The following is a 271611-nucleotide window of genomic DNA, read 5'->3' as shown; positions in this document are numbered from 1 at the left end:
CACATACATATTGACAAAAGATATTTCGTTTTTACTCTGGGGAGGCACAGAACAATAACTACACATACACTTGTGTGTGTGTATGTACTCAGTTTTGTCCGACTTTGTGATACCACAGATTGTAGCCCACCAGGCCCTCTGTCCACCGGATTTTCCAGGCAAGGATACTGGAGCAAGTTGCCATTTCCTTCTCCAGGGGATCTTCCTGACCCAGGGATCCAACCTGCGTCTCTTGAGTCTCCTGCATTGGCAGACAGGTTCTTTACCAGCTGAGCCACTGGGGAAGCCGGAGTGCGTGTGTTGACAGAGAACCCCGAAGGAGTTGAGGCCCTGCTTCTGAGGACAGGTGTGAAGGCCTCACCCTGGGGCCTGCTGGGGGTGGGCTCAGGGTGAGGCCACATCCACTGCTGCCCCAGAGAACATTCTAGATCTTTCCCAGAGCTGGCACTGTTCACACTGGTCTAATATCAGCCAAAATGTTTTATAGTTTATGACATGCAGAAATTGTGTAACCATAAGAAGTATGGGAGAACTTTGGAGACCATGCATCTCACTGACTGCTGTAGTGTCCCTTCCAGTGTCTCCCCGTACCTACTTTCTGAAGCTTGTGGACTGACTCGAGTGGTTTTTCCTGCCCCGAGCCTCACCAGCCCTGCTGTGGGCAATTCTCTCTCTTGCCTTGGGGTCTGCTGCAGACCCCCAGCTTCCAAGTCAAACAAAGGGCCTCAGCTCCTCATGCGAGGCTGTTACCTGCCATGGTCTCTCCAAGTCTGTTTTATCTGCAGAGATAACAACTCTTAGGTTCTTGCAGGTTTGGAGAAGAAATCGAACCATATTGTGCAAAACCAGGAACCAGCTGAGTGGTTCTGAACACACGAGGTGGACCGGCCTTGGCAATGTTAACACCCCCACCCCCAGGGCCCAGGCGGGCCCCTGCCCCATCCCTGCAGGGCTCCCGGGAGCTGGGCAGACAGCACAGCTGCCCTGAGGGACTGTCTGCCAGGGAGTAAGGGAGGAAGTTTGGGGCTCAGGGCCCTGCAGTCCCCCACTTGTAGAGAAGAGAGACGACAGGCAGCCGGGTGCTGCTGTCTCTTCCTCTCGCTCCCCCAGGGGCCTTGCTGACCCCTCCCCAGGGCGCGGGTGTCATTCATGTGAAGTCTGAGAGCAGCCTTGGGGGAGCGGGCCTTCGCCACAGCAGTGCAGGGACCACAAGGGAGGCTGCCTGGTGGAAGCACCAGAATCCCCCACCTCCAGGGTCACGAGGGGGGTGCTACAGGGACACACTCGGCCTGAGGATGCAAGCCCCTCCCCCCAACTGCGCCTGGCATCCAGCATCCTTAAGAGGTGAGCGAGAGGTCGAGATCCACCCGGACCGGGGTCTAGGGGGCAGGGCAGATGCAGGGCTCCTGCAGGTTTGAACAGATTCACCCCACCACCCCGTGACCCTGTCCGGGCGGCCGAGGTCTCCAGGGGGAGTCAAGGCCCTGGAGAGGGGCTAGGAGGCTTGGGGACTGGGCTGTCCCCATGAAGGGCAGGGTGGTGATAGGAGCCCCGCACGCATGCTGGGTGGTTGCTTCAGGGAAGCACGGGTCACTCGCCCCAGGGCGCGGGCTACAGTGTCCTGTGCACCTTGGTGCCTGGGGGCCACGCGAGTCACTCCCGGGTCTCAGGCCTCTGAGGGTCCCCAGGCCCCTGATGGGAGCCCCCCGGGAGACCCTCTGAACGGACTCCTGTGCCTCCCGACCCCTGAGTCACCAGAAGCCTTCAAAAGTAAATGTGAGGCAAGGGGAAGTTGCCAGCAGGGCGGTCGTCGGGGTTAAAACCCAGCCATGAGTGGGAGGGAGCTGGGAGGAAACGGCTGGCTCCGCAGCCAGGAAGGGCCAGTTGCCCAGGCCGCGCTGCTGGCGTGGGGCGGGGGGAGGAGGACGCCTCCTCTCCGTCTCCCTCCCCTCCCCTTCCCTCCCCTCCGTGGAGCAACAGCGCCCCCTCCACCCTGCGGACGTCCTCACCACAGCTCGGGGCAGGGCAGCACCTCTTTCTAGGGAAGTGATGTTGCTCAGTCGTGTCCAACTCTTTGTATGGATCACACAGTCCATGGACTTCTCCAGGCCAGAATACTGGAGCGGGTAGCCTTTCCCTTCTCCAGGGGATCTTCCCAGTCCAGGGATCAAACCCAGGTCTCCCGCATTGCAGGCAGATTCTTTACCAGCTGAGATACCAGGGAAGCCCAAGAATACTGGAGTGGGTAGCCTGTCCTTTCTCCAGGGGGTCTTCCTGACCCAGGAATTGAAGTGGGGTCTCCTGCACTTCAGGCGGTTTCTTTACCAGCTGAGCTTAATACTCCTCTTTTCTCCTCAGCTGTCCTCCTTCCCCTCTCTTCCCACTGTTTTCAGGCAGCAAGTATGGAGACGGCTTCCTGCAGCCCCTCAGCCACAGTCAGGGCCCGGGTCATGCCAGGACCCCCAGGGCACGTTCCCCCCCTCCCCCAGCTGTGGGACCCTCTCTAGGATCTAGTGGGGGGCTACCAGCTTGCCCCAGCCAGGGGTCAGACCCCACAGACAGAGTCACCCCCAGGGAGGCCAGCAGAGCAACAGCCCAGGGCCTTTATGAATGGAGGGTGAGTGGGTTACAGGGGCAAGGAGGGGAGAGCATGCAGACTACTTCCCACTATGGTCTCCACATGAGTGCATCAATGGTGATGCTCCTGAGATGGGTGATGCTCCCACATGGGTGATGCCCTCAGATGGGTAATGCCCCCAGATGTGTGATGTTCCCACATGGGTGATGCCCCCCAGCTGGGTAATGGCCCCTAGATGGATGATACCCCCAGATGGGTAATGCTCCCAGATGGGTAATGCTCCCAGATAGGTGATGCCCCGAGATGGGTGATGCCCCCAGGTGGATGATGCCTCCAGATGGGTAATGCCTTCAGATGGGTGATGTTCCCACATGGGTGATGCCCTCAGATGGGTGATGCCCCCAAATGTGTGATGTTCCCACATGGTTGATGCCCCCCAGATGGTCGATGGTCCTTAGATGGGTGATGCCCCCAGATGGGTGATGCCGCCAGATGGGTAATGCCCCCAGATGTGTGATGCTCCCACATGGGTGATGCCCCCAGATGGGTGATGCCCCCAGATGGTCGATGGTCCCTAGATGGGTGATGCCCCTAGATGGGTAATGCTCCCAGATGGGTGATGTTCCCACATGGGTGAAGCACCATCTGGTCTGGGCGAGTGGGGAATGTGGACATGCTTCGTGGGCCGTGGGGACACCCGTCAGGCCTCAAGGTCTTTGCTCCTCAGCTGTTAGAACAAGTTCACACCTACAGAGGATGAGACGGGCAGTGTGCCTTGCCATGGGCAATGAGTCCCCCAGAACCTCCTCTCCACATGCTCATAGCACTGTGTCCACACAATGAAGGTGGCCAGCGGGTGACCCCATGTTGTACTCCATGCCACCAGTCAAGTGCCAGTTCTCTGGGCAGCTTGTTGGTGTAATGTCCAGAACACACAACCGACTGTTTCAGGCCTGGCTCTGCACTCCTGGTGCCCAGGACCTTGGTGGGGGCTAGTCCTCCTGGCTGGTCTGGGCAGCTCCAGAGCCCCCACCTGACTCCCTCTCGTCCATCTTCTACAGTCCATCTGCCTCTGTGCAGGCCCAGGGTCCAAGCCACGTGCAGTGAGGTCTCTGGTCTGAGGCAACCATATGGATGGAATCCAGAGGGCCTTCCTCTGTCCCATAGTGGGGGGAGAGTCCCCACGGCCATGGTCAGCTGATGGGTCGGATGGCACTGCCCTTGGGAGCAAAGTCCACTTTGCTGAATGCTGGTTCTGTGGTCTGAAACGTGCTTTCTGGGAAGAACTGTACATTTATCATTGCAAACGCTATTTTTCAAGGCAGAAAGGACTTTTCCCTATGTCTCCTGATTCAAGACTTCCCCTGACTCGGGGTAGGTGGGCAGAGATTACCCCCATTGTCCAGCTGGGGAAACTGGGGAGGGGTGTCTCGGCCATCCAGTGGATGAGAGACCCACGGGCACAGACCCAGGCTGCTGCCCACTGCCGAGCCCTCGCCGCTGAATGTTCACTGTCCGGCCCCACCTCGGGCTGTTTGGACCCACACCAGGGTGAGCTGTCCTCCACAGTCTCCAAAAATTCAGATTCCTCCTGATAGAACTTTCTAGACCAGAAGGGCCCAGAGGATGGATTGATGGGGGCCCCAGGGATAGAGTGATGTGAGGAGTGTCCCAGAAGCCTGGCTTCCTGAGCGGTGATGGTGGGTGTTTCCAGAATGTCCTGCTCCTTCCTGGGCGTGGGTGATGGAAAGCTGCCTTCCTTTATAAACACCAAAGACTCAAACCCTCTTAGCATCTGTTGAACAAAACCCTTTTGATTTCTTTTTAATGCCTCAACTATCGAGTGTATTCCCTCCCAACTTAGAACATGATTCATCAAGGAAAATGTTTTCTGCAGCTACACATGTGGTTTCCATGGCGGTGCAACCCAGCAGAGGTTGGAGCTGGGGGCACCAGACTGGCCCGGCTCCTGTCCCCGCCCCCAGCATGGAGCAGCCTCTCCCTCCAGGCTCCAGGGGCTGAGAGGTGTGGACCGGTCACGGCCAGGCTGCCTGCCCAGGAGGAAGCGCTGGTAGATGGGGCATTTGAGTCACGCTGCCCTGCAGGCGGGACCCCCTGAGGAGTGACTCAGGTCCTAACTGACAAGGGGCTTGTGCTAGCCAGTGACAGAAAAGCAAAGAGCCAACAGAAGAAGGGGCCAGGATGGGAAGGGCAGTGCCCACTGATGCCCACGCGTGCTGGCCACTCTGGATGACAGGAGGCCCCCGGGGCCTCAGCCTGCAGAGTGGGTGGGGCACACCCACAAGGGAGTGTGAATTAGAGCCAGTTCATTGCCAGGAAGGCATCCTACAGACGTATTTGTAAAACCAACAGGAAAATGATGGGTTTTAATTGAAAAAATGTGGCAACACCGCCAGAAAAATCAACAATAAGGATTGTTCAGAAAATTATGGGGCCCCTCACTGTCTGAGGTCCACCAGCTGCAGAGAATGGAACTGGACATGCAGGCCTGGTGTGAGAGGCACAGGGGGAGGGGTGGCAGTGGGGGGTTTGGCGGGGGTTGGCAGCAGGGGGGGCTCAGGGGGAGGGTTGGCAGTGGGAGAGACACAGGGGGAGGATAGACAGCAGGGGGGGCTCAGGGGGAGGGTTGGCAGTGGGAGGGCACAGGGGGATGTGCAGCAGCGAGGGGAGTGCACAGGGGGAGGGTTGGCAGTGGGGGGGTGTGGGGGCACAGGGGTAGGGGCAGCAGCGCCTTTCTGCAGACCCGGCAGTTCTCCCCACTTGTTAGGGGAGGCTCTGGACACCCAGCTTCTGGCCACCAGGTCCCTGGGTAGGAGGGGCTCAGCCTCATCTCGCCTGTGTTCACAGCCCTCTGTGCTTCCCTGGGAAACGGCGCTGAGGGGCTGTCACCAGGCTGCCCTACCCCTCCCACCCCAGCTGCCCCGAGAAAATCCTTGAGTCTGACTGGCCTGTGTCCCAGAGACATGCGCTGGCCTGATTTACTCTGTCATGCTGCTCAAGAGCCAAAAGTCGGGTCCTCTGGTCGGTTGGAATCCGATAGAGGCTGTGGTTGTGTTTGAAAAAACAGTGAAAAGGCAAGGAAATGGAGAGAGAGGAAGGGGAGAGGGGGTGTGGGGGAGGGAGGGGGAGGAGAGGGAAGGACCCTCCCGACAGACGGTCTGTGATGGACAGTGTGTGGGGGCTACCCCCGTGTCCAGGGTGGTGGGGCTGGGCCGCTGCCCATCTGATAGACCTGTGGCTGAGGGTCGACCCTGGCTGGCACTGTGACATGGCCTGTCACAGTGGGGGAGGGGGGCCAGCATGGGGGACCACACCATGCCCCGTTCGAGGCTGGTCGAGCACCCATAACCATCTGCTTCACCAAGTTCCCAGGGGCTTTGGCTGGGGTGCTTCTTGTCTTTGGGGTGGGTGCCCCCCACCTTTGTTAACAGAGGGCAATTCTTTGCCCTGAGTGGGTTGGGAGGGTAGACATAGGGTCTGGAGGACAGGCTGAGACACAGGACCCGCCTGCAGATCTGGAGGGGTTAATCTTCCCCCAGCTACCTCATGCTGGCCTCTGGTTCTGTGGAAAAAGCAAAACATCTGGCAATAAAATGTCTCTAATGGGTTCTGAGGCTGCGGGAGAAGCTTGGCCGCCTGCCTTGGAGACGGTGAAGGTTTAGACAGAACTTGGGGGCCCATGGGAGGCCCAGCCAGGACTCAGGGGGAGGGGGCTTCCCAGGCAGCGACAGACCCGGCCGCCCACCACCGTCTCCCATGGGCCCAGAGCCCACCCACTAGGGCCCCGGCTGCCAGAGCATTCCTGCAGACAAAGGTCACTCCTGCCCTGCTGGTATTTGGGCCAGGGGTCCCGAGGCAGAGACCCTGTGGGGTGGCCAGCCCTGTCCTGGCCCCTTGAAGGTGCAGTCAGGCTCCAGAAGGGCAAGGCCCCCATATCCAGGGTCCCATACACAAAAAAGGATCCCAAGGAAGGAGGATTGGCCAGGCGGAGGATAACCTCAGCCCTGGGTCACCATGGCCCCTGGCCAGCAAGCTCCGCTCCTTGCTTCCTGCCCTGATATTCCCAGAACCAGAGCATCTGCAGAGGGCCTGAGCCCCTTCGACCCTCAGCCTGACGGAACCACAGCTCTGGGAAGCTGCCAGTGTCCAGCCAGCTTACCCTAAGGTCCAGAACCCCAGGAGCCGAGGCAGTCGGACTGGAGAGGTCCAGCCCTGTCCCCTGATGTGTGACCTCAGGCCAGCCACATCAGCTCCAAAAGTTGTCCAGAGAAATCCCGCCTTGCTCAGGGTGGGAGCTGGTGGGGGGTGGGGTGGTAACGACATCAGGGTTGGGGTAGGGGCACAGCGCCAGCCTGGAGTCTGGCTGGCGAGCTCCCCACGAAGCCAGGGGACGTGGACACCGGTCCAGTGGGCCCGCCCTCCTGAGCCCGAGTCCACGTTTGGTCTCCATTTTTCCCACGTTTGCATCACCTCTGGGATGAGCGGCGCTGAGCGTGCATAGCGGGCAGGTGTGTGCTCGGGGTGAATAGCTGGGATTCTCTGGAACACATGGGGCCTGGTTGGCCTCTGCTCATCCTCGGCTGTCCAGTCAAACCCCAGAGAGAGTGTGCAGAACAGAACACTGATGTTCCAGGGAAAGGGGCCTCCAGGGGCCATGGTTTTAAATTATTCCAAAGAAGCACCATTAAAACCTTTACTTCTCACTCGTGTCAGTGGGCCCAGGTGTGGGGCAGACGGGGAGCCCTAGTCTGCCCTGTGTCGGGCTACGGGTGTATGCAGGGTCTGGGGCCCCATCCAGAGAGAGGCTGAGAGAGATGAGGCCCTCATCTCTGACTCCCCAGCCGTGAGGCTGACACCCCCAGGCTTCAGCACCGGGACCGAGGGTCTCTGTGGGGCGTGGGCTGCTGCCAGTGGACACATGCAGAAGCAGGCGCTTACATCTGACACTGGCTGGAATTGGCGGGGTCTCTGTCTGTGGGCCCGTCTGCTCACCCCAGGCCCTCTCCCTGGGGGTGGCAGGAGAGTTGGTTGCAGAACTCCTGGTCAGCACCCCCTCCCTCCCACCAAATCCGCTGGATACTCAGGACCACGGGAGATACCTGGAGAAATCATACATGGTCACTTGGGACAGGCGAGTGTGCTGGGCCTGGGGCGCCCTCTGCTGCCCACGGGAGCCTCGTGCAGATGCCCCCTCCCCCCCCCCCCCCCCCCCCCCCCCGCCACGCCTAGCCTCGTCCAGGGCCTGAGCCCTGAGGCCCCGAGGGGCAGGTGGAGCATCTCCATCGAGGTGGGGGTGCCCAGGGGACGACCACGGGCAGAATGTCAGGGCAGGCATGGGTCTCCTCAACTGTGTTCCACGGTTTTCTCACATGTTCTGGGCAGCTCTTGTTCAGCTCTGTGCTCTGTGTTAGGTTATTTTACTATTGCAAGCGGGGTCATTTCCTCCCCAACACTGAGTTCATAACCTGACACTTAAAATTATTTTCTGTGATTGTTTATCCTGCGTTCTGGGGGGTTTCACAGGTGCAGTCCAGTCAGTGCTGTGTCCTGTTTTCCAGGTGTGGTGTCTCTACAGCTTTCCCCATCCATCCCGTTGGCCTCCTGCATGCGCCAAGTAGTGGACACGGAGGGCCTGGCAGCGCCCGACTCGGACGCCGTCATGGGCCAGCGTACCTTCCCCAGCACTGCAGACTCATGTTTGCACCTGCTTTGGAGAACAGCCCTGACCACTGAAATAGCCTTTATGGACACCTGGGAGGCGAGGTCCACCCCGTGGGGCAGCCACAGCCCCCACGGAGGGATGGGTCCAGGAGCCACAATGACAAATGCTGTGGCCTCCAAGAGATACTCACCCCCAGGGCTCTGTGGGTTCAGGTCAGTCAGTCTTGCCTGCATGTTCATGATAATCGAGGCTCTGCTTCTACTTAAGCAAGTATCATGATTAGCATCAGAAAGTTAACATTGAGCAGATAACACTGCCTCATCTACAGAGCATATTCAAGTGCTTTTAATCATCACCGTAGCATGCTTTACAGCAAATAGGAAAATTACACACACACACACACACACACACACACACCCCGCTACTGCCTGGGTCAGCCCAGGATCATGTCTTAGGTCTGGCTATCAGACCTCTTCAACCTCTTCTTTGCCTTTCCTGACTTGATTTTTTTGAGGAGTCAGGACACTTAGTTTGTAAAATGCACCTTACTTTGGGTTTGCCTGATGGTCCCTCCTGATCAGCTTCCAGTTGTGTGTTCCTGGCAGGAATTCTGAGCCCTTCTTAGAACATGGGGTCAGGAGTCTCCTGAGGTCCAAGTGTCCTGCTGGGAACATCACGGCTGATCAGCTCTCAGGCAAAGGGACGTCAACCAAGAGTTCCACTGAGAGGTAGTAAGATCTTTATAACCTTGAGACAGTCTTCTGATTTATTGTAATAACCAGTTAAAAAGTATATAGCTCCCTTGCTAAGACTAGGGATGGGCCACTCTCTGTTCCCCTTCTGATGTCTATGTCAGAAGCTTTCTCACTTTAATAAAACTCTGCTACACAAAAGCTCTTGAGTGATCAAGCCTGGCCCCTGGTCCCGAAGCTAAATCTTCTTCAGAGATCATGAAGCGGACTCCGTTCACCATAAGCTATCAGCATGCAGTGCCCTGGAGGGTCTCCCAGTCAGCATACAGATCCTGGTGGCAGATGTGCCCTGATGGGGCTTCCCTTGGGCAGCCCAGTGGGGCTGCAGTGACCTCAGCCAAGGCCTGTTGCCTCTACCATGAGTGTCTTCATTTGCTGTGCATGTTCAGTTCAGTTCAGTTCAGTCGCTCAGTTGTGTCTGACTCTTTGCGACCCCATGAATCACAGCACGCCAGGCCTCCCTGTCCATCACCAACTCCCAGAGTTTACTCAAGCTCAGGTCCATCGAGTTGGTGATGTCATCCAGCCATCTCATCCTCTGTTGTCCCCTTCTCCTCCTGCCCCCAATCCCTCCCAGCATCAGGGTCTTTTTCAATGAGTCAACTCTTCTTATCAGGTGGCCAAAGTATTGGAGTTTCAGCTTCAGCGTCAGTCCTTCCAATGAACACCCAGGGCTGATCTCCTTTAGGATGGACTGGTTGGATCTCCCTGCAGTCCAAGGGACTCTCAAGAGTCTTCTCCAACACCACAGTTCAAAAGCATCAATTTTTCGGTGCTCAGGTTTCTTCACAGTCCAATTCTCACATCCATACATGACCAATGGAAAAACCATAGCCTTGACTAGACGGACCTTTGTTGGCAAAGTAATGTCTCTGCTTTTGCGTGGGGGCTGTCCAAATACTAGTGTTTCCTATGAAATACAAATACTTGTGTGAGGAGACCCCAGAAGAATGCTTGCAGCAGTGACCTTTGTAACAGTAAAAAGCAAATAGAACTGCAAATAACCCCAATTCCACTTGCAATGAGCAGACACATGTGACCAGAATGCTGTTTGACCCTAAAAATGTTTGTGCCTCAGCGTCAGTGGCCACACAAAAAGTCACATGAAAAAATGCTTGTAATAGAAAATGCCCTTAGCATGATTAAACTTATCAGCATTAAAAACTGTGCAAAATGAAACAGCGCTGTGCAGGGAGGGAGGAGGTAAAATATATAGGGCAGGTGATAAAACAGTCAAAGTCCAGGTGTGGTTTCCAGGGGGTAGAGAAGGGAGGCTGGGCAGAGGACCTCCACCTTCAGAGGACACGTAGGAAGCAAATGTTTATTGACTTTTATGTTAACCCATATATTTACTATTTTTAAGTTCATTTCCCCCTGTGGATCTGAGATTTCATCTGCTGTTGTTTCCAACATAGCATCAGTCCTACCCCTTCCTTGTGACAAAGGTCAGGTGTATTATAGGCCCAATGATACAATTTTATAGATACTGTTTTCTACAATTGTTTTTTAAGTCAGGAAAAAAAGAAATATGTAATTGTACTGTCTCTATAATTAAGTAAATACTAACTTTACTGGTGCTCTTGGTTCATGAGTTTGTGTGGACTTGAATTGCTGTCTGAGGTTCTGTGCTTCTAGCTCAAAGAAATTCCCATAGTGTGTCTTGTTCGGCAGGCCCCCTAACAATAAACCTTCTCAGTTTTCGTTTACCTGCAAGTTTCTTTATTTTATCTTCATTTCTGAAGGATAGTTGTGCTAGATATAAGAGCCTCATTTGACAGCTTTTTGCTTTGAGTACTTGAATATGTCATCTGCCTATCTTTGATTCTGATGAGAGGTCAGCTGTTACTATGCTTGAGGTTCCCTGTGTGTAGCAGGTCATTTTTCTCCTACTGCTCAAATCTTTCTGTCTTTGAGCTCACCTCAACCCACTCCAGCCATGACCATGGCACTTGGACAACCTTCTCTTTCCTAGAATCTACTTATATTATTGTCTTATAACATTATAGCCCTGTCTGGGTACATGGCCTGCAGATGGCCATGGCCTGAAGGCAGCACTGGGGACAGAACCTTTGCTTGAGGATCAGGCTTCTTCCCCTTAGACATAGCTTCCCCTTCTCTCAAGTTTGTTTTACAATTAAAGCATTTTCTTTTTAAAAAAAAAAAAATTGAGAGGGCTTCCCTGGTGGCTCAGTGGTAAAGAATCTGCCTGCCAGCACAGGAGACATGGGTTTGATTCCTGATCTAGGAAGATGCCATATGCCTTGGAACAACAGCCCATGAGCCACAACTTCTGAACCTGTGGTCTAGAGCCCACGAACTGTAACTACTGAAGCCCACATGCCCTAGAGCCCATGCTCCACAACAAGAGAAGCCACTGCAATGAGAAGCCCGCACACCACAACTAGAGAGTAGCCCCCACTCTCCACAGCTAGAGAAAAGCCACTGCAGCAGCAACGACTCAGCACAGCAAAAAATAAATAAATAAATTTATTTTAAAAACTGAGGTCCAAAATATTGGACTTCAATATTTTGACTGTCTAGGTGTGCATCTCTCTGTGTTTATCCTATTAGAGATTGTGAAGTTTCCTGGATTACATAGATTGTTGTTTTTCATTAAATTTTAAAGCTTTCAGCCATTATTCTAGTGAGGTTTTTTTTTTCCCCACTGTCTTTCCTTCTGGCATCTCATTATGTACACGTAGGTGTATGAACAATGCCCCACAATTCCTGGAGGTTCTGGTCATTCTTCTCTACCTTTTTCCCCTTAAAATCATGAAGTTAAATCATCTCTTTTGAACTATCTTCAAGTTCACTGATTTTTTTTTTCTTCTTCTGTCACTTCAGGTCTACTATTGAGTCCCTCTAGTCAATTTTTCAGTTCTGTTATTACACTTTTCAACTCCAGATTTTCCATTCGGTTCTTTTTTTTTTTTTCATCATTGACTTACTTCCCCAGCTGCCAGGATTCTCCCTATGGAGCAGGACCTGTGGAGGTGGGAGTTAGGGTGGGGCTGGTGGGTGCCCCTTTGGGCTGCCACCCTCCACATGGTAGGTTCTTCCATGGCACATGGCAGGGACACAGGACCTGCTGCCCTTTACCAGCTGCCATGCTGCCTCATCCACCCAGAGCTTGGGGAGACAGACTTGGCTTCTCCATGCCCCACACCTGGGCAGCTGTGCCCCGACCTTGAGAACCGTGGCCTCTGCTGTCTCCCTGAGTCTCCACAGGTTTTGTGGAGTGAATGCTTCTTCCAGTGGCTCCTTTGCAGATTCTGGCTGATGCTCTGCCTCCCTCCTTGGGGGAGAGGTTCCGCCGAGCTCCTCACATTTGACTTTTAAAGTAAGCATATGCTTCAGTTTAGTTCAGTTCAGTAGCTCAGTTGTGTCTCTTTGTGACCCCATGGACTGAAGCACGCCAGGCTTCCCTGTCCATCACCAACTCCCTGAGCTTGCTCAAACTCATGTCCATCTAGTCAGTGATGTCATCCAACCATCTCATCCTCTGTCATCCCCTTCTCCTCCTGCCTTCAATCTTTTCCAGCATCAGGGTCTTTTCCAATGAGTCAGTTCTTCACATCAGATGCCCAAAGTATTGGACTGTAAGCATCAGCTTCAGTATCAGTCCTTCCAATGATTATTCAGGACTGATTTCATTTAGAATTAAATAGTTTGATATCCTTGCAGTCCAAGGGACTCTCAAGGGTCTTTTTCAACACCACAGTTCAAAAACATCAATTCTTTGGCATTCAACTTTTTTTATGGTCCAACTCTCATCCATAAATGACTTTTGGAAAAACCATAGCTTTGACTAGATGGACCTTTGTCAGCAAAGTAATGTCTCTGCTTTTTAATATTCTGTCTACGTTGGTCAGAGCTTTTCTTCCAAAGAGCAAGTGACCCCATGGACTATACAGTCCATGGAATTTTCCAGGCCAGAATACTGGAGTGGGTAGCCTTTCCCTTCTCCAGGGAATCTTCCCAACCCAGGGATCAAATCCAGGTCTCCCACTTTGCAGGTGGATTTTTTACCAGCTGAACCAGAAGGGAAGCCCAAGATTACTGGAGTGTGTAGCCTATTCCTTCTTCAGCAGATCTTCCTGACCCAGGAATTGAATTGAGGTCTCCTGCATTGCAGGCAGATTCTTTACCAACTGAGCTATCAAGGAATCCCAAGCATATGCTTAGACAATAGGAAATAAACAATAAATCTCACTATGTGAGAACATGTGATGCAAAACAGCCAGCCCTGGACCCACCATCCCCAGTATAGAACTTGGGATCGCGCACCCAACAGCTGTTCCCACTCCAGCCCTATTGACTGTGAGACTGGGAAACTCTCCTTGTAATTCCTTCCCCCAAGTCCTGTTTTCCTTGGGGGTCTTTGTGTCAGAAGGTGGGTCTCTCAACACCCTCCTTCTCCCTGGTGGACCTGAGGCCAGGCTGACTGTCTCTACAGCTTGAGGTGTGATTGGTGCTGGGTCGTGAGGTGCATGCAGGAAGCACCCCCTTTCTGTGCTCCACCATGCACCAGAGCAGTTTTCTCGGGCTGGAGCGTCTGTCTTTCTAACTATGTGTGCAGGCCCTTTCCCCAACCCATGTCACCCAGGAGAACAAGGGGTCTCCAGGTCCTCAGTTAACTGGCTGCCTGTCTTAGAACTTGTCAAACTAGCCCTTGGCCTCTGTGGGAGAGAAAGCTGCTGGAAGATGGCTCTGAGACCTGTCTAGCAACCGAGGCTGGTGGGCATCCCAGCCGTCCAAGGAGAGGCCCTGGATGAGCCTGGCTGCCAGCTTTGATTTGCCTTCAGTCCGCTTCTCACTGGGTTTTTTGTAAAGCGATGTTTTCTCCACATGCCCTTCAGCCCTTGTTTATCTGAAGATCGGAAGCACACCCAGGAGACGGGGCTGGGGAGCCGCCCTTCCTGGGGTCAGCACCCAACGCTCCACTGTGAGCTGCACAACTGAAAGGGGGTGGGGGGGCGTTTGCCAGATTTTCAGACAAAGTCAGGCCCGGTTTTACATGCTGGCTGGATCTTGCTTTGAATAAATAGAATAGATCTTGTTTAGGGCATAAATAGAAACTAACAGAGCCAAGAAGGCTTGTGGAAAAGGAATGCAAATGATACAGGGATTAAACAACTTGTCACATTCTCTGTTCATGGTCTCTCTGAGTTAACCAGAAACACAAGGGGAGTCGTGTATCCGATCAGGAGCCAAACAACACCTCCCTGGACACCAACGACCTAACTGGAAGCCAGAAGCAGGCTGGATGCTGGAGGGGCCTTGCACACGTTGGCCCTGCCCCATGCCATGAGCAGACACCCTGAGCTGATCCGGAGCAAAGAACGCTCCACTCACATGGGGAGCAAGCTTGTCCTCCTCCAGGGGAGAGCAGGAAACCACCTACCTAGCTGCCCTCCCACGAGCTGGGTGGGGGTGTCCTTGTCCTGCTAGTTCACTGGGACCATGGGGTCCCTGTCTTCTGGCAGCAGACAGAGTGCAGTAGTTTCGGTGATGGGACATGGCTTGACCCTACGTGGGGCCACTGGTTCAGCCCAAGCCCAGGGTGGGAGCGGCAGATGCCATCAGGCTGGTGCCCACCACCTGGTATCAGAGCCCACCTGGGCCTGGTGCTCCTGCCGGGCAGGCTGGGTGGCCCCCTCGGTAAAGTGGGTGGGTGGGCTCTTGTTTCTGGGCTTGTCTGGCCTCAGTACGTGGTTCATCTGTGTCCGAAAGGGGGTTGACTTGCTCTCAGCCAGGATGGGTGTACGTAGGGTCTGCGTGAGGGCTTGGCCAGCTGGTTCCCGCACAAGGCCTGTGGCTGACGGTGCAGAGGCCCTCAGCGTCCACCCCCTTGTGCACCAGTAGGAACCCCGTGTGTGATAAAGACCAGACCCCAAGGTCACAGGGAAGCAGGAAGTAGCTGGAGGTGGGCTGGCCGCTATGGCTGATCCTGGAGGTGGCGAGACCACAGCATTGGCCTGACTCAGCAGGTTTGCTGAGAATCCCATCTCAGGCCCCCGCTGCCCCAGATTTCCCCTCAGAATCCCCAAGCTGGGGCTCATCCTCAGCAGCTGGGGGTTTGGCAGGTCTGGGCACCCGGCCGGTCCAGACAGGGGTGGGGCTACGTCCCAGTGCCTCTGCCCACCCAGGCCAGCCTCCCAGCCACAGCACCAGCCCCGCCCACCACTGCTGTTTGGGAAGAACTGGCCTTGTCAGCTGCTCTGCCTCCTCTGCCCCCACCCTCCCTGGAGCCCTGGCCAAACTGCCCAACCGGTCGTTTCCAGATTCAAACTTGGGCAGGATCCTGGTGCTTCTCCAGAGGTCCTGCTGGGTGGGGGACTGGTTGACACTCACAGGCTCCTCCGGGGACAAAGCTCCTTCGTGGCAACCCCCGGGGGGCACTGCGTCCTGTGGGGAGGCTCCATGTGGACGTGGGTCCGGCCTCACCTCATGTCAGGTGAGTTCCTGAGAGGCCCGCACACCTCCGGCCCTGGTCTCGAGGAGCGTGTGGAGCCTTTAGAACAGATGTGGCCCCTAGGTGGTACCAATGTGAGTTTTCACATGAAAGTCCAGTCTCCAGGAAGAGACTGCGTGGCCTCTGCCCAGGGTGCACGTGTGCTCTGCCTGTTGAAAACACGTGTTCTGCTCCGTGATCACATGTGTCCTGACACCCGGGCCCCACCTGCTGCCACACCTGCCTCCTCAGGCCAGGACAGCTGGGTGGGCCTCACATTGCAGCATGGGCGCCCCCTGCCGTCGACTTTGTCCCCCGGGGGAAAACAATCAAATTGTCTGTAATAGTAATAAAAAGAGTTTTATTTGAGCCAAACTGAGAACGATAGCCTGGACGACAGCCTCTCAGATAACTCTGAGGAAAGGCTCCAAGGAGCACCGGTTTCAGCAGTTTTATGTCTTTCAGAACAAAGAGCATTAATAGGTCAGGGTTACATTCCTTCAAGCTTTCAAAAAAAAAAAAAAAAAAAAGACTAGCAAGTACCTAGCGAGTCAGCTTGCATCTTGGAAGAAAAGCTATGACAAACCTAGACAGCATATTAAAAAGCAGAGACATCTCTTTATCACCAAAGGTCCATATAGTCAAAACTATGGTTTTTCCAGTAGTCATGTATGGATGTGAGAGTTGGACCATAAAGAAGGCTGAAGAATTGATGCTTTCGAACTGTGGTGTTAGAGAAGAGTCTTGAGAATCCCTTGGAGTGCAAGGAGATCAAACTGGTCAATCTTAAAGGAAATCAACCTTAAATATTGATTGGAAGGACTGATGTTGAAACTGAAGCTCCAATAGTTGGGCCACCTGATGCGAAGAGCCAACTCACTGGAAAAGACCCTGATGCTGGGGAAGATTGAAGGCCAGAGGAGAAGGGGGTGATAGAGGATGAGATGGCTGGATGGCATCACCGACACAATGGACATGAGCTTGAGCAAACTCTGGGAGATCGTGAAAGACAGGGAAGCCTGGAATGCAGCAGACCTTGGGGTCGCAAAGAGTTGGACATGACCTAGCAACTGAACAACAACAACAATTGAGTCAGCACAGCCTTGGCACCTGGGAGGGAGTCTTATCATCAAAGGACCAGCACTGGCACCCCAGGAAAGGAGGCATTTAATCTTTACTTTTAATGTGAACACTCTTTACTTCTGGACCATGCACCCTTTCCCATTAATAATTAAAGTAGATGGACAGTATAAATTTGACAGGCCACAAACAGGCTGTTTCATCAGCATAAAATTCAAGTGAACTCCTGTATGGGCCAGAAGACCTTCCCCACTCCTCATTGTGAACTTTCCTTGCACGAGTGGCCTCAGGTCAAGGCTGAAGGCCCAGGGCTTGGGAACCATCACCCAAATCCCCGCGAAGGCTTGTCCTCAGGGCGTCCATTGGTCTGCAGCAGGAGGCTGTGGGAACAGACAGGCATAGGCCTGGGACTGGTGGGGGCCAGGTGGGAATAGGTGAGGCCAGATGGAATCGGATGAGGCCAGGTGGGGACACGTGAGGCCAGGTGAGGTCAGGTGAGACCCGGTGGGGCCAGCGGGCCAGGGGGCTAGCGCTCAGACCAGAAGGCGGGGAAGTGTTCCTTCCCAGGCAGGGAACTAAGCCGACTTTCTTCCCAGGTGGCTGCTTCTCTCGCTCAGGCAGCCCCAGGAGTGAATATAATTCTCGTGGGGCTGGGGGTCTCCAGAACTGCTTTCAGGCACCGGCCCATGATAGGGATTGAGAGTGTGCTAACCTGGATGCTCAGATGTGCCAGGTTGGGTGGGGCTGAGGCCCTGGGTTGAGGTCTGGGTTTCAGGTGCCCCAGCTGTGGGCCCCCTTCTTGCTGACTTCCCTCAACCTGTTCACCTTTCGATAGAGAAAAACCTCCCTCAGGGTGTATGGGGAACATCTTTCTACAGGAAGCACAGCTGCAGGTACAGGTGAAGGTTGGACCAGACAGGTGACAGTAGCCGGGTCCCGTCAGGGAGACTGGGAGCTGCCCACAGGTCAGGGAACCTCCTACTGGTCAGGGAGCTGCCCACCTGGTCAGAGAGCCCGCAAGTGGAGATGCAGATCCGGAGCAGTGCCGAGATGCAGAAAACAAAAGCAGCAGGTGCAGAGGAAACACAGAAGTAACAGAAGACTCAGGTCTCTCCTGTCAGTTGGGGCAAATGGAGGTGAAAATCAGCAAAGTTCTAAGCCATGACCTGATGGGTCCCTCTGGTGTCATTACCAAGCGCAACAGAACATTGCGCTCTAATGTTTAAAGTCTAATGGACTTTAGTGGGTCCACCAGGTCTTTGTGATTAATGGCTTCATCCGAGAATTTCTCACCCTGACAAAAAGGGTACATTTTCCCCTTCGAGTGTTTAAGGAGACAAAGAAAACCTCAATAAATTGAGAGATCACATTCTCTAGTTGAAGTGCAAAAAAAATTTTTAGGCATTAATAATGGAAATAGGAAAAAAAAAATCCTACCAGGAAAAAACCCCCCAAACTCTCCAATAGCCATTGGTTCTAAAATGAAATAAAGCCTCAAAGATAGGCTATTTAGAAAATAATATATAAGTAAAAACACTAGAACCTATGGGATATGGTTAAAATATAAAATAAGGTTAAAAATAAAATATAAATTAAAAAAGCATATTTAAAAATATCTATATTTAGGTGAAAACAAGTGGACATACAATTGGTTTTTAATGTGATATGCAAGAAAACAAATTTTAAAACAGAAGAAGACCAGAAGAAAAGAATTACTAAAAGTAAACATGGAGTAATTGAAATAGAAAAGTAATAGAATAATAAACCCACAAGCAGATCTTTGAGAGAAAAAAACTGATAAAATGGATAAAAACACTAGATAATTCCATCAAGAATAATAGAAAGAGAAACAAACACAGAATTTTAAGAAGAGAACAGGAAATAAGCAGAGCAGCAGAGGAAATGAAAGGATCCTCTCAATCCAAGACAAACAAAGGGTGAAGCAGATAATCCTCCAGGAAACACCGGCTGCCAAAGCTGGCCCAGAGAGCAGCATCTGAACTTGCCCATCCCCGGGAGCCCCTCACTGACCGCCCCTACCCACTGCAAGCTTCTCCTCCGGTGGGGCCAAGGTTCTGAGTCTTTAACCTGACTTTAGCACCAGCATTCCCCGCAAGGTCAGCCATGACAGCACCGGGGCCAAGACACGAACCTCGGTGAGTCTGCAAGGGACGCTGGTTGGGCCTTTACGGCCCTGGAGGGGAGCTGGGAGGACAGGACGCGCGAGCTGGTTTCCACCTGGGTCTTAGTCTTGCTCTGAGGGTTGGAGGGCTGCATAGCTGGAAGACTGTTTTTCATTCTATGTCTTTTGTTTTACCTGAACACTTAAAACCCTAAGTACCTGTGTTACTTTATCAAGAAAAGATAGTGAAACATAAATTGACAAGTGCGCACCGATGGATGATGGATGAATAGAGGCGTGACCCACACGATGGAATACTGTCCGGCCTCAGGAAGGGGGGACATTGACAGGTGCTACCACACGGGTGAACTTTGAGGACACTGTGCTCAGTGACATAAGCCAAACACAAAAGGACAAACACTGGGTAATTCCCTTACCTGAGGTCCCTGGAGGAGTCGGATCCATAGAGACAGAAGGTAGATGATGGGACCGGGGACCAGGGGCCGGGGAGGGGCCAGGGAGTCCGTGTTTCAGGGGCAGAGCTTCAGTTCGGGAGATGAAAAGGCCCTGCAGGTGGTCTACCGCTGGGCGAATGTGCTTCATGCAACTGAGCTGTGCTCTCAAAAATGGCCAGGATGGCAAGGTTTATGCTATATAAGAAAGTGAAAGTGTTAGTCGCTCAGTCGTATCCAACTCTTTGTGACTCCATGGACTGTAGCCCGCAGCCCACCAGGCTCCTCTGTCCATGGGATTCTCCAGGCAAGAATACTGGAGTGGGTTGCCATTCTCATCTCCAGGGATCTCCCAATGCAGGGATCAAACCCGGGTCTCCTCCATTGCAGGTAGATTCTTTACTGTCTGAGTCACCAGGGAAGCCCTACATTTTGCCATAAAAAGGGCACGTAAAAACTTTTTATGCAGATGACACCACCCTTACGGCAGAAAGGGAAGAAGAACTAAAGAGCATTTTGATGAAAGTGAAAAAGGAGAGTCAAAAAGTTGACTTAAAATTCAACATCCAGAAAACCAAGATCATGGCATCTGGTGCCATCACTTCATGGCAAATAGATGGGGAAACAATGGAAACAGTGACAGACTTTATTTTGGGGGGCTCCAAAATCGCTGCAGATGATGACTGCAGTCATGAAATTAAAAGACACCTGCTGCTTGGAAGAAAAGCTATGACCAACCTAGACAGCATATTAGAAAACAGAGACATTACTTTGCCAACCACGGTCTGTCTAGTCAAAGTTATGGTTTTTCCAATAGTTATGCATGGATGTGAAATTTGGATTATAAAGAAAGATGAGCACCAAAGAATTGATGCTTTTGAACTGTGGTGTTGGAGAAGACTCTTGAGCGTCCCTTGGACTGCAAGGAGATCCAACCAGTCCATCCTAAAGGAAATCAGTTCTGAGTGTTCATTGGAAAGACTGATGCTGAAGCTGAAACTCCAACATTTTGGGCACCTAATATGAAGAACTGACTCATTGGAAAAGACCCTGATGCTGGGAAAGATTGAAGGCAGGAGTAGAAGGGGATGACAGAGGATGAGATGGTTGAATGGCATCACTGACTCGATGGATGTGAGTTTGAGGAAGCTCTGGGAGTTGGTGATGGACAGGGAAGCCTGGTGTGCTGTAGTTCACAGAGTCGCAAAGAGTCGGACACGACTGAGCGACTGAGCTGAACTGAAAAACTTTTTACATGGAAAGTAAACTAGTCCCAGTGCAGCCTGGACAGCAACTCTCCCAGGAACCTCGCTGGGTGCCCCCTGGCGGCCAGGGCACTATGACCTGGCAACCTGCCCTGGCGTGATTGGATGCCCAAGGCAAGGGCCTGCGTGGCCCAGGGGAACATTCATAGTAGTGGTACACAGGTCACTGCTTGACAATCTGTTCTCTGGGGGACAAGCCTGAAGGGGGCATTTCCCTGATTCTGTGATGTAAACACTGCATGGCAGAATGTCAAACTAATCACGTGGGCTCTCAGGGTGTGGAACTGGGGGAGGGTCACCGTGCTGGACTGAGTGCCCTGCTGCCCAGCATTCATCTGTGCCCGGGTGCACCACCCACTGCGGAAGTATCTCCCCACCCAGCTCGCTCCACTCCCCTGTCCTCCTTGAGATACCATCCCCGCTGCATCAGGGACCAAAACACACAAATAAGTTTTGAATGTGAATTCTTTTTGTCTTCTTTGGCTTCAGTGTCTGCGTTTTAACTGTATGGAACAATCATGTTGTGAAAGGAAAAGCGAAGCGGAGTCAGTGATGCTCCAAGCGTCTCTCAGATGGAGCCAGAGGGCTCCGAGGATGGGACTTATGTAGTCCCAACCTGAATGGACTCTGAGCCCATGACTCAGTAAAGTCACCCAGAACATCTCCAGAACCTGGTAACGGCCTCTCTACTTACTGGGCCCTGGCCCTAAAACGACTCGTGGTCCCCTTAGGACAGGCAGCTCCAGCTCCTGCCAGGGTCAGGCCAGGCAACTTTGAACAAAAAGGCCTCATGGCTTTTTGCCTTCAGCGGTCCCTGATTCTCTTCCCTGAACATCCTTCCCAGGTTACCTGAATCTGGGTCTCCTAGATTGCAGTTTTTAAGACCCCAAGTAAACTTTCTTTTGTGCTGCCACTTGATTATTTTGGTTGATAAGGTCTGGAATATGGAATATTCTACAAGATACTTGTCCTTGAGTCAAAGTTACAGAATTCCACACGAACCACCAGAAAGAATGAATTCTGCATAAACCACTACCCCAGCCTGACACCAACCCCAGAGCTGCAAACTTGCTGCAGAGGCTCAAACAGAAGAGCAAAAGCTTTGGAAACTTTGCTGACACTGGATTCACCACACAGCAGGGGGGATGGGACTCCATCAGGTCATGGGGCAGAGTGCATCCATCCCAGCTGGACAAGTGCAAGCCCCTGGTGGTTGCTGGCTCCACTTGAGAGACTCCTGGAGCACCGCTTCTTTCTTCCATCAAAATCGAACACTTGAGATGAATGGAATGAAATGAATGGAAAGACAACAGTTCTTAGCAGAGAAAGAAAAATTATAAAAAGAACCTAATGGAAATTTTAAAATTTGAAAATGCAATGTCTGAAAAAGATTTGCAAATCACATATCTGACAAAAGACTTGTATCTGGAATATATAAAGATCTCTTCACACTCAGCAATAAGAAAACAAACAACCCAATGAAAAATGATCACCAAAGAAGATGTATGGATGACAAGTAAGCACAGGAAAAAGCTCAACAGTAGTCAGTAGGGGTTTGCAAATTAAACCTTAAGCTATACTAGGAATCTTCTAGAATGCTGCACACAAAGCCTGCAACTGCTGACTGAGGTGCTGGGTACACCCTGCAGTGTTGAGAGAACCTGCAGAGCCACTCCAGACATCCGTCCATAATTTGTTTAAAAATTGAAACTATACCTACCGTATGCTCAGAATCATGCCTTGGGCATTTCCCCTAAAGAAGTGAAAACTTACCTGCACACAAAACCCACATGTGGATGCTTGTAGCATCTTCATTTGTATGACCAAAGGCTAGAAACGACCCACTGTCCTTCAGGGGGTGAATGTTGGAACAGACTGATCAGAATTGAAAGATCAAACTGTGAACAAGTATGGCAGCTCTGATGGCTCTCAGTGGTTTCAAGCTGAGAAAGAAACATTTTGAGGTCACTTGTTTGGCTCCACACCTCCCTTCACTGTACTTGGCTTCACCCCACTTCCCAGACAATGTTTTTTTAAAAAAGAAATTGTGCCGTCAGATAAGCTTTGCATTTTTAGCAATCAAGTATTTATTTCATACAGATTGTGGACTTCCCTGGTGTCTCAGATGGTAAAGAATCTGTCTGCAATGCAGGAGATCTGGGTTCGATCCCTGGGTCAGAAAGATTTCCTGGAGAAAGAAATGGCAACCCACTCCAGTATTCTTGCCTGGAGAATTTCATAAACAGAGGAGCCTGGGGAGCTATACAATCCAAGGGATTGCAAAGTGTCAGACACAACTGTTAATACATAGTGACTAACGCTATGTATTATAACAGTATGTAGGCTGCTTTTTAGAGATCATGTCATTGAACCAAACTCAAGTCTGCTCACCAGCTACTCAGCAAGGCCCACTTGCGGGCCCCGGGTGGTGGGGGGGAGAGGGGACAGGGAAGCATTAAGTGCAGGGTGCCTGGTGTGGGGTCAGGCCCTGAGGACAGGCAGCTCAATCTCTAAAGACCCAAATCCCCTGATGGCTCCTGGGGAAGCTTTTAAAGGCAGTGTGAGGAGAGGGTCTTGGGGTGTGTGATCAGCTTGTGGCCGTTCCTCTGATTGGCTGGTTGTGAGGTAAGGCGAAGTCAACATCATCGGCCTTCTGGTTCCAGCCATCTGAGGGCTGCAGGCTGGTGGGCAGCACAAAGTTAAATTCTCCCACCTTGGGCGGGATGGGGGTCTCAATATCTGCAAAATAGTTCAGGAATACGGCTGAGAATATTATCTATATTCTATATCCCAAAGGAATCAACTCTGAATACTCATTGGAGGAGCTGATGTTGAAGATGAAGCTCCAATACTTTGGCCGTCTGATGCGAACAGCCAACTGACTCATTGGAAAAGACCCTGATGCTGGGAAAGATTGAAGGCAAAAGGAGAAGGGGGCAATAGAGGATTAGATGGTTGGACGGCATCACCGACTCAGTGGACATGAACTTGGGCAAACTCCAGGAGACAGTGAGGGAGAGGGGAGCCTGGGGTGCTGCAACCCACAGGGTCGCATTGAGTCAGACATGACTAGCAACTGAACAACAATAATAAAAATTACAGTCCTTGAGGAGGAACTAGAGGCCCTTGACTTAGTTTAATGATTACACTACTATTTTTTTTTCTGTCTAACTTGACTGTTTTTCTTTGCTTCTGCATTTTCTCACTTCTCTGATTAAATTTGCTCTTCGGAACTCAAGGGAGGTCTAGGAGGCTAAGTTTTTTCTAAACAAGAAGCAAGGGATATGGTGAGGGGCCTGTTCCTGCAAAGGGCCTTTAGGGTCCTGCTGGGTTTAATTGCACAATTAAATTGCACAACTGTGCAATAAACTACAGTATGATATAAATCTAACTTTATATGCACCAAGAAACCAAAGAATTGCTGTCTCACTTCACCGCAATTTTTGTTTCATTGCTGTGGTCTGGAACCAAACCCAGGGCTTCCCAGATGGCACAGTGGGTACAGAATCCTGCAATGCAAGAGACACTGGTTTGATTCCTAGGTCAGGAAGATTCCCTGGAGGAAGGCATGGCAATATTCTTGCTTGGAGAATCCCATGGATGGAGGAGCCTGGAGGGCTACAGTCACAAAGAGTCAGACATGACTGAAGCTACTGAGCACGCAGGTAAGCACAGAACCAAACCCACAGTATCTCTGAAGTCTGCCTGTAGACGGCGCTCTTTTTTTCAATTGCAGTATAGTTGATTTACAATGCTGTTTTAGTCTCAGGTGTACAACGAACTGAATCAGTTATCCATATACATATATCCTCTCTTATTTAGATTCTTTTCCCGCATAGGTCATTACAGAGTATTGAGTTGAGTTCCTTGTGCTGTACAGTAGGTTCTTACTAGTTTATGTACTGTGTATATGTCAATCCCAACCTCCAAATGTATCCCACCCCCCCATCCCCTGCTAACCATGTTTGTTTTCTACATCTGTAACTCTATTTCTCTTTTGTGGATAAGTCCATTTGTACCCTTTTTTAAAGATTCCACATATAAATGATGTCATATGCATTTGTCTTTCTCTGCCTGACTTACTTCCTTCCGTATGACACTCGCTAGGTCCATCTATGTTGCTACAAATGGCACAATTTCATTCCTTTTAATCGCTGGGTAATAATCCATTGTATATATATATCACATCTTTATCCATTCTTCTGTTGACGGACCATTAAGTTGCTTCCATGTCCTGGCTGTTACAAATTTTGCTGCAATGAACACTGGGGTGCATGCATCTTTTAAAATTAGAGTTTCCTCTGGGTACATGCCCAGGAATGGGATTGCCAGATCATATGGTAGCTCAATTTTTAGCTTTCTGAGGAACTTCCATATCATCCTCCTTAGCGGCTGTACCAAAATGCATTCCCACCATCAGTGTAAGAGGGTTCTCTTTTCTCTACACACTCTTCAGCATGTATTGTTTGTAGATTTTTTTGATGATGGCCTTTCTGACTGGTGTGAGGTGATATGTCATTGTAGTTTCGGTTTGCATTTGCACTTCTCTAGTAATTAGCTATGTTGAACATCTTTTCATGTGTTTATCGGCCATCTGTATGTCTTCTATGGAGAAATGTCTATTTAGACTTTCTGCCCACTTTTTAATTGGGTTGTTTATTTATTTATTTATTTTATATTGAGCTGCATGAACTGTTTGTATATTTTGGAGATTAACCCCTTGTTGGTTGCTTCATTTGCAAATATTTTCTCCCAGCCTATGGGTTGTCTTTTTGTTTTATTTGTGGTTCCCTTTGCTGTGCAAATGCTTTTAAGTTTAATTAGGTCCCATTTGTTTATTTTTGTTTTTATTTCCTTTACTGTAGGCAGTGGATTAAAAAAGATCTTGCTGTGATTTATGTCTGTGTGTTCTGCCTACATTTTTCTCTAACAGTTTCATAGTATCAGGTTTACACTTAGGTCTTTAATTTATTTTGAGTTTATTTTTGTGTGTGGCATTAGGGAGTGTTCCAGCTTCATTTATTTGCATGTAGCTGTCATTTTCCTGGCACCACTTATTAAAAAGAGACTATCTTTTCTCCATCATATATTTTGGCCTCCTTTGTCATAGATTAGGTGACCCTAGGTGCATGGATTTATCTCTGGATTTCCTATCCTGTTCTGTTGATCTGTATTTCTGTTTTTGTGCCAGTACCATATAGTTTTGATGAATGTATCTTTCTAGTATAGTCTGAAGTCAGAGAGCCTGATTTCTCCAGCTCCATTTCTCTTTCTCAAGATTGCTTCGGCTATTTGGGGTCTTTTGTGTTTCTGTAGGTGACTTTCTGGCAGAGACAGAACCGTATGGTGGAGCACAGATTGGTAGGTTCTGTGCACTGAGAGCAGGGGAGGAGCTGGACTGGAAGAGGCAGCAGGAAGGAGTTTTCAGGAATGATGTTCTGGTTCGAATCTTGCACAATGATGCATTTGTCAAAACTCAGAATTGAACATCACAAAGAGTGGATTTTAAAGTATAGAAACTAAAAATAAAAATTTAGAGAGCCACTGCTCTGGAGGAAACATCAAGAGAACTGCTCCAAACTGAAGGAGACCAGGAAACATGAGATTATGTGATGAGTGGACCCAGAAATGAGGCCGCACATGATATGCTCAGGGTAACCCTGGAGGGGAACGTGGAGCAAGGGCTGCACGAGCTTATATGCTTCTGAGCTGTGATGACCCTCCTGTGGTTTTGTAAAAGGATGCCCTTGTTCTTAGGCGAAAAGGAGATTCATAGTGACACGTTTCGGGAGCAGGGTTGAGGCATTGCAAATTCCTTTCAAATATCGGGGAGAGACATTCAGAGACAGAGACAGAAGCTGGCATGATGGTGCCTGGATTTTCACTACTTAATTTTTCAATATTTCTGTGCATTTTCAATTTTGTAATAGAAAGCACCAATTTTTTTTAATGTCATGGGGAAAGTAACTCTAGACATGTCTTAACATCTGGGACTGAAATTAAATTCTAAATTCCTAAGCCAAAATAATTCTACAGCATTTTCCAGTCATGCCTTCCAAACTAAAAGGATGTGTTTATTGTTAATAGACTCAGCATCTGCTTGGAAAGTTCTAGAAACCAAACCAAGAATGTATTTTGCTCACAGACTTGCTTCTATCCTTTGAAGGGGACTGCAAGGAAGCGCCTACAGCTACAGTGCCTGGTTGCTAGGCTCCCTGAGGGAGGACCTGCCAGGCCAGTGCCCCTAACCAGGAAGCAGGGGTGTTCCCCTTTCTCCCATGGAGTGGATCCTGGGGGGTTGCAGGAAGTGGGCAAGGTGGGAGCTGTTGTTTCTATCCACTAGGTTGATCACTAGACACTAGCCTTCCACTTGGATTCACCTTCACTTGGTGCTCCCAAATTTATAAAGATTTTCTTTCTGAATATTAAATGCCTGGAAAGAGCAAAGGTGTTACTGTTTTATTTAAATTTCACAGTGATTTCAAAGCCAGGAACATATAAACTACTGTCATCTCAAGTGTGCAATTTGAAAATTTCTTTTTCTTGCAAACCACGATTATCCATCAGAAAATATGGGGACTTTTCTCTAAATGACCTCTTTTAAATCTCACACACACACATACATAAGACTTTTGGAGGCATATTTATCAATAAACGGACACTAGTTGTCTGAGCATCAGGGTTTGAATAATTTGAGCTGCACCCTCAGAGTCCTGGAGGCCCTACCCGGATGGCCGAGAATCCGCTTTCTGGACCGAATGGACTCTGGCATAACTTTTCTTGGCTCCCGGAGTCAATGTCATGGGGTGAAATAAATTCACTTTCACTGACTCTCCTCTTTGGATTCTCTGTCACTGCTTTTGTTTTTGGCTCTTGGCCAGGTTGGTTGGTTGGTTGGTGCCAACCAGGCTCAGCTGAAACACCGAGGGCCAGCTCAGGACCCTTAGGTGGTGGGGGTGAGATGGTGCGAGCGGGGGGCGGGGGGAGATGGTGAGAGGGGAGATGGTGGGGGGGAGGAGGTATTGGTGGGGAGACACTAGGGTGCCTGGGAGAAAGAGATGGGGGAGAAGTATGAACAAATGAGTGAGGAACGGAGTCCAGCTGAGACTGTCCTGACACCAGGGCTCCTGCCCCTCTGATCAGCCTGGGCCTCTCTAGTGGCTGGTGGCCTGTGGAGCCTTCTCAGGTCTGCTCTGGGAGGTGGACTGGCTGGAGAAACCCTCCCTGCTGCTGCTGCATGAGGGGGCATTCAGGGCGTGAACTTCCTCCTTCAGGGTGGCCCCCCAAATCCTTTGGGAACAGCGGTTCCTCCAAGGCTGAGGTGCATTGTTCCCCAGGTCATAGCCCCTGGAGCACCACAGTTGGATCACCAGCAGCACCAGAGCATTGGACCCTCCCCCTTCCTCCACTGCCTCTGTCCCCTGGTGGGCCCAGCAGAGCAGCCAGGCCACTCCATCCAGCTGTGAGGACATGAGGCCATTCCGTCCAGCTGTGAGGATGTGAGGCCACTCTGTCCAGCTGTGAGGACGTGTGGTCACTCCATCCAGATGTGAGAACATGAGGCCACTCTGTCCAGCTGTGAGGATGTGTGGTCACTCCATCCAGATGTGAGAACTTGAGGCCACTCCGTCCAGCTGTGAGGACGTGAGGCCACTCTGTCCAGCTGTGAGGACATGAGGCCATTCCATCCAGCTGTGAGGACATGAGGCCACTCTGTCCAGTTGTGAGGACGTGTAGTCACTCTGTCCAGCTGTGAGGACGTGTAGTCACTCTGTCCAGCTGTGAGGACGTGTGGTCACTCTGTCCAGCTGTGAGGACATGAGGCCACTCTGTCCAGCTGTGAGGACGTGTGGTCACTCTGTCCAGCTGTGAGGACATGAGGCCACTCTGTCCAGCTGTGAGGACGTGTGGTCACTCTGTCCAGCTTTGCGGACATGTCCCTCTTGGGGCCTCACCCAGTACCAGGCACCTCCCTCTCTCCCCGGAATTGCCCCCACCTGAGAGTCCCTTACTCTGCTGACTTGCCCCGTGAGGGGCCTGAGGCTCCTCAGCCTGGGTTGGAGACACTTGCTTGCTTCCATAGCAAATCCAGGCAATTTGGGGAGTTCACAAGGAGCAGGTGTGAAAAGTGTGATGTGAGGAATGTAAGTGCATTAACACATTTCCAGTGTGATATGGAATTATTTCTCTGATACGTAACAAGCCAACAGGACCAAGACTCGTTGGCTGCAGGCCTGGTTCGTGTTCGCGGCTTACAAAAACGCTTGCTTTTCTTTAATTCCCAGCAGTGTCTCCTGTATTTGAATTCATTACTTTCATAGGAAAACCGGGCCACCGCCCAGCTCCGCAGCAGACTTCTAGGGAGTACTTTACGCTCTGTTCTCCTAAAGCAGCTGGATTCACACACTAAACTCGAATCCCAGGAGGGAGCGCCATGCAGAGATGAGGGCAGACCTCGTGAGCAATTACAGGTCCATTCAAGGGGAGGTTTGCTCCTTCCTCACACGGGACACCTGACACGGTAGCCCGTGGTCTCCTCGTTGGTCTCCTGCTTTGTTGAGTTTTCTGACGCAACAGCAAGTCTGGACCAGGGGAGGATCAAGCCCCTTTCTGTGACCCAGCCCAGGCCCTGCTGCAGCCAGGACTGGGTGTCGCCCTGGGAGAGGCCAGGGCCACGGGGGCCGCGTGGTGTCACACAGGTTGACCCCTGTGTCCTGAAGGCCCGGGCTCTGTGGACACAGCTGTTCCTCCTGAGGGCGTTTGCTGGGTGCCCACGGGGACCTGGGGAGGCGTGGGCGGGGAGGCCGGTGGGTGCTTATGCTGCTGCCCTGCCCCCAAGACTAGATGCCATCAATAGTGCCCTCCAGGGTCATTGCACAAGGGCCATGTCCTGCAGAACCTCTGACTGTCCCACAAACACCTTTTACTCAGTGGCGACAGAACCAAACAAACCTCCCATTGTGTGGAGAACATGGCCCTGGTCCAGAACCAAGTCACCCCAGCATCCTTCTGGCAGGGTGCCTGGGGCCCAGGTCTGTGACACTAACGCCTCTTTCCTCTTTCACCTGCCCATCCTGGGGGATGGATGGCAGGCTCCCAGTAGTGGAGCCTGCCCCTTGCACTGACCACTGTGTTGGAAAAGGCTAGGGGGCCGAGGCTGGGTCACCCTGGGAGGGGTCTGACTGCCCTGATCTTGTTCCCTGAACTGGGATTGGACAGGATGGGGGACCCTTCTGGGTCTCAAGGCCATATAAGTGTGAGGAAGGAAGTGTACCTGAAAACTCACGGGTTGTCCTTCACAGTGTGGAATAAGAGCAAGAAACCATGAGAGGTAGCTGGATACTAGCCAGTGAGAGTGAACAGACAGGCCCCAAAACAGGATGGTGTTGACTGAAGAACTGATCGGAGCACTGGGGGATCAGACAGGGGCACTTGGAGGCAGAACAGAGGGGGAGAGCCGGAAGGGGAGTGGGCTGAATGTGGGCAACAATTCAGTTCCAGGAAACAGAGGTGTCAGGATGAAACATGCAGCAGAACTATCTAATGAAATAAGGAAAACACACTTGCTAGAACTACAGAAAGATGACGTTCTGCCCTCACAGTGCGCGTAGAAGAGCCAGTGGCATGTAGAATGAAACAGTTGTGAGGGTGCTTGGGCCTGGATATTTTGGGGTGATGTGTGGACATTCCAGAGGGAGAGAGCAGATTCTCCAAAGAAACAAGAGCCAGGTTCACAGCATGGTCTGGCTTAGGGGGTGCAGCGGACTGATCTGATTTCTATGACCATGAAATGATCATCACGGTAAGTTTAGTGAACACCATCATCTCATGTGTGTGTGCGTGCTAAGTTGCTTCAGTCGTGTCTGACTCTTTGCAACCCTGTGGAGTATAGCCCACCAGGCTCCTCTGTCCATGGGATTCTCCAGGCAAGAATAGTGGACTGGGTTTCCATGCCTTCCTCCAGGGGATCTTCCCCACCCAGGAATCGAACCCACATCTCTTATGTCTCATACAGACACACAATTAAAGAAATAGAAAAAAGGCTCAGCCACAGGCTGCCTCCAGCGACACAGGATGTAGCGCTGGGTGCACGGCCCCCAGTAAAGCCTTTTGCCTGCCTGTGTCCCACCACAGGGAGCTCTCTGCCCCTTGGGGCACCCTTTCCCCAAGCTGAAGCCGGAGGGCCCTGAGGTACCAGCCAGATGTCTCACAAGGGACCCTTGGTGGCCCAAGGCAATGCGGCTCCTGCCGGCAACAGGGCAGCTGACACAGTAGAGCTGGCGGAGCTGGGAGCCCTGGTAGAGAAAAAGCGCAAGTGGACAATCAGCACCCGAACCAAAGCTGAAGAGGAGCAGGCCTACCCAGGGCCTCAGGAGGAGGGGGCGGAGGTGTGGGCCCCTGCAGGCCCACCATGCCATGGAGAAGGAGGAGTTTGTATATGAGGTCCGGGAGGGGTGCTGGACAGTCATCCCATACGACGCGCTCCTGGACTGGCTGAAGGACAACGGCTACCGGCTGCATGGCCACTGGCCACCCATGCCCTCCTTCCGGGCCTGCTTCAAGAGCATCTTCTGCGTCTACATGGAGACTGGCAACATCTGGATCCTCCTGCTTGGTTTTGTGCTGCTTCTCTTTCTGGGAATCCTGACCACGCTCAGACCAAACATGAACTTCATGGCCCCCACTTCAGGAGTAGGCGGTGTTTGGGATGTTCCTCCTGGGAGCGGTGCTCTGCCTCAGCTTCTCCCGGCTCTTTTACACTGCTATCATTCTGAGAAAGTCTCTCGGACTTTCTCAGAACTGGATTATGCAGGGATTACCCTACTGATTATGGGGAGCTTTGGCCCCTGGCTCTACTACTCCTTCTACTGCTGCCCACAGCCACAGCTCGTCTGCATCCATCGTCTGTGTTCTGAGCATCTCTGCCATCATCGTGGCACAGTGGGACCGGTTCCCCACTCCTAAGCACCGGCAGACAAGAGCAGGCGTGTTCCTGGGGTTTAGCTTGAGTGGTGTCGTGCCTGCCATGCAGTTCACAATCACAGAGGACTTCATCAAGGTCCATGGTGGGCCAGACGGCTGGTTCTTCCTCATGGCTCTGATGTACATCACCATAGCCGGCCTCTGTGCCGCACACATTCCCAAGCGCTTCTTCCCTGGAAAATTCGACATATGCTTCCAGTCTCATCAGATCTTCCATGTCCTGGTAGTGGAAGCTGCCTTCATCCACTTCTGTGGTGTCTCCAACCCTCAGGAATTCCGATATGGCCTGGAGGGGGGCTGTACTGATGACTCTCTCCTCTGAGCTGCCCCCCAAGGGTGCAGGAGGAACTTCCCAAGTGCTTTTAAAATAACTACTTTGCTGAAGTCAGAGGAAGAGTCTGAGTTGTCTGTTTCTAGAAGAAACCTCTTAGAGAATTCAGTACCGACCAAGCTTCAGCCCACTTCACATTCACTGAGCAATAAACTCTCCATTTCCTCGCTGAGAAAGGTGGGCGAGGGCAGGCGTGGCCATCCTGCCCCCTGCCGCCCCCTCAGCCAGGCGCCTGCTGTCGCCTCCCAGAATGGGGCTGTGAAGCTCACGGTGAGCTCTGACCCTTCCTCCCACCATTCTGGGGAAAAGCGATGGACTGGGACTCTTCAGAAATTCCGTTTCTGGAAGAAACTGTCCCTCCATCACCTCTGTCATGACTTTGTAATCTGGCTTATAACAGGCCATCCATTTTTGTAGCATACTTTTCAAAGACAGTTATAACCTGGTCCCATCTTTCTAGGGCCTGGGCCTGCTCACAAAGGAGGAAGAACAAACCCACCAACTTTTACACAGTCTGGCTAATCATGGAAGTGTGTCCAGGCTTCAGATAACTTGAGTTTTAAATTTTTTCTTAGCAGAGTAATGTAAAATTAAAGTGGGGAAAGATGCTTAATATTTAATACTAAGCTTTAAAAAGAAATCTGCTATCATTGCTATATAACTTGATGCAAAGACTACGAGGATAATAAAAGAGTATAGAAGGCAAAAAAAAAAAAAAAAAAAAAGAAATAGAAAACAAATTTCCTTGTGATAAGAACCCTTAGGATTTATTCTTAAGAACTTTCATTATATAATGTACAGTAGGGTTAACATGTTTCTCATGTTGTACATTACATCTCTAGTACTTATTTGTCTTATAACTGGAAGTTTTTACCTTTTGACCACCTTCATCCAATCCCCTTTCCCCGCCCACCTTGGGTAATCACAAACCTGATCACTTTTCCTATGAGGCTGTTTGTTTTTGAAATACAATTGACCTACAGCACTATGTTAGTTCCTGTTATCACAAAATAGTGATCGATGTTTCTATACATTTCAAACTGATCACCATGCTAAGTCTAGTTACGATCTGTCACCATACAAAGACACTACATAGTTATTGACTATATTCCCAACACACTGCATTTCATTGTTGTTGTTTAGTCACTAAGTCATGTCCAACTCTTTGTGACCTCATGGACTGTAGCCCACCAGGCTCCTCCGTCTGTGGGATTTTTCAGGCAAGAATATTGGCGTGGGTGGCCATTTCCTTCTTCAGGGGATCTTTCCGGTCCAGGTATCAAACCTGGGTCTCCTGAACTGGCAGGCAGATTGCTTACTGCTGAGCCACCTTGGGAAACCCCTGCATTTCATACTGCAACTCATTTATTTTGCAACCAGAAATTTGTACCTCTTAATCTCCCTCAACTCTTTCTCTCCTCTGCCCACCTCCCCTGCTCTGGCAACCACTTGCTTGTTCTCTGTGTCTATAACTCCGCTTCAGTTTTGTTATGCTTGGTCGTTTGTTGTTTAGATTCCACATATAAGCAAAATCATACAATATTTGTTTATTTCTGTCTGCCTTATTTTACTTGGCAAAATATCCCCAAGGTCTTTCCATACTGTGGCAAATGGCAAGTTTTCATTTTTTTTATGGCTGAGTAATATTCCATCACAAACATACACATACACACCACACGTTCTTTATCCATTCATCTATTGATGACCACCTGAGTGGCTTCCCTAACTTGACTATTGTAAATAATGCTGCAATAAACACAAGGGTGCATATACCTTTTCGAATTAGCGTTCTTTTTCTTTAGATAAATACCGAGGAGTAGAATTCCTGGATCATATTCTAATTTTTAAAGGAGCCTCCATGCACTTCTCTGTCACACTTGAACAAACTGACACCCCCATCAACAAGTAGGAGGGTCCCTTTTTTTCACATTCTCACCCACACTGATATTTGTTATCTTTTTGATCATAGGCATTCTGACAGGTGTGAGGTGGTATCTGGTTATGGTTTTGATTTGTATTTCTTTGATGATCAGAGATAAGCATCTTTCCATGTGTCTCTTGTCTATTTGCATGTCTTCATTGGAAAAACGTCTATTAAAATCCTCTGCCTGCTTTTCAATTGCATTGCTTGCTTTTTTGCTATTCAGTTGTATAAAGTCTTTGTATATTTTGGAATATTAATCCCTTATTGGATATATTGTTTGCAAATATCTTCTCCCAGTCAGTAGGCAGCCTTTTCATTTTGTTGATAGTTTCCATCACTGTGCAAAAGTTTTTTTAGTTTGATGTGACCTCATTTGTTTCTTTTTGCTTTTGTTACCCTTGCTTGAGGAGACATTTCCAAAAAAAAAATTACTACTAAGGACCTATGTCAAGGAGCATTCTGCCTATGTGTTCTTGTAGAAGTTTTCTGTTTTCAGGTCTTATACTTAAGTCTTTAATCCATGGAATTTAAACAGTCCATGGAATTCTCCAGGCAAGAATACTGGAGTGGGTAGCCTTTCCCTTCTCTAGGGGATCTTTCTGACCCAGGGATCAAACCCAGGTCTCGAGCATTGCAAGCAGTTTCTTTATCAGCTGAGCCACGAGGGAAGCCCAAGCATACTGGAGTGGGTAGTCTATCCCTTCTCCAGCAGATCTTCCCGACCCAGGAAGCAAACTTGGGTCTCCTGCATTGCAGACAGATTCTTTACCAACTGAGCTATCAGAGAAGCCCCTTAATCCATTTTGAGTTTATCTTTTTTAATATAGTGTAAGAAAAGGTACTTCAATTTGATTCTTTTGCATGTAGCCATCCAGTTTTCCTAACACCATTTATAGAAGAGGCTGTCTTTTCTTCACTGCATACTCTTGCCTCCTATGTCAAAGCTGAATTGCTCATAAAAGTATGACTCTGTTTCTGGGCTCTCTGTTTTGCTGCATTGATCTATGTGTCTCTTTTTGTGCCGGTATTATACTCTTTTGATTACTGTATCTTTGTAGTATAGTTTGAAATCAGGGCACATGGTTCCTCCAGCTTTGTTCTTTCTCAAGATTGTTTGGCTGTTTGGAGTCTTCCATGTTTCCATACAAATTTTAGGATTATTTTAGTTCTATGAAAATTGCCATTGGTATTTTGATAAGTATTGCACTGAATCTATAGAGTGCTTGGTAGAATGGGCGTTTCAACAATATTAATTCTTCCAATCCTTGAACACAGTGTACCTTTCCATCTGTTTGTGTTGTCTTCCAAATTTCTTTCCTTGGTGTCTTTTAGTTTTCTGAATATAAGTGTTTTATCTCCTTAGATTTATTCCTATGCAGTTTTATTCCTTTTGATGTAAATTGTAAATAGGATTGATTTCTCAATTTCTCTTTCTGATAGCTTGCTGTTAGATATAAAATATAACTTATCTCTGTATATTAATGTTGTATCCTGAAACTACTGATTTCATTGATGACCCCTTTTTGGTGGCATCTTTAAGATTTTCCATGTATAGTATCATGTCATCTGCAAGCAGTAATAGTTTTACTTCTTTATTTCCAATTTGGATTCATTTTCTTTCTTTTTCTCATCTGATTGCTGTGGCTAGGACTTTCAACTTTATGTTGAAGAGAAGTAGTGAGACTGGGCATCCTTGTCTTGTTCTTGATCTTAGAGGAAACGCTTTCATCTGAGTATGATGGTAGCTGTGGGTTTGACATATACGGCTTTTATTATGTTGAGATATATTCTGTCTATACCCACTGTGTTGAGGCTTTGTTAAATCATAAATCATTGCTGAATTTTGTCAAAACCTTTTTCTAGATCTATTGAGGTGATCATATGATTTTTATTCTCTAGTTTGCTAATGTGGCATATCACATTAATTGTTAGATATGAAAACATCCTTGCATCCATGGGATAAATTACCTTTGATTACAGTGTATGATTCTTCTCATGTATTTTTGAATTTAGTTTGCTAGTGTTTTGTTGAGGATTTCTGCATCTATGTGATTTTCTTTTTTGGTAATATCTTTGTCTAGCTTGGTATCAGTGTAATGTTGGCCTTGTAGAATGAGCTCAGAAGCATTCCTTCCTATGCAATTTTTTGGAAATAACTTGAGAAGGAAAGATGCTTTCTAATGTGTGGAGGATTACCTATGAAGCCGCCTGGCCCTGGGCTTTTGTTTCCTGGTTGTTTGCTTGTTTTCCTGATTCTATTTCATTATTGTGGGACTTACCTGGTGGTCCAGTGGCTAAGAATCTGCCTTGCAGTGCAGGGGACACTGGTTCAATTACTGGTCAGGGAATTAAGATCCCACATACTGCAGAACAACTAAGCCCCCACGCCACAAATAAGGCTGCCCCCCCAAATAATTAAATACTCAAATAAGTAAATAAATATAAAAAATTCATTATTGGTTATTTGTGATCATATTTTCTAATTCATCCTAGTTCAATCTCGGGAGGTTGTGTATTTTTAGAAATTTGCTTATTTCTTCTTGTCCATTTTGTTGACATATAATTTTATCACAGTAATCCAATACCCCAACTACTAAGGCCAAAGAAGCTGAAGTTGAATATTTCTATGAAGACCTACTAAAACTAATGCCAAAAAAGATGTACTTTTCATCATAGGGGACTGGAACACAAAAGTAGGGTCAAGAGATCCCTCCAGGTTTTGGCCTTGGAGTACAAAATGAAACAGGGCAAAGGCTAATAGAGTTTTGCTAAGAGAAAGCACTGGTCATAGCAAACACCCTCTTCCAACAACACAAGAGAAGACTCGACACATGGACACCACCAGATGGTCAACACCGAAATCAGACTGATTATATTCTTTGCAGCCAAAGATGGAGAAGCTCTATACAGTCAGCAAAAACAAGACCAGGAGCTGACTGTGGCTCAGATCATGAACTCCTTATTGCCAAATTCAGACTTAAATTGAAGAAAGTGGGGAAAACCACTAGAACATTCAGGTATGACCTAAATCAAATCCCTATCTGATTATACAGTGGAAGTGACAAATAGATTCAAGGGATTAGATCTGATGGAGTGCCTGAAGTACTACGGATGTAGGTTCGTAACACTGTACAGGAGGCCGTGATCAAAATCATCCCCAAGAAAAAGAAATGCAAAGAGGCAACATGGTTGTCTGAGGAGGCCTTACAAATAGCTGAGGAAAGAGAAGTGAAAGGCAAACGAGAAAAGGAAACCTTTATCTACCTGAATGGAGAGTTCAAAAAAATAGCAAGGAGAGATAAGAAAACCTTCCTCAGTGATCAATGCAAAGAAATAGAGGAAAACAATAGAATGGGAAAGATTAGAGATCTCTTCAAAAAATTTAGAGATACCAAGGGAATATCTCATGCAAAAATGGACACAATAAAGGACAGAAATGGTATGGACCTAACAGAAGCAGAAGATATTAAGAAGAGGTGCCAAGAATACACAGAAGAACTACACAAAAAAGAGCTTCATGACCCAGATAACCATGATGGTGTGATCACTCACCTAAAGCCAGACATCCTGGAGTGCAAAGTCAAGTGGGCCTTAGGAAGCATCACTACCAACAAAGCTAGTGGAGGTGATGGGATTCTAGTGGAGCTATTTCAAATCCTAAAAGATGATGCTGTGAAAATGCTGCACTCAATATGCCAGCAAATTTGGAACACTCAGCAGTGGCCACAGTACTGGAAAAGGTCAGTTTTTATTCCAATCCCAAAGAAGGGCACTGCCAAAGAATGTGCAGACTAATGCACAATTGCACTCATTTCATATGCTAGCAAAGTAATGCTCAAAATCCTTCAAGCTAGGCTTCAACAGTGTGTGAACCAAGAGCTTCCAGATGCACAAACTGGATTGAGAAAAGGCAGAGGAACCAGAGATCAAATTGCCAACATCCACTGGATCATACAAAAAGCAAGAGAATTCCAGAAAATGTCTCCTTCTGCTTCATTGACTATGCTAAAGCCTTTGACCATGTGGATCACAACAAACCAAGGCAAATTCTTCAAGATATGGGAATACCAGACCACCTTATCTGCCTCCTGAGAAATCTGTATACAGGTCAAGAAGCAACAGTTAGAACTGGACATGGAACAATGGACTGGTTCAAAATTGGGAAAGGAGTACATCAAGGCTGTATAGTGTCACCCTGCTTATTTAACTTCTATGCAGAGTGAAGGGGATGACAGAAGATGAGATAGTTGGATGGCATCACTGACTGGATGGACACAAGTTGGAGCAAGCTCCGGGAGTGGGTGATGGACAGGGAAGCTTGGCGTGCTGCAGTTTATGGGGTCTCAAAGAGTTGGACACGACTGAGCTACTTAACTGAAATTATAACTGTATTAATCCTATGATCTTCTGTGTTTTTGTGGTATTGCTTGAAACGTCTCCTTTTTAATTTCTGATTTTATTGATCTGGACCCTCCTTTTTTTCTTGATGAGTTTGACTAGAAGTTTATCAATTTTCTTTATGTTTTCAAAGAATAAGCTCTTAGCTTCATTGATCTTTTCTATTGTTTACATAGACTCTAAAGAAACTATATATACATACATACAGATGTGTGTGTATATATATATATATATATATATATATATATACACATACAGATTCACTGTATTTTTATATACTAGCAATGAAAAATTATAAACTAAAGTTAAATATTTAAAATAGTATGGAAAATATGAAATATTTCAGGGTAAGTCTGACAAAAGTTTATAAACCTGTACACTGAGAACTACGAAACATTTTGAAAGAAATTAAATAACTCATAAACAGATGGAGAGATATACCTTGTTCACAGGTCAAATGACCTGATATTGTTAACCTGTCATTATCCTCAAATTAAGCAATAGATTCTACTCCATCCTAATCAAACCAGAGCACACACTTTTTTTGTGTGTGTGTAAAATTATCAGCTGACTCTAAAATTCATATAGAAATTGAAAAAGGACTTAAATACTCAAAACAACTTTGAAAAGAAGAACAATGTTGGAGAACCACAACAACTTTAAGACATTATAAGGCTAGTCATCAAAACAGCATGGTCTTGGAATAAAGATAGACAAATTGATCAGCAAACAGACTAGAGAGTCCCCAAATAAAGTTGTACATATAGGGAAAACTAATTTTTGATAAAGGAGCAAAGGCAATTCAGTGAGAAAATAAAAGTACAAAGCTTCTAGAAGAAAATACATGAGGAAAATCTTTGTGACCTTGGTTTAGCCAAAGATTACTAGATATGACATTAAAAGCACAATCCAGAAAAAAAAAAATAAAAGCACAATCCGTAAACAAATCAATAACTTGGACTTCATCGAAATTAAAAACTTTTGCTCTTCAAAAGACATTACTGAGAGAATGAAAAGACAAGCCATAGGATGGAGGAAAATATTTACAAAGCATGTGATGTATCTCATAAATGACTCATATCCAGAACACACAAAAAAACTCTTAGAACGCAGTAATAAGAAAGTCATAGTAAGAAACAGGCAAAAGATTTGAAACATTTGAGCAGAGAAAAGATGCTCAACATTGTGTCATAAGGGAAATGTACAATCAGGAAGAGATGACATTTCACACCCCATAGAACGGCTAATATGAAGCAGCCCGAGCACACCTCACGCTGCTGAGGATGTGGAGCAACTGGAGCTTTCATGCAACGTGGAGAGAACAAACATCGGTACAACCACTTCAGACAGCAGCGCAACCACAGACACAGACAACAGCGCAACCACAGACACAGACAACAGCGCAACAGTTCCTTAGACACACACAGCATACACCCTGGTCACTTCACTCCTGGGTATTTACCTCTGACAAAGACTTGTACCGGAACATCCACAGCAGTTGGATTTGTGAGGGTACACCGGCATCTCATCTGGGCCTCACACTGGGTCCCAGGCCGGGTGGCACAAGTGAGATGCACTTCCTGATGCCCGGGGGTGTCCTGTGTGATGCCCCTCAGGACTCCTCCCGTGGCACCTGGCCTGCTGCTTCCACGCCTCTCCTGCCTGGATGGTGGGGCTGGCGTATCTCAACCCCGGCATGTCCCCAACCAAGCTCCCATCTCCCCCACCCTCAGCTGCAGTCTCCCCACGTGGAGGGCAAACTGCTGTTGCCTCAGTGCGAGGGCCTCCGTGCAAGCAGCCCAGACCTGCTTTTTCCCACAGCACACTTGGGATCCGAGGGGAAGAGTGTGTTCCTCCTCCAGAGCCAGTGCCCTGACCCAGCCCCACCCCATCTTTCCCTTGCCCCCTGCCCCCATGAACCAACTCCTGCTGCCCTGGTTGCCCCTCAACTTGCTGTTCTCCTCCAGACGAGTGCCCTGCGGGGGCCACGCCTCAGCTCCCCCTCGGCCTGCAGCTTCTCGAGCCCCAGCACTGACACAGCACTTCCTACATCTCCCCCCACCCCCCCAACGGTTGGCTCTGGCTCTCTAAGGCACTCCTCACCCTGTCCACTGGCCACCCACCGCTGACTGAGGTCCCCAGGGGAAGGCTGGTGCCCACCTCGTCCCTGCCACCTCCAGGCCCCGAACTGTGGCCTCCACCTGGCCAATGTGTCCAGTGGGTGAGTGAGCTGTAGCCCTAGACGGCTGGGCTTGCAGTATAGCCGGGCGCCTCTATGCTGTGCAGCCAGCCTCCACCAGCGAATTCCAGGGAGGGTGGGGCAGGGTGCCTGTATGGCCCGAGCACGGAAGGCCTGGCCAGAGTCTGAGGAGCAGGGCAGCCTTCTCACGGGGCAGCCACAGAGGGGCTGCTGCTGAGGGGTGGGCACCAAGGAAGAGCCCCCTGGGCTGCCTGGACCCTCGGTCATGCAGGGGGGTGGTGCCCGCGGCAGGGGCTTGGCCTTGCCTCACCTCCAGACCCCCACCTGCCACAGCGCCTGTGAGTTCAGATCTGGCCCGAGGAGGCGGTGCCCGTGCGGCCCAGGGTCACACAACAAGGCAGCCCTCTGCCCCGGGCCTGGGTCCCCCGGGCTTCAGCACGGAGGTGTGCGGTGGGCTCTGCGGGTGAGCACAGGTGGGCTAAGCTGGGGGGGCAGCGGAGAGGGATGGGCTCCCACTGGGAAGCTCAGGGCCACTGAACACACAGTGTGACCAGGGGAGGAGGGGGTGGCCTCACTTGCAGACGCTGGACTTGGGGTTACATCTCTGCCATCCAAGCAGTTTGGCAGAAGTAAGACGAGCAAGACTCATACAAGCCGAACCCTGAAGGTGGGAGCAGGTGGAACCTCACTTTGTCTGAGAATGTGGAGCCGCTCCTCGGTATGTGTGGGGTCTGAGCGTGGTGGGAGGCACGGGAGGGGCGGGGGGGATCACAGAGAGGAGTCCAAGATGAGGGGCAGCGCGCATCGTTTATTGAACTGGGACCCAGTGCATAGGTGCCTCCCCAGCTGGTCCACACTGTCAGCCCCAAAGATAGATGCCCGGGGCCCAGCAGCCCGCTCCATCCTCCCCTGTCACAACCCTGAGCCCTCCACTTCTCGGACACAGGGAGATGTGCACCCCACCTGGTGCTGACCTGTGCGGCCACGTGAGACAAGGCCGAGGGGACCGGGGAGGGGCGGCTTCCTGCGACCACAGCTCTGGGGCCTCGGAGACAACGTCCACACGTCAAACCAAGTCTTAAAAAGGTTACACGGACACTACGGAACGACGTTTCTAGAGCGTCACAGATGGGAGTGGCCACAAAGCCTTTAAAATAATGGACATGGCATGCCAACGCGTGAGGAGCAGGCGTAAATGAACTTGGAGCAGTGTCAGGGTGGAGCCGGGGCCCCCGACACACTTGGAGCGTTGCGGGCACAGGTCTAGGGCAGGCACAGATAGCTTCTGCTGGTAAAGAAACCTCTACATCTGCGGGGGGCGGGGGGCCGTCTGCACAGGTGGTGAGCGTGGGGGCGCGGCGGGTTAGAGAGCGCCCATCCCGGTGACCTCGGACGTCAGCCTGGAAGAGACAAGGGCACAGGTCACGGGTCACTGTGTTCTCACAGGCGAGGTGTCTTCAGTCCTAACCCTTCCTTCCCAGCCTGGGGCCTGCATCCCAGTCACCACATGGGGCTGGGGTGAGGGGGATGCAACAGGCCCAGGCCGCTACAGCCGTTACTGCCACCACTGCAGTGAGGGGTGCAGAAGTCGTCCTGCCAGGGAGGTGTGGACGTGGGGCTCCCCACAGCGTGCCATGTGGGGTGTCAACGCCCAGCAACTTGTGTGGGGCCATGTGGGTGTGGCTGGAGGGTGGAAGTCTAGTGTGAGAGGACAGAGGAGTGCGTGTGGACCTGTGTCACCTGGAGACTCCCCAAGCACCCCCAGAAGAGAACCCCGGGAGGCAGGCCAGTCCAGGCCCCACCCAGGCCCACACCTGGCGTTGATGAGGTACTGGGCAAGGCTGATGTTGGCTGGGGTCCCCGTGATGGTGATCTGGCGCTCTGATGACCCCTCTGTGGCATTGGCGATTTTGATCTGCGCTCCAGACATCTGTCGAATTTCATTGATTTTGGTCCCTTGGCGTCCAATTATGCAGCCTATTAGCTGGAAGAAAGGATGCAGGAGCATCTTGGAGAGAATCCACTGCGGCCTGAGTGTAGCTGAGACGCAAGGGGAGCTGGGGGTCCCGTTGCCTTGGTCCCTCCCCCGGTTCCCCCAAGAGGCACGCCTCCAATCCTGCTGGAGGGTGGGAGCCTCGAGGCCTCGACTGTAGGAAGTCCCGTCAAATGAAGAGCCTGCAGTTATGGAGACCCCTCACCTGGCTCAGGGTCCTCTGGGGGCCTGAGGCCACGCTGGCCCCTCTAGGCTGCACTCTCGGGCTGGAGAGATGTTTGAGTGGACACAGGAGCTGGAGAGGCATGTCCCCAGCCATCGCCATGCCCCCCCCAGGCTGCTGTCCCTCCAAAGACACCAGATCCACACCCACCCTGGTGTCTTGGTTTGGAGATTGGAGTCGACATTCTTAGGATGACTCGAGGCTCCAGAGGATGGTTGGGAGATAACTGAATGTGTGAAGGAGGGTGTAACAGAGCATGTGAGGGAGGGTGTGAGGGGAGTGTGTGGGGGAAGTGTGGATAGAGGGTGTGGGGGGAGTGTATGGGAGACCCTGTGGGGGATTATATCAGGGGTTGTGTGGTGGAGGGCATGGGGAGAGTGTATGGGGGCGTGTGTGAAGGGAGTGTGTGAGGCCCTGTGAGGGAAGCATGTCAGGGGAGTGTGGGAGGCCCTCTAGGGCCTTTGGGGTGCTCTTGGACCACCTGTCCCCAGGGTGATCCTGAACCAGGGCAGGGCCTTCACTGGGCAGCCAGGATCCCCGGGCAGCTCTGACATCTTCATTCTGAGTTCACCCTGAAGCCCCCATGGTTCCTCCCTGTCTGGTAACTTGGGGGTGACGTCACCCACCCCCAAGGGCATTCAGCTGCTTAATGGGGGGGATGCACATGGGCACAGGTGGGTGAGGCTGGACGTACTCACATCATTGGGAATGGTGAGCTCGTGAGTGCTGGCCGGGGGGCTGGCATCCAGACCTGGGCACAGAGAGAGGACAGGGTTAGGCGGGGGAAGGCTGGGGGAAGGCTGTTCCCACCGCGTGGGCACCTGACCCCGCTCCCCACTCGGTCACAGGCAGGCAGGGCTGGGGAATGCCCAGGGCAGGGTCTGCGCACCTGGGTGCTGGGGCCTGTGAGCTCTGGGTCCCAACTGCCACCCCTCTCCTGACCCAGCATCTCTCAAACAGGGAGAAGGAACCTGGCAGGGGGTGGGTCCCCTTTTCCTTCTGGGTGCAACTTGCGTCACTTGTCTGCCGTGTGGCACAGTCCCCTCAGACGTCGCTCAGACACCCTGGTGGCTATGCCTGGGTGGTCACACCAGCCCTGGTTGCCCCAGACTCGCCAGCACAGCCGCCTCTGCTGCCCCAGCCACCCCCCACTTCCCTTGCAGGCCCCGTGGCTCCAGCCCCTCACAGCACTTCCAGTGTTGGGGCGGGGAGGCTGGACCGAGAGCCGGGCCAGGGAAGACGTGCCTTTCCACAGGGTGTGTGGGCCAAGGTGAGCACCCAGGCCCAGCTCCTCACACATCGCAGCTTCCAACTCTACAAATCCCATCTTAGGACCCACTAAGTCAGAGCCAGCCTCTCAGGATCAAGGACAAGTCCCACACTTGCTTCAGAAACAGTGACCACAAAACAGGGGGGCCTTGAGGGGCCCCGAGGGGAGGGAGGCAATCACCGGGCAGAGTACTCCTTCATGCCAGGCGCTTCCACCCTGTCAGGAGGCAGCTCAAGCTCAAGCCTGTGGCTGCAACCCCACCGTCCTGCCTCAGCCCCACCCCTCTCACCCCTGCAGCCAGGCATTGCAGGCGCCGCTCTCTGGAACATTCCGGAACCTGAGCCCTTTGCCCAACCCCTGCTCCTCCCTCGCTGGTCCCTGCCCCTAAGCCTGATCCCCACATACCCAGGGGGTCCTGACAAAGGGGACTGCCCAGCCCCTGCCCGCAAATCCTCCTCCATGGCAACCACGTCCCTGGAACAAGATGCGCGGGGGCCACCGGTGTCTCAAGCACAGGGGCCTGCGAGGTGCAGGCTGTTCTGGGGCCCGTGGAGCATCGCGCTCAGCTGTGCCGAACAAACCAACTCGCCCCGAACCGTCCGTCAGTTTCTCTTACGCAGCTAAACCTGGAGCTCCTGCTCTTTCTCTTTTTGTAAAGGTATTTTCAATACAATTACCAGCCCCTCGTCCATCTGTACGCACATTCAGTCAACAGTGACATTTAAAACGTCACCTCAGAGACTTCCTTGGTCCTGAGTACCATGCAAGGACTCCTGGTTTGTGTTTTCCAAATGAGGGGACTTTGTTGAAAAGGTGCTAAAGCCATCCCAGGGGTGAGCGTCCTCTCAGGAGTCGCAAGTACTGCCTCTCCTGCACAAGTCCCAGATGCCGGGGAGCGTGTGACGCGGCCTCAGAGTGAGAACAACCCATCCAGCTTCCTGACCCACTGCCATGGCACGTGAGTGTGCATGTGCACGGGGGGTGTGAGTGCCTCTGTGCATGGGGTGTGTGTGTGTGTACATGGGGGTGTGTGTGTGCATGGGGGGTGTATGTGTGCATGGGAGGGCATATGTGTGCATGTACATGGGGGCATGTGTGTGTGTGTGTGCATGGCATGTGTGTGTGTGCATAATCATGGGGAGTGTGTGTGCCTGTGTGCATGTGTGTGTGTGTGTGCATGTGCATTGTGGGGCGTGTATGCATATGTACAAGGGGGGCGTGTGTGTCCATGCACATGGGGGGTGTGAGTGTGTGCATGGGGATGTATGTGCACCTGAGTTCCAAGGGTCCCAGGGGCCCTGAAGAGGGAGGTCGTCACAAGGATGTGTTAACACAAGTCCCCTGTCTCTGAGGTCATGCTGGGAGGGCTGTGGTGGGGTTGGGGTGCAGTGAGGGAGCGTTCTTCCTGGCAAGGCCAGGCCCTGGGGGCCCCCAGACAATCTCCTGGAGACCAGGGCTGGGCGGTTACTGAAATCTCACTGTTAACGAGCCCCTGGCACGTATTATCACCCGGATATGGAACTGTGCAGAGGTTGGTATCCAGCTCCATAATCAAAATTATTCTGTTTTCCTCTAGTTTCCACTCACTAAAATCTCCATTAGCTTAATTAAAAGCCGCACCGAGAAGAAACCCACAGCAAGCACATGGAGCATCAGAGCTGGGCTTTCAGCCCGAGAGACGACCCCTGAGCCCTGTGGTCTCAGCCGGGCCCCTGTGGTCCTGAGGGACAGATGACAGGCAGATGCCTTGAGGTCCAGAACAGCAGTGGGGGTGGCGGCTGAGCCCCTCCCCGGCTTCCCTGTAAGCTGGACCCTCGCTCTTCTGCTCTGATCCAGGCCTGCATGGGGAGTGGGTCAGAGCATGGCAGGCGCCTCTGTCACAGGGCCCTTGCCAAGTCCAGGGCACATGCCTCCAGTGGCTTTGCTCCCAAACAGCCTGTCAGAAGCCACACCCCCTGTTCCAAGCCTGGGTGACGGGATCTGGGGATCCATGCCCTCCCTGCCACGTCAGGGGGAGTTTAATGCAGATCCACCCCACAGTGGTCTTCTCTCCTACGAAAACTCACAGGCTGGTCGGCCCTTCCCTCCAGCCCCTCATGCTATGCCCCTGGGAGGATAAATGACCTTCCACCTGACGAGGCAGCTGTGCCCTGGACATTGGCAGAGACTTGACCTATCACCGCGATTGCAGAGCCACAGGTGGAAACCGGGAGCCATGTGTGCAGACCTGGAGTGGCCGCACGGGCCGGCCCCGGACGGCGGGAGCCCTCCCCCGAGGCGCTCAGTGAGTGGCCCTCTGGCCCCTTCCACCCACCAGGTCCCTTCCTGGCTTGCTGGCTCTCCATTTAGCGTGGTTTTATTTTACCTGACGACTGGCCCATCAGATTTTGAGCTTCTTCGGAGGAGTGTAAAGGCAGCTTTTCTCCTGGAGAGCAAAGAAGAAACAGATTTAATGTTTTGCCCTCAAGGAGAGAAGCAAGGTCACTTCAACTAGGGAAGCTCAAAGTCTGACTGGTGCGCCGCCCTGCGCTACGGGGGCGCCGTCCGGGCAGACAGCCCTGCGGGTGGGTGTATGACCTCCTGCAGGAGGACCTCCCCTACGGCCAGCGGGCAGCAGAGCAGGACGAACCCTCGAGGGGGAGGTGTCTCCTTCAGGAAGGCCAACTGTGGGGTGATTGACCCGCACAGAGACATCAGACAGACCCCTGCCCGCCCGTGGCAGCGTGTCCAGCACTGTGCCCAGCACTCAGACAGCCCTACCTGCTCGGCTCACTGCCCTGAACACAGACGCTCGGAGAGAGAAAGGCCCCGGGTGAGAAGAGAGGTCAGAAAGGGCGGCTGGGTACGTACCGGGGAAAGCGGGGTTGGTCTGTCCGAGGGGAGGAAAGGGGGTTTGCTGCATGGCCAGCTGGTGGAGCTTGGTCAACTGCTGGGGTAGGAGGGACACGAGAGCTAAGAAGGTTATTGTTATCGATTACAAGTCACACCAAATTAAAAACGCGTAACAGAAGTCTGCACAGATAGAAAGGGGGCCATGCGACACATGGCGGACGCAGCAGCACGCAAGGACTTGGCCTGGAATAACCAATGGGCCACGGTCGGTCAGCAGGCACTGAGTCCTTCCCCCCTTAGCCCCGGTCAGGCGGGCGCCCGGGCTCACCGGGGAGGTCTAGAGCTACAGAGCAGGACCCGCAGGGCCCCTAGAAGCTTCAATGTCACACTGTCACTCACGGGACTCAGGCATGTGGGTGGGAGACCCACGCTCCCTCCCGTCTGCACACTTGGTCCAGGTAGCGGCCTGGTCCTCACTCTACCCAGGCGGTGACTCAGTGGGGGCCCCCTGCAGACCCACAGTCCACGGCCCGCCTCGTGGGCCTCCGGGATCACAGGCAGAGGGCTGGAAGGCTCCACCCAAGGGTGCTATGGGGCCAAGGGTGCTGCAGAGCCGCCAGGAGGGTGCTGGGCTCCTGTGGGGCCAGCCAAAGCTGCACCCTTCCCCCATCCCTTGTGACCTGACCTTTGTCTCCCCCACCCTAGACTTTTGTGGGAGGCTTTAAAATGCAGTTTCTTTAGTTATTTTATCTGAGCCTCACTTCTTAAATAAGCACTAAGAACAACAGAGAATGGAGGTAACCATGCTGAGCCCTGGCCACCTAAGAAGGGCTGTCTAAACCCCACCCCCGCCCTTGGAGACTTCTGGATATGTCCTTAGCCCTGGCTCACCCACTGGCCCCATGTCTCCAGCCGAATGGATGGAGGGTCAGATCATTCCAGGATAGGCTGACAACACCTGACCTCTTCACAAACGAGGCCTCAGTTCAGTTCAGTTGCTCAGTCATGTCCAACTCTTTGCAACCCCATGAACCGCAGCATGCCAGGCCTCCCTGTCCATCACCAACTCCTGGAGTCTACCCAGACCCGAGTCCATTGAGTCAGTGATGCCATCCAACCATCTCATCCTCTGTCATCCCCTTCTCCTCCTGCCCTCAATCTTTCCCAGCATTAGGGTCTTTTCCAATGAGTCAGCTCTCCGCATCAGGTAGCCAAAGTATTGGAGGTTCAGCTTCAACATCAGTCCTACCAATGAACACTCAGGACTGATCTCCTTTAGGATGGACTGGTTGGATCTCCTTGCAGTCCAAGGGAGTCTCAAGAGTTCTCCAACACCACAGTTCAAAAGCATCAATTCTTCGGTGTTCAGCTTTCTTTATAGTCCAACTCTCACATCCATACATGACTACTGGAAAAACCACAGCCTTGACTAGATGGTCCTTTGTTGTCCGTCTAGTCAAGGTTATGGTTGTTCCAGTGGTAATATCTCTGCCTTTAAATATGCTGTCTAGGTTGGTCATAACTTTTCTTCCAAGGAGTAAGTGTATTTTAATTTCATGGCTGCAGTCGCCATCTGCAGTGATTTGGGAGCCCAGAAAAATAAAGTCAGCCACTGTTTCCCCATCTATTTGCCTTGAAGTAATGGGGCCGGATGCCATGATCTAGCCTGAGTGTTTCCAGGGCCCTGAGGCCTCCACCGAGCCCTGTGGCTGGAAGGTGGGGCAACCAAGGAGAGTTGTAGGCATCCCCAGGTGAGACGTGGATCTGACTAGTCACCCCATTGGTCCAATCCTGCAGAGTCTGTCGGGGAAAGAGAAGGACAAACACTCAGATTTCTGACATTCCAGACTTCAAGGGTGAGCCCTTGGGTGACAGAGAAGTGGGTTTGCTGGCCCCGAGGGCCGGGCATGCTCTGAGAGTCCCTGATGAGATGGGGCATGGGGAGAACTGGCCACATCCCACTCAGCAGTCACGTCTGGTGGTTCCGAGGAGGGGACAGGGTGACCTGGGGTCAGAGTCCGTTCTGAGAGTCCCCACTGAGGTGAGACTGGGGCTTACAGAACACTGCTGCTTGGCATGTCAGCCCAGTGACTCGACACCACGGGGCTCAGGGTGACCCGAGCAGACATGCACGGAAGCAGCCTGAGAGGCGTCAGGAGAGCACACCCAGGAATCGCTGTCATGGGGACACCAGCCCACGCCCTGGGGATGAGAGATGAGCGGTGACCGGCAACTGCTGTGCCACAGGCAAGACAACCCTGTGCAAGAAGCTGACGGGCCGGGGACCCCACTGCTCAGCTCCTCCTTCCAGAGACATGTCGAAAGAAAGACGGCAAGGACCCATGGGTGCCAGGGGCATGAGGATGAGAGTGGTGGGAGCACCAACTCTGTCCTGCAAACCACCCTCACCCCAGAGCACAGCAAGTCACCCTGGGTCACTAGGACGCTGGGCAGGTGCTGTGCCCTGAGTCCACCTACACAGAGGGCTAGAAGGGGGGCTAAGGAGGGGACAGAGCTCCCAGAATGGAGGAGGAAACCCATGTCCAGAGACAACAAACATCCAGGTGGCCGTCCACAGCCCCAGTAGTGCAGGCAGGCCACCTGTGCTCACTTCACTGGGGTTTCTTGCAGACACCACACTGGGGCATGGACAGTGGCCCAGCCGGGACCAGCCCTTCCCCTGGGGGCTCTAGCCCCTTTACCTGGGGTCCGGAGGCCAGTGGGGAGCCCCAGGAGCGGGCCTGCGCTGTGTGCAGGGCCTCGGGGCCTTGGCTGGGCTGCACCTGGCTCCAGGTCCACGACTCCATCCCAGCCAGTGTCTGTGCATCTGGCGGCCAGGCTTGTGTGGTCACCACGAGGGCAGGGCCCTCTGCCTCTGTCCCCGAGTCCCTGGGAGTGCACAGCTGTGCATTGAACAGGATGGCGGGGCAGATCGGGGCTCTGGGGGCAGGAGAACCGATCCGAGTCGGCTCCAACTCCGACCAGCACTGCGGACACGGGCATAGCTGGGAGACGGGGCCCACATGGGCAGCAGGGAGGCTGCAGAAGCGCTGCTGCACGAATTGGGTGAAGGAACATCGCACACTCACAAGGCTCCCCACTGGGTTGCCCGTGGCCCCCACACCCGGGGATGATCCTCTGTCTCACAATTAGACGGATGAGCCCGCCACCATGCGTGTTACGGGCACAGCCGGAGGACTCAGGAGGAGGGCTCTGCTCGCACCTGGGAAGTCTGACCCTCAGAAGTTCAGCTGCTCCGACCCTGACCTGTCCTCCGGCGTGCACCTGCTGCCTTTTATGAAACAGTGACCACAGCACACGTAACCCCTCCGGCACCCATGGATGTAAGGGGACACTGGGGGAAGGATTGGCCGGACGGGGGTGCCCAGGGAAGCCCTCCCCCCTAGTGGGGGACCGCTGGATGTCAGTTGACATCTTCCTGTCTTGGTTTCGTCCTTACCAGGGCCTCCTGGGCTCCATTTCTTCCTTTTGTGAAGGAAGGAGCAGCACTGGGTGCTGAGGGGACTTCCCACTTTTTGAGGTATTTCTACCACAAATGTGGCCAGGATTTGAGGGGAGGAAGAAGGGGAGGTGGTGCCACATCACAGACGTTTCTCCATGACCTGCCCTTCCCACTGAACCGTGTTGGGGTATGAAATACAGACAAGTGCTCGGGAGGGAACTCACGAGCATACAGCTGCACGTTCATCAGGGGACCCGCTGCGTGGTTCTGGCTGTGAGTCTCCTCTCCTGTGAAGGGCTCGCTGGTGTCCTTTGCCCATCTTTCTACCGGGCTGTTTTCTGCTGATTCATGTAAACTTATGTATTTCAGGTTCTCATTCTAGCTCAGCTCCATGTGGTAGAAAGATCTTTCCCCCAATTTCCTTATGGAGCCTTGAGAGAATTTAAAAATTCTAATGTGGTCAGATTCATCACTGTTTTCCTTAATAGTTCATGCTTCTGTGAACTGAAAGATATTCTATCTTTTTTTCTAAAAGTGCTACAGCTTTCTCTCTCATTGAAGTTCTTGGTACAGGTGGAGTGTTTGTTTTGTTTCCCATCAGATGTTTTCGGTGTGACCAGCTTGCTGGCTCGGGCCTTTGCTCTTTCACATAAAACAGCAGGAGGGACTTCGTGTCACTTCTGCAGTAGCCACATCTCAACCTGGGAGGACCCCTGATGTCCTGACCAGGAGGGTCGTGTGTCTTTCCTTTCACTGTGCTCTTCTGGTCGGTTTTAAGTTTCAATAAGGACGAGATTTTTTTTTAATCACCTTTTAACTATTGATTTTAACTGACTGCTTTGTGGGAGAGAACTGTCTCTCTGATTCCAGCTTTTAAGAGATGGTGAGTCTGTGTTCTGTGTGTGGTGGAGCTTTGTAAGCGTTCAGGCAGCTGTGCTGGGGAGTGCTCTAAGCACACTGGTTAACCCAGCTCAGGCGGGACCGTCAGAATCTCTTCCTTCTGGTCTACCTGGCCTTCACGTTCAGGTTCCTTGCTGCAATGTCTGTCAGATTCCCCTAATGGTTTGTTAATTCTTTTCCTTTATATATGCTTGAAGTTATGTTTTAGGTGCATACAAATTTAAATTGCTTTCTTTGAGTGAACTGAACAATTTATCAGTAAGTAATGAGTAAGTGATTTGCCTTAAAGTCTTGTTTTTCTCCCCACTGATAATAATAATAGTATATTGCTTCTTTGGGTTAGTATTTTCCTATATTTTCCCTATCTTTTTCTTTTTTTTTTAATTTGTCCAGGTCCTTCTTCTTTAAATGTGCCCTTTAAAATAAAACTGAAAACTTTTTTGTTTTTGTTTGCTTATTTATTTATTTTTAAAAAATCTGACAGACCTTGTTTTTTAACTGGAAAGTTTCTCTTACTTTGGTCACCATAGATGTATAGTAATTTCTGTTGCCTTATTTTAAATGTCCTGACCGTCCAGGGTTTCTTTTCTCTTTTCCTTTCTGCTGTGTTGATTAATGATATTTTCCAGTCACCCATGTCCCCCCAACCTCACACCTTTAATGAAGTTACAAAAGTGAATATTTTTCTATTAGACACCACTCTGGAACTGTAACACGAACATCTGCAGTCCTAATTCAGCGTCTTTGCCTCCTCCTGAATGCTACAGTGGCCCTAGGATGTTTTCATCCCCTTGGCCACATCCTGAATCTTAGCTGTGCTCTTGGGGTCCATTTAGTTCTGTATGTTAATCTCAGCAATGAGCATTGATTTTGATTTTATAAAGTGTGTTTTCATTGACCCAGATGTTTACGTTTTAGTAGACAAAAATATCAATGTTTTCTTTCTGATTTGTGCTTCTTTTAAAAGGAAAGAGATGGTAGATTTCTTCGCTCACCATTCTTTCTTGTGTTCATAGCCTTCTTTCTGCAGTCATTTTGCTCTTCCTGAAAAACACCTGTACCTCGGTGATCCTCTGATGGTTGTTTTCTTTTATTTCATCACCACCTTGTGGCCCCTGGGTTGCTCCTTTGTGATATTCTTTCTCCCTCCATCTTCGGAAGATGTGCTTTGGTCTCTGGTGTCATGTGGCTTTGTTTGGACACGCCTAAGAAGCATTTGGATTGATCTTGCTTGAGATTTGTTGGGATTGTTGAATGTGAGGACTGTTGTTACTGATTCTGAGAAATTCTCTGCAATCATCTCTTAGAGTCTTCCCTCCCTCCCGCCTATCCTCTCTTCCTGGGGCTCTGACTGGATCTGGGTTCTTCCTTCTCAGTCCTTCGTGCACACAAGTCATCCAGGGTCTTGTGAAAATCCAGGTTCTGATTCTGCGAGGGGAGGGCTGAGAGCCCTGCCACTGAAAAGAAGCTCAGCTCAGCCAGAGAGGGTGTGCAACCTGGAGGAGGGGTGGGGAGGGGAGTTAACCTGCCCTTTTAGCTTCTCTGCAGCAGGTGAGGCTGAGGGTGCCTCCCCACCACCAAAAAGAGCCAGAGGTGTGGGCATCAGCAGGGCAGCCATGCAGGTCCCTCTCAGCAGTGCTCTCCCTGGGAGACTGGGGGGATACCGAGAAGGCAGGCGGGGAAGGTGCTCTGTCCTAGCTGCGTCCACTGTGAGGGGGGTCCCAGGGACCACCGTCTGCATAGGATCCACTGGTTTCCGCCACTCACTATAACACACGTGTTTCCAATTTCCCCACTGCTTACTTGCTAAGCAATGACCTGGCCAAAACAGCGCCCACCTTCCCCCAGGTACTCAATACCTCTCCTGAAACCCAGCATTGTGGGGACCCACAGCACCCACCTACCCCCAGGTACTCAATACGTCTGCTGAGACCCAGCATCATGGGGACCCACAGCTCTGCTGCTCCTGGACCCCAGCTCTGGAGCTCTCTCCATGAAGCTCCATGTCCTCCCTGTGAACCCCGGGGGACGGTGTCCACCCAGGCTCCCGTTGGTCCAGCCCAACTTCTGATCTCAATCCTGCTTGCTTCTAGGCCCCTCTAAGGAGGGGATGCTGAGCCAGGGAGTTACTTGGGAACTCTGAAGACTAGATATAAGATCCTCATGTGTGGGGTGCTTGAGGGTGACTCACTTCTCCCGGAAGAAAACAGTTCCTTCCTGGTATAATCAGCACAGGGGCAGGAAGAGTGGAGGTGGGAGACAGTGGTGATGATGCTCTGCATCTGCTCTCACATCCTGAGTCGTGGCTGCCGTCGTCCTCCCTTGTGTCTGAAACAACTTCTGACCCCTCGAGCAGGACACATTGGGGAGTAGGCAGTTGTCCTGGAGCATTTCCACTGCTAGCCGTAATCTATGGCCACCGGCTGTGACCGAGGCCACCGGCCATGACCCATGCCAGCCACCCAGCCGTCCCTGGCCTCTCAGAATGCCTGAGAGCTATGAGTCCCAGGAGGATTCTGGTGAAACAAGGCCTGAGCCTGGTGAGGACCTGGAGGAAGACTGGTGAGGGTGGGGCCCTAATTCTCAAGTAGGGTAAACCGGAAAGCAGGAAAAACTGCACATGCTTTAATTCTACATGAAGAAACGCTGCAGGAAACGTATTTCCTCGTGGTCTATGCCTGATTCAGGAAGATGACTGTGTCAGTCACTGGGGTTGAAATGTTTAAATGGTGTATTCAGTTATCTTGTAAAATAAATTAGTACTTTCTAAAATTATCATATTTGCGCTCTAAGAAAAGTGGAAGTGAAGTCGCTCAGTCATGTCTGACTCTTCGCGGCCCCATGGACTGTAGCCTACAGGGCTCCTTCGTCCATGGGATTTTCTAGGCAAGAATACTGGAGTGGGTTGCCAGTGCCTTCTCCAGGAGATCTTCCCAATCCAGGGTTTGAACCCAGGTCTCCCGAATTGTAGGCAGACACTACCGTCTGAGCTACCAGGGAAGTCTGCTCTAAGAAATAAAGTTTAAAAAAAAATCCTACTGAGTATTAAGCTCAGATGAAACTGCCTTCCTGGCCATCATCACTCGTTACTGTTTGTTTGGAACAGACTCTGTCAGTGATAGTTCAAGCTGTCAACTCTCTGCTCTGCAGGAGAAACATTTTATCAGAGTCCTGCTCTCTTCCCAACAGCTGCTCCAGGGCACATGCAGGTCTGGAGGAAGAGGGGGCCCTCACAGAAGCCCTCAAGGCAACTATGTAACAGCAGCTATACATTAGTTTAAAATTTAAAAAAAACAAACCCTGAAACTACCCATTTTTAAGAGATACTGAGAACATCACATGAAAGAGCAAAACAACCGACTGATACAAAAACCAATCCACCAAACCAATCGAAGTCCCTCGCTAGGCGCCTTTGCCCCTGGGTATCGGCAGCCTGCATGTGAGGCCTCAGTCGGGAGCACAGGCCCCGCTCAGCGCTGCACGTCTGAGCCTTGGGTCCGGGTCCGAGCTGCACTGGGGTAAACTGGCCCCTCTGACCCAGGTTGCTGTGTGCTGAGTTCTGAATGTGCTTTTGTACAGATGCTCTTCCGAAGGCAAGAGACTGCCAGCCGTGGGGAACAAAGGCTGTGCCACCCCAGAAACTGGCTTCCACTCTAACCTCTGCCACCCCTGCGGGTGCACTATTGGGGTTCACAGACACCCCCCCCCGGCACTACGAGCGCTCACTCTGCATGGAGACGCACCCTCCCCCACCCCAGGCTCTAGCACCCCACCTTCCCCGGGTCACAGCCAACGATGGTCAGTGGGACGAAGAGGGCAGGCAGCCCCACGTGGCGTGGGGGCGGTCCCCCAGCCCTGCGTCCATCAGCTTCTCTGCCATCTGACTTGTTGCTTATGAGGATTTTTAAAAGATAAAACTATTTCTTTTCTACTCAATAGAAATTTCCTGCAATGATGGTGAATTGAATCTCTGTGCTTTCAACACACACACATACACGTACTTAGCGTCAGTTGATTCTTAAAACCCTCCCTGCCTTGCTCTGTGTCTTAGGCAACTGGCTCTGAAGCTGCCAATTCAAAAAAGCGAGGGTCTGCAGAAGATGGGCGGGCATCACGGTCCCCCGCGGCCCCTTTGCCTGGGCAAACCCCCACCCCTACCCCCTGGCTCTAACAAAGCAGCACATGGACGCATCCTCCCAGCACAGAGGACACATCTCAGGTGGGATCTCGCTCGCTGCAGCTGGGGCAGCAGCACACGAGCCCGTTCCCTCCCCTCCTCCCCGCAGCGCGCCTTCCTCCGGGACCAGCGGGGCCGATTGCACTGCCACATTGCATCTGCAGCCCTGTGGCCCCGAGGTTCTCCCTGCGTGGCTCTCAGGGTGCCCAGCCCCCCAGCAGCAGTGCCACACTCAGACTGGAACACAGTCCGGAGCAGCCCTGGGTGTGGAATGTGTCATAACACGAGAACATAGCTTTGTCTGCTCTATGGGCTTCTGATGGCCGGGCTCTCGTGGGCGCAGGGACTTTGGTCCAACTGGGGCTGAAAGGGAGCGCACAGCTTCACCAAAGGTTCCAATGCCCGTCCAAGGTGTCCCAGCACAGCTGCTGATGGCACGTCACCTGCCTGGACAGGTGCACACAGGGCCTGAGCTGTCCCCACCCACCAGGGCGGGTGTGGAGGAACAGCTGGACGGCAGCCACACTTAGGACAATTTGACACCAGGCCAAGTCCTCCAGGTGGGAGAATTAGTGCTAAGAGGTTAAAGGTTACTCAGGGCCATATGGATACGACAGAGGTCAGGAACACGGAGAACGTATTAATATTATTGTGTAATATTAATATTAGTAGCGACTGACAGCAGCATGCAGGGAGGAGGAAGTGGTGACGAGAGGAGGTGAAGGGGCAGAGTGAAAACTCACATCTGGGTGGGGGATGGCGTACTGTCCCTGGATCGTGTAGGCCTGGAGAGAGAGAGACACCGTCAGCTCGCGAAGCAGCGGCCACACGTCCCCTCACCGCATGCCCTCACAGAACGAGGGCCCCCTGGGGCGGGCTCCCCTGCCAGCGGGCCCCGACGCTCTGGTTAAGGCTTTCCCCTTCACATAGGAGAGGTGATCCCTCCTTCCGGAAACTGGGGGCGGGGGTCCCGTGTCCCCTGTGGCGGGACCTAGAACCAGACATGCAGGGTGGAGGCAGGGTGGAGGGACCAGGTGGAATACCTCCAACCCTGTTGTTTCTCAATAGGAAATAGCTACGTGCCATCCAGTCGACCCCTGCTGGGGACTGATGGTTATTAACGCTGGAGAGTTTAATCGGCCATCAGAGCACACACTTTCAGGAAATAACTTATCCCAAGAAAACCAAACAATAAAACAGAAATCTTTAAAAGGTGACTCAAACCCCACTTTGCAAATGTCCACTTAAGAAATGCGCCCAAATCAGCCGCAGGTTGGCGAGCGTCTGCCGGCCCCAGGGGACCGGGCGCAGCACACGCTTGGTGGTACGGCCCCTAGGGGAGTCTCGCTGGGCTTCATCGTGTCACTTGCCTTTGTTACGGTGACACGGAGCAGCCACAGCAAGAGTGTGGGACCCGCAGCCTCTCCCACACCCAGCCCCCTGATCCACAGTCCCTCAGCAAAGATTCTTCCAGAAACTCGTGGCCAATCAACAAACAAACCACACAGAGTCGAGGGAGAGTGAAGACAAAGGCTTTCACCGGGACTTGGGATGTGGGAGCGTGTTGCAGAGCCACACTCGCCCACCGGTGGGGTGGGTGCGGAGCCCTGTCGGGTGAGGCCTGGCTCCTCACAGTGAAGGAAAGCAGCCTGACCAGAGACGGTGAGCCCGGGGGAGCCTGTGCGTGCCCGGGGCCGCGGGACCTTGAGGCCCATCTGCAGGCGTCGTATAGATGCCACTATGCACTGCGCCACTGTGTCCCTGGGTAAGACAGGCCCTGGAAGGGCACTGCCCACGCACTCCGACTTGCAGTTCTCCACCCCAGGCACTCTCAGTTTCTGACACCTTTTCCTCACTCAGGTGTCAGGGTTGCTAGTGCTATTCAAAGTGCACAGCCACCCACCATCCTCTCAAGAACATAGGAGGAGACGAGCCCAGGCAGTAGGTTCTGTCTGGACAGACTCTAGGGTCTGAACCTACTGGGGAGGCAGGAGCCGCCTTTCTGCAGCAGGGGCCCAGTCAGTACTTCCCAGGAAAGGTCTGGCTGAGAGGCTCTGAAGCTGGGCGTGCAGCGTATCCTGCACTCGGGTGTGGGGGCCAGGGCCTGGTACACGGGCTCCTCCGCCCGTGTATGGGTGCTGACGAACAAGACCAGTCACTGGCCACTTGTGCTGTCCCCCAGGCACAGGGGCTGGGTTAAGGCGCTGCTCTCCCGCAGGGGCGGTGACCTTGCTGCCCCGCCTGGGGGTAGGCGACATCCAGGAGGCTACCCGGACTCCAGCTCTTGTCAATGTGCCTCCCTTCTGAGTAAAGCCCATGCTTTACCACCGGGAATCGTCACAGGCTTGCCTGCACGCACGCTGGGGCCAAGGCCTGGCAGGTAACTAACCTGCCCACTGACCTGGACGCTGGCAAGGAGAGGAGCTCTGAATAGGGCCGGCCCTCTGTGGTCACCCTGAGCCACGGGCCGTGGGAACTGCTGCCTCCCTCCCCGGGGGAAGCACCCCAAAGGCGGCTGCAGGAGCAGGGCCCCAGCTGTTGCTGCACAGGGATGGGGGAGAGGGGAGAGTTGAGGGAGGGTGGCGGGGGAGGGCTGGGGGGAGGGGTGGGAGGCTGGGGACGGGAAGGGGCCACCTGATGAGGCTCCCTTACAGAGCAGAGCAGGGCAGTGCGGGAAGACATGGGCAACCTGCATTTGCCTCTTTTCCTTCTCAGCCCCTCCCCCGCCCTGGGGCACCCAGGGCCTCCGTCTTCACTCTCCCTGAACCAACACACAGCACCGCCGCCCGGACGCAGAGCTCCCCCTGGTACTACTGGCCTGCGTGTGCAAAGTCCTTTACCGAAGCTGCGGTGACCCGGCCGTGAAGGCCGGTGCCCAAAGGCAGGAGACGCGGCAGGGCCCCCCGTCGGCCCCACTTGGCCAACCACTGGCTGAAGACAGAAACCGCCACAACCCCCTCCTGATGGGAGAGAAGGGTCAGGGGCTCTTGCCCAAACCCCAGGTGTGCAGTGAGGCTGTGCCCAGCCTCCTGGGCCTGCGGCCAGTGTGGGGATGGGGGAGGGCGCAGACCATCCGAGTAACTGGGAGGCCCAGCTGGGCCTCCTTCATCCTCCTCTTGTCCCTCACGTGCTACTGGGAGGGACATGTGTGTGGGAATGCGTGTCTCAGGGGGAAATGGGCCAGTTTTTACAGTTGCAGTCATCTCAACTCTGAGTCCTAAGACCCCTGGCAATACCCCCGACCCTTCTTCCCTCTGAGCTTCCTAAAAGTACCAGGGAACTAGACTGGGCGGTGCTGCCCAACTGCACAGTCCTGGGCCCAGACCAGGGTCCTCCTGGGCCCCTTCTGTGTGCAGACGCGGCCTGGCAGCCTCACGCGGGGCCCACGCTCAGCCCCGGCCAGGCCATGGGGGGGAGAGCTCTGCGTCCCGCGTGGGTGGGGGAGACGTGCACGTGAGGGGGAGAAAACCTGAGTGCACTAACGGGCAGCGGCGGGGGCTGCAGTAAAAGGCTGAGGTTGGCAGTGGAGGCCGCGAGCGGGTCGGCTCTTACCTGACCACCTGCAAAAATGACAGGGGTGGAGGCGGGCTTTGGGCGGTAGGGAATGGTGGCACCTTTCGGTGGGGACTAGGAAAAGGGACAGGAGAGGGAGACAGAGTGTTAGAGTGGCCTCGCAGCCCAACAGTCGTGAGGCCTCCTTCCGAGCCCCACCCACTGTGCCGCCCAGCGTTCCCAGCCCCCGGGTCCTCCAGGAGCCACCACCCTAGACACAGCCCCCAGCAGGAGGCAGCGGGCGGGGGGGCAGGAGCGGCCCTGCCTGCACGCCACCCTCCCCTGGAGCCGAGCTCGGAGGGGACGCCTCTGCCCTCAGTCCTCGGGAAGAGCCCTGGGACTGTGTGCCCAGGATGGAGCTCCGCTTGGCCTGGACTGATGTTCAGATGGCCTCATCTCAGCAAAGTTAGAAACATCCAACTTCACTACTGACAGAAGAGTCATCATTTAATATACCTCAGAGCCCAAATGAAAGAGTCCACAGCTGTGATGAGATCTGCTATAATTTCCTTCCACTATTCTGTGTCCAAAAGTTTAGGATTCGTGTCTTGGGGTACACGATATTCTCAGGTACCAGAGGTATGCCAGGGTCTGACGATGTCAGCCTAACCCCTGGGTCAGAAGCAATCATGCCCGCTGCCAGCCACTGCCCGGGCAACTATCAGCCCTGGGGACAGAGTCCACGGGGCTGGGCCTGGCTGTTGTTGGAGCCCCAAGTCAGCTGCACCACCAGCCCGGGGCAGAGCCTGGGGACCAGAGCAGCCTGTCCCTGCAGGGAGCTCCTGAGGCCACTGCCCTCCTAGGCCCTGCCCATGCCTCTGCCAGGCAGTGTGACTTCAGAGCACCCCCACCAGAGGCACATGCAGGGATGTGGGGACCACAGACTGGCTGGTGGCTTCAACTCTGCAGCCCAGGCCACACCATGTGACCTTGAATACATCGTGTAACCTTGGCCTGCTACTGCAACCTTGAACACAGTATGACCTTGAATGTGTTGTATGACCTTGAACACAGTGGTGTGACCTTGGCTGTGCTGTGTGACCTTGAACATGCTGTGTGACCTTGGACACACTGTGACCTTGAACGTGTGCAACCTTGGTTATGCTGTGGGACCTTGAATGCACTGTATGAACTTTGTTATGCTGTGTGACCTGTGAATGTGTGTGACCTTGGATGCACTATGTGATCTTGAATACACCGTGTGACCTTGGAAGTCCATGTGACCTTGAACACAGCTGTATGATCTTGGCTGTGCTATGTGACCTTGGACATGCTGTATGGCCTTGGATGTGCTGTGTGACCTTAACTGTGCTCTGTGACCCTGGTTATGCTGTCTGACCTTGGATGTACTGTGACCTTGGCTGTGTTGTGTGATCTTGAACATATTGTGTGACCTTGGATGTCCATGTGACCTTGGGTGTGCTGTGTGACCTTAGACACATTGTGTGACCTTGGATGTGCTGTGTGACCTTGGGTGTGCTGTGTGACCTTAGACACATTGTGTGACCTTGGCTGTGCTGTGTGACCTTGGCTGTGCTGTGTGACCTTAGACACATTGTATGACCTTGGCTGTGCTGTGTGACCTTGGCTGTGCTGTGTGACTTTAGACACATTGTGTGACCTTGGCTGTGCTGTGTGACCTTGGCTGTGCTGTGTGACCTTAGACACATTGTATGACCTTGGATGTGCTGTGTGACCTTGGATGTGCTGTGTGACCTTGTGTGACGCAGAGAGGCTGCTTCAAGGACCTGTGTTTGGGTAAAGGAAGGCTTCTGTCTCTCTGTCTCTGGCTCGCACTTGGTTGTGACCAGGCGCCTCGCAGGGGATTCCCTGCAGTCCCAGGGTGCCTCGTGGTCACCAGGAGGGAAGCGTGACTACACTGAATGGTCATTCCCACTGTGGCGCGGGCAGAGGACTCAGTCCACTGCTGCCCCCACTCCGTCCCAGAGGTGGGCTGGACTCTGTGCTGCTCAGCCTTGGCCATCACCCTTGCTCCATGGTGCCCTCTGACCCCACCACCAGCAGCACCCACACTCCACCAGCCCTGATGTCTAGCTCCCATCCCCTCTGACTTCTGGTGGAGGGAGGCCTTCGGAGCACACCTCCCCGGGGGCCCTGACACTCCTGTTCTCCACCTAACTTGCCACACCTCCAGCAGCCCTGCGCTCCTGTGGTGGGGATTTCTTAGGTGGAGGTCCACCCCAGAGCTCAAAACTCCATGCACTCTTCATTTAACACCAGGCCAGGGGCCTCTGGGTGTGAGAGTGCTCCCTCCCCAGTAAGCAGCCGCTCCTGGGAGCCCTGTGACACCAATGACAGGAGGCCTCGTTCCCCCCACCTCCACAAGGACCCATCACACTCGCCTGTGTGTTTCAGTCTGCCTCTCACGGCCCCGGGGGCACAAGCAACTACAGCCAGGCTCTTCTGTGGGGCCACGTCTGACCATGGACACGGCATAGGCAAGGCCGCATGTGAGGAGTCTTGAGGAGACCATGTGTCCTGCTCAGACCTCATCTTCCTAGGGTGGCTCACATCTCTGCCCTGCACCCCCACGTGACACCTGCCACCCACTAGGCCGGCATGGGCTTCCTCCCTTCCGGGGTGTCTGCCACACTAGGGGTGCCAGGCCCTGCTGGCCACCTGCCCTCTTGGCCACTTGTGGCCCCAGCACCAGGATTGAGGAGGACACTGTTCATAACCAGAACCAGTGGTGGGGGGATGCTGCAGAAAAAAATGTGCAGGAAAATCTTTTTGACTTCCAGATATCACACTTCAGGAAAATAAAACCAATACCAACTTTTTCGAAGAAGTCAGACATGGTGCTTTTGCACCAGGTCAAGTACAGAAGAGGGAGAGTCCCTGCTGCCCCCGCGGCTACCATCTGAGCGGGACAGCATCAGCCAGGGTGGACCCTCCATGGGCTTCATTGTGGGGGAGGAGGGCCTGATGGCCAGGCAACCAGCACAGCGAGTGAAACCTTCCGTTAGAAGCATGATGACTTCACTTCAGCTTAAAAAAGACCAGCAACTATTATTGACAACTTTAGTTAATCTTGTAGCAGTTTGTGTATGAACTGAAACTTAAATCTTGGAATTTTCCTCAGAACTTTAAGAGAGGTTCCTTCCTGCTCAGCTGCACCTTCCTTGCTTCTCCTTTGGCTAATCCTTTTCTTCACTCCTTTCTGTTTTCACAATTTGGGTGTTTTCCTGTGCTTTTCATAAGTATAGCATGCTGTACCTCAGCAGTGTCTCTGGGGCCTGCACATGGTCCAGCCAGGGTGTCCTGGAGACGGTGTCCTGGAGACGGTGTGGCCACTCCACTCCAGCTGCATCTCCAGCCCTGACATGCCTCCAGGGCACATCTGCAGCAGAGCACACCTGTCTCCAAGTACACCTGCCTCCAGGGCACTCCTGACTCCAGTACACGTCATTTCACACCTGCCAACAGTGTACACCTATCTCCAGTTCACGTCTGACACCAGTGCAGGCCTGTCTTCAGTGCACATTTGTCTCGTGTACAAACCTGCCACCGATGCACACCTGATTCCACACACACCTGTCTTCCGTGCACACCTGCCCCCAGTGGGCACCTGTTTTAGTGCAAAACTGCCTCCAGTGCACACCTGTTTCCAGCACAAAACTGACTCCAGTGCACACCTGTTTCCAGCACAAAACTGCCTTTAGGCCACACCTGTTTCTAGTGCACACCTACCTCCAGGGCACACCTGCATCCAGTGCACACCGGCCACAGGTAAACACCTGTCCCTAGTGCACATCTGACTCCAGTGCACACCTACTTCAGTGCATACCTGCATGCAGTGCAGACCTGTCTCCAACACACCAGCCGCCAAGGCACAGCTGCCTCCCGTGCACACCTGTGTCCAGTGCACGCTTGTCTTTAGCACAGACCTGTCTTCAGGACACAGGTGCACCTTAAGGCCTGCCCCTTTGCGTGGACTCTTCATTCAACTCCATAGATTTTGGCAGGGCCCGTGTCCCCACCACCTTCTCTGTTCTCTCCCCAAATCCCCAGTGAAGATGAGATCCCATCCTGAGGTGGCGGAGCTGGCAGCCCTCCCACGGTGCCCACACACTCTGCACAGCTCTTTTACTCAAGTTGCCTTGAGCCTGGGTCAGGGGCGTGGGCCCATTCCTGAGGCCCAGTCCAGGCAACGTTGACCAAATGAATCCTCAGGGCACCCGAGAACCTCCAGGACTCAGAAAGCAGGGCCAGGTGTAGAGAGGGGCAGGCGGGCGAGGAGCCCGGACTTGCGGACAGACTGTACCTCCAGCATGACCACACAGATCTGCTTGACACACTGGATGATGGCGTCCGGGGTCCCCGAGATGGTCACTGCCCGCTCCGTGGAGTTGGGCAGCATGTCCCCGGCCACCTGGACCTGGGCACCTGTGGACTGGAGAGACTGGATGTTGGATGGGGCCCTGCTGAGGTGGGCGGCGTGCACTGGAGCAACACGTCCTGACTGCCCTCGGGATGCCCACGAGGCGCTGCCTCAGGTCACCCCTCCATGCCTGCTGCATGCTCCGCCTGGAGCACCCATGGGCAGCCACACCCATCTGGCTCAGCCCACTGCTACCAGCATGGACCTGTGTTGGAGGGGTGATGCTGGGTGGAGGGAGGGGCATCTCAGCAGTCAGGTTTATTCCCCACGTATGTGGAATTCTCCTTCTCTGTGGAGTTTGAAGTCTCAGACAAGGATGGACTCCAGTCTTGGGGCCTGAACTATATGGCCGTCTTTCCTGGAGGGAGTCAGGCCGGGGGCTGCCCTCCCTTGAGAGAGGAAGGCTTTCCTTGGGAGATGAACATGTGGGTGTGGGGTCACACCTCAGGAGACCTCCACCCCAGTGGGTGGCTCAGTGTTCTCCCAGGCACCTCACTGGGGCGGCAGAGCCCATGCGCGAGGGCCCCGTCCTAGGAGTCAGGCCTGGTGCCTGTGCATGACGCCCACATCAGGGGTCCCCTGGTCACTCTGCCTTGTGCTCGCCCCTCCCCAGTTCCCAGCTCCGTGCTGCAGGGTCGGCAGGGAGGGGGCCGGTGCTCCGCCCAGGGGTGTCCTGAATGGCCCGGCTCGCGGCCCTGGGGTGGGGGAGGAGGGCTGTTACCTCCCTGATCTCTTTGATCTTGGAGCCGCCTTTGCCAATCAGGGACCCGCACTGGCTGGCAGGGACCACCAGCCTCAGCGTCACCGGAGGCTTGCTGGTGGCTGGACTGTTGCTCATGGAGTTGATGATGTCCTAGGGAGGGACAGGCATGCACACCACTGTGAGGCTCGCCGTGGGCTGGGGGAGGGGGCGGGCCGGGCTGGTTGCAGGGCCTGCGAGGCTGGGCCCGGCTCGGGTGACGAGGAGAGGGAGGCCTGTCCCAGCGCCACTGTGCTGCTGTGGGGTGGGGCATGGGGCCCAGGGTGCCCAGACTCAGGCTCTGACCTCCGACCTTCAGGCCTGGTGGGACAGAAGGGGCCTGGACAGAGGGTGATACATTTGACAGAAAGATTGACTCCCCAACTTGGTCATCCTCTCAGTAAAGATATCAAATAACTAAGCGATGTCAAAAACATCAGAAACACATAAACATCTTAAGGTTTAACCCACTGGCAGACGGACACAGAAGTGCACAGACACATAAAGGTTTGTTGGTTCCCACGTCTGGGCTCCTTTTGCCCACATCTGAGCCAGGTTGCCCACCCCAGGGGTCAGCCACTGTGGACAGGGCTGAGGCCCCATGCAGCTGCCTCGCTGCCAGGCACCAGGCCTTCCCTGAGGGCTTGTGCTCTGGGGGAAACCCTCGGTGAGGGAGGTGGGCCTCAGGGAGGAGGGGTGCTGGCCTGTTAGCAGGTAGACTGGTGGGGAGGTCCCGGGGGAGGCAGAAGAAATGAGAGGTCCCCTCGCTCAGAGCAGGGGTCCCCAGGCACCCCTTACCTCTTCAAACTTGTAGGCGATCATGGCAAAGGCCTTGAAGATGGCATCCGTGGGGCCCGTGATGGTCACAATTCTCTCTGGGCAGTTTCCCTCTGAGATGTTGATTCTCGCCCCGCTCTGGGAGGAAGGCAAGCAAACCTCAGAAACTGGATTCAAGCTACTGGGCCGGCAGCAGGCTGGGTCCTTGGGCCTACTGACCACCAGAGATGCCCGCAGGCTGGCGGCGCCCGAACCTCAGCACTGATGACCAGTCCTGTCCTGATGAGCGGGCCATGACCTGGCTATGATCCAGGAGGAGGCCTGAACCACCAGCGTGCACACTGGGGGCTCCCCATGGTCGCCCCTCACTCTCGTCCCTGGTGTATGGGGCTTCTGATGGGCCCAGGCCTCGTGGGGCTGGGTGCAAAGCTGCTAGGAGGCCCAGTCTCCTCCTTCCCGCCCACCCAGGAATGGCGCTGGGCTCAGGGGGGCCCACTCACCTCCTCACGCATCTTCTTCACGGTCTCTCCTTTCTGGAACAGAGGTTCAGACAAGGGAGGGGGTCACTCGGGCTTCTGCCACAGGCCCGGGAGGCCGGACACCCCAGCACTTGAAGCTGGACTCGGTGCCTGGCACAGGCGACCCCCCCCAACCCTCCCTGCACCCTTGTCCAGGGCCCAGGCCGCAGGCTGGGTGGGCCTGGCCCTGTGGACCTGACGCGGTTCCACGCCTGACCTGGGCACCTGCTCGATCCGGTAGGTCTGCACCCTCCTCCATCCTCACCACAGGCAAAGTGGGGACTAGGCCCATGGGCAACCCCTCAAAAAAGAGCAGCTTGTGAAAAAGAGCCTGACTCTGGGCTCTGGGGGTGCCCCCACCGTTCAGGGACCATGTGGAACGGGGAGACTTAGACAGCCGCAGGACTCGGGGAGGGGGTCCTGGACTGCCTGCCCACAAGCATGGGCTTCCACACCAGTGCTTGCTCTCCCTGGGAGCATTTCTGTGCGAATGGACTCATTACACCCAGGCTGGAGACGGGACACTGCTCCCAGGAATGACGTGGGGACTTGTATGGGTGAAACTTGGGTAGAAGGACTGGCAGACAGAGCCCTGGGGGATGGGGTGGCCTCAGCGGAGGGCTCCTGGCACCTGCAGGGCCAGAGAACAGGAGGTGCTGGGACAGTCTCGGGGGTGCAGCCTGAAGGCAGGGGGCAGGATTCTGGAGGGACCCACTCTGCACACATGGCACACAGGTGCGCGCCCACCCCCAGCAAGGGCACTCTGGGCCTCACTTCCCCCTGAGACCCCAAGAGAGGCAGAGTTCACTCAATAATTACCTTTCCGATTATGCTGCCAACTTCCTGTAGGAAAGGAAGCACAGAGAGGTGCTGTCAGAGCAGAGGGAGCAGGACGCCTGTGACCAGCGCGGGAGGCCGCCCGCCGGCCGGGACACATGCGGCAGGGGAGGCCGGATGACCAGGAGGTGGCAGGGTGACGGGCTGCCCTGCCTCTGATAGACAGACAGAGGGAATGGCAAGCTGCCTTCTAGACAAACATATTGGCAGGCATCACTTGTGCATTTAGGCCTCAAGGGAGCCTGCAAGAAGCAGGTGAAGGTAAAATCTTCCTCGATGACCTTGTGATGTAAAAATTTACTGCTACTGCTATTTGACCTTTTTTAAAAAGGTAGAACATTGCAAGGGGCTTCCCAGGTGGCTCAGTGGTTTAAAAAAAAGAAACAAAAACAAAAAACAAAACAAAACAAAACCTGCCTGCCAATGCAGGAGCTGCAAGAGATGAGGGTTTGAACCCTGGATCGGGAAGGTCCCCTGGAGAAGGAAATGGCTAGCCATTCCATTTGCCTGGAGAATTCTTGCTTGAAGAATCCCATGGACAGAGAAGCCTGGTGGGCTATGGTCCATACGGTTGCTGCTGCTGCTAAGTCACTTCAGTCATATCTGACCCTGTGCGACCCCATAGATGGCAGCCCACCAGGCTCCCCCATCCCTGGGATTCTCCAGGCAAGAACACTAGAGTGGGTTGCCATTTCCTTCTCCAATGTATGAAAGTGAAAAATGAAAAGTGAAGTCGCTCAGTCGTGTCCGACTCTTAGCGACCCCATGGACTGAAGCCTACAGGTTCCTCCATCCATGGGATTTTCCAGGCAAGAGTACTGGAGTGGGGTGCCATTGCTTTCTCCGTGGTCCATAGGGTTGCAAAGAGTCAAATACAATTGAGCGACTGAGCACGCGCATGCACGTGCAGACACACACACACACACACACACACACAGAACATCGAAAGATGGCTGAACACACTGCCATGGTTTTAAAGCCTGGGGCCCATGATGGTTCAGACATGCTCACCACCAGGATTGCCCATCATGGCACCTCCTTACCCAGGACAAACCCTCGGGTCCCGCTGGGCAACCCTGCCCAGGGACGCACTGGCTTTTAGCTGCAGAGAGCAGCCTCCACAATTAAACTCATCTTCGGTTGTTCCAGTGAAGAACTCAGCAATGACAGTGTCCTGGGGCAGACCCTGGGAGGGTCTGTGCTGTGGGGCCACGGTGCGGGCTGTGGGCAGCAGGGGTGGCCAGACGCTGGGTGGGGGCTCCCTTGGTGGTCAGGGTACCTTACCTCCCAGGGTAGGGTTGGGTGCTCGCTGTGTCAGCTGCTGCTGGAAGTGGGGTGTATAACTGACTGCAGATTGTCCTCTGTGGTACACACCCAGCCTCCGACAACCTTAAGCAAATGTCACCCCATCCCGGGAGTAGGCAGGTGGTCACCCTTCCTTCACCACAGAAAGGGGGGTGCCAGGTGTGAGCTCCAGCTTCCAGAGAGCTAGGGAGAGCAGGGCCTCGGGCACGAGGCCAGAGCCTCTGGGGCCCCAGGTTCCTCCTGCTGCCCACACAGTCGGACCACGGACCCATGACGAGTCTGTGCTGCTGGACTGGAGTAGGGGGTGTCAGCTCAGGGGCCCAGCACAGAGATAAACATGGAAAGCAGTAGTGTGTAAATGTGCACAGACACACATGCATATATACAAACACACCTTCTCCAGCTCTGCCTGGGACCCACAGAAGCCCGAGAGCCATGGACACCCCCATGTGCCCATACCTGGGCTTTTAAGGCCACCCCATCAGCCTCACTCAGGGGAGTCGGGGTCTTTGGGCCAATTCCAGAAGCAGCAGAAAAGCAGGATGAGCGATAGCGGTGTTCTACGCCAGAGGGGATGCTGTCAGAATGGTGCGACACCCATGGCCAAGTCAGGGGCAACATGAGCATAGAGCCAGTGATAGCAGGACAGGGACAGTGTGGGGGTGACAGGAGTAAACAGTGAACCCCACGTCCAGGAGCTGTGAGTGAAGTGAGGGGGCACGCTGGCAGTAACGCAGCACCTAACCAGCCGCTAGCAAGGACCCCTGATGACCGTGGAGGCAGGGATGCCCGCAGGCACGCCCACCAAGTGACGCCCTGAAATCTGGGCTGATAGGATGGCTTCTGGGTCACTCCTGCCAACGGCGAGGAAACAGCAGAAAAAGCCAACAAGAGGGAGTGAGGGGCATTGTTTCTACAAAAGAGCTGGATGGGAACGCGAAGGTAAAAGCCACAGGGAGTGTGGGGAGTGCTGAATGAAGGGAAGCCCTGGGGTGACAGGCGGCGGGCACAAGTGGGGTGGTGTCAGTCAGCGTCCTGTCCTGGAGGGGAGTGCCCTGGCGTAGAGAACACACATGACGTGGCAAGGCTGGGGCAGCAGCGCGGCTCAGGCGTGAGAGGCTCCAGGAGGAGCAGAAGTGGGACGGCGATGCACCGGCTGTGCAAGCTTGTGATCACTTGGAATTGTAAGAAACCTGGTTCGGAACCGAGCCCCTGCGGGGGCAGCCTCCACCTCCCTAGGCCCATACCTTCCCGTGCATCAGCAGGCGGATGGTCAGCGTCACGTTCAGGCCACCTTCTGAGACTTTGGACTCCATCTTTCTTCCAAAATGCAGCTGGGGGTGGTGGCTCAAGGTGCCGGGGACGCCGTGAGGAAGGACAGATGGGGCCCAGATGGTTTCACCTGGCAAGGGAGGGCTCACATTAGGGGTCGGGTCTGCGCCACCGGGCCAGGTCGAGCCTGGGCTACGGCCTCCTGCACTGTTGAGGGTGAAAGGCAGGGCTCTGAGCAGACGGATCCAGGGCACCCAGCCACACAAGAGAGGGAAGGGCGCCCCGGAACTTGAGCTGTGGGCCCTGCAGGGGCTGCAGGCACATGGCAGAGAGACAGGTCCCAGGGAAAGGCCGCTAGGGATTGACCTGGCCTGCCTGCTGACTAATGCAGGGCCCTGGGCCTCAGTGTCGCCTCTGTGACGAGGGACCGTGAGTGGCTGGAGGGGAAGGGGTGACCCCGTCAGCCTGGGGACCTCCATGTGTGGGGGCTATCTGTTCTGCTGCCACCTTGACTCTACCCACTGCCCAATACACCAGGGCCAGAACACTCCCTTCAGCCTTAAGAAACTTGGAGACCATAGATCCATGTCCCTGTCCATGTCCCTGTAGGTCTAGAGTCGAGACTCCTTAGTTGTCCTAATTTCTAAAGTGGATTCGTCTCCACTAACCAAACTGAAATGGCTGAGTGCCCCCACTTTACCAAGTTTTCAGAAAATGCCTTACATCCGGTATCACGGTCCGCTTACTGTACGCTTCCTGCAGAGACCTGGGTCAGCACCTCACCCTCCAGGCAACATCCAGGCTCCGGTATAAGACTGCAGACAAGGCGCGGTCACAGACAGGGGAGCTGAAGGACGGGGACAGCGCAAGGGGTGTGCAGGGGACTCGGCTGATGGAACCCGGCCTGACTGCCGCGGACAGAGCTGAGCACCTCCCCCCAGGCAAGGTGGGCACAGAGTCCAGGTCCGAGGGACAGGCCACCTCCCGCAGGATGTGGAGCAGCCACAGGAGACCAGTGATGAGGACTGGACGGAGGTCAGGGAGGCAAGGGCAGAATCGGGCGGTCAGTGTCGGGAGGGGACTCGCGGAACAAAGGGATGAGAGGTGATGCTACCGGTGGGGACAGGTCAGGAGGGGCTGGGTGCTGCGGCCTTTCGGGAGCACCATCAGGCGTCTCTGTGCCTGTGTCTGTGGGGTGCACGGGTGGCGGCTGGCGCGGAGGGCTTCGGCCAAGCAGCAGATACAGGGTTCTGACCACAGAGCACCGCTTGGTGGACAGAACACGGGGAAAGGCCAGGCGGGGGGACCATGCCGGATGACTGGCCCGGGGCAGGGCCCCAGGGGTTTCACAAAAAGTCCAGGAGAGGACCAGGAGGAGCCTCGCTCACCGGAGAAGTGGGCAGAGCTGCCAGGTGACGGAGGACAAGCCCCCCTTGCTGGGGGACATGACACCCACCCGCCCATAGGAGCAGAGGTCCTGAGGAAGCTGGTGCAAGGTGATGTAACACATCAGCGTGTAAACACATCACCTTCACACACTCATGTGCTCTGTCTTAACTGACCAGTACGGAAGCCACCGACCACTCAGGGTTACTGACACTGAAATAAAAACCTCACTGGCCATGTCTGAGCAACCAGCCTCGCATGCTGCTGTGTCCGAGGGTGGGGAGGGCGCTCCATCTCTGCAGAGCTCTGGATGGGGCAGGCAGCAGGGCAGGGGTAAGAAGGACCCAGAAAGGAGGGGATGGTCTCGTTCAGAGGATCACAGTGGTGCCAAATAGACCTACTCCCCACCGGGCAGACACCCCACAGCAACCCCACACAGTCTCCCTGAGATTGGGGTGTGCACACAGGCACCCACAAACCAGCACAGGGCGGCCAGGCACCCACAAACCAGCAAGGGCGGCCAGGCCAGCAACGTGCCTCTGCCTCCTGTGTAATTAGAATCACCTCCTCTGGGGGCGGACAGCAGGGCCCTGGGGCCATCTGTTATGTAAATGTTCCAGCGACGGAGGAGAAAGTGGGTCAGCGAGTGCCAGGGGTGCTCCAGGCTGCGGGCTGTCAACCGCCATCCATCACACGCGCCAGTGAGTGCCAGCCTGCCTCACGTGCCAGGAGCGGGCGTCCCAGGCCTCGCCTCCATGGACTGCTGCAGACAGGAGCAGCCCCAGGAGCCGATAAGGCCACCGGGGGCACCCTCAACCCTGAAGAGCCAGCCCTGTGCCACAGGGAAGGCAGGACTCTCTATCCTCAGGCTGCCCTGCCAGGCTTGGGACGCCTCCCACCTGAGGCCACCCCACGTGCCAGCCTTGCTTCCGCCCCTGTGACTGCCAGGGGTGCTTGGCAAGAAGCAGCAGCCACACCCCTAGGGGCCCAGCCAGATGCCTGGGTCATCAGAGAGTCCTCCCTGTGCTGGGCGCTCAGAAACCGGTAGATCCTGGCAAGGACCCCTCCTTCCGTCCTCCCCACGCTGGGGATTTAATGCATTTTATTCCATTTGATGAGAAGAAGAGGAGAAGCAGATATGGCCCCCTTCAGACCTGGCAGGGCGCTCTTCTCGCTGCCTCCCCGGAAGCCTGTCCAGCAGTGGTCTAAATGCTACTTTGTGCTGACACCATCCACGACGCCTGAGTCCGGGTCTCACCCTGCACCCCCGCCCAGGGCACCTGATTTCTGCCGGACACACTCATCCCGCCTCTCGTCTTCAAGTTCTGCTCGGGCCTGAGACTGGGCACACGGTGGCAGGGTCCCACTTGCTCCTCTTTTCTAGTGTCCTTGCGTGTGCGCTCAGTCGTGTCTGACTCTGCAACTATATGGATGGCAGCCCACCATGCTCCTCCGTCAATGGGATTTTCCAGGCAAGAATACTGGAGTGGGTTGCCATTTCCTACTCCAGGGGATCTTCCTGGCCCAGGGATCGAACCCATGTCTCCTGCAACTCTTGCATTGGCAGACGGATTCTTCACCACTGAGCCACCTGGGAAGCCCCTTCCAGTATCTTTAGAAAGAAAGTAATGGCATGGACTTAAAGTCTTACTTTTTGCCTAAATGTTTATTTCTATAAGCTGCTCCCTACGTGTGGCTTTAGCTGCATCCCCCAAATTTTTATATTTGTGCTTTTTGTCCACTCATGGAAACATACTTTCAAATTTCTCTTATGATTTCTTTTTTCGATTCATGGGATATTTTGAAATGTGTTACTGAATTTTCAAATATTTGGAGATTTTCTAGATAGTGTTCTTCTATTGTGTTCTAATTTAATTCCTTTATGGTTGGAGAGCATATCTTGTAACACTTGAGATATTTAAGTTTATCGAGGGCTTGCTTATGGCCCAGAATGTGGTCTATCTCTGGTCTGTGTGCCTGGGTGGGCTGTTCCACATAAAGCCAGAATGACTGCAACGCTCTTCTGTCCATCGCTGAACAGGGATCTTGACCTGGGTGGAGTGTTCCACAGACTCAACCAGAGCAAGGATGGCTGTGACGTTCTTCTGTCCATTGCTGAGCAGGGATCTTGGCATCTGACTGTGAGCATGGATTTGTCAATATCTCCTGCAGTTCTAGCGTTTTTTTTGCTTCGTGTATTTTAAGCTCCATCATTAGCATTGTAACCTTTAGTACTGTTATGTTCTGTGGATGAAGTGACTCCTGGATCATGACGAAAGATCCTCCTTTATCTATGATAATATTCTTGACTCCAAAATTTACTTTGTTATTAACACAGACACCTGACCTTACTAATCACTAGTGCTAGCATGGAGTCTCTTCTTCCATCTCTTATTTTTCATTTGTGTCTTTATATTCAAAGCGCGTTTCTTGTGGGCAGCATATAGTTGGTCCTTATTTTTTATCTTTTTTGACGATGTGCTTTTAACTGGGGGTGATGAGACTGTTCGCGTGACTGTTGCTGTGGGGGACTTTAGTCTATCACCCCATCATCTGTCCTTTGTTCCCTGTGTCCACCTTTTCTCTGCCACGTTTTGGATTAATGGCACACACGTTATGATTCCACCTCATCTCCTTTGTTCTCTTACCAGTCACCACTCTGGGTCTTTTCATCCAGGGGGCAGCTTCAGGGCTTGTGCACAGACGCCGGACCTGACTCAGTCCGTGGGGTGCGGTCTCGCCTCCAGACAGGCGCAGGACGACCCAGCGGCACAGTGCCTGCCTCTTTCGGCCTCTGCACTGTTACTGCCACACGTCTATGTTATAGATACCACAGACTTTGTTTTTAAGTGCAAGCAGTCAACTCCCTTTTAAAGGGATTTGGATAATAATAAAAGTGTCTCTCACGCTCACCTGTGTGGCCACGCTATCGTTTTCCTTCTGCCTTACGAATCTCCCCGCGTATCTGATCAGGCAGGTCTGCTGGGGACGTGTTCTCAGCTCTGGAGCGTCTGGGCAGCTTTATGCCACCATCGCTGGAAGCCTGTCTCATCTGGCGCAGTATCCCAGGCGGACAGGGCTCCCTGCCGCCCCACCTGCACTGTGTCCGAGGGGAGGGGTCTGTCGCAGTCTCCCCTTTGTCCTTTGAAAGGAAAGCCCTCCTCTCGAGCATATTTAAAGGCGCTTCTCTTCATCACTGGTTTTGATTATGAGGTGCTTTGTGTTTTGGGTTCTTGCGGCCTCACTGAACTTCTTGGATCTGTGGTCTGGGAATTTCCATCAAATTGGGAAAACTGCAGCTGAGTTTTGCAAGCGTATTCTCTGCCCTGGCCGGTGCAGGCCCCCGGCACACATGCCGGGCTGCGCACTCCCCTGGCCCCTAGGCTCACCTCCGAGGCTCTGCTCCTGCCTCGGACTCACTTGCCTGCCGCCCTGCATGCCCCAAGAACATCCAGTGCACATGTCATCTCGGGGCTGCTGTGTCACCTCCAGAAACGCAGCCTGGGTGCTCTTCCCTGCCCCCCACGTCTCCACCGGCCACACTCGACTTCCCGAACACAGGCTGCAGTCACAGGGACAACGTCAGTGCCCGTGCCTGGGTTGTGTAACCGTCGTCCTTTCTGGGTTGAAGGCTGGGCAGGGAAGGTCACCCTGATGCATATGACGGTGATGACAGCGCTGGCCGTGTGGTCACAGGGTGAGTGCCCAGAGGCGCCCGGTCACTTCCAGGGGCCGCACAGCCCACACCCCGCCAGCCAGGGTGAAGGAGACCGCAGTGCTGCCTTGGACGAGCCTGAGGTCTGATTCTGTCTCCAAACCATGTGGCTCCTCCCAACCCCGGACGTGGACCCTCAGTGTGGCCAGGGCGCCTCCTTGGCTCAGTCCTAACTGTGGGGGTCCAAATCGACCCCCACCCAGTGCTCAGGAGACACAAATCCACTCTGACCGCTTTGCTTTGCTCCTCTGCTCGGGGACATGTGTCACCTTGCCCCCTGACGCAAAGCCTGAGCCAGACTTAAGGAAAGGCTGGCCCCAGGGACAAGGCTGGCTGGCGATGGGACCCCGCTGCATGTCTCCCCCAACCAGATCTCACGTTGGCTCCGGCCCCTCCAGTGCAGAAAGCCTGTGGCGCCCAGCACAGCCCCCAGCACCCGTCAGGTCACCCAGCACGGGGCAGGGACATTCCACGTCTGTGGTGTCTGAGGGAGGGCTCGGGCTGCCCTGCTGTGGGCCCTGCACCCAGGTCGCTGGGGGGCTCCGTCCGCCTGTGAGAGCTCCCCTGGTCTTTCTTGATGCCAGGCTGGGAGAACTGGGGGGAGGGTGGTGCAGGTTTCCTGGGACTGCGATCCCGTGCCCACAGAACATCTCACGCACTCATGTGTCCTTCCCTCGAGGACGCCGGGGCCACAGCTGGGTGTGTGTCCAGGGCCAAGGAGCGCATCCAGCAGCCATTTCCAAGTCCTGTGTTCGCATTGCAGGGGTCCCCAGCGCTGACTGCCTCCCAGAGCAGGGTTTGGGGGCAGGGGGAGAGGCTGAGGGGACCCTGGGTGGGCAGATGCAGCCCCACTTTCGCCCACGGCTGGTCCAAGCTGCTGAGTCTGTCTGAGAAAAAGGCCTCCTGAGGCTGAGGAGCCCGCTGAGCCTGGCACATCCCCACACTCAGGACTGGGCGGGTCAGGGCAGAGGGCAGAGTCTCGAGGGTTTCCAAGCGGACCCCAGGCTTTTGTGTGGACTGGACTCCTCTCCTGGAGGAGCGGGGGCTGTCTGTGCTGCTACCCCTGGGGAGCGGGGGCTTACAGCTGACATGTATGCTCCTTTCTCCCCTCCGCTGGCCCCGGCTGCCCCGGGGAGCTTTCCAGCCTGCACTCCCCCACCCCAACTGCTCCATGTCCAGGGAGGAAGCAGGCCAGAGGGGTACATTCAGGAAGCGAGCAACTAAGGGCCATTCAACACTGGAACTTCGTCATCATCAAAGTACTGTTCTGTTCACATGTGTAAAATGCATTCACTTACATTTCACTTAAAACTCTGGTGGTTTTCAGAAGTCAACGTCATGGGGTGGGTGGCTCTAGGTAAATGACTGAAGCTGCATTTAGGAGGCTAGCAGGAGGGTGAAGTTACACGGGATGCCACACAGCTGGTCACTGCAGAGGATGATCCTGCCGCTGAGCAGCCTCCCACAATGGGAAGGCACCCAAGAAAGCCTGCTGACAGCCCCTCCAGGGACACCCGCCTGGTGGAGCCACACAGCCCACCCCACTGTGGTCTCTCCCTGCCGGGAGTACGTCAACGCCTCTGGGTACGACAGAGGACCTGGCGTCAAAGGCCAGCGCCCGGACCAGTGCCAGCTCTCTCGCCCCACGTGCAAGATGTAGACTGAAATTCGCCTTGTAGGAAACCGGTAATTAATAACTTTGTTAATGCAACACGTATGCCCTGGCCATGACTAAGCTCCAGGCATTGTGCTGTCCTAAAAAGAGGAGCAAACAGGGAGGAAGGGCCTGTCAGGAAGCCCTTATGGTGACACAGGAGCCAGAGGAACTGGAGGAGGGCTGGGCCCACAAGCAGGGCTCCCCCAACGTGGGGCCCCCTGAGAGGCAGCCCCCGCTCAGCATGAGACCCTGGGCAGCAACTCGGGGCTGGGCGCGCTCCCGGGGAAGCGCTGAGAAGGACTGTCGCCTGGAATCCCAGAATGCCCCCAGGGCAGCAGCCACACAGGACGTCCCATCCCAGGAAGGCGGTAGAGCCATGAGGTTCACGTCTGGGAAAGGAGATCCCCCCACCGGCATCCCAGGGCTACCTGCTGGCCCAGGGCTCACCTGGCCTCCTGTGGTGACAGAGCACCTATGCCTACAGGGTGTCTGTGACGACAGAACAAGGAGGCGTCGGCACTGAGCAAGGTGTATGTACCACCCCTCGGGGCCTGACTCAAGAAACCCAGGTGGTTCCAGAGGCTGCAGTTATGCTTCTCCAGACGTCTCTCGAGCAAAGCCATGTTCGGGAGCCACTGGTCCTAATTCCCACCCAACTCTTCCTTCCTTCCATCTGCCAGGAATTATGGGATGTTGCCAGCAATAGGAACCAGCTAGCCACAGAACCCAGGGCCTGCTCTTCTCCTTTGTGAAAGAAATCACCAAGGGCAGTGAGTTTGGAGTCAGGTGGTGGGTGGTGGGTGAGGAGGTGGAGGCAATGCCTCCTTCCATGAGCAGAACCTATTAGTTATACACATATAATGCAATACCTAGGCAACCACTGAAAAGCTGCAAAGGCGATACTCAAGAACTCTATCAATAAATCAAAATGGAATCATTAAAAATGTTGGGTTACCCACAGGAAGGCAGGAGATAAGGAAACAGAGAAACAAACAGGGAGAACAAACAGAAAACAAAAAATGAAATCGTTAACTTAAGTTCTAACCTCTCAATAATTACATTAAATGTAAATAGTCTAAATTTACCAATAAAGAAAACAGAATGGCAGAGTGGACTAAGAAAAATGACTCAATCATATGCTGTCAATAAAAAATTCCTTCACTTCAGTTACCAAGATGTAAGCAGACTGAAAATAAACTCATGGGAAAAGATGTGTCGTACAACCACTAATCAAAGGAAACCGGGAGTGGCTATATTAGTATCAGATAAAACTGGCTTCAGAGCAATGAAAATTATCAAAGATGGAGAGAGGCACTATATAATGATGAGTCAGTCCATGAAGAAGCAATAGCAAGCAGTCCTAATAGCATATGAATCAAACACTAGGACAGTAAAATATGTGAAGCACAAACTGAGAGAACTGAAAGGAAAAATATAGAAATTCACAGTTACAGCTGAAGATTTCAGCACCATCTCAACAACTGAAAGAACAGCTAGGTGGAAAATCAGTAGGGACACAGAACTTACAACACCATCAATCAACCGGACCTAGTCAACATTCACAGCATGTCTGGGACCAGCAGAACACACAAAACAGAACATATACCAGTGCAGACCACACCTTTGGCCATAAAACAAATTTCAGCAAATTTAAAAGAATCGAAATCATATGGTATGTTCTCAGATCACAAAGGAATCAAACTAGAAATCAATCACAGAAATAACAGAAAAATCTCCAAGTACGTGAAAACTAAAACAACACCCATTTAAGTAATCCTTGGGTCAAAGAGGCAGTCTCAAGGATTATAAAAACATGTCTTATACATCCAACTGCGGGAAAAAAAAAAAAAATGTTGACCTGAATGTATCGTGTGTGTGTGTGTGTGGTTGTCACTCAGTTGTGTCTGACTCTTTGCAACCTTGTGGATTATAGCCCACCAGGCTCCTCTCTCCATTGAATTTTTGCCTGGAGACAGGCAAGAATACTGGAGTGGATAGCCATTCCCTTCTCCAGGGGATCTTCCTGACCTAGGGATTGAACCCGGGTCTCTTGCATTGCAGGCAGATTCTTTACTGTCTGGACTATCAGGGAAGCCTGTATTATATATGCCTGAATAAAATACTTTTACCTGAAAAAATACAATATACCAAAATTTGTAAAACACAAAGCAGTGCCTAGAGGGAAGTTTATGGCACAAAATACATATCAGAAAAAAAGAAAAAGTCTTAATAATCTAAGCTCTCATTTTAAGAATCTAGAATAAGAACAAAATTAATTCAAGTAAACAGAAGGAAGGAAGGAATACAGAAATAATTAAAATTGGAAACAGGAAAACTAAAGAAAATCAATAAAATAAAGAGCTGATTCTTTTAAAAGGTTAATGAAACTGACAGACTCCTAGGATGACTGAGAAAAAAAGAAGACAAGACGAAATACCATTATAAGGAGTGGAACAGAAGCTATAGCTAATAACCTCGCATACATCAAAGGGCTAACAAATGAGCACTCAGAACAAGGCCACACGAACAAACTGATTCAGATTAACTGGTTTGCTCTTTGAGAAAGACAGACTGGCACAACTCACCTAACATAAAATAGATAATCTGAATAGCCCTACCTAGCAGTTGAGGAAATTGGCTTCATAATCTTGAAAGTCTCCTGAAAGAAATCTCCAAATTCAGAGCATTTCACTGGAGATTCTACCAATGGTTTCAAGTAGAGTTAATACCAGTTCTACAAAATCTACTTCAGAAAACAGAAGAGAAGAGAAACATTTCCCAATCCACTTGATGAAGCTAGCATGAGCCTGGTACAAAAATCAATACAAAAGATGGTACAAGGGACAGTACAAAAGGAGAAAACTGCCCTCAAATATACTGGTATAAAAATCCTATAAAGACAGTGGTAAACAGAATTCATCAACGCACAGAAAGAAATATACACTATGCCCATTCTTCCAGTGACTCAAGGCTGGTACAGTATTCAAAAATCAACTTATGAAATCAATCATATCAACAGACTAGAGAAGAAATATCATTTGATCATATGCAGAAAGGCACTTGACAATATTCAACACCCACTCGTGATAAAGAACTCTCAGTTAAAAATACAGGAATAGTAGGGAACTTCCTCAACTTGATAAATAGCATTTCCAAAGACCTGTGTCCAACATCACACTTGGGGTTGAATCCTGTCACTTAGAACAGGGCAAGGATGTCTCCTCTCCTCTCCCCACTGTGACTTACACAGTCTAAGGGGTTCAGCCAGCGCTGCAAGGCAGGAAAGGTGATGAGAAGAACCTAATCATAAAGAAAAAAAATAAAGCCCGTTCCGATGCCTGGTGACTCAGACGGTAAAGAATCAGCCTGCAAATATGGGAGACCTGGATTCAATCCCTGGGTCAGGAAGATCCCTTGGAGAAGGGAATGGCAACCCACTTCAGTATTCTTGCCTGGAGAATTCCACGGACAGAGGAGCCTGGAGGGCTATAGTCCATTGTGTCGCAAAAGAGTTAGACACGACTGAGCAACTAACACACCTACACACACACACACTTAGGTATTAATCTAGCAAAACATGTGTAGGACTTATATGCTAAGAATTACAAAATGCTGATGAAAGAAATTAAAGATCTAAATACATGGAGAGACAGAATGTGTTTACAGATCACAAGACTCATCACAGTAAAGATGTCAGTTCTCTCCGAGCTGACATACGACTTTAACATAATTCCTATTAAAACTCCAGCAAGAATTTCATAGATACAGACAAGCCATTGTAAAATTTATATGAAAAGGCAAAGGAGCTAGAATAGTTAAAACAATTCTGACAAAGGAAAATAAAGTACAAAGAGTCGGTTTCCCCAACAGCTGCCATGATCAAAGCTGTGGTGTCGGCAGAGGGAATCAACGGAGCAAGCAGAGAGCACAGAATCCAGAAACAGGCCCACACGGATGTGCCCAGTCGATGTCTAACGGAGATGTGAATGCAGTTTGATGGAAGAAAGACAGCTCTTCAACATGCGGGCTGAAGCAACTGAACACTGGAGGCAAAAATGGACTCCGACCTAGAAGTCATCCCTTGAGTAAAAATCAACTTAAAGTAGGAAATAGATTTAAATGAAAAATATAAAGCTATAAAACTTTTAGGAAGAAAAGAAAAAACCCTTAGGGTCCAGAGTAAGGCAGAATTCTTAGACTTGACACTAACAACATGATACACGAAAGGGAAGCCTGATAAATGAGATGTGTCAAAACTAAAGACCTTTGCTTTGCCAGAGAATGTTAGGAGGATGAAGAGACAAGCCACAGATGGGGAGAGAATATTTGCAAGCTGCATGTCTGCCACGAAACCAGTTTAAAGCATATGCAGGGATCAGACTTGATAGTAGAAAACAAGCAGTCCAAATACAAAATGGGCAAAAGACATGGACATTTCACCAAAGAGGATCTTAGGTGGCAAATAAGCATGTGAAAAGATGTTCGTGTCATTAGCCACCAGGGAGATGCAAATTACTGCCCAGGAGGAACCACCATTCACCCGTCACCACGACTAAATAAACGGCAGGGGCCACACCAGCCCTACCGGTGAGGGTGTGGAGCCACCAGCAGGCCACTCGGGTGCTGTGGGGAGTAAGTAGCCTGGTCACCTGGAACAGTAAACATGCATCTACCATTCGAGCTGGGATTTAGTACAGAGCAGTGAAGCAGTGAAGACCGGTGTCCTCACAAAAGCCTGAATGTGAGTTCATTGTATTAGTAATTGCCCAAAGCAGGACCCAGCACCTAATCCAGTGGTTAGTGTGACGGTCATGGGGCATCCCTGCAGCGGACCAAGACCACACATGGATCCTGCTCCTCCAGGAGGTGGCACCAACTGCCCATGTGCTCAGCAACCGGGGGCAGGGGGCTGGGAGAATTACACTGTGTGAAAAAGGCCAGCCCCCAAGGTCACACACTATGCAATTCCACTTACTCGACATGGTTGAAATAATAAAATTAGAGAAATGAGCAGATCACAGCCAGCCTTGGTCCCTACTCTGCCACCCTAGCCTCGGGGCCTCCCTTCCTGCGACAGGCTGAGTCCAGCCAGCCCAGCCAGGGCCTTCCCCCAAGGGTGCTCCCTACAGGCCCCCTCCTGCACCCTTGACTGCCGGCACCTGCCTGCCATGCTTCGGCGCCCACAGACCTGGCCTGCTGGTGGAGGACACACTTCTCTCTGCCATTCAATACAGAAACCCTCGTTCCCAGCTCCAGTCCAGGCTGCCGTGAGCAGGCGCCCACGCAGCACCCACTCAAAGGCCAGATGATACAGACAGTGGATGCTGAGTCCAGCCCATTTCTAGGCCTCACAGGACATTCTGGAACAGAACTTGGTGATTTCTGAACTCTGAACTGGGGCGTGTGGGTGTCCAAGATGGTGTTTTCTTCCCTCCCGTCTGATCCCATTCATTCACTTGCTCACCAGGGGTCAGTTGGGTAATGGGTGGGAGCTTCCTGGGGACACAGGTGGGGAGGGCAGGACGAGGCCCTGCTTCCAGGCAGAGTCAGGACAGGACAGGGGACTCTGCCTACACAGCCAGAGGGGGACCTGTCCCCTCCTCCCTCCCAGGCTCCGGTTGGTTTACAAGCCCCCCGGTTCCCAGGAGAGGGCAGAGGAAGCACTCCTGAAGGAGCCAACAGAAGGCTGCAGAAAAGTTCAGGAGGCAGAGCCGCCCCAGGTCCCCAGCCCAAGGGGAGCACCGCCCCCCTCCACATTCTCCCTTCCTCCGAGTGCTCCAATGTGGAAAGCCGAGCTTATTCTCAGTTTCATGGTTTTCTGGTCTTGCTTTTATCATTTCCTCCCTCCTGCTTTCCTCTTCTTTCCTTAGTGTCTTAAAGTAAAAGCTTGGATAGCTGTCTGCAAACGTTTCCCATGTTAGCATCTCATGCTTAGGTTTCTCGAGGCGCTGACTCCCTTGATTCCTAAGAATTTAGAGACGTGCGTGTATTGTACACATTCTCTCCCAAGTATTTCCTACATTCTTCTGCTACCTCCTCTTTGACCAGCACATCATTTACAGCGGTGTGCTTTGATTTTCAAGTATTTGGGAAATTTTGTACCTTTGGTTATTGATTTCTAGTTCAATTGCAGTCTGGTCTGAACATATATTTCTTGTGATTTCAACTGTTTTAAATTTGTTGGGCTTTTATTTTCATACGTAGCACAGTCTACCTTGGGAACATCTTGTGTGCCCACGAGCCGTGTCCCTTGGTGGCCGGGTATACTGTCCTGCGAGGCCACTTCCTCTGTCAGTCGCTGAGAGGGGACCTATATCTCCAACTACAACTGGGACTGTGCCCCAGCTTGTCCTACAAGGTTTTGTTCTGTGTTTTGAGGCTCTGTTAAGCAGTGTATGTACATTTGGGCTGGGCATGTCTTCCTAGAGAACTGACCATTTCATATTCATGCAACATCCCTCTAACCCTGGTTTCCACCTCGTCCGGAAGCCTGATTCATCTCACATTATTAGTGCAGCCACCACAGGCTGGTCTTGATTAGTGTTCACATGACATATCTTTTCAGCCAACCTGCCAGGAGCTTTATATATTCCATGTTGGTGTCTTGCTGGCCGCACATAGATTGATCGTGCTTTTCTCTCCACTCTGACCATCTCTTACTTTTAATCGATCTGTTCCCAGAATTTACTTTTTATGTTTAGGTGTAATAACTGTCGACTCTCATGTCTGTGTATGTGTATTACAAGTGTGTGTTGCATACTTCTGAAATAATTTTAGATCCATGAGTAGCTGCAAAAATAATACAGAGTTTCCGTGGCCCATTCACCCAGCTTCTGTCTGATGTAACTGCAGTACATTATCAAAACTAGTAATGGACATTGGTCAGACATTAGTAACTAAATAGCACGGGCTCCTACACACTTTTGTTGGTGTGTGGCTCTCTGAAATCTTGTCACACATACAGATTTCCCTAACTGCCCACACGAGCAGGGTCACGTGGAGAGTCCGGTGGGTAGTTTGCAACCACTTACTCTCCTCAGTCCCAGCCCTGGGAAAGCCTACTCTGCTCTATATCGCTACAGCTTTATCATCTCAAGAACTTCATGGAGATCCAACCAGACAGTCACTCAGCATAATGATGCTGCTTCAGGTAATGGAGGCCCGTCGGTCGTGGCGACTGGGAGGCACCCACTGCACACTGCACACGACTGTGTGTCCAGCTCCCCAAGGAAGGACATCCGGGTGGACTCCAGCTTAGGTGGATTACAAATAAAGCAGCACATGCTTGTTTTCATATGAACACACGGTTGCAGTTTTCTGTGATAAATACCCAGGGCTGTGATTACTGAAAGGTACATTAAGTGTACATTTAACTTTGGCCTGGAGAATTCCACGGACAGTATAGTCCATGGGGTCGCAGAGAGTCGGACACGACCGAGCGACTTTCGCCTCACTTTTTACTTTGTAGGAAACCGGCAAACCGTTTGCCCAAGCAGCTGCACCATTTTCCACCCCCACCCCGCCTGCCCGGAGGGTGAGACAGATCTGGTTCTGGGCGACCCTGCCAGCACCTGGGGGTGTCAGCGTGTCACTTCAGCCATCTGTACAGATGGTGGTGATGTCTCCTTGTGGCGACTCTGTTCTCTCCTAAACACCCACTCAGGTGCATACCTCTCACCTCTTCATCCTGCTGGGAGAAGTGGGTGCGCAGGTCTGCTGTCCATCCTCCAATTGGACTGTCTTGTTTTCCTTCTGTGGAGGCTAAAAGGGCTGCTCTGACAGCCAAGGACATTGCCCTTCACTGGATGTGATTGACAACGATTGTTTCTGAGGCTTTGCTTTGTCTTTTCATATCTTAACAGGATCTTCCAGGCAGCAAATACTTCTAACTGTGATGAAGCACCAGTTCTCAACTTTATCTTTTGTGACTTTTAACACTTTTATCTTTTATGAATGAGCACTTTTCTCACATTTTCTCCTAAATAGGTTATAGTTTTAGATTTTACATTTAGAGATTTGATCCATTTTGAGTTAATTTTATGTAAGATGTGAAGTTTGCCAAGGTTTGTTTTTTTGCTTTGTTTTATGCATTATCCATTTGCTTCTACACCACGTTTTGAAAAGACTGTACTTTCTGTAATAAACTGCTTTATTATCTTTGTCAAAATCAGTTGTCCACATGTGTGTGGTATATTTCAGGCTGTATCCTGTTTATGTAAATGCCGACCTACCCACCAGAACCACCATGTCTGGATAATTGTAACATTATGGTGACTTAAAATATTCCAATTTCACTCTTTTTCAAGACTTTCTTGGTTCCATGAGTTCCTTTGTGTTTCCACATAAATTTAAAAGTCATCTTGCAAGCATCTACACACGTTCCCTCTGGGTATCTGACGGGAGAGGCATTACACCCTCAGACCCCCCCGGGAGGCCCGAGCACCGAAATGTTGAGAGTCCCTGCTGTGAACAAGGAGGGCTCTGCCTCAGGTCTTTGATTCCTCTCATCAGTATTTTCTAGTTTTCAGCATACAAATCCTGTGCATATTTTTTAAGACATATAGCAAGTATCTAACTTTTTGGAGTTCTTGTAAATGGTGCATTTTGAATTCTGGTTTCTGATTGCTCACTGTGTGATATATAGAATAGAACTGACTTCTGTTTGTAGGTCCTGCATTCTTAACAAGCGAACTTGCTTATTACCATTAGTTTCAGGAGTTTTTTTGGTAGCATAATGGAATTTACAAGGTAGACAACAGTGTTACTTACAAACAGGGACTGGTTTGTTTCTTCCTTTCGGATCTGTATGCCTTTTCTTGTCATGTTGAATGGGCTAGAACTTGTGTCCTCTGTTCACAGGCGTGGTGAGAGCAGACATCCTGTCTTGGTGATTTTAGGGGAAGCACAGTCTTTCACCACTAACTCTGATGTGAGTTGGTATTGATAGTCGTTTCTTACTCCAGCACTCCAGAACCCAAACCTCTTCAGATCTTTTATATTGACTCCATAGGCAAAATCTGTCTATAACCAGTATTATACAGTGAAATTCTGAAGAAACAAATTTTTCAGTTCTTCTTTTTTAGAGGAATATTTGAAGCAAAAGAATCCTAGCACCGTAAACGCCATCCTAAGGCGATGTGTAGCAGTGACAGCAGAAGGAGCAGCCAGTGCGCACCATCCTAACACGTCCTAACATGGGGCCAGTCCCGGCCCTGCCTCACGTATGAGCCCCACGAATCTAGGTGACCACAAACTGGTCCAGAGTTCAGGCTCCAGACCACCAGACCTTGGCACTAGTGATGCTTGTCAGACATAAACCGCCGAGGGCATCTGTTTCAGATATGAGGGGAAGAAATCAAGTCGAAAGTGGGGGGTGACTTCTAAGCCCTGAGGCATGTTCTGGGGGCAGAGGGTTGGAGATTTGGATGTTAAAGCAGAGGCAGTTCACAGCAGCCTGTGGTCCCCAGTAGGGGAATTTCCACCCAGAGACGGAGCTGCCGGAGTCCCGCCTGCCAGGCGCCATCTGAGGCCTGCGGGGCTGCCCTGAGCGCTCGGTGGCTCTGCCGGTCCAGTGAGCTGTGCTCCGTCTGGGGCTGTGCCCAGGGCCTCAGCTGTGCTGGGGAGACCGTGGAGGGACCTGGGGGGGGTACGCAGACCTGATTTATCCTGTTTTAACAGCTCACTGCCCCGTCAAGCTGCTCGAAGCCGGGACAGCACAGACCCCCAGAGCTTCTTGGCTGCTCTCTGTCCCTGGAGGCTCACAGCGCAGAGCTCATCCTTGAGGCCGCAGAGGAGGGAGGTTTCTGCAGGAAAATGTTCTTTCTGATCTCAGTTAACGTTAGAAAGATGTTCACGCCGACACAACCTGACTGCACACAGTCTGCCAGTTCATCACTCAAGTGTCCAGAGAGAGACAAAGGCGCCGGGCTGGGTCGCATGCTCACCACTGTCCCTGCTCTAGAGGCCATGGAGCAGAGTCTCTTCTCTTCCAGGAAGGTGTGGACCTCATCCACAACGCCCACACTCCGTCCCACATCTGGGGAAGTGCCCAGGGTCCAGGGTGTCACCTACATCAGGTCGCACAGCTCACACACATTCCGATCATGTCAGACACTGTATCTAGGTCAGTAACATCTTTGCTGTGAGGAGAGCAGACTCCCTGGGCCCTGCATCTGGTCCTGTGGTGAGGCCTGCATGTGGATTTGACTCTCCTGAGGCCATGGCTCCAGGAGCCTGGCGTCTCCATGTGCCTGGCACTGCACACAGCCGGTGCTTGGTCTGTCCCCACACTTTACCTGTCCCCCGACCCTTTGGCCACAGCTGGAGGCCGACCATTGCAGGGTCCTCGGTCTAACACTCAGCGTCCAGTTCGGGCCAGTGCTGGGGATACAGAACCAGGGGGTAGCCACCACCTTTGAGGGGTCAGTCTAGGGAGAAACGGTCTGCAGGCTGGACAGCTGGCTGTCCCAAAGGCTGAGTCCACATTCGGGACCCATCCCGCCCCTCGGCCGTCCGTTCCAGTTGGTCAGAGAGCAGCAAGGACCTCTTCTGGGAGGATGAGCAGGAGGGTTGTCATGGGCTCTGGGCCAGGAGACGTGAGGGTCGAGAGGCTGGGGCAGATTCCCATGCTTCTTCTGCACTGGGGGCCTGGGGAGCTTCCTTCCTATCCGTGCCCCGGACGGGGCTGTCTGAGACCCTGGAGCCAGTGGTGGGCAGGCTGAGCCGGGTGAAGTGGCAGACAAAGACAGGAGCAGGCAGAGCCCAGCCCGTGCGCCTGCTGGACCTGCTGCTCTGCAGGCCCGGGTCCACCCTCAGCTTGAGTTTTCTCATGTCCTGTGACCTGGCTCAGCACGTCAGACAGAGGCCGGCAGGAGAGGACTGGGCAGGGGGTGGGGGGCAGGGGACAGAGCCATGCTTATTGACCCCACCGTGCAGCAACAGGTCCCTGCACGTTGTGTGTGTGTGGGTGTCCACCCAGGACCTCACGAAGAGTTGGGCGCAGAGTACAGCACCTAGAGGGGCAGCCAAAGCAGAGCCCCTGGAGCCTCAGAGGGGTGCACAGACACGGTCCCCCAGGCTGCCAGGCCCTGGCCGGGGAGCCAGTCCTGCCGTGGGCTGGCCACATGTGCGCTGCGAGCCAGCAGTTCCAGCCTCTGCTCAGCTAGAGACTCTGAGTCGAAGAAGAGCAAACCGATTGCAACGCTGGACGACTACCGATCACGATGCTGCACCTCGGTGAGGTCCTCTCCTGGGACAGACGGGGACTCACTGTGGGGACTCACTGTGGGGAGCTGGGTCACAGGATCAACACAGCAAACAATCAAACACTAACCAGCGATACCTAAAGCTGACACAGCGTTTACCGTGTGCCAGGCACAGTCCTTCCGCAGCCCTGCTGGGAGGGGCCCCTCCCTCCATTTCACAGACCGGCTAGGAGGGCAGGGTTGGGGCCAGGGGGCCAGGATGAGCTGGGCAGTAAAGAACTGGGACTCAGCCCCCAGGCAGGTGCTGGGAGGCGCTGGCAGCACAGGGGCAGGAGGAGAAGTCCTCAGGACGTTGGGGGCATCTACCCAAACAAGAAAAGCCCTGGTCTTGAGCTTGTGCCCTGGGGCACATAGTTCTTAATTCCAGCTTTCATTACAATGCAGGGACACTGATGGTCACTTACATCAAGAAAAATGTGGGAATTGGGGAATAATTTTAGATAAATGTAACAAAAGAAAGGATGCAGCCCTGTTAGTGTGAAAAGCAAAGGAGGCCAAGATCAGCTGAGCTCTTGAGATTTTTAAGGAGAAATGAAACCCAACAGTTATGAAGGAAAAGGCTGGGTGCAGGGCAGGCTGGTCAACATCACAAAGGGAGACCAAGGCATGGCCTCATTCCTGAGAGGAACAGAGTCCTCCACTTAGGAACCAGGGGCTCAGAGAGCCCTGACCCCTCCCCAGGGCTGCTCTCTGGGCAGAAGGTGGGCTAATCAGCCCATGACTTGCCCAGAAAACATCCCCAGAACCGCGTCTCCTCTCCAGGCTCTGAGAAGGCGTGTCCTGGGGGGCCTGCCTCCCCACTAGTCACACAAGGAGGTCGGCCTCCCTGGTCTGCAGGATTGCCCCACCCAGGATCCCATCAGGACCTTGGGGAGCAGGCAGGGAGGATGGAAACAAACCTTGCTTCCTTGGAGCAGGGAGCTCGCAGGCCCTGCTGAGAGGAGGGGGTCCCCGGGGGAGAAGGGAGGGACTAGTAATGTGAGGACTCAGCCCCCACCCACCCCCTGCCCTGGGAGCTGGGCCCTCTCTTGGGTGAGGGAGTCTCGGGTGCTAACTAGGGTCCCCCGATTGAAAGGGTGGCTTCTGTTTCCTAAAAAGACCCAGGGTCCCCCAGGCTCCAGATGAGAGCCATGCATGGGCAGAATGGCCAACTGTGAGTCCCTGCCCCCAACACTGATGCTTCCACTGGGATTAATCCTCTGACTTTAATCCTCGGATGCCCGTTAATCCCACATCTCTGCACAGCCTGCATGGTCCTTCCCCTGCAACGGCCGGCTTGTTCTCTGAGCTGAGCGGGGGACACAATGACAGGTGTGTGTGCTGGGGTGGGGGGGGGTGGGGCTCTGTTCCTGCCTTCTAAACACAAAGGCAGATCTGTAAAGCCAAGTCCACACACGGTGCGGGCAGCCCCACAGAGCTGCTGTACGCGGTCCACGTCGGGCTCCGCTCTGCCGGGAGGAAGTGGGTCACACGAGCTTCGGGAGACAAGGCCCCTGGGCAGCAGGACCTGAGGCTGAACAGCAGGCAGGGAGGGACCCACAGTGCTGCCGGAGCAGACCCCACCCCCATCCACCTGGATGCTGAGAGGACGCAGGCCCCTGGTTCGGGCACCGCTCACCTGTTTCCTCAGCTCCAGGCCGGGTACGTGTGTCCGGGGGCTGCACTAGGGGGACGGGCAGGGGATGGGGACGGGGCGATGCTCTGGGCCCAGGTGGTCAGCTGGCTGGGCTTCTGGAGGCAGCCCCATGGACACGGCCAGATGACAGGGCCTGGCCCCCTCCCTACCCACCAGCCTGATTCAGGCAGAGTCCCCGACCCCAGGGCATCACCCACGGGCCCCAGGACACCGCCCTGGAGACTATGTGGTGTTTAAATCTCAAAAAGTGGAAGACACATGTTTTTCAGTCACCAGAACCCAATTGTAACAACAGTGAATTCTTTGAAAACCAAGTACAAAGAACAGAGTCAAAAGTCAGACCGCAGGGCAGGGCACTACCCCTGCTGAGGTGCGAGCGTGGCAGGGTGGCTGCGGGCCCTCGCGTGGGGACACAGGGCTGGGGGCTGGGAAAGCCCTGCCTCAGAGCAGCACTGAGCCCCACCCTGGGGGTCGTAGTCCCTGGGGACACAGAGGACCTTCTGCATACATCTCTCAGACAGCACGTGACCGCCTGGCTTGAGGTTAAAAGCAGGGTGGTTTAAAGGCTATAAAACACGCAAACCTCAAGTCACAGCTGGATTTCAGACCCATCAACAACCCCGGAGAAATGGAAACCCACTCCAGTATTCTTGCCTGGAGAATCCCATGGACAGAGGAGCCTGGCAGGCGACAGTCTAGGGGGTCGCAAGTGTTGGACACGACTTAGCGACTAAACCACCACCACCAACCCAGACAAGGAACAGCTCTGCCTCAGGGCTCAGCCCCAGCGCCCAGTGAGCACTGTGGGGGCGCCCCCATCCCTAAGGACCCTGCGGGGGTCTGAGCGCTGACAAGGCAGGTCAGTGCTCTGTGGTTCCTCCTGCCGAACGGGACTCCAGGCCATAAGCGTGGTCACAGGAGGTCGACCCTGCTGTCCCTGGGCAGAGGCCTCCTGCTTGGAGTGAGGACCGTGCTCGTCAGCATAGGGATATGCCCCTGCCAGGCCGCCCTCCTGACCCACCCACTCCTGGAACGCTGCTCGGCGTGCACCACCCTGATCCCTGACACCCGCAAGCTCATGGAAACTGGGCCCTGGGCTGTTTCTGAGCTGCGGCTACAGCCTGGCCGCCAGGCTTGCAGGCTGAGCCCCTCAGCGCCTTCTAGGCTGCATACCCACAGGGGCCATCCCCGGACAAGACCCTTCCAAGCCACCACACATCTCTGAACCCTTCAGCCCAATGCCTCGGTGCAGAGACAGCAGCGTTTGGTCTGGAGACCTGGAGGACCCATGCCTGTTACTGAGCAGTGTGTCTGCTCCTACTGACCGAAACACCACCATTCCTACAGGCCCATCTCCCCCCAGGCCTGCCTGCCCCTCCGCTCCCGTCACAGGTCCGTACTCCACCAGGTAGGACACTTGAACACAGGCTTCTTTCCCTTTCCTCTCCTGCCTTCCTCCGGATCATTCTGAACAATACCCCCAGCCCGCACCTCGGGGAGAGGGGAGTGAGCCCAGCCCTGGCCCTGCCCCTGGTCCCTGTGGCCCTGGCTCCTGATCAGGTTCCCAGGGTCACCCTCTGCAGCTGTGGCCTCGGCCTGGGTGGCGGGCCGGCCGCCTTCCTCCACAGGGTCTCCTCTGGTTCTACACTGTGGGCAGCGGGGTCTCTATGCAGGCAGGGCACAGAGGGAGCAGAGCCCATGTCACCCAGGGTGAGAGGGACCCTGCTGCCAGGTCACACTCGGGAGCAGGACACATGCGGGGAGCAGGACACACATGGGAACAGGACACATGCGGGAGTGGGACACACATCGGGAACGGGACACATGCGGGAGTGGGACACAGGTGGGAGTGGGACACAGGCGGGAGCGGGACACACGCAGGGAGCAGGACACACATGGGGAGCAGGACACACGCAGGGAGCAGGACACACATGGGGAGCAGGACACACGCAGGGAGCAGGACACACATGGGGAGCAGGACACACATGGGGAGCAGGACACACGCGGGGGCAGGACACACATCGGAACGGGACACATGTGGGAACGGGACACACGCAGGGAGCAGGACACACATGGGGAGCAGGACACACGCAGGGAGCAGGACACATATGGGGAGCAGGACACACGCAGGGAGCAGGACACACATGGGGAGCAGGACACACGTGGGAGCAGGACACACATGGGGAGCAGGACACACGCAGGGAGCAGGACACATATGGGGAGCAGGACACACGCAGGGAGCAGGACACATATGGGGAGCAGGACACACGCAGGGAGCAGGACACATATGGGGAGCAGGACACACGCAGGGAGCAGGACACACATGGGGAGCAGGACACACGTGGGAGCAGGACACACATGGGGAGCAGGACACACGCGGGGGCAGGACACACATCGGAACGGGACACATGTGGGAACGGGACACACGCAGGGAGCAGGACACACATGGGGAGCAGGACACACGCAGGGAGCAGGACACACATGGGGAGCAGGACACACGCAGGGAGCAGGACACACGTGGGAGCAGGACACACATGGGGAGCAGGACACACGCGGGGGCAGGACACACATCGGAACGGGACACATGTGGGAACGGGACACACGCAGGGAGCAGGACACACGCAGGGAGCAGGACACATATGGGGAGCAGGACACACGCAGGGAGCAGGACACACATGGGGAGCAGGACACACGTGGGAGCAGGACACACATGGGGAGCAGGACACACGCGGGGGCAGGACACACATCGGAACGGGACACATGTGGGAACGGGACACACGCAGGGAGCAGGACACACATGGGAACAGGACACATGCGGGAGAGGGACACAGGCGGGAGCGGGACACAGGCGGGAGCGGGACACACGCGGGAACAGGACACACGTGGGGAGCGGGACACACGCGGGAACAGGACACACGTGGGGAGCAGGACACATGCAGGAGTGGGACACACATCGGAATGGGACACATGCAGGAGTGGGACACAGGCGGGAGTGGGACACACGTGGGAGCAGGACACACATGGGGAGCAGGACACACGCGGGGGCAGGACACACATTGGAACGGGACACAGGCGGGAGTGGGACACACGCAGGGAGCAGGACACACGTGGGAGCAGGACACACATGGGGAACAGGACACACGCGGGGGCAGGACACACATCGGAACGGGACACATGCGGGAGTGGGACACACACAGGGAGCAGGACACAGACGGGGAGCAGGACACACGTGGGAGCAGGACACACATCGGAACGGGACACATGTGGGAACGGGACACATGTGGGAACGGGACACATGCAGGGAGCAGGACACAGGTGAGGAACGTGACACACACAGGAGCAGGACACACGCAGGGAACATGACACACTCAGGCACAGGACACATGAGGGGAACATGACACACGCGGGAGCAGGAGACACATGGGAACAGGACACACTTGGGGAGTAGGACACACTCAGGAGCAGGACACATGAGGGCAACATGACATACTCGGGAGCAGGACACATGGGGGAGCAGGACACACGCGGGGAACATGACACACTCAGGAGGACACACGCAAGGAACATGACACATTTGGGAGCAGGACACACGCGGGGAGCAGGACACAGTCGGGAGCAGGACACACACGGGGAACATGACACATTTGGGAGCAGGACATACGGGGGAGCAGGACACACGCAGGGAGCAGGACACACATGGGGAGCAGGACACACGTGGGAGCAGGACATACATGGGGAGCAGGACACACGCGGGGGCAGGACACACATTGGAACAGGACACATGTGGGAACGGGACACATGCAGGGAGCAGGACACACGCGGGGAGCAGGACACACACAGGGAACATGACACATTTGGGAGCAGGACACATGGGGGAGCAGGACACACGCAGGGAGCATGACACATTCAGGAGGACACACGCAAGGAACATGACACATTTGGGAGCAGGACACACTCAGAAGCAGAACACATGTGGGGAACATGACATACTCGGGAGCAGGACACACGCAGGGAGCAGGACACACGGGGGAGCAGGACACACACGGGGAACATGACACACATGGGGAACTGGACACATGCGGTGAGGTTCCTGCGCTGGGCTCCGCGTCTGACCCGCAGTGTCCTCAGCTGGGCTCACAAGCGCATTGGCTCGGCTGTGACCCTCCTGGCCGTGGCTGCCAGCAATGCCAAGTCTGCCCCTCAGCACCCTCGGCTCTCATACTCACGTGGGCACCAGTGTCCCCTGGAAGGCTCTGCGGGTCACAGACACAGCCTGGTGTTCCTCACTCAGGTGGTGGGATCGGGGGAGATGAGACTCTGTCTTTCCAGGTTCTCGGGGAGTGTCCAGGGTCCAGGAATCTCCCGAAAAGCACTGGTGGGAACCATCCACTAGAATAGTGAGGTCACGCTCCGAAGAAGGAGCCAGTCCTTCCTGCGGGACCGCCTGGCACACCAGCTCTGCCCCTGCCCGTCCTCAGACCGCGACCTCTGAAGCCCCCCTTGCCAGAGTGAAGACGGCTCTTTAGAGGCTCCACCCCAGGCGTACGGGGCCCCAGACCTTCACAAGGCTGCCAGGCTGGCACACGTCTTCAAGGCTGTGCATTCCTGCGCCCCCTCCAACTGAGCGGGGGTCTCCCCGAGAGCAGGACACTGATGGGCGGCCTGGGGTGCATGCAGAAGGCGACCCGGCTCCTTAAGCGGCCCTTTCAGTCCCTGATGAGGCCAGACTGAAAGCAATGAGTGTCCGTCAGAGGCCAGCACAGGCCAACGTGAAGGACGAGGGTGAAGCGCTGGCCGTCAGGAGCACACGAGGGGTGCCGTGGACAGAGATGGGTCCTTGGCTTAGGGGAGCTCCCTCTGAGACTGTGTGATTTCTGCAGAAACAATCTTCTCTTCCGCTGGTAAACAAGGGACAGTCAACGCTCCAACACCGGCCCCAGTGCAGGCTTTACCCCCGGGTCTCATTTTCCCTAAAGACAATAATGGGGTGCAACTTACGCTCTCATTAACAAGAACACACATGAACTTGCTCCCCACATGATGACCCGGCCCTGTCCTCCCAGTTGCTGGGAGGTAGGTCGGGTGGGACAGGAAAAGGAAAGAAACAGTATTGAAACTGCACTGAAATTCTGGGCACTCTCCCAGGCACGAAGGAAGTATTAGAATCATTAACACACACAAGGAAGATGAAATTTCCTGCTCTGTCTTAATGAGACAGTAAAAAATGTCTTTTCTTCAAGATTGCAAATGGATAAGAGCCCTTTAGAAAGAGTTCACAAGACTCATTGAAAGGCTGCAGCCGAAAGGGCCTGGGTATCACCCTGGCTGCCTTGCGTTTCTACAAGGAGAGAAAGTCTTATTTTGTTACCAAGGGTGCAGCTGTTGTTTTACATCTCACCATGGAGGAATTTATCACTGAAAGTGTCCACATTCACTTCAGTGGACTTGGCTATAGACTCATGTTTCCTGGAAAGCCAGTTAAGATGCAAATTTTAAATATTTTATTTCTGAAAAGCAAAATCATTTTCTCCAGTAGAACACATTCAAATCAAATACCATACAACCTGGTTTCTGGGAAAGCATTTCTGGAAACATCTTTCCCCCAAATCCAAACAAGAACGTATAGCTGTCTAAACGTGCCAGCGGTCAACCCAGTACACAGACAACAGCAAACACTCTCTGCTCCACTCACTACCTGCAAAACACCTTCAGCAGACATCCTCAGCTAGGGGAATACTTCGATTCACTTACAGGACGGGTAAAAAACAACATTTTGTTATTTGTAAGCCACAGAACTCAAGCACGTTTTACACACACTTGCAAAGGACCAGACCTGCCCCCCACCACCCCCTGCTTCCTTATGAGGATATTGTACTCACTGGCTTCCCAGGGACGATAGGGGGTCGTTATTTCTCATCTAAGCATCAGGCTCCAGAAGCGCATGTGCTCCACATGCTGCAACACACACACGCACGGACTTTATTCTGACGTGTGCTCTGCGCTCACGTGGGTGCCGGTGGCTCACCTGGTCACTACAGGCTGGGTGGACGCCTCCCAGCAAAGATGCTGGTCCACGGAGGGCATGGATCCCTGGGCCCTGGGGATGACAACCAGCCTCTCGGGGCGGGGGTCGTATTCCCACATGTGCCCCAGGAGCACAGACAGCTGAAAAATGACCTATGAACTCCCTACATCACAGCTCACTAAGGTGGCGTGTTAACAGTGACCCTGACTCTCAGAGAGGAGCCCTGCTGTCAGACCAGGGGAACTTCCCAGACTCTCAGCGAGGACCCCGAGCTCCCGCTCTGTCAGCACCCGGCATGGCCCACTGGATGGCCCTGGATGGCGCCGTCTGGGCTCCGTGTGGCCTTGGCCAGGCCTGCAGTCCCTTACCTCAGAACAAAGCCACCCTGTGCAGTCTGCAGGGCCGGATGGACGTGGCTCTGGGACAGATGGTCACTCTCCCCGTTTAGAGAAGATAAAAAGGCTAAAGGAGAAACATCAGAGTGGGGTTTTGTTCTAAACCAGAGGAGGCTACGGCTCCCATTGGTCTCAGGTTGGAGACCTCGTGACATGGGATCAGGCACATGTGACCTACTTTTTGCCCGCTCCCCTCGTTCCGCAGGAGGGTGCGCCTGGCGGACGGGCTGTCATTCCAATGACTCCGTCCCCCGACAGGGGCCACCGCACAGACTGCCGTGCCTGCAGGACATCGCGTGGCCACTCACCCTGGAAAGGAGGGGGGCAGAGGCTTCAGGCCCCCGTCAATCGAAATGCAGCGCTGCAGACCCATGCAGCCTCCTCTCAGCTGTGGCCGCGCTCGGGCTGGGTCCCTCCACAACCGTCCGGAAGGTTTGGCCCGCGAATCCGCTCCTCTTCCCCGTTTCCTCCTCTGTGATCAGGAGCTTCCAGATGCTGCCCCAGGAGTCAGTTACACAGGAGCTGAGCCTCGACTGAACCCCCCTGCTGCCCGAGAGGAGCCAGTCTGATGGAGGGCTTCTCACCTAGGCGGTGAGATGAATGAACTGACCCAGACCTTGAGACTATGTGGAGGATGCAGCTGGTCCCCCATCAGAGCAGGCATCTGCCACCATGCATGAGAAGTGACTACTATTACCTCTCTCTCTAGATATCTCACCCCAAATCAGATGCAGATAAATGAAAAGACCAAGCCCCTAACCAACTGGCTGTGGGGAAATTTCACCCAAAGGACTTGCTGGCTGGGAGGATGGGCCTCGCTCTGCCGGGTGCTGTCAGGCCCTGCTGGGAGAGCCCGCAGGGCACAGGAGCGCCTCCTAAGAGAGCCCTGCAGGGTGCTGGGGCACTGTGCGTTGCCAGCAGAGGCGCACCCACAGGTGGCAGCATGCCAGTTTGCTGCCAGATCAGCCTGACTGTTCGTTACAGGAAAAAATGGAAAATGTGTGTAATGCAAACCACCAGTAACATCATCCCCAGAAAGACCACCAGTGAGAATGGGGTGTTTTGAAGTTGACCTACTCAAACATCTTTCCAGTAGGCATGTGTCATTGTATTTTTAACATAAATAGGACCAAGTCACCCATGATTGTTCTTTTTCCCTACTTGACATTATACATGAAATATTTTTCTATGTTTCTGTATATAAATCTGCACAGTAATGGTCAAATTTCCCATGGTATCAAACTGTAAGCATAAGATTTTGTGCATTTAATTTTAAGCATTTTCATGCATAAGGATATAGTCAGCTGCAAGGACTGTATGCTCTGCGTCCCTGAATCATTATCTTAAACAATGCTTTCATAGTAATCTTTGGGCGGACCTGTCTCTGTCATCTTTTATCAACTTGAAACGCTTCTTTATAGAAGGAAGGTCAAAGGACACGTGCTTGAGGCTCTGGTGTGGGTGACAAACGGGCCTACCAGCAGCACTCCCGAGATGAAGGGCCCTTCCCTGTGCTCTGGCCCACCCTGGGGAGCCTATTAGCAGTGCCACTGAGCTCCGAGACCTGGGATGCCAGTGCCAGAGGCTGGGCAGGGTGGAGGAGACCGGGAGCCCTGTGGCGTGCCATTCGTTGTTGGCTCATCCAGTGCCCACAGCCGCTCCGTGAGGGACAGACAGAGCAGTCCTGTCACTCTGGGTTCGCTCACGGTCAGAGGGTATGGGCCGCCAAGGGCCCCCTCTTGGTCACGGGGAAGCACTGAAAGGACTGGGCACTGGCCTTTGGGCCTGGAGGGAGGGCAAGGTGAGCAAGTGGCCACAGTGAGGCTGTGCAGGGTGGGGGGGTCACAGCAGTGGAGGAACTGTCAAGGAGCCTGCCTGACTTTGTGCAGGGGTACAGGGGGTGGCTGGTGCCGACTCTTTGAAGGTGTAACATGGACACGAACATCGAGCAGGGGGCATGAAAAACCATAGTCACGGCTGAAGAGGAGGTGAGGGCTCGGGGACATAAAGGTGGCCAGAGGCCCAGCCAGGATGTCAGGGGAGCTGGGGATGGTGGCATCCAGGGCGTGGGGCTGGATGCAGCTGGGCAGACATGGTCAGGACAGGATGGCCCTGCCAGCTGTGCCTGCCTTGCCCATGGGGGCAGCTGGCAAACATTGGGGGAGGCAAAGAGGCCAGTGGGGACCCCTTGACTCCTGTAGTTGCCAAGCTGCAGCCCGGCCTGGGGGTGCTCCTGGTCTGTCCTCCACGTGGTCCCCAAGAACCCCGGTCAGATGGTCAGTTTACATAACCAGCCTCGCTCCTGACCACAGCCTGGGATGTGCCAGCCATGTGGAAGGAGCCGTCCATCCAGCTCCTGTCCAGACCCAGCGCTGCCTCCCGGTAATTGGTCCCTGACTCTCCTGCAAACAGGTACCTGGAGGCTGAAATGTTTACACCTTCCTCAGTACAAAGCAAAGATCAAAACAACTCTGTGCAGGCACCACAGGGTTAAACATGCTGAGCTGCAAGTAAAAAAGCAAAACAAAGACAGGCAGACAAGATCTGGGAAGCAGGAGAGAAGCTGGAGTGGACAACATTGAAATTTCAGAAAGTCAGGCCCAAGTTTTGTGACATTTTAAAGACACAGGTGTTTTCCTGACAACCACCTGGAGACAAGTTGACTCGGAACCTATATGACGTGTTATGTCATGAACTTGGGTTAACAAATCACAGCTGAAAATTGGTCCTCAGTGGCTGCCTTGTGGCCCTGGGTAAACCAGGCACGCAGCCTGGAATGTACTCTTCAGGCTTCAGCAATGCCCCTGCAAACTTAAACGCATGGGTGAATAAACCAGAACTGGCCCGGAGAGGACCACGCCTGAGAGCTGAGCAAGAAACCTCGAAGGCTTTCTCTACAGGTGACACGCTGAGGTCAGAGACAGTCAGTGCTACGGGCTCGGGACCCGGGAGGCCTTGGGAGAACTCAGGCCTCAGGGTGCAGGGTGGACAGCCAGGTGGCACGCGGAACACGCAGGCTCTGGCACACAAGCACATGGGCTCTGGTACCCACCCCCAACCCCCACGAGGCAGGATGGTCAGCAGGGCCGGGTTGCCTGCAGCAGGAGCAACAGGGCCCTACATGAGGCTGGAGTCCCTCAGCGCCGGTAACAGGGCCGGCTCTTCATACTCCCTGCTTGGTGGGTGAGGCCTGGCAATGGGGCACACATAGGAGAAGGTGTCCCATGTGCCTCGGACATTCCAGGGAAGAAGCTGTGGACAGCCCTGTCTGCCTCAGCTGAGACTGGCTTCTTCAAGCAACTGGATGCGACCCTTCAAGAGTCAGTGGGAATTCTGCTCCCGCCGGGTCACGTGCAGCACCTCGCTTCTCTGCTCAGGTTTCCTGCTCGTGGCGTGTGCTCTCGCCCTGGCACAGCCTCCAGCTGATGCCGCATCAGGGACTAAAGAGAGCGACACCAGCCTGGCGCCACGCACGCACACTCCCTGGTTCCAGGGCTGAGTCTGACTATGTGCACTCCTGGTAACTGGACGCATGGACATGCGCCGCTTCCTGGCCACTCACCTTCCCCCATAAGCAGGCTCGACGCGTCAGAGCAGATCCATAGATAGCGTGCAGGTTCACCCTCGGGACCTAGAGCATCAGAGCTGCCTCTGGCGACTCGCAGGAGGGCTGGCGAGTCGTGGGGCCCCGAGACCTGGAACACAAGAACATGGGGTGTGTGAGCTGACTGGTGAGCACCTCGCGCCTTGGACCGAACCTCCACAGAACAGCAGCGTTTCTTAGGACTTGGCTGTGAGATGCGTGGGATGTGATGAAGTGCCTGTGAGGGCTCATCCTGGGACCAGCCCCCCGCCCTGAAGGAGGATGCTCCACAGACCGGGGGGCTTCCATCTCATAGACGAGCAGGACGGAAGCAGAACTTGGCCACAGTGTGCACACTTCTGAGAATATAAGTGAAACAGCCAAACTCCTACTTATTTAGCATATACATACATAATGATTTTTTTCTAAAATTATGAAATTATATATTAACTTAAGTACATTTCTGGTTTCCTACTTTTTACAGCTGGTAAAATCATTTCATTGAAACCCTTCCCTCTCAGCAGGCAATCTGTCCATCTAGTCTTTCCCAGAGTGTACCATTTTCTCCTTGATCTAAGTTTCTAGACTTCTTACTTTTTGAATCCACATTTGTTGCCCAAATAGGAAATTTCATCCCCAGGCACAAGAACTCGTGCTCATGACGTCACCCTCTTTGCTGCGTGTCAGGTCCAGAAGTATGTTTAGATCTCTGCGCCCCCTTATCAGACCTCTGCACCTTAGAAGGCTTCTTTACAACAGCGTCCACCCTTTGGAATTGTGAGGTCAGAGCACCAGAAACAATGAGAAGCCCGTGTTAAACGTCTCTGCCTTTCTCTGTGTCAATCAGGTAACCATTTTAGGTAATAAACAACATCACTGTGTCTGTTGCAAGGTCAAATATTCTTATCCATATAATCCGTCAAGGTTTGAAATGAAATAAATGAGAATACAAGACATGTAAGGAAACACCATGAAAGATGACGTTGAATAAAACCTCCCTCTTTCATAGAGGCAGATGGTGTTCCCACTGGTGCAGTAAGAGTCCGCGTGTTACTGATTGGAGTATCAGAGAGGCCTGAAGCTCACGAGTGAGAACTCATGAGGAAGCAATGGAAGAATTCTCAGCAAGGGAGCCAAAACAATCCCTGAGAAAGGAACAGTCTTTTCACATGGTGCCGGGAAAACTGATATCACACATGCCAAAGAGTGAACTTGGAGCCTTACCTCACAACATATGCAGAAATTAACTGAAAATGGGTCAGAGACCTAGGCTTAGGAGCTAAAACTGTAAACATCTTGAAAATACTGGAAGAAAAATCTTCATGATACTGGATTTGGAATGATTTTGTGGATATGACACCAAAAAGCACAAACAGCAACAAACAAGTAGATGAACTGGACTTCATCAAAATTAAGAACTTCCGTGCATTGAATGGCACTAACAGGAAAGTGAAAACACAACCTACACAACAGGAGTGAATATCTGCAAATCAGACCCCTGAGCAGGGTTAATACTCAGACTGTATGTGGAGCTTCCACAACTCAATAATAAAAAACCCAAAAATATACAAAGGATTTGAGTATATATTTCTCTAAGGAAGATAAAGAAATAGCCAGTAAGCACGGGAAAAATAACTCAACATCACTGGGTATTAGAGAAATGTAAGTCAAAACCACAGTGAGCTACTTGAAGTGAAGTCGTTTAGTCATGTCCGACTCTTTATGACCCCGTGGACTGTAGTCTGCCAGGCTCCTCCATCCATGGAATTTTCCAGGCAATGATACTAAAGTGGGTTGCCATTTCCTTCTCCAGGGGATCTTCCCAACCCAGGGATCGAACCCGGGTCTCCTGCACTGCACGCAGACTCTTTACCGTATGAGCCACTAGGAAAGGCCCGTGAGCTACTTAGGGTGGCTGTAATAGCAATAACAGTAACAATAATGAAAATGATAATAAGAAAAAACAGAAAATAACAAATGTCAGCAAGGACATGGAAAAACTGGAGTCTTCATATATTGCTGGTGGAAATACAAACTGGTGTGACCACTTGGGAAATCAGTCTGGTAGCTCCTCAAAAAGTAAAACCTAGAGTTACCATATGGCCTAGCAACCCTACTCAGGCTTGTACCCAAGGGAGTGAAGATGTACATCCACACAAAACCTTGCACCTGGGTGTTCACAGCAGGCCTGTCCCAGACAGTCAGAAAAGTGGAAAGAACCCAGCGTGCATCAACTGATGACGATGGATCAACAAACGGTGGCATATCCTTACAGCGGGACATCACGCAGTTGCACAAAGGGGTGAAGAACTGACATGCAGTACAACGGGGATGAAGCCTGAAGACATAACATGAGGGGCAAGAAGGCAGACGCAGAAAGCCATGTGTGTGACCCTGTTTAGAGTAAACATCCAGAACCAGGACAGAAAGCAACCCACAGTCCTAGGGTTGAGGAGAGAGGGCTGTGCGATGAGCGTGGGGTTCCTTTTGGGGCAATGAGAACGTTCTGGATGGATGCACACCTTTGTCAGATGCTAAAAACAACTAAAATGTACACCTGTATGAATTGTATGGCATGTGAATTACACTCAAATAAAAAAACAAAGGTAATTAATAAATGCCAGCAATGCAAGAGGCCCTGGGTTCAGTCCATGGGTGGGGAAGATCCCCTAGAAGAGAAGGGCAACCCACTCCAGTATTCTCGCCTGGAGAATCCCTTGGACAGAGGAGCTCGGGGAGCTACAGTCCATGGGGTCACAAAGGGAATGGAAGAGACCTTGTACTAAACATCACAGAGTTACCCTGTGTCTACTCCACCCTTAAAGGAACTGCATAGGAATGATGCTCACAAATGGCACAGACATACAAGCACTGAGAAGTCAGGAGGAGAGAGGAGAACTGACAAAGAGCTGTCAGCGCACCCCTGGGATCTGGGACGCGGGTGAACATGAGGTAAATGAGAAGCAAATCAAAGATAGGAAAACAGCAGCCTCTAACAGGGCTGAACGGGGCAGCTGTCTATTCACCCTGCATCCCAGGAAGAGCAGGGCTGCGCAGAGCGGCTCCACGGGCCGGGGGTACGAGGCGGGTGAAAACAACTGTGACGATGAGAATGGTCTGTGAGGAAGCCTCGGGGCCACGAGTGCCACAGCACCGTGGCCACCATCCAGCACTCCCGGGACAACCCGAGGTTTCCTCTTGGGAGTGGGTGACTCTGCAGGATAGAAATGCCGACGCGGACCTGGGATTGTCACGGGGAAGAGAACGGGAGAAACACAAGATCCCATGTCTCTCCCAGAGCTGCCAGTGCCCTAGCACACAGGGCCCCCCTCGCTGCGAGCCACACAGAGTAGAAAGACTGTGACAGCGGTTTCTGATGAAAATGTAAGAAAGCCCGAAACTAACGAGCTGAAGGACATTCCATTTGAAATTGACATCCTCTGAGAACTCGCTTACTAGTCACGTAGCCCCAACAAGGGGACCAGGAGACCAGCAATCCGGAAAGTGACGTGACAGACCCGTGTGCGTGGTGACCCACTTCTTTCAACAGCAGCAGCACACTTCGGGGGGGGGGGCACTGAGCTCCCTACAGAGTGAGGTGTGAGCGCCGGGAAGGTCTCGGGGCAAAGCCTCTGTCGTTCTCTCTTCCAAACTTAACTGGTGTCGGGAAGGGGGCGACAGAGGAGATAACACGGGGTCCGTGACCCCCTCCTTGCCGCTATGGCCACCCCTCACTGCACAACCCACTCGGAGACAACAGGAGCGATGGTTTTCAGCATCTTGCTGAACAGACCGCCACAACAAATCAGCTTCAAAGGAACAGAGCCCGAGGACAGCTTGTGCCCTCACAGGCACAGTCCAGACAAAGCGGCCCGCTGAGCCGTAAACGACTCACACACACACACAGAGGCAGACACATGCGCGTGCCTGTGGGGGCATGAGCGGCTCCCACTGGCATCTACGCCTTCATGTGGGGCCTGGCTTCTAAGGATATCTGAGAAGACGCCCAGGGGCAGTGATGTCCTCTGCCCTGCTGGGCATCCTCGCAGGAAGGCTGGGTGACACGAGGGGAGTGGGCCAGGAGAGGAGAAGGGACAAGGGAGGAGAGGGGCCAAGAGAGGAGGAAGCCAGGAGAGGAGGGGGACAGGAGAGGAGGGAACAGGAGAGGAGGGGGGACAGGAGAGGAGGGGACAGGAGAGGAGGGGACAGGAGAGGAGGGGGGACAGGAGAGGAGGGGGGACAGGAGAGGAGGGAAGCAGGAGAGGAGGGGGACAGGAGAGGAGGGGACAGGAGAGGAGGGGGGACAGGAGAGGAGGGGACAGGAGAGGAGGGGACAGGAGAGGAGGGGGGACAGGAGAGGAGGGGGGACAGGAGAGGAGGGAAGCAGGAGAGGAGGGGGACAGGAGAGGAGGGGACAGGAGAGGAGGGGGGACAGGAGAGGAGGGGACAGGAGAGGAGGGGGGACAGGAGAGGAGGGGGGACAGGAGAGGAGGGAAGCAGGAGAGGAGGGGGACAGGAGAGGAGGGGACAGGAGAGGAGGGGGGACAGGAGAGGAGGGGACAGGAGAGGAGCGGGGATAGGAGAGGAGGGGGGCAGGAGAGGAGGGGACAGGAGAGGAGGGGGCAGGAGAGGAGGGGTGTCTGAATGAGGGCAGGCAGGCAGATGTCCTTGAAGGAGGAAGCATGTAGAACCTGTGGAAAACAGGGCTGAGAGGGTTTTTGATAAACCACGCTGTCTTAACACCAGTCACCTGACTGCTGAAGGTGACAGGGCAGGAGAGAAAATGAGAGAATCACACGCTGATCCAGCCGAGACCCGACGCTGACGAGGCACTTCGAAGTCCCCAGCCTCTACGGGAGGTTGATCCGAGCAGTGACCCTGGGGCCAGAGCGGCACACTGCCCATCTGGCAGGGGCGTCCTGGCACACTGTCATGTTCCACGCAAGGACAGGGGACACAGAGCAAGAGGTGGAGTAGCGTGTGTGTGTGAAGCTTTGCCTGACCTTTAGAGGTAGTGCGTTCTCCTAAAGCTCTCAGAGACAAAACCAAAGCTGACAGCGTTCTAACTTGCAAGGCAAGTTTCCACCAATTCTGAAGACAGGGATTGACAGACCACACTTTCCACCCAGGGGGCAATTAAATTAGAAACCATTAGCAAAGAGATAACTCTGTAACTCTCCTGGATGTAAAACTTTTTAAATGCTTCTAAATAAGAAGTGGATGGGACTTGATGAAATCAGAAGGTCATAAGACCTCAATGATAATAAAAGTACTGTATGTCAAAATTCACACCATTCACCTATAACAGAACTTAGAGGAAAGCTTACAGCTTTTAATAGCCTACACTAGGGATAAAGAAGGTCATAAAACTAGTAAATAGAAAATCCAACTTTAGAAGTTAGAAAAAATAAGAGAAAGTAGTCATAGAAAATAAAAAGAACTTATTATAACAAATAAAATGTAAATAAAATATTGCATAGGAACCTGGAATGTTAGGTCCATGAATCAAGGTAAATTGGAAGTGATTAAACAGGAGATGGCAAGAGTGAATGGCGACATTTTAGGAATCAATAAACTAAAATGAACTGGAATGGGTGAATTTAACTCAGATGATCATTATATCTACTACTGTGGGCAACAATCCCTTAGAAAAAATAGAGTAGCCATCATAGTCAACAAAAGAGTTCGAAATGCAGTACTTGCATGCAGTCTCATAAATGACAGAATGATCTCTGTTCATTTCCAAGGCAAACCATTCAATATCGCGGCAATCCAAGTCTATGCCCGGCTAGTAATGCTGAAGAAGCTGAAGTTGAATGGTTCTATGAAGACCTACAAGACCTTCTAGAACCTGAAAAAGATGTCCTTTTCATTATAGGGGACAGGAATGCAAAAGGAGGAAGTCAAGAAACACCTGGAATAACATGCAAAGTTGGCCTTGGAGTACAGAATGAAGCAGGGCAAAGCCTAATAGAGTTCTGTCAAGAGAATGCACTGGTCATAGCAAACACTCTCTTCCAACAACACAAGAGAAGACTCTACACATGGACATCACCAGATGGTCAACACTGATATCAGATTAATTATATTCTTTGCAGCCAAAGATGGAGAAGCTCTATATAGTCAGCAAAAACAAGACCAGGAGCTGACTCAGATCATGCCAAATTCAAACTTAAATTGAAGAAAATAGGAAAAACCACTAGACCATTCAGGTATGACTTAAATCAAATCCCTAATGATTATACAGTGGAAGTGAGAAATAGATTTAAGAGACTAGATCTGATAGACAGAGTGCTTGATGAACTATGGACAGAGGTTCATGACATTGTACAAGAGACAAGGATCAAGAACATCCCCCAGAAAAAGAAATGCAAAAAGGCAAAATGGCCATCTGAGGAGACCTTACAAATAGCTGTGGAAAGAAGAGAAGTGAAAAGCAAAGGAGAAAAGGAGAGATATACCTATTTGAATGCAGAGTTCCAAAGAATAGCAAGGAGAGATAAGAAAGCCTTCCTCAGTGATCAGTGCAAAGAAATAAAGGAAAACAATACAATGGGAAAGACTAGAGATCTCTTCAAGAAAATTAGAGATACCAAGGGAAAATTTCATGCAAAGATGGGCTCAATAAAGGACAGAAATGGTATGGACCTAATAGAAGCAGAAGATATTAAGAAGAGGTGGCAAGAATATACAGAAGAACTATACACAAAAGATCTTCATGACCCAGATAATCACAATGGTGTGATCACTCACCTAGAGCCAGACATCCTGGAATGTGAAGTCAAGTGGGCCTTACGAAGCATCAGTACAAAGCTAGTGGAGGTCATGGAATTCCAGTTGAGCTATTTCAAATCCTAAAAGATGATGCCTTTAAAGTGTTGTACTCAATGTATCAGCAAATTTGGAAAACTCAGCAGTGACCACAGGCCTGGAAAAGGTCAGTTTTCATTCTGATCCCTAAGAAAGACAATGCCAAAGAATGATCAAACTACCACACAACTGCACTCATCTCACACGCTAGTAAAGTAATGCTCAAAATTCTCCAAGCCAGGGTTCAACAATATGTGAACCATGAACTTCCAGACGTTCAAGCTCAAGGCAGAGGAACCAGAGATCAAATTACCAACATCCGCTGGATCATCGAAAAAGCAAGAGAGTTCCAGAAAAACATCTATTTCTGCTTTATTGACTATGCCAAAGCCTTCGACTGTGTGGATCACAATAAACTTCGGAAACTTCTGAAAGAGATGCGAATACCAGACCACCTGACCTGCCTCTTGAGAAATCTGTATGCAGGTCAAGAAGCAACAGTTAGAACTGGACGTGGAACAACAGAATGGTTCCAAATAGGAAAAGGAGTACATCAGGGCTGTATATTGTCACCCTGCTTATTTAACGCATATGCAGAGTACATCATGAGAAACTCTGGGCTGGAGGAAGCACAAGCTGGAATCAAGATTGCTGGGAGAAATATCAGTAACCTCAGATATGCAGATGACACCACCCTTATGGCAGAAAGTGAAGAAGAACTAAAGAGCCTCTTGATGAAAGTGAAAGAGGAGAGTGAAAAAGTTGACTTAGAGCTCAACATTCAGAAAACAAAGATCCTGGCATCCGGTCCCATCACTTCATGGGAAATAGATGGAGAAACAGTGGAAACAGTGGCATACTTTATTTTTTTGGGCTCCAAAATCACTGCAGATGGTGACTGCAGCCACGAAATAGAAAAACACTTACTCCTTGGAAGAAAAGTTATGACCAACCTAGATAGCATATTAAAAAGGAGAGACATTACTTTGTCAACAAAGGTCCATCTAGTCAAGGCTATGGTTTTCTCAGCAGTCATGTAAGAATGTGAGAATTGGAGTATAAAGAAAGCTGAGTGCCGAAGAATTGATGCTTTTGAACTGTGGTGTTAGAGAAGACTCTTGAGCGTCCCTTGGACTGCAAGGAGATCCAACCAGTCCATCCTAAAGGAAATCAGTCCTGAATGTTCATTGGAAGGACTGATGTTGAAGCTGAAACTCCAATACTTTGGCCACCTGATGTGAAGAGCTGACCACTTGAAAAGACCCTGCTACTGGGAAAGATTGAAGGCGAGAGGAGAAGGGGACGACAGAGGATGAGATGGTTGAATGGCATCACCGACTCAGTGGACTTGAGTTTGAGTAATCTCTGGGAGTTGGTGATAGGGAGTCCTGGCGTGCTGCAGTCCATGGGGTTGCAAAGAATCGGACACGACTGAGCGACTGAATTGAACTGAATTATAATAAAGAGTAGATCAGAAATTATGAAATAAGAACCAATCGTGAAAATGAACAAATATAAAATTTGGTTTTTCAAAGAAGTCCCCAAAATACACAAGCCTCTGATGACACTGATCAAGAAAGTAATCAAGGAGGCACAGATGATGTGAGTAGTTAAAGAACACAGGGTTTCTGGTTCTGGACAAGAAGAAGCAGATGCGATTCTCCCTGCATTCCCACTGAGCACAACTAAAACCTTGCATTGACCATGAAGCAATCCTCAGAAAGATGCGGATGTGGGGAGAAGGCACCTGGGCTGGTCCCGAGATGAGAAGGCCGACACAGCTGTGAGCTCGCCTCTGTGTCTCCCTTTGTTCCCTTCCAATTTATTCCAGTCTGGTCACTGCAAAAACTGCAACTGAAAAATGCCAAAGAATGCACAAAAAAGTCTCAAGAAAAGCCACCTCTCTCCCCCATGGTCCTCCTCCCTCTGACCCCTCAGGAGAACACTGGGGACTGAACATCACCCATCAGGTTCCTGAAACTTCAGGAGTTCAGAAGCTTCTTGAGAACACTGCCCTCCAGGGAAGGCCAGCAGGAGACATGTGCCTGCGTGCACACACCCACCCATGTGCACACACCTATGTGCACACACCTGTGCACACACATGCATGTTTGCACACGCACATATATCTGTGTGCACACATTCATACATACATTGTGCATACACCTGTGCACACACATGCACACACCTGCACACATACCTGTGCAAACACATGTGCACACATATGCATGCACACACACATGCCCATGCACACACACTGTGCATACATCTGTGCACATACACACATACACCATGCATACAGCTGTGCACACACATACACCTGTGCATACACCCCACCCATACACCTGTGCACACACATGCATGTGCACACACACAGCCATACACACACACACACCATGCATACACTTGTGCACATACACCACCCATACACCTGTGCACACACATGCACACAAACATACCCAAGCACACACATACACTGTGCATACACCTGTGCACATACATGCATATGCAAATGTGCATACACCTGTGCACACACATGCCTGTGTGCACATACACATATGCACCTGTGTACACACACACATATGCGCCGGTGCACACACATGCACGCACACATGCCTGTGCACACATGCACACACACCTGTACATGCACGTGCACACACACACATCTGTGCACTGTCAGAGGAGCTCCCACTCTGCAGTAAGAGGTGCTCCTCCTTGCCCCTGGCAGCAGTGAGACCAACGGGGCACCTGGGCCTCCCCCAGCCCCCTGTGAACAAGGTCCCCCACCCATGTCAGCAGAGACCTGCTAAGACAGATCTTTATAAAGTCCAACATATCATCATAAGAATCAAAATTTCCAAGATGCAAACAAAAGTCGCCTGCCATAATGAAAACTAGGAGCATCTCAACATGAAAGAGAAAAGAAAATCAATAAATGCTAACACTGAGATGACAGAGATATTAGAAATTTCCAACAAGGATTTCAGAGCATCCATCACAGAACTGCTGAGTGAGTACGTGTGAACAGGCTAAAGCAAGTCTCTAAAAGCCTCAGCAAAGGAGTAGGAAGCCTGAAGAACAACCACAAATTACCAAACACTGGTCAAAATGAAATAACCTCAGTATATCCACAGCCATTAAGGATATGATGGAAACCTGTAATAAACACTCCAGAAAAAAAAGATCTCCAGGCCCAGATGGCTTCACTGGGGGATTTTACCAAACGTTTAAGAAAGAATGAACGTGAGTTTTAGGCACCCCTGTATACAAAACTGAATACTTCCCAGTGCATTTTGTGAGGCTGCTATTACCTTGATACCAAAACTGGAGATGAGACAGCTCAGGAAAAGAAAAATGTAGACCAACCTTTCTCATGAACATCAACACAAATAGATAAAATGTTCTTTTAAATTAACAAATGAATCCTGCAAACTGTAAAACAGCTATGCACCATGGCCAAGTAGGATTTATCCAGATGTGCAATGCTGGCTCCATATTAAAATGATCAATCAATATAATCTACCATATCAACAAGCAAAAGCATAAAAACCATATGACTATATAAACTCACAGATTAAAATGCATTTGACAAAATTCAATACTTAATTCATGAAAAAAATAAAAGCAAGTTAAGAATAAAGGGAAATTATGTCAACTTGATAAATAGCACCTATTAAAAAACTACAGTTATCATCACACATGTGGTGATAGACTGAATGCTTCCCACTAAAGTGGGGACAAGCAGGCTCTGCCTGTCACCTTGTATCCACCATAACCCTGCGAGTTCAGGCACTGCAACAAGCAAGGAAAAAACCACAGGCACACAGGCTGAAAAGAGGAAGAAAAACTATCATCACTGTTTGCAGATGACACAATTTTCTACCTAGAAGATCTTGAGGAATCTACAAAACAAAACAAAATTCCTAGAAATAACAAGTGAGTTCAGAATGGTGTAGAATATGAGTCAGATGATGACTGCAACCATGAAATTAAAAGACGCTTGCTCCTTGGAAGAAAAGTTATGACCAACCTAGACAGCATATTAAAAAGCAGAGACGTTACTTTGCCAACAAAGGTCCATCTAGTCAAAGGTATGATTTGTCTAGTAGTCATGTATGGATGTGAGAGTTGAACTACAAAGAAAGCTGAGCGCCGAAGAATTAATGCTTTTGAACTGTGGTGTTGAGGACTGCAAGGAGATCCAACCAGTCCATCCTAAAGGAAATCAGTCCTAAATATTCATTGGAAGGACTGATGCTGAAGCTGAAACTCCAATCTTTGACCACTTGATGCAAAGAACTGACTCATTTTAAAAGACCCTGATGCTGGGAAAGATCGAACGCAGGAGAAGGGGATGACAGAGGATGAGATGGTTGGATGGCATCACCGACTCAATGGACATGAGTTTGAGTAAACTCCGCGAGTTGGCAATGGACAAGGAAGCCTGGCATGCTGCAGTCCATGGAGTCTCAAAGAGTCGGACATGACTGAGTGACTGAACTGAACTGATGAGTCAGACACAAAAATTAACTGCATTTCTGGACATAAACCAAGGACTTCCCAGGTGGTACAAGTGGTGAAGAACTCGCCTGCTGGTGCAGGAGACATAAGAGAATTGGGTTCTATCCCCGTTCAGGAAGATCTCCTGGAGGAGGGCAAGGCAATCCACTCCAGTATTCTTGCTTGGAAAATCCCATGGACAGAGGAGCCTGGCAAGCTAAAGTCCATAGGGTCTCAAAGAGTCAGATAATGACTGAAGTGACTTAGCACGCAAAACAAATATTTCATATCACTGAAAAATAAAGTGAAATCCTTATGTACACACTTAATGAAACCTATGCAGGATCTGTATACTCAAAAATGCAAAATGCTGATGAAATAAATCAAAGAAACCTAAATAAGTGGAGAGACACTCCACTTCCATGGACTGGAAGACTCAACACAGTAAAGATATCGGCTCTCTCCAAACCAATCTGTAAGTTCAAGGGCATTCTTACCAAAGTCCCAGCAAGGTTTTGTGGACATGAGTTGTGTGTGTGCTCAGTCACTCGGTCGTGTCTGACTCTTTGCAACCCCACGGACTGCAGCCCTCCAGGCTGCTCTATCCATGGGATTCTTCAGGCAGGAATACGTGAGAGGGTTGCCATTTTCTCCTCCAGGGGATCTCCTGCCTCTTCTGCACTGGCAGGCAGATTCTTTACTGCTGAGTCACCTGGGAAGCCCTCTGTAGACACAGAAAGCTTATTCTAAAATTTATATGGAAAGAGATGAATAAAAGGGGGGAAATCCCTCAGTTTGATAATAAGGCTTACTTCACAGCTATAGCATTCAAAAGAGTATTGTGCTGGCATCGAGGATTTACATAAGTCAGTGGATGAGAAGAGAGCCTAGCAGACCCAGCACAGGTCTGGCTCCTCTCAGACAGGACAAAAGTAGTCTGGCTCAGGGGAGTGGTCCCCCAACGAAAGGTGCTGGGACACGGAACCCTCGTCCAAGCCTCACACCTCACACAAATACCAAACCAAAATGGGTCTCAGGCACAGAGGTAAAGCAAGAAACTACGAAACTTTCAGAAAAACAGGAGAAAAAGCTTCAGGACCTAGGGGCCTGGCAAAGAGTTCTTAGACTTGACACAGAAAGCATGATTCATGAAAGGTAAACTGATAAACAGGACTTAATCAAAATCAACAACTTTTGCTCTGCCAAAGACCCTGTTAAGAGAATGAAAAGACAAACTACAGATTAGGAGCAAATATTTGCAAGCCACACAAACGACAAATGGCTAGTGCTCCTTGGAAGAAAAGCTATGACAAACTAAAACATAGTATTAAAAAGCAGAGACATCACTTTGCTGACAAAGGTCCATATAGTCAAAGCTATGATTCTTCTAGGAGTCATGTATAGATGTGATAGTTGGACCATACAGAAGCCTGAGTGCTAAAGAATTTTGAACTGTGGTGTTGGAGAAGACTCTTGAGAGTCCATTGGACAGCAAGGAGATCAATCCAGTCAATTCTAAAGGAAATTAACCCTGAATGTCCATTGGAAGGACTGATGCTGAAGCTGAAGCTTCCATACTTTAGCCACCTGATGTGAAGAGCTGACTCACTGAAGAAGACCCTGATGTTGGGAAAGATTGAGAGCAAGAGGAGAAGGGGGTGACAGAGGACGAGATGGTTGGATGGCATCATGGAAAATAAGCACATGGAACGATGTTCAATATGATTTCTTCAGGAGATCTTCCTGAACCAGGGGTTGAACCAGGGGGCTGTCTGGGCTGGTTTCTGTAGCCTGCAGACTCACCCAGAGGTCCCTGTTTCGGGGCCAGGTGGGTGTCCCAGTCTGCGCCTGCTTCTCCCACAGCCCCTCAGCTAGGGTGGTGCCTGTAGAACTTCACAAGGCACAGCCCTGGTGGCTGCACCCCCGGCTCTTCCTGAGCACCCCTCCCTCCAGACAGAGCTGCTGCAAGCTGGGGTCTGGAAAGCTCCGGAAGGCTCCGGTCAGGCTTCCCTTCCCACCTGGCAGTGTCACTCAGCAGCGGGGATAGTGTGCTGTGGACCGACTGTGTCCCGAAATCCACAGGGTGAAACTCCACCCCTCAGCTTGACTGTGTTTGGAGACTGGGCTTTAAGGAGAGTCAGTGGGGTCAGCGGGTGGGGTCCTACCCAACAGGACCCTTTTAAGAGGAAGAAGGGACAGGAGAGTGAGCCCTCATGAAGAAAGGTCATGGGAGGACCAGGGAGAGGATAGCCACCTACACAGTGAGGAAAGGCCACAGGAGGGCCTGGCCCCACCACACTGGACCTCGACTCCAGCCTCCCGCGCCCTCTGAGGTGTGCTCCCACACCCGACCTCAACACCCAGCATCCCGCACCCTCCAAGGTATACGCCCACACCTGACCTCAACCCCCAGCCTCCCCCACCCTCCGAGGTGTACTACCACCCCTGACCTCGACCACCAGCCTCCTACACACTCCAAGGTGTGTTCCCACATCCTGACCTCAAGCCCCAGCCTACCGTCCCCTCTGAGGTGTGCTCCCACACCTATCTCAACCCCAAGCCTCCCACGCCCTCGGAGGTGTGATCCCGCCCCTGACCTTTACCCCCAGCCTCCCGCACCCTTGGAGGTGTGCCGCCGTACCCTGGTTTCCTGAAGAAAGCTCACTCATGCCCAGCCAAGCTCCCAAGTGTGCAGGCCACGTAGGGCTCTTTCTCCCTGTGATGGACACAGACCTCGAGGCACCCTCGGTGCCCAGGTATTAGTCCTCTGGTCTGACACAGAAATCCAGATGCCCAGAAGACAGAGGTCTGGGGAGGCGCAGAAAGAACTCAAGACAGTGGGCTGGGAGAGACCCCAAGGCCAGAACCAAGGCCTATTGAGAAGGTCACTGCTGGGGCTCTCAGACCTGCAGAGTGTGGGCACCTCCCGCTCTTGCTCACCGAGAGGGCCTGGTCTGAGTCACTGCACACAGCCCCCACCTGTGGACCTGGAGGGCGGTGAGCAACCCCTCTGGTCCTCAGGTGCCCAGAGCAAAAGGGGGATGTCTGGAGCCAAACAAGACGACAGCTCCACCAGGAAGAATGCACTGGGGCAGGGGACAGGAGGGGAGTGGATGTCTGCATGCCATTCAACCCCTGGACACCCCTGCCTACTCCAGCACTGAGGTCAGCCTGGCCGCCCAGCACTCCTCAGGAAGAAGCTGCACGGCCAAACACAGTTCTCTGAGTTCTCTCCTCCTGCCACAGTCCCGGGTGTTCCAGGGAGAGTTTGAGCCATTAGCCTAGGGAGAGGGTGAAGTCAACACTGGAAGAGCCATGGTAGACCTGAGTGTGCAAAACAACCTGTGTGTTTACAAGCCACTCAGACTTGAGAATTGTTTGTTTATGCAGCTCAACCAGGCCCTGAGCAACCCCTGCGGGACTAGGAAAGGAGTAGAGGCCCGCGGACAGGCTTTATGTCCCCACACTTGGCCCACCTGGCTAGGCCGTTGAGGAAGGAAAGCATGGAGCAGGGGTTCCTGCTGGGCACCCTGCCTGTGACCCAGCTGCCCTGTGAACCTGTCCCCGTGGGCTTGACTCGTACGAGCCAGGCTCGTCCACCCACATTTACTGCTGTGACTCATGCTGCCCGGACTTGTCTCACCCTCGCTCTTTCTTCTTGTCCTCCCTTTGTCACACAATCTCTGTTAAAAGGTCCTGCTCCGTTTTCCCAGGGCATCTGCTGCACACACAGGGACCCATGCTCCTGCGGACGCGGCAGGCAGAGCAGAGAAGGTGGACGTGTGAGCATGAGGCAGGGGCCCAGCTGTGGCCAGACGTTGCGGTCTTCCCAGGAGATGTCCCTGCCCTGGATCCCGACGCAGGGTCTCCTTGCCCTGCCCAGGTCATGAAGCCCAAGCCGGGACAGAGAACCCTGCAAGCAGTGTTTTCCTGCACTTCCTCTGGGAGCCAGAAACCCTGACTTGAAAATCATCAGAGGGCATGTGGCCGAGACGCCGGGTGACCCTCTGCCTCCACGATGGAGTTGAGGGGCTGGATGAGCCTCGGAGGCCATTCTTTCTGATGGGATTTGGCTCAGTGCCTTCCCGCCCTCTTAGAGGACAGGAAGCCCATATGAGAACAAAGAAACAAGATTTAAGACATGGAGCAACAATCAGAACGTTTTAAGCACCCCATGTTCTGCAAACTAAATTTCAATTCAGTTCGGTGATCCATGTGTCTGTATGTGTTCAGTTGTGTCTGACTCTGTCTGTGCAACCCTATGAACTGTACCCGCCAGGCTCCTCTGTCCATGGGATCCTCCAGGCAAGAATACTGGAACCATGTCCTCCTTCAGGGGATCTTCCTGACCCAGGGATCAAACCTGTGGCATCTCCTGAATCTTCTGCATTGCAGGCAGATTCTTAACGGCTGAGCTCAAGAAGCCTGCGGTGATCCTTGGAACTGTCTAAAGTGTTCTAGAGAGATAAGGAGGGGAGTGGGCTGCTGGGAGATGGCATGAGGGGCTCGGCGAATGCTGTCCCCAAATACAATGACAAAACTAGACAAAACTGTCCAAACAACAGGCATTAAGATGCCAGAAATTAACCATAAAGCATGTGACAAGTCAAGGGGCATTCACACTAGGAAGTCGGCTGAGCCCAGAGTGCACAGCAACAGTGCAGAAACGGGCGCTAGGCCGGCGGGCAGGCACAGCTTTCCAGGCAGCAGCAAACTCAAAACCGTGCAGCTGCTCAACAACAGTTGTCACAGCTCAGGTGTGCCTGACACGTCCCCACTGCTCACTGATGTGGACAGATGTCACCAGAGATGCGGGAGCACACGCAGCATGCTGGCCTGCTCTGGTCTACTCATGCACACACATGTGCATGCAGCTGTGTGTGCACCATGGTGCCACGTGTGCGCACCACCACAGCCTAACTTCCTACAATGAGACTGGGGAGAAGCCAGGTGCCGAGAGGGTTGACCAGTGAGCCTCAGCTGTTCACAGGGCCCAGACCTCCCACCACCTCCTCCCAGGCCTCCGGTCACAGAGCTCCCAGGCCGTGGGTTGCCACAAAAGTGGTCCTTTTTTGTGGAAAAGAAATTTCAATCTGCAAGCAGCAGTCTCACTGAGGAAAAATGTAGGATGAAGCAGTATTCTTAGATAGGCCCTGACCACACATTTACTTGCACGCCATCCACTCCTTGGCCCACTGCTCCTGGGGCTGGAGGGTCGACTCGCTGCCTCAGCTTGAGCAGGGCTTCACCTCAAAGACACATCATTTTCAGGAGCTAGAAAGGACATCTGCTCTGCCTCGAACTCCACACTCCTCTTAACCAGCCCCTTCCTGCGCTGGATGTGGGGGACAGAGGTCTGTCCTGGGGGTTGGGGAGGATTCCAAGTTGAGAGGCTAAAAGTTATACAGCTTGTTGTTGAGCTTCAAAGAAACAAATAAAGAGAAACTCATATGTGTTTGCATTTATCCAAGAACAAAAATACTGTGGATCCTTTGAGAAAACCCGTGCCAAGATGTCCGGACACATGTGGTGAGGACACCCAGTGCCCGCCAGCGGTGGGTTTAGATGATGCTTCCAGCCCACTCCTGCCGAGTGGCCAGACTCCCAGCCCCAGGCCTTCCAGGACTCCGATCACACCCAGCCTAGGCCGCGGGAAGGTAGGCGGGTGGAACTTCTTCAGGGAGGTCTGCAGATGGCAGGAGGGGGCCCAAGTCCCTGAATGCAGTGCAGGAAGGCAGAGAAGCCTCTTGGAGGCAAGCTGGGTGTCTGGAGATAATGGCCGCACTTTCCACCGTGGAAACCCATCACAATCCCAGCCCAAACCCAAAGCCAGCTGGACCTGCAAGAAGCTTGCAGAATGGGGTGAAAGGTCACTGCAAAGAACAAAGAACCGATTTTAAGACACTCCGTGCTCCAAGACACTCCGTGTTCCTGGTTCAGCCACATGGTGAGCTCAGTGGACCTCGTCAGAGGATGGGCACATCAGATACAAGAAGTCCCGTGACCCCGGGACTCTCGGGGAACAGAGGCATGGTGTAACCATGAGTGGCACAGTTAGTGTAAAAGTAGAAGATCAGGGTGGTCTGACCTTAAACACCACACCATCGTAGACTCTTAGCAGAACTTCAGAGTTAAACTCTCCTTTTTCCACTCCTGGGGTGTGGGCTGCACATGGCAATTTCCCACCACAGAGGACAGCGTGGGGAGGGGGACAGAGAGTGACATCACAGTGGACAGACCGACAGATACACCTATGCCAGGTGACCGAGGTCGGCATTCATGGTGTAGGTCACCAGATGGCATGCACCCTGGACCCCTGGACAGGATGTGGTGAGAGGGGCCCTTCACTTTTGGTCTTCCTCCCAACAACCTACAATGCCCATCCAGTCATGAGGAAAACATCAGACGAGTCCCAAAAGAGGGACGTTCTATAAATTCCCTGACCCACTCTCCTCAAAACTGCCAAGGTCATCAAAACAAGAAAAGTCTAAATCTATCACAGCCCAGAAGAGCCTAAAGAGACACGACAGTGTACTCTGGGACAGAAAAAGGCCACTGGGGAAAACTGAGGAATTCTGAAAACAGAACGGACTGTAGTTGGTGATGACGTATCAACAGTGGTGAACCACATGTCAGAGGTGTTAGCATCAGGGAAACCTCTGTGTGGTCTTTTTTGTTTTGTTTTGTTTTTTGAATAGGTAATTATTTAATGACACAGGAAACTAATGAAACTAATGTTATGAAACAAGATGGTTACAAATAGTGGGAAGAGGATGACTTATTTCACTTTTGATAAAAAATTTAAAAGTATGTGTACAGGCCAGTCAGGATGGCTGCTATCCAAAAGTCTACAAGCAATAAATGCTGGAGAGGGTGTGGAGAAAAGGGAACCCTCTTACACTGTTGGTGGGAATGCAAACTAGTACAGCCGCTATGGAGAACAGTGTGGAGATTCCTTAAAAAACTGGAAATAGAACTGCCATATGACCCAGCAATCCCACTTCTAGGCATACACACTGAGGAAACTAGATCTGAAAGAGACACGTGCACCCCAATGTTCATCACAGCACTGTTTATAATAGCCAGGACATGGAAGCAACCTAGATGCCCATCAGCAGATGAATGGATAAGGAAACTATGGTACATATACACCATGGAATATTACTCAGCCACTAAAAGGAATTCATTTGAATCAGTTCTAATGAGATGGATGAAACTGGAGCCCATTATACAGAGTGAAGTAAGCCAGAAAGATAAAGACCAATACAGTATACTAACATATATATATGGAATTTAGAAAGATGGTAACGATAACACTATACGCAAAACAGAAAAATAGGCACAGATGTACAGAACAGAATTTCGGACTCTGTGGGAGAAGGCGAGGGTGGGATGTTTCGAGAGAACAGCATCGAAACATGTATATTATCTAGGGTGAAACAGATCACCAGCCCAGGCTGGATGCATGAGACAAGTGCTCGGGCCTGGTGCACTGGGAAGACCCAGAGGAATCAGGTGGAGTGGGAGGTGGGAGGGGGGATCGGGATGGGGAATACGTGTAACTCCATGGCTGATGTATGTCATTGTATGACAAAAACCACTACAATATTGTAAAGTAATTAGCCTCCAACTAACAAAAATAAATGAAAAAAAAGTATGTGTACAAAACACTGGAAGATTATGTACCAAATTATCGACAGTATTTATTTCTGTTCAGTGATTAGATATTCTCTTTACTTATGTGTATTTTTTCAAACATGATTATTTCTGAAACAAAAAAGTAAAGTTACTATAAAGAGAAATAGTTACTAAATGCAGGAGTCCAGGGGTCAAGATCTGAAATCAAGATGTGTCCAGGTAGGGAGACAGTGGTCAAGCCCAGATGTGGTACAGTATTCTTTTCTTTTCCTACTGGAATGCTGTTTATCAGATTGTTTCTTCTACATTTAATATTTTTCTGTGCTCTCGTTTTAACATTTCTGTAAAGCTAAAATTGTTCTAAAGCCTTTTTTCGAAAAGCTACTATCAACAAAACAAGAGGGCAAAACGTTTGCATAATATGCTTCAGAAAGAACATGCAAAGGACTCTTAGATATAAATCAGACACTGGAAGCATGTGACTAAGGTGTGTGCCATCTCTGTGACAACCAGAGATGCTGGAACCCTCGTCTGCAGCCAGCGAGATGGGAAGGGGCTGAGGCGCCCTGTCGTGGAAGCCTGGCCCGGCCAGGAGCCCACCACCTTCACAGGACATGGCCTTTTGAGAAAGCAGTCGGACCAAAAGCACTTTATATGCTGAACATTTCCCCACTTTCTTAAATTTTCTTCTCCAAAACCCTTCTAACGGCATCAGAGGAACCCCTCACATTTCACCAATCCCCCCACAGTTTGGCCACTGAGGTTAATTATGGTATTTTTAACTCATTACTTTGAGAAACATCAACACCACACACTGTGTCTTGCCAGACAGGTAACTCAGTGGGTGCAAACTTCCAGGCCCAGCAGTGTGGGCCGAGGACACCAACTTTCCTTATGATACTACTGGCCGCACACAGCACCCCCGCCTGCCCCCCATTAGGCGCTGGTTGGGGACCCCAGCTCCCACAGCAAGGCCTGCAGGCTGCAGAGAGAGCTCCATGGCTGGATGGGGCAGTGTTGGTGGGGTCAGCCCCTGCCTGCTCCCCTGCCAGGAGGGGAGGGCCCAGATGCTCATGAATACTGCCCCCTACCCCACGAAGGGCAAGCTCAGCTGGGGGCCAGCCTGGTATGGGGAGCCCCTGCTTGGCTTCAGGCATTTGGTCCTCAAGCCCACTGGGGATGGGGAAGACTGGCCACCACCCTCAGCAAAGGTCATCTGCCTGTCTCCCAGCTGAAAGGCCCTCCGCCAGGTTCGTGCCGCCTGGGTGAGGAGCCCTCACACACCTTCTCCACTGGACCTCACTGGGTCTAAGACCTTACCTTGGTCTAAAGGACTGCAGGCGGCATGAGAGGCACGGACATTACTGTACCCTCTGCTCCTGCCCGTCCCTGGGCACTGCCCACTCAGGACAGTCTTTCTGCAACAGGTCTGGCACCAGGTCCACATCTCTAGGGGATTTCTCTGGGAGCTGCAGGCTGGGGGCTGAGGTGGAACGTGGTCTCCACCCCTTCTGTGAGGTGGCCTCACCTCTCACTGCCCTGCTGAAGGCACAGCCCCTTGAGTCGCAGGCAGACCCCCGCCCCACCCTTTTCAGTGGCCTGAAGCTCCATCTCCTGCTGATGTCAGCCCAAGTTCCCTGGACGGTAAGTCCCAAGGTCACAGGGTGGGCCAGACCCCTGAACCTGAGCACAGGCTGGCCTCCCCTCCCGATCTCCCACCTTCCCTCTGCCTGAAGCCCCACAGGTTCCCTGCAGTCCCCTTAGCCCTGGGGTCAGGGGGTGGGTGTTGGTCCTTCGCTCCTGAGCAGCCCCAGAGGCTAAGAAGCTCTGCAGGACAGAGGTCAGGGCAGCCCTGGACACTCGCATCCCCTCCAGGACCACTCCCTGCCCTGTCGCCTGTGGCGTCAGGGATTATAGCCCTCCTTGGAAGGGCCTGAGACCTGAACCACAGAGGGGATGGCCGCCACTGCCAGGCGGGGAGGAGGCTACAGGTGGAAGGAGAACAGGCAGCGACACCCCTCCGTGGGCATCCGCGCTGGCAGACGCTCAGCCGGGCCCTGCAGTCGGTTCCGAGGCACCTCCACGGGCCTCTCCACAGAGGCCAGAGCCCCCTGAACTCCGCTGAGTGGGAAAATCGCTTCCCACCGGGGTGTTGTAGGAGCCCCAGTCTCCCCCTGCACACGGGCGGCCCTGGAGACGAAAGGATGTGACTGGATCCTGGAGAAGTAAATGGCAACCCATTCCAATATTTTTGCCTGGAGAATCCCGTAGACAGTGCAGCCTGGCGGCCACCATGAGGTCACAGAGTCCCACACGACTGAGCACGCACGTGACTGGATGCAGCGACACTAGCCACTAGGGGGCAGCAGAGCTCCATTGGCCAAAGCCTAGCTCTTCAAAGAAAACAATTCGCGAAAGATTTGCAAAAACAGAAGGGGCTAGAGGGTGGGGGACAAGTCGCCCTCTCTCCCGCCGCCGGCTGGTTTCCGGCTCGCAGCCACGCCCACTAAGGTGGCAGCCTTGAGTGGATGGTAGGTTGCGGGGGTCCCTCAAAACCAGGACCGTCTCCCACCCACCCTTCCAGAATCGTAGGCTGATCTGCTCTAACTCCAGCCTCCCCAAGCGTCCGTCTGACAGCAAGCAGCGTCCCTCAGTCCTGACCACAGGCCTGGGTATGAGCAGACAGGCCGGTTCACACGTGCACCTCTGCCAGGGGCAGAGGGCTCAGGGGGCGTCAGGGGAACCCCGAGAAGGCACAGCTCTTCCCTCCTTTCAGAGAGCAGAGTCTCTGATCACTGGGAGCCTCACCCGAGTTGACATGCCCTCCCCCACCCCTGGCCTCGGTGCCTGAGAAACAGGGCTGCGTGGAACAAACAACCACCTCAGGGAGGCTGCGCTTGAGGGGAGGAGATGGAGGACATGCAAGACAAAAGCAGGCCCAGCAGGGCGCCGAGCAGGGAGAGCAGGGTCAGGACAGCGCTCAGGACAGGTTGTGGGTGGCCTCACCAAGGGGCAGGGAAGGCCCACCAAGATGTCTTTGGCATAAGGACCTGAAACAAGCAAGGGAGCCTACCACATGCAGATCAGGGAGCAGAGCACCCAGCAGGCAGCCTCGTGCAAAGGCCCTGGGGTGGGGGTGGGGGTGGCGTAGAGCCGGCGAGGACAGTGAGGGGGTTCCATCTGGTGCAAGAGCTGACTCCACTTCTGCACAGCCTGTCCCCTGCAGGAACAAGGATGTCGGAAGTTTCTTAGTTTGGGAGTCTCGACTAATCATGTCTCGCTCCATCTCTGGTGGAGAACAGGAGGTTAGCTGGTTAACGGGTGGTTCTTCCCCGCTGTGTGCTCCTGGCAGGTGGCAACCACGCCTGATGCTTCTCAGTCCAGCAGCAGGTGGGGGCCGCTCAGGACCCAGTGCCCAGCGGGACACTCACTGGGCAGGCCTTACCCTCGGCTTCAAGGGCACCCCTTCCCCACTCAGCCACAGTGCCCCAAAATATGAGTTTCCACTTATTTTAGCAGGGTGGACAGGCTTCCATGGTGTGCAGCTCTAGAGGGTGCCGGGAGCTTCTAGGCTGTGTGGCTCCCAGCGGCCGCCTGCACCTCCTGGTCTCCTGGCTGGACTCCCCTCACCTCCATCGCTGGCTTTTTCCACCTCGCACTTTACATCCCGACTGAAGGGCTCCTGAGGTCGGGTCAGGGCACCACCACTGAGTCACTCACGGTCAGTTGACTAGTAACCTAACCGGCATGCACAAAACCCCTTTGCCAGGCAACGTGACACAGTCCCGAGACCACGGCCCCAGTTCCATGCACTCTCGAGGGGCGAAGCTCAGCACGGCTGCCAGGCCAGGGTGAAAAGCCCACCACACCTCGTCCTGGGCTGACTTCTGGTAGGTTCCGCAGAGGGAGGTCCAGGCAGGCCGCCAGGGCAGTGGTGGGGATGGGGCAGAGAGCCCCGTGCAGCGAGGCAACCCTGCAGCAGGACCCGGAGCCTGTGTAGCTGTACCTCCACCAGTCAACGGCTCCGCTGACCCCAGGACGCTCTCTGGGGCCTGTGACTCCTGGCCTGTGACACAGCCCCTGAGGACTTGCTCCAAGGGGACCCACATCTAAACCCCAGGCTAATGCCTGCAACTCGGCTGCTCTCAACTCAGCTCCATGTTATAAATATGAAGGAGAAAACACCCACTTTTCAGCGATGTGGAAAGTATTCTGTAATTGCAAAGTGCCCTACAAATGAGGAACTTGAAGCCTGTTTTGCCAGGATAATTCTAGACTTAGAGTGGAGACAAGAGACAAAGCAGAGTGAGGAGCGCACGCACTGACTATTCCTTCTGAGAGCGGCCAGGTCCGGACCGCACCAGAGCCAACTGTCTGCTGGGGCTGGAGCTGGGAAGACAGGAGGTCTCTGCTCTGGGGGGACACGGCGAGGCTGACTACCCCTTTGTGCGTGGGGCCAGGAGCCTGTGGGTGCGGGGAGGGGGACGGGGGCCAAGAGCTAGGCCTCCCGCTGAACATCTCCTCCAGCAGGAGATGGGAGGGAGGCAGACAGTGCTGTCTCCCAGGCCCAGCTCAGCTTTAGCTGCCTCTGGGCGCCCTTCCTGCTGCTGCCCGGAGGCCACAAGTGGCCCCAAGGCTCTGGATGGACCGTGAGCACCACAGGATGACGGACCAGCTCAGTCAGTGTTACAGAGAGACGCGGGAGGGGTGTGCACCACAGTTAGAGACGTGACTAGTTTCTGTAACATGATTGTGCTGAACTCTGCTGGCCGGCAGGGCACGATGGTGTGGGTGTGACTCACGCAGCTGTGTCTCCCTGCTGGGCCGCTTACCTCCCGCTGCCCGAGCCAGACAGCAGCTAGGGCCGCAGAGCTGTGGCTGTCCTGACGCCAGGAGAACCCCCAGTCCAGAATCCCCCGGGAGAAAACGCCAGCCCAGGGCACAGAAGGAGCCAGAAGCCCGCAGTGGGGTGCGTCTGCAAGAATCCCTAGCCACCAGCCGCGTGGAAGAGGTGTGCTTCCATGGAGGGAGACAGAGTGACCACAAGCAGCCGGACACCAGCCTGGAGCCTTGGAGAGGGGCACAAGGGGCGCAGCTGTGGGGTCATCTGTGATCCCGCCCAGACACCCGGGGGGCCAGGGCGGGGGGAGGGCAACAGAGCAGAGAGCGAGGTAGGGGGCAGCCAGGACCGGCTGTGAGGCTGGCGCAGAGGGTCACCACAGAGCCTGCATCTCCAGACGTCCCTCCTGAGCACAGAGTAGGCGCCAGTGCGTCTGGCAAGCCGCCGCCTCCCCCTCCCTGCACCGGACTGCGACCTTCTCAGCCACGTTCTCCCCTTCACATGGCTCATGTGGTCTGCAGGGTTCAGCGTGGGTGGCTTCTGCATCCTGCTCTCCACAGCCATGAGGTGGTGGAAGGGCCCCCAAATGCCCCATGCACACCCCCTCCCCAAGTTCAGAGATTCTCCAGGCACTTCTTGAGTCTTCGAAGAAGTGCACAGAGCGTGGTCCAGTGCGCTTGGTGACCAGTGACCCTGGGACGGTGGGAGATGCTCTCACCAGCCTCCCTCTGGGCCTCCTGGGTCCCGAAACCCCAGGTCACTTCAAGAGGGTGCTTGTCCTCTTCTCAGTAGATTTTATATTCTGAGGCATTGCTTTTAATTAAAATTCCAGTTAGAGGAAAGTGTTGAGAAGCTGGAACAGTGGCTCTCGCAGCAGCCCAGAGCCCAGCGCCCCCTTGGCTAACCCAGGACCCCATCTGCCACGTCCCAGGAGACCCGTTTGGAAGAGAAGGGCCTCTGTGTTTTCCGCTGAATAATTCATTTTACTTGCTTATTTGACAACTTCTTATTGAGTTGTAATGTGGAACCTGGATTAAACTTGTGTGATCTGCACTTCTGCGTGTCCTGTAACTGCCCCCCCTCCCCCCCCCCCCCCCCATTGCTCATGGTCAGGCCAGCTCGCCTGTCACACATCAGTTCACTCCCCATCATGCACACGGGCTGAGAGTGACTGGAGTTCTATACCAAGGTCACAGGTGTGGAGCCCTGTACCAAGGTCATCTCTGGAACTGACCGAGCCCCATGAGCCTCCCTTACCTCAGCTGACCATCCCCCGACTCCTTATTAGGTAAAACACCCACCGCATAGCACCCTAACCAATCACCTAACGCCACTCTTCCAGCAGGGAGTTTCTTTGTTTTGAGGCTATAAAAATTGGCTGCTGACCCACAAAAGGGGTGCTCTGCCTGGTCTTTCAGGAGGCCGGCCCACTGTGCTGCAGCGCCCACAGCATCTCTGCTCTCTGTTCTTAATAAACTCACTCCCTTCTGCAATGCTCTGTTTCTGGAAATTCTTTCCCAACCTGCGCACAGACCACGGCAGTGACTACAGACAGCACCTGCCTTGACCCCGAATACTCTAGAGCGTCTTTTCTAAAGAGCAGGGCTTCTGGGTAGACCAAGTGCAGTTATGAGAACCAGAGCGCTTACACAAGGTCTTTACCCAGCCCCCAGCCCTCAGCAGACACGCTGTGACCTCAGGTTCTCATCCTTCACCTTCTTGAACAGAAGAGGGCATTCTAGAGCCATGAAATCAGCAAAGCTATCCTAAACAGTACCTTCTTAAAAGTTCAGGAAAACAAATTTCATGTGCTGTCAAGTACCACACAAAGATTTTCTTTTAGACAAAATAAGAAACAAAATAACATTCCTACTGACAATAAACACAAACCATAAAGCCATGTTGACCAAAACAGAAAAACTATAATCTAATATCTTTAAGTTGATTAAGAGACATTAAGATAATGATGCAAGTAATGAAAAAAACATAAACCAGAATTAGAAAAACTCAAAAATTATGTCATAGAACTCAGGAAAGAATTGGGAATAAAAGAAAAAAAATGTTTCAAAAATCCAGATGAAATCAGAAGACATGCAATTTAATAAATACAGCAGAGGAAAACAGAATAAAGAGAACATTTTTTAAAAAGTCAAAAACAAAGCAATGAGAGGAATTCAAGAAGAAGGATACACAGAGAAGGCATGCCAAGAAGACCAGACAGGCAGGAACAGGGCAGAGAGGACAAAGGCAGGGGACCAGGCATTTCTCCAAGCCAGCACTCCTGTTAAATTAAAGATGGATCTTAAACAAAACGCACTGCTGGATTTGATCTGCTTTTTGATCATTTTTTTAGGGCTTGCATACCTGTCTCAGAAGGCAGAGTTATCTATTGATTATTTTCGGATTACTCACATGATTTTTGCATTATAGCATGGCTGATCTCATAGAAATGGTTAGGGAAATTTCTGACTTTTTCCGTTCTTTCAAACAGTTTGCATACCTAATAAGGATTGTGGTTCTTCTCGGATATGTGGGGACATGCCAAGGAGCAGGAGTGCAGACTGAGTGCTGTTTCAGTCATTCCCATAGTTACCCAGACTTTCTACATCATATGTGGCAAATTTCTTGATTTACATTTTTCTAGAAAATTATCCACCTCGAAGATTTCCAATTCTGTTGCATAAAGTTATAAATATCTCAGAGGTGTTCCTTACTGCTTTAACATTTTTTTTGAAGTTCTATTGATTTATTTTTTTTTAGTTTTTATTTTGTATTGGAGTATAACAATGTTGTGATGGTTGCAGGTGCACAACAAAGGGACTCATCCACGCATATACAGGTATCCACTATCCTCAAAACTCCCCTCCCATCCAGGAGGCCACATAAAACTGAGTAGAGTTCCCTGTGCTATATGCAGAAGGGCCTTGTTGGTTTTCCATTTTAAATATAGCAGTGCGTACATGTTGACTGAAAGTTTTAAGAGCCTCCACATCTTATGTCTACTCCCTGGTCACCCAAGTTTTAAAGTTCTGTCTTTTCCCCCTGGACCAGAGTTGCTAACTGTTTTAAGTGTTTTATATTTCTTTACCAGCATTTATTACACTCAGCACCATGTTTTCACATTCTGCTGTGTTCACCTCCACCTTTAACTTCACTAATTTGTCCTACTTTGTCCTCAATTATTTTTTAATTCTTTCCCCAACATTAAGAGTCATGGGATTGTTTTATTTAAATATTTCTGGTTTTCCAAAATTTTCTCCTAAGAATTGTTTTGACAGCATCCTTCATGTTTTGGTGTTCAGTATTATCTCATTTTCCTTACTTTTTATACAGTTTATGCTTTTATTTAAAAGCATCCTCAAATCTCCAGACTCCAAATAACAGAGTCTGGGCTGCTTTTGGTTGTCATTTTGTGGTTCATTTCCATTTTTATTGTACTTAATGATTTCTGCTGTTGAAAAATATGGTATTCTTTAAAATAAAATACATGGTGAATATATTTGTGAATGGTCTTGGTGTGTTTGAAAAATAGGAAGAAAGGAGGGAGGGAAAGAAGCAAGAGAGGGAGGGAGGAAAGAAGGAAAGTACGTTTTGTGTCTGGTGCAGAGTTTGTCAGGAATGCTATTCAGGTTCATCGTGACCATATGCACTTTTTGTCTTCCCGATTTTTCAATTAAAGTTTCCCATTACGGTACAAGACTTGTCCATTTCCTATTCTTAGAGGCTCTACCTTCATAAAATTTACATCTATGTAATTATGTACATAAAAGTTCATGAATATCATATCTTCTTAGGGGATTACAACTTATCAAAATGATGTATCTTTGTCCCATTTAATGCTTTTCATCTTTTTCTTGAAAATAATGTTGCTTGGCCTCCTTTCCAGTGATTAGCATTTGCTTAGTATCCTCCCAATACATTTTCTGTTTCTGTGTCATTTTAAAGACAATCTGAGTTTTGCTTTTTAATAGAGAAATTTCACATATACTTGAACTAATGCCTACAAGATGTCTGGCTTTAACACTTTGATTTCTAATTTGCTCTTTCTTCTCTACCTTTTGGTTGTTCCAGAGTTCTTCCTCTACAAGAGCTGAAGTTACACAATCTGTGCCTACGCCTGGTGGCTCCTGGTAGACCGTGTGTTCAAATACACATTCATACATTATAGGCTTGAGCAATATCTACATCTTGCCCCAGAAGAAGAACCGAAGTCTAAGAAACCTTCACTCTTCTCCTTCTCATCACCATAGGAAAGTGGAAAGTGAAAGTCACTTAGTTGTGTCCGACTCTTTGCAACCCCATGGACTATACAGTCCATGGAATTCTCCAGGCCGGAATACTGAAGTGGGGTAGCCTTTCCCTTCTCCAGGGGGTCTTCCCAACCCAGGGATCGAACCCAGGTCTTCCACATTGCAGGCAGATTCTTTACCAGCTGAGCCACAAGAGAAGCCCAAGAATACTGAGGTGGGTAGCCTATCCCTTCTCCAGCAGATCTTCCTGACCCAGGAATCAAAGCGGGGTATCCTGCATTGCAGGTAGATTTTTTACCAATGGAGCTATCACTATATAAATACATATATGTAAGATTTTTTTGGCTTGTAGGATGGAGACAAGATGGTGGAGTAGAAAGACATGAGTTCACTTCTTAGGAGAACACCAAATCACAAGTAACTGCTGAACAACCAGGGACAATAAACACTGGAAGCTACCAAAATTTTTCAACTATCACTTTAATTTGCAAACCAACAGGAATCAATGATTATTCAGAGTAGCTGCATGCCACCCAGGATTCCTTCCCGCCATTGTCAGTGGGACCAAACGCCACCCTCTCTGTGGATGGCTGTCTCCGTCGTTTTGTCAGTCTTGGGGGTGGGGCTGGAAACCTCCGAGTCTTTGACTGTCTGACAAGTGCCCTTCCTTTGCCCTTCAACCTGGATTATGGCTGTGTCTCAAATTCCAGGTTTGGAATCTTTTCTCCTCAAGTACTTTGAAGATATTTATCCAATTAACTAAAATATTCGTGTGGTGTAGAGAATTTTATGTCAACTGATAGTGAGACCTTTGCTACTCTTGCTGACCACTTTGGGGTTTCTCTTCGGTCCTATCCTAAAATTCCATCCCACTGCCTCCCAGTTCTTACAGTTTCTCCACCCACCCCATCTCGCTCAACATTTTATCCCTGACATGCTCTGTGCCTTGACAGGCCTCTTCTGAGACGCGTTCATCACCCTCTCTCAATCTTCTCCACTCTCTCCTTTTCAGAATCCTCCTGACAACCATGCAAGTTTCTCAAACTCCCCATGGGCTCCCCCTCTTCTCTTATATTTTCCACCTGTCAGCCCTTGAGACCTGCATCTGGGACAGCCCTGGGTGCTTTAGGCCTGCATTCTGGAATCATCCTTGGTTCATTTGTCCAATCACTAATTCCTTCTTCATTTCTGTCTGTCCTGCAATTTAAACCATCAAGATTTTTTCATTTTCATAACTTTTCTTTCCAAAATCTTTGCCTGTCTCTTTTGAAGGAGCTGTTTCTTTTATGAATACTCTTCTCCTCATGCCATTAGGTCTTCCCTGGAACATGTTCTTTCATTGCACTTGGTACTTCTCTCCCCTGCTCTGTGGTTCTCAAGTGTGTGACAGTTCTCGGCTCTGCCCAGTCTGCTTTTGAGAGACGTGACTTGCCTGCATGGATACTGGTTTTGTGAGTGTCCAAATTCGAACACTTACCTGCAGTAGGCTCACCACACATCTCCTGTGATGTTTTCATTCACAAATGTTATTTGCTTCTGTCTCTTGGTAATTAACCTGAAGTCTGAGCTTCTGACTTGGTGGCCCTTGTTTCCTGGGACAGCATGGACTCTGTGGTCTTAAACTCTGTCTTTGGAGGATTCTGGTAGGGGGGACAGTAGGTGAGTGTTCTGACCATCCTGTTCCAATCTGTGAGAGATGGATTTGTGCTCTGATTTTTGTCTTTTTACCCTATTTAGGGGTTGTTTCATAGCCAGTTGATTAAAAAAAAGTCCAGAAACACCCTTCTTAAGTTCTGGTTGATAAGTTAATGTCAATGGCCATGGCCTAGGGCCAATGTACGGCCTCCATCTGCTTCCAGCCAGGCCTTGGGAAGGCCTCACAGAGGCACAAGTCAAGTGGGCTTCGGGACGACCTGCCTGAGGTCCCAGTGCAGAGCAGGGAGGAGAGTGGGACTCACATGCAAGACGCTGAAGAGAGGGGCCCTGCCCCAAGGTGACCGCCCAGCCCAAGGGCAGGCTCTGGAGCAGACAGACAGCCGGAAACGGCCACAGCTTCACTTCAGCAGCAGAAGCTAACCACGCAGCCACTCTGTATTTATGTAACTCTTACCCTGCAATTTCCCCGTTGTCTGTAATTACCCCATGTCACCACGTAACACTTGCCCTAGTTAAATGGTTGGCAGTTACCATAGAAACCAAGTACTGTTCTCTAACTGGAAAAGGCGGTTGTATTTTTAAAATATTTCTAAGTTATATTCTACTTTGATAGAGATCAATTTACAACTGCCACCAACTTGAAGAGAAAGTCAACCATGGTCACTGCCCACCTTTGCTGCTCTCCCTTCAGGAAGGCCCCTTCCCGGTCTACCTGTGGAGTAGCCACGTCGGCTCTGCACCTGCACTCAGCTCCTTCTGTCCTCACTTGCTTCCTCCTCCCACCTGGCAAGAGCCACAGCCCAGAGCCCCACAGTGCCACGCCTCTCCCTAGGTTGCCGCTTCTTCTCACACCACAGATGGTGAGGAACCTAGGGCCCCCCACCCTGCCCTTCCCTGGCCCAGAAAGGCCCCCCAGAACATCCCTGCACTGTGCCCATAGGCCAGAAGAAGTTCAACTGTAAGCTGGCCCACATGAGGGCGTCCTGTGTGTCACCAATGGGCGACCACTGGCGGTTCATGAGGACCACATGCATCTCACAGGATTTCCCCATCTTCTCAGCTCCCGGGTACCCTCTCAGCTTCCTGGGACAGACCTGCTGTCCAGCACGTCCGCAGCTGCTTCGTGACTGCGTGGCCCCTCAGCCCCCCTGTTGCCCTCACAGGTCCAGTCCTGTTTTCGCTCATTGACAACACTCCCCTGGGCTCCCCCTTACTCCCCCCTCCCAACTGCAGCCAGTCATCAAAGCCCCTGTTCTCCTGCCCGGCTCTTCCCCTTTCTTCTTCTCCATGTGCACCCACTTTCCACCTTGTCTCTGTAGACCCCCTGGGTGAAGCCCAGTTCTCCTCCCCCACCCACAGGAAGGATGGAGTCTGCTTGGCTCTAAAGGTTTACCTGGGACCCCACCCGCGTGGAAGCTGCTATCTGGCCCCAGTGCCCCACCCTCCCACTGCTCCAGCCACACTGGCCCCCAGCTGCTCTGCAACCTCCTCGCCTACAACCTTCACACTGGTTGTTCCCTCTGCCTCCCCCTCCATGACTTGCTTCCTCATCCTTACTTAAAATGTCACCTCAGTGAGGCAACCCTGACACTCCTGTGGATCCTTGACAGCCCCGATGGGGACAGCCCCAATGGGGAGCACAAGCACTTGCTTGTTCCTCTCCCTCCCTTTCCCTACGCAGGGAGCGCGTCACCTCCGGACTGCTTAGGCTGCATCTACCTCTGACGCTGTCTCTGGGGACAGAGCCTATCACTGTGTCTGCTGATGGATGTGACCCCTCCCAGAGCCAGACCGGGTACAGATAGCAGATCTGAGCTGTCTGCCCAGCGACTCTGCAGACTTCGGGACAGGAGCCCTACCCTCCCAGCCTCATCTAAAATTGTTCCTGAAATCAGTTCTGATTCTGAAGCGTCTCATCTCCTTCACTCTGCTCCTAGGCCAGTGACAGAGTGGGCCATTCTGTGTGGCTCAGGAGGGGCAGCAGCACGCAGCCCGACCGCATCGTGGCAGGAACCAACGTTCCTTCTCAGTTCTCTACAAACCACCCTGTTGAAGGAAATGAACACATAAAAAGCACATCTGAGAGGCTGTGAGCACCAGCAGGTGGGAGCCACCCCCAACAGGGGCCTCTCACGTGCCTGGTGGCCAAGCCAGGTTACTGGGAGTCACAGCACAACTGAGAGTTAAGAACCTGGAGAGAAGTGGTCAAGCAAAGGGTCAACCAGAAGTGAGGACCAGGCCCGGCGTTGGGATGGGAGGGGAAGGTCAGATCCGGGCTGAGGTGGGTCAACCGACAGGCACTGAGGTTGGGCGCAGGCAGGGCACAGGTGGCAGAGCAGGCCGGGGGGAGGCGGGGGTCACAGGCGTCACTGGCTGGAACGGGGGGGCCGGGCGAGCAGGTCACCAGCGGGGGTAGATGAGAGTACCTGCGAGCGGCTCCTCCTCCCGGCCTGGGGACGCCTGTCCTGCCAGCCTGCCTGCTTCCCCGTGGGCAAGGACACTGTCCATCTACCAAAAAGCAAGGGAAAAATGTCACGTCACTCGATGAGTTCGGCATGCCAGAGATCCCACTCAGCCCCACTTGTTCCTGGTCATCCTCACGTGTGGAGGCTCATAACACCTTTATATGTGAAATTTATTTTGCATCCGTTAGCAATTGTTATAACAGAAATACATTTAAAAGCTGGCAACACACTTGAAGACTCAGAGGTGTCCAGGTGCTCTGGGCCCAGCCAAGCGCTGCGTCCCCTTAATGGAGTAAAGTGTGGAGGAGGGGGCCCTGCCCTGGACAGGGTTACCCTCCCGAGGCTCCTCAGTGGATGCCGGCAACAGGGGAACACTTCCAAAATGCTCTAAAACCGCAAGGTCCAGTCAGTTTTCTAATCCTACCTAATGAAGAATGTTCCAGAAATACAGGCTGGGTTATGAAAGCGCAAAAAATCTTCACAAGGAAGAGACACTAACAATTTCTAAGCACTTGTTACTTCCCAGCGCTCTCACACCTGTTCTCTCACACACTCTGGCGGGGTGAGGGAGCAGTCATCATCACCACTTCACAGAGGAGCCTCGGGCTCAGAGGAGAGCTGCAGGGCTGGCGATGCCCACTGGAAGATTCTCGGTGATCTGGCCGGACACCCTCCAAGGGCGCGGGATGCTCTGGGATGTGTGCACTCTCCTGGTGGGGGCAGGGATGCTCCCTTAGAGGGCACGGGCAAGGGTGGGGCTCTTGGCCTTCACAGCACTTCAAGTGACTGTGTTCTGTGTCCCGTTTCCATAGGGACACCAATGATGCCAGAATACTCTCCACTCGCCGCGTTCCCCAGTGATGGCTGACTTACTTCATGGTTCAAGTTTCAATTATTAAATAATATTAACACATCATGAATTTGACATGACCTTGGCAATGCATATAGATTCCTTTATTAATGTAACTATTAAAACTTTTCTTGGTCTTGGGTGGTTTTCATAACTCTTCAAAACTATAGATACGTAAATATAAAGAGTAAACATTTAAACAATGAAAAATAAGACCCTCTGGTAACATTTCTGAGCTCAGTCACTGTTAACACCGCCCGGTGGATCCATCCATCACGTTCCATGCATATGGAAGGAACATGCGTGTCCATAATGCACCTGGCATGTGATTCTTTAATGCATCTTAGAACTTTTTGACTCAACACAATCAGAGGTACCTTGGCATGAGATGTGAAATACTGTACACTTTTAATTTCAGAGAAATTAACCAAAGTCATCTCCATACGGGTCTCTGCAAATTACATCCCCATCAAATTCCTAAGTGCTGTTTCTCTAGCCACTGCCAATGCAATTCACTCTCAAACACTCCGAACTCTGACAAACTGAAGGACGAAAGCTGTTACCACAGTTTAATTGTTGACACTTGAAAGCTGTAAACATCTTGAATGAGGCTGAGCTCTTCCTCATGTTTACCAAGTATCTGTACTGTGTGTGGGGCCTCATCCACTAAGCAGGACAGGCGATGACTCACAAGGATGAGTCAGGAGTGACCACAGTTACAACCCCCCACTGCCCAGTGTGAGTCCTCATCAAGCTATTTTTGGCTCTTTTGCTAGTAACTCTGGATGATGCTCTTAAATCCCTGTGCACTGATTAGTTGGCCTGAAGAGCATGAAGCGCATGACTGGCGCCCCTGTCCTCTCTGCACACCCTGCCCCCGCCTCCCTCCCGTCACTGCTGTGGACTCTGCTGCTGCCACCTAATGAACAAGGTCTGCAATACCAGATCCCCGACCCCGACAGACCCTCATTCCTGGAACCCTGCTCCTCGGTCCCCACCAGCCTGTCTGTGGCCCTTCTTCCTGACTCCGCTGTGCTGTCTGGAGTCTGGCTCCATTTTCAAGGAGCCCTGCCAGTGAGGGTGCATAAGCATCACTTCTTCCCAGGTCCTCACATGTCTGAAAATGAATTACTGAGAAAATTCTTTCTTCCCTAAAGATTTTGTATACTTTCTCCGGTGAAAATTGCCGTGGAAATATCCGGGGCCAGCCTGATTTCTCTCCCTTATACATGATATAAACATAAATAGCAAAATGGGTAGGAACTGAGAAAAGTACTTCATAAATGAAGAGGTCTAAATGGCCAACAAGCACATGAAAACGTGCTCAGTCTCCTAGTGGTCAAAGGTGTGCAAACTAAAACCAGAAATAGATGCAAATACACAGACCTCCCTGGTGGCTCAGTTGGTAAAGAATCCTCCTGCAATGCGGGAGACCTGGGTTAGATCCCTGGGTTGGGAAAACTCCCCTGGAGAAGGGAAAGGCAACCCACTCCAGTATTCTGGCCTGGAGAATTCCATGGACTGTATAGTCCATGGGGTTGCAAAGAGTCGGACACAACTGAGTGACTTTCACTTTCACTTCACATGCCCACTACACTGCCTTAATATAATGGTCTGGCAAAACCCTACCAGGTGCTGGAGAGGGCGAGGTGCACTGGGAACTTCTAAACACCAGTCACTTAGGCTACTATTTTCTTCTGAAAAATTCCTCTACTATACAGGAAAAAAACATGTATCCACTAATTAGAAAAATTATGATGCATTCAATCCCAACCAAAGATAACCAAACATTTTTACAAGTAGAAAAGTATTTAAATTAACAGCGAAAACAAACTTATAAAAGAAATAAGCAGATGAGAAGTAAATAAGCAGAGTGTGCACTTGCATGAATGGGATGTAAGCAAGACTGATGGTCTGAGCTGGGGAGGCGGGGCTTCCCAGGGAACCCTGTTGCAGGACAGTCCCTTTGGGAGGCACATCCTCATTTCTGCACTATTTTCTTCACAGACTTATGAACCTTTCTGAGGTTCACAGTTCTTTTGTACTCTGAGTGCATTTACAAGTAGAGTTCCAGCATAGCCAAGCACATTAGGATCTAAGGATGGGTCCCAGCCTGGGGAAAACCCAGACACACGGAACCAGACCCAGAACCACGAGTTGGGAAGGTCTGTCTAAATCCTCTCACAGAATGGACACACATAGGGTGCTGCTACTCATCTAGACATGTGCACAAGGACATTCCTGCCATGTCTTCTGGTTGTTGTTCAGTAGGTCAGTCATGTCTGACTCTACAACCCCATGGACTGCAGCATGCCAGGCTTCCTTGTCCTTCACCATCTCCTGGAGCTTGCTCAAACTTCTGTCCATCGAGTCGGTGATGCCATCCAACCATCTCATCCTCTGTCGCCACCTTCTCTTCCTGCCCTCAATATTTCCTAGCATCAAGGTCTTTCCCAATGAGTTGGCTTTTTGCATCAGGTAGCCAAAGTATTGGAGCGTCAGTTCCAGTACCAGTCCTTCCAATGAATATTCAGGGTCGATTTCCTTTAGGGTTGACTGGTTTGATCTCCTTGGTATAAAGGGACTCTCAAGACTCTTTTCCAGATTCACAATTCCAAAGTATCAGTTTTCCAGCATACAGCCTTCTTTATGGTCCAACTCTCACATCCATCCAGGACTACTGGAAAAATCATAGCTTTGGCTATATAGACCTTTGATGGTAAAGTGATGTCTCTGCTTTTCAATGCACTGTCTAGGTTTCTCACAGCTTTTCTTCCAAGAAGCAAGCATCTTTTAATTTGGTGGCTGCAGTCACTGTCCGCAGTGATTCTGGAGCCCAAGAAAATAAAACCTGTCACTGTTTTCACTTTTCCCCCTTCTATTTGTCATGAAATGATGGGACCAGATGCCATGATCTTAGTTGTTTGAATGCTGAGTTTTAAGCCAGCTTTTTCCACTCTCTTCTTTTACTTTCATCAAGAGGCTCTTTAGTTCTTCTTCACTTTCTGCCACTAGAGTGGTATTATCTGCACATCTGAAGTTTTGGTGGTATTTCCCCCAGCAATCTTGATTCCAGCTTATGCTTCATCCAGCCTGGCATCTTGCATGATGTACTCTGCATATAAGTTAAATAAGCAAGGTGACAATATACAGCCTTGATGTGCTCCTCTCCCAATTTTGAACCAGTCCATTGTTCCATGTCTGTTTCTAGTTGCTGCTTCTTGATCTGCATATAAGTTTCTCAGGAGACAGATAAGGTGGTCTGGTAGTCTCATCTATTTAAGAATTTTCCAGTTTGTTGTAATTCACAAAATCAAAGGCTTTACTATGAAGTAGAAGTAGATTTTAAATGAAGCAGAAGTAGATTATTTTTTGGAATTCCCTTGCTTTTTCTATGATACAACAAATGTTAGCAACTTGATCCCTGGGTCCTCTGCCTTTTCTAAATCCAGTTTGTACATCTGGTAGTTCTCAGTTCACATACTGTTGGAGCCTAGCTTGAAGGATTTTTCTTGTGGAAATGGTTACATCAAGGAATTAGTGAATGTCCCTTTTTTGGAGCCATAGTGCTATAACACCACTCCTAATAGTCTGTTTACTTAATTTGGGGGTAAAAAGTCATTGTAGAGAGGGGGAAAAGGATGCTGCTCTCTAAAATTTGGTGCCGTTTTAAGAAGCAGTGGGAAGAGGTGATTGCCTGAAACATGAGGTAGGGTCTGTATTTTACTGCTACGAGTACAGACTTTGGGGCCTCAGCCAGCAAAGCAGAATGAGTGTGTAAGCCAGGATGTGGCAATTCTGCTCAGGACACACACCCTGCACTGACCACGAGACACGCCAGATACTGCTCTGAGAGCGATGTGTGTGTGTGTGTGTGTGTGTGTGTTAGTTGCTCAGTCGTGTCTGACTCGTTGCTACCCAGTGGACTATAGGCCACCAGGCTCCTCTGTCCATGGGATTCTCCAGGCAAGAATTGTGGAGTGGGTTGCCATACCCTTCTCCAGGGGATCTTCCCGACCCAGGGACTGAACCTGGGTCTCCTGCATGCAAGCAGATTCTTTTACCATCTGAGCCACCAGGGAAGTCCCCTGAGAGCAATGGGCCATCTTTAATTCTGGTTGCTCTGAAGGTTTTCTTTGCTGTAGTTTTTAAGAGTCAAGCAATGATGCCCCTACCTGAAAAATTAGCTTTGTTTGCTTGCTTCTTTATTTATTCATTTCAGGGTCAGCTGTTTCAGAATCAAGCATATCTTCCAATGCTTTGGAAAACTCCACACGGCCTTTATATCTTCAAATATTTTTCTGAAATCTCCCCTCTTCCTGGGCTACTCATTACACGCATGAGATCTTCTGACTCTACCCCACAGGTCTCTCACATTGTATTATTCTAGTCTCTTTTCTCTTGTGCTTCAACACTTCACTGAACCACTGCCCACTTCACGTAGCCTGAGTCCAGTGTTCTGTTACAGACATCCAGTGAAATTTCAGATCCTATATTTTTTTAAGTCATAGGATTTTCATAGATTATCACATCATAGATTATGATTTCACTTGAAATTTTCTATTTTTAATATATTCTTTTTTTGAATTAATAATCTTCATTGTTTTAAAGTTTTTGTCCGATAAAGCAATTATATAATCCTCTGTGGTTTTAGTTCTCATCTCTTGTTTAGTCCTCAGCTCTTGATTTTTGCTCACTGGTCCACTTTTAATGTTTCACTAAATATTGGACATTGTGTTTGAAAATAATCTGGGCTCTAGACAATGTTATCTTGCTCCATAAAAAGGGTCCTGCTTTCTTCTTGGCAAAAAAATCAATCAGTCAGCCAGCTTTGAGATATAAAGGACATATATTAAGATGTGCATATATTGTGTACACACTGAAAATATGTACACACTGTACATATATTGTGTACACATGTGTACATCCATGAAGTCATCACCAGTTAGAATAAGGAGCAGGCACACTCTGGTGTTCTCTGTGGCCGTCTGCAATCCTTTCCTCTCTGCTTGGCAACAACCACCATGTCCCAAGCAACTGCTGACTTGCTCTCTGACACTACAGAACTCGCATTCTCTAAAGGTTTATATAAATAGAAGCATACTGGATGCACGCTTCTGGTCTGACTACTTTACTCATAGCATAATTGAGATTCCCCAATGTCACTATGTGACCATACACCACAATTGGTGTAGTCATTCAGTTATGAATAGACATTTGAGATGTTTCCAGTATTTCAGTTTATTAAAAAAACAAATTTCTGCAAGCATTCTTGCTCAAGTTCAGTTCAGTTCAGTCGCTCAGTCGTGTCCGACTCTTTGAGACCCCATGAACTGCAGCACGCCAGGCCTCCCTGTCCATCACCAACTCCCGGAGTCTACCCAAACCCATGTCCATTGAGTCAATGATGCCATCCAACCATCTCATCTTCTGTCATCCCCTTCTCCTCCTGCCCTCAATCTTTCCCAGCATCAGGGCCTTTTCAAGTGAGTCAGCTCTTCAAATCAGGTGGCCAAAGTATTGGAGTTTCAGCTTCAACATCAGTCCTTCCAATGAACACCCAGGACTGATCTCCTTTAGGATGGACTGGTTGGATCTCCTTGCAGTACAAGGGACTCTCAAGAGTCTTCTCCAACACCATAGTTCAAAAGCATCAATTCTGCATTCAGCTTTCTTTATAGCCCAAGTCTCACATCCATACATGACTAATGGAAAAACCATAGCTTGGACTAGCTGGACCTTTGTTGGCAAAGTAATGTTTCTGCTTTTTAATATGCTGTCTAGGTTGGTCATAACTTTCCTTCCAAGGAGTAAGCATCTTTTAATTTCATGACTGCAATCACCATCTGTAGTGATTTTGGAGCCCCAAAAAATAATTCTTGCTCAAAGCTTTGTATGAATATGTGCCTTCATTATGATTGGGTAACACCTCATAGTGGAATGGCTGGCGGGTGTATATTTAACTAGCTTTTTGGCTTAACTGCCAAAATGATTCCAAAGCAAAGGTATCATTTTACATTCTCACAAACAGTACGGGGTGGTCTCCATCTTTGCCAGTGCTTGGCAGATGGGTCACACCAAGTAATATCTTACTGTGAATTTAATTTTCATTTAGCTAATGACTAGTGATGCTTAAATTCTATTCATGTTACCTACTTGCCATCCACACATTTTCTTTGGTGAAGTGGATAGTCAAATCTTTTGGTCATTTTTAATTATGTTGTTTGTTTCCTTAGTATTGCATTTTAAGAGTCAGTTATATGTTCCAGTAAATTAGATTTGCAAATATTTTCTCTCAGTCTGTGGTTTGTCTTGTCATTTTCTCAATACTGTCTTTTGGAAAGTAGAAAATTTAAATTTTTTTAATTTAATGAGGTCCAATTTATAAACTTGTTTCTTTGATGGATAATGCTTTTAATGTCTTAACTAAGTAAACTTTGCCTAATCAAGGTCACAAAAAAAATCATGTTTTGTTCTTGGTGTATAAAAGTTTAGATTTCTGATCTGATTCAAATTAATTTTTATACATGATGGGAGATGTGGATGAAAGGTCTTTTTTTGCCTTTCTTTTTTTGCATTTGAATGTGCAATTATTCCAGCACCATTTTTTAACAAAACTAGCCCTTTCCCATTAAACTACCTTGGCACCGTTGTTGAAAACTAACTGCCCATCTATGTGCAAGTCTATTTCTGACTCACTGGTCAATTTGTCTCTCTTAACACCAACATCACACTGTCTTGATTACAGTATTTTAAAAATAAATCATGGAACCAAGTAGAATTAGTTGTCACATTTCTATCAAAATCTCCTTGTTTTATTTTTAATTCTCCTTGGGAGCCCATTGAACCCACAGACCAGTTTGAGGAGACTTCGTATTTTAACAACACTGAGTCTTTGTGCAATGTTTATCTCTCCATTTATCTGTCTTCAATAATTCCATTCAGCAATGTTTAGCTATTAGATGTACTGTTTTTTCCATTTTTAATTATTTGTTGATAGTATAGAGAAATAGACTTGATTTTTTGTATCTTGTATACAGTAACCTTGCTAAACCCAGTTATTCTTGCAGCCTCCTTTTGATGCTATAGGATATTCTACATAGACAAATATGTTGACTGAGAATAAAGACAGTCTTACTTCTTTCCTTCCAATTTCAATGTCTATTATTTCCTACTGAACTTTATAGAACCTCCTGGAGAATATGTAATAGAAGAGCTGAGAACACGTGTGCTTGCCTTACTCTCAACGGCAGAGGAATGATTCACTGTTTCACCACCTTGACAGCATTAGCTGTGAACCCATCACTGATGCCATTCACTGGAAGCCTCCTTCTGTTACTAGTTTCCTGAAAGCTTTTACCTGGAGTGGATGTTGTGTGTGCTAATCATTTAGTCATGTCCAACTCTTTGCGACTCCATGAACTGTGTAGCTCCCCAGGCTCTTCTGTCCATGGGATTTCCCAGGCAAGAATACTGGAGTGGGTTGCCATTCCCTTTTCCAGGGGATCTTCCTGATCCACAAATTAAACCCAGGTCTCTCCCATTGCAGGTAGATTTTTTTTTTCTATCTGAGCTACCAGGGAAGCCCCTGGAGTGGGTGTTACATTGTATCAAATACTTTTATTGCAGGTACCGAAATGATACAATTTTTGGGGTTTTGGTCTGTTAATAGGGTGAATTATATTGATGAAATTAAAAGACGCTTGCTCCTTGGAAGAAAAACTATGACAAACCTAGACAGTGTTAAAAGCACAGATATTGGTCCATATAGTCAAAACTAAGGTTTTTCCAGTAGTCAAGTATGGATGTGAGAGTTGGACCATAAAGAAGGCTGAGCGCGGAAGAATTGATGCTTTTGAACTGTGGTGTTAGAGAAGACTCTTGAGAGTCCCTTGAACTGCAGGGAGATCAAATCAGTCAATCCTAAAGGAAATCAATCCTGAATAATCATTGGAAGGATTGATGCTGAATCTGAAGCTCCAATACTTTGGCCACCTGATGCAAAGAGCTGATTCATTGGAAAAGACTCTGATGCTGGGAAAGATTGAAGGCAGGAGGAGAAGGGGACGACAGAGAACAAGATGGTTGGATGGCATCACCAACTCAATGGACATGAGCTTGAGTAAGCACCAGGAGATGGTGAAGGACAGGGAGGACTGGTTTGCTGCAGGCCATGGGGTCACAAAGAGTTGAACACGACTGAGTGACTGAACAACAACCAAACAACATATTGATTAATTTTAGAATGTAAATGATACTTTGAATTTCTGGGATAAAGTTAAATCAGTTATTCTATTTGATTGGCTAAAATTTTGTTGAGTTTTCATGTATGTTTATGAGAGATACTTGTCCACAGTTTCTCTTCTTCTAATATCTTTGCCTGGCTTTATTATTAGGGTAATATTGGACTCAGAATAATTTTGGAAGTATTCCCTCCTTTTCAATCTTCTGAAAGAGTTTCTATAGAATTGGCAATATTTCTTCTTTAAATATTTAATAATATTCCCTAGTAAAGTCATTTGGTACTAGAGGTTTTTCCTGGGCCAGAGGAAGTGGTTTACAACAAAATTCACTTTTTAAATCTATTTTGGAGAATCAGGATAATCAACCTGTATTTGAGTTAGCTTTGGTATTGATACTTTCTTTCAAAAAACAACGTGCATTTCAGCTAAAGTAATTTAATGTGTTGGCATAAGTCTGATCATAATGTATCCATTTTTTCCTGTCTGGCTAGAGGTTGATCAATTTCATTGATTTTTCTCAAAGAACTACCATTTGCTTTCATTGATATTCTTTATCATTGTTTCTAGTTTGTATTTCATTAATTCCTGTTTTGATTCCTATGATTTCCCTTATTCTGCTTACTTTAAAGTGATCTTTTCCTGGTTCCTTGAGGTAGAAGCTGAAGACATTTCTTTACTAATGTGGTGTTTCATACCTTTAGTTTCCTTCAAGTGCTGCATTAGCTACATGGCAAATATTGTGATGTGCTTGTGTTTTCATTTTCATTCATTTCAAAATAAGCACTTTTCATTTCTTTTTTGGTTGGTTTTCTTGCTCCATAGGTTATTTAGAAGTTTGACATTTAATTTCAAGTATTTGAGGATTTTTCAGATAACTTTCTATAACTGATTTCTAGTTTGAGTTCATCATGGTCAGAGAACATAGCTAGTGTGAATGTGAAATCATCTAAATTTATTTTATGGATCAGATTGGTTCTATCACACTTCAAACATGAACTGCTCAGGATTAAACCCTCTTTCAAACGCTGCCCACCCTAGTGCTCTACTCCTGGCACAGCTGGCCCTGGACAAGAAGTTTAGGGAGGGGAGGCGTTTGCAGGCTCCCGGGAGGCGCGTCTCCATGGTGGTGATGGCAGTGGATGACTACGGCCGCTGTTCTCCTGCTCTGTCTGGTTCAAGCTGCGACTCCGGGAAAGCCAAGGTGAAGAATGGTGCTCACCACATTTTCAGGGGATGGGTGATGGCTGAACAGTGCAGCAATTCACTGGGAAAACTGTGCATCCCAAAGGTATGGGAGGGAAAATATGACCTCATCAGAAAAGTTAGACTTTCAGAGAAAATATGAAAAGTAGGTCATTTTTGACTGGAGAAGGCTTGGTTGCTCCAACATCTAGGGTTTGCACCTTTCTGGACTTAGCTAATACTTGGGAAGTAATGCAAATCTTAAAAGGAAAACTGTTCCTTAACCTAAAGAGTCCAAGCCTGCTATGAAGCCAAGTGGAGGGAAGGGAGGCGGTTCTCTGCTGCTCGGTGAGCAGCCCACCAGACACATCAAACACACTGAACTCCCCCTGCACTATAGGGGGCTGCCAGTCCTATTTCCCTCAAATATAACAAGTAAACTCGGATATGCTTTACCTGAGGAAACGCATATAGCTGAATTTGTCATCTAAAATAGTTCAGGTGATGACATGACCTAAGAACTGAATGGCCATCCTAAGAGTCACCTGGGTTCATCCCACACTTGACCACCTCCCTCTGTCATCTCTGACTGTGGACCAAGGACATGGCCCCCCAGTGCCTCATACCTTCATGGTTTGTCTCTGAAATCCTTGCAATGTCTCCTTACCCTGAGCCTGCTCTGGACCTCTGGATTCCAACCATGGGTTCCAGTTACACTGTATCCAGTCCCAGAGGCCATAAGTGGGGTAGGCCCGCTACCTCCCTGCCACCCCCTCACAGCCCCAAGAACCTGAACAAGGACACTTCATGGGACCTAATGCACCGGCTGCCCCCAGTTCTCCCTGCTCTGCTCCAATCTGGCATGGGGGTGGAGCTGCACAACAGTGGCTGTCCTCGTGGTCACACTCTTCAGTGACATTGCCCAGCCCCCACCCCACTAATATTGTTTGAGACAACATGCTGCTCTGAAAGGGCTTAAAACTGACGTTTACTCTTCAGAAAGGGCAGTAGCATGTGAGATGGTTGGATGGCATCACCGACTCAACAGAAAAGAATCTGAGCAAAGTTCTGGAGATGGTGAAGAACAGGGGAGCCTGGTGTGCTACAGTCCAAGGGGTCACAAAGAGTCAGACACAATTGAGCAACTGAACAACAACAACTCTTTAGCCACCTGCCACACTACACGACTGAGTTTACCATCAACTCAGATTTCTCTGTGCCATCACTGAATACCCACCAAGTGCTCCAAACGAAACTAGTGCATTCACTGAACACATCACCTGTGGGGCCCTGTATGGAGTCATGACTTAGCCCAGCATCCTGGCCTCAAAATATACCATCTGTGATGCAGACATGGGAAAGCTTAATGTCACAAAATCCAAAGACTGGTCCCAGGTGACAAGAGCCACAGTGTCATGAGGAAGGTGTCGCTCCACAGACAATGATGCAGACTCCAGGCTACACAAGAGCAGAAAACAAACCCTCTGAGTGGTGTCGGAGGGCAGTGAAGGCACTTTTATTCCCCGCCACCCCAGTTTCTAATCAGTCAAGCTAAGAAATCAAGACAACAAACACTCACACCACATGTGTGGAGGTGACAGCACAGGTACCTGGGAGGCCCCTCTGCAGTCCCGCCAGAGAAGTAGTGTGTGTGGAGGCTGGGGGTGGGGAGACCAGGGTCCCAGCCAAAGCGGGTGCCAGGAGGAATCAGAGGCCACAGAGCCTCCTCTCAGCACCCTATGGGCTGCTGGCCCCCACATTGATGTGAGACTCAGCCCAAGTGAACTGCTGCCCAGGTCAAAGTCCACAGACCCGGGACAGGACTCAGGCAGCCCATGCAGGATATGTCCACCACCTTGGGAGACAAGGCTGACTTCTGCTTCAGGGAGGAGAAACAGAAAAACACTGAAGCCATGAAAAAAACTTATGCCACACAAAGAAAACACCAAAACACAGCAAGAGGTGGAAGAAGAACATATGTTCAGAAATATGTACAGAAAGAAACATAAGTGATTTTAGTCTGCAGCCTGCCATGTGCTTTCAGAGAAAGAAAACAAAAACTCATGAAACGGGAGATCAAAAAATTTTAAGATGGCATTCAAAAAGCAAGAGCAATTAGTATATCAAGAAACAAAGTTATAATATAATTTAAAATTGCTTTAGACAAATCAAGTCTAGACAAGCTGTAAAGAAATGTAGAGCTCTGGGACCTGATGGAGAATTTTCAGCAGTGGGGGACAGGGTGGGGAAGCAATGCCAGGCCACACATTCCCTGGCGACCCTCATTTTCTAGCCGTTCCAAGAAGTTACCGAAATCACCCAAATGGTGAGTTCCCTCTCTGCGGACACAAATAGAACAAATTGCCTGGGTGGTGGTTATGGGGTCAGGTGTTCCATGGGGGACTGACAACCAGCCCCACACATGGGGAGTCCTGCTGTCAGGGAGGGGCTACACACACACACACGGGGAGCCCTCCTGTCGGGGAGGGGATACACACAGAGTCCCGCATCCCAGGCACAGGTTCGGGAGGACAGGGAGGCACTGGTCACAGACTGCAGGAGAGCAGCATGGGGAAGGCCTTTCCACCCCAGCACCTCGCAGGGCCTAGTGAAGCGGGAGGAGATGCAGGATCTGCAGGGCATCATCCCGAGCTCCAGGAATAGCCCAGCCTGCTGCCTCCTACAGATTTGCACTCACACAACAGGGCTGCCACTGGCAGAACAGGGCAAGTCTGCCTGTCCCCTCCACTGGGCAGTTTAGGTAGAACTGAACCAGCTGCTCAGGCTTGAAGGCACATGAAATGGGCACATGAATCTGCTAAACAGATTTAAATCTCAGCAACTTACAAGGAAAAGTGGAGCTGATATATTTTACTAAATCACGTTGAATTATCAGGAAACTATCACACAAGAATGTGATAATGATATACTGGAAAATCTGAATAAATTTCCCTTCAAATGTATCTGCTTTGCCACCCATCAGAAAGCACGATTCTACCCCACAGCCTGATGCTAAACAATGAGAATTCTGCTAATGATTTTCACTGTGTAACTGAAATGCCCTCAGCAATTTACTGTAAGTAAAAGCAAAGTTGTTATTCTAAACAAGAACATCTTCACCTGTAGGAGCCAGTGGGGGTGGGAGCGACAGGGAGTCCCCTGAGCCAAGCAGCTCATCACAGCCTCTGGCAGGGACAGGGCCTCTGGCAGGGACACAGTTACTGACTTGAGTTCCACCAAAGCACTTTTCCCTGTTCATGTGTGTTGTCTTCCTAATATTTTTAGCTGTTGTTTCTACCAACTTCTTCATTTCAGGAAAATAATTTTTCTAAAACAAAACATCTGATCACGTCACTCCTTGCTTCACACCAACCAAAGGCTCTCCCGCCACACCTCCATCCACAGCACCCAGCAGCCCCAGTAATCTGGCCCACAAGGGCCGCCGGCTCTCAGGGCTCTGTCCACCTGGAGCAGGCGCTCCACCTCGCACCAGCCTAAACAGCTGCACCTCCAGTTGGGCACCTCCAGTGCCACCCACCATCCCAGCCCCCAGCAAAACCACCTGGCCGCAGATGGAGCCCTAAAGACAGAGGAGTACTTAAGACAGTCCCTCCAAGCCAAACAGGCACAGGCCATACCTAGAAGGGGCGGCTCCCAGGCAGGGTGGTTCTGGATCAGGCTGGGTGTGAGCTGGATGTGCAACTGCAGGGGGTGTGCATGTGCCCACGCCAGAGACACAGGGAGATCGCCACACTCATTTCTGTCTTATTTTACATACAAGATACTAATACACACACTTATTTCCACTTGGCATCTGGAAACCTGTCTAGATCTCTAGGGGCCTGCTGCGCCTAGTTCCCTGAACCAGGCCCTCCTCGCAGCTCCATGTGTGCAGGGCACATGCATGTGCAGGGAGGAGGTCCTCCAGGCTGTGCCCACGGGGAGGGGAGAGGGAGTCGATGCTCTGCCCAGGACCACCCTGGGCCTGCATCAGCTACCCTGCCTGTGCAGACCATGTTTCTGGGGCCCTGACCACAGCCCTCCTTCCCAGGGGAACAGCGTCTCTGGCCTGGCCTTAGCCTGCGCCCAGGAAGCTCACATTTGTCTCCTGCTGGCAATGATCACTTAGCAAACACAGGCTGATGGCACTGCTCCCCCTTGCCAGAATGTGGCAAAGAGAAACAAACATTTTAAAGCTGACTTTTATGTTCTATGACTTTGCTTAAATTAAAAGTGTGAAAGTACTCTCAGGGTGGCTGACTCCATACCCTGGTCCCTAGGCACTAACCACATCTGCCTTCCCTCCCAGGAAACTCTCTGAGGGCACATCCACCCCCAGCAGAAGCTGCCCCATGAGTGCACTGCCCCCCCACCCCCATCCCTGAAGCCAAGCTTCTGAGAGGGGCTTCAGCAGTGAGATGAACGGGGACAGAAGTGGGGTTGAGATAACCCACAGCCCACACACAGGGGGCGACAAGGGCACAGCCGGTTGCTTTTGCTCAGCACCGTCGTCTTCATGAAAGTATATCACAGAAACAATGATTTCAAGAAGAATAAGAGAGGGGAAAGGGGCTTAGAGCTAGTTTCACAATAGTAAAGCTATCTCTCTGCAGGGTTCTTAGTGGTGAAAGCCACATGCAGCAGTAGACGCACTGTATGATCAGAAGCTAAGCTAGCTGCTTGTTTGGTAAAGATGGAATCAGGCCCCATGAGTCCTGAGCAAGGCCAGACCGGACCCCAGAACCAGTGACCAGATGAAGGCTTCCGGGAGCAGACACGCAGGGCAGAGACCTCGAGAGAAGAGTAAGGTGGCTGTGTCGGATGCTGTGTGGAGCTTGTGACCCGCTGCAGCCCAGGAAAAACAAACCGCTCCCACAGGGCTGACAGCACTGAGATGAGGTCTGAGGTCAAGTGCCCATGGGGGAAGCTGTGAATGCACCTGAGCCCAGGTCACCAGGGCCACCACGGCCACACCATCAACATCCGGGAGACCCTTTCTGGCCCTCGCCTCTGCCAGGCACGCAAGCAGTTAATCCTGCCCCTCTACCTTCTCAACTGCCGAGTACTCAAGCAGAGTTCAGGGAAAAGAGGGGAAGGAGAGCAGAAATGAAATCTGTGTGTACAGTCCTGCAATGCAAGTTCCCCCATGACCACGGGCACCACTGCGCCAGCACTGTGGGGCCAGGGCCCACCTCACTTGGAGCCTCAGCAGATGGGGAGCTATGGCCGGAAAACTGTGCCCAGAGCGCCGCACAGGGCCCGGGCATGACCAGAGCACAGTGAGAACCAAATGGATGTTGAATAAATAAATCATCATCCAATATGTCATCCAAGCCAGAAATAGGGAACCGCAAAATGTGTCCTGAATAATAGAAATGCCCTGGCCATTTGTACCTCGTCTCCAGCTAAACTGTGGGTAAGAGGGAGGGCAGGGCAGGCCTGGTTGCGGCACTGGCTGCCCAAGAGTGAGCTGCCTGGAAACTCCTGGCAATGGTGCATCTGGCTCAACAATGAGCAAGAAAGCAAGTCAGACACACACTGTTTTTAAAATTAAGTTATGTAGACAAAAGCCTATAACTAAAGACAAGACAATGAAGATAACCACAACTGTAAGACATGGAAAAGCCCAGCTCATCCACTGAGCTGAAGGTGAGTGGTAGTCCAGGAGGAGAGACAGCATCTGCCCCTGAGGATACTGGAGAGGCTCCTCAGCCAGAGGGCAAGTTGCAGATACACCCAGGGATTCTCCCTGAGAAAAGCACAGCACAGCGCCCTCCCCTTGGTGACAACTTGTAAAGGACACGGTGGGGCACGAGGGAGCCAAGTGCCATCACCACCCTGTGCGAGGATGTGGCTTCCTCCTCTCTCCCCGTCTTGAATCTCTTGCTTCAGGGGACGGAGCCGTCCTTGGGAGCCAAGGCCTCTGGCCTAGCTGATCTGCGGGTGACAGAGCGCAGCCACACCTGCACCCTCGTGGCAGACTCAGAGCCAGAACCACCAGCGAAGCCACCCTCCACTTCTTACCCACCAAATCCCCAAGATAATACATATGTGTTTTTTTAAGCCACCCAGTCGTGGGCGACTTGTTACACAGCAACAGAAAACAATGCTGAAAGGAAGCAGGGGAAGGGAAGTCTATGGAGAAATGACTGTAAAGGAAAGCAGAGTACAGAATACAAGCCTGAGTCAGGAGGGTGAGAGAATTGTGTGGAGAAGTCAGAGAAGTGGAGAGAACTGAGAGCAGGAGGCCGGAGAGGCTTGCAGAGTGCTGTCCAAGCAGCAACTTCCCGCCAGGGCAGCAGTGTCCCCGCTCCTGAGAGGCAGGGTGAGAGGAGAGAGGCAGGGCACCTGGGACAAGCCATCCCGGCCACACACCTGGCAACCTCTTACCGGACTCACCAGAGACAGGCGTTCTCACAATGCAAACCTCATCAGCCAACTAAGAAACAGCATTTGAAGAAAACCAATGTGATAAAGGGCTTTCCCAGTGGTTCAGACAGTAAAGAATCTGCCTGCAATGAGGGAGACCTGGTTTGATTCCTGGGTTGGGAAGATCCCCTGGAGGAGGGCATGGCGCCCCACTCCAGTGTTCTTGACTGGAGAATCCCACGGACAGAGGAGTCTGGTAGGCTACAGTCCATGGAGTTGCAAAGAGTTGGACACGACTGAGCAGCTAAGCACAGCACAGCACAATGTGATGAAAAAGACACACCAAGCTCAAAATAATGGCAGTCTCTGAGAATCACAGGGCAAACAATAAACTTGCAATTTCTATGTTCAAAGCATTGGACATGATTTTCCATATAGGAGGGAGAAACAGATAGACAACTTGAGAGGGAACGATATTGTAAAAAAACCTAAGAAACTATGGACATGTACTGTGTATTTGGACACAGCTTCAGAGTGAAGCAGAAAGAAGATGAAGCGAAGGAACTTTCCAGAATGCAGAGTGAAAGGAAAAAGAGAAAGAAGGTATGAAAGACATGAAGAAGAGGTCCTTAAATCCCAGAAGGGAAGAACACAGAGGACCCAGAGAACAATATTCTGATTAAACCAAGAAAATCCAAGGATGAGGAGCGAATCTTAAGCTCGCCGATGGCATCACCATGAGGTTGTGGAGACACAACATATATGTATTATCTTGGGAGTTCTGAGTGGCAGTCTCTCAGTGCAGCTCCATAAAGCATGGAGGCCACTGATAGTACAGAAGCTTTGGTGTATCTAGATTTATATACCATTGTATGTTGTGCTTTCTACATTTCTTAAGTTTCTTATGTCTCCTTTATTGCCTTCTTGTAGATATTTTTTATATACTTCATACATTTTGCCTTCTTGTAGATATTTCCCTCTACCACTTTATACAGTTTTTTCTTTTTACTTCTTATCCCAAAAATGATCACATGAGTTCCTAACTATCAAAGTCTGATATTTTCTCTCCCCACCCATTACAAGCCCTGGGTCTTAAGACGCTGTAACTCCACTCCCTTGTCCCTCATGTGGCCCTAGTCATGCATTTTAGTTCTTCTCTTTGTCATAAAGCCCAGGAGACATTTGCCTCATTGCTTTAAGCATTTAATGTATGTTTGGAGTCACTGAAATCCACTCAACCTTCTTTGTTTTTAATTTCTTCTTAAATCTCAGAGCTTCTGTACAGGAAACATTCTTTCCTCTTGAAGTATATCCTATAGAAATGCTTTTAATAAAGGCCTACACCTATCAAGCTATCTCAGGTTTTGTTTCTACAAAATGTGTTTACTGTGTCCTTATTCCTGAACAATTTACTCACGAAGTACAGAAAAACCCAAACAAACTTTATGGCTAACCAAAAGATATCTGACAAGATAAATCACATGAAATGTTAAAGGAGACTGCTCCAATAGAAGGATGATGGCATCAAACAGAAATTTTTGTTTGATGGATCCACACAAAAAAGTGACGAGTATCACAACAAAGAAATTGAATTCATAGTTTAAAACTTTCCAACAAAGAAAATACCACACTTGAATGGCTTTAATGGAAAAATTCTAGTAAACAATTAGGAAATACAGTACACCAATTCTACATAAACTCCTCCAGAAAATAAAAAAAATAAAATAAAAAAATTGCTTCTCAACTCATTTTCTGAGGTCAAAATTACATCAACAACAAAACCACAAAAACCACTTTCAAGGAAAGAAACTTACGCCCCCAAATCCTTCATGAGCAAAAATACTTAAACAAATCCCTTTTATATAATACATCATAACTAAGTAGGATTTGACCCAATAATGTAAGTTCAACATTTGACAGTCAAGCAATGTAATCTACCATTTTACAGATTAAAAATTAAAAACCATTTTTTAAATAGATGTAGAAAAAGCATTTGACAAAATTCAACAAGCATTCATGAGACAAATTCTTAAATTCCTATACTCGGTAAAAGGGCCTCCTAGGTGGCGCTAATGAAAAAGTATTTGCCTGCCAATGCAGGAGATGCAAGAGTTGCGGGTTTAATCCCTGGGTCGGGAAGATCCACTGGAGTAGAAAATGGCAACCCACTCCAGTGTTCTTGTCTGAAAAATTCCATGGACACAGGAGCCTGGTGGGCTATAGTCCATGGGGTCACAAAGAGTCAGACATGACTGAGTAACTGAGCACAAACCTGATAAAGGCGTCTATGGAAAACCTATAGCTATCGTCATACTTAATGGTGAGAAGCTGAATGCTATCCGTGCAAGATGAGAAACAAGGCAAAGATGTCCATTCTCACCATCTCTAACCAACATCAGACTGGAGATTCCAAGCACAATAAAGGGAGTAAAAGAAATAAAGAGTATACAGATTGGAACTTGTAAAAGAAATAGACATAAGATCAGTATACAAAAATCAGCTGTATTTACCTACATGAACAAGAAAAATTCAAAATAAAAGAAAACAATTACATTTGCAAAGGCATGGAAAATAATAACACATTTAGGAATAAGTTTAACTAAAATGTAAGACTTGTATTGTGAAAACAAAAAAACAAAAAAAAAAAAAAAGAAAGAGGACTGGCTGTATACTGTCACCCTGCTTATTTAACTTCTATGCAGAGTACATCAAGTGAAATGTCGGGCTGGATGAAGCAGAAGCTGGAATCAAGATTGCCAGAAGAGGTATCAACAACCTCAGATATGTAGATGATACACCCTAATGGCAGAAACTAAAGAGGAACTAAAGAGCCTCCTGATAAAGGTGGAAGAGGAAACTGAAAAAGCTAGCTCAAAACTCAACATTCAAAAAACTAAGATTATGGCATCTGGTCCCATTACTTCATGGCAAATAGATGGGGGGAAAAATGGAAACAGTGGCAGAGTTTCTTTTCTTGGGCTCCAAAATCACTGTGAACAGTGACTGTAGCCATGAAATTAAAAGATGCTTGACCCTTGAAAGAAAAGCTATGACAAACCTAGACAGCATATTAAAAAGCAGAACATTACTTTGCTGACAAAGGACTGTCTAATCCAAGCTATGGTTTTTCCAGTAGTCATGTAAGGATGCGAGAGTTGTACCATACAGAAGGCTGAGGGCTGAAGAATTGATGCTTTTAACTGTGGTGTTGGAGAAGACTCTTGAGAGTCCCTTGGACAGCAAAGAGATTAAACCAATCAATCTTAAAGGAAATCAACCCTGAATATTATTGGAAGGGCTGATGCTAAAGCTCCAATACTTTGGCCACCTGATGCAAAGAGTCAACTCATTGGAAAAGACCCTGATGCTGGGAAAGATTGAAGGCAAAAGGAGAAGTGGGTGGAAGAGGATAAGATGGTTGGATGGCATCACCAATTCAATGGACATGAGTTTGAGCAAATTCTGGGAGATAGTGAAGGACAGGGAAGCCTGGCGTGCTACAGTCTTGGGTCACAAAGAGTCGGACATAACTTAGCAACTGAACAAAAAACAACAAAGACTTGTATCATGAAAGCTAAAAAATATCACTGAAATAAATTACAGAAGACCTAAATAAAGACATCCTCTGTTCCTGGATTGAAGGACTTCATATTTTTAACAAGGCAATACTCCAAAATTTATCTACAGATTCAAGATAATCATTGTCAAATGTCCATCTATCCTTTTTTACATATATGGGCAAGCTGATCCTATCACCCATATGGAACTGCAAAACAAAAATCAAAAAAAACCACCAACAACAAAAGAATATCCAAATACTCAAAACAATCTTGAAAAAGAAGAATAAAGTCAAAAGACTCATCCTTGCCAATTTAAAAACCTACTACAATTCTATGGAATTTGAGACTGCATAGTACTGGTTGGCCAAAAAGTTTTAACATCTTACAGAAAAAAAATGAATGAACTTTTTGGTCAACCCAATACTAGCATAACAGTATACATATAGACAACGGTTTAGAACTGAGAGTCTAGAAATAAACCCATACATCTATGATCAAGTGAATCTCAACTAGGATGCTAAGACCATTCGGTGAAGGAAGGAATCGTTTTTTCACCAAATTGAGTTGGGGCAATTGGATATTCACATGCAAGAGAATGAATTTGGACTCTTGATTTACACCATATAGAAAAATTAACTCATAATGGATCAGAAACCTAAATATAAGAGCTAAATTATAAAGCACTTAGAAGAAAAAAGGACAAGAGCTTCATAACACTGGATTTGGAAGTAACCAAAGAAAAAAATAGATAACTGGACTTCATAAAAATTTAAAATTTTGTGTATCAAAGCCCACTACCAAAGGCACAAGTAACCAAAGAAAAACTAGATAACTGAACTTCACTAAAATTTAAAACTTTTGTGTATTAAAGCACACTACCAAGAAAGTGAAAAGACAATACAAAGAAGAATGGGAGAAAAACTATATCAATTATATATCTAAGGGTTTAGTATTCAGAATTTATAAATTCAACAATAAAAAAAGACATACCAATTAAAAATTGAGAGGAAGTTGAATAGATATTTCTCCAAAGAAGATATACAAATGGTCAACAAACACATGAAAAGATGCTTAACATCACTAGTCACTAGAAACATGTTAATCAATACCACAATGGGATACCACTTCTCACCATCTAAGATGGCTAGAACCCCAAAACTGGATGATACAGAGAAATTGGAACACTGAAACATTGCTGGTGGAAATGTAAAATGGTATAGCCATACTGAAAAATATTTTGGCATTTCTTCAAAGAGAAACCATTTGGTCCCACAATTCCACTCCTACATAGAAACCCAATAAATTAAAACATATATTCATACAAAAATATTTGTAATTAATTATAACAGCTAAAAGGTGGAAATAACTTAAGTATCCATCAATTGATGGATAAATTGATGAATAAAACAGATAAAGAAAGTGTGCCATATCCCTATGACAGATTATTATTTAGGCCCCAAAGGCATATAGTACTAAAAGATACTGTACTATACACAGACCTTGAAACAATTATGCTAAGTGAAAAAGCCAGACACAAAAGGTGATACATGCTTCCGTTTACATAAAGTATCCAGAATAAACAAATTCATAGAGACAAAAAGTAGCTCAGTGGTTGCTAGGGACTGGGAGAAAGTAATGAATAGGTAATGACTATTAATGGATGTGTCACCCCCTTCCCTTTAAAGCTGATGACAACGTTCTGAAATTAGACAGTGGTGATGGATGCACAAGCTAGTGAACATACTGAAAACCACTGACCTTTACACTTTAAAATGGTGACAGCCATGATATATCAATTTTATCCCCAAAATAAAATAAAAACAAAGAAGATGCTGATTACCCTCAAATGAATCTAAAAATCCAACACAATTCCAATCAGTCTTTTGTGTAGAAATTGACTAATTCTAAAATTTCTATGGAAAAGTCAAGGACTTAGAATAGGAAAACAGATGACATGCTACTATGCATACAAAATCCTGAAAATTCTACCAGAAACCTACTAGAGCTCATCAATGAATTCAGTAAAGTTGCAGGATACAAAATTAGAAATCTGTTGCATTTCTACACATTAACAGTGAAAGATCAGAAAGAGAAATTAAAGAAACAATCCCATTGTACCACCACATCAAAAAGAATAAAATACCTAGGAATAAACCTACTTAAGAAGGCATAAAAAAGAAAGAAAGAAAGTCATTTGCAGCAACTTGGATGAACCTAGAGATCATCATGCTAAGTGAAGTAAGCCAGAGAAAGACAAATATCATATGATATATCTTATATGTGGAATTTTAAAAAATGACACAAATGAACTTACATGCAAAACAGAAATAGACATGCAAACATAAAACACAAATTTATGGCTATCAAAGGGAAAAGGGGCAGGGAAGGATAAATTAGGAGTTTGGGATTAACAAACACACAGATTAACAAAAACACAAAATAGATAACTGACAAGGACCTATTATATAGCACAGAGAACTATACTCAATATTTTGCAATGACATATAGCAGAAAAGAATCTAAGAAAAATAGATATATTTGTATGCATAATTGAATCACTTTGCTGTATGCTTGAAACTAACACAACACTGTAGATCAACTATACTCCAATTAAAAAAAAAAAAGGTAAAAACACCCAATTTTGAAACAGAAAAGTAACATTGGAGGGTTCATCCTACTTGATTTCAAGGCTTACTCTAATATTACAGCAACCAAAATACTGCATTGTTGGTGAAAGGACATGTGTATAAAGCAATTAAACAGAATACAGAGTCCAGAAATAGATCCACCCATATATGGTCAACTGATGAAGAAAAGACAATTAACAGAGAAAACAACAGTACTTAACAAACCATGCTGAAAGAAATGTACATCCACAGGGGAAAAAAGAAACTATACCTGTAGCTTGCACCATATTAAAAACAAAACAAAAGAAAAACGCAAAATGGATCAGAGGGGGAGAATGTAAAACCCAGTACTATACAATTTCCAGAAAAAAGAAAATAGGAAATAATCTTTGTGACTTTGAGGAAGGCATAGAATTTTTGGCTAGGATGTAGAGCATTAACTAGAAAAGAAAAAATCAACAAATTTTACTTTATCAAGACTAAACACTGCTGTTTGAAAGGCATTATTGAGAAAATAAACACTCAAGCCACACTCTGGGAGAAAATATTTGGAAAATAAGGGTCTGATAAATGACTATTATCCAGAGTATACAACACATCCTCATAACTCAGTGATAATAACACGATTAGTATGAATTTTTTAATAGGCAAAATATTTGAACAGACATTTCACCAAAGAAGACACACAGATGGCAAATAAACATAGGAAAAACGTTCAATATCATCAGTCATCAGAAAGATGCAATTGAAAACAGAAATGCCACTATACACCCACTAGAAAGAATAAAATTTTAAAAACTGACATCAAGAGCTAACATTTCAAGAGCAAGTGCTTATGGGGATAACAGTGCAGTAGCTTAGGAGAACAACTCGGGCGTTTCTTAACAGAGTTAAACACACACACTTACTATATGACATAGAAAAGCCCACTTCCAGGATTTACCTATGACAAATGAGGACATACATCAACACAAAGGCCTACATGAGAAAGTTTATAGCAGGTTTATTTAAGATCTCTGAAACTGTAAACCTCCAAACATCCATCAATCAGTGGATGGATAAACAAACTGTGGTACATTCATTAAAGGACTCAACAACAATATGGACACATCTCAAAGGCATTATGGGTAAATGGAAAAAAAAAAAAACAGACTCGAAAGTTACATACTGTGATTCCATTCACACAATATTCTACAGAAATAAAATTGCAGATACAATAAACAGATCAGCATTTGGGGCTTGAGGTGAAGGGAGAAGGGGTAGGAAGGAATTTGACGGTAAGGAAAATATTCTATCACTATATTATGATTGTGTTGATAACTAATATTTGCATAAGCTTGTTAAAACTCATAAAACTGCATCACTAAAAAAGTGAATCTTATACTACATAAATTATACTTCAATAATCTTGATGTGGGGGGGGTGGCAAATAAGATGACTCCCATCAGGATAAGCATAAAGAAATCTAGATGACTCCTACATGAGATAAGCATAAAGAAATTTATACCTAACACACCATGGTAAAACTATATAACACCAAAGACATAGAATATTTTAAAAGTAACCAATTTCAAAAATTCCTTGAAATGAGTATCACTTAGATTAAGACATAGCTTCTCAACAACAAGGAAAGCCAAAGACAGCAGAATACAATCTTTGCCAACTTCAAGAAAGTAACTTTCCACCTAGAACGTTAAGAAATACCTTTCTTACACATTTTTTAATAATAAAGTGGAAGATAATTTTAATGTTATTTTGAGACATTTTTGCTTTAATTGCTTTTGGCTAGGGGTAGGAACTGCTACTAACTGCTCTGTTACTGAATCTTCAGCCTCTACTAAAGCCTGAACTAGGATCAATCAATCCTAAAGGAAATCAACCCTGAATATTCATTGGAAGGACTGATGCTGAAGCTGAAGCTTCAATACTTTGGCCACCTGATGTGAAAAGCCAACTCACTGGAAAAGACCCTGATGCTGGGAAAGATTGAGGGCAGGAGGAGAAGGGGATGACAGAGGGTGAGATGGTTGGATGGCATCACCGATTCAAAGAACATGAACTTGGGCAAACTCTGGGAGATGGTGAGGGATAGGGAGGTCTGGCATGCTTCCCTCCACGGGGTCGCAAAGAGTTGGACACAACTTGGCGACTGAACAACAACGGGATCATGGGAAATTCCATCTACATCTTTAGGGCACTGTGAGAAGATCCCACGCTCAACAGAAAACTCGTGAGGATTTTCAAGCTGTACCAAGAGAAAAAATGAATATTAAAAAACACTGCTAAAAACTGAAAATAATTTCTAGGAGTCACAAATAGAGACACAGACAGATTTTGGCAGATTAACACCAAAATTAAACAACCACAGAGAAGGAAATGAGTCAGTGGAAAAAATAATCACCAAACAAATAAATAAATAAACCCTCTGGCAAGATGCCAACAAATAAGTCAACACACTCAGTTCAGTTCAGTTCAGTGGCTCAGTCGTGTCCAACTCTTTGCGACCCCATGAAACGCAGCACACCAGGCCTCCCTGTCCATCACCAACTCCCGGAGTTTACTCAAACTCATGTCCATCGAGTCAGTGATGCCATCCAGCCATCTCATCCTCTGTCGTCCCCTTCTCCTCCTGCCCCCAGTCCCTCCCAGCATCAGGGTTTTTTCCAATGAGTCAACTCTTCACATGAGGTGGCCAAAGCATTGGAGTTTCAGCTTCAGCATCAGTCCTTCCAATGAACACCCAGGACTGATTTCCTTTAGGATGGACAGGTAGACTTCCAGAATTCAATGGAAAAGATTTCTTGGCCTGATATTAATTTTTTACTGGACACCTGAATATTTCTGTGATACCCCCTCTTCACTACAGCAATATCTTATATATATTTACAAGGCAAAGATGAATCACTACTCCTGAACTTGTAAACAAAGCTTTTCCTAAAGAAGAGTACAGTGCATGCCAGTTTTTCCCATTAGAGCTGATTTTCATTTTTGAAAGCAATATTAGGTAAAACACTTCAGCATGACTTATTAAATATGTTTTGAACATTAAAAATAAAACATATGATAAAAGGAAAATAAAGAAGAATGCAGTTTAAAATTGTTTTCTGCTAACATTCTCACCATGATGCAGAAGTAGCAGCAGTTAGAAGCAGCAGCACCTAAAGAAGACGAAAAGAAGAGCCAAGACAATGAAGGGGCATGGGCACATCTAAATGGGCAGAGCTGGTGGGAAATGAAACAGGGCAGGGTGGCATCAGATATATGCAACAACAAAGAATAAAAATAACACATGAGGCAGGAGAGGATAACCACAGATAAGGCATTTTAAGAGTCTTGTATCATTTGGGATGTGGCTAAAGATTAACTTTAAACACTGATAAATCAAGTACACATGGAAGACAAACATGAAAATAAGAGAAACCAAAATTATATGTGAAGGAGAAAACTGATGAGGAAAAAATATACAAAAGGACAGAAAAAATTTAAACAAGATTTCCAAGTTATGTCCACTGGACATACACAGAGCTTACACTCAAAACAGCAAAATATGTTCTACTTTGAAGCACAGAATATTGCTGATGCTTGCCCACATGAGCCATCCTCCACACATGTCAAAGCTGATGAACACAGAGACCACCTTGCCAACAATGCAGTGAACCAAGAAATTAAAATATTTTAAAATAGTGCATATATAAACATCAGTGTATGTTTTAATGTAATATATTTTTAAAACTCCATGTGTTCAGAATTGAGAAACATTTCTTAATAACTTATAAGTCAAGAAAAAAGCCATAGTAGAAACATAACATCTATAAGTTAAGGATTATAAAAGTTGTATATATCTTAATTTGTGCACTGCAACAAGCTGTACTTAGAAAGAAATGCTTAATTTTAAATTAAATTTATCAAATTTATTTATAAATTAATCTATATGAAAAGAATGCCAAATATCAATGAACAAAAATCCAATATAAATTAGAAGAACAGCAAAATGAACCACAAAAAGCATAAAATCTCCCATAAAAAAACCAACTTACTGAAATGCTTGAAAAAATAAAAAATTAAACTATACGAGTACTAAGATAAAATGAGTGATTTTCTCTTTAATCTGAGCTTGGGAAAAGGCTCTCTAGCTATGACTAAAAACACTGGATGTAATAAAAGAAAAGACAGATAAATTGAACTTTATAAAAAATAAAAACATTTGGCATAGCAAATGCCATGGGAAAATATTTATGACAGATATGGAAAAAATATCTCAACATATATCACCATATTCTTCACAATTTCCACATCATAAAAGTGACAGAAAGGCTGTGAAAATGTTCTAGATTAAAGGAGATTAAAGAACCCAGACAACGAAGTGTGACACAAACTGGAGACCAGACCCTGGACCTGATGGGGACCAGATCTGGACCAGAGGAAGCCCCACTGCAGACAGCACTGAACCAACAGAAGATACTGGATCACAGTCTGTGGGTCAAAGCCTGGTACCTGACTGTGTAAGAGAACGTCCCACTCCTGGCAAACAGCATCCCGTGCCCTAAACCCAAATGCTGCAGCCAGACTCCGTGGAGACTAGCATCTTAGTAGCATTCCAGGCTTGCTGTATATCCTCAAGCTTCAAACTTTGTTTCTTTACTAACTCCTTTTCAGGTTTTACATGTATTCAAATAGTTCCTATTAAAAAACAAGCAGACAACTCTCCTCTAGACCCATGTTTAGAGGAGATGTTTTCAGGGTCAGACATTTAAACAGCCATCCATCTGTTCTCTCTCCATCACTTGAAGCATGCTCTGGCAGCAGTGAGCTGACGTTCCCACTCCCTCCCTGTGTTGTTGAGTCACAACACACCCGACGGACATCTTCCATCCTCATCTTACCACACTTTCCTCCCTCTCGACCAGGAAAAAAGAAACAAGTTTTGCCATACTCTTACATAAATCCTACCAATTTTTTCATAGGTCAGTCTCCTAAGGCAATAGAAATGAAAATAAACAAATGGAAACAAAAATTTTAAAAAATAAACTAATCAAACTTAAAAGCTTTTATAAAATATATCTTTTATTGAAGGATAATTGCTTTACAGAATTTTGTCATTTTCTGTCAAACCTCAACATGAACCAGCCATAGGTATACAAATATTCCCTCCCTTTTGAACCTCCCTCCCCTGTCCCTCCCCATCCCACCTCTCTAGGTTGATACAGAGGTCCTGTTTGAGTTTCTTGAGCCATACAGCAAATTCCCGTTGGCTATCTATTTTATATATGGTAATGTAAGTTTCCATGTTACTCTTTCCATACATTTCACCCTCTCCTCCCCTCTCCCCATCTCCATAAATCTATTCTCTATGTCTGTTTCTCCATTGTTGCCCTGTAAGTAAATTCTTCAGTACCAATTTTCTAGATTCTGCATATGTGCATTAGAATACGATATTTATCTTTCTCTTTCTGACTCACTTCACTCTGTATGATAGGTTCTAGGTTCATCCACCTCATCAGAACTGACTCAAATGTGTTCCTTTTTATATCTGAGTAATATTCCATTTTGTATATGTACCACAACTTTTTATCCATTCATCTGTCAATGGACATCTAGGTTGCTTCCATGTTCTAGCTATTGTAAATAGCTGCAATGAACAATGGGATACATGTGTCTTTTTCAACTCTGGTTTCCTCAGGGTATATGCCTAGGAGTGGGATGGGTCATATGGGGGTTTTATTCCTAGTTTTTTAAAGGAATCTCCATACCGTCTTCCATAGTGGCTGCATCAGTTTACATTCCCACCAACAGTACAAGAGTGTTCCCTTTCTCCACACCCTCTCCAGCATTTATTGTTTGTAGATTTTTTGATGAGGGCTATTCTGATGGTTGTGAGGCGATATCTCATTATGGTTTTGATTTGCATTTCTCTAAAAATGAGCAATGTTGAGCATCTTTTCATGTGTTTGTTAGCCATCTGTATGCCTTCTTTGGAGACATGTCTGTTTAGGTCTTCTTCCCACTTTTTTATTGGGTTGTTTGTTTTACTGGCATTGAGTTGTATGAGCTGCTTGTATATTCTGGAAATTAATCCTTTGTCAGCTGTTTCCTTTGCTATTGTTTTCTCCCATTCTAAGGGTTGTCTTTTCACCTTGCTTATAGTTTTCTTTGCTGTGCAAAAACTTTGAAGTTTAATCAGGTCTCACTAGTTTACTTTTGTTTTTATTTCTGTTACTCTAGGAGGTGGGTCATAGAAGATCTTGCTTTGATTTATGTCATTGAGTGTTCTGCCTATGTTTTCCTATAAGAGTTTTATAGTTTTTGGTTTTACATTGAGGTCTTTAATCCATTTTGAGTTTATCTTTGTGTATGGTGTTAGGAAGTGTTCTACTTTCATTCTTTTACAGGTAGTTGCCCAGTTTCCCCAGCACCATTTATTGAAGAGGCTGTCTTTGCCCTATTGTATATTCTTGCCTCCTTTGTTTTAAAAAAAAAAAAAAAAAAAAAAAGGTACCCATAGGTGCATGGGTTTATTTCAGGGCTTTCTATCCTGCTCCATTGGTCTATATTTCTGTTTTTGTGCCAGTACCATACTGTCTTGATGACTGTAGCTTTGTAGTATAATCTGAAGTCAGGACTGCTGATTCTTCCAGCTCCATTCTTCTTTCTCAAGAATGCTTTGGCTATTCGGGGTCTTTTGTGTTTCCATATAAATTGTGACGGAGAAGGAAATGGCAACCCACTCCAGTATTCTTGCCTAGAGAATCCTGTGGACCAAGGAGCCTGGTGGGCTGCCATCTATGGGGGTCACACAGAGCCGCACACAACTGAAGTGACTTAGCAGGCATGCATGCATTGGAGAAGAAAATGGCAACCCACTCCAGTATTCTTGCCTGGAGAATCTCAGGGACAGAGGAACCTGGTGGGCTGCCGTCTATGGGGTGCAGAGAGTTGGACATGACTGAAGTGACTTAGCAGCAGCAGCAGCATGAATTGTGAATTTTTTTGTTCTAGTTCTGTGAAAAATGCCATTGGTAATTTGATAAGGATCACATTGAATCTGTAGATTTCATTTGGCAGTATAGTCATTTTCACAACATTGATTCTTCCTACACAGGAACATGGAATATCTCTCTATCTGTTTATATCATCTTTGATTTCTTTCATTCACTTCACTTCAGTCGCTCAGTCACGTCCGACTCTTTGCAACCCCATGAACCACAGCACGCCAGGCCTCCCTGTCCATTACCAACTCCCAGAGTCCACCCAAACCCATGTCCATTGAGTCAGTGATGCCATCCAACCATCTCATCCTCTGTCGTCCCCTTCTCCTCCCGCCCCCAATCTTTCCCAGCATCAGGGTCTTTTCCAATGACTCAGCTCTTCGCATGAGGTGGCCAAAGTATTGGAGTTTCAGCTTCAGCATCAGTCCTTTCAATGAACACCCAGGACTGATCTCCTTTAGGATGGACTTTTCTTTCATTAGTGTCTTATAATTTTCTGTGTACAGTTATTTTGTCTCCTTAGGTAAGTTTATTCCTAGATATTTAATTCTTTTTGTTGCAGTGGTGAATGGGATTGATTCCTTAATTTCTCTTTCTGATTCTTCATTGTTAGTATATAGAAATGCAAGTGATTTCTGTGTATTGATTTTGTATCCTGCAACTTTGCTAATTCACTGACTAGCTCTAGTAATTTTCTGATACTATCTTTAGGGTTTTCTATGTACAGTATCATGTCATCTGCAAACACTGAGAGCTTTACTTCTTTTCCAATCTGGATTCCTTTTATTTCTTTTTCTTTGCTGATTGCTGTAGCTAGGACTTCCAGAACTATGTTGAATAATAAAGGTGAAAGTGGACACCCTTGTCTTGTTCCTGATCTTAGGGGGAATACTTTCAGTTTTTCACCATTGAGAATAATGTTTGCTGTAAGCTTATCATAAATGGCCTTTACTGTGTTGAGGCAGGTTCCTTCTATGCCTATTTTTGGAAGAGTTTTAATCATAAATGGGTGCTGAATTTTTTCATAGGCTTTTTCTGCATCTATTGAGATTATCATATGGTTTTAATCTTTCAATTTATTAATATGGTATATCACATTAATTGATTTGTGTATATTGCAGAATCCTTGCATCCCTGGAATAAACCCAGCTTGATCATGGTGTATGAGCTTTTTGATGTGTTGCTGAATTCTGTTTGCTAAAATTTTGTTGAGGACTTTTGCATCTATGTTCATCAGTGATATTGGCCTGTAGTTTTCTTTTTTGTGTTGTCTTTGATTTTGATATCAGGGTGATGGTGGCCTCATAGAATGAGTTTAGAAGTGTTCCTTCCTCTGCAACTTTTAAAAAGAGTTTTAGAAGGATAAAAATTAGCTCTTCTCTAAATGTTTGATAGAATTCTCCTGTGAAGTCATCTGGTTCGGGGTTTTTGTTTTGGGGAGATTTTTTATCACAGCTTCAATTTCAGTGCTTATAAGTGGGTTGTTCATAATTTCTATTTCTTCCTGGTTCAGTCTTGGAAGATTGAATTTTCTAAGAATCTGTCCATTTCTTCCAGGTTATCCATTTTATTGCCATACAGCTCCTAATAGTCTTTTATAATCTTTCATATTTCTGCATTGTCTGTTGTAACCTCTCCTTTTTCACTTCTAATTTTGTTGACTTGATTCTTCTCTTTTTTCTTGATGAGTCTGGCTAAAGTTTTGTCAATTTTATCTTCTCAAAGAACCAGCTTTTAGTTTTATCAATCTTTACTATTGTTTCTTTCATTTCTTTTTCATTTGTTTCTGCTTGGATCTTTATGATTTCTTTCCATCTACTAATGGTAGATGGAAATTTCCATCTACTAATAGTAATTTCCATCTACTAATTTTGGGGTTTCCATCTACTAATAGTAGTTTCCATCTACTAATTTGGGGGTTTTATTGTTCTTCTTTTTCCAGTTGTATTAGGTGAAAAGTTAGGTTGCCTATTCGATGTTTTTCTTGTTTCTTGAGGCAGGGTTGTATTGCTATAAACTTCCCTCTAAGGACTGCTTTTGCTGCATCCCATAGGTTATGAGTTGTCATGTTTTCATTGACATTTGTTTCTAGAAATTTTTTTATTTCTCTTTTGATTTCTTCAGTAACCTGTTGGTTATTTAGAAACGTGTTGTTTAATCTCCATGTGTTTGTGCTTCTTACCATTTTTTTCCTTGTAATTGGTATCTAGTCTCATACCATTGTGATCAGAGAAGATACTTGATACAATTTCAATTTTCTTAAATTTCCTGAGGTTTGATTTGTGACCCAAGATGTGGTCTATCCTGGAGAATGTCCCATGTGCACTTGAGAAGAAGGTGTAGTCTGCATTTGGGTGGAATGTCCTGAAGATATATCAATGAGATCCATCTCATTTAATGTATCATTTAAGACTTGTGTTACCTTATTAATTTTCTGTTTTGATGATCTGTCCATTGGTGTGAGAGAGGTGTTAAAGTCTCCTACTATTATTGTGCTACGTCAATTTCTCCTTTTTTGTCTGTTAGTGTTTGTCTTATGTATTGAGGTGCTCCTATGTTGGTTGCATAGATGTTTACAATTGTTATGCCTTCCTCTTGGATTGATCCCTTGATCATTATGTAATGTCCTTCCTTATCTCTTGCAATTTTCTTTATTTTAAGGCCTATGTTGTCTGAGGATTGCTACTTCAGCTTTCTTTAGCTTCCCATTTGTATGGAATATATTTTATCCTCTCACTTTCAGTTTATACGTGTCTTCAGGTTTGAAGTGGGTTTCTTGTAGACAGCATATATATGGGTCTTTTTTTTTTTTTGTATCCAGCCAGCCAGTCTGTGTCTTTTGGTTGGAGCATTTAATCCATTTACATTTAAGGTAGTTTTTGATATATATGTTCCAATTGCCATTTTCTTAATTGTTTGGGGTTGATTTTGTAGATCTTTTTTCTTCTCTTGTATTTCTTGACTGTATAAGTCCTTTTTAACATTTGTTGTAAAGCTGGTTTGGTGGTACTGAATTCTCTTAACTTTTGCTTGTCTGAAAAACTTTTTATTTCTTTGTCAATTTTGAATGAGATCCTTGCTAGGTCCAGTAATCCTGGTCATAGATTTTTCCCTTTCAGTACTTTAAATATATACAGCCATTCCCTTTTGGCCTACAGAGTTTCTGCTGAAAGATCAACTGTTAAGCATATGGGGTTTCCCTTGTATGTTACTTGTTGCTTCTCCTTTGTTGCTTTTAATATTCTTTCTTTGTCTTTAGTCTTTGTTAGTTTGATTAGTATGTGCCTTGGCATGTTTCTCCTTGGGTTTATCCTGTATGGGACTCTTTGTGCCTCTTGGACTTGATTAACTATTTCCTTTTCCATATTGGGGAAATTTTCAACTATAATCTCTTCAAAAATATTCTCATACCCTTTCTTTTTCTCTTCTTCTTCTGGGATCCCTATAATTCAAATGTTGGTGCATTTGATATTGTCCCAGTGTTCTCTGAGACTATCCTCAGTTCTTTTTATTCTTTTTATTTTATTCTGCTCTTCAGAAGTTATTTCCACCACTTTATCTTCCAGCTCACTGATTCGTTCTTCTGCTTCAGATATTCTGCTATTGATTCCTTCTAGAGTATTTTTAATTTCAGTAATTGTGTTGTTTGTCTCTGCATATTTATTCTCTAATTCTTCTAGGTCTTTATTAATTGATTCTTGCATTTTTTCCATTTTGCTTTCAAGATTTGTGATCATCTTTACTATCATTATTCTGAATTCTTTTTCAGGTAATTTGCCTATTTCTTCTTCATTTATTTAGACTTCTGTGTTTCTAGTTTGTTCCTTCATTTGTGTAGTATTTCTCTGCCTTTTCATTATTTTTTTTTTAACTTACTGTGTTTGAGGTCTCCTTTTCCCAGACTTCAAAGTTGAATTCTTTCTTCCTTTTGGTTTCTGCCCTCTAAGGTTGGTCCAGTGGTTTGTGTAAGCTTCTTATAGGGTGAGATCTGTGTTGAGTTTTTGTTTGTTTCTCCTCTGATAAGCAAGGCTGAGTGAGGTGGCAATCCTGTGTGCTGATGATTGGGTTTGTATTTTTGTTTTGCTTATTGTTTAGATGAGGCATCCTGCTCAGGGTGCTGTTGGTGGTTGGGTGATGCTGAGTCTTGTATTCCAGGGGTTTCCTTTGCATGAGTTCTCACTGTTTGATACCCTAGGGTTAGTTCTCTGGTAGTCTAGGGTCTCAGTGCAGTGCTCTGCCTCCAAAGTCTCAGGGCTTGATCTCAAGTTTTATGCGGGTCTATATATTCTTTTCTGCTGGTCAGATACGCCTGTCTGCTCTGGTGTTCTGCATGCACTTCTGTGTCTGAAGGTGTATTCCTGATGGAGAGAGATGTACTCCACGCCCACCTACTCCTCTGCCATCTTGTTCTCCTCCTGAATTAAACAGTTTTTTCATGGAGAATAGAGAAGGTGTTTTTATGAAGATTTGGTAGTTCAAAATTTTTCCATGTGGAGCTGATAGACAAAGTTTTTTCTTCTTATAAACCATGGACTCCACTACATGGAAGAGCCTTGCTGGCATGGGCAAGCAGCTAGGCCTGCAGCTCCTTCAGCTCCCACCATATCGTCAGCCTCTCCAAGTGCTGGGCCTTTCCGTATATTTTACTTGATGAGTTCAGATACAAAAATGATCAGATAGCTAATGAAGTGTCACAAGCAAAGTGAAACAAGAAAAGATCACTTAAAGTAATTAGCCTCCAACTAATAAAAATAAATGGAAAAAAAGAAAAGATCACTTAAAGTATTTAAATGATGATCCAAATTTAAAGTTATCTCAGGACGCAGTTTCACGGTGTCCATACAGTCTGTTCCTTGCTGAGGACCAAAGACAACCACCATCTGCTCCGCCAGCTGAAGCAAGCCTGTGACGTGAACAGCGGCCCCACCCTCCTCCAAACTTATAAGCTTTTGCACAGCAAAGGGAACCACAAATAAAACAAAAAGACAACCTACAGACTGGGAGCAAATATTTGCAAACATGCAACCATCAAAGGCTTAAATTCTAATATACAAACAGCTCATACAACTCAACAACAAAAAAAGAAATGACCCAATGAAAAGATGAGCAAAAGACTTAGAGACAATTCTCCAAAGAAGAAATAAAAGTGGCCAATAGGCACATAAAAAGATGCTGAACACCTCTAATTATTAGAGAAATGCAAATCAAAATTATGAGGTACCACCCCATACCAGTCAAAATGGCCATCATTAAAAACTTTACAAATAACAAATACTGGAGAGGATGTGGAAGAAACGAATGCTCCTACACTGTTGGTGGAAATTTAAGTTGGTACAGTGTACCAACTATGGAAAACAGTGTGGAGGTTCCTCAGAAAACTAAAAATAGAGCTACCATATGATCCAGCAATCCCACTCCTGGGCATATTAGACAAAACTCTAAGTCAAAAAGATACATGCACCCCTACATTCATAGCAGTACTATTTCACAATAGCAAAGACATGGAAGCAACCTGGATGTCCATCAACAGATAAACAGGTAAAGAAGATGTGGTACATATATACGGTGGAATATTACTCAGCCATAAAAAAGAACTAAATTCTGTCATTTTGTAGCACCATGAATGCAACTAGAGATTATTATTCTGACTGAATTAAGTCAGAAAGAAAAAGACAAATACCATATAATATCATTTATATGTGGAATCTAAAACATGACACAAATGAACTTATCTATAAAACAGAAAGATTCATGGACATGAAGAAAAGACTTGAGGCTGTCTAGGGAGGTAATGGAGGGATGGAGTGTGAGGTGGGGTTAGCAGATTATAAGCTACTGTTTATATAGGATGGTTAATCAACCAGGTCCTACTATATAGCATAGAGAACTGTACTCAACATCTTGTGATAAACCACAATGGAGAAGAATATTTTAAATATATATATATGACTGAATCATGTTGCTGTATAGCAGAAATTAACACAAATTGTAAATCAACTATAATTTTTTAAAAACTTCAACTTCACTGATAGAGGAAAAAACAAAAAAGAAACATGTTTTGTGTCAGTGTACAGTGTTACCTTGGGCTCTAACAGGCACTCTAAAACTACTGATGAAAATGGAAAATGGCCCAGTTTCCTGGAAGGTAACTTGGCCATAAGACTTGAAGTCTGAATTCCCAGGACTTAACAGTGGTGAAGTGAAATCCAGGAGTTCTGAAAAGGGAGCTCTGGACTCTGCTCTGGTGTTGCTATCAGTGTCCTCACTGGAAACTGGATACTCAGAGGCCTTGGAGAACTGTGGAGGCCCGGTGAGGAGCTTCTCCTGGAACACAGCAAGCATGGTGATCATCTTCTCATGTGGTCATATGCGTACCCCTGGAAAGACTCCAATGCCCCTGCCCTCTCTGTGGAAGCCTGAACAGATGAATTTCCTTCTCTGGGACTGGGCAGGACAGATAAGGAGATTGCGTCTCACAGATGGAGAAACAGCATAGATGGGCGAAGACCTGGCAAGGTGCCAAGCTCACGGGGGGATCCAGGAGAAGGGCTGGAAGAAAACCAGATCCCCAGGCTGACTCCACCAGCCCAGGCAGGCTCCTACTGGAAGGTTCTCTTTCCATAATATACACCCCACTCTGCCAAACAAATACCAGGGATGATGAGAGGAGCTGACTGCCAGGCACCCTGGAACAGCTGTGCTCTGGCCAGCCGGTCTGGCCTGAGGCCCCGGCTCTGCACAGACAGACAGCCCACGGGGGCTCCGGGGTGCTGAGGCCTCTCATGACCGGCGTTCTGTGTGCAGAGCCAGAGACCGGAGGGCAAAATCCAGCACGTGGACCCAACTACGGGGTGAACAAAGCTGCCCAGTGATAGGTTTAGGCCCCAAAAGACTGAAATGGCCAGAGCTCTTGGAAAAGGTGAAAGCCCTCACTGAAAACCTCTTTCTTGCTTGGTGTAACTGGAGCTCACCAATGCTCACCCCTCATGTCCAAAGAGAAGACAAGTGTCTGGGAGCATGGGGGGCATACCTAATGGTATAACCCCTAAGTGCCACGGGAATTTCAGAGGAAGAATACGGGGGCCTGAGTAAGCAGAGTGAGTGTGTTTAACCGGAGAGATAGAAGCACCCTTGGCCCCTATGACCATGCAGGGCACTCCCCAGGGCAGAAAACACCAGCCCACCCCAGCAGGGGCTAAAGTGGGGCGCAGCCCTCCACACCTGGGCACAACGGACCCACTCTCGCCAGAGTGCGGGTGAAGCTGTGGGTGTGCATTGCATGCGCAGGACGCAGACAGGCTGGCTCCCGCTTGTCTGAGGTGTAGCTGGGGGCGAGTAATCCTTCAGCAACACACACCATCCCTGGCCAGCCACACAGCTCCGGATCCATTGCTGTCTCTATGTGGCCACCAGACGGCCCAGCCACGTGGCAGGCAGCGAGGGAGGAAGGAGTGAGTCCTCTCCTGGAAAGGCATCAGCCCCTTCATGCCAGGCTGCTCTGGGGCGACAGCACTCTCCAGAGGAGCCCAGAGTGGACACACGCCAAGGAAAGAAAAAGGAAAACCAAGAACAGGAAGGAGGGAGGGAATGGGTGCCTTGAGCCTTCCGCAGGATGAGGGGGCAGCACCGAGGCCCTTCGTTTCCGTCCGTGCTCAGGAGAGCAGCCAGGCCTGAGAAGCATCTTCGGGATGAAGGGCGAGTCAGAACCTTGGGAGGTGGGGGAGCAGGGCCAGGGCCATATGGGCTGCACTCCTTCCTGCCCTCTCAGCGCAGGAGCCATGGCTGCATAGGGCTGGCCCAGCCTCGGGGGCTGTGGGTCCTGCACCACACCCTAGCACACACCTGCCCAGGTACCGCCACTGCTACACAGCCATCCTCACACCACGGCAGGAATGCACTTGGTCTCATGGACACTGCTGGCGTTCAGAGGGCCTGTGGACTGTGACAGTGGGTATAACTCAGGCTTCTGGTCCCTAAAAGCAGTTGCCCGCCCTCCATCTCAACACTTCTCCTTCCCATCAGCTGGCTCAGTGCAGCTAGAGGTCAAGAGAACAGAGCCAGGTAGGAGCACACAGAGCGACAGACCACCCAGAGTTGGAGTGGGCATGGTCTCTGGGCAGGGGCCACAATGAGCCTAGCCCACCCATCCCAGACCTGTTACAGCCAAGGGGAATTGACTTTGACTAAATCTGGTCAAAGCCATCATGTTTGGGAAAGGGGTGGCAGAGGATGAGATGGTTGGATGGCATCACCGACTCAATGGACATGAATTTGGGCAAACTCTTAGGAGATGGTGACGAACAGGGAGGCCTGGCCTACTGTAATCTATAAAGTGACCAAGAGTTGGACAACAACTTAGCGACTGAACAACACCACCGTGTCTGGGGTGCTCTGTGTTCCAGCAGAGTCCTGTCCCCATGGGCTTGGCTGCTGCTCTCCATATTCAGCGCTCTGAGTGAAGCGCTCCTCAGGATGGAGCCTGTATTCCTAAAGGCCAGGGCCATTCTCCTTTCGGTCCAACACAGAAACTTACAGAGCGTGCCACCCTGGCTCTGGCCCTGATCCTAAACCCTCACCCTAACCTCTACAGTAACTACTGCTCACACAACCCCAATCCTTTAACCTTAGCTCCAGCCCCAACCTTACTGTGTGTGTTAGTTGCTCAGTCATGTCTGACTCTTTGCAACCCCTCAGACTGTAACCAGCCAGGTTTCTCTGTCCATGGAATTCTCCAGGCAAGAACACTGGAGTGGATTGCCATTCCCTTCTCTAGAGGAACTTCCCAACCCAGGGATCAAACCCTGGTCTCCTGCATCGCAGGCAGGTTCTTTACCATTTGAGCTACAGGGAAGTCCTAATTCTAGCCCAAATAAGATACTGAAAAGGTATTATAACTAGGAAGAGATTAAAAAGTATCAGTAAGACCTAACAGGATTTATTCCAACAATGACACTTGGCATTTCATTGATGTAATTATCTTTAAGAGATAAAAGGAGACAATCCTATGACTCTCTTAATGGCAGCAATGAACATTCATTAAAACGTAACTTTTATTTTTTATTAAAAAAAAATTTAATAGAAGAGCAACAGAAGGAAACGTTTGTAACTTGATGAACACCATGTACTGGACAGCCAGCTGCCGCAAGCACACTTCACAGTGAAGGAGCATTCAGGTCAAGTTAGGAATGAGTCAAAACTCAGCTGAGAAACCCACTGCAAGTAAAAGCATGGCTGTGTGCAAATATGGAAAAATTGATAGCTTTCCTATACATTATTAAATACTAGAGGAATGTAATGGGAAAATTCCAATTCCAATAAGTAGATAATATAAGTCAGGAAAGAGCTCAAAAGAGAAAACATATAGCAAAAAAGCTATAAAATATATCTGAAGGTTAATTAGGGAATGAATGAAGAAACAGAATATCTTCCTCTTTTAGAAGCTGAATATTGCTAAAATACCAGCTGTCTATCATTTACTACACTTGATCTTAGCCAAAAGGCCGAGAAGCGATTGTCTATCATTTAAATTATAGGTTTGATCCATTTGAAATGAAATCCCAATCTGATTAGCTTGGGGTTTAAAAATCATCCTGAAGTTCATCTAGAAATTGAGTAGCCAAGAATAACCAAAATAAATATACCATGAAACTAAATTAAACCAGTGTACTAGCTTCCCTGGTGGCTCAGCAGTAAAGAAACCACCTGCCAAGGCAGGCGATATGGGTTCCATCCCTGGGTCAGGAAGATCCCCTGGTAAAGGAAATGGCAACCCATCCCAGTATTCCTGCCTGGGAAATCCCATGGACAGAGAAGCCTGGTGGGCTACAGTCCATGGGGTCACAAGAGAATCAGACATGACTTAGCAATTAAACAACTGGCACAAGAACAAACAGATCAATTAGAGAATTCTGAGATAGATACTAGTATATGCAATATTTTCATATAGGACAAAAGTAGCAAAACAAACCATTGGGAAAATGATGTAATTTTCAACAAATAGTGTTTTCAACATTTACAAGGAACTTATTTGTTCAATACTGGTAAGTAAGTTATATATTCACCTAATAACATAACTTTGGCCACCTGATGCAAAGAGCCAAGTCATTGGAAAAAATCCTGATGCTGGGAAAGATTAAGGGCAGGAGGAGGAGGGAACAACAGAGGACGAGATGGTTAGATGGCATTACCGACTCAATGGACCTGAGTTTGAGCAAACTCTGGGAGATGGTGAAGGACAGGGAAGCCTGGCGTGCTGCAGTCCATGGGGTCACAAAGAGTTGGACATGATGGAGCAACTGAACAACAAATACCATATATCAAATTAAATCCCAAGTGGACTACACATGTCAAAGCAAAAAGTAAAAGCAGAAAGGAAAACACAAGTGACTACCCACATTTCAGGCTGGGAAAGGACATTCCTAGTGCAAACACCATAGAAGATGACGTCACAGAGTAGCATATTGATATTTCTGCTTTGGGAGATGCATAAAGCCCAGGGTTTTCAGTGGCTGGGAGTCCAGGCACTCAGGCTGCTGTAATTCACCAACTGAGAGGAACTGGGCAGTCGCCCGTCACACCCCTTCTAAAACGTCTGTCTCCTCTGACCCGGGTTGCACAGGGACGAACACCACCATACTGCCTTGGGAAGGGGGGCCAACTTACGCACAAGGATGTCCGCCTCATGATTACTGGCTCTAGTGACAGATCTGCAAACAGTCCAAACACACTGAACAGAAAGGGAGTGATTTAACAAAATAATACCTATATCCCTATAGTTGAAACTGTGCAACTTTTAAAAAATAACATTTGCAAATGGTAACTTGGAACATTTTGTGGTACACCACTGCGTTTGAAAGCAGGGCACAGAAATGTGCATGCCGCTTAATCCCAGAGGCGAAGCCTGGAGTGAAATAGAGCAAACTGTCTCAGCAGAGGCTCAGACCCCGCAGCCCCTGAGCACCACCATCAGCAGGGGCCCCTCTGAGCACCAAGGTGCTGTGACAGTTATGCATGGGGGCAAGGGGGGAGGAGGCGGTAACACACAACAAACATGCAAAACCAAGAGGGCACAGGGTCCTGGAGCCTTTGAAAGAACACAAGAAGCTGCAGCGCTCAGCTCCCCAAGGAGAAAGATTTTCCACAGGATTCGGCGAGGCAGAGGCCACATGATGGAGCAGAGACGCAGCCCCGCTGGGAGGGCCAGATGGCCATGGCGCTTGGCCCCAGCAGAAGCAGAGGCTGAATCGGGTAGAAGGCTGCTTTCAGTGTGTGTGTGTGTGTGTGTGTGTGTGTGTGTGTGTGTGTGTGAAATAGTATTTGCTGTACAACCCTTTACGTTTTATTGTTAACAAAATTACAAATGTACCTAGTTTTGAAAGTCAGAGTTCCACAGAGCTGAAGATGACAGTGTCACCTGCCGTCTCTCCGTGTCGGCCCCATGGGCTCTTGCTCTTTTATCTTTTACCCTCTTGCTATTTCTATCCCTAGTTCTAACAATCAGTTTGTATGGCTCTTCCTGACTCCAGGATCTTGTGTGTCATCCACTAGCTGCCTCCACCCCTCTCTCTCCCCTATCCCTCTGTTACACCTCTGTTCACCATCCAGCAGGGACCACAGGCGGTTCACTCCTCACACTGCACCTCCCTCCTGTACATGCGAGTCTTGGAGTAAAGGACGGCCTCCCATACTTTTCTGTGTACTTACTGTTGATTCACCTCCAGACTCTTGCCAGGGATCCGTGGCCATCCGATCCCTCAAACACAGCAGGGAACAGCCCACCAGCTCTTCTGGGAGCCCCATCTTCCTGCTCCTCCATCTGAATGGCAGAGCTCTAAGGTATCCCCTTACATACATACATACATATAGTCACTAAGTCATGTCCAATTCTAGCGACCCCATGGACTGTATCCTGCCAGGCTTCTCCGGATTCTCCAGCAAGAATACTGGAGTGGGTTGCCATTTCCTTCTCCAGGGGATCTTCCCCACCCAGTGATCAAACCCGAGTCTCCTGCATTGCAGTCAGGTGCTTTAACCTCTTAACCGACTGAGCTACAAGTGAAGCCCTGCCTTCTCCCAAAAGCCCATCCCAGGTTCCTGCTGTTCGGAGGGCCAACAGAGCAGGGACTGGGGTCACCAGCTCCATAAGCCACTTGAGTGTGGCCATACTTCCCGTTTGGGACCTTCTGTTTGGGACCTTCTGTTGTGCGAGCCCCCGGCCACTGCTCCACCCTCCAGTCTTCAGCCAGGGTGGGGAAAGGGTGTGTACCGTTGTGGGAGGGGCCAAGTCTGACTGCTTCTTAAACAGACTTTCCACCGTCTTCCTATTTCCGCTTTTCTCCCTGGATTACCAGGCGCGGTCATCAGCTGAGGCTGAAAGCTGATGACAGAAGAAAGCGGAAGAAGAAAGGTTGGAGGCACAGTAAGGGCCTCAGATAAAAGCAAACCTCCTAGGGGTCGGGCGGGGTGAGGTCCTTGACCAGTCTTCAGGGATGTGTGGTCTCCGGTAGCAGCACACTGCTGTGGCGTGGAGAGGATAGAGGCAGGACAGGAAGGACCTGGTGTCTGTGAGAAGGTACAGGGCTGCCCCGTGAACCACAGGCTGAAGGAGGAGGGGTCACCAAGAAGGACATGGAGTGGGGGGAGGCCCTGACAGAGGAATCCCGTGGCAGGACTCTGTCTGCACTCACTGTTGGTGAGTTTTAAAGTTCTTTTTCATATTTTCCAATTGTGTAGTGAAGGTAGTCATGTTAATGCGGGGGTGGGGGGGGGGGCGCGAGTTTGAAAGCAAATAATCATTCTCAGTATCACGAAGAATAAAAGACTAGAGTGAATAAGATGTCACCAAACGTTCGTGATCATGATTTCTTAATTCCCTGATCCTAGTGCGGTGGATGGCCCAGTCTCCAGCCCGGCAGGGAGCCAAGTGCCTGTGGAACAAAGCGGGTCAGGGGCCCAGCGGGGTCTGAGCGCAGGCACACGGAGACGGAAAAAGGCCCATCTGCAGCTGCTCCACGGCACTAAGTTCTCCAAAGAGGAGCAAATGGAAAACCGCGTTCTTCCTGGGCTACCGTCCCCTGGGAAACATCCGGGGCAGATGAGCTCCGTTCTGGCTCGTCAGCCCCCTGGATCCCACAGGAAGACGCAGACGGCTTCACCAGAGACAGACATATCTGTCCCAACCAGCTCAGAGCTCCTAACGGCTCCCTCCCCACCCGCAGAGGAAGGACAGGTGCCCTATAAAAAGCCTGCGCCTTGCCTTAGCCAAGCCTCAGGGGAGCCCCAGAATAAGCCGCAGTCCCTGGAGCCACTGTCCTGCCAGGGTGCTGGCGGCCTCAGCGCCCACATTCGGCCCACGGGCTGTGCACACGCGGACGGGAAGGTGCCGAGCCAGCTCGCCCCTCCCAAGCATGCCGATGTGTCCAGAACTGGCGGCCGGGTTTGAACCCACGTTTCCTGCCTGCCGGGGGAGGTATGTGGGCAACAGCAAACTCCAAGGGAGAGAGGCCCGGCACACACAGGGTGCTGTTTATATGCCTGAGTTCCAGAAGCCTTTCCTTGGAGATTTCTGTGAAAATTAGATCCAGATTTGCACAAAGTTGGTCCCGCGCCAGCGAGGATCTGGATGTCCTCTAAGAACCAGGTATTATAACAGCTTTAGTCTGAAACAATTCAACACACAGAGGAAAAAAGACCACCCAGCTCCCTGCTCCCTTGTTCAGCAGCACAGCAGTGAGAAAGGACAGAGGTGTCTGCCCCGCCTTCCTCCCGGCCACGCCCTCCTCCCCTTCGCGCTCGGCTCCCTTAGGCCTGGAGCCCTTTCCCCTCCACCACCCACAGGGCCGGCTCTGATGCCTCCTCCAAGACTCTGCTCAGATGCCCCTTCCCAGGGCTATTCTGACCACCCATCAGTGCCTCCAGACCCCAATTCTTCTCTGTTCGTCCCCAGCAAGCGTCACCACCCGGCACACGTATTACTGGTATGTTTTATATGCCCCACGAGGATGTAATAAAGAAGGCTGTGATTCCAGAAGCATGCCCAGCCCATTACAAGCATTCTGTCAATATTTCCTGAACAAGTGCATCAAGGTCTTTGCTGAAGCAATCTGTAACCTGAGAACTTTTCTCCTCAAATACTGTTCATCTGGTTACCCACCAGCCCCAAGCCCCGTGTGCACATGCTCTCTGACTCCTTGCCCCTGTCTCTCTTGTCTCCCGAGGGGGCTGCTGGCGGCAGACCCTGGAAGGTCACAGTGGCGCTCTAGCACTCTGATCCGGATCGGGTGAGCTCAGGACCACTCGGGGCTGTGGTGAAGGTCACCTAGAGGGGCAGATACCAAGCCTGGAGCCCACATTCTATCATCAAGGCAGCTCCCAGTTATCCTGCCACCACTGAATATGAGTGGATGTGAGCTCATGAGGTCAGAGGCCTCGCCTCAGAGCCCCATCTCACCACCGGCAAGCACAGTGACCAGTGATGCTGCCTCCCAAGCCTTGGAAAGTGAACAGAAGGGCAGGGCTCGGGGCTCGGAGGAGGATGGGCACAGACCAGCACCAGCATGACCGCAAGCCTTCCCAGCAAGGCCACTGAACACTTAGAAAAAGGAAGTCATCTTAAGGATAAATCTAAAAGGAATCCTTTCAAGGTAGTCTTACAAAACTGGAGCCACAGCCACAAAGAGGTGTCCTTGGGGCCTGGACATGACACCATGATGACCACAGTGCACACTGGTCACTGCTGGAACCTGGGACGAAGGTGCTGTCTGCTCGGCCCAGGCGAACAATTGGTTCTCAGGCCCCTGCTGGACAGTGCAGTCAGGGTGACTCTGAAGAAGAAGGTTTTTAGGAAAGGAGGAAACTACCTCTTTTTACATACTGGTTCTCCAGAAACCAGAGGGAAATGACACACACTACTGATAGGGCGCTGCTCCTGACCTGTGATGGGACCCTTGTGTTACATGAGGCCAGGCCACAAGGAGAGTCAGCAAGACACATGGCTTCGTATGCAAGCAAGACTTGACAACTCAACTGATGTGGAAAGAATCACTCAATTTAAAGACATACCTCTCCAAAGGCATCACAAGAAGCACTACTTACATGGAACCATGTGAAGAGCTTCCCTCTGTAGGCAGCCCTGTAAACAGGTTAAAAAAATTATTATAACTGGAAATCATGGTAGAAAATAACCCAAAGAATGCTCCATCACCTTAGATATCAAATTTTATCAAACTAAATAAATGCTTTAAAAGAATGTAGCCATGAGTCAGTGATTTAGAAGGTCAAAGATAGTCTCCAGGAAAAAGAATTCCGTGAAAGATGGTTGGATTCTAAACTGAGTCTGGAATTTGAAAGACACCAGTAAGCACTCAGAGTGTGGTCTCCCCTGAACCCTGGCCCACAGTCCTAACCCTGGTGAAAGTCTGGGTGGCATTGACTCCTACAGCCCTTGAGGTCTGTGGGGAGCAGCAAGGAGAAGAGCGCAGTGAGGTGGAGACAGGACCCCCCCACCGCAATGCCCACCCACATGGTTTCAGCTCCAAGTTGAAGAACGCTGTGCCTGGACAGTAGGACCTAGGACCCCGGCCTGTGCAGACTCCATGGCAGGTAAACAGCTCTGCCCGGGCCTCCTCTGGGAGCCCTGAGGCATCCATCCAGAGAGGACTGAAGGCCAGGGGAACTCAAGAGATATCCACTTCGAGCCTGACAGCGAGGAGGAACCAGATGGACTCCCCAGCCTCAAACAGTGAAGAAACAGACAGAAGACATGAGACAAAGGTGCTCAGCAGTGGGACAACAGGCAGCACAGAACAAGGAGTCTGAGCGGGAAACACATGGGATGCATGCTGGCTGCGCAGATGACAGTTGGGAGGTTTCGAGGCCACAGCGCCAGAAGGGGGACCCAGGCAGAGTCAGGGGAGTCTTGAGGTGAGGAAACAGCTGAGGTTCAAGGAGCCGATAGTAGCGAGAACCAGCAGGATGGAAGGCCAGAAAGGAGAGTGCTAAGACATGCTCTGGAGACCAGTGGGGGCGCACCTGACTCTTCGCCAGGACACTGGTCAATCTGTGGGACTGAGGCCAGGGAATGAGCCACAGCAAGAAGCAGGATGAAGTGTCACCATCACTGGCGCAGCCTCAGGAGTGGACCTCACTGCCACCAACTGGACCAGGGAACTTACGACATGAGGACCACTGGGCCAGGCACTTGGGAGAGCACAGACCACTAGGTGCTGCCTAACAGTGCTCAATAGCAAGCCACCAAAGGGGCTAAACTTTCCAAGCAACAAGTCCATTTCAAGAGGAAAATCTAAAGTAATTAAAAGAATGCATAACCCAAAAATGTACAATCATGATGTCTTTTGTTCATTTAAAAAATACCAGGGATGCAAAGAAGATGAGAATATATCTCATATGGAGGATAGTTGATCAATAAGAAAAGGAACCAGAAATTACCCAGGAAATAATTAGCAAATGCAGTCCCTAAAACAGCTACTATAAACACATTATACATGTTCAAGAAGATAGAGAGAAGCATAACTTATAGGAGAGACATGAAAAGCATTTTTAAAGAGACCCAAATTAAACACATAGAGATGAAAAATACATCTGAAATGAAAAATACACTAGATGGCATTAACATCACATTAGACACTAGGAAAGGAAAGATTAGTCAGTGAGCAGACAAAACAATCTGTGAAGACAGAAATGATCTAAAATGAAACACAGGGAAAGATTCCCTCTTCCCTAAAAACACAGAAATGTTTGTGTAATTGAACACTCAGGGCAGGGGTGGAGAACAGGATGGGACAAAATGTATTTAAAGATATAATGACATTTTTTTCAAAAATTGACAAAAATTGTGAATACATAAATTCAACGTCAACAATCCCCAAGCAGAAGACAACATGAAGGAAATAAAATCAAGGTATATCATAATCGACTTACCCAGAGAGAAAATCTTCAAAGCAACCAGAGGAAAAAAAGTGTATGTACAGAGGAACACAGACATGGTGGACAAGGACTTCCCAGAAATAATGCAAGCCAGAAGTCAATGAGATAACATCTCAGAGTAATGAAGGAAAAAGCTATCAACAGGAAAAACTATAAATAGTGAAAATAACTTTCAAATACAAAAGCAAAATGAAGATTTTTTTCCCAATAAACAAAAGCTAAAATAATTCATCACCAACACTTCTGAACTACAAGTAATATTAAAGTAAAAGTCCATCAAACAAAAGAAAAATTACATCAGAAGAAAATCTAGATCTACAAAAAGAAATGCAAAGCACTGGGAACAAAATTCATAAATAAATATAAGAGACTTTCTTCTTAATTTTAAGATTGTTTTTAAAGATAATGGACTATATAAAGCAAAAATAATGACAATGTATTGTGTGGTTTAGAGCAGTGTAGAAGTAAAATGTCATGACACAGTAACATAAAGGTCAGGAGAAGTGAGATGGAAGTATATTGCTGTTGGGTTTTATACTGTAAGTGAACTAGTACATTATTTGAAGACAGACAGTGATAAGTTAAGGATATACACAATGAATCCCAAAGAAACTAATAAAAACAAAGTAGTGATATAGCTAATTAGCTAGTGAAGGTGATACAATTCATCATAAATAGTACTTGACACAAAATAAGTCAAAAAAAGAGGACAAGAGGACCTACTAGCACATGGGACCAATAGAAAACCAATGGCAAAATTATAAATTTAAGTTCAATCATATCAGTAGTCATATTAAGTATGTGCTAGGTCATTTCAGCCATGTCCAATTCTTTGTGACCCTATAGACTGTAGACCACCAGGCTCCTCTGTCAATGGGATTCTCCAGGCAAGAACACTGGAGTGGGTTGCCGTGACCTCCTCCAGGGGATCTTCCTGACCAAAGGATCGAACCTGCATCTCTTAACATCTCCTGCACTGGCAGGCGGGTTCTTTACCACTAGTGCTGCCTGGCAAGTCCCTTATTATATATAAATGGTCTAAAACAACCTAGTTAGAATACAGACATTTTTAAGATTGGATAAAAAAAACAGGACCTCACTACAATGTTTATAAGAAACCCACTTTAAAAATAAATATACAAATAGATTAAAATAAAAGGGATGGAAAAAGATGTACCGCTCTAATCCTAATCAAAAGGAAGTTGGAATGGCTATATTAACATCAGAAAAATGAGGTTTCAGTGCAAAGAGTATTATCAGAAGTAAAAACAAAGGCATTACATAATAATAAAGGGATCAAAACAACTAGATATAAGATTAGTAAAAACAACACTATCGCTCAACATCACATAACTGGCATTTATAGAGCACTCCATGCAATAACAAACCGATATACATCCAAGTGTTGGGGAGAACCTAGAGAAACAAGCACCTTCATATATCACTGGTGAGAGTGTAAAATTGTGCAGCCTATACAGAAAACAGTTTACCAGTTCCTCAAAAAGTAAAACACAGAATTATCATATGACTTGGCCTTTCTATTCTTAGGTATATATCCAAAAGAACTAAAAGAATCAAACAGACACTTGTTCAAAGCATCATTATTCACAATAGCCAAAATGTAGAAACAACCCAAATGTCTGTCAACAAATGAATAAACTAATATTAATATGTCCAAACAATGGAATATTCTGTGACCATAAAAAGCAGTGAAGTGCTGATACATGCTACAACTCAGATGAACTTTGAAAACATTATGCTCAATCAAAGAGGTCACATACTATATAATTCCATTTACATGAAATATACAGAATAGGTAAATCCACAGAGATAGAAAGAGAATTAGTAGTTTCCAGGTTTTGGGGAACAAAGAATATGGAGAGTAATTACTTAATAGGGATGTGGTGTTCCTCTGGGGTGATGAAAAAGTCTCAAACTTTGAAAAGTCTAAAACTGGGTGGTAGTTGCTCAACACCGTTGAATTCACTGAACTATACACTTTCTAATGATTAATTATGCATTACATGAATTTCACTTCAGTAAAAAGAAAATAAATATAATAAGGGAATGTGAGGAACTATTGCATGTTAATAAATTTAGCAGCTTAAATGGAATTCTTAGAAAAATAAAGCTATCAAAACTCACTCAAGAAAAATCAGATAACTCTATAAGTATTCAAGTTAAAAATCTTCCTACCAATAAAAGAGCCAATCCAGATGGCTTCCATGGAAGAAATATTCAAGGAATAAATAATAGCAGTTTCTTACTAACTTGTCCTGAAGATGGAACATAAGAAACCACTAGACAAATCCTTCTGTTAGGCAAGAGTTAACTTGATACCAAAACCAAAAAAAAGACCCTATAAGTAAACCAATATTCCTCATATATAGAGACACAAAACTCTTACATTTAGCATGTGTAATCATACAATATAAAAAATATATCATAACAAAGTGGATTTCTATCTAGAAAAGCAACTGATTCTATACCAAAAAAAAAAAACCCCACAAAAAACAAAAAAAAAATGTAGAGGCAACCTCATTTTACTGCGCTTCATTTTACTGAGCTTCAGATATTGGTTTGTTTTTTTTTAACAAATTGAAAGTTTGTGCAACCCTTCGTTAAGTAAGTCTATCAGTGACATTTTTTCCAGTAGTGTTTGCTCACTTCATGTGTTTATGCCACATTTTGGTAATTCATGCAATATTCCAATACAAAGATTACCACTTGCTGAAGGTTCAGATGATGACTAGCATTTTTGAGCAATAAAATATTTTCAACTTAAGGTATACATTATTTTTTAGACATAATGCTATTGCACACATAATAGACTGGAGCATAGTGTAAACATTAAGTAAGCTGAAGCTCCAGTATTTTGGTCATCTGATGCGAACAGCCCACTCATTGGAAAAGTCCCTGGGAAAGATTGAGGGCAGAAGGAGAAGGGGACATCAGAGGATGAGATGGCTGGATGGTATCACTGATGCAATGGACATGAACTCAGGCAAACTTTGGGAGATGGTGAGGGACAGGGAGGCCTGACATGCTGTAGTCCACGAGGTCACAGAGAGTCGGACATGACTGGGCAACTGAACAAGAACAACATACTGTAAACGTAACATATATGCACAGGGAAACAAAAAAAAATTCATGTGACTTTTTATTTCAATACTTACTTTATTGCTGTGGTCTGAAATCAAACTCACAGTATCTTGGAGGTATGCCCAAAATTGTTTATGGACCATATAAACAGAAAAAAATGAAAAACTATACAATGACTTCAAAGATGCAAAAAAAGCATTTGACAAAATTCAATGCCACTCATGAAAAAAAACCCTCAACAGATTTCGAATAAGAGCTCTTTATGAACCTGATAAAGGAGCTCCAGTAAAAACCTACACATAACATCACACATGTGGGCAAAAGACTGAACACTTTCCTCTAAGATCAGGGACAAAGCAAGAATGTCCCCTCTCAACACTTCTATCCAACAGGATGTCAACTGCACCAAACTCATCTATCAATTCAATGTGATTTCAATCAAAGTGTGAGCAGGCTAAACAGGCAGATAAGGTCATCTGGTAATTCCCATCTCTTGAAGAATTTTCCACAGTTTGTTGCGATCCACACAGTCAAAAGTTTTAGTGTATCAGTGAAGCAGAAGTAGATGTTTTTCTGGAATTCCCTTGCTTTCTCTATGATCAAACTGATGTTGGCAATTTGATCTCTGGGTCCTCTGTCCCTTCTAAATCCAGTTTGTACATCTGGAAGTTCTCAGTTCATGTATTATTGAAGCCTCGCTTGGTGAATTTTGAGCATTACTTTGCTAGTGTGTGAGATGAGTGCAATTGTGTGGTAGTTTGAACTTGCTTTGGCATTGTTCTTCTTTGGGATTGGAATGAAAACCGACCTTTTCCAGTTCTATGGATATAAAATTAATTCAAAATATATCGTAGACTTAGATATAATAGCCACAATATAAAACTTCCAAAGGAAAGAATAAGAGAAAGAAGAATAAAAACAGACCTCCACTTTTACAAAGAATTCATGAGTATGATATAAAAAACATGATGTCTTTTATAAAAAAAAAACTGATAAGTGGGATGTCATGAAAATGTCAAACCTTTGATTTTCAAAATACACATAAAAATGAGAAGTCAAGCTACAAAATCGAGAAAATATTTGCAAAACATGTACTCCATTAGGGACTGTACCCAGAATATACAAAGAACTCTCAAACTCAATAAGAAAACAACCTAATTTTTTTTCTGATTTTTATTTTTTATTTTTCATTTATTTTTATTAGTTGGAAGCTAATTACTTTACAATATTGTAGTGGTTTTTGCCATACATTGACATGAATCAGCCATGGGTTTACATGTGTTCCCCATCCCGATCCCCCCTCCCACCTCCCTCCCCATCCCATCCCTCTGGGTCTTCCCTGAGCACTTGTCTCATGCATCCAACCTAGGCTGGTGATCTGTTTCACCCTTGATAGTATACTTGTTTCAGTGCTGTTTTCTCAGAACATCCCACCCTCGCCTTCTCCCACAGAGTCCAAAAGTCTGTTCTGTACATCTGTGTCTGTTTTTCTGTTTTGCATATAGGGTTATCGTTACATCTTTTTAAATTCCATATATGTGTTAGTATAATGTATTGGTCTTTATCTTTCTGGCTTACTTCACTCTGTATAATGGGCTCCAGTTTCATTCATCTCATTAGACCTGATTCAAATGAATTCTTTTTAATGGCTGAGTAATATTCCATGTATGTACCATAGCTTCCTTATCCATTTGTCTGCTGATGGGCATCTAGGTTGCTTCCATGTCCTGGCAATTATAAACAGTGCTTCGATGAACACTGGGGTGCACGTGTCTCTTTCAGATCTGGTTTCCTCGGTGTATATGCCCAGGAGTGGGATTGCTGGGTCATATGGCAGTTCTATTTCCAGCTTTTTAAAGAATCTCCTACTGTTCCCCATAGCAGCTGTACTAGTTTGCATTCCCACCAACAGTGTAAGAGGGTTCCCTTTTCTCCACACCCTCTCCAGCATTTATTGCATTGCAGACTTTTGGATAGCAGCCATCCTGACTGGCATGTAATGGTACCTCACTGTGCAACCTAATTTTTTTAATGGGCAAAATATTTGATCTCTTCCTTCACAGAGAAAGTATGTGGATCGCAAATAAGGACACAGAAAGATGGGCTGGTGAGAAAAGAGGAAGGCACACCAGCCAGACCAGCCAGAACGCAGCACAGGAGTGCAGCATGCATGCAGGTCACGTGGAGACACTCTTCCAAATCCTGAACACCAAGGAGAAAGAAGTAGAAACAGAGATCAACCTCCCAGAGGGAGACAGTGCACCAGGGACAGGCAGCCTAGGTCGGATCAAGAGCTCCCAGCAGCTTGTGAAACACAGAATGGGGAAGCACGGGACCCTGGGGAGGTGAGCAGGGTGGGCACACAGCAGGGGCCTGGGGCAAGAGCACTGCATTCAGGCAGCTCTGGACACAGTTTCCTCCCCAGGAGGATTACACTGCCCCAAGTGAGCCCACCCGGTCTATAGCCACAAATACTCTTTCTCCATTGATGATGACTCTGGTAATGCCGATGGTTTCACAGTGGGACACTCTTGGAACTGCAGATCCTAGGAATCTGCTCACGGTTCCCATTTTTGCTAAATGGGAACTCACATCAAGAGAGATTTCAATAACGGAAGAAGAGAAAATGCCACTGCTTTTACCCAAAACTAAATCAGCCATAGCAAAGATATGACTTCTAGTGGACTGATTTCTCCCAGTTTGGGGGATGAAGTGTCTCCTTAACTCACCCCCTCCAACAGAGCACATTCAGAGCCCTGCAGTGGCAACATGAAGACAGGGTAACTAGAGTTTAAAAGAGCTTCTAGGGGGAGGACGGGCAAGGATGACTCAGCTCCATTTCTATCATAGAATCCACCAGTGCAATTACTGTGTCCAAGTAATTACACTCCTGGTGATGGTCTCAGCAGAAAAGAGAAGGAGGCGGCAGGGGGTTGAACTTCTTTACTCCTCCACCTCAAAAAATAGCATCTTGAGGCCAATGCATGTTGGTAATGTGATCACCAAGGAACCAGAAGCTAAGACCCCAAAAGGCCCTCACCTGATCTCTAGCCCCGCATTGTCCTGCATGCCATGCCAGACACACTCCCTTGCCTGGGAGAGCATGTTTTTAACTTGTCCACATACCCTTGATCGCAAATTTCTCTGCTTAGAAGGTCAGTGTTATGCTCACAGCACCCACGCATGTCTCAAGATGAGATAATTTTTGTTTTATTTTCCTATTTATGACAGATCACACTCAATGTATGTGAATATAGATGTGCACGCCCACATTTCAGTGTTTTTAAGTTATGTTGATGGACTCACTACTAACAAGCAAGAATTTATAAAAGGATTTTGTTTCAATCTCAGCACATGGACTTATTAAGTTAATACTTTAAACTGCAATTTTTACTGTCTCACTTTTCTGAGTGGGTCACTCTCTACCAGAATCAGACCCAAGAAATCTGCTTGGCCTCTCACCAAGGTATTGAAGTTGCCTAAAACACATCTACTAGACTTTCTAGAAAACAACTCCCCAAATATAAGCACTTCAATCAGTGGTAGAAAGTTAGTTCTGCAGGCCCCTACCCTGGACCGCCTGGGAGAGCACATGCCAGGCAACAGCAAGTCCTGGCAGGGACAGAGGCCATGTGCTCAGCCCTGCTCTTTACGACAACGACTGCAGATCCTTGCAGGACATATGCTTGCTTTCTGTGTAGAAAAGTTAAGAAGTGCAGAAAAGCACTAGAAATATATTGGGATGGCCAAAAGGTTCGTTCAGGTTTTTCCATAACATCCTGAATGAACATTTGGCCAACCCAATATTTAAAAGCATCTCCAATTCCCAAACAATAGCCATGACAGCAGTAGAGGATATTTTTTTCTGGTAGTTTCTCGTTGTAACATTCACGTATTTTTAAATGAGGCATAATATATATGCTTTCAGAACAGTATAATACATCTGTGTCTGTAATACTTGCAGAAAATGTTCACAACAGCTTGTTTTAGCTTTTAAATTGTTTATTGAGGGGCTTCCCTAGTGGTTCAGCAGTAAGAATCGTCTTGTTAATGCAGGAGACGTGGGTTCAGTCCCTGCATCTGGAAGATCCCCTGGAGAAGGAAATGGCAACTCACTCCAGTATTCTTGCCTGTGAAATCCCATGGACATAGGATCCTGGCACACTGCAGTTCATGGGGTCACAAAAGAGTTGAACATGACTGAGTGACTAAACAACAGCTGTTTATTGAAATTCAAAGAAATATGTCTATGAAAATCAAACATCTATTATTTGAAATTACTTGTATTGCTTTTATGCCTATAACAATGCTTCCGTATATCAAAGATCAGGCTAATTTTCACATACTTCTTCTCTAATTAAAAAAAAAAAAAAAAAAAAGGACTTCCCCGGTGGTCCAGTGTCCCCAGTGTAGGGGGTACGGGTTGGATCCCTGGCTGGGGAACTAAGATCCCATATGCCATGGGGACACTAAGCCTCTGCCACAACTAGAGCGCCTGCACACTGCAGTGAAGACCCAGGGCAGCCAACAATAAAAGGAGAATATATATATATAGTTTCTCCTATGAGTATAAAGGCAATGTGGGTTCACTTCAGAAAACTCAGAAATGTATGAAAACACGTTTTAGCAATGATCCCAGTTCTCAGAAACAGACAATATAACCCTTTGGTTGTATACCTCCTTGAGGCCTTTAAAATACACACATATACACCTTTATTTTTTTGTCAAATATGCTGCTTTTACCTGTGTTTTGACTTCATATTCTGGGCTCATTTTTCCATGTTATGAATCATTCCTATAAACATTAATTGCTGCCTAATAGTCTATTTTGTGTGTAAGTTCAATAACTGATTTACTAAATCATCTATTACTAGGCATTTGGGGTGCTTCCAATTATTATCTATGTAAATTAATGATGTAGTGAACATCCTCTGTACATAAATGTAATGCTTATCTGATTGTTGAAGGTAAGTCAACAGTAGAGTTTTAAGCCAAGTGCCTGATGTTTTTAAAGCTTGTGATACACAAGGACAAAGCTCTCCAGAAACTTGTCTCCCTTCAGTCACTTTCTGAGACACAAAATAGTGACGTCTTAGAGTCTGATCTCTGTGATTCCTTGCCAAAACTCCTTTGTATAAACCTTCTCAACATATATGCCAGCAAGAGGGTCAGAGAATGAGGTGCATGCATTTGTCCACTAATAAGGAGGCCTGGCACCTTTCCATGGTTGTTGGTATCTGTGCTCCTTTTGTAAACTACCTGCTCAATAATCACCAGCAAAGCAACTAGATGAGAGTCAATGAAATCCATGATTATAAAAAGGACACATAACTAATTTATGGCCAAAGATTCAACAAGTTTAAGTAAATCTATTGTAGAAAATATGAAATTCATGTGTTTTTAATATTAGAATTAAACATTTTTAATAACCTAGTAATAACTGAATTGAATTGGGATGGAATCAGTGTGAACTCACGGCTACCACAAACACCCATGTGCAGCTACAGAGTCAAGATTTTAGCCTCTAACACTACTTTCCACAAAAGGAAAAAACATCCTTTGCTGTTTCTTTTTATTTCTATAACTGAGGCAGGAGGTAGCAGAGAGCCTGAAATTGACAAGTGACTCAAGGGAAAAAAATACAAAATCTGAATAGAGATAGACATAGATGATATAGTATATAGAGATATATCTATCTCATCTATAGAGATAGATATAGATAATATCTATCTCTGAATAAAGATAGATATAGATGATATACTATACTATAGATAAACTATACTATACAGTATAGTGTATACTGTATACTATATCATCTCTATCTATATATATAGATGATATATAGACATTTCAATGGAAGAATCTAGAAGAGAGGCATCTACAGCGATGCAAATTTACCCCAAGAAGAAAGAAAAATCTGAAATAAACAATCTAACCTTATACCTACAGGAAGTAGAAAAAGAACACATATAATTCAAAGTTATTAGAAGGAAAGAAATAATAAAGCTCGGGGTAGACATAAATGAAGTAGAGGCTAAAAAAAAAAAAAAACAGAAAAGATGAATGATAAATGAAACTAAGAGCTGGTGCTTTGAAAAGGTAAACATAACTGATAAACCTTTAGACAGATTCATCAAGGAAAAAATAAGAGAAGAGCCCAAATATGTAAGATCAGAAACGAAACTAGAGAAGTTACAACTAAAACCACAGAAATACAAAAGATCAGAAAAGACTGCTATGGTAAACTAAGTACCAATAAAACGGAAAACCTAGAAGAAATGGACAAATTCCTAGAAATGTATGACCTCCCAAAGCCTGAACCATGAAGAAATAAAAAATATGAACAGATTACCAGTAATGAAATTGAATCAGTAATTTAGAAAAACTCTCAACAAAAAAAAGTCTGCACTAGTCAGCTTCACAGGTGAGTTTACCAAACATTTAGGGAAGAGTTAACACCTATCCTTCTCACTGATTCCAAAAAAACTGCAAAGGGAGGAACACTTCCAAACTCATTCAGTGAGGCCATTATCACCCTGACACCAAAACCAGAAAAACATATCACCAAAAAAAGAAAATCACAGGTCAATATCACTGATGAACACAGATAAAAAACCCTCAACAAAATACTAGCAAATCAAATTCAACAATGCATTAAATGGATCATACACCATGATCAAGTGGTAGGATACACCCCAGGGATGGAAAGATGGATTAATATCCACAACTAACTAATGTGATACACCATATTACTAAACTGAAGGATAAGAATCACATGATCATCTCAATAGATGCAGGAAAAGCTTTTGACAAATCTCAATATCCAATTATGATAAAAAGCTCTCTACAAAGTGGATAGAGAGGGAACACTTCAAAATAATAAAAGTCATATATGACAAACCCACAACTAACATCATATTCAACAATGAAAAGCTGAAAGCATTTCCTCTAAGATTAGGAACAAGACAAGATTCCCATTCTCACCACTTTTATTCAACATAGCATTGGAAGTCCTAGCCACAGTAATCAAACAAGAAAAAGAAATCAAAGGAACCTGAATTGGAATGCTGAGTGCCAAAGAACTGATGCTCTTGAACTGTGCTTTGGCTTTAGTTTGAACATAGTTTGAACATGCTTTGTTTTTGGCATTGCCCTTCTTTGGGACTGGAATAAAAACTAACCTTTTCCAGTCCTGTGGCCACTGCTGAGTTTTCCAAATTTGCTGGTATATTGAGTGCAGCACTTTCACAGCATCATCTTTTAGGATTTGAAATACCTCAGTTGAAATTCTATCACCTTCACCAGCTTTGTTCGTAGTGATGCTTCCTAAGGTCCACTTGACTTTGCATTCCAGGATGTCTGGATCTAGGTAGTCTTCTCACCCTCTTGGTTATCTGGGTCATGAAGGTCTTTTTTGTATAGTTCTTCTGTGCATTCTTGCCATCTCTTCTTAATATCTTCTGCTTCTGTTAGGTCCATACCATTTCTGTCCTTTTTTGAACCCATCTTTGCATGAAATGTTCCCTTGGTATCTCTAATTTTCTTGAAGAGATCTCTAGTCTTTCCCATTCCATTGTTTTCCTCTTTTTTTGCATTGATCACTGAGAAAGGCTTTCTTATCTCTCCTTGCCATTCTTTGGAACTCTGAATTCAAGTGGGTGTATCTTTCCTTTTCTCCTTTGACTTTTGCTTCTCTTATTTTCTCACCTATTTGTAAGCCCTCCTCAGACAACCATTTTCCCTTTTTGCAATTTTTTTTTTCTTGTGGATGGTCTTGATGGTCCTGTACAATGTCACGAACCTCCATCCATAGTTCTTCAGGCACTCTATCAGATCTCATCACTTGAGTCTATTTGTTATTGTACTGTTGTAAGGGATTTGATTTAGGTCATACCTGAATGATCTAGTGATTTTCCCTACTTTCTTCAATTTGGCAATAAGGAGTTCATGATCTGAGCCACAGTCAGTTACTGGTCTTGTTTCTGCTGACTGTATAGAGCTTCTCCATCTTTGACTGCAAAGAATATAATCAATCTGACAGCAACCAATAACCAGCAATATGATCAATCTGACCAACCTAGACAGCATGTTAAAAAGCAAAGACATTACTGACAAAGGTCCATGTAGTCAAACAATGGTTTTTCCAGTAGTCATGTATGGATGTGAGAGTTGGACCATAAAGAAAGCTGAGCACCAAAGATTTGATGCTTATTTGAACTGTGGTGCTGGAGAAGACTCTTGAGAGTCCTTTGGACAGCAAAGAGGTCAAACCAGTCAATCATAAAGGCAATCAGTCCTGAATATTCATTGGAAGGACTGATGTTGAAGCTGAAGCTTCAATACTTTGGCCACCTGATGTGGAGAACTGACTCATTGAAAAAGACCCTAATGCTGGGGAAGTTTGAAGGCAGGAGGAGAAGGGGATGACAGAGGATAAGATGGTTGGATGGCATCACTGACTCGACAGACGTGAGTTTGAGCAAGCTCCAGGAATTGATAATGGACAGGGAGGCCTGGTGTGCTGCAGCGCATGGGGTCGCAAAGAGTCACACATGACTGAGCAACTGAATTGAACTGAGCCATATGATTCAACAATTCCACTTCTGAGCATTATCTAAAGAAAACAAAACCACTAATTAGAAAAGATATATGCATTCCATGTTCACTATGGTATTATTTACAACAGATAAGATATGGAAGAGCCTAAGTGTACACCAATAGATGAATGGATAAAGAAGATGTGGTATAGAAATACAAAGGAAGGAACTTCCCTGGTGGCCCAGTGGCTAAGACTCAGTGCTCCCAATGCAGGGGTCCAGGTTTAATCCCTGGTTGGGGAGTTAGACTCCACATGCCACAATTAAAGATCCTACATATCCTATTGAAGATTGAAGATCCTATGTGCTGCAACTAAGACCTGGCACAGCCAAATAAATAAAAATAAATACATATTTTAAAATAACATATATTTTTAAAATAAAATAAATAAATGAAATATTATTTGTGACAGCACTGACAGACCTAGAGAGGATTAAGTAAAAAAAAGTCAGACAGAAAAAGACAAATATAGTATGATTTCATTTATATGTGGAATCTCAAAAAAACAAAATGATTAAACAAACAGAAACAAAATCATAGATATAGAGGATAAACGGGTGGTTACCAGAAGGGAGGAAGGAAAGGGCAGGAGAGAAACAGGTGAGAAAGATTAAGCAGAACAAACTTCCAGTTGCAAAATAAATGAGTCATAGATACAAAATGTACACTGTGTGGAGTACAGTCAATAATCATGTATATCTTTGTATGGTAACATATCATAACTAAACTTACAGATGATCATTTTGAAATATACAGAAATACAGAATCACTATGTTGTGTAACAGAAACTAACATAGTACTGTTAGTACTATGGTCAATTATATTTCAATTGTGGTCAATTATATTTCAAAAGCAAACAAAAGCAGAGAAAAAGAAATCAGATTTGTGATTACCAGAAGCAGGGGTTTGGAAGGGAGAACTGCATGAAGGGAGTCAAAAGATAGGAACTTTGAATTACGAGATAAATAATTACAAGGGGTACAATGTACAACAGGATAAAAATAACACTGATGTACGTTATATGTGAAAGTTGTTATAAGATTAAACCCTAAAAGTTCTAATCACAAGGAAAACATTTTTTTAATTTTTTTCAATTTTGTATCTATATGACATGATGGATGCTCACTAAACATACTGTGATAATCATTTCATGATTAAGTCAAATCATTATGTTGGATACCTTAACTTGCACAGAGCTGTATGTAAATTTTGTCTGAATAAAACTTGAAGAAAAATAACCCAAAAAATGTAATAAAATAAAAAATACAAAAATTGCAAATCACAAACAAAAAGAAAAATAAATTGGACTTAATCAAAACTGAAAAGCTTTGTGCCTCAAAGGAAACTATAAATAAAGAAAGGGGAGAATACAAGTTACAAAATGGGAGAAAACTTCTATAAATCTGATAAGCATCCAGAATACATAAAGAATTACAATTCAGCAATAAAAAAGACAACTCAATTAAAAACGGGCAAAAGATTTGAATATACATTTCCCCAGAGAATCTATATAAATGGCCAATAAGCGAGTGAAAAGATTTGAAACATTATTAGTCATTAGGGTGTAAATGAGTGCTCAGTTACTCAGTCATTTCTGACTCTTTGGGACCCCATGGACTGTAACCCACCAGGCTCCTCTGTCCATGGGATGTTTTAAGGCAAGAATACTGGAGTGGGTTGCTGTTTTCCTCCTTCAGAGGATCTTCCTGACCCAGGGATTGAACCCGTGTCTTCTGTGTCTCCTGCATTGCAGGCAGATTCTCATACTGCTGAGTCATCAGGGAAACCATAGTCATTAGGCTAATGCAAATCAAAACTCACAATAATAGACCATGTCACACCCACCAGAATGACTGTAATCAAAAAGACTAACAATAACAAGTGTTAGTGAGGATATCACCAGATGATACACATGGATGTACCTACACATGGACATCACCAGATGGTCAACACCGAAATCAGATTGATTATATTCTTTGCAACCAAAGATGGAGAAGCTCTATACAGTCAGCAAAAACAAGACCAGGAGCTGACTGTGGCTCAGATCATGAACTCCTTATTGCCAAATTCAGACTTAAATTGAAGAAAGTAGGGAAAACCACTAGACCATTCAGGTATGACCTAAATCAAATCCCTTATGACGATACAGTGGAAGTAAGAAATAGATTTAAGGAACTAGATCTGATTGACAAAGTGCCTGATGAACTATGGATGGAGGTTCATGACATTGTACAGGAGACAGGGATCAAGACCATTCCCAAGAAAAAGAAATGCAAAAAGAGAAAATGGTTGTCTGAGGAAGCCTTACAAATAGCTGTGAAAAGAAGAGAAGCGAAAAGCAAAGGAGAAAAGGAAAGCTATTCCCATTTGAATTCAGAGTTCCAAAGAATAGCAAGGAGAGATAAGAAAGCCTTCCTCATTGATCAATGCAAAGAAATACAGGAAAACAACAGAATGGGAAAGACTAGAGATCTCTTCAAGAAAATTAGAGATACCAAGGGAACATTTCATGCAAAGATGGGTTCAAAAAAGGACAGAAATGGTATGGACCTAACAGAAGCAGAAGATATTAAGAAGAGGTGGCAAAAATACACAGAAGAACTGTACAAAAAAGATCTTCATGACCCAGATAATCACGATGGTGTTATCACTCACCTAGAGCCAGACATCCTGGAATGTGAAGTCAAGTGGGCCTTAGAAAGCATCACTATGAACAAAGCAAGTGGAGGTAATGGAATTGCAGTTGAGCTATTTCAAATCCTGAAAGATGATGCTGTGAAAGTGCTATACTCAATATGTGAGCAAATTTGGAAAACTCAGCAGTGGCCACAGGACTGGAAAAGGTCAGTTTTCATTCCAATCCCAAAGAAAGGCAATGCCAAAGAATGCTCAAACTACCACAAAATTGCACTCATCTCACACTGCCAAAGCCAGGCTTCGGCAATACATGAACTGTGAACTTCCAGACGTTCAAGTTGGTTTTAGAAAAGGCAGAGGAACCAGAGATCAAATGGCCAACATCCGTTGGATCATCAAAAAAGCAAGAGAGTTCTAGAAAAACATCTATTTCTGCTTTATTAACTATGCCAAAGGCTTTGACTGTGTGGATCACAATAAACTGTGGAAAATTCTGAAAGAGATGGGCATACCAGACCACCTGACCTGCCTCTCAAGAAATCTATGTGCAGGTCAGGAAGCAACAGTTAGAACGGGACATGGAACAACAGACTGGTTCCAAACAGGAAAAGGAGTACATGTTAAGGCTGTATATTGTTCACCCTGCTTATTTAACTTATATACAGAGTACATCATGAGAAATGCTGGGCTAGAGGAAGCACAAGCTGGAATCAAGATTGCCGGGAGAAATATCAATAACCTCAGATATGCAGATGACACCACCCTTATGGGAGAAAGTGAAGAGGAACTAAAAAGCCTCTTGATGAAAGTGAAAGAGGAGAGTGAAAAAGTTGGTTTAAAAGCTCAACATTCAGAAAACTAAGATCATGGCATCTGGTCCCATCATTTCATGGGAAATAGATGGGGAGACAGTGGAAACAGTGTCAGACTTTATTTTTGGGGGCTCCAAAATCACTGTGGATGGTGATTGCAGCCATGAAATTAAAAGACGCTTACTCCTTGGAAGGAAAGTTATGACCAACCTAGACAGCATATTAAAAAACAGAGACATTACTTTGCCAACAAAGGTCCGTCTAGTCAAGGCTATGGTTTTTCCAGTGGTCATGTATGGATGTGAGAGTTGGACTGTGAAGAAAGCTGAGCGCCAAAGAATTGATGCTTTTGAACTGTGGTGTTGGAGAAGACTCTTGAGAGTCCCTTGGATTGCAAGGAGATCCAACCAGTCCATCCTAAAGGAGATCAGTCCTGGGTGTTCATTGGAAGGACTGATGCTGAAGCTGAAACTCCAATACCTTGGCCACCTCATGTGAAGAGTTGACTCATTGGGAAAGACCCTGATACTGGGAGGAATTGGGGGCAGGAGGAGAAGGGGACGACAGAGGATGAGATGGCTGGATAGCATCACCGACTCGATGGACATGAGTTTGAGTAAACTCCGGGAGTTGTTGATGGACAGGGAGGCCTGGCATGCTGCAATTCATGGGGTCGCAAAGAGTCAGACACGACTTAGCAACTGAACTGAACTGACTGAGTGAGGATATGTAGAAAATAGAACCCTCATATAATATTGGCAGGAAATATTTTTCCTACCATTTTGGAAAACACTCTGGCAGTCTGTCAAAAAGTTAAATCTATTATTTCCCCGTGACTCAGCGATTTCATTCCTATATACTTAAGAGAATGAGAAATACACATTCATACAAAAACCTGTACATCAAGTTCATAACAGCATTAATCACAATAGCTAAAAAACAGAAACAACCTAATGATCGATTAATGGATGAAAGGATAAACAAAATGGTATATTCGTAGGATGGAACATAATTCAGCCATAAAAAGGAATAAAGTGCTAATACATGCTACAACATAGATGAACCTTGAAAACATTACGTTAAGTGAAAAAGTCCATGTACCACATCCTACATGATTCCATTTATATGAAATGTCCAGAAAGGGAAAATCCATAGAGATAGAAAGTAGATTAATGGTGGGGAGGGACTGGAGAAGGGAAGAATGGGAGGTGACTGCTAATGGGTATGAGGTATCTTTTTGGGTTGTAGATGATGTTCTGGAATTAGATGGTGATAGCTGTGATAGACGCACAGCTCTGTAAATACGCCAAAAACCACTCAATGAGGCACTCTAATCAAGCAAATTTTATGGTATGTGAATTATATCTAAAATCAAAAAACAAACACAGTAGAAATCTATGTACTTACAATGAAGAATAAAGAGTTGTCAACATTTTGCTTTATTTGCTTCAGAACTCTATTTAAAATGGTTTCAGATGCCACTGAAGCCCTACACCCTACTGATCATCTCTCCTTCTCTATAGGAAAGTAATGACATAATCTAAACACATCATTCACATTCAGGTGTTTATACCTCTACTGGCTGTGTAAATATGCAAAAGCAAAGATACCATACAGCACCCATACTTTTATAACTTGGTTTTTCACAGTCAGCATTGTTACTGAGATTTATGAATCTTGATATGCAGAGATCTAATTCATTCATTTTAACGAAGAATAATTTTTGACAGTCTGAAGAAAACAAATGTTTGGATCCACTTATTGAGGCCAATTGGGTAGTTTCCAGTGTCTTGTTACTGCAAACACTGTAGGACCATGTCCTCAGGTACTCATGGGACTTTCTAAAACAAATGCTGAAAATGGCATTGGTGGGTCCTACTAGGTGCACATTGTTAGCTTCACCAGTGTAACCAAATCAGTCTCCAAAGTGGTTATACCAACCTGTACTCTTGAACAGCAAGGTGGAAGAGTTCCCGTGTACCCACACGTCACGGATCTTAACTGGCATCACGCTTATAAATCTGATGAGTAGAAGTGGTCTCTCACTGTTTTCATTCACATTTCATGGATTAATAGAAAAATCACACAGTTCTCATACATTTATAACTTTTATGACTTCCTCATTTGGGATTTTTTTATAGCCTTTATCCACTGTAAGCTTATTCTTTCTAGATCTTTGATGTCAATCCTTTTCAAGTTATATGACTTTCAAATGTATCTGCCTGTCTGTAGTCTGTCTTTTAATTCTATATCTTCCACCACACAGATGACTTTTCTACTTCATATAGACAAATAAACCAGTCTTTTTCCTTACAGTTGGTGCTTGGTTTAAGAAATTCATCTTCAACCAAATGTCAAAGATAGTCTTCTGTCTTCTGTAAATTTCAGTTTTGCTTTTCACACTCAGGATTTGATTCCATCTAGAATTCAGTCTCATATATGAAGCATTTTGTATGGATCTAATTCTAATCTTTACCATAGGAGTAGAAGATTATCCCAGCAGTATTGACTAAAAGATTCTTCCTCTGCCCATGGACTTGTAATATAACCTTGTAAAGTATGAATTCCTTTGGGCGCAGGGTGTGGGGGAGTAAGGACGTGGTTGAGTGTGGGCATATCTTGAGTGTGTGAGTATGTGGGTATGTGTAGGTAGGTGGGTCAATGTGGGTGCACGTGAGTGTGTATGGGGGGTGTATAGGTGTGTGTGATATGAGGGTGTGTGAATATGTTCCCTACTCTGTTGCACTGGCATATTTGTCTGTCCCTGGTCTAATAATGCAGATATCAAATATTACACTTTTAAAATAAGCTTTAACATTCGAATGGGTAAGTCCAACTTATTTTTCTTCAAAAATAATTAGTATTTTGATCCCTGACTCTTCTATCGGATTTTAGAATCAGCACTTCCAAACCCATGAGAAGACCTGTCAGGATCTGATTTTGCAGTTAACTGACAAATGTCATTTTACAATACTGATTATTCACACTATTAACAAAACCCTGATGCTGGGAAAGGTTGAAGGCAGGAGGAGAAGGGGACAACAGAGGATGAGATGGTTGGATGGCATCACTGACTCAATGGACATGAGTCTGAGCAAGCTCCGGGAGTTAGTGATGGACAGGGAAGCCTGGCGTGCTGTAGTCCATGGGATCACAAAGAGTCGGACACAACTGAGCGACTAAACAACAACAACAAGATACAGATAATATTGTTTATTTATGCCTACTATTTTCATTTTTTGATCAATCCTATCAAAGATCTGAAAATTTGATTTTCTTGAGAAAGGCCCAGCTTTTTATTTTATTACTCATATTTTTCTTTGCCTTACAAATTTCTGTTCTTACTGCTATAATTTCCTTCCTTCTACTTCCTTTTGCTCTCCTACCTTAAGGCAAACACTCACTTGATCAATTCTGAGTCTTTATTCTTTTCAAATACTTAACTCTCAAGACATACACTTCCCTCTAAGTACTGCTGGTCCCACATGCCTTAGCTTACATTGCTGGAGTCAGCCAATCTAAATACTCCCATTGTCACTTCCACTTTAACTTGAAAGATTTTTAATGTTTCTTAATGGCTACCCACTCCAGTATTCTTGCCTGGAGAATCCATGGACAGGGGAGCCTGGCGAGACATGGGACTAGGAACCCTGCAGTCCATGGGGTCACAAAGAGTCAGACACAACTAAGCAACTAACACAAATGCCAAATACATAAACTTTATTTCCTTATGCTTTTATAACTGAATGTTGATTTAGTTTCATTTGGTCAGAGAATATACCCTGAAAGAATGTGAGATTTATATTGTGACCAAATACAAAGTCAGATTTTGAAACTGTTTCACATGCATTTAGAACTTATGTATTCCCTAGTGGCTGCATTTTTTTTTTATATGACCAAGAAGATAGAGTTGTTCAAATCTTGAACACTTTACTCATGTGTGTATTGGATCTTTCAATTCCTGAGAAAGCAACATTAATGCAGTCCATATGATAGCAGATTTATCAATTTCACCTTATAAATCAGCCAACTTTCTTATATAATCTGTTTTAGTTATTACAAATATATAAATTCAGAATCAATCTGTCTTTATAACTATTTTCTTTCATCATCATAAACTACATCTTATATTAAAAAGCCTTCTATCTTTACATGTGTTCATCTGACACTAACAGATGACCCGTTTTAAGTGCCTAGTACATTTTCTTTATATAAATTATCAAACTCTCTCCTGGATGATTTTATTAAAAGCATTTGAATGGATTTGGTATTGTGTCATTCAAATCCAGTCTTAAGAGCCACATTCCTCATCAGCTTGCTGGGCACCCTGAAACACAGGATTTCCCAGAGGACTGGAGGCAGGTTTGAGATAAGAACTAATGTCAGGGAGGCTCCAAGACCTCGGCTCCATCAAGTCAGACATGAGGGCTGCAATGGAAGCTCAAGAGTTCAGCTCTGGACCTGCAAAGTCTGAGATGCTCATGAGCCTTGCGAGTGGAGACGTCAAAGAGGCAGACAAACAGTCCAAGTTGATGGGGAAACCCTGGTGGGAGCTGTCAAACAGAGAGTGGGTAAGACCCCGAAGGAATGAGGGAAGTTGGGGCACCAGCAGCCACACTGGAGAGACATAGGAGTGAGGGCAAAATGTTCTCCACTTGCTGTGGAGGCCACCAGCCCTCCAGGGGAAAGACAAGCAAGAACGGGAAATGTGAAACAGCCTTATCCTCCCAACCACAAACTTAGACAACACTACAAACGCAGTGAGAGTTAAACACATGACTCTGGGCAAGCCCCACTGGCAGCTGTCCTGGCAACAGCCCCCGTCCCCAAGTCAACCAGGAGCACTCAACAGACAAAGGAAGAAAAGAGAAACCTGGGCGGAGCTGGGACAGCGGGATTGGGAGGAGTGACCCTTGGGAAGAGTGACCGAAGCAGATAAAGAATCAGCTGGTGAGGAAAGGCATCCGCATGTGACCACAGGGCACGTAGGAGAGCCGGAGCTGAACCGGTTTGAGGGCTTCTGCTGCCCCTGGCCAGGTCCGTGTGGATCAGAGTCACACGGCCTTCCATCTTTAGAGTTATCCTCACTGCCACTGTCATCTCTGAGCCCACCAGCTAGGTGATGCGTACCCTCAGCCCGCGGGCCCCTCATGAGAGGGCAGGATGGCAGCAGCCGAGAGTGGTCCTGCTATGCCGGGCTCCAGGGAGGCGGCTCGGGGGCCGGGCAGGGGGCACAGCCTGGAGGAGCCCACTGTGCGGGGGAGAGGCCATGCAGCGCCCCCATGAAAGGAGCGGATGTGGGGGCACAGCAGCCATGATGCAAGGCAGGCACGTCTCCCTGTCCGGCTGAGGTAACAAGCAGTGAGCCACGATGTTCAGGGCAGGCTGCTTCCTTCTGGGCAGGCCAGGAGAGCTGCGTGGATGGACGAGAGTGCTCTGCCAGGCCCGGGGGCAACACTGACACGCAGAGTTCAGATGGCAGTCCCAACAGATGGAAAGCAAGAACAGGGCCAGGGCTCTGCCCAGTTTGGCTGGAACACTGACGAAGTGAAGGGGTGAAGTGGGGGTTCCACTGGAAGCACAGCTACAGTCAAAGTCAGAGGCCCCAGAGTGTGTAGATCAGGAGCTCACGAGCCTGGGTTTTTTCCTGAAAGATTCAGGATGCCAAGGACAACTTCTGATCAGAAATCAGGAGTTTCAATTTCCAGACATCTGGAATTATGTTACCATTGGAGTGATTTCCTAAAGTCCAATGATACATTCGTCCCCAGACTCCATCCAGACGCCTGGAATTATATTACCATCGGAGTAACTATAATACATTTGTCCCCAAACCCCACAGTGCCAGAAGATGACCTGTGTATTTCACTGCAAAGGCACCAATATTTCAATGTAAATGATACAGAAGCAACTCTCTCTAAAATGGATCTTCATAATCAGTATATGAATGTAGATTCTGAAAGTAGCTCAAGCTAGAAAGATGCTGACCACAAACCAACACTCACACTGTCAATAGAAGACATGGAAACAAACAGCCTGCTTGGAAAAGAAAGAGTTCACAGTTGTCCTGCTTATCCACAGTGGCTATGTTCCAAGACCCCCAGAGGATGCCTGAAATCATGAGAGGAGTGAGCTCTTTGTATACTAGGCTTTTTCCTAAACACACAAACCTACGATCAAATTTAAGTGATAGTTTAGGCACAGTAAGAGATTAATAATATCTAATAACTTCTCCAGTAATTTTTATATTTTTTCAGCCCAAACCTAGTCCTGACTCTGTGTACCCAACCCTATGTGCAGTAAGTGGCTGGGGCCACTCATTTTGATGTCTCCCTTGCCGAAGATTTCTTACAAACCATGCTTTCTGTCCCAACACATTGCCAACAATTCGAACACACCTTCTATTTTTTTCTTTCCCCCAACTTGGTGCTTTTTCCATGTTAACCTAAGAACTTATCGCACACCATGGCCGTAACTTTTGCAGCTTGAGGTGCGACAGCAAAACTAGCACACATTTCTTTTTCCTTCTTCACAATTTCACGCAGAGAAGATTCCTTCTTACCGTAGACCCTAGCAACCTCAGCATACAACTTTTTCTTTCCTTATTAAGATGTGAATTTTCACCTTTTCACTAAAGGAAACACTTGATGGCTTCTCATTGGCATATCTGAATTGTCAGCATCACTACTCTACAGTCTGGGGCCAGTATTAAGTCAAATAAGGGTAACTTGACCACAAACACTGCAATACTGCAATAGCCGTCTGATCACAGAGAGGACTCCTAAGTGACTGAAGGGCAGGACACACTGGCAAAGGGGTGATCCACGGCCCGGGCAGGATAGGGCAGGACAGTGCAAGACTTCATCATGCTCTTCAGATTCATGAAAAGATGAATTGTTTATTTTTGGACCTCAGGTAAACGAAACTGAGAAAAGCAAAACTGCAGACAGTGGAGGCTACTGTATTTGCAAGCGGCAGAAAAGAGTCAGTCTTCAGGACTGACTCACCAAGTGAAAAACAGAGCAAAACTGCAAATTTGGGGAATTTAGGAAATTTCAAATTAAAAGAATGAGATACAACTATACACATTTTAGGATTATTAAAGTCTAGAAAATCCTGACATTACCAAACGCTGGCAAGGAAGCAGAAAAGCAGGAGGTCACTCTCATTCATTCATAGAGGGACTCAAACACAGTCTTACAATGTGATCTAGCAACTGTGCTCCCTGGTACTTGCCCAAATGAACTGAAAACTTCATGTCCAAAAAAACCTGCACACAAAGGTTTATAGAAGCTTTATTCATAACCAGCAAAAGCTAGAAGCAACAGAAACATCTTTCAATAGGTAAACAGACAAACAAGTCACAGTATGTTAGTATAATGGAATATTATTCAACAATAAGAAAGAAATGACCTATCAAACCACACATATAAACAAAATAAATGAAGCTTTAAATACATACTGCTAAGTGAAAGAGATTTGTCTGAATAAGCTACATACTATATGATTCTAACTATATAACATTATGGAAAAGACACAGTTGCAGAGACGATAAACAGATCAGTGATTATCTAGGGCTCGGGGAAGGGGCTGAACAGGGGAAGCACGGGAGATTTTTTAGAGCAGTGAAACTATTATGTGTTATGTTGCAGTGGTGACTACAAGACAGTAAGCATTTGTCAAAAGCTACAGAACTTTACAGCACAAAAAATAAACCTTAATGTATGCAATTTTAAAAGCATTTAGGATGTCAGGAGACTCCTGAGATGGAATGTGGAATGTGACAAAAGACTTCAACTGCACTTCAAATGTCTGCATCAGCCTCCCTGGAGAGGGTGGGGAATAAGGAGTTGGGTTGAGGAACTCTGGAAATGAGTGGAGTCCATAAGAGTAAAGGCAAAGGAACTGTGCTTAAACGCTGTGCTCTAGTTGATAAGGTTGTTTCCCAGGAGATGTAAGCTGATGAACGATTCCGGTCTTGCTGATGAGCATGTGTGCTGGAATTAAGTCATTAAGTAAAAGTGGACCCGGTGGTAGGAGCCAGGTGTCCCATTGTTTGAGGGGAGGTTATACACAGGAAGGGGAGAGGCTGGGTGAACTGGCGCTGCAAATGTCAGTATGAACTCATGTTCAGCTTTATACCAATACAGATGGTTACACACAGAAATATTGACAGCTATGTCTGGATACACAGGTTAGTATGTACATACATCTCCCCTGCGCTGTCAGCCAGGAGTGCCTAGAAGTAACCGCACTTCAGTAACAACATCCACACTAGCCTCCAGACACTGGTTTCTTATACCATTTTCTGATCAAAGGAACCAGGCTCCTGGCTTTTAGGACAGAGGCAGGCTACACAGAAAATGGGCCTGGAGTATCTTATAGCACAAGAAAGGAAAGATATGCTTAAAAAACAAAACAGAGCAAACACACACACACAATGACGGGGGCACATCAAAGGGACACAGGAGCCAATGAATGAATTCCCATCCATCAAAACCAAAGCAATCTGAGCAACTGAATAAAGAAAGCAGTGCAGGGCTCTACACCAAAGGATAAACAAATACCCACGGATCCAAACTGACACAAGTGAGTGTCAGTGAATAAGTGAGAATAAGAGAAGAGGGAACCTGCTCCGCAGGAAAATCCATGAGTTCTCAGTTGCTCCATCCTGGGGAGGGGAGGGAGCAGCCCCTCCTCAGGTACAGGGTGGGCATGGCAACCTCCTTCCAGAGGACGGTGGAGAGGGGACAGCTATGCAGTGGAGAGACCAGACAGACACACAGGAGCCAGGTGACCACAGTCAGTGTCCACCATGTAGGTCACGTGAGGACACCCACCCTGGAAGGACATGATGAGAACGGCCCTTTGCCTCTGTGGACTTTCTCCCAAAAACCTACACCCTCAATCTGATCATGAGACAACATCAAATGTCAGTAGAGGAACAGTCTACAAAACATTTGACCAGTCCTACCCAAAACTCCATCAAGAACAAGGAAAGCCTAAGGAAGTATCATAGCCGAGACGAGCCTAAAGAAACATGACAAATGTATTCTGGGATGGAAAAAGGACGCTAGGGAAAAACTAAGAAAACTGAAAGGATAGACTTTCGTGAATAATAATGTACCAACATCGGTCCATTAATTATGACAAATGGACCTGACTAATATAAACCATTAAACCGGCTATGAGAATTCTCTGTACTATCTTTATAATAAATCTGTAACTCTAAAACTGTTTGAAAGAAAAGTTTGGGTTTTTTTTTTTTTTAATATGAAAACAGTAATTAAAAGAAGAAAAAGACCAAGGTCGCCAAGTTTTCAGTAGTCTGGTCATGGTATTTCATTAGTCATGTTCAACAGCAACTTCCTCAAGTTCAGAGAGCGTGTCATGGACCTGAAGACACGGACACTGCAAAGCCAGAAGGTCCATGTTTTTAGGAACTGCTTCAGATTTCACCATCTGCATGCCTTGTAACCAGCAGTGTATCTGAGATGCAAAGTGTCTCTCCTCCCGCTAAGGTAGGTGATCTGCTTAGTTTTAATGGAAGCAGACCAAAGTGCCTGCTTTGTAAGATTATTTCAAATTCTTACACTAAATATCAGCATGGTACGCTGACTATTCTAGAAGGCAGGCCATCAATAAGGCTGAATGGTTTGTCTAACAGCTCCACAGCCAGCAAGCGAGAGAACCAGTCTTTGAACTCCCGCTGCCAGGAACTACAGTCAGGCCAGACTCTGTTCGAGGGCCCAGGAACATGGCAAGGTGGCTGCCACCCAGAGCCTGGCCTGGCCATGGGCAGAGCTCCTGTCACGTCGACATTTTCATGAAAAGTGTGGATGCTCCTGGGGGAACAAAGGACTCTTCCTACATGGAGAAAGATCAGGAGTCATCTTAAATCTGTGCCCTTGAAACAGAGCCAGAGTCTAAAAGCTTTTACGGAACCACATGCATCACAGTCATCAATATGCCATTAGATCCTGGACATTAATTCCCTAAAAGTATTTCTGAACCTCTGAAAGGATTAACCCTTTACAGCAGTAAATCCACCCCTCCCATACGCTCCAGCTGCTGGCTCTGCTGTCTCAGTAATACTTCAGTGAGACACTGATCTCCTTCTGTCTCACTAAGGTTACCTGGATACAGCTGTTTCACAGAGCTTTCACTCTACTTCCCATATGTCAGGAGGACTCCCTTCAGCTGCCAAAAGTTCTGTGGTTCCTCAACGTCATGCAGCAAAGACCATGGTTCCCTCCTGGCTGCTGGACCCACGTGTGGTGGTGCGAGAGCTCAGGGAGTCACAGACCACAGGGGCACACGGGAGTCCTGAAGTCTCCCAAGAGAACCATTCGGGGTGTTTAGACGTCATCTAACCCTCTGCCCCAGCGCGGGGCTCCTGGTGCCCAGTCTCCCACTGTCACCTCCCTCCCCAAGGTGGCCAGATGCCCCCCAACCCGAGCTCGCCCACAAGGTAAGCTGGCCATCGCTGTGAATCTAACCACTGACGCTTCTCTCACACTGAACTTCTCTCAGGCTATTTCCAAACCCAAGGCTTTCCAGTCCTCCACCTTCCTATCCCTCAGAAGAAGGGGCTGGGGAGGGCTGGGTCCTCTGGCGCAGTTTTTTCTGAGTCATGCCAACCGGCCCCAGTCCCCTGGTGGTCACCCATGGTGCAGCAGGACCAGGCTCTGTGCTGAGAGGCCTGGGCTGCACCCTGACACATTTCTTAGTAGAACAACCTTCTAAACCTTCTCCACTCTTCTAAACCACAGTGTCCTCCTCCCCGGGGCAGCCAGTTCCTGTGCAATACAGGGGAGCACACAGCACCCACACAGCACCACTCAGCTGCCTGGCCCCTGGTCTGCACACCCCGCCCCACCCGCTCCAGGAGCCTGATGGCGGACAGACAGCACACAGTGAAGCCAGAGGCAATCTCCTTCATTCAGGGGCCTCGCTCTGATACCACAACCTGTACTTTCCCTCAGACACCAAGCTGGTGACAGATACCTGGAGACAGACCATGTGCACTGATCAGAGTCCCTCCAAGGGGGGCCAGGGGAGCTCACTGGGAATGAAGAGTCCCAGGCCTGCCTCGAATCTACCAGATCATAATCGGCATTTGAAGACTCCCAGTGATTCACATGCAGGGTAAAGTCTGAGAAGCACTGGCCTGGATCCCTAGGGACAAACAGGATTTCAAGTCCAAAGTCAGGGAGTCAGGGAGTATTTCAGAATACAAAGCATTCTTTCTTTCCCACACCTGCTATTAATAACATGTGTGCACATTCAGTCTACAAGGAGAGTAAATGGAGACTGCCTCAAGGCCCTAGAAATAAAAGTTGTAAAAAGAGAAAAAAAAGGTGTGCTGACAATGACGAGTCTTATAACCATGAGAATTTGTTGTCTTTTTTAACCAACCTCCCTCTAAGCACTTTCTGCTCTATTTGATCCAAGTTTGCAAAGCGAAGTATTGATTTTTCAAAATAAACAAGTACCCTATTCCTAGAATTAAGTCCCCCTGGGAACTGGAACAGTCTCAAACTGGAGAATAAAAGGCACAGGAATCCACTGGCTTTTCTGAGCTCATCCCTACATGTTCATGTGGGCCAGCACTGCCTCTGCCAACAGGCCACAGCTTCTTACTCTAAGCTGCTAAAAGGCCCTCCTGTGCCTTTGGGATTTGTGCTAACTGAACAGCATTTGCTGATTAAGCTAAAACCTCTCCTTATTCAAGAGTATTTTCTGCATATGGAGAGAGGGATGGGGTGGGGTGAGAGGAAGATGGGGGCGGGGTGGAAACCAGCACCAGCGGGACTAATAAACTCAGCACACACCATCGTGTTAGGCCCTGATTACCAAACAACAGCCACAGGAAAGCGCCAAGACTCCCTCCCAGGACTAAGTGCCAAGGGCAACGTCCCTGCTCAGCCCTGGGACCAACACAGCTGAGCTCCCTCTCGGCATTGGCTGATGGTGGGGAAGATGTCAGAACTCAGAATACACAAGAGTATTCACACTCAGGAACCTTGCCACGCAGACGGCTGCAAAGCACTGAAGAGAAGAGCCAGCAGAGACATTCCTGCTGGGCCAGAGCCCCTGTCCACAGCCGCCTGAAGACCGTTTGGCAGATTCTGCAACCAACTCAGCAAACCAGAACAAGCGGCACCGCTTCCCAGACCGGCCTCTGGAGACGATGAGAGCAGCAGCCAGGCTCCCGGACCAGGACCGAAGGAAAGCAGCCTTCGCGAATCTCCAGAATCAATTGTCCTAATGCATTCAGCAGACAGGAGTGCTCGGCCGCACACTCGCACTATATCACATCCCTCTGTAGGTCATTTGGCTCACAAAATTGATTTAGGAGAGATTATTCAATTCCATTTTACATTTTCATGTTTTGGAACTCTGCCAGCAGCAACTTCTGTTCTTCCAGAGGTCAGGAAGCTATGGACAAGGCAATCTCCTGCTGCTGTAAATGGAACTCCATATTCCCTTTATGAATTTCCTGTCAATCTTCAAATTACTTCAAATATGATTGCCCTTCATTCAGACAGTGTTTTACGTCTCCATGTCTACCTTCCTCCCATATCCGATTACCTCCCGGCTGCAGCCAGCTCCCCCTGGAGCCCCTCTGGGCGCCCATGTGGGTGGGAGCCCCAGGACAGGCAGGGGCCCCCTTCAGCCGCAGGTTCGCAGCAAGCCTGCTGAACCGCCAAGAGAAGCCAGAAAGTCTTACACTTACAAAATCCCTGCTCCTGGCCCCACTCCCCCATCCCCTCCACCACATGCCTTATTCTTTTTGGAAGGAAAATATGGGCACAACCCTGGCTATCTCCTCCTCTCACCTCACCAGCTTTGCCTGCCCTTCCCCTAGCCCCAGCCACTCCACACCGCAGGGTCCTGCTGCCAGCACCCCCTTGAGCACCCCCGACCTCTGACACCGGCCACCCACCTACTCCTGCTCCCTGGGCTCTCCCTGCTCCTGACCTGCTGCTTTCAGCAGGTCTCCTTGACCTTTCGACACCAGAGGGCCCAGCCTCAGTCCAAGGCTCTGGACCCTCTCTGTTTCCCTTTCAGAAGCCCCATCCATCCACCACAATGCACACCAGTCCCACACCTCGGTCTCCAAGGCCTAGTCCTCTCTCCCAAACCCCTGTTCATCTGCAGCAAGTAGCCTGTTCCCACCTCCAGTATGACTCATCCACACAGGGACCTGGACCACCCATCACTCCCCACCAGGGGTCCTGAGGGCTTCCCCACAATGACCATCAAATGCCTGCTTCCCAGACTAGCAGGCCAAAATTCACTCCTTTCCACATCTCCTGTCTGACTGTGTGCTACCATGAGCGCTACCATCCAACAGGACCCAGAATCAAAACGTCACTTCCACACGATCCTGGTGCGAACCTTCATCGCCCTTCCCCTGGGTTAACGGGATGGGCTCCCCATCCTGTCCTCACCCCCCAAAGGGCAGGCAGAGTCAGCCCATTACAGCCTACGTCCATTCATGCCACTGCTCTGTTCAAAACCCAGCAATGGCGCCCCCTTTCCCGAAGTCTGTCGTCGTTCAGTCGCTAAATCATATCTGACTCTTTTGTGACCCCATAGACAGGCTCCTCTGTCCATGGGATTTCCCAGGCAAGAATACTGCAGAGGGTTGCCATTTCCTCCTCTAGGGAATCTTCCCCCTCCCTTGCCTGAACGCACCTCCTGCCTTGCAGGTGGATTCTTTACCACCAGCCGACAGGGAAGCCCGATTTCCCAAAGAGTAAAAGCCAAATCCTCCAATTGCGCCTAACAAGCTCTGCTCGCACTGATCCCGCCCACTATGGCCTCGGCCCCGCCCACCATGGCGTCGGCCCAGCCCACAGGCTCTCAGTCACCACCACCAGCACACCAACCTCTCCTGTCCTTTGGCCTCTGGAAGTGCTCTTCCCTCCAGCCACCTGTCTAACTCCCTCACCTGCCCCCAGCCTGTCTTCGGGTGTCAGCTGCTCCACCAGGGCAGCCCTGCACGCCAACCTGCCCCACCCCATCCCGGCACTGCCCTTCAGAACAACAAGTCAGTGGTTCCCTTATTACAACCTCTCTACTGGACTTCTATCTCTCCTGACAACAAGGCTCCTTTGGGTGGGTGGGGGTGGGGGGGCTCCATCCAGTCCATTCACGGAGAGTGCCCAAGCGTCTATAGGGCCTGGCACTTGGTAAACACTCCATAAATTTGTTGGTTAGGGGCTTACCTGGTGGCTCAGTGGTAAAGAATCCACTTGCTAATGCAGATTACAAGAGTTGGATCCCTGATCTGGGAAGATGCCACATGCCACAGAGCAGCCATATACCACGGAGCATGCCATGTATCAGGGAGCATACCGTATACCACAACTATTGAGCCTGTGCTCTAGAGCCTGGGAACCACAACTACCTGTGCACCCAGAACCCATGATCCACAAGAGAAGCCACTGCATACTGCTGTGGTTCTCTACATTATTTTCTATACTGGGTTCCCTACACTGTTCCACTTACCTCTGTGTTTATCCTTCCAACAATACCACATAATTTTGAATATTATGGCTATAAAATAAGTCTTGAAATGGGGCAGAATGTTTCCTCTCACTTTACTCTTTCTTTTCAAAATTGCTTTAGCTATCTTGGTTCCTTTGTTTTTCATATTTACTTTGGAATCAACATGTCAATATCTATAAAAATTTTGGCTGTAATTTTAGTAGAAACTGCATTAAGCCTGTATGATAATTTGAGAAGAATTGATATCATAACTGTGTGGGAGTTCCAATCCATGAACATGGTATGTCTCTCCATTTATTTAGATACAGTTTGATTTCTTTCACCAGGATTTTGCATTTTTCAGCATAAAGTCCTATAACTGTCTTGTCAGATTTATACCTACATTTGTTTATTTTTCAGGAAGTATAATGAATTTTTAATTTTAGTGTCCACATGTTCATTAACTATATAAAATAGATTTTTGTGCAATTATTTTGTATTGTGCAACCTTGCTGAACTCGCTTAATAGTTCTAGATTTGGGGGAGTTGTTTTGCTTTTGTAGATTCTTTGGGATTTTCTACATAGATAAACATGTCATCTGCAGATGCAAACAACCTTATTTCATGTTTTCTGATCTGTAAGCCTTTTATTTTCTTGTCTTACTGTATAAGCTATAACTTCCAGGACCATGTGGAATACAAATATACATCTTTGTTTATTCCTAATCTTTGGGAAAAATCATTCAGTCAGTCATTATTAAGTATAATATTAGCTGTATGTTTGTATAGGTACTGTTTATCTAGTTAAATAAGTTTTACTTTATTCTTCATTTTCTGAGAGCTTTTAATTAGATGTTGGATTTTGCTACATGCTTCATTACATCAAGTGATACAATCATTTGATTTTTCTTATTTATTCTGCTAATATGGTATATCACATTAATTGATTTTCAAATATTGAACCAGGCTTGCATCCCTGGTACAAACTCCACTTGGTCCTAGTATACAATTCCATGTATGTATTGCTGTATTCTGTATGCTAATATTTTGCCAAGGGTTTTTGCATCTATATTCATGAATGATGTTAGTCTGTATTTTTTAATGTCTTTTTTCTGCCTTTAATACCAGAATAATTTTAGCTTTATAAAATGAATTGGGAACTGTTCACTCCTTTTATATCTTTTGGAAAACACAGTAACCAAAATTAAAAAACTCAATGGATGGGCTCAGTAGCAAAAAAGGAGGAGTCAGAAAAAAGAATCAGTGAAATGGAAGACAGAATTTTAAAAATTACCCACTCTGAAAAACAAAGAGAATACACTGAAAGTAAATAAATAGAAGCTAAGAGACCTGTGGCACCATGACAAAAGAACTAACAATCATGCCATCACAGTCACAAAAGAAGTAGAGAAAAATAGCAGAGCTAAAAAAAGTACTTGAAGAAATAATGGCTAAAGATTTCTGTGCTGTTTGTCTGGAGAACAGCAGTTATTATCTAACAGCTTTCTGTCTTGCTAAGCTGTCTCTTTCTTGGTCCTTTGGCTAGAGAGAGCAGGCTTCTTTCTGTTGCACTAGTATTTATGGGTTGCCAGCATCTCAGATTGAAGTCTGTGATATATATGGCAAAAAGAACACTCAAGAAATTCACTGTCATGTCATTCTTTGGGTCTTGGGGTCCCTGGCTGGCCTACCTTCTTCTCAGCATCATCCACAGTCCATGTTGTTTAATATATAACATCTAGGTTCTTTAGTTGTACTTAGAAGAAGGAATAGGAAAAAGTACATCAACTCCTTCTTCCCAGAGGAAGAAGTTAACCAACTATTTTTAGAAAGATCATTCAGACTGTTATGGGAATAATCACCTGTAACTGGGAAAAAACTGAAGCCAGAAGACCTGTTAAAAAGTTAAAGAGATTATCTAAGTGAGAGAAAAGTGTGGCTTGGGGCCACAGTTATAGCAGTGAAGGTGGTAAGAAGCAGTTAGATCCTGAATGTATTGTGAAGAAAGTACAGACAAAAATTGCAGGTATATCAAACATGGGAGTGATAGAACTAAAGATGAGTCCCAGGGTTTTAGCCTGACCAGTGAAAGAATGAAGTTGGCAACAACCAATCTAAAGAAAGCTGAGGAAAAAGCAGGCTAAGGGGAAAGAATGACGATTGAGTTGTTTTTCAAACATGACATAAGAGATACCCATCATAAAGCCAAATGGCAGTGTTATATAGGCTTGTGCATATGAGCCTGGAGTTTAGGGGCTAGGGTTCAGGCTAGAAAGATGTAGTTAAGATTCATCAGGGCACAGTTGTATTTAGAGCCATGAAATCAGGTGAGATCACTGAGGGAAGGAGGTTAAAAGAAAATAGTACCAAGGATGTAGCCCTGGATTCTCCACTGAAGACTGAGATACGCTTTACCGTCTGAGCCACCAGGGAAGTAAGATATGAGAAGGAACCAGCAAAAAGACTGAGAAGAAGCAATCAGAGATTTAAGAGAAAAGTTAGGAGAAAGGAGTGTCCCAGAAGTCAAACAAATAAAATGTTCTAAGGAAGAGGGAACAATGACCTGGATTCAGATGCTACTGATGGGTCAATGAAGACTGATAATTGACAACTGGATTGAGCAAAGTCAAAGAGGTCTTTAGTGAATTCTGACAAAGATGTTTTTGTGGAGAAACAGGAGAAATCCAGATGCAGTGGGTTCAAGAAAGAACAGGAAGAAATCAGAGGCAATAAATAAAGTCTGAGACAAACGAGTCACTAGCTTCATCCATGATTGCAGATACTGATGCCTTTTCTTCCTTAAATTAATCTTTACTGAGTATCTACTTTGGGTTAGATACAGCAAAGTAAGGAAATATAAGGAGAACAGGACTTGCAGGGAGAGCTGCTGTTTAGTCACTAAGTCATGTCCAACTCTAGGCGACCCCGTGGACTGTAGCCTACCACACTCCTCTGTCCATGAGATTTCTCAGGTGAGAATACGAGAGTGTGTTGCCCTTCCCTTCTTCAGGGGATCCTCCTGACTCAGGGATCGAACCCTGTATCTCTTGCATCTCCTACGTCGGATTCTTTACCATTGCACAACCAGGGAAGCTCTTTCAGGGAGAGACATAAACATAATAAGCATGTCGGATCCTAAAAGGAGGTTTGTTGTTCAGTTGCTCAGTCATTCTGACTCTTTGCTACCCCATGGACTGCAGCACGCCAAGCTTCCCTGTCCTTCACTATCTCCTGGATTATGGTCAAACTTATGTCCATTGAGTTGATGATGCCATCCAATCATCTCATCCTCTGTCGTCCCATTTCTCTCCTGCCTTCAATCTTTCCATCAGGGTCTTTTCCAATGAGTCAGCTCTTTGCATTAGGCGGCCAATTAGTGCTAGCTATACTTAAAAATGATTAAAATAGTAAATTTTATGCTATGTGTATTTTACCACAAAATAATAATAATAACGACACAAAGAGAGGAGACTTTTGCTCTGCACATGATGAAGTAACCATAGGAGGACTTATCCTCTTGCATGAATCAGAAAACTGAAAAAACATATATTTGAAACAACTGATTTTGGGCATTAAACAAAACTACACAAAACTGTAATAAATATAAGCCCAGAATTGCCTTTTTTAGTGAAAGCACTTGCATGACAAGGAGGAGAACCCAAGAAGAAAACCACAGCCTGCTAAGCTGGTGAAACATATGAGAGCTCAGTTAGAGATTGAGCTCAGTTAACATATGAAGCAGTTAGAGATTGTGAAGAGGAGATATGAGGGAAGGCTATGAAGAGAACAGAGCCACATTAAAAGAGCTCCAATAATCTGCAAAAGAGGGAAGTCCCCTTCATCTGTTGCCAAATTCTAAGCAACACATGAAATTCAATGAGGCAAAGCAAAAACTGAACAATTTCTATTGTTCAATAGATAGTTGGGAGACATTTAGAATTTTGACCAGCAAGAGCAAAGAGTTCCAGTTGAATGACTAAGGCAATAAGTAGAGACAGCAGAGAATTGCACCTAAATAATGAGGTTAAATTAGCCTAGAGTAAAAGATACCCCAGGGGCTTCCCAAGTAGTGCAGAAGTAAAGAATCTGCCTGCCAATGCAGGAGACAAAGGAGATGCCAGTTCAATCCCTGGGTCAAGAAGATCCTCAGGAGAAGGAAATGGCAACCCACTCCAGTATTCTTGCCTGAGAAATCCAACAGGGGTCGCAAAAGAGTCAGACATGACTTAGCAACAACAAAAGATACTCCACATCCATCTAAAAAGTTAAAGTAAAACCTTAAAAAATATCAAACTGATTCACAAATACCTCATTTGCCTCAAAAGTTCAGTAGTCTAAAAAAATGACAAAATCCAGAGACTAATATTCACGTCTAACATCCAACTCAAAGTTACTGAACCTACAATGAAGCAAGAAAATGTAACCAAAAAACAAAGGAAAAAGCAGTCAGTATGAATAAATCCTGAAATGAAGGGATGTCTGAACAAGAATTTTAAGACAACTATCATAAATATGTATAAGTATTTAAAAGACAACATGAACATGATAGGAGATAAATGGGAGATATAAAAAAGAACCAGATGGAACTTTCAGAAGTAAAAAATATATATATATACACACACATATATGGAATATATAAATATATGAAAATATATGTGATGAATATATGAAATATATATAATGAAAAATTCAATAAATGAGACTGCTAATTAGGCTAATCACCAAAGGCCATATACTACATAATTCCACTTACATAACATTATCAAAATGGTAAAACTATAGAGATAGAGGACAGATTAGCAGTTTCCAAGGGTCAGGAGCAGTGGATGGCATGGAGGATGGATAAGAATACAAAGAGGTAACATAGGGAGGTCTTTTTGGTAATGCAACAATTCTGCATCTTAACTATGGTGTTGATTTGTGTAATCTGGAATAAACTGCATAGAATTCTGCACACACACAGCAAGAAAGATATGCAGCTTAAAAATACAATGAAAACTGAATAACGTCTGTGTTCTGGTTAACAGTATGTCAATGTCAATATATCAATGTCAATTCCTTGCATTTGATATTATATTATACATGTGCAAAATGTCACCACTGAAAGAAAGTGGGTGAATGGTACACAGAATTCTTCATATTATTTTTACAATTTCCTGTGAGTCTACAATTATTTCAAAATGAAACGCTTAAAAAAATATGTGAAATACAGCTCAAGCAGAGTTTTGAGGGAAATTTATAGGTCTAAATGCTACTATAAGAGGAGAAAAAAAATCCAAAATCACTTATCTTAGCTTCCACCTTAAGAAGTTAGAAAAAGAACAGTAAAGTATATTCAAATAAGTAGGAAGAAAAGAATAAAATCAAGAATAAAAATCAATAAAAGGAAAGTCAGATCAAAAATAGAGAAAATCAATGAAAGCAAAATCTATATATTTGAAAAATAAATAAAATTGATGAACCTTTAGCTAGATTTATTTTAAACAGAGAAAATACAAGACACAAATCTTAGTGCAAAAGGTAACATCATTTCAGATCTTATCATAATTAAAAGAATAATGAAGCAACATAAAGAGAAAGTTGACATCACTGAATTTAATAACTAGAAAAATCAGTACCTCACAAATCACAAAGTACTAATGCTGACTCTGGACACAAAAATCTGAAAAGTGCTAAAATCAATTCAATTAAAAATCTTTTCACAAAGGAAATTTGAGGACTGAATGAATTCTATTGAAAATTTAAGGAAAAAAAATATAACCCAACACGAACTCTTTTAAAAAACAGAGGAAGGAACACTACCTAATACATTTAATGAGGCTAGCTTTATCCTGTCACAAAACCAGGCAGAGTCTACAAGAAAAGAAAATGACTGGGCAATTTCCCTGATGATCACAGACATAAAATTTCTTTAAAAAGTATCAGCAAATCAAAATCATGAAAAAAACCTAGATATACTTTTCTTTAAAAAAAGATAATCCATCAGGACCAAGTTGAATTCAACCTCTGAATATAAAGTTGGTTTCACATTCAAAATTTAAATGATGCAACCCAGGTAATAACAGAACAAAGGAAAAATAATCTGTAATTATTTCAATAAATGCAAAAAAAAACTTGAAAAATTCAACAAACATTTATGATAAAAAATTTTCAATTTAGAAAACAAGAAAAAAATTGTCTCAAGCTGATAAAAGAATCTATGGAAAACCTGTTAACATTATATTTAAAGGTGAATGCCTAAATGCGTTCCTCTTAAGATGAAAAAGAAAACAAAAACATCCTCTCTTACCGCTTCTATTTAATATTATACTAGAGGACAATATAGTGGGAAAGATAAATAAAAGACATACCTATATAGAAAGGAGCAAGTAAAACTATCTTTACTTGCAGGTGACAACATTATGGAGTAAAAGGTTATTAAAATTAATAAGTGACTTTGGCTAAGTAGTGGATATAAATTCAGAATACAAAAACAAACTGTATTTCTATAGACTAGCTAATGATTAGAAATGAATATCTTATAAAACTACCAATTTATTCAGTTCAGTTCACTTCAGTTGCTCAGTCCTGTCTGACTCTTTGTGACTCCATGGACTGCAGCACACCAGGCTTCCGGTCTATCACCAACTCCCGGAGCTTGCTCAAACTCATATCCATCGAGTTGGTTCATCCAACCATCTCATCCTCTATCACCCCTTCTCCACCCACCTTTAATCTTTCCCAACATCAGGGTCTTTTCTAATGAGTCGGCTCTTCACATCAGGTGGCCAAAGTATTGGAGCTTCAGCTTCAGCATCAGTACTTCCAATGAATATTCAGGACTGATTTCCTTTAGGATGGACTGGTTGGATCTCCTTGCAGGCCAATAAACTCTCAAGAGTCTTCTCCAACACCACAGTTCAAAAGCATCAATTCTTCGGCGCTCAGTTTTCTTTATAGTCCAATTCTCACATCCATACGTGACTACTGTACAAAACCATAGCTTGGACTAGAAGGACCTTTGTTGGCAAAGTAATGTCTCTGCTTTTTAATATTCTGTCTAGGTTGGTCATAGCTTTTCGTCCAAGGAGCAAGCATCTTTCAATTTCATGGCTACAGTCATCATCTGCAGTGATTTTGGAGCCCCCAAAACTAAAAGTCTGTCACTGTTTCCATTGTTTCCCCATCTATTTTCCATGAAGTGATGGGACCAGATGCCATGATCTTAGTTTTCTGAATGTTGAGTTTCAAGCTAGCTTTTTCACTCCTCTTTGACTTTCATCAACAGGCTCTTTAGTTCCTCTTCACTTTCTGCCATAGGCTGGTGTCATCTGCGTATCTGAGGTTACTGATATTTCTCCCAGCAAACTTGATTCCAGTTTGTGCTTCGTCCAGCCCGGCATTTTGCATGATGTACTCTGCATGTAACTTAAATAATCAGAGTGACAATATACAGCCTTGACATCCTCCTATAGCTCAGTTGGTAAAGAATCTGCCTGCAATGCAGGAGACTCCGGTTCAATTCCTGGGTCAGGAAGATCCGCTGGAGAAGGGATAGGCTACCCACTCCAGTATTCTCAGGCTGCCCTTGTGGCTCAGCTTGTAAAGAATCCACCTGCAATGCGGAAGACCTGGGTTCGATCCCCGGGTTGGGAATATTCCCTGGAGAAGGGAAAGGCTACCCACTCCAGTACTCTGGCCTGGAGAATTCCAGGGACTATACAGTCCACGGGGTCGCAAAGAGTCAGACACTTCTAAGCGACTTTCACTTTCACAATTTGGAACCAGTCCGTTGTTCAATGTCTGGTTCTAACTGTTGCTTCTTGACCTACATACATATTTCTCAGGAGGCAGGTAAGATGGTTTGATATTCCCATCTCTTGAAGAATTTTCCACAGTTTGTTGTGATCTACACAGTCAAAGGCTTTGGCATAATCAATAAAGCAGAAGTAGATGTTTTTCTGGAATTCTCTTGCTTTTTCTATGATCCAACAGATGCTAGCAACTTGATCTCTGGTTCCTCTACCTTTTCTAAATTCAGCTTGAACATCTAGGAAGTTCACCATTCACATACTGTTGAAGCCTGGCTTGGAGAATTTTGAGCATTACTTTGCTAGCGTGAGAGATGAGTGCAAATGTGAGGTAGTTGGAACATTCTTTGGCATGCCCTTCTTTGGGATTGGAATGAAAACTGACCTTTTCCAGTCCTGTGGCCACTGCTAAGTTTTTCAAATTTGCTCACATATTGAGTATAGCACTTTCACAGCATCATCTTTTAGAATTTGAAATAGTTCAACTGGAATTCCATCACCTTTACTAGCTTTGTTCGTAGTGATGCTTTCTAAGACCCACTTGACTTCACATTCCAGGATGTCTGGCTCTAGGTGAGTGATCACACCATTGTGGTTATCTGGGTCATGAAAATCTTTTTTGTATAGTTTTTCTGTGTATTCTTGCCACCTCTTCTTAATATCTTCTGCTTCTGTTAGGTCCATACCATTTCTGTCCTTTATTGTGCCCATCTTTGCATGAAATGTTCCCTTGGTATCTCTAATTTTCTTAATGAGATCTCTAGTCTTTCCCATTGTATTGTTTTTCTCTTTTATAACAACACCCAAAAGCACAAAATGTTTGAGGGGATAAATTTAACAAAATACTTGCAAGCATTGCAAAAGGAAAACTTTAGGACTCTGCTGAGAGAAATTAAAGATTTAATAAGTGGAGAGATTACAATATTGATTGGAAGATTCAGTATTATTAAGATGTGATTCTGTGTGAACCAACCTACAGATTCAAAGTGATCTCAATCAAAATCCTAGAAGTTAAGAAGCTGATTAAGAAGGTGACTCTAAAATTTAAAAAAAAGCAAAGGCCTAGAATTGTCACAACTATTTGGAAAAATAAGAGCAAAGTTAGAGGATCTAGTTTATCTGATTTCAGATATCCAGTCATCAGTACAGTGTCATATTATTATAAAGATAGACATAAAAATGAAATAGAATAGAGAGTCTCAAAATAAACCCAGCATTTATGAATTTATGATCAATTGATTTTTGATAAAGGTGCAAAGACATTTCAATGGGGAAAGTATTTCCAACAAACTGTGTCAGAAGAACTGGGTATTTATATATGTATATACATATATATACGCCTTCCCTGACGGCATAGCAGTAAAGAATCCACCTGCCAATGCAGGCAATACGGATTCGATCCCTGGGTGGGGAAGATCCTTTGGAGAAGCAAATGTCAACCCACTCCAGTATTCTCATCTGGAAAATCCCATGGACAGAGGAGCTTGGTGGGCTACAGTTGATGGGGTCACAAAGAGTTGGACATGACTGAGCAACTAAACAATAACAACAATATATGGATGAACCTCAGTCTTTAGCTAACAAAATACATAAAGTTAACCCACATTTTAAAGCTAAATTTGTGAAACTTTTGGAAGAAAATTAAGAAAAAAAAATCTTTTTTCTTGGACTTTGGACTAGAATTTCTTAGAAACATCAATAAAAAGCAATCCATTGAAGAAAAATGGTAATTTATATTTCATCAAGATTCTAAAATTCTGCTCTTTGAAAGACACTATTTACAAAATGAAAAGGCAAATAGATGGAAAAATTTCATACATATATCTGAAAAAGAACTAGTATTCAGACTATACAAAGAACTTCTTGTAACTCGATAATAAAAAAACAACAACCCGATTTAAAAAATAACAAAACATTTCGATAGATACGTCATGAAAGACATAGAAACAGCTAAGCAGCATACGAAAAACAAGCTTGTCATCAGTCCTCAGGAAAATAACTAGGACCACAGTGAGATACTAGTACCTATCACTAGTCTTTAGGAAAATAAAAATAGACCCATGATGAGATAACCAGTACACATTTAGTAAAATGACTAAAACAGAATGACTGGCAATAACAAGTATTGCCAGAAGTGGCAGTAAACTGGAACGGTCATGTGTGGCTCCAAGGAACGTAGAATTACCTAACACCTTTGGAAAATAGGTAGATTCTTGTGAAAGCATTTCCATAGCACTTATCATTCCACCCAGTTACTCCACTCCCAGATACTTACACAAAAGAAATGATAAAAAATTCTCACACAAAGACAACCACACAAATACACATAACAACTCTGCCTATAATAGCCAAAAGCTGTAAACAATCCAAATGTCTGTCCGTATGCAAAAAAAATAAAGATGTCATACAATGGAATAGTACTCAACCATAACAAAAATAAAACAGATTTACACAGCATGGATTAATCTCAAATGCACAGATATTGAAAGAAAGAAAACAGACAAAAAAGAAGCCAGTGTGAATACTGTTTGATTCCATTCATAGGAAATTATGGAAAAAGTGAATCGCATAAGCAGTAAGATCTGAATGGAAAAGGGCACCAGAATCTTTGAGGATGATGTTCTTCACTGTGGTGGTAGTTACAAGGAATATACATATGTCAAAATTTATTCATCTGTACACTTAACTAGATGCATTTGATTGTATATAAATTATTCAGAGGGGATGGAGAATTCTGCCTTCTATCACCCAGTTGCGGTCAGAGGAGGCCAACACTATCAATGGAACAAGCTTTTTTTTTTAATGGTAAGTTTCAACAACTGTATTTCTAAAACCATCAAAGCAATGAAGACTATATGAATTAAAATTCCTCACAAGGAAGAGTCCTTCTAGATATGCTAAAAATAAGCTGCTAATTCTGAACACTGGCTAAGAATCAGGCTTGGTCCAAGCAAGGGATTCTACAGGAGGAAAGAAAAATCGGCCTTGCTTTTCTGCAGCCTCAAGGCTTGCAACAGACTGGAAACTAAAGGAGTGTCCAACACAAGATCTGTTCTCCCCACAGGACAACTGCTAAGTCTGAGACTATGCAAAATGCCAGGGAGCTGGGCCAGCAAGACTGACATTTCTCCCCTTGTCATCACATGTTTAGAAGGCCAAGCACATTACAGGAAAGGGGCCTGCAGTACATATACAATCCACCTCCCACCAAGTCATCTGCCAGACTTTGCACCCATCAGTGTGTGGCAGGAGCTCAAAATCTTCCAACTGGAATGTTCAAGGCTGAAGAGACAGGGGCCTGTAAGCATTTTGGTCAAGAACCCAGGAAAGCCATTCTCAAAATCTGGGACAAACTAGAGGTTTTTAAACAATGGTCTTAGAGTCCATCTCAAGGAGCTAAAAAAAAAGAGAGCAAAGTAAACCCAACATAAGTTGAAAGAAATAATGAGCAGAAATCAACAGTGTTTTTAAAAGGTAGGGAGAAAAGTATTTAAGCTAAAAACTGGTTCTTTGGGTAGATCAACAAAATGTATAAATGTGTAGAAACTCACAGTTAGAACAATCAAGATAAAAATAATAATAAAGAGTATAAATCATCAATATCACAAGTAACAGAGGAACTATCTCTACAGATCCTTTAGACAATAAAAGAATAATAAGAGACCATCCTGAACTACTTTAGGCAACAAATTCAACTTAAAAGAACTGGTAAAATTCCTTGAAAGATAGCAACTAGCAGAGCTCATCCAAAAAGAAACAGATAACCTGTACAGGGCACACTGATGACATAAACTGAATTCCCAGTTAAAAACTCTAAGATTAGAGGGCCACACTAGTAAAGTCTACCAAACATTTATGAAGGAAATAGTATTAATTATACACAGACTCTTCCAGTAAATAGGAGAGAACACTCCAAATTCATTTTAAAGGCCAATATTATCTTGATACCAAAACCAGACATTATAAGAAAAAATGTAGAGATCACTATCCCTCACGTAACTGGACACTACAATCTTTTTTTTTTTTTTATTAGTTGGAGGCTAATTACTTCACAACATTTCAGTGGGTTTTGTCATACATTGATATGAATCAGTCATAGAGTTACACGTATTCCCCATCCCGATCCCCCCTCCCACCTCCCTCTCCACCCGATTCCTCTGGGTCTTCCCAGTGCACCAGGCCCGAGCACTTGTCTCATGCATCCCACCTGGGCTGGTGATTTGTTTCACCATAGATAATATATATGCTGTTCTTTCAAAACATCCCACCCTCACCTTCTCCCACAGAGTTCAAAAGTCTGTTCTGTACTTCTGTGTCTCTTTTTCTGTTTTGCATATAGGGTTATCATTACCATCTTTCTAAATTCCATATATATGTGTTAGTATGCTGTAATGTTCTTTATCTTTCTAGCTTACTTCACTCTGTATAATGGGTTCCAGTTTCATCCATCTCATTAGAACTGATTCAAATGAATTCTTTTTAACAGCTGAGTAATATTCCATGGTGTATATGTACCACAGCTTCCTTATCCATTCATCTGCTGATGGGCATCTAGGTTGCTTCCATGTCCTGGCTATTATAAACAGTGCTTCGATAAACATTGGGGTGCATGTGGACACTACAATCTTTAAAACATTCTCAAATCAAATCCAGAAATATTTTAAAAGGAAAAAAATCACAACCAAATGAGGTTTATCCCAAGAATGCAAACCTTGTTTAACATTTATCATGTAATGTAATTCACCATATTGACAGAATAAAGGAGAAAAACCAGATGATCATCTCAAATAAATAAATTTTGCATTTAAAATAAATGCAAAAACACCTTTGACAAAATTCAGAACCCACTGATGATAAAAATTCTAAACAAACCAGGGACCGGAAATCTCTCAGCCTACTAAGAAGTGAAAGTCGCTCAGTCATGTCTGACTCTTTGCGACCCCATGGACTATACAGTCCAGGGACTTCTCCAGGCCAGAATACTGGAGTGGGTAGCCTTTCCCTTCTCCAGGGGATCTTTCCAACCCAAGGATCAAACCCAGGTCTCCTGCATTGCAGGCAGATTCTTTACCAGCTGAGTCACAAGGGAAGCCCACCTACTAAAAGCCTACAGCTAACTTCAGATCTAAAGGTAAAATACTAAATACTTTCCTCCTAAGACCAGCAACAAATTAAGGCTGTCCACTCTCACCATTGCTATTCAGTACTGTGTTGATACCCACAACACAAATGAACCTCAGAATTATCATGCCGAGTGAAAGAAGCCAGACAGAAAAGAGTACATGTGTATGATTACACTAATATGTATCATATGTGTAATACATAATGTGTATTAATGTGTATGATTACATTAATAAAGAATACAAACTACTCTAAAATGACAAAAAGTATCTCTGTGCTTTCCCACAACCCAGAGGAAGAGCAAGGAATGGACAGTACATGGAGAGAAGGAATTTTCCGGGGTGCTGGAAAGTTCCTGTCTCACAGTTGTGCACAGCTGTCAAAAGTCACCCAGCTATACACCTTAAACAGATGTAGTGTATTTTATGTGTATCATTTCTCAATAAATTTTATAAGAAAAAACTGATTTAAATGTTAACAGATAAACTGAATAAGAATTTCTATTTCTCAAAAGACATCACTAAGAGAGTGAAAGACAGGCTACCCAAACGGTAAGATGTCTGTGCTGTATATTTTAAACAAAGAATTTGTCTCCAGGGTGTACAAAAACTACTACAACTTAAAAAAAGAGAGAGAAAACAAATCAAAAATGGACAGGAGACTTGAGCAAGCACTTTGCAAAAGAGGACTTTCCAATGAATAACAGCGACAAGGAAGTGCCAGTGTTCTCAGCTGTGATACTATGATTTAGAACAAGAAAGATATATTTGGTCTTCATCCCTGTTCCTGGCAAAGAGCTCCTACAGCCCTGGGAATTTCCTGAAGTGAAAGAAGGACAAGGCATCTTTTGCCATGTTAATGAAATGACTTTGAGAAAGTCCCCAGATAATCCAGGGATGGGAGCTGATGGCCTGGGGAACCACCCACATGGTTAGGGAGCCGGACCCTTCTGGGGAGGGGAGAGGGGCTGGACACTGAGTTCAATCAGTCACCAATGGCTGATGATTCACTGAACTGTGCCTAGGTAACGAAGCCTCCACAGAAATCCAAAAGGCTGCGCTTTTGGCTTTGGAGAGCATCCGGGTGGGTGAGCAGGTGGCACTGAGGGGAATGTGGTGGACCAGAGAGCAGGGGCACTTCAAGGCCCTCTGCACCCTACAAATCTTCTATCTGACAGCTCCTTTGTAGCCTTGACAACAACTGGCAATGTAAGTAGATGTTTCTCTGAGTTCTGTGAGTCACTCTAGCGAGTTAATCAGGCCCAAGGAGGGGTCATGGGCACCCCCAGTTTGTAGCCAGTCAGTCAGAAGCACAGGTGATAGCCTGGACTTGTGATTGGTGTCTGAAAGGGGACAGGGAGAGCCTGCTGACACTCAGCCCTGAGCCTGTAGAATCGGATGCCGTCTCCAAGTAGATGCTGTCATAATTGAGCTGAACTGTAGGACACACAACTGCTGTTGCAGAACTGTTTGTCAGTGTGGGGAAAAGGCACATGTTATCAGCGATCAGGAAAATACAGATTAAAAGCACAGCAAGGTACCACCAAACGACTCCAGAAAGGCCAACATTAAAGAGACAGAAACCTGCAAGTGTTGTTCAGGGTGCTGCTGCTGCTAAGCCACTTCAGTCGTGTCTGGCTCTGTGCGACCCCAGAGATGGCAGCCCACCAGGCTCCCCCGTCCCTGGGATTCTCCAGGCAAGAACACTGGAGTGGGTTGCCATATCCTCCTCCAATGCATGAAAGTGAAAAGTGAAAGTGAAGTCGCTCAGTCATGTCTGACTCTTCACGACCCCATGGACCGCTGCCTACCAGGCTCCTCCATCCATAGGATTTTCCAGGCAAGAGTACTGGAGTGTTGAGGGTGCAGAGCAACTTAATTCTCAGGCATCGTCGGATAGCTTGCAAACCAGCTCAACCACTTTGAAAACCTGGCAATAATCTACTAAAAATAAACAGACACCAACCCTACGACACGACAATTCCACTTCGGGTGCATATGCAAGAGAAATGTATGTCTATGTTGGCCTGCAGAAACCTGTAAGAATAATTGGAGAAGCTTTATTCTTAATAGCCCCAAACTGGGAATACCCAAATGTCCATCAGAGGAAGAGGAGGATGTGTGGTTGCACAGACACTGGAAGGCCAAAGAGCCACAAACAATCGTCTACACATCTTTCTGAATTCCTGCTCCGGCACAGACTTTTTGAGAATACCCTCTCTATTGATCTCATTGTTGTCACTTTTTCCCCTTATCATACTAAAGGCTTTTCAAAAATCAGAGATTGTTTCCCCACTGACAGTATCTTATAAGAAAGACCAAGAAAGAGCCGGTCGCCGTGGCTTTATCAGACAAGCGACATAAGTTCACCTCCATGCCCTGCAAAGGGCACCTTCCCGTCCGCCCGGTGGCAGCAGAAGTGGCTGGGGGTGGACAACACCCACACTCTCGGTCACCCCGACCCTGTGCACCAGGTGCCCCCCCTGCCTAGGTGCCCTCCATGGGGTCTCCCTGTCGTCTCACAAGCTCCGCCCCAGCAGATGTGGAGACACTTTTTTCTGTCCTAATAGTTAGAACCCAGAAGTGTAGGAGTGAAGCAGGACAGAGGTCGCCCACTGCCCACCCACCACACCTGCCCACATCCTGCCGTCTCCAGGACGCAGCTGAGACGCCCGTCCTCCCCCAGGCCTTCTTCCATCCCCCTGAAGTGCCTGCCTCCCCAAAGCCCCACATCCTTCTCCTGCTCTTCGCCAATGCCATGTGGCTGACACCCCGATGGTCCCAAGGACACATGAGTTTGTGTGCCATGCCCTAGCTGAAGTGGATCATAGGCTCCTTGGATTAAAGGAAGATGCACCCCTGTGTTTTCAGTAAACAATCTGTTGGGCTGAATTCCTAGCAGCACATCTCAGAGCCTCAGCCTGGAAAGGCCTTCTGAAGGAGAAGGGGCTTAGGGCTCACGTGATGAAAGCACATGCCAGCATATGACATGGGGAAAGAAAGAGCAACCTTTGTGAGGACTCTGGTTTGCTGCAGTGACAGTATTAATTCCAGTGGAGCGCTTGGCTAGGAATGTGGGAGTGATTAGCTCATTGCTGAAACGCTGGCGAGCGTGTTGGTTCCTGGCCCAGCCCCAGCAGAGTGTGATGTGAACATTACACGCCATCAAGCTGACTCAGAGAACAAATGACTAAGTTTCCGATAATCAAGGAGATTCTGGCTTGGCTGTTCTTCATCCTGATGCAACCTGAGTGTAATGCATCGTGAGGGATGATCCGGCCAGGCCTAGAGGAAACGTCCCTGGTGTGGCGTGTGTGTCCGCAGCCAGTCTGGCCTCACAGTAGGGGCATAGTGAGGAGCACTTGACTGTCTCTCTGATGCTCAAGCAGCCATTCAGAATCCTCTCTGAACAATCGTCTTCAAACCCAGGCTGTAAAACAGGTGATTCTGTTTCTAGGAGCTGTGCTATTTAAAGACCAGCCAGCTCATTAACATCAAGTGCCACAGCCCTGCACTCCATGGAGCAACTCAGATATGGCCCACAAATGGAGAAAAATCTCCAGGCACCAAGGAAATGAAAAATATCAGAGAGAACTAAGACAGGCACAGATCACCTCATCTACGTCTCTGAGGAATTTGACACTTCGTCTCTGGTCAGGGGTGACCAGGGCTCTTCCAAATGACCTGAAGGCCAACAATTTCAGGTCATTGCCCACATTGTCATTACTCCTTATTTCTTCACTCTGGAGACCATGCCTGTGTGCGTGTGTGTGCACGCACATGTGTGTGCATGTGCACATGCACATGTGCTGGGAGAAGGGCAGGTGGACAAGGGGGTTGAGACTCCTGCAAGTGACTTTAAACCAGTGAGAGGTGATGATGGCATTCAGAAAGTGAGCCAAAGTTCAAGGTGCCCTCCCTCCACTCAACTCTGGCAGAGATCTCGACCATACACCCATCTTCCTATTGGTCACTAAACACCCACCTCAGTGACACTCAGTTTCCAGAACGAGACACAGACATTAAGAGAGCTCAAGGACACGTAGGGCTTATCATATTGGGGACAGGAGGCCAGGTTTCGGACTTCATTTCTCCAGCAAGGATCTGGGGACAGGAGCCACTTGTGACAGTGACAGTACTCCCAGGAGGCACTTCTGCTCTGAGATGGGAGAGCTGAACCAGGTAAGATTTCTCAGGAACCCGGGAATAGTATTAAATCTATGGTCAATGATGCCCTGAGGCCCTGCAAAATCCTGTCTTTTTAGAAAGATTCAATCATGTTTAACATGTTCTAGATAATAAATTAGAAACTTAATCTTAGGGTTTAAAATTTTTTTCTGATGTTCTGGGAACTGGAAGGGAAATGCAATTAATCAGAATTCCCTACTCCCCAATTTTCATTAGAAGAAGCGTTACTGTTCTTTCCACTAAGAGCAGCCCAGAGTCATTACCCAGGGAGAGGTGTTGAGGCAGAGCCAGGGCGAGCACAGAACACCTCCACACTTCGGGCACTGCCCCCAGCAGCGATGACCACCCTGTGACTGGGTGGCACGCTTCTCCACCTTTGTTCCACTACTGGCACCCAGGAACCACAAGGGAGCCGGCCAACAGCTCCCTTCCTGACACCAGGCAGTGAGATGTGCACTCTGTCCAGGGGACCTAAGCCGCCAGACCCAGGGTCATTCCCTCTTCCTCAGTCACCCAGACCCTCTGCAGAGCAGCGGCTGCAGCCAGGCACAACTTTCCTACCTCCTCTGTCCTGGGTCTTCTCACACAGCTTTCAGCTGAGAACTTGTCTTACCCACCCTCTCTCCCTCATAAATTACTGGAGAAATAAGTCCTTTAGCACCAGAAAAAAAAAAACTATCTATAATACCTTTGGTCTCCCTCCTAGTATGCAGCACAGAGGTGTATACCCCACTAGAAATGCTGGTGCTAATAAATGCTGTGTGTAACTGAATCCCCTGGGGAGACAGATTTCCCATCACAGAGCAGAAGTGCCTGTAGGGCTTTTGTCTTTTTTCTGTTAGAGAAGAAAGCCTTTATTTCCTTATTTCACAAATAAAGTTGGCTCAGTTGGTTGCTTTTGTAGGGCTTTTGTCTTGAAAATCAAATTCTGATGTCAATTTCTGAAATTATTTATAATATGAAAGTTGAATCTCTTAGTTTCTTTCCAGTGTCAATCTTCCAGTTGAACCCACTTTCCTATTAGCATTCACCTAAAAACAAACAGAGAACTCTGCTTTCTCTCTGACTCGGTGCTTGGTAACAGCTATAACCTCCGCGGCACAGCTGCGTTTCCATGCAGGCACCACAGTTCCCGACAAAACCACACCGGCGGTTCTCAAGTTTTTGGGACTCAGGACGCCTTGTAGCCTGCCAGGCTTCTCTGTCCATGGGATTCTCCAAGCAAGAATACTGGAGTCGGTAGCCATGCCCTCTCCAGGGGATCTTCCCGACCCAGGGATCAAACCTGGGTATCCTGCATTGCAGGCAGATTCTTTACCATCTGAGCTACCAGGAAGACCCTATTTTTTAAATGGATTCTATTGATTATTGATATTTCCTTGAAATTAGTACAGCGATTTGAAAATTATTTATTCAGTAATTCATTTACAATGAATAATAAGTCCATTACATAATAACAAAAACAACAGTTTTTAATAAAAATAACTATATTTTCCAAACCAAAATAAATTAGTGAGAAGCATTTCTGGAACTCTTTAATGTCAGGATTAACAGAAGACAGTTGGATTGCCACACCTGCTTCTGTATTCAATCTGTTGTGAAATGCTGTTTTGATTAAAATATGTGAAAAAAGCCCATCCTCACCCAGACATGTGCCTGAAAACAGGAGTATTTACATAGGCTTATCAGATCATCACAGATATTCTTCAATATGACATCGAAACTTGGCAAGTGGTCATTTCTTAAAGGCTACTTTGCAACATGGAATTTGAAACTCCATCAATAAACTTTTATTCACAGTAAAACTCATACTTTATCAATCTTGCACCCTAAACATATATTTCACCCATGCATGGCTGGCGTGGCATCATGCATTAGGCAAATACTGGCTCACTGAGTTACAGGGTCTTCATTAACACATTTCAGTACAAAATGTGAAACAATCACATTTGTTAACATCACCACTGAGTTCATCAGAAACATCTTTAAGTATTGGGAAGCTGTCGAGCTCACTAAATCAGACATAAGTTTTCAAAATTCTAAGTTTTGCCTGAAAACTCAAATTTTGTCAGTTGCGACAAATACCGGCAGTTATTTCCTTTGAAGTCACAGTCTCACTTAGTTAAATTTTCAGACATTGTCTGCCAAAAACACAAATCTGCATAACCATGGTTTGTCTGTCAGTTATTCTTTAAAGCAAAAACAGTGTTCCACGAGCAGTTCAGCTATCCACCCAAAAAAAGCACCAGTGCTTTTCCTCGAAACAGTTGTTGTGATTCCATTTGCAGACACACGTTATGCAAACCCCCAGTCTGTCTCTCCAAACATGTAAAAGACGTGAGCTCAAGAGTCAAGACTTTGTTAGATTAATAAATCTTACTGCTTCATTAAGGACACTGCTCTGTGTATAAGCGGCTCTCTGGAGGCAGCAGCAGTGCTGAAGGACTCGGTCACTGAGAGCCCAGGGCCTGGCCTCAAGGCCGCTCAGGCGCCAGCAGTGTGCCTGCCCTCACTTTTCTGCCATCAGCTCAGATGTCAACACTGCGAGAAAGGAACTCCCCTTATGAACACAGTTTTGAACGCACGAACCCCTGAAAGGGTCTCCAAGAGCCCTGAATGTCCATAGACACAGGTTCCATTGCCGTCCTGTAGGTGCTGGTGGCCCGACAAGGGGCTTGGGGTCTCAGGTTGGCTGGCCTTCATGGGCAAAGCGACAGGCCTATGGCGACGGTTCTGAGCCTGAGCCTTATGGGAGGTGGGGGTAACTGAGATCCCCGCGACCACTCACCAGAGAGCCCTTGCCTCAGTGTGAAATTTAATCCTCTGCTCAGTACGGGATCGAGACCCGCTTCCAGCTCAGCATTCCCCTCGGTGCTTTGCCTAATGGATGCTGCGGATGACAGTGCAGGGCCTCGCCCTTGGTGGAACCCAACCAAACTGGGCCTGTCTGGAGGGTGCACCCACCTGACTCAGATCTGACCACAGGCAGACAGTCTCGGCCAAGAACCCTGGCCTCACCAAACCGACCCTACAACCCCAGCTCCAGGTGTTTCCTCCTGGGTCTGAAGGACAGGGCTGACAGCCAGGCTCCTCTTACAAGTCTGAGAGAACATGGCCTCGGCCCCGCCAGATGGGAGAGACCCTAGAGGCCTAGCCACAGAGCGCTTCACAGTGGGGATACTCCACCAGTTCTCAGGCTGTCCCATCCACCCAGGAGAAGCTGTGCCCAGAAGCTGCAGTGCTGCCCACAACAAAAAAAAGAGAAATGACCGGCACCGTGTGGGGTGTATCTAAGAGCAAGAAGCCCCTCAGAGCCAAGCGTGCCAGGGAGAGAGTGCTGTGTCCCCAGGGGCCAGAGTACAGCTTCAGGAACTCCAAGAAGTAGGGAAGTGAGGTGGCGGGAGCCAAGGTCACAGCCCCTGTGGGGACCTGTGGTCCACATGCCACCCCAGTGCCCTGAGATAAAATAACTACTACACCTCTGTCAAGCTTCCCTGGTGGCTCAGACAGTAAACAATCTTCCTGCAACGCAGAAGACCAGGGTTCGATCCCTGGGTCAGGAAGATCCCCCGGGGGAAAGGAGTGGTCACCCACTCCAGTATTCTTGACTAGAGAATTCCATGGACAGAAGAGCCTGGCTACAGTCCATAGGTTTGCAAAAAGTTGGACACAACTGAGCAACAAACACACACACCTCTGTCAACGTCAATCTCCATGCTTATCACATGGTAATACATGAATCTGAAAAGACCATTAAATGAAAAGTCTGTTTCCTAAGTGGACCTACAGAAGTAGAGCTACCTCATGACTAGCAATTTCTCAGTAAGCAACATAACCTATTTCACTATTTGTCTGTTTAATTAATGAGGTAATCTATCAAGCCTAGGAAATTCAGCAACAGTTTAATCATAAGGGGTTATGGAAGGCGTCAGTAAGAAACATGGCTCTGTTACAAAATCTCATCTGTTTAAAATTCCATGAAAACTCAAACTACCAGTCCAGGACACGAAGTCTTGTGGGCGATTATTAACTGCGTCATATCACAGATAGTTGAAAGCTGCACTCTGAATGAAGCATCACTACTTTGGACTATTTCTTATTTGCTTAAGGACAATTGTGAATAGAGCTCAGAAATCCCTGGAAAAGCACCCAATTCAATAAAAGTCACAGAAGGACAGGCCCGCTGCCCTCCTCACTCTGAGGTGCTGTAAATTTCCAAGGCTGGATTGGGTACATTATGGTAGGCGCGCTTGGCCTCAGAGGATGAACTTAGTTTGCCAATAAATTATTTACCCCCAAAAGTACTTCAGGATGAAATAATAATGCCTTTTCCACCCAGAGAGTTTCACTATTGAACATGCGTGCACGTCAGTCATCTCATTTCGCTTCCAGAAGAGAGGCTCCCAAGAGAACACAGGCCAGGTACTCACATGCCCCTTTCTGCAAAACAGAGACAGACTCAGAGCAGGGGTGAGGGGTGGGGGTGGGGGGCAGTAGGCTTCAGCCAACAGAGAGAAGGGGGAGGGTGCCCTGTGCGTCTCTGACACCACTGCAGCTTGGTTTCAAAGCGGTTTTCTTCACTGATTTTATTTATCTTATTTATATCCCAATTTAGTCCCCAAACTGAAACGTCTAATTTTTTCTTCTTATGAGAAATCAGAAATGTATTGATTTCCCAATGTGAATACAGCTAAACACAAGAAAAAGATGAAATACCAACAGTGTGCCCTTATAATGTCTGCCTAGAAAATCGCCACGAACATATGGCTTCACACCCAAGTAGTGCAGAAGCAGAGAACAGAAAATGGCTCAAATAATCCCCAAAGAAAGAGTTTAAATCTGAGATTTTCCTCTTTTAAAGTCTCTCTCATTAAATACATATTTCAACAGAGATGAATTAGGATGCAACTGGCTTCTCTGAAAAGGGGTGATGCTGTAAGAAAAATGGGGGTCCGGCAGCTGGAGATGAGGAAGCCCTATTTTACGTGCTGCAGAGCAGTAACCATCTGAAGGCAGACCACACTCACACATAGCCTCCACTCAGGGACAGAGGGAAAAGGACTGCCAGCAGGTTGGGTGACCGTCACTCGCTCTGCCAAAACAGGCATCACAGAAGAGAAGAGCTTAGGAAAACTGGCTGACTTGTGAGACAGGAAAGCACCCCGAGACAAGTTCGGAAACCTGGGCCTCACCTTGTGGGAAAAGCCTCCCCCTATGCACCCCAAGAGTAAGACATAAGACTGAAACTGTTTTGAGACACATGTCCTCCTTGGTCAATCAGAGGGCTCCACGGTACACACAGATCAGACAGGAGGGTTCCTCTCCCACCCACAGTAACGAGAAGAAAGACATAGGCACAAGAAAGCAAAGATAATAACCAGGCCAGAGGGGCACAGCTAAGAAAGAATTCAGGGTGTAGGGACTGGCACATGGAAGGCAGTCAGATCAGAAGCTACGAGAACTGGGGGGAATTCTACTACCAAAGAAGCACGAGCCAAAGAAAGTCAGTGACTGTTGTAAAACCATCCCCAGCCTCCAAATTCCACAACCGGAAGCAAGCTCTGAACCCTGGGCAGATCCCACCCCTCAAGGAAGAGATCTTCCCCAAGGCTCCAGGTACTGCGCCTACAGAGGACAAGGACAAGGAAAAGCCTCCCGAGGTCAGGGCAAGCAGTCTGGGAGGACACTCCTGGGAGAGGTAAGAGAATCAGATGAGGCCACAGCAGAAGCAGGACGGATCAAGACCAGAGCACACCATTATCGCATCAGAGCACACCCCAAACAGGAACCTCGGCCATGCCCCAAAACACCACCCATGGCCTCTCGCAGCCAACACTGGGGAGGGAGGGCAGCTTCCTGAGCCTCGCCCTAGGTCACTCTGCCTTAGATTTGTTAAGACATTCATGGATAAAATGTCCCTGCTTACTGACAGCACCCTCCTCTCCTGGACTCTCCCCAAAGTACCCAAAGCCCAAATCCTATAACAGATTCTTGCTGCCACCCTCGCTTTGATACCTCACAGTTCCCCATGATGCATGGTCCCAACTGTTCCATCACAGGTGCCAGGTGAGTTCCTGGTGGCCTCTGCCTCATAGTCCTTGACAGACACCTTCATGATACCTGCTATCAGGGGGTCACTCGTGCATTGGACCAAGGACTGATTTTATCTTCCAGTTCCCCCCTTTCAAATGGAAGGTTTTTTTCCATAGTAATTGTCAATGGTTTGGCTCCATTATGGTATAGTGTTAGCAGCAGATAACCTGTATGTTAGCTTAGTCACTAAACCTCAAGAGCCGTATCTGGCTTTGAGTATCTCCCTGGAGAAGATGAGTGTAATACAGCTGGAAAAGAAGAATATGCACAGATGCTTCAGGGCCAAGCAGAAGGACTGAAGCAGAGGTGAGTGTCCACCAAACAGACATGCAGCTGCTAACCATGGACAACACTTTGTCCACCTTGATACCTGCACTGAAGCAGGCCACATGACTAGCTCTCCCCAGTGAAACATCTACAGTTACCATCCATGTCATGTCCAGGCCAACATGGGTGAGAAGCATATTGTGTGTCCTCCGCATCATGCTCCCCATCTGTCAGTCGGACAAAAAGAAAGTTCAGGCTCTAGACGGTGCTATCAACCTAGCAGAAGAAGAACCAGAGCAGCCAGAGCCAGGCCCCAGTCACCATGTGGAGGAAAGCTGATCCCTGGCAAGGAACACCCACAGTGGAAGGTTACACGAAGGAGAAGTGATGCTCTGTGTAAGGTCCTGATATTTGGAAGGGATTATTTTTTTTGGGGGAGGGGTTAACATTTCTTTCTATTGGAGGATAATTTCTTTACAGTGTTGTGGTGGTCTCTGCCATGCATCAATACAAATCAGTCATAATTAAATTTATATCCCCTCCCTCTTGAGCCTCCCTCCTCACTGGGAGTTTTATTATGGATGCTGAAGTTACCTGAAATAATCCAGAAATCAGAGGCTACAGGTATTGAGAAACCAGCCTTCAACTTGTGCTGGAAGCACAAAGGGATAAACCCTAAGGTGGAAAAGTCCTGAAAAGCAAGCTGGCCCTCTCATGTACTGGTGCCTTGTTTTGCTCACTTGGTTGGCATCAGGCCTGCACTGGGATTAGGGTGACTTCTTTAAGAGTAAGGAGCCTTAGGGACTCCCCTGGTAGTTCCGTGGTTAAGAGTCCATACTTCCAATGCAGTGGGGAGTGGTTGGGGAACTAGAACACACATGCTGTGTGGTACGGCTAAAAAAATAAATAAGTTACTAAAAAAAAGTATGAAGAACCTTAGCAATAACAAAAGAAAGCCTGTCCAAAAATAATGCAATCATCCTAGGTCTCAAATTATTCCTCAAAATAATTCTGCAAATACAATGTCTAGCACATGCAAAGAAATTAGACACCATGAGCAAGAACAACATAAATCACAGGAAACAAAAACAGACCCACAAAAACATGAGAAGTAAGAATTATCCAACACAGATTCTAAAAACCTACCCTTGCAATAATGCAAAAACAAACAGCCCCATGAAAAAAAAAATGGGCAAAAGACTTGAATAGACATTTCTCTAAAGAAGATATATCAAGGGTCAATAAGCATACAAGAAGATGTACAACACTACTCATCATAAGAGAAATGCGGATCAAAGCCATGGTGAGATGTCACTGCATGCCCACTAGGATAATCAAAGAAACAGAAAATAACGAGATGGTGAGGATGTGGAGACACTGGAACCCTATACACTGTTGATGAGAATGTAAACTGCTACCACTGCAGTGGAAAATGCTATAAGAGTTCCTCAAAAAATTCAACACATAATTATCACATAATCCAACAACTCCATTTCTGGAAATATGGAAATATGCCCAGAAGAAGTGAAGAAAAGAAAAAAAAGTGTGAAGTCACTCAGTTGTGTCCAACACTTTGAGACCCCAAGGACTGTAGCCTACCAGGCTCCTCCATCCATGGGATTTTCCAGGCAAGAATACTGGAGTGGGTTGCCATTTCCTTCTCCAAAAGAAGTGAAAGCAGGGACTTAAACAGATACTTTACAACCACGGTTAATGGTATTATTCACTATAGTCAAAAGGCAGAAGCAAACCAGGTGTCTGTTTTAAAATGAATGGATAAACAAATGGTAGTTTACCCATAAAATGGAATATTATTCAGCCTTAAAAAGGAAGGAAAATCTGACATATGCTACAAAATGTTTGAACCTTGAAGGCATTCACTGGCTAAGTGAAATAAGCCAGTCACAAAAGGACAAAACTCTTTGATTCCACTTTTGAGGTACCTAAACAAGTCAAATTCATAGAGACAGAAAGTAGGATGGCAGTTTCCAGGGGACTGGAAGAGGAGATTACTGTTTAATAGGGACAGAGGGCTTCCCTGGTATCTCATCTGCCTGCAATGAGGGAGACCCGAGTTCGATCTCTGGGTCAGGAAGATACCCTGGAGAAGGAAACGGCAACCCACTCCAGTACTCTTGCCTGGAAAATTCCATGGATGGAGGAGCCTGGTAGGCTACAATCCATTGGGTCACAAAGAGTTGGACATGACTGAGCGACTTCACTTTCTTTCTTTTCAATTTTGCAAGGATGGTGGTGATAGCTGCATAGCAATGTGAATGTACTTAAATCACAGAACTATACATTTCAAATGTAAATTTTATATATGTTTTTACTACAACAAAGAAACACTACGTTCTGTAGAAGAGTGCCAGTTCCTCAAAAATGTAAATGTAAAACTACCATTTGATCCAGCAATTCCACTTCTGGATATATATCCCAAATAAGTGAAAATAGGTCTTGAAGATATATCTGTACATCTATAGTCATAGCAGTATTATTCACAAAGGCTAAAATGTGGCAGCAACCCAAGTGTTCATTGACATTTTAAACAGATAAGCAAATATGACATATACATACAATGGAATATTATTCACCCTTAAAAAGAGATGGAATTTCTGGCACATGCTACATTGGATGAACCTTGAAAACATTATGCTAAGTAAAGCAATTCAGTCACAAAAAGATAAATACTATATGATTCTACTTATATGAGTTACCTTAAAGTATCTCATAAATCAGAGAGACAGAAAGTAGAACAAATCAAAGGTGGTTGCAAGGGCTGAGAGAGAAGGGGAATGGGAATTCTTATTTATTAGGTACAGACTTTCAGTTTTACAAGATCAAAAAATTTATGAAGATGGATGGAGGTGATGGTCCCACAACATGATGAATGTATATAATAGCACTAAACTGTGTATTTTACTACACTTGAAAAATTGGAAAAAAAAACAAAAAAACAAGGAAAAGACACTACACTTACTATGGTCAAAAACACAAATGAGAGATTAGGAGCTATAAAAAATAACTCAGTTTCGATCTTCTTTTTTAATCTAGAACTAAAAATTTTTTAAATCATGAATGGAATTTAAAGGTGATTAGGTGCTACTGAAAGGAGAACTGGTAACTGGAAACTATATCAGAAGCAAATATTCAAATGAAAGCATGAGCAGACCAGAATCTGAGAAATCTAAAGGACAGGGCCTGAGCACACATGGTGGAAAAACATGACTGGAGTCCCAGAAAGCCAAGAGAGAGAAGATAAGACAGAAGCCAAATCTGAAGATAACAGCAGTGAATGTTCCAGACGTATGAAGACATCATGCCATAACAGATACAAGAAGGCAACACGGTTGGGGGTGGGGGGCAAGGTGGCATGCATGGAACTTAGTCAAACTACATAAACCTAAGACCAATGAGAAAATCCTCTAAAAGCAATGGGAAATGTGCAGATTACATCTAGAGAAATAGCAGCTACATTGACTACTGACTTCTGAACAACAAAAATAAAACTCAGACTCACTGGAAAGAAATTTCTAATGTGCTGAAAGAAAATAATGCTAACATAAAATTCAACATACAAGAAAAGATTCTTTAAAGAATAAAAGTGAAAGAGTGATGTTCATGAAAATAGGAAAGACCTCCCCCCAAAATTAACTCTTCAGTAAATGCAATGAAAGTACAAAAAAAAAAACCAAAACTGTCAGATTCAACTTTTTCAGAAATCCGGGAGTTTAACCTGAGGTTTTAGAGAAGGAAATGGCAACCCACTCCAGTATTCTTGCCTAGAGAATCCTGTGGACAGAGGAGCCTGACGGGCTGCCATCTATGGGGTTGCACAGAGTCAGACACAACTGAAGCGACTTAACAGCAGCAACCTGAAGTTTGCCACAAGTTGGGGAGCATGTGCTAAAGAAAAATGGTTGATTCTCAAGAATACCAAACTTGGTGTTTTAGCTTGCCCTAAACTCACCATTTCCCCTAACCTCCACTCCAACTCTGTAGTAGTCTTGAGACCCAACAGCCCACAATCATAGTGAAAATCAGCAGCCTGTCAGCCACAGAAGCGGACAGAACAGGGCTGGAACTCCGCCTTATTCCCAGAGAACTGTCATTATTGGACATAGCTAATGGGCTCCAGGTGCAAGATTCTCTTTGACCTAAGCCAGAGCTTGCCCAGTGAGAAAAGCATTTTCCTCAGAGATATATGACAAAACAATTAGAGGCAATTGTTTAATCCTATAACTACCTGAGACAGTGTACAACTGCTGGGGCAACAATTAACAACAATTAACCCAAAAGGCTTAAGAAGAAAAGCTGGGGAGTAGGCCCGCTATATGGGATTTGAAAAGCTCCAGTATATTCCTGAAGATGCAGAGGTGACATTGTATACAGAGGGTAGTGCTCATATCCAGCCTGTGTGAATGAACACCTAGGGAAGACCCAAAACAGCCGCAAGTGCTCACATTTAGCTGACTTTGAGGCTCTGCAGAAGCAGAAGGTACAGGCTAACACAGAGCTTTAAACTGTCTGATTACGTGTTGAAGCATGCCCCTGATACACACATACACACAGAGCCCTTCAGGAAAGAATAGGACACTTGCTGGTTCCTGGCATCTAAGGAAGTCTCTGCCCAAGCATGAGCTGACCACTAAGCTAGCCAAACCAAGACTTCACGTGAATACATGACAAACAACACGGACTTTACAGAGTTAGTTCAGGAAAGTCACCAAACAAATGAACGAAAACTGACATAGAAAGTAGCACCACCAAATATCCCAGACTTGAATTTTCAGAGCAGCTTGTGTCACCTGGCATACATATATACACTGTGAAAGTGAAAGTCGCTCAGTCATGTCCAACTCTTTGTAACCCCAAGGACTGGAGCCCACCAGGCTCCTCTGTTCATGGAATTCTCCAGGCAAGAATACCGGAGTGAGTAGCCATTCCCTTCTCCAGAGGGTCTTCCCAACCCAGGGGTTAAACCCATGTCTCCCACATAGCAGGCAGATTCTTTACCATCTGGAGTCACCAGGAAAGCCCACTTAAACATTCAGCTTTCAACGAATCATTATAAGACACACACACACACACACACACACACACACACACACACACACACAAACAAAAACAAGAGAATATGCCTATACACGGGGAAAAGAGCAATCAACAGAAACTACCCCTGAGCAAGCCCTGATGTTGGACACATAAGACAAAGACTATATACGATCTATTTTAAAATGTTAAAGAAATAAAGGAAACCAGGTATAAGGGACTTAAGGAAAGTATGACAATGATGTCTGATCAAGGAGAGACTACTAATAAAGACACAAAAATTACAAACAGGAATTATATAAAAATTCTGGAGCTGAAACGTATAATAACTGAAAATGATATATTCATTAGAAGGATTCAATAGCATATTTAAGCAGGCAAGAAATAATTGGCAAACCTGAAGACAGGTCAACTGAAATTTTCAAATCTAAGGAATGGAGGAATAAAAATGAAGAGAGGAGCAGAAGACAATCTCTCTCCCCTACTGCAAAGCCCCAGTGTAGTAGTCCCTTTGAACAAAGTCTTTATCACACAAAAAAGAATCATCTCAGGGACACTATCAACCACACCAACATGTGCATAATAAAATCCTCAGAATGAGAGAAGAGAAAGGGGTACAATGAATATTTGAAGAGATGATGGTGAAAAATATGCCGTATTTGATTTAAATATAACAAATCCAAGAGGTTCAATAAACTCTAAGGACAAACTCCAAGATAGCTACACCTGTACAAATCATAATCAACTATCAAAATACAAAGACAATCTGCAAAGCAGGAAGAGAAGCAACTTACCATGCAAAAGCTATCCTCAATAAAAAAAAACAGCCCATTTCTCATCAGAAACCTTTCAGGCTAGAAAGTTGTGAGATGACAAATTCAAAATTATAAAACAAAAAGACTGCCAAACAAGAATTCTATTTCTAGTAAAATTATCCTTCAAAAAGAAATAAAAAATTAAGATATTCTCAAATAACAAAATTGAAAGATTGTCACTAGAAAACTTGCCCTATAAAAAATACTAAAAGGAGTTCTTCAGGCTAAAATGAAATGATATTCACTAGATAGTACTTCAAATTCAGGTGAATAAATAAAGAACACTAGAAAAGGTAACTACAGAAGTAAAAAAGATAATATAAGTATAATCTTTGTTTATAACTTTTTCTCCTATCTGAAATGAAAGATAACTGCAAAAGTCAATAATTATATCTGTGCTGATCTGCACAGAAAGTAAAAAGATGTACTTTGTAAGACAATAACAGTATGAAGTGGAAGGGGGAATATGGAAATATACTAAGCAAAGTTTTTTATATACTACTGAAATTAAATTGATATTAATCCAAGCTAAATTGTTATAAACTATTACAGTAAGAAGAAGCTCTAGGCAACCCCTAAGAATATGACTAGCAAAAAATAGTAAAAGAAGTGACAAGGAAAATAGACGAGCATGCTAGAAAATATCTATTTAACACAAAAGAAGACATTAACAGAAGATAGAATACCAAAAAAAAGACAGACATTAAGAAAACAATTAACAAAATGGCAGAAATAAATATCACCTTCACTGCAGATGGTGACTGCAGCCATGAAATTAAAAAACGCTTGCTCCTTGGAAGAAAAGTTATGACCAACCTAGACAGTTTATTAAAAAGCAGAGATGTTACTTTGCCAACAAAGGTCCATCTAGTCAAAGCTGTGGTTTTTCCAGTAGTCATGTATGGATGTGAGAGGTGGACTACAAAGAAAGCTGAGTGCTGAAGAATTTATGCTTTTGAACTGTGGTGTTGGAGAAGACTCTTGAGAGTCCCTTGGACTGCAAGGAGATCCAACCAGCCCATCCTAAAGGGCATCAGTCCTGAATATTCATTGGAAAGACTAATGCTGAAGCTGAAACTCCAGTACTTTGGCCACCAGATTCATTGGAGAAGACTCTGATGCTGGGAAAGATCAAAGGTGGGAGGAGAAGGGGATGACAGAGGATGAGATGGTTGGATGGCATCACCGACTTAATGGGCATGAGTTTGAGTAAACTCTGGGAGTTGGTGATGGACAGGGAGGCCTGGCGTGCTGCAGTCCATGGGGTTGCAAAGAGGCGGATATGACTGAGCTACTGAAACTATCAAAACTGCACTAAATGTAAATGCATTACATATCACAATTTAAAGGTAGAAATTGTGTTAATGGAATTTTTATGTATTATATGCAATATACAAGAGGCATTCTTAAATTCAAAGGGACAAACAGACTAAAAGTGAAAAGCTGAAAAAATGTTTACCTTGTAAATAGTAGCCAAACGAGAACTGGAATGCCTTTACCAATATCAGACAAAATGGTCTTCAACACAAAAATTGTTATTAGAGACAAAGAAAGGATTTTTAATGTTGATAAAGGAGTCTATTCGTTCATAAGATATAACAATTATATACATATGTACCTAACAACTGATCCTTGAGAATACATGAAACAAAATTAAAAGACATGAATGAGCAATTAGACAATTCAATAATAACAGTTAGAAACATCAATATACCATTTTCAATACAGGATGGGACAAAGACAAGCTCTGTAAGGAAACAGATTTCAACAACACTATAAAACAATTACATCTAATAGATATCTATAGAACAATCCACTCAAAAGACATATTTTATTTTATTGTTTAGTTATAAACAGAAATGTACTGCATACACTTCTGGAGGCTGAAAAGTCCAAGATCAAGATGCCAGCACAGTTGCCTTCTGGTGAGGGCCTTCCTAGTTCATAGCCAGTGCCTTCGTGCCCATCCTCATAGGATGGAAGAGTCTCTGGATCTCTCTGGAGCCTCTCTTAAAGGGCACTAAGCCCATTGGTGAAGGTTCCAAGGGCCTGACCTAAGCATCTCCCAAAACCTCACCTCCTAATACTACCATTTGAGGGATTTGAATTTTTATCATTCACCTTAATTTTCTATATTATTTTTAACTGAAATGATTTAAAATATATTCATTTCAGATGTACAACATAGTGATTCAAAACTTTTATAGATTATACTCCATTAAAGTTATTATAAAATATTGACTCTCTTCCCTGTGTTATACAATATATCCTTGTAGTTTACTTAGTTTATGCATAGTAGTTTATACCTCTTAACCCCCTTTTGCTTACTTTGCTTTTGTCTCCTTTGCTTTAGGAGACAGATCCAAAAAATAAATATTGTTGCATTTTATGTCAAAGGGTGTTCTGCCTATTTTCCTTCTAGAAGCTTCATGGTTTTAGGTCTTACATTTAGGTCTTTTATTCACTTTGAGTTTATTTTTGTATATGGTATGAGAAAAACGTTGATTTCATTTTTTTACATGCAGCTGTCTAGTTCTCCCATCACTTATTGAAGAGACTATCCTTTCTTCATAGCATCTTCTTGCCTCCTTTGTCATGTATTCAGTCCAGTTCAGTTGCTCAGTCGTGTCCGACTCTTTGCGACCCCATGAATTGCAGCACACCAGGCCTCCCTGTCCATCACCAACTCCTGGAGTTTACTCAAACTCATGTCCATCGAGTCAGTGATGCCATCCAGCCATCTCATCCTCTGTCGTCCCCTTCTCCTCCTGCCCCCAATCCCTCCCAGAATCAGGGTCTTCTCCAATGAGTCAACTCTTCACATGAGGTGACCAAAGTACTGTATTAATTGACCCTAAGTGCTTGTGTTTATTTCTAGGCTTTGTAATCTATTCCATTGATCTATGTGTCTGTTCCTGTATCAGTTCCATACTGTTTTGATTACTGTAGCTCTGTAGTATAACCTGAAGTCAGGAAGAGTGATATATCCAGCTCTGTTCTTTTTTCCTCAAGCTTCTTTTGATAATTCCAAATCTTCTGTTTCCATACAAATTTTAAATTTAGTTGTTCTCGCTCTGTGAAAAATTCCATGGGTATTTTGATAGGGATTACACTAAATTTGTAGATTGTCTTGTGCAGTACGGTCATTTTACCAATATTAATTCTTCCAATCCATGAACACAGTATATCTCTCCATCTGTCTATCATCTTCAATTTCTTTCATCAGTGTGTTATAATTTTCTGAGTATAGGTTTTTACCTCCTTAATTAGATCTATTTTTAGGTGTTTTATTCTTTTTGATGAGACTGCAAATGGGGTTATTTCTTTAATTTCTCTGATAGTTCATTGTAGTACATAGAAATGCCACATACTCTTCTGTTGTTGTTCAGTCACTAGGTTGTGTCAAACTCTTTTGACCCCATGAACTGCAGCATGCCAGGTTTCTCTGTTCATCACTATCTCCCTGAGTTTGCTCAAACTCAAATCCAATGAGTCAGTGATGCCATCCAACCATCTCATCCTCTGTCACCCCCTTCTCCCTTTTGCCCTCAATTTTTCCCAGCATCAGGGTCTTTTTCAGTGAGTCAGCTTTTCACATCAGGTGGCCAAAATACTAGAGCTTCAGCTTCAGCATCTGTCTTTTCAATGAATATTCACGGTTGATTTCCTTTAGAATTGACTGAATTGATCTCCTTGCTATTCAGGGGACTCTCAAGAGTCTTCTCCAGCACCACAGTTCAAAAGCATTCATTCTCCATATACTGCACAAATCTTTTTGTGTGTGTTTCGGTTGTGTTTTACCTTTCTTGAAATAATAACACATAACAGGCTGAAAATGTTGCTTTTTTTTCTTCCAGCTTCAATATTAAAATGGCTACACAAAAATTCACCAATTTTAATGTTTTCTAAATGTATGCTGATATGTCAGCTGTCATAATACAATCTAACAAAATTCTTTTGAATGAAGTTAAAGACAACTAAGAACTAGTAGAGCCATCTTACAGAAGAAAACGCACAAAACTTTGGCCAACTCAACATTATTTTTATTCTTAAATTTGTTAATAGGGTGTATCACACTGATTAAACTGCAGATGTTAAACTATCATTGTTTCCCTGGCATAAATCCCTCTCAATCATAGCATATCATCCTTTTAATATATTGTTGGGTTCATTTTGCTAATATTATGATGAGGATTTTTGCATCTATGTTCATCAGTGATATTGGACTATGATTTTCTTTTTTTGCATGATATCTCTCTCTGGTTTTAGAATCAGGGTAATGCTGGCCTCATCCAGTGAGTCTGGAAGCATTCCTTCTCTGATTTTGTTTTTAATAGTTTGAGAATGATAGGTGTTAACTCTTCTCTAAATGTTTGATAGAATTCACCTGCAAAGCCATATGGCCCTGGAATTTTGTTTGCTGGGAACTTTTAAATTACTGATTCAATTTCATTAGTGGTAATTAGTTTCTACATATTTTCTGTTTCTTTCTGGTTCATTCTTGGGAGATTATACATTTCTGGAGATTTTTCCATTTCTTCTACATTATGCATTTTATTAGCATATAGTTTTTCAAAGTAATCCCTTATAATTCTTTGTTTTTTCCGTGATATTAGTTGTAACCTCTTTTTTGCTTCTGGTTTTATTTCAACCTTCTCTTTTTATTCTTGATGAGTCTGGTTAAAGGTTTACCAATTTTCTTTATCTTGTCAAAGAACCAGCTCTTAATTTCACTGATTTTTTCTATTGTTTTTTAAGCCTCTATTACATTTATTTCTGCTCTGATTTTTAATGATTGCTTTCCTTCTACTTTGTATTTTGTTATTTTTTTCTAGTTCTGTAGGTGTAAGTTAGTTTGCTTATTTGAGAATTTTCATGTTTCCTGAGGTAGACCTCTACTGCTATATACTTCCCTCTAAGAGTTGCTTTTGATGCATCCCATAGATCTTGGATCATTATGTTTTCATTTTCACTTGTCTCTGTGTATTTCCCAACTTCTTCCTTGACTTCATAAGTGATTCATTATTTACTAGCATATTGTTTAACCTCCACATGTTTATGTTTTTTTGCAGCTTTTTGCCTTGTAGTTGATTTCTACTCTCATAGTTTTGTGATGGAAAAACATGCTTGATATGATTTCAGCTTTCTTAAGCTAATGAAACTTGTATTATGGCCTAGAATGTAATCTATCCTGGAGAATGTTCCATGTGCACTTGAAAAGAATATGTATTCTGCTAGGTGGATTGTTCTATGCATATATATTTATTAATTCCATTTAATCTAATGTCATTTAAGGCCTGTGTTTCTTCAGTAATTTTCTGTCTGGACAATCTATCCATTGATGCAAGTGGGGTGTTGAAGTCCCCTACTATTATTGTGTTACTGTTAATTTCTCCCTTTATGTCTCTCAATATTTGCTTTAAGTGTTTAGGTGCTCCTATTTTGGGTGCATATATATTTATAATTGTTATACCTTCTTCTTGGATTGATTCCTTGGTTATTACATAATATCCTTCTTCGTCTCTTATTACAGACTTTGCTTTAAAGTCCAATTTTTGTCTGATATAAATATTGCTACCCCTTGGCAGGAGCGGGGATTGGGATGGGGAATACATGTAAATCCATGGCTGATTCATGTCAATGTATGGCAAAAACCACTACAATATTGTAAAGTAATTAGCCTCCAACTAATAAAAATAAATGGAAAAAATTAATAAATAAATATTGCTACCCCAGCTTCCTTCTCATTTCCATTTCCATGGAATAGCTTTTACCATCCCCTCATTTTCAGTCTGTGTCTGTCTTTAGATCTGAAATGAGTCTCTCATAAGCAGCCTATGGATGGGTCTTGTTTCTATATCCATTCAGCCACCCTAACTCTTCTGATTAGAGCATTTAGATTACTTACACACAAAGTAATTATTAATAGGTATGTACTTATTGCCATTTTGTTAGTTGTTCTGAGGTTGTTTTTCTAGTTCCTTTTCCTTTCTTCTTTTGCTCCCTTTCCTTGTGATTTGGTGAGTATCTTCAGCGTTACCTTTGGATTCCTTTCTCTTTATGGATTATAAATTTATTAAAGATAATAATAGGTAATAGATAATTATAGATTATTATTTATTATAGATTGTTGTTTGTGGTTACTAGGAAGTTTATATTTACTTATACATATATGACTATTTTAAGTGATTTATCTCTTAAGTTCAAACATATTTTAACAATCCTGTATTTTTATTCCTCTCCCTCTATGATTGCTGGATTTGATATCATATTTTACATCTTTTTGTTTTGTGTATCCCCTAGGTATTAATATTTATTTCACATATAGACTATTTTACTAGTTTTGTCTTTTAATCTTCCTACCAGTTTTGTACATGGTTGATTTACTACCTTTAGTGTACTTTCGCTGTTGCCAATGAGATTTTTCCTTTTGTAATTTTCATGTTTCTAGTTGTGGACTTTTCTTTTTCCCTTAAAGAAATCCTTTTAACATTTCTTGTTAAGCTGGTTTGAACTTGTTAAGATGGTGATGAACTCTGAGATTTTGCTTGTCTGTAACTTTTTTTTTTAATCTCTCCATGAAAATGAATGAAAGCCTTGTTAGGCAAAGTACTCTTAGTTGTAGGTTTTTCCCTTCCCCACTCCCTTCTGGCCTTAAGTTTCTACTGAAAAGTCAGCTGACAGACATATGGACATTCCCTTGTACTTAACTTGTCACTTTTCCCTTGTTTCTTTTAATATTATCTCTTTATCTTTAATTTCTGCCAATTACAATGTGTCTTGGTGTCATCCTTGTTTGGCTGATCCTCCTTAGGACTCTCTGTTTCCTGGACCTGGATGCCTGGATGTCTGGGTTTTTCTTTCCCCAAGTCAAGGAACGTTTAAGCTATTTTGTCTCTAAGTACGTTCTCTGCCTCTTTCTCTCTTCTCCTGGGACTCCTAAAATGTGAATGTTACTATGTTTGATGCTGTCCCAGAAGTCTCTTGAACTGCCCTCACTTCTTTTTATTCTTTTTTCCATTCAGCTTCAGTGATTTTCAATACTGTCTTCCAGGTTGTTCATCTGTTCCTTAACGTCATTTAATCAACTGTTGATTCCTTCTAGTGTATTTTTAATTTCTGTTATTGTAGTCCTCATCTCTGTTTGGTTGTTCTTTATGTTTTCTAACTCTTTGCTAGAAACTGCTAACTTCTCACTCTGTTCATCCATTCTTCTCCCAAGTTCTTTGAGTATCTTTATGATCATTATTTGAACTCTTTATTGGGTAGACTGCCTATCTCCACTTCACTTAGTTCTCCTTCTAGGGCTTTATCTTGCTCCTTCATTTGTAATAAGTTCCTCTGTCTCCTCATTCTGCCTAATTCACTGTTTTTACATTTCCCAGCCTTGGAGATGTTGCCTTTTTAAGGAGACATCCTATTTGTCACAGAAGAAGACTCACTTTTGGTCACCAGAGCTATATGAGCTAAGTTTGCCCCCTACGTGCATTATATGGGTCCTTTTGTTGTGGTGGATTGACTATTATGAGTGGTCTAGTAGGCATGGTGACCCCCACAGTGGTTGGTTTCCAGGCCCTGCCTAATACAGAGGCTGCCAGTCACTGGTTGGTGGGGCCAGGTCACAAGGTAGCTGGCTGCAGATATCTGGGGGTTTCCAGGGCTAGTGCTGGCTCACTGGTGGACAGGACCAGGTTCTGGTGTGTGTCTTACAAGGCAGGTGTTCCTAGATCTACTGCCCATCTGCTGATGGGTAAGGTAGGAATCCAGAAGTTTCTGGGGCTGGTGCCTGACCACTGGTGGGTGAAGCTAGGTCCTGGGGCTAGTACTGGCCTACTGACAGATAGTTCTGGGTCCTAGGATTTAGCTGCATGACACAGGGGTCCCAGGGCAGTTGTGAACCACTAGTTGGTGGAGTCAGTTCCTGATGCTGCTGGTTGCAGAGTACACAGTATCCTGAAGTTTGTGTAAGCCCTCTGGTGCCTAGGGCCAGATCCTAGGGCAGGTGGCTGAGGGCCTAAAGTGTCTTAGAGGTGGGTTCTGACATGGGCAGTGGTCGGGTGGGTCCCAAGGCTGGTGCCAGCCTATTTGTGGGAGGGCTGAACCCTGCCATGGCGGTTGCAGGGCTGTGGTACTCCTGATGCCCACTGATGGGTGGGGCTGGGGCCCAGGGTTTTCTGGAGGTGGTGCCTGCTGACTGGTGGGCAGAGCTGGGTCCCAGGTTCTCTGGTTACAGGGCCAGAGTCTAGTGCCTATGCACTAGTGTGCCAGGCTGGGTCCTGGGCCCTTTGGTGGACATATCCAGACGTGGACATATCCAAGGGTAACTGTGGGCTCAAGGGGTCTTAAGGCAGTCTGCAGCAATTGGGATGAGGCTATGTCTTCATCCAGCTATTTGCTTGACATGAGGTATCTCCTGGTATCTACAGACTGGTGGGCATAGATAGAGCTGGGCCCCAAGGCTAATAAGCTAGAGAAAGGATTCCAAAATGGTACTTGCCAGCACCAGTGTCCATGTGATAGAAGCTCCCAAAAATGGCTGTTCCCCTGTCTATGTCTCCAGGATGAGCTCCAGTTGCCTCCTGCCTCTCTGGGAGGCTCTCCAAGATCAGTTGGTGGGCTTGACTCAGGCTTCTCTCAAATTTCTGCTTCTGTCCTGGGTCCCAGATCATAAGAGATTTTGTGTGCACATTTTAAGAGCAGAGTCTCTATTTCCTACAGCCCTCTGGCTCTCCCAAAAGTTACCTCCCTGACTTTCAAAAAGCCAAACGTTCTACAGGCTTATCTTCCTAATATAGGACCCCCAGGATGGAGAGCCCCACATGGCATTTGGACCTCTCATGCCTTGGAGAAAACCTCTGAAATTATTATTATTCTCCCATTTATGGGTCGCCAATCCAGGGGTATGGGTCTTGACTATAATGCAACGCCATCCCTCCTATCCATCTAATTTCTTCTCTATATCTTTAGTAGTAGAAGATCTTTTCCAGTAGACTCCAGTCTTTCACATAAATAGTTGCTCTGTAAGTAGCTGTAATTTTGGTGTGCCCATGAGGATGTGAGCCCAGGGTCTTCCTACTCCACCATCTTGGCTAAGTTTTCAAAACACATTATTTTAAAGTACACACGGAACATTCTCCAGGAGAGACTAAATGTTACACTCAAAAAACAAATGTCAAAAGTCATTTAAAGGAAACAAATGTCATTTAAAGGAACGAAATCAAAGCTGTTTTCTGACAGCAAGGGAAAGAAATTCAGACATCAAGAACACAAATATAAACATTCACAACTTTGTAGTAATTAAACAACACATTCCTAAAGAAACATGGAATCAAAGAAGAAAGCACAGAGAAAATTAGAAAATACTTTGAGATGACTGAAAATGAAATCACAACATACCAAAACATTGATAGGCAGCTAAAGCAGTGATAAGATAAATCTGTAGCTGTGAATACCTATATTATAAAAGAATAAATATCTCAAATCAATAACCTAACCATCCATCCACCTTAAGAAATTAGAAAAGGACAAACTAAATACAAAGTAAGCAGAAGAAAGGAAAAAACAAGTATTAGCACAAAAATAAATGAATTAAGAAATAGAAAACAATAGAGAACAAAAAACAATGAAACCAGAAGTCGATTCTATGAAAAGATCCAAAAAAACTTTATCCATATCCACAAGAAAAAGAGAAGGAACAGTTAAATTACTAAAATAAAAAATGAAATTAAGAACTTTACAGAAATAAAAAGGATCATCAAGAAATATAATGAACAATTGTTTGCCTAGATAACCTAGGTGTAATGCCTGAGTTCCTAGAAAGACAAAAATTACCAAAATTGATTCAACAAGAAATAAAAAATCTGAATAGACCTAAGACAGGTAAAGACTTTGATTTAGTAACTGAAACTCTTCCCAAAGGAAAAGTCCAGGACCAACTGCTGAAGAATTGATGCTTTTGAACTAAGGTGCTGGAGAAGACTCTTGAGTCCCTTGGACAGCAAGGAAATCAAGCCAGTCAATCCTAAAGGAAATCAATCCTGAATATTCATTGGAAGGACTAATACTGAAGCTCCAATACTTTGGCCACCTGATACAAAGAGTTGAATCATTGGAAAAGACCCTGATGCTGGGAAAGATTGAGGGCAGGAGAAGGGGATAACAAAGGATGAGATGGTTAGATGGCATCACTGACTCAATGGACATGAGTTTGAGCAAACTCCAGGAGGAAGATAGTGAAGGACAGGGAAGCCTGGCATGCTGCAGTCCATGGGATCAAAAAGAGTTGGACATGAGTTAGCAACTGAACAATAACAAACTGAGTTCACTAGTGAATTCTGCCAAACATTTAAAGAATTAACATCAATCCTTCACAGACTCTTTCAAAAAATACAAAAGGACACTTCCCAATTCATTATATGAGACCAATATAATCCCGATACCAAAACCAAAGATATCACCAAGAAAAAGAAAACTATGGACCAACATCCCTAATGAATACATATGCAGAAATCCTCAATAAAACACTAACAATCTAAATCTAGCAATATATAACAGGATTATCCACCATGACCAACTGGAATTTATCTAAGGAATGCAGGGTTCGTTCAACGTGTGAATATCAGTCAATGTAATGTGCGACATTAAGAGGGACAAAAACCACATGATCATCTCAATAGATTAGAGGAAGCATCTGACAATAATAATCTTTTATGATTAAAAAAATAAATAAAACTAGATGGAAACTTCCTCAACCGAATAAAGGGCACTTGCAAAAATCCGAAGCTAACAATATAATTAATGGTGAAAGGCTGAAAGCTCTCCCTCTAAGATCAAGAAGACAAGGGTGTCCACTTCTGCCAAGATAATTCAACATTATACTAGGAGCTATAACTAGGGAAATCACACAAGAAATAAAAATACAGGGACTTTCCTAGTGGTCCAGTAGCTAAGCTCCCAGTGCAGGGGGCCCAGGTTCGATCCCTAGTCAGAGAACAAGATCTCACATGTCACAACTAAGAGTTGATATGCCACAACCAAAGATCACATATGCTGCAACAAAGATGGAAATTCCCAGATACCTATGACTAAGACCTAGCGCAGCCAAATAAACAAAATACACGACATCCAGATTAGAAAGGAAGGCATAAAACTAACTATATACACACAGAAAACTTTCAGAATCCACTAAAAAAAAAAAAGAAAAACAACTATTACAGCTAATAAATTCCATGCTTGTGGATTACAAGACTTACTACAGTCAAAATAGCAGTATTCCCAGATTGATCTACACATTCAATGCAATCCCTACCAAAATTCCAGCTGCCTTTTACGCAAAAATTGAAAAGTTAATCCTAAAAATCATATGGGAATACAAGGGATCATGAATAGCCAAAACAATCTTAATTAAGAACAACAAAGTTGGAGGACTCACACTTCCCAATTTCAAAACTTACCACAAAGTTCCAGTAATCGTGACTGTGTGGTTTTGGCATAACGATAGATATACAGATGGATGGACTCAGACTGAGATTCCAGAAATAAACCCATGTTCTATGGTCAACTGATTTTCAACAAAGCTGTTAAAAGACCATTCACTAAGGAAATAGTCTTTTTAACAAATGGTGCTCAGACAACTGGATAGACAGATACAGACGCTCCTCCCTCACACCATACATAAAAATTAACTCAAACTGTATCAAAAGCCTGAATTTAAGAGCTAAAACTTTAGAATAAAACACAGGTGTGAATCTTTGTAACCTCAGATTAAGCAATGCTGTCTTAAATATAACACCTAAAGCACAAGCAACAAAAGAAAAAATAGATAAATTAGACTTCATGAAAATGTGCATCAAAGGACACTATCGTGAAAGTGAAAAGGCAACTCACAGTTGGAAATATTTACAAATCATATGTCTGATAAGGAGTTGGTAAACAATATAGAAAGAATTTTTGTGCTAGTGCTAAGTCACTTCAGTTATGTCCAACTCTGTGCAACCCTATGGACTGTAGCCCACCAGGCTCCTCTGTCCATGGGATTCTCCAGGCAAGAATATTGGAATGGGTTGCCATGTCCTCCCCCAGGGATCAAACCCACATCTCTTCTGTCTCCTGCATTGGCAGGCAGGTTCTTTACAGCCCAGCAACAAAAAGACAATCCAACTTTAAAATGGCCAAAGAATCTAAACAGGAATTTCTCCAAAGATATACAAATGGCTATGAGCACACAAAAAAGTGGCTCGAAGGCATCAGTTATTAGGGAAATGCTAATCCACAGTTAGACACTACTTCATACCCACAAGGATGGCAATAATCAAAAAATTGAAAATAACACGTGTTGGTGAAAATGTGGAGAAACTGGAACCCTTATGCATGGCTGGTAGGATAAAATGGTACAGCATCTTTGAAAAACAGGCTGGCAGTTACTCAAAAAGTAGAGTCATTATTTGACCCAGCAATTTCACTCCTAAGTATATAGTCAAAAGAAATGAAAACATGTTTTCATACAAAAATTTGTACATAAAAAAAAATTTGCACATGACTGTTGACAGTATATTATTCATAATAGACAAAAAATGGAAAAAAGTCAAATGTCTGCCTATTGATGAGTGGATAAGCAAAATGCAATCTATCCATACATACCAATCAGCCATAAAAAGGAATGAAGTACTGATACATGCTACAGTGGATCATGGAAGGACCTTGACATTATTATAGTAAATGAAAGCAGCTAGATACCAGAGGTCACATATTTATGACTCCACCCATATGAAAAGTACATATTAAGCAAAACCTTACAGACAGAAAGTAGATTAATGGTTGCCAAGTTCTGGGGGAAGGGAGGAATGGGGAGTGACTGTTAAGAGGTATGAGGTGTTTTTTTTTTTTTAAGGTGATAAAAATGCTCTGAAATTAGGTATTGATGAAAGCTGTACAACTTTGTAAATATACCAAAAACCACTGAATCTAAACTTTAAAAAGGTGAATTTTACACATGTAAAATATACCCCCCAAAATTTTAAGTAAAGGAATTTTTTAAATAATAAAAGTGAAATCTAAGTACTTTTAGAAGAATCAGAAGTGTCTATTATCTATTGATAAACAAAAAGTGGAATTTCTAAAGAAAGCTCTTCAGGCAGAAGGGAAATGACCCCAAAAGAAACATCAGAAATGTAAGAGAGCAAAGAAAAGCAAAGAATAGATAAGTGAAAAGCAAAGAATCGATAAGTGGAAGAGAAAGTCGTTCAGTTGTGTCCAGCTCTTTTTGATCCCATGGACTATATAGTCCATGGAATTCTCCAGGCCAGACTACTGGAGTGGGTACCCTTTCCCTTCTCCAGGGGATCTTCCCAACCCAGGGATTGAACCCACGTCTCCCACATTGCAGGCAGATTCTTTACCAACTGAGCCACAAGGGAAGCCCAAGAATACTGGAATGGGTAGCCCATCCCTTCTCCAGTGGATCTTCCCAACTCAGGAATCGTACTGGGGTCTCCTGCATTACAGGCAGATTCTTTACCAACTGAGCTATCAGGATGAATAAATCTAAATGAACATGGATAATATGTTAAATATTAACACTGTTAATGTCACTTTGTTGAGTTTAAAAAGAGCATATAGAATTAAAATATACAGTTACAAGCACACAAAAATCTGGAGGGGAGAATAGAATTTAAGGATTCTAAGAAACTGTGATCTCTAAATGGCCCAAGAGGAAGGTATAACTTTATCTGGGTGAGTTATCTGGATGAGTTAATAACACATTATCTAATTCACATGGTAACCACAAAAAGAAAATAGAATATAACCTCCAATACACTAGAGAGAGTGGAAAAGTAGAATGATTTTTCAAAATCATAATACTAGTTTCAAATAACACAAGAGAGAAAAATAAACACCGAAAGCAAGGGACAAAAGTGATATATAATAGACCTGTAGATTTAAACTCAAATAGATCATGATTACATTCAATGTAAATGAGTTGAATGCTCCCATTAGAGGACAAAGATAATCAGATTGGATGAAAAAAATCTAACTGTATAACCTTTGCTAGAGACATATCTAAGGTATAAAAACATAGTAAGGCTGAAAGTAAAATGATAAAAAACAAAGATTTCATGCAAATATGAGCCTAAAGAAATCTGATATAGCCATAATAGTATCAGACACACTACAACAAAAAGGCAAAGATACATTACTAGAGATAAAGAGAACCACTCATAATAATTAAAGTCTGAATTCATCAGGAAGACATAACAATTTTAAATTTGCATTCTCCTAATAATATGGTTTCAAAGTATATAAATAAAAGTTGACAGAACTGCAAGGAGAAATAAGACAAATCCATAATCACAATGAAATTGTGTAATTATCTTAGTAACAGATATAACAACCAGACAAAAAGGCAGTCAGAAAACAGAAGACATGAGTAATATGCTTATCGAGTTAGCTGAATAGAATATATAGAACACTGAACCTAACTCTTTTCAAGCACACAGGAACATTTGAGAAAACATATAGACCATATTCTACTATAAGGCACATCAGGAAATTTCAAAAGATTAAAATAAAGAACATGATCTCTGGGCAATGCAATTGTGATGGAAAAGAATAAAATGAGAAAATATGCAGATGTTTGGAAATTTTAAAATATTCTTCTAAATGACTTACAAATCAAAGAAAAATATCATAATGGAAATTATATTGTACTAGATCAGGCTGCTATAACAAAATACCATAGACTCGGAGCTTAAACATAGACATTTATTTCTCAGTTTTGGAGGCTGGGAAGTCTAAGATCAAGGTGCTGACATGGTTATGTTCTGGTGAAGGCCCATTACCTCACTTCCAGCTGGCTGCTTTCTTGCTGTGACCTCACATGGCAAGGAAAGAGAGAAAGAGGACAAGCTCTCTGATCTCTTCCTACAAGGCACTAATCCCATCATAAGGACCTCACACTCATGACCTCATTTAAACCTAATCACCTCCTGAAGGCCCCATCTCCCAGTACCATGAATCTGGGGTTAGAGCTTCAGCAGGGGAATTTGAGGGAAGAACAATTTAGAGCATAGCATTTACTAAACAATGATGAAAATATCCCAAATCAAACTCTGTATGATGCAGCTGAAACATTATTTATAAGGAAACGTGTCACCTTAAATGCACATACTAGTAAAAGATAAAAGCTGCAAATGATAAAGTAATCATTCATCTCAAATTAGACAGCGAACAGCTATAGGAAAAGAAAAATACGGGTCAATTTCATTCATAGACATGGACTCAAAAATTCCCCCTAAAACATTAGTAATCAGCATCTAATCAATAGATGATAATAATAATAGGCTAGTATGAACAAGTTTTGTTCATATAGTAGTCATCTGTGGGTGGTGGAATTAAAGAATTTTATTCTGCTTTTGATGCTAATCACTATTTCATAAAATTTCTAAATAAGCACTCATTATTTTATGAATCAGGAAGTATTTTTGAATTAATAATTAATACTTTTCTGATCTTTCATCTTTTTGAAGTCAACTAGTTAATGAACGATGAGAAGAAAAGAACAAGAGCTCATTCAGAAGAGCCACTTCATCTGAGTAACCATTTCAACTACAAAACCTTGTTTTCAGTGTCTCTATTTGGTTGAAAACAAAGAAAGGGTGGATAGGAGTAGAAAAGGATTTGCAAAGATAGGGATGTGATAATAGCAATTCAAAGGCTTTTTGCCCAGACATTAAGGGAGCGATCTCATACACAAATGTGTCTATAAATAGAACATTGCACTTTAATGAATAATTTAAAAGCACTTTGCAAACAGGGTTAGGAAAACAGGAACCTAAATGCTCAAAAATCAATAGTTCTGTCCTATTGCCACGTGGTGAGTTATGGAAACAGATGCTTGAGTTGTACACTTTTTAAAGAACACTGGAAGCTGTACGGTTAATATCAAAAAGTTTAAAAACCTCTACAAGTTTTGACATGAGAATTCTGCCTTTACACATCTCTTTCAGAAATAATCAAGGATACACACAATGAGTTTTGTATAGGATACTTATCAAAGCATTATTCATTAAGGTAAATATTATAAACGGCATCAATGCCCAGCTATATGAAAGTGGTTCAATAAATTGGGACACCCATTGGAATATTATGCAGTCATTCAAAATAATAATTTAGAAAAATATGATATGATGCAAAAAATGTTCACTATCTACAAAGAAGAAAGTTGTCCATAAAACATATTATGGAATGAATCCCAACTTCAGGAAATGCATATCATATATTATATAAAAGCAGAAAAAATTGGCTATCCTTGCGTGGTAAGATTACAGATGATGTTGATTTTGTGCTTTATACTTTCTGCCTATTTCAATTCTTTTATAAATAGAAAAAGATTTTAATAATTAAAAAATTGATTATCCCCAATAGATTCAAACAACCCTCATCAGCCTAAACCCACTTCTAGTGAGGTCACTGGGAGGTCAGTACAAATTCGGTGCATTAGTCTTCTACAGTTGCATGACAAACGGTAACAAGGCCACAAGTCTGAACAGGCTTGACCGGGTCCTCTGCTTAGGGTCTCATAAGGCTGCAATCATGATGTTGGCAAGATTATATTCTCATTTGCAGGCTTAACTGGGGAAGAATCTGCTTCCAAGCTCACTCAGGTTGTTGGTGGAAGTTGCTTCTTTGCTGTAAAACTGAGGGTCCCTACTTCCTACTGGTTGTCTCTGGAGGTGGCCCTCAGCTCCTAAAGGCCACCTTGCAGTTCCTGCCACGTGGGCTTCTCCAACACAGGTGCTTACTCAAGCGAGCAGAGAGACTCTCTAAATCAGTTTCCGGGCTTCCCTGGTGGCTCAGTGGTAAAGAAGCCACCTGCCAATGCAAGAGACGCAGATTCAATCCCTGGGTTTCGTAGATCCCCTGGAGAAGTTAATGGCAACCCACTCCAGTATTCTTGCCTGGGAAATCCCATGAACAGAAGACCCTGATGGGCTACAGTCCACAGGGTTGCAAAGAGTAGGACATTACTTAGTGATTAAGCAACAACAACAGCAAATTAGTTTCCAGCAAGATAGAATTGTATAATGTAACATAATAATGGAATTTGTGTCCCATCACTTTTGCCTTATTCCATTAGTTAGAAGCACATCACAGGTCCCACCTCAATGGGGATGCGGGTACTAAACAAGCTATGAATACTAGAAGGTGAGGACATGGTGAGCTCAACTTCATTCACAGTCTGTCCACTCTACCTAACTTCCCACTGCAGAGCTCAGACAAAGAAGAGAAGCTTGCACTTGGATATGAAGACTCTTCTGATCAACCAACCACTCATAGACACAACTGAACCCTGCCCTTTGCACCTCTGATGTAGGACAGTACTGTAAAAAGTGATGGGAACGTTCACGACGAGTTAGAGTTCACGCAGAGGATTTCAGCAGGTCCTGTGCCAGCCGTGAAGGATGATTAACATTTCGGTCAGGGGAAAGGAATGAGAATGGGAGATATTTCCTCTGCAATGAGGAGACGTAGAGAGGCAGGAACTCCCAAGATGGGTTCTGGAGAAAGTGAGCAGGATGGTTTGTTCACAAGAAATCTAACTAGCCCCTTGATAGACAACATACTTGGAAAAACTCCGAACAAGACCTAGAAAGGAACACAGTGTGGTTAAATATTACTAATATTTACCAGTCTCCAGTTGTCCTAAACTTCCAGAACATGGAAGACTATGCCTTCCTGCTCCATTTGAAACTAGGCATATCCAGAATGACTCCCTCCAGCCAAAAAAATGTGAATAGAATGGACCAGCTTCTAAAGTGATTAACTGCAAGTGTCTCCATGCTCTAAAAGGGTCCACATCTAGAACATTTAGGAAGCAGTTCTGCCAAACTTCCAAGGAACAAACATCTCTCCCTTTCAGAAATTACTGCAGAGATGATGAAGCATCATCTTGATACCAAATCTGATTAAGAGCAATACAAGAAAAGATTATTAGTCAATACTTCCTATGAAATATATACCAAAATCAAAAGTGAAAGATTACATACTTGGATCCAATAGTAATTTTTAAATGTAGTATATCATGACAAAGTAGAGTTGATCCCAAGAAACCAATGATGATATAAAATATTAAAATATTTTACCTCAGAGTTCAAGGAAGAAAAGATGTAAAATTATAAAATAGGTAAAGAAACCATCTGATAAAATTAAAAATCTATAAATGATTTTTTAAAATATTTAGTAGGTAAGACCATCCTTACCCTAATAAAAGGAATCTACCAGTACACAACAAACTTCATATTTAACAGTTTGAAAACATTGCCTTTAAAGTGAAAAACAGTATTAGGATAGCCTTACCACAATTTCTATGCAACTTTGTTTAGTGGTTCAAACAAAGGGAATAAAACAAAAAATAAAATAAAAGATTTAAGGACTAGGAAGGAAGAAATGAAATTATATCTATTTACATGGAGAAATTCGAAACAGATCCACACATTTGTGAGGTCTGGTATGTTTCAGAGATAGTACTGCAGATCACTGGGGAAAGAACAGTACTCAATAAACAGTACCAGCAGAAGGGAAAAAAAATCTAAAATCATATCTCTACCTCCTGCCTCATACAAAAATAAGTTCAAAGTAGAATATAAGGAGGAAATATTTTTTAAAAAATCTTTAAGAGGAGGATATCTTATGACCATGAGGTAACAAACAATTTCTTAAATAAGACTTAATAACCACCAACAGTAAGAAAAAGATTGATAAATTTGACGACATTAAAATTAAACATCTGTTCATCAAAATAGCATTTTTAAAAGGATAAAAAATAGGACACAAATAGAATCCAAATATAAAGAACTTCAAAAAAGCTATAAAAAGGATAACCCAGGCACAAAAACAGACGAGCAATATAAGAATACAATTTATAGACTTGAAAACTCAGGGAGCCAATAAATGGGTAAAAAACCCCTCAAACTCACTAGTAATCAAGGAAACAGAAATTAAAACAGTGAGATGTTTCATATCTACTCAACTGACAACAATTAAACATCTGAATTATAAAGGATCAGCAAGGAAATGAAAAAACAAACCTTTGAGACATTGTTTACAACAGCTCTTGAGGCTGGAACTGAGCCTACCCTGTGCTCCCACAATCCCCACAATATCATGGGTAGATAGATGTATACCTGATTCACTCTCCCCTGTGTTCCCAACCCAGGGAACAACGGACCAGTGGGACATGGCAACTAGCAAGGGTGGAGGCTGAGCAGGCTGCTTAGAGGAAAACTTCAACTGGGACTCAAGCCAAGTAACTCAAGGTCAGAAACCAGTCTTGCCAGGAAATGAAACTGGGAATCAGAACCCTGCTAACTTAGGGCAACATCCTCCTAAATAGCAACTGGATCTGTTTATCTTCTACAGCCAAACTGACCAGGTTACTTCCTCTTTAAATTTCCCCAGCTGAAACTTTCTAGAGTCCCAACTCAGTTTCCTGCAGCCGCTCTAAAAAATTTTCCATTGAATATAATGGTTTAACACAACACAAATTAAATATCTTATAGTGCAGGAGGTCAGAAGTCAGTCTACAGCCATACCACCCTAAACACACCCAATCTCAGCTGATCTCGGAAGTTAAGCAGGGTCGGGCCTGGTTAGTGCTTGGGTGGGAGGATGTCAGACACAGGTCTCAATGGGCTAAAATCAAGGTGTCAGCCCAGTTGTGTTCCTTTCTGGAAAATGGAGAACCAATTTTCTCACCTTTTCCAGAGTCTGGAGGCTGCCTGTATTCCTTAGTTCATGATCCTTTTCATCTCCAAAACCAGCAGTGAAGGGTAGAGTCTTTCTCACTTCACAGCACTCTGACACTGACTTTCTGCATCTCTCTCCCATATTTAATGACCCTTGTGACAACTTAAGGCCCACTTGGACAATTCAGGATAATGTCTTTGTTTTAAAGTCAACTGATTAACAACCTTCATTCTAACTGCTACCTTAAATCCTCTTTGACACATAACATATTCACGGGTTCTGGAGCTCAGGATGCAAACAGCTTTGGGAGGCCATTATTCTGCATACTACACCTCTCCTCAATGTCCCCTCCCCCCACAATACCTCTAGCAGAGTCCCAACCTTTTCACAACATCCCCTATATCTCCAGCCTCAGCATCACCATACTCCCTGTCCTCCAATGACACCAACTTTCTGGTCTTTTGTAATCAGTGAATACCTATCTATGCCCAAATAATTACAACCCAAACTCCAGGGCTCACCCCAGAAGTCAGCTCCTCTCTGAAGCCTTCTTTGATTCCCAGTCTAAATGAATCACACACCAACCCAACTTTCTGTGTACCCCAATTGCAGCACTGAGTGCGTCCCCTGTAATCACCTGTCTTCACGTCCTGTCCTCAATCCAAAGTGCTTAGTCCTTCAAAGATAACTCTGTCTCATTTCCCTGTGGGTTCCCAGATCATAGCACAGGGCCTGGCAAACAGCAGCACTCAGAGAGGATTTCTGAAATCTGGAGGAGGCAGAAGGAAGCTGCCCTGGGTCTCCCTCAAAAACCAGATGCCAAAGAATAACCGGGGTTACATGTACAGCTGACAGGGCCAAAGAACTAGTTCAGATGTTCATAACAAAAAAACACCTCGAAATCCACCACTTTGTTTGATGCACAATTTACTATCATGTGGAAGAATCTCTGTGCAACTGACACCCATTATTTTTTACTGCTAACCTGTTCTAAACAGACAAAATTAGCCTCAAGATAGATAAAGGATTTATCTAAAATTATATACAAAGATGTACTCAAAACTCTAGACAAGAGAGTAGATACTGCTCCAATACAACAGGAATGCTTGGCAATTGCCCAGCAGCCCCACCACATTCTCAGAGGGCTCCAGCCCCTCTCCAGGAAGATTGGGAAGCGCCATGCCAATGAGGTTGAAGGATGTTACAACCAACTCTGTTTGTTGTTGTTTAGTCACTAAGTCATGTCTGACTCTTTTGTTAGCCAGTGGATTGTAGCCCACCAGGCTCCTCTGTCCATGGGATTTTCTAGGCAAGAATACTGGAGTGAGTTGCCATTTCCTTCTCCAGGGGATCTTCCAGACCCAGGGACTGAACCTGCATCTCCCGCATTGCAGAAGGATTCTTTACCACTGAACCACCAGAGAAACCCCAACTCTGTTTAGGCAAAAGCAAAGTGCCTCTATGTACAAATATATATGTATATTTTAATAAAGAGTACATTTTTAAAGAGGATGTTAGTTAAGCAAACAGGGTCTCACTTAATTTCAATGGCTTGTTAGTTGATGTCCATACTGTAGGAGGAAAATTCTCACCTGGGGTGAAGGGGACTAAGCAAAGCAAAGGTTGAATCAGCACAATTATCAACGTTTTAGAAAAAGAGGTAATAATATGCCTTGAGTTTTTAAAAGGCATACTTTCATTCAGGTCCAATAAGATTCCTTTGTTCAGCTCTTCTTTAACAGTGTGAATCCTGAAATTCATTTTAAAACTCCAAAAGAACATTCACACTGGAAAGGAAATTTGAGACCAAAAAAAAAAAAAAAAACACCCAGAAATAAATGGGCATGTATTCAGCACCATGGACAGTGGGGCTGGGGCGCTTTTAAGAGTCTTTGCAGCCAGAGCTGACAACTAACACCAGAGCACTTTTGAAATCTACAGTATTCATTCTAATGTTTAATTTGGGAGTGATTCCAATACATGAGCAGGTATTTTTCTTTGTTATGGTCTAAAGGACAGCCTTTTTTTACCAAAGGGATGCACAACTTTCATCTACCAAAATCTGCTTTGTGACCACTTTCACAATAAAGCCCTGAGATTTCTGTGAACATAGGAAATAACTTTGTCATTGACTCATGACTACAGGTCCAGGAAGTGAAACTGTCGGAACAGAAACAGTGTCCAACCTTGAATGGCTAGATTGTTTCAAGGACCTTGTGGGACTTCTGCAAATATAAACACTGCATGCTCTTTTAAACATAGAACAAAATAAATCCATATGGTGAAATTTTCTCACAAATACCTTTAAAATGTAATCACAAAACTGTATTTTCTCCAACTCTGAGTATTAATAAAGATATCTGGAAAAGTGATGTTGTAAAGTCCAACTTCGCCACTAATTAACACCACCTGTGGCAATATCAGTCACAAAGCCCTGATTTCTACAAAGGATATCTAATCTTTTCAGTTAAAAAACAAAACAAAAACTCCTTTTACCAGCAAACCTTTTTTTTCAAAACCTTATAATATTGAGTATTAACTAAGAAAATGCATGCTATGCTTAGTCACTCAGTCGTGTCCGACTCTTTGTGACCCCACGGACTGTAGCCCACCAGGCTCCTCTGTCCATGGGTATTCTCCAGGCAAGAATACTGGAGTGGGTTGCCTTGCATAAAGTTATATAAATCCTAACACACTTGTAATGAACTTGCACTGTGTAAATAACAGCATCTACAAACAACAGAACATTAGTGCTCAAAAGTGACCAATGTCAGTCAGTGACTGCACTTGTATTTGAAGACTCCTTGATATCTGGTGGATCTCCAGGTCTGAACACACCACGCACAACTACTCCAGTTCCTCTGATGTAAGGATCAATGAGATTGTTTCCGATTCTGCCAGCAACCCCTCCAGAGTGTCACTGTTTTGCAAACAGTCTCTGGGCCAAAATGCACATCTCTGAGACATTTTATGATGATATGAGTTGTTCCTGTGCGTGAGAGGGCTGGAAGTCCGTTTTCTTCAATAGGAAAGTACCTTTGCACACTTCCTTTGGTTCCCAATTCTAAAGACAAGTTCAAAGAACAGAAACGGGGCAACATTTCACCCTTGACAGCAAATTAAATTCTGGAAAGATGAGGTGCCCTTTGTGCCAGAGGAATGGTGTGAACTGCATGGTCTGTTTATTACCCAGACTAGTCTGTAAATGTCTCTCATCAAGGCCCTGCTGCCCTAGGATTCCTTTTGGTCAATTACACATCAGAAATTCTCATCACCCCAGAGTGCCCTTAGCCCACATGCAGAGCCAAAGAGACCCAGAAGTCCGTGTTGCCTCAAAAGAAGGAGGGGAAAGATAATCAACCCCAAGCACAAGGTTTAAGACCCGGCTTTTGTTAACTTTCAAATTTGTTATGCAAGTACTTCGGAGTACTAAGTAAAAAAGTAGAAGCGGAGAAATACACATACACACTCAGTAAACAATACTTCCAGAGTGAAACATTTATGGGAACAATAAACACTTTTGGAATCACCCCCAAATAAAAGAACATACAGCAACCAGAAGAGAGGGGCCGCACCGCCGCAGGTGCCCTGCTCCAGGCTCTGACGCGGGTTACGGAGGGAGGCAGACGCGAGTCGAGGAGGCAGATGCTGGGCGTGTGAGCGAAAGGGACACAAAGGGCACCCGCGGATCCCCTCTCTCGGTCCCGGCGCCGCCCCGAGCTCCCCGCGCCTCTTCCCTCCCCTGGGCCCGCCGCCCCGAGCCCAGCGCCAACCATGCGCTTTCCCTCACATCTTTCCTGGGTCAGACGCGACGAAACTTACACCGTTTTGAAATGTGAGCCTCCTGAAGTCCGGAGCAGACCTGCGGCGGACACCCGCTGACAGGCCAGCCTGAACCCCGCGATCCTCGTTTACAACTTCTGATCGCGGAGGGCGGCCCAGGCGGGGTCCGCGCTTCGCCGAAGCCGCGCAGTCACTTCACTCAGAAACCCTCCCCGCGCCCAGTTTCCGTCCGGATCTGCAATCCCATGAGCTCGCAGGGCGGCCCAGACGCCAACTTGAGGAGGGGGCGCCGCCGGGTCCTCCGGGACCGCCCGGCCCCGCCTCCGGCCTGGCCCGGCCCCGCCCCGCCCGGCCCGCGACCCCGGGGCAGCCCAACTTAGTCCGGGCCCCACGGGGGTCCGCCGCGCTCTCCGCGGAGCTCTGTCTGGCGGAGACCTGCGTCCCCCGCCCAGCCCGGACCCCGAACCCGGTCACGGGTTCCCGACCCCTGGTTCGACCTCGATCTCGGCTCGACCTCGACCCCAGTTAGGGGTCCGGGTCCCCGATTGGACCCACGATCCCCCGCGCCGATCCCGGCCAGGACTCGATCCCCGATCTCCGATTCTTATTCCCGATCCCTGGTCCAGATCCCGGCTCGACCCTGGCCGGGACCCCTACCCTCGACCCCCGACCCCGGCCCCGGACTCCAGCCGATTCCCCACCCCGGATCCCCGGCCCTGCCCGCTATCACTCACCTGTCCCGCGGCAGAGGGCGTGCCCGCGGGCCTGCCCACGGGAGGGCGGCCGGGGCGGGGCTGGGGGTGAGGACTGAAGATCCCGGTGGTGCCTGAGCCTGAGGCGACCAAGCCTGAAGCGACTGAGGCGACTGAGGCGGCAGTAGCTGCTCCTGGCGCTTCTAGAGAGGCAATGCGCGAGGCGTGGGCCCGCCCCCTCTGAGCCACTGACCAATCCCGTGCCGCGCGACACCGCTGGCCCCGCCCCGTAGAGGAGCAGGTCCTCGCGAAAGCGGGCCCCGCGGGCCAATCGAACAGCGGAACGGCGACGAGTACAGCCAATCGGAGCTCAGGAAGCTCCCCAGAAAGAAACCAATTAGCTTGGCCGGGGCAGGGCGGGGCCATGGGAGGATCACCGTGGGGGCGGGGCCAGATCCGGGTGGAACCCAATGCGGGGAGGGAGACGTCAAAGGCAAGGGGCGGGGCCTAGAGCTGGCAGGTCCACCCACCGGGGCGGTGACGAGCGAGAGGCTAGGGGGCGGGTCCACAGATTGGGTGGGGTGGAAGGGCTCCAGAACAGGGCGAGGAGGAGGGGAGTTGTGCAAGGTAGGACGAGACCATCAATGGGGAGGAGGCGGACTACTGGGTGGGGGCGTGGCCTGGGGCGGGTCCCGGGACCTTGGAAGTAGGAGCAGGGGGAGGAGTGTACAGGTGCCGAAGCGGGGGAAAGGAGGGGAAGGGCGGGTCCCTGCAAGGGCAGGGGCGGGCCTGGACGGTCTGAGATGCCTGCCCCCTGCACCCGCCAGGTGCTCGCCTGTCCTCGCTCCGCCCCGGGAACAGGGTCCTGCGGTGGTCGCGAAAGCGGGACTGCGTCCCGACATCCCCCCGCCGTCCCCCCGGACCCCTACCTGTCCCAGTCCCCCGCCTGGTGCCCCTTGTCCCGTTGGGCAGAATCCCTCAGTCAGGCTGCACCCGTCCGCCTGCCCGCCTAGCAGACCCACGACGCGGTGAACTAGCACATGTATGTTCTCCGGGGCCTGGTCAGCACACCTGTCCGCAGGTGACGGGAGGGGACTGTGGATGTCTCAGGTGTTTTTGCCCCGTCACCCTTTTCTCTATCCCTCCTGAACTGTGTTCTGCTTTACTTTGTTCCTATTGTGGTCATTTTCGAGACACTGAACCCCAGTGTCCCATCCCTGCCTTATGGCTATTCTCAGTAGAGGATTATTTCTTGCAGCCCACCTACTAAAGACTCGAGCCAGGTCACAGGTACCACCAGTGATGCCACCTGTGATCGGGCAGCAGAGCCAGCAGGGTTCTGGGACGTTGCCCTCCCCCAGAACCCCTGTCCAGAGCTGGACCCCCCTCCCCGGATCCATGAGGGGATGGCCCTCAGCCCAGCCCAGCCTCCTTAGGCCTTGTAGAAGTGGAGGGATCAACCAGAAGGCCAGATACCTCCAGGATGGTAGGACTTCTGACCCCAGGCTCCAGTAGCTCAGGCCACCAGAGCCAGGCTTGGGAATTAGCCTAGGAACACAGCCTCCTCCTCTGCGCAGTCGTGTTTCTGGCCCCATCAGCACCGTTTGCTCCTGGATGGGGGCAAGAGGCATTTCCCAGGCCTCTCCTTTGTGAACTCCTTTGTGGATCGCTGGAAGCCGACACTCTCAAAGTCACCATTATGACCACTTCTTTCTGAGGAAGCATTAAAAGTGATCCTAGTGCCCAGAACCTCACCACAGTACACACAGGGCCCCACTGACACCCAGAGCAGACAAAGCTGGCAACACTCAGAAAGTCTGCACTGTCCACCCCAGACACAGGGCGGCAGTCAGAGAAAGCACAGGCTGGGGGGGTGGGGCCGGAAGAGCTGTGTGCTCATTTGTCTTCACATGTCACTCGTGTGATACACAGACAAGCTTTAAGAAAGAAAGAGCCTAGGCTGGAGGGCTGTGGGTGGGTCCATGGAAGGGCAGCAGCGCTGGGAGAGGCTAGATGTGGGGTGTGAGTCTTCCCTAAGAAGAGGGTCTCTGCCTCAGCCACGCAGGGGGCACCTGTCACGCTTCTCCCAGTAGGGAGATGTGGTTAACTGTGTGTCCTGGAAGGACCACTATGGGGGAGGGAGGAAGGTACAGCAGGAGAAGAAGGTGGTGGAGGCCCTGGCTGGGTGGTCCAGAGGAGACATGAGGTTGGAAGTGAACAAATGGGGCACGGGCAGGCCTCAGCTCCAGAAGAGGGAGCCCAGAGACCAGGGCTGTAAGAATGTGCTATGTCCTGAATGGGGCTCAACCTCACCTTGACTTTGCAGGCAGGGGTCGGTGCAGAGGCACCCTAGGACCTTACTCCAGAGGCCAGAACAGGGCGGGGGTGCAGGCAGAGCACCCTCAGCCCGCCCCCTCCCCCCAGATTACAGGCTGCCAGCCGCCCACTTCCCTGTCCTCCCCAGGAGCCCTCGGCCTCTCAGCTGCCTTCATCGCCTCCTGAGACATAGTTAGTCATTAGGAAAGTAATGATAGTGTTTTCAGGACAGCATGTTGGACCCTAACAACTCTCAATTATTTCCAGTTCCTGCCAGCCCCAGGAGGAAGAAAGCCGCTCTTCTCGTGCCTCCGCCCTTGACACACAAGACAATCCATGTTGCTGGCATATTATCATAGGTTAGCAGACCTCTGAAAGCCAGGCTGCGCAGGGGAGCAGTCCCCACCCCCATGCCACAGCAGCTGGGGGCCTGGAGCGGGTCTAGGCTCCTCCCCTCTAAGCAGGTTGCCCTGCCTCGAATTCTGCCCTGTGTTCCAGGCACTTCCCCTCCACAGGCCCTGAGGACGTGCGTATGTGCACCCTTTAGATCACTGTCACCACCACCATCCTTCCCATGAGAAGCTCCCCTCAGGGGCCCATGTTTATAAATAACTCCCTGGTGTCTTGTTGGGGGCACAGGGAGCTGGGAGAGAAGGGACCGCATAATTATCATCTGCTTGGAATGATGTCAGATGAAGCCCAGCACTCAGACTTCCTGACTCTCACACACACCCCTGCGGCTGGAGAGTGGGGGAGGGTGGGAGGGGGTGAACACATTATCTTGGCTGGAGCCTGGGGCGTGGGCTCCAGATCAGTCAGCTGAAAGGGTGGGAACACAGCTAAGAGCAGAAAGCAGTCCTGGAGTAATCTGTGCCAACATCCTCCCAGATGTGAGGCCCCCCGCCCTGGTGCCCTCAGGCAAAGCCCCTGGCACCCCTGCCATGGGGAGAGGTCTAGAGCACTTGACCTGAGTCTGCTGTGGGTCTGGGGCATCACTGGCCGTCTGCAATGAGAACTCATGTGGTACTCACAACCACCCCAGCGCTCTGCCTGAACCACAGTGACACAGTTTGCCCAGCGAGGACTGAGGTGCTGCTGCTAAACTCCCCTTCACAGAGCCAGAGGCAGAAGGGCCTTCCGAGGCCCACAGCCCAGTTCCTGCTGCCCTGACTGGCTCACAGGTGACTCTGATTGCCAGTGGATGGAGTGAAAGTCCCCTCAGATCTGTACGACACCCAGCAGAGAGGCCTGTGGATCTGAGGGACCAGAGGCCACAACTGTCCTTGGGGTAGACGTGGAAGGTACCCCCACTGCTGGGAAGCTGGAACAGATCACAGGTGGAAGCAGGGGCTCTGAACCCCAAAGGACACATAGCCTGGGGGTGAGCAGGGCTCTTCTTTGCACCTGTGAGAAAACTCCAGCCCATCGGCTCAGGTGTCAGCCTGGAATGAGCACGTCTTTGCCCCACAGTCTGTTGTGACAGAGGCAGGGGCTCGCCCTGCACTCCGTCACCCCCAGTGCACTGGGCTCAGACGCCTCCGCGCTCTTGGCCCCGCACACAAGAGCCCGTGAGTCATGACTGCCCTTGAGTGCATCTCCCAGCTCGAAGAGTCAGGCTCCGGGGCCAACAAGCCACTTCCAGCAGGGAGAGACAAAGACAGAGACAGAGAAACAGAGAGACAGACAGACCAAGGCAGAGAAACAAAAGAGAGACAGACACACACACAAAGAGACATACAGAGAGAGAGAGAACAGAGACAGAGAGACATGGAGACGGAGAGACACACAGAGAGAGAAAGAGACAGAGTCAGAGAGACAGAGACGGAGAAACAGAGAGATAGAAAGCGTGACAGAGACAGACAGAGGCAGAGACAGACCAACATAGAGACAGACACAAACCCAGAGAGACAGAGGAGGCGGGGGAGGGACTGGCCCTGCCCCCAAGCCCCAGACCCTCTGCCGCCTCCCCTCCCCCACGGCAAGCTGAGCAGCTCCGCTTTTGTCTTTCTCCTGAGCAAGATTTCTGCTATTTTGCGTAAACAAGAAAGTCTGTGTTGCCTTCTTTTTGCTCAGAAAAGAAACACGCGTCTGCACACACCTCCCCGAGCAGCAGTGACGTCATGGCTCATCCGGACTTTATTTCAGGAAGACTTTCAGCTCCGGGAAAGTGTCAGCCAAAGCCCCAGCCCTTCTCCCTGAGGGCGCCTGGGCTCCGAAGCAACAACTCTGCCTTTGTCTCTGTGTCCGCCGCCCTCCCTCCACGCAGGGCTTCAGGAGGAAGTCGCTGGTCCCCGGGGTTGGGTGGGGTGGGCGCTCGAACTCTGCACTAGGACACCTAAGGCTCTAAAAAAACTCTTCAGCTGCTTTTTTGCTGAAGGTCACGTGAGACTTTTCTGTTGATATAAATAATCATCTCTCCGTTGTGTCCGACTCTTTGCGACCCCGTGGACTGTAGCCCACCAGACTCCTTGGTCCATGGGATTCTCCAGGCAAGAACACTGGAGTGGGTAGCCATGCCCTTCTCCAGGGTATCTTCCCAACCCAGGGATCGATCCCAGGTCTCCTGCATTGCAGGCGAATTCTTTACCATCTGAGCCACCAGAGAATCCCCAAATAACATCAGTGGAAACAAATTTGAATACATAGAACTTCTTATTGAATATTCTGTCATAGAAAGAGGATGAGGGCATAGGCTCGACCCCGACACCCGAGCCTCTCTTTATTTGGAACCCCAATTTTCTTAGCCTCCAATTTTCTTAGGCTCTTCATTTCTCTGCTGCACTGCCCTCCACTTTATTGGACTCTCCTCCTTCCGTCAAAGACCTCTGGTGAGAATGGTAAGGTGAAAGTTCAGAAATGTAAATGTTGAAAAATTACCATTAAAAATTAAATTTGGGGGAGAAGCCCTTGCTGTGAAGGGATCACAAACTGATCTGGCTCCCAGAGGGGTCTGTGAATCCCCTCTCCCAATTACCAGCCAAGTCAGCGGGGAGGTGAAGGGGCGTCTGCAAACTCACGAACAAACACAAGGTGACCAAGAAACGTCACAAGTTCTCAAGGGTGACCTGCCCACCCCGCCCAGAAAATGAAGAGCCAGGTCCCACACCAGGCCGTGCACACAGAACCAGAACAGCAAATAGGTTCCCCTAGCAGGTGGAGTGCAAAGGCAGGCCCCTTCCCCCTCCAACTAGACATCCAGACAGGCCTGAGGTCGGTCCCTCCCCACCCCCATGTGCCACGCCCAGTGGTCCAACTGGGGGACGGGCTGCTCTGTCCCCATCCCTCTTGCTCTTGCTGAGAAGGACGCTGATCCCGGTCAGCCGGGCATGTCTCCTTCCCCACCTCTGGGGCAGGCCTAGCTCAGGTCCTGAGGGTGGAGGCGGAGGGGCCTCGGCTTTTACGTTCCCAGTCCCAGACACACGCTGCTCCAGCACACATGGGAACACTGGCGCGTGACTCTGATGACACCGTGCACCTACCAGGCAGCATCAGTCAGCCTAGTGAGGATGGGGGGAAGGCTGGTTATGGGCTCAGCTGAGGAGCCAGCTTTGGCCTGCACCCCGCAGGATTCAGTCACCATCCTCAGGACGCAGGGTCTCTGCTGAAACGGGGGTCAATGAGTGGCGCCAAACCCCTGGTACCTCAAACCCAGGAAGGCAATCGGCTGGCTACTTCCCACCAGCAGGCAGCATCCCCTGGGCTCCGTCCACCGGGGAAAGGGAGGGCACCTCCTTGATTTGTCAGGAATGAGCCTGATGAAGCTGAGTGCTGAAGAATTGATGCTTTCAAGCTGTGGTGCTGGAGAAGACACTTGAGAGTCCCTTGGACTGCAAGGAGATCAAACCGGTCAATCGTAAAGGAAATCAACCCTGAATATTCACTGAAGGGACTGATACTAAAGCTGAAGCTCCAGTAAATACTTTGGCCACCTGATGTGAAGAGCTGACTCATTGAAAAAGACCCTGATGCTGGGAAAGATTAAGGGCAGTAGGAGAAGGGGGTGACAGAGGATGAGATGGTTGGATGGCATCACTGACTCAATGAACATGAGTTTGAGCAAACTCCAGGAGGGAGGTAGTGAAGGACAGGGAAGTCTGGTGTGCTGCAGTCGATGGGGTCGCAAACAGTCAGACACGACTGAGCACTGAACTCAACAAATCGTGATGAATGCGTGACTTTGCTCCACTCACCTCTCCCAGTGCAGTGGGGTTCATGGAGGGAGCCCACCCTGGCTTCTCTGTGGCCCTGCAGCCTCGAGCCCTTCCCACCCCCTGTCCTCCCACCTACAGCATGTCCCACCCTCGGTGTGGACAACCAGCCCGCTGAGCCAAGTTTTGTCCACCACATTTGAAAACAGCCCCTACTTGGCCTGCCACAGGCCAGGGGACACATTGGTGACTGAGTCGGCCCCAGGGACACTCTGTAGGAAGTCTGGCAGCAAGTCCCAGGGTGCGGGACCCCAGGGTGTGGTCCAAAAGGCAGGCCCATGGGATCCCCAGGCCCCTGGACACCGGTACTACAGGGAGAGGCGGACCGGGCCAGAGTGGTCTAAGAGGCCGTGTTCCAGGGAACCTGTGCCCAGTGATGTGGCTTCACAGATGCTGTTGCTTCACTTTTATAAGTGCTTGAGCAAATATACATACGTTCACACCCGTGCATAGTGCACACACACCTGTGTGCACATGTACACCTATGGGCACACACATGCACCTGCATGCACACCTACACCTGCGCATGCACACATATGCACACACCTGCACACACAGGCATACCTGTGCACACATACACACCTGCACACACGCACACCTGTGTACACACATGCACAGGCAGCCTGCAGACAGCACTGACACCGCAAGCCCAGGTGGGGCTGGACGGTGCTGCTGGCCTGGCAGTTCCCACAGCCTCGCAGGCCCTCTTGGTATGCAAAGCCGACTGCAGGATCTGTGTCCTCATCAGGACTGGGAGCTGGGAGCTGTTGGGCATTTTCAACAATAGTAGAAGAGCTCTTGTAATCTTTATGTGAAAGGAAAGTTTTTAAGAGTTTAGAATAACTTCCCTTTAAAAAAAAAACAGGTGCTGTGCTCCGAAAACCAATGTTTGTACTGTTTTTTAGTTCATGTGAATTTGTAGCTAAAACTTGTTAAATTTGTCACTTTTAATGTTCTCATATTTGCTCAGTTTTAAAATACAGAAACATTTTTTTCTAATTTGTTAAAAAATTTTCTAAGTAAAAACTTTCAGTGAGTTTTGAATTCATTTGTTTAAAATACACTGATGCAACTCTTAGTTTGCAAGAACTGCAACTAGTCCCACTTTGCTGTCCGCAGTCACTTCAGTGGTGTCTGACTCTGTGACCCCATGGACTGTAGCCCGCCAGGCTCCTCTGTCCATGGGATTCTCCAGGCAAGAATATTGGAGTGGGTTGCCATGCCCTCCTCCAGGGGATCTTCCCAACCCAGGGACTCTTATGTCTCCTGCACTGGCAGGCAACTTCTTTACCACTGAGCCACCTTGGAAGCAATCAGTCGCAGGGAAGATGGAAATTCACCAGCTGAATCTCACTGAAGTGTTTGCATAACTTATGGATGGACAGAAACAAACTGTTGCAATTTTGTATGTACAACCTATGACGCTCTGGTTCATTTGAATTTACACATTTCAGGAGCTGTTCTTTTCAGCTTTGGCAGCCAAGCATCCAGAGAAACCCGCTTCTGCGAAGAGCCTGGATGAGGTGTTAGAAGGGACGAGCATCTTTGTTCACACTAGCCTCCTGAAATAGCATCATAATTATTCATCTTAAATTAGTAATAATGTTAAATCGAGTGCAAAATGTTTTTAATAATAAATGAACACTTTGAAAGATTGTTAATCTCATTTTATCTCACCCTTTCTCATTTTAGTATATATGTTTTCTTGTGTATTTAATATTTTAGCACATTTGGTCATGTACGTATTTTTAACTGGATCACATCCTTTGGGGAGAATTTGTTCAGGTGCTTTTTACTGATTGGTAGATGATCAAAAAATGCTATAAGACCACTCACCAGATTAAAGAGTTGTATAAAAATGTTTTAAATAGTTTAAAAAAAATGCACAAAGTGCCAAGAGGAAAACTGGAAATGGCAGAAGAAATGCCAGGAGTTATACGTGGACGATGTTTGCTATTTCTCATTCAGAGCACAGGAAGTCATCCCTCCCTGTCATGTGGGGAGAGTGACACCGTCTCTTGGGGACCCGTGGGGATGGAGTTACTGGATGTCACTGGTGCCTGACGTGGTCGATGCTGCTGAAGGCTCCTGTTCTTCTGAGGTTGAATGGCAGGAACTTGCCAGTGTGTTGAGGTGGCCGACCGGCGTGCACCCGCTTGGAGCGGTGAGGAGAGCCCACAGCCCACAGTTGTTCTTCCCCCAGGTCCTTCCTGGACATGCAGCTTGCCCATGAAGAAGGGACACATGTGTCCACTCCCCTGGCCCGGACGGGATGGACCTGCTGGTGTGTGTCGTCTGAGGTCAGGCAGAAGCAGGCAGTACAGTTCTTCGCTGGCGCTCTCGGGCCACCTGCCCTGGAGCCCTCCGGCACCAAGGGCGAGGCTGGCCTGGAGCTGCCGATTGGAGAGGTCGCGCAGAGAGACATGGGGACACAGTGGGAGCCTGGGGCCAGACCCAGCCGTGAGCCAGCCTTCAGAGGTCACCCAGCCGTTGTCCAAGTGCCAGCAATGAGGAGCCACTTGCAGGAGACCCGAGCCTAGCAGACAGGGACACGCGATGGCTGTTGCTTTAAGCCCCTATATGTTAGGGTGACTGTTCCCATGTGGCAGACTGGCATCATCTGTAAAGTTGGTGACCTTGTTCTCTCAAGAAAAGAGCTATGGGGTATGCCCCCCAACCTTGCCCCCACCTGCCAAGGACCTCGCCGAGGAGGTGCAGCTTATCGCTGCATTTTACTAAAAACAAGAGAAACAGCCACATACCACCAACCATGCCTGTGCCTTTAAAGTTCTGTAAAAGTAGAATTTTAATCAACCCAAAGCTGGGACAGGACCTCCTAAGCCCTGGGATTAACAGCTCAGCAGTGTAGCAGTCTGGAGCTGGGGGGTAGGGGAGATTGTCCCCCAGAGGATCCAATCCCCAGAGCCAGGAAGGAGGCATCTCAGCGGAAGCTGGGCCCCACAGTGGTGTCCTGTCACTCCCTGCATTTCTCACTATGACAAACGACACTTACTTTGGGACAAAACTCCGCATTAAAATGTTCAAGGGGGAAATCTGCAGATCATCTTGACGGGGATGAAGTGACTGATCCTTTCTGGGAGTTGATGTCACGGCAACGGGTGGGGGGGCCTCCGGATTAAACCCTGGGTTCTGGAAACAGCACACTGTGCTCCCCGCCTGTCACTTGAAACTGAGGTATTTGGCTTAAGCTTATTTTCCTCCTAAGCTGCCCAGCACAGACTCTGCCCAGAGCGGCTTTGCCAAGCAAAGATGTTTATTTCCTGAGTTGCGGAAATGCATACCCCTCTGAGCGACCTGCTTACGTGAGAAGTTAAGTAATGAAACACCAGCCCAGCAGACAGGGCCGCCAAGGGTCTGATACACCCTGAACCCCACCACCGGCCAACACCTGCGTCTGCTGGCGGTCCTCTTACCTCCCAGGGTGATCTCAGCACTCTGCTGGGAGTGCAGGACCACCTGGCCAGGCCAGGTCTCACTGTCCATCCACATAGTAGGGAGGGCCAGGCCTGAGGAATCTCCCCCTCCCCCTCTGCCTTCCTCCCAGAGAGCGGGCACAGTCTGGGGGGCCACAAGCCCCCTGTGCCACCTTCTTCCCAGACAGCGGGCATAGGCCGGGAGGGCAGCGAGCCCCCTGTCTCACCACCTCTGGCCCGTGGCTCCGGGATCCTCTCAGCCCAGTTCCCTCTCTTCAGTGGGCTGTGGACACCATGTCCTGACGGGGTACAGGCTCATGTGGGAAACAAATAGCATCACACATTATTATGAAAGCGCTTCAAGACGGGGGAGCCGCCAGACCGTGGGGGGTGTTATCTGGGGGGCAGCCTCTCTTGTCTGAAGGCTTGCTGGAGCTGAGTGTGTGTCAGCAGGACTGTGAGCCTGTCCTGGGACCCAGACGTGCCACCGCCCTGCTGTCCAGTAGGTTCTGAGCATCAGCTGTGGAGAAGAGGGAGGCGAGGCAGAAGGAAGAGGGAGGGAGGGCAGAGGCCTGGGGTGTTTGTGGGGTGGGGGGGCTCCTCCACCCTCTGTTTGCAAACTCAAACTTGGCCACTTCTGCCAGGCCTCTCCTCCAGCCTGAACCCCCTGGAGCTGTAAGCGTGACCCCATATGGGAAAAGGGCCCCGTGTCTGGGGTTCAGTCAAAGATGTCGAGATGAGAGATGATTCCGGATTATCAGGTGAGCCCTCCCTGCCCTTGTGCCCTGGTAGAGAGCCGCCCAAGGAGCTCTGACTAGAGATGGGAGGGCAGCGATGACCACAGAGGGAGGGTGGGCTGAGTGACGCGGCCGGGAGTCGAGGGAGGCTGGGAGCCTCCAGGATCTGGGCACAGAGCCTCTGAGTTCAGCGTGGCCCCGCCCCACCCTGATTGCTGCCCGGTGATCCTGATTTCAGCCTCTGGCCTCCGGAGTATGACAGACTCTGTGTTGCTGCAGGTCATCGTGTCTGTGGGGTGTTGTCCCGGCGGGCCCAGGGCTGGGGTGGGGGCAGCTAGTGCACTGACCACAGGAGCAAGAGGCCAAGACGAGAGGTGAGTGGTGGGCACTGTGCGGGGCCAGCTCCATGAGGATGAGAGCCCAGCCCTCAGTCCATCCCCCTGGGGACATCCAGCCTCTCAGAAGAGAAGGCCTGGCTGGACCTTGCAGATGAAAACCCACCCTGGCCCTGCTTGCTCTGGAGGCTCTGTGTTCTCATGAAATCACTGGTTCTGCTTAACAACCAGTTGGGCTTCCCTGATGGCTCAGATGGTAAAGAATCTGCCTTTAATTCAGGAGACTTGAGTCTGATCCCTGGGTCGGGAGCTACCCACTCCAGTATG

General features: G+C 47.3%; 1 protein-coding gene and 2 pseudogenes across 12 annotated transcripts; 1 reads left to right on the top strand and 2 right to left on the bottom strand.

Moving 5' to 3' along the window:
* The first annotated feature begins 30588 nt into the window (after positions 1 to 30588).
* On the top strand, positions 30589 to 31691 carry LOC136172932 (adiponectin receptor protein 1 pseudogene; annotated as a pseudogene).
* A 9333-nt stretch (positions 31692 to 41024) lies between these two features.
* PCBP3 (poly(rC) binding protein 3) lies at positions 41025 to 260421 on the bottom strand. 12 transcript variants are annotated; one of them, XM_065943009.1, is made up of 17 exons: positions 260297 to 260420; positions 175213 to 175249; positions 130264 to 130345; positions 98123 to 98255; positions 68458 to 68612; positions 65888 to 65911; positions 65051 to 65083; positions 64572 to 64688; positions 63756 to 63887; positions 62918 to 63046; positions 58633 to 58707; positions 55824 to 55865; positions 46559 to 46637; positions 46074 to 46133; positions 43137 to 43189; positions 42037 to 42206; positions 41025 to 41622 (listed from the first exon to the last, which is right to left on the bottom strand). In XM_065943009.1, the coding sequence occupies exons 4-17, from the start codon at positions 98130 to 98132 to the stop codon at positions 41586 to 41588; spliced, it is 1116 nt and encodes a 371-aa protein (XP_065799081.1). In that variant the 5' UTR covers positions 98133 to 98255; positions 130264 to 130345; positions 175213 to 175249; positions 260297 to 260420; the 3' UTR covers positions 41025 to 41585. The 12 variants fall into 12 exon arrangements, with proteins under 12 accessions (XP_065799081.1, XP_065799080.1, XP_065799085.1 ...); XM_065943008.1 differs by lacking the exon at positions 130264 to 130345; XM_065943013.1 differs by lacking the exon at positions 130264 to 130345 and having other exon boundaries at positions 46559 to 46634.
* LOC136173802 (U2 spliceosomal RNA) lies at positions 169506 to 169631 on the bottom strand (annotated as a pseudogene).
* Positions 260422 to 271611: the final 11190 nt, after the last annotated feature.

Source organism: Muntiacus reevesi, chromosome 8 (assembly GCF_963930625.1).
Source record: "Muntiacus reevesi chromosome 8, mMunRee1.1, whole genome shotgun sequence".
Classification (NCBI taxonomy): Eukaryota; Metazoa; Chordata; class Mammalia; order Artiodactyla; family Cervidae; genus Muntiacus; species Muntiacus reevesi.
The sequence above is the reverse complement of the archived record's forward strand: the minus strand, read 5'-3'. Positions and strand labels throughout refer to the sequence as shown.

Bases quoted from the DNA above. Each gene is read 5' to 3' on its own strand.
- PCBP3 (XM_065943010.1), bottom strand. The intron at 64,689-65,050 runs GTGAGTGGGCCC...CCTTCCTCCCAG, and splicing joins TGAAGAAGATGCGTGAGGAG to AGCGGGGCGAGAATCAACAT. The intron at 55,866-58,632 runs GTAAGAGCCGAC...CTCTCTCTCCAG, and splicing joins TCATTTTTGCAGGTGGTCAG to GCCTACACGATCCAGGGACA.